Genomic DNA, 278,435 nt, shown 5'->3' on the forward strand with positions numbered 1-278,435 from the left:
TCTAAAGGAGGATCTTTTGGAGACCACACCTTTTCAAAAAAGGTCAAACTTCAAGTGACCTAAGTCCAACCTGCAGCTCAAGTAACACTTTTGCTGTATTCACATTTTGGGTTGGTTGGGTTTTATTGCCGTTGTAATGTGTTATTGTGCAGAATAGTTGTGGTTATCTTGTCCTTCCTTTTATTTTCTCTATTAACTGAGCTCTAAGTATAATTGCTTGAATTCTATCTGATTAAATTCAGGTGTTTTCTTCTGGAAACTTTGATCCTGCCATGCTGAAGCAGATTCATGTTTGCAGGTGGGTGAAGCCTCTTGTCCACAGTTATGTCAGATTACCAGTCATGCACTGAATCGGAATTGAGAAGGGGATGTCTTTTGGTCTAGGGTGGTGTCATTTCAGAGGAAACAGGAGTTTTGAGTCGTACATGGCAGTACAGCTGTGACAACAGTGACAGGAAAATAGACCAGCTTTCCAGGTTCACTAAGTCATTTTCTAGTTATTTTTATCTTTATTACTGACAGATGAAACAAATATTTTATTTTATTTTTATTATTTATTTAAGGGGGGCGTGAACAGGTTCTGTGACATCACAGGAACTGTGGATGCAGTTTGCTGCTGTAAATCCACACTCATCCTCTAGAAGCGCAGCCTCGATGATCACCCTGACCTGAACTCATTTAATCCACAGTCATTTTTTCTTTGCCTGACAGGGCCTGGACTCGTCTTCCGTTCCCTCCCCCAGTGCGCCGGAGCGCCACAGCAGCAGCCGGGGCGCGCTGCTCAAACCGGACTAGTTTATATTAAGCTTACGTTGAGCTGACTCTGCGGAGCGACTTCTCAGAGGCACAAACCAGGAAGGAAACCTGCAGGGGCAAGGTGCAAATTTTCTCCCCCAATGACGGAATCCCCCTGTCTGACTCTCGTCGGCACCGGGCACAGACAAGTACCAATGCGCCCTCGTCTCTAGAGCGCGCAGGAGGAGCGCGTTTGACACCATGGCGGCTTCTGTGGCAGATGGGCACAGGACGGATTTTACCAGTAAAGATGGCATAGGGGTGTGGAACAGCTCAGGTAAGAACCATGACAAAGAGGAAAACGATCATTTTAGAACTTCAATTATTATTATGATGATTAATATTATTTTTTTTTTGGGGGGGGGGGGCAGAAGAGGCAGCTTCATGACAACTGATTAGTAGTTGCACACGGGAAAAAACAGTTCGACTGAGGAATAGAGGAAAAAATGGGCATATTTGATTTTTTTTTTCACAGAATAAACAAGAGAGAATTAGGAAACCTGACTTTTTAGGAAATCTTACCGATAAATGCTTTTCAGTTGTGTCAAATATGATGCTTCTTTTAAATGAATAAACTTTGTCAATATTTTAAATGCATTTTTAAAAAGTTTATTTATCTTTTGCCAAAGAAAGCAGAACTTCTTTAATGTAGTTTGGCGCCTCTTGTGGTGATAACGCACAATGCACATTCTATTTTTTTAAACGCAATAAAGTTAGTCCTCAGTCAAGAGTCTTTTGTCATAATTGGTGCTTTAAGGAAGAAAGTAGAAGATGGGGTCGTTTCTTGTGGTTTAATAATGGTGTTTCCTTTGGATTTCATAAAAACCCACATCATTTATTAAGCTGGCAGCTCATTACATGAAGTCACACTTTGACATTGTAGGCTAATCCCGCCAGACGGCTGGCATGCTGAGCTGACACACTGAGTCCATGCTCGAGTAATGTACCAAGCACTGTGCCATTATGTGTGTTAGCGTGACGTTTCCACTAACCTCACTGGCATTTTGCTTAACTGCTTTTTCCCTGGGGTTTCGATGCCCAGTCTAAAATTTCGCACATTTGATCAGAAAGCAAACACATTTGATGATTGAATTAATATTTAGATTTTCAAAGACTGATACCAAACCATCTGCTTCAGGTCACCCACAGGCGCAGTGCAAACCCATGCACTTAACAGCTCTGGGCACCCAAAGGATCATTCAGGGCAATGGGACCAATGTGGGTACTGTCATTTCCCTTCAGTGTCCAGCCAAACACAAACTGATGGGCAAAGAGCTAACTTGTGTCATGGACAGAAATGGAACCCACTGGGTTGGATTGGAGCCCTTCTGTAAACGTAGGTAGAAAGATGTACCGTTTGTCCACAAAAATACTTTAAAATCCCACTTTGATCATCTTTTGATTTATTGTGTTCCCAGTGGTAGTTATGGTTATTCAGTTTTTAGGCAAAGGCAACAAAAAAAGTTGTTTTTTAGGACATAGTTTCTGCAGAATGGCAGTAGTACATTAGAAATTTGCCTCTTAGATGTGGGCAGGCACAGATTAACCCCGCCCCCTTGCCTGCCAGCTCAGACGAGGAGAATGAAGACGTGTATGGATGTAGTCATCCACTAGTGGATGCATCAGAATGGAGCGGATTAGGGAGATAGTGGCCTGCCCACAGTATATTTTCTATGTAACAATCTTTTTAAACACCCTTTATTCATCTGCTCCTGATTCCGAACATTTTGCATAAAGAAATACTCACAAATGCCGTTTTTAGCTCAATTTTCTTTACAAATGTCCTCCATCGTGAGAAAAATGCCACAAGAAGGTTTTAAAAACACCATTTTCATCAGAGCGGGTTTTAAAGTTTATTGTCCTTTCTTCAAACACTTTCCTTTATCATTGTTTTAATCCATGTCTGTTTTATTCTAGATGATAACAATAGAAGGCATGATGCATTTGTATAAAATTGTTCACAGTTAATCCCAAAATAGGTCATGATTATTAGTAAAAAGATGATATTTTGACAAAAACTAATGAGAAAATGTTGGTCCTCTGGCTCATTGTAGCTCTGACTCCCTTTGAGGAACATGGCTTCCGTATTGCAGTCCTGGTGTCCATTGTAAGCTCAGGCATCATCTTGCTCATGTCCTTGGCCTTCCTCACCTGCTGCTTGCTTGACTGCATGAAAGAGGATAAGAAGAAACAGCAGAAAAGGTGAGTACCACTTAAAAAAAAAAAAGATTAGCACAACCAGACTAAAACATTTTTCTAACCCACTGAGGTAAATTTGCCCAATGATAGACTCTTTAAATGGTAACTCTATTTAAGAGCAGAAGAATGACAAAGGGCCCTGGTTACCCAGTACTGTCCTTGAAGACTAGATTATTTTTTTTCTTTAACTTAAAAGTAATATTATACTATCAGTATAAAATGATATATAAAGTTTGTGGTGGCTTTGCACATTGTTTTTTCTTACTGGGATAATCTAAAGTCAGGGTTTTTTTGCGACTTTTTGCCTGACTGTTTTCTCATCGGTCGCTGGATTTTTGGTTTTAAAATATAGCAGCACAAAAAAGTCAAATGGAGCACAAGAGCAGAACAAAATCTACAGTATTTACTAGGGCTGCACGATATGAGGAAAACTTGTCAGCATACCTTAAATTATACTCCAAATGGCCACCATCTACATAAGAGGCAAGCATCTAACATAAAAGGGCTTCATCTGATTGGTCAGCAACGAGAGGGGGTTCCTTCTGATTTGTCAATGATGTAACGGAATCTCTCCGATTAATCAAATGCATAAAGGGATTTTTTAATTTGTTAAATACTTCAAGCTTCCATAAGATTGTTTTAGTAAATTTAAGGTAACCATTTATTGAAATTTTCGCCAACTTTTGCGATATGCATATTGCACAGCTTGATATCGTGATAACCATAAATTTGCGATTTATTGTGCAGGCCTAATATTTACAATAAACTGAATCATAACAACGACAGGATTGGAAAAACTTCAGATGTAAACTATGTTTTGCTAATAAACTTGCTTTTGGGCTGTGAAGTTCTAAAGTCCAGATGCATTCATTTTTAACCCTGCCTCAATACAGTGAGCTAACCAGCTATGTTACCTGTAAAAAGGAACAGTATGAAACAAAGTAGAACCAATAATACGTCTGCGGTGCAAATTAAGATTGTCACATAATAGATGTTGAAGTGTTGGTCTTCAGATTTTTGTTTTTATTCCAGGGAATTGGATGCGTGGCCACAAGAGGAGGAACTCCAACATCAGGAGAACAACAGAATCCAGGACTGTCACAAAGGCCGAAACAACAACAGCAACAACAATGCACAAGAGAAGATGCTTTCAGTGCGGGATGCCATTAACCCATCTTTAGGCATCAACATGCAACCCTGCAGGTATGAACTAATTACCCAAATCTAAAATTGTAAAATTTATTAACAAACACATAATGACGATCTGCCCTCTTATCTGTCCCTCCATAGATATCACAATCAGTACGTTTATGGTCCTGAGGCTTGCACCTGTGGACCCTCACCTCCATTTGCTCAGCTTCCTGGACATGTCTATACCCAGCTTCTGTCATCTGAAAACCAAGAATTGTGCCCACCTTCATACTCAGGACCTTCTTTGGCATGTGGCATGCCCACAAGCTCAAGCTTGTCCCAGGTCCCAGCATATGGGTCTGCAATGGAATGGCAGTATGGAGAACACCACCGCAGTTTTTCTGAACTGATTCCACCGAGCACAAGCGGCTCTGACTTGAGGAACACAAACTCAAATGTGAAACCAAACCAGCTTTCCATCAGGATTATATCAGTTTAACTGAAAACCATCAATGTTCCCCTAAAAGACAAATATCCAAAAGCTATGGAACCTATATCCAAGGCTTATGTGGATTTCAACTACATCAGGTGATTCGTCAAAATGTTCATGTCAGTAGTGCAGTTCAATACAACAGCTGTACAGGCACTGACGTGAATGACAGGCCTGCTGAATGTGCCTTCTGTGATCTGTTACAACGCGCGGCTGCCCTCTGGCGGCAAAGAGGAGGCATGGCTTTTATGGAGCACCAATCGAAGTTATAAATGGCTGTTGAAATATTATATTAAAGGTGTCTGCTTTAATTGAAATTGCATTGACATTAAATGTTTACTGCTAGTGTCCACCCCTTATTTTATAAGTAGATAATAGTTCATAGGACCTTGTAGCTCAGCTTGCTGAAAATCTCAACAATCTGTAAAATATGTGGTATGATAAATTAAGATACTTTAAAATAAACACTTTAAAGTGTTGCTGAGAGATGCGCTGCTTGTGGGGGATCTGTGGTTCCTGCTCTGCCTCTGCCTTCATAATGTGGGAAGGAGGTAAGTGACGTCGTGCGGCGACGGTGCGCGCGCGCACGCGCTCATGAAACGGAGCCGTGGCTGCAAGGAGTTTTCGGACAGTCTCCTTTCTATTTGTTATGGTGCATATGAGAATCATGGGTAAGACGCTGTTCTTGTTTTTTGTCTGTTTTTCTTATTTGCTTGCGTCATTTTATTCTCTCGTTTCCGGTTTTACTGTGTCGCTGCAACCATAAACCTCGCTCAGAGGAAACCTCAGTGGTTGCTATGACGATGTGTCTCGGAGACTTTGACACATTTTGCAAACTTTATTAAAAAGAGGTGCTTTTGATGAAACAGTGTGCGGTTATGTTCCTTGTTTTCATGTTACTCCTCTTTGAAGCTGTTTCCTTTTTAAATATTTCTGAGGGTTGACTTAAAAAAGGTTTAAACAAAAGTCCTTTTACAGAAAAGTAATTCATTATCATTATTCATTATTTGTTCATTAACAAACGTTTTGACTCCTTATTTCTTATAACTTAAATATTTATAGTTCTGCTTTTAATCTTTTTTTTTATATCGAGACAGAAAATGTTACTAAAAATGTGGGGGGGCAAAATATTGATCTTGAATGCTACGAGAAACTAAAACTGTCCAGTATTTACCAAAAATGATGTTTCTGTATATCAACATCTGGATCTAACAAGGGGTTATACCCATTATTTATTTATTTTACGGATTTTGACATTTAAACAATATATTTTTTAGGGATATTGCCTAATTACTAATAATCTGGAAGTACCTAATTTAGGCAGCTTTTATTGTTGAAAGAAATTGTAGTCAGCCAAATCCTCTACAACTGTATTTACCTCCCTGAACAGCAGAATAAACCTCTTAGTAATGTATTTTCAGAACAGCTCTAATGCCAGGGTCAGCTTACAGAGAAACTGCTTAAGGCATAAATGCTGCATGACTTAATCAGAGCTTTTGTTGCACGCTACCACCTGACATGCGTCCTGTCTGATTTTCAGACCAGTTAGTGTTTATGTTGAATTTTCCTTTTGTCAAACTACATGTTCTGATTGTTCTTGATCAGATACTGAAAGCTGTGATGAGCAGCTCCAGAATGATGCACCGTTTCTCTGCTCTGATCAGAGGATGGACGCCGCGCTGGTCGACAGGCTGGTGCTGCAGCTCAACAGAGTCTACCCTCAAATACTCAGTGACAAGGAAGCCGGCAAGGTCACTTCAGTACTGACAATGTGGGAAAAGACAAAAAAAATATTTAAGCTTTACTGCAAGTTTACAGAAAAGTTTTAAACCCAAGTTATTTTTAATTGATTTCAGCATGAAATGAATCCTCAAAGGTAACTGCGTAAATATTTTTTGTATCTGACCTAACAAATTTGCTACATTTCTGGCTGGAAAATGTCCACAAATCCGCATAATTGTCTTCTGAAGGTTTTCAGATGAAAATGTTTAACCTTCCTCTTGTGTTAGGGTCAGTAATGACCCATTTTCAGCTTTGAAAGCTTAGAAGTACTCTTTTTTTGACTTTGTCAATAACCTTAATCCCCCAAAAAATGGATCTTATTTTTTTTTTACCAAATTATAAAATGCTTCTACAGAAATTGTGGAGTTTTTGTTGTAAGGGTTGGATCTCGACCCCGTCACATCAATAATATTATGCTGTGTTTACCTTCCCCAAAAGAATCTAAACAAACAATTGTGAATGTCTATGTTTTAAACTATTTATGCCATTGTCATTAAAAAGTGTTATTCTTTCTATGAGGAACATTTTACAATTTTTCTAAAATCAAAATTGAGGGGTGTGCTAATAAAATAGTCCAAAAAGGTTAAGACCAAAAGCATTGAAACTAATAATTTCATGGATAAGGAAGGCCACAAGATTACCAAGAGATGGACAAAAATTTTAGATGATAATAGTTTAGATATGTTTTATAGCTAATTTAAGATGAGTGTTGAAATTGACCCATTAACATAAGGCATGGTAACAGAAAGCTAAAGAGGAAGGTTAAATTTAATAAAGGAGATGAGAAGAACGACACTGTGTGTAAAAACAAAGCCAAATTTAGGATGAAGCATTTTTTTTCAAGCAAGTTTTTATATGATAAAACCTGTTTGTTTTATCAACAGATTAAAAAGTATGTTTTCATAGTGAAGTCAATTAAGTTTCTCTTTTTAGGAAATTAGGGATGGTCCTGCATCCTGCATTAAAACAGACTAAACATACACAAATCGTTCTGTAAAAGATATATAATAATTTAATTCAGACAAATAAATTTAAAAAAAAAACATATATACTGGTGTTGGATGACTCTAGCATTTGTGTATGTTTAGTCTGTTTTAATGTCATAAAGTTCTTTTTACAATCTTTATGCTTTATGGTTGTTTGTGCTAAAAAACGTCCACACTTTAGATGAGGTGCTGCAAAACAATTAATAAACTATTAACAAAGTTAATTAATACATTTGTAAAGCTTATAAGCAGTTTAGTAATATGGATTTAGAAGACAATGGTCTGACTTTAGATGTTAATAAATCTTATTAACACTTTCAGGTATTTGCAAGACATCTATAATGCTAATAAATATCTTACCTGCATCTGACACATTAATAAAGCCTAGTAATTTGTTAAGTTAGTTAATAAAACTTATTAAGCTTTATGAACACTTCGGCTTGTGTCAGGCGTCTATAATGCTAATAAATATCTTACTAGAACCCCAAACAATAATAATACTTCTTAATGTATTAACGAAGGTTGTTAATAAATCTTATTAAGCTTATTAACACTGACACATTTGTTAGGCACCTATAATATCAGTAAATGCATCATTAGCATCTTGAAAACATCCTAATAATAATGCTTGTAAATGTGTTAACCAAGTAATTTAATAAACCTTATTAGACTTATTGTACTAATAAATGTCTTACTAACACCCTATAAATTCATTTATAATGCTTGTTAATGTGTTAACAGAGCTTGTTAAGGAATCTTAATATAAAGTGTTACCAAGAGATTAGCTGTACCACTGTATATATTAATATTCAATGAATAATTCCTAATTTCTCTTTTGCATGTTAGTTAACATTTTTAAAATAACCATTGTAACTGTTGCAAAACTCAATATTGTTTTCCCTTTTATTTTTCCATGTCAAAACGGGCATACAAATACATTGCAAACAGCTTGAAGAAAAGGCATCACGTTTACGATTAGTTACCGGTTAATGTTTAGGAAAAAAGGAAGCAAAATTACATGAAGTCTGATGAATTTTAAAAGAACTGTGTTCTGTTATTTTGTGAAGGGGAAATTAATATCCACATACAAATGTTTGACATTGAAAACGGAAGCTTCAAGCAGGCAAAATAGAGATGAAATGATTATGAGAAACTGCATTAGTGGTGGATTAAACAACTGTGCAGGACTAACAGTGACCAGAAAATATGTTGTTGGCTGTTTGCCAGTACAGCCTTTGCCAGCTTATGTCCTCAGCAGTGAAGAGCTTCAGAGATGTGGAGACATTGCATAATCTGAGCACCAGACTAAATACAACATGCCTGACACAATCTTCAGGCGTGGAGGGATACTGTTAAAAACTCTTAGTGCTTCAAAGTTTGGAGGTACAGTAAATCCATGTCTAGGTCTTGGAGTAAAGAAGCAGGAAAATAAGCTTATTATACGAGTTTCTGTTTGCATTTGGAAAAGAGTGGGTGGAATTTCCTGAAAGATTTGTGAAATAACTCATGCACAAGAATCCACCTAGAAAAATTAACAATGAAGACAAACTAACTGATGTCTGCTCTATGATTTGCTATAATAATCCCAGACTGAAGCAGACAAGTCTCCCGCTTGCCAGCATACATGACAAATGCAGAGATAAATACATATAATACAGATAAAAATGTATTCATATACCATCTTTTTTAGTGATTAAAAAAAGCTTTAAAAAATACAAAGACAACTTTAAAATTTCATATAAAATGTGTTTTTGTACCTATTATAAGATTAAATAGGAATGCATAAATGCACTAAAACATTAGATCCTCAATAAAGTTACATAAATAATAATCAACTGAGTTTTTCAATAACTTTTTAATGCAGTCATTAAAATAACAGAACATTAAACTGGTGACGTTTGACTGTTTAAGCTTTATAATAAAGTGTTAGTAAACTATGTAAAAAGCCTATATCTTCCCACAACTGATGAGGAATATAAATCATCCCAATGTTCTCTCTTTAGGTCAAACCTTGAGCAGAAAATTTCAAATGTTACGGGTTGTTAAGGTGTGACATTAACATAAACAAAATAAATAAATTAAAAAAAAAAGATTATAATTGAGACAAAGTAGCTTTCTTTCATGAAACTACACTGTTTAACTGAAACTTCTGCTTTAAACTGAAACTTTTACTGAAACTTTTTTTTTTCATGAGACAAGCATGAGAAAATGATAATTGGCGTCACAAACTTTTATTTTACCTGCATGTGCAGTGATTCAACACTCCCTTTGTCTCCCTGCAGTTTAGGAGTCTGAGCGTGCCCACTAAAGTGCAATTACATCAGCTGCTGAAGCACCTGTGTGAAAAAGGTGAAGAGTCTTGTCTTGAGTTCTACGGAGCGCTTCACATCCATGCTGAGGACATCTACCGTGACCTGCCAACCAGAATCCGACAAAGAGGTAAAACATTAAGCACGACCTTTTGTTTGTTGACTGCAAAAAATGTTTGAGTGGGCTTTGTTCTACACACTTATGTGTAATGGGTAAATGTTGGAAAAGCTTGTTTTTTCACAAAAACACTTTTGCAGACACATGCAAGAATTGAGCCACATTGGAACAGATTCTTCATTTCATCAACTGGGTTTAACTGCAAACGTTAAACTGTGAAAACCCCATTTTGTCTTTAAACGACCCTGTAAAACACAGTTTTTCTTAAAAAAAAATCATATTATGATGTGTCCATCCACAGTTCAGCTACTAGTGTCTCTGGGTTTTCTAAAGTTGCAGCTGTTGCTTTCTTTGTAAATTTGCTGTACAGGATGCAGAAGAGATGCAGTCTATTGCAGTTTGAGGTTGAGCTGTATGTGAATGTGTTCTCATTCATCTGCTCTCTTGGTTGTAGAGATGGCAGACTCAAACTGGACCAACAGTCTGGCAGCTCCCCAAAAGAGTTATGTGCTGAATGACAAAGGTAAATCTTATCAATGTCCAAAGGCTGTTAGAGAAGCAAAAATGATATGAGTGATAACAGTGAATCAGAAGTGAAAAGTACTTATGCAAATTTTTACTCTATTAAATAGTTACTGGTTTAAAAAAATCTACAACAGTTTGGTCTGATTTGTAATTAAAAATGACTGAAATCAGGCAAACATCAAGAAAAACGATGTGAAAAATCTGGAACTTCCTGAAAGTTTTAACCAAATGAATCAGAAGTAGTGTCCATTTATTTAGTCTTCTTGGCAACAGGACTTTCATCGATGTGTCAAATGAATTAGGGATGAATAATATTGGATTCTTGCTCATACTCGATAAAATAATAGTTTTATTTGGTGTTTTTGCTGAAAACAATGACCAATCATTGCTGTTTAACAAACATTAAAAAAAGCAAATTATTGTTTGCTTTTGAGATTTTAAAGTATTCTTGCTGATGTATTCATTATGGTTATAGAGTGAAAACTGGGGTTATGGCTAAACTTATATGCAGAAAAGTTCAAACTGAATGCTTCATTTCTTGTACAACTGTCTGCTGAGATCCATCAATATTATCTTGTATCCCTATAATCGGTGCAACAGACCACAGTAACAAAGTCAGATTTCAGTTTTTATCATTAATCTACTAAAGAAAAAGTTAAGAATATTGTGTGTAAAAACTCCCGGAGAAACTTTTTCACAAATTTTGTTCAAGTATAAAAAAAAGTAACAGTATTAAAGCAACTAAGTATGTATTACTTTGGTGAATAAACCTGAGTAAATTTAGCATGACACTGCCCATCCTTATCAACATCTTTGTGATTTCCACAGAGCGAATGACTACAAAAAAAAAAAAAAGTGTAATTGTATCATAATACTTTGTAATTGCAGATATTTTTTATTGTTTTTCAAAGTGAAGTGTTATAATTCTCCGAAAAACTGTAGTACAGTTTACTGACTTTCATATAACGTTCAAGCTTGTAAGATTGGATGCTTTAAATTGGTGTTAAAAAGCTTTTGCAACCAGGAATCACAATGCTGCCTCTTAAGTTCTTTCTGGGAAGACAAAAGAACATTAGACGTTATAAATATGTTATTATTTATTCATCTTATTTTGCTTGTCATAAAGATGCAGTGAAATACACGTTTTAATTAATTAAATGTTGAAAACTTTAGTCTGTTGAAAATCACTACACCTCTGAAAATGGTACTTTTAGTAACATTATAGCCTCACCATGCATCAGAGTGCTTCTGTATTACTTTATTGATCCACAGATTAGCCTTTTAACCCCATGGCATCAATGCTCTTCAGTGGAAAACAGGGAAAGTACCATTTAAGCAGCAGTTGTTTTTCCTGAACCTTTTAACCGCTCTGGCACTAGAGTGTGTCCCCCTCCCCTGCTTTGTTGTCGCTCATCCACTCTTGACCTTATTACATCCAGACACCCAGGGTTTGTGAATGAGTGAAGTTTAAAGAGACTTCCTCTGCTCTGCATTTCTTTTGAAGGGTCAAGGGTGAGTTCTCCAGGTCAAAGTCATTACAGCAATGGGGAAGGGTCATCAAAAGCATGTAGAATCATGCTGAGTCTAGAGGCAACAGGGCTAGAGGAAGACCAAAGAAGAGATTCATGGATGCAGAAGACAGCGTTAGATGGAGGAAACAGATTTTTTCGGTGGCGACCCCTGAAGGGAAAAACCGAAAGGAAAGGAAGAAGATCAAAAGCATGAGGAAACATCATCATTCACCATAATCTGAATTAGAGGTAGATTATAAGGAAGACAACAAAGCTTTTTTGTGGAATTGTGAAATCCTTGTAGCTGAATGTGAAACATGACTTTATTATTATTTTTTTCTTTTGCAGGACCAGGTTTCTTCTTGAGCTGTTTTAGTTTTGTGGCTGGCCTTGCTATTCTTTATTATTATGGAGGTAAGTCATAGAGCTGTTGGTGCAAATACTTTTTTTTAAAACTGTTTTGGTTTCTCTTAATGTGTGTCTTTCTTCTACACACAGAGGTCAAGACATTGAGATTTTCTGGAGCATTTCTCCAATGTTCTGCAGTCGGAATTAGTAAAAACGCAAAGGATGTTTTCATTTTTTATGCAGACGATAGACACCAGAAATGATGAAGCTCCTTGGATGTTTAAGTGCTTTGTAAAACAAATTATGAAATTTACTTCTTTGCTTTGCCAAACCAATTTAAAGCTACCCCAGTGTTGAGTTAATTAGTAAAATTGTCTAATAAATAGATACTTTTTGTAGTTTTTTAAAGAAATACACACCTTCATCAATTAATGGCATGCCATGCTCTTCATTAAAAAATATGACATATTTAATGTAAGCAAACTGAGCCAAAATTCAAAGATATTCTCTTCTTGTACGTCTAACAAATTGATTTTTTTCCTTACAAGGAATTATGAAAGTTTAAAATAAACGTAGCATCTCACTTATTACCTTTCCCTGATAAGTGAAATAAAAGTAATTTATTCTTTTAGGACATTTTTACTTTAATATGTTAATAATTTAAATGACATTGTTTGCAATTTCCTTTGTGTGATTTCCATTTGCTTAAAAAAAAAAGGATTGTGTAGACATCTGCTTATATCTGTGCAATTCTTTGTCAATATGCAAGATTTTATGCTTTTTTTATCCATAGGGATATTTTAGTGACAGTAACAGAGTGGACCATAATTGTGCTTTTTTAAAGTAACTTTAATCTTACAGCACTGTCCATATAATACAATCATAAGACAAACAGTAAATCCACACCAGCTTCGTTACTTATTTTCCAGTGCCTTCCTGTACCTTCTTGCAAATATTGTTGATTACCTGTATTGCAAGATTGAAATGTATTCCTTAAAAAGACCAAAATAACATCAGCTGAAGTTGTATTTCCTCCATTTTCGTTTCTAAACCTGAGAGATGTTCATAAAAATCATTATGCATTTAGTTATGATTAAATAGAACAATTTATACTGAATGTGAAGTTAATAAAAAAGATCATTGTATCATATACCAGTACAGTTTTAGTCTGTGCCTGCCATTATTTAGTCTACTACCAAAGCAATTACTTTGTCTGCATCCTTAAAATGACACTCTGATAATGTTAAAGCATTTATGCAATTGATTGAGCAAAATACACTAGAGGGCACTGCTTTCTCAGTCTGTATAGCACTGCATGATGCATCGATAATGGAAAATACTCCTGTGTGTTGTATCAATGAATAGCAGACAACTATCGTTACATAATAATGAAAGATTGATTGAATGAGTAAAGTCGGAAAATAGAGTGCTGCATTAAAGGGTGCTCACTTGGCATTTAAGAGAGACCTGAACAGGAAACACACATTTACAAACTAGAGTTGATCCTATGTATTTATTTATTTTTGTTTAAATTGAAACTTTTGAAGGAAAAATTTGGAAAAAACCTCTTGAAAATTGTTGCACTATTTATTCCTAATGCTTTTAGTGTAAATAGAGAACAGGAAGGGAGTGGAGGAACCATGAAATGACACAAAGTGTAAAGGGCTTTTTAATGACCTTTGCCACTCAGAAGTGTTCCTAAATGTGAATGTGTAGTTGTGAGGTCCTGCAACAGGTTGGCAACCTGTCCAGGGTCCCTTCGCCCAATAGTAGCTGGGATAGGCTCCAACAACCCAGTGACCCCAACAGGGATTGGATGGGTTTTGAAAGCTGATGTGTAAACTTTGCCTTTTACTTTATCTGAAAAGTTTTATCTTGTTCTGACTGACAACATCAAATTTCACATTGTTTTTTCTGAGTGTTCTGGTATGTGAGTGAATGACTGGAATTGAAAAAATGAGGTTTATTCTTATTTGTGAATGAATACAAGTCTATTTCTCGTTGAAGCGTCTTGCTTCATCAATCCACTTCAGCAGTTTCAACAGTTCCAGTCCAGATAAAATGTTGATATTTGGTCATGTGAAAATCCCTTTTTACAATGTAATTTAGGTATTGGGCAAATGTTTACATAAAAAATGGGTCAAACTGTGTTTAAACTTTTATGTTTAAGCCTCTTATCTGTGTAAAATTCATTAGTGCTTGCCTAAGCCCTAATTGGGGTTTCAGTAAACAGCTCAAACATTGTTTTCTTTGGAACAAGCATCTCTGCTGGGCTCTGTCCTGTGTTCACTGTGACAAATCAGCTGCTGTTGCTACACAACAATACACTCAGGCCAGCTTCACAAAAAGAACAGCGAATCGTGGCAAAGTAAGCCACTATTGTAAATACTGTTTGAATGTGGTGTCTGTGGGACAGATGTGTCTGTAAAGCGTGGAGCTTTGTATCAAACGAGCCACACCTTTATCTGCATTTATAAACACAGCAGACCTGACACTTCTCCTGGTCTGGGCTCTCTGAATAATAACATATCGTGCTGCATTTCAACAAAAAGAGGGTTCTGTTTTGTGTGCAGCAGTGGAGTTGTCTCTGGTCTTTGCAGGGTCACCCTAGGACAGATGAAGAGACAGACAGAATGAGGTCACAGGTACTATAGTGCAGTCTCTTTCACTCTCCTGCTTCCCCTCCACTAGCAGCAAATGTGTTGTTGGTGAGCTGTTTCTCTCTGTTTCACTGTTTCTTTGGCTTTGCCAGTACAAGAGCAGAACAATGATTTTCTAGTAAATAGTGGCTGAGGTTTGTTTAGGCTTTTTTTCTGATGGAAACGCCTGTAAGAGTCCAGAGAAGCCACTGTACTCCCAGATCAACTGTGAAGGTGGTGTCTGTAACAGAGAGTAGAAGACATGCTGAAAATATAGATGCCTTTAGGATCAAACCTCAGCAAAACTGTTGTTTTTTTAAAAGAAGGAAGTTGCAAGTCTATTTTTTCTGCAGTTCCTCCACAACCATCATTTATGACTGAAGTATTTGACCCCTTTGGGTCCTCAAAAAGATTATTTTCTTTGCCAGGGATAGTCCTTTTTTTTTGGTAGTTGTTCATGACCAGGTTCTCCGTTTTGTCATCCTTCTGTCATTCCTTGTGTCAGGTTTTTTTACTGTTTGTTTTGCCATGTTGAACTTGGATCATTTTTGTCTTTGAGTTTCTGCCACAAGTCTTTCTCCTGTACTTGGGTCCTCCACAGCCACCATTTCTGACAAAAACCACAACATAACATAAAGAACAACCTATAACTTCAGATAAGGAATAATACAACATTTCTTTTTTTTGGTCAAAGGTGAAAAATAATGAAAGCAAAACAAGTTAAAGTTCATCTGAACTTTATCCCTTTTTTCACTTCCCAATTTTCCAGTACATGGGCCTCAACCGTAAATAATGTCATGTGTTATGATTAATTTATGACCAGTGTGTATCCCTGTAACCACAATTCAACCAAAGTGTAAGGGCTGTGTTAATAACACCCAAAAAAGCTGCAGTTTTCCGGAAAGTTCAACCGCCAGGGTTTTTGCTCATCATTTAGATTCCATCGCGCTGCAGACAAAGCCAGGAAACACAATGTCCCTGCACGTAAACACACCCTCACAAAAAGCCTAATCAGACGGTAGCAATCTGCAATTTATGGACTGAAGCCAACTCATTATGGGCTGCCGATGCACTGTCAACCACAAATGTATTTATACTTCAGTCTGGATTCTGGGAGGTTAAATGTTAGTAAGTGAAAAGAAAAAAAAAGGGAAATTAATCAAATAAAGTGAATGATTCAGCTGAAGAGTGAAATGTAAGTAGATTATGTTTAATCTATTGGCCAAAAATCAAATATGCTGTATTGTATATAGTTTCAGTTGTTAATTTATAACTTTAACCATTTAATATCTTCATTAAATGTTGCTGTCATTATTTTGCACATTGATCATTTTGTTTATTTTAGGTTCATATGTCTTTCAAAGTGGCGCACAAGTAGAGAGAAAAAAACAAAGCCAGAGCATGCAAAATAAAGTTCTTAATGCATGATATAAACTAAATTTATCTGTGTTTTAATAAGACCCTGCCTGGAACAAATGACACAAAAATGACTTCTCCTCATTGTTACTATGACCTAACAATGTCTTATCCTCAGAATCACAGTGACGGCCTGAAAACAGTGGATAAACTAAATAGCGTTTATTGGAATGAGAACTTGTTAGGATAAAGGTTTAGTTTGTTCACGTATCTGTGTTTTAGACAGTTACTGAAGGTCAAACAGTAAGGACCTGACAGTGTGTGTCTGTGTGTTAAATCTCCGATTGGGGGCAAGGGAGAGGTTTGGAGTTAGGTATGTAGGTCATTCTCATCATGCACCACCAACTATATTAGACATGATATTCAGTGTGTGTGTTGGTTGTGGTGGGGGTAGTTGTCAAGACAGGAGGGCAGCTGAATCTAGAAGAAAGCAACAAGAAGGAAAGGAAAATGTGATGAGAATGAGAGGGCTCTGGAAGTGGAAGCATGGGGGTCAAAGGGCCAATGAAAATGCAATGACTCTCACGTGGAGGTTTACCATCTAACGCCGGATCTCATAGAAATACAATTGGTAGATATTTGAATTTTACACTCAAATTTTTATTTATGGTTTATGTGTTGATCCTTCTTTTCCAGAGACAGGGGGGAAAATCCCTTTTTCTACTCAATCTGGCAGAAATTAGGTGATTTAGTTTGACCATGCTAAAGTTCATAAGCATGCATTTTGGCCTGTCAAAGATCAGAGTTGAATTTGCATCACAACATCTGATCTCATCTCCGTATCACTCCCTTACGTTCTCACCTGAATGACTTTGAATGTGACTCTTTCATTTATTTCCATAATTTCTCAAATGTTATGGACATATTTTCTTTTTTTAAACACACACTTCACTCCTTTTATTCTTGTCTGTGCTGACTAACTAAAACCCGGTGAACTCTGACCTGGTTGCCGTGGTTGCAGCAGGAGTCCAGCTGGTAACAGGCTGTTTGTGACCGTCAATGGACGTAATGTTAGTCAGAGGGACATATTTTGCTGAAGGGAAGGATGAAGGGCACGAAAACTGAAGATGATTCTTAGAGCTAGATCTGTTTTCATTTTTCACGAGGAGGATCCCAGCTGTGACCTACAGACATGAGATGGTGATTAGTGTGCAGCTGACGGTTGTTAAATAAAAGGTTTGGCTTCTGGTTCACTAGTTTTAGGTTGCATGCATGGGCCAGCAGCAAAGCCACATCCAGCGCCTGCTTAGCTGCACTCTTCACTGGCTCAGACGTTCATGTTCAGAGTGGCTGAGCTTCTGGGTTAAGCATCTGGATGGATTTCCTGCGGATGAAAGAATGTAACTGGCACAGAAAAAGAAAATGTTTACAGTTTGGGAGATAATGTCTGAGAAGAGAATTACAAAAATCAAATAGAAATGTGTACTCTGTGCTTTCTCCCAAAAGGACAAGGCAGCCTGTTGATGAGGCCAGAACTCATTTTGTGCTTCCTGTTCACTGATGTTCAGGATCTTGTTGCCAGCACAATACGCAGTCATTATTAAGGAGTGACTCTTGAAAAGATAAACGTTGGTGCAGCAAAGACAATCATTTGCTTGTAAAAAAAATGGATGCAGTAAGGAATAAAAACAAATAGCTGCAAATAAAAATGATTTTGTTCGTTTTTAATCTATCCTTTGATGATTGTGTGGGTCACTTCTTCAAGGCTGCTCTGGATTCTCTGTTACACAATTTGTTGACGTTACAAATCAACGCAGTGGTGACAGGCTGTTTTTGCCAGTAATCATGCTGCGTCTGCACACTAGACAACTGACATTTCAGTCAAGTCTCAGTAACGTCAAACTTTATGATTGCAACCTTGCAAGAATAGAAAAAGGAAATTCTGAAAGAAATATATTGCAATCAGTTTTGTTCTACGTATGAAGTAGATGGTAAAAAGTTCTGATTACTCATTTTGTATATTATTGCATAAGAAAGGTCATCAAAGATGGAACTCTTCTTTTTTGACCAAATTGATTCTTGTGAGGGTGAGGATTATGTAAGAAATGCTTAGCCTGTGTTTGTGTGTTCATGCCAGGGCAGTGGACTCTGGTCCATTACAAATAAATCCCAGGCAGGCTCAGAGGATGCTTTGACTGACAAAAACAATTTGCCCTTTTGAAAACATAAAAACAACAAAGTTTCAATGTAAGCATTGTTGCTAAATGAACACACACTGTGGCTCTCTAGGAAACTGCTTGATAGCAGCAGAGCAGTCAAGGCCAGAGCACCAGCAAATTCTGAGGATTCAATAATCAGCAGCTTCCTTAGAAGCTGACACCCCGCCCCCTTTCTTTTCTCAACCCTGCAGCTGCAGAGAACATAGCTTGTCAGAGGCTAACCAGACCCTTGAGTTACTAAGAACTGTCCTTCCTCTTCTGCAGAGACAAAAGAAAAGAAAAAACAGATGCACCATATAATTTGCCACAAAACAAACTACATTTGAGTTTAAATGTCTTTATGATGTTAACAATCCACTAGTGGTAAAATTGATGCTTAAGGGGAAGTAAGAACCAAGCAAAATGAGGGTTTATTGCAGCCAGACAAAAACTGTGATGAAGCCATCAGTTTTTAAATGTACCAGCGCCAGCCACAAGACACTGCATCTTAATGAATGGCTTGTGTAATACCAAGACCTGCATCTGTCAGAAAGACAGTCCTACAAGAGGCATACAACAAAACCTCACTAAGTTTCTCTAAATATTCTGTTGCCCTGAAAAGCACTGGAGAGTCCTTGTGACTGTGATTTGGACCAAATGCCACAAATGGCACACTGTCATGACATGTCTGGGTCAGCTATTCTGTTCCCTCACACAGGCCTTTCAAAGAGAGCCCTTTATCCCCAAGTCAACAGACCACAGTCAGATAATGTGCATAGTCAGATGACAGGTTGAAAACATGGAGTCACTGTGTCTAGAACCCTGGCAGCTGACTTTACTCCCCCAAAAATTATCAACAAATATTGTTTAACAAGTAACTTACTGTCATGTACTTTGAAAACACATGGACGCCCACAGCACACATGGAAACCAGACCTGTCATACTCTGTAAACACGTATTAGGTTGCGATGACCAAATATACTGAAAGAATGTTTTAATTTAAAGCAATATAACGTAATCAACCAAAGCCCCACATTTTAATAAATAACTAGTCAAAATTTAGCTGACAGATTTTTTTTTAATGTAAATGAACATCCAACAGGTGTGCATGTATTCAGACTTTTACAGAGAATATATATGACCTTTGCTGGTATTTGAAATTCATGCATAAACACAAATGACATGCTTTTGCTAAGTGTGTCTGATGTGTTTCTGAGTTTTCTGAGCTTCATTTTGTGATGAATTGAGGTTTTTATCAGTCGGACTCATGAGAAAACTAACATGGAAGAGAGATCAGGAGTTAGATGAGAAGAGGCGGGCAGGCTAGGTCAAGATAAAACTGTTGTTTGAACAAGTATGAACTCTCTGCTGTGCCTGACAGTGGAATAACACAGATGGATTCATTCAATAATATTCAACAGGAGCAGCTTTCTGTAGTATCTTATCATATATCAGCAATCTTCCTGGGGCCATGTGAAGGAGGAAAGGTTTGGGGTGTTTAATATATGACTTTAAAAACAATAGATGATAACTAAGAAGTACAAACAATTTTAAATTTTTTAACTTAAATATCCTTTTCCCACGTTGTCATGCTGATTGCTGCACCACAAGATAGCATGCAGGTCAATACGAGGCAGCAGTGGTTGTGTTCCTATGAATTCAGCCTCTGGCAGGGAGAACCGGCTCTTCAAAGCAACCATGCAAGACAGTGTAGTCATTTATTATCGAGTTAATTGAACTAGCTGTTGAAAAAATCTAATTATAGATAACTGCATGCATTTCCTTGCTTTTTTCCCAGTAACACATAAGCACTTCTTTGCTTTCCATCCATCATGTTGCATCAGCAGCCCCCTTTTCTCACTCACCTCAAACTCTCTGGCCCTCATCCAGATCGGAATTGACTCAACTGTAAATCTAATTTCCATGATTCTCCGTAGAGCTTTTACTTTTACAGCATCATGTAGAGCAAAGCAAACAGTGCTTCAGAGTGTGGTCCCTCCCCTTCTGCTGTTCAAACAATGAAACATTTTTTTAGTACAAAATACAGTAAAACAGATCTGATCATTTTACAAAAGCTCAAAAGTAGAAAACCATTCCAGTTCTGTAAGGAAATCTGATTCAAAATCAGATTGCTTTTAAATTCCAGCATAAAAAACATTCTAAAATTAAAAGCTTGCGAAAAGTCTGAACATGAGATCTTGACAAGGCAACAATTGATTACTTTCTTATAGATTCATGCTGGTGGAAGGCACATTATAAATGAGATCAATTGCCGGTTTTATTGAGCGTAAGGGTATTACATTTAGCATTTGCTGGCAGGGCTTTGACAATCAGAGGAAAATGCCTCTAGCAACCAGGGCCTCCCTTCCTCCCTCCATGTTCTGCAATCAAAAACACACACATGCATGTTCAAACAAATGGTGCTATTAGGACTGCAACTGTGAAGATGACACGGGAAGTCCATTTTGTTGCTGTGTAAAAGAGATGCTGCACACACTCTGTCACATTTTTTATTTACTGTTTATTGTTAAATGAAAACTTTATCCGCCACATAAACCATGGCCCTGGATGTTATATTGATTCTAGCAGTAAGGGCAGTGCGGAATCAGCATTTAAAAAAGATCACCAAGTTGCCAAAAGATCATTTGGTTCTCAGATGAATCAGTATGACCTGTATCTCTGCAAAAAAAAAAAAACACTTAGACAGCTGCTAAAAACCTTTCCATGGATTGACAAGTCTTCAAATAGTCACAAACTCATTAAATATGACTTCTGCCATGTTGTTCCTCTTTATGATACCAAACCCCGAAGAAGTGGCTATTTGAGAATCGAAAACAGTAAGCAAAAACTTTGACATTTCCAATTCAACAACACTGGCTGCATGTCTGTTTGTTTTTAACTTTAATTTTCATCTTTAGCTAACCACTTCCTATTTGACAGATGGCAAACATTATCCAAAACATTGTGACTTGACAAATTTACCAAAACTGTGTGGATATGATGAAAAAAAGGGGGGAAAACTAAGCTAAAGGGAAAGTAGACATATTTATAGACACCAGATTGGTTTGTTTTCTAGGTATCTTATCTTTCTTAGCGCCTATCCAATTGCTGCTGTACATTGTTTTCCAGAGAGTAAGCTGCACCCGCAGGCCAATGCACTTCTGAGTAACTGAGCTGCACATTGTCCTGTCAAATGGGGAGTAAGGACAAACACAATGAATTTAGTTGCAAGTCTTATTCTTGTGCAGTAATTTAAGGTGTATCTATTGATTTATTCATTCAAAATGTCTGTGTTTTGTAAAAACAATTCCTTATACCATGAGTCTGCAACCTGAGACTATGGAGCCACATGTGGCTCTTTTACCCTTGGCTCTCGGGTAAAGAAAAATAAAAAGTGCTTTTCATTTTAAAAAGTAACATGTTTTGGGGTTTCATGTCAAACTTTATTCAACTCATTCACAAACAATTGAAGCACAGGACTCATCACTGCACAGGCTCCCGACTACAGTACACATAATGCTCCAATAATCCATCAAGCAGTTTCCAAAGTCATACTAAAACACTGAGTTTTGAGCCACGTGTATCACAGAAATTCAATGGTTCAGAAAACATAACCAGAATTCCTACTTCAGGTTCACCAGGTTATGAGGGGGATTTTCTCATTTTGAATAGGTTTCCCATATTGTCCAAAAAATATGGTAAGGGTCATTTAGGTCTGATTTAATTTTTGTTTTTGAGATTTATGCATATGTGGCTGAGATGTACCATAAATGGTAATTTAAACTGCGTATAGTTTATAGCTGTTGTTTGTTTGTTTTTTATCATTGCTGTTATCACACTTCTACATTTTCTGCATTGAGATGATCCTATGCATCATCCAACATGTCTTATTTTGAAAGGAAGTCATGCAAACCTTTCTCAAAAGTTATTTTATATTTTTTAAAGCTCCCATTTCCTCTTTGAATGTTTTGTTTATGACAAAAAAAACAACAGTTTATTTATATTTATGAATACACTTCGGCGTCTTATTTCTCCAAAGGGTGAAAGCATTGCATTGTGGGTCAGGGATTTTTGTTTTTAAGAGATGCATGGATATTTTGGTAATAAATGCTCATCTACTGCCGTGTCACTAACTCTGTAGTCCTGTGGTCTTGTCCTTTGGTGATGGAAATGTGTCAATCTCGATGTCGGGGCGGCTAAACAATGTGATGAGTCGGCTCTCTCTGATGTCCCAGCGTGCCTTCTGATTGGAGGATTCAATCCCCCCCCCTAGCCGTTACCAGGGGCGTGGAGCCAAGCGAAGTGAATGAGAACACATTTGAGTGGCTCACCGGCGAAAGGAGCTAATGGGAGACGGACTATAACTACCGAAAGCAGCTGTTGGCGTGACTTAATTGGAAATGCAAAGGAAGACAGCATTCCGAATTCAGCCTTTGCGGTATGTAAAAACACGCTGCACGTCGTACTAGAGCTGGCGCGAGGACGAACGAAGGAACCGTGAACAGAAGAGATGCGAAGATTTGGTTTGAGATAATAATAATTTTAAAAAAAGAAACATTTTTCTAATCATCATGCTCGTCGTGAATGTGAGGTGTGTGTTCAGTAAGCAAACCTGAAGCTGTTTTTTTTCCCAAGGTTGCATAGACTCAGTCAGTGTTGTAGCGCAGAACGGGGATAAAATGCAGATAGGGCGTTTTTTAAAGTCCACCTTTTTTTGTCGTGGACAGCCGGCTAACGTTAGCGAAGGTTTTTCTGTTACTGGACCTGACAGGTTCGCCTCTGTCGTGTACAGCTACACTAGATGATTCGGTTGGCTTTTTAAACCAGGTAGGTCATGTTCGGTTCATGTTTGTAACTTTATTCTATTAAAAAACGGTTTCCAGTTTGTCTCTAAGCTAGCTTGTACTAGCTAAGTTGTGTCGCTACAACCGCACTACTATTTATCGTTTAACACAGCGATGGCCTCTGCAAAGGAGAATGTATATTTTTGTTTAACTTGTGACACAATATTTTTTGACCCCATCTCACACCCTCTGCTCTTGCTTTGTTTCGGAGAATAGCGTGCAGCTAGAACCGTTTCATGTTGTGGCAGACGTGAAATAACGTGTGTTTTTGCGGGGCTAACGAGCAATAATTTGTTTTGCAGCACTTGTCTGATGAAACCTCCCCTGTATCATCCAGCCTAGCGCTTTGGGGGCCTCCACTGACAAACTGCGTCACCGGGCGGGCGCTGCAGGTATTCATCTGTCCATTCGTCTGCGGAACATGAAGCCATGGCACGAATGACCTGGAAACCAAAGTGATTTTTTTTTTTGTTAAATCACCATGGAGTCAGAGGCGACCCGAGAGTCCAAGCATGCGTCTGGACCCCATTTTCAGTGCGATCCTGCCGTAAATAGGTGTGACACCATGGGGGAAGGAAACGTCAAACTTGTGGAGTCTGTGGTGAGAGGAGGGAGTGATCCCAGCGCATACCCTTCCTGCAGCTACCACAGGAGTGTGCACCACAGATTTATAAGGAGAAGTCTATGGTTTTCAGAGACAGATGAGCAGGTCTTCGACGCCCCGGACAACAGTGGGAGTAAAATCTTTAACATCAACCTGAGGACAATAGTGGACAGAACACTAGTGACCAGTTGCAGCACACAAGAGAGTTCCAGCACTGAAAGTCATGGCGGCCAAAAAGACAGTGCAACAGAGAGCGCCAGTGCTGATGAAGACAAGGAGAGAGGTGGAAGTGCTTTAAAACTTACTAGCAGCGATGGTTGCAAAGCAGCCAGTGAGGAGACTGAGGAGGAGGCAGAGATGAAGGCCGTTTCCACATCTCCTGGAGGACGGTTCTTGAAATTTGATATTGAACTCGGACGAGGATCGTTCAAAACGGTCTACAAAGGCTTGGATACTGAGACGTGGGTGGAGGTGGCTTGGTGCGAACTGCAGGTAAATTCAAATAATATAATGGCATAACAAAGTGTAATTGCATATTCAGAAAAGTAAACACAATGTTGTAATCTACACTTTAAATACCAAGAAAATGCAGTGAAATTAATTGAAATAATGTAAAGCAAATTTAAAACAGAACTGCTCTACCCTAATCCTATTGCGCATTGTCTATTTCAGCAGGGTCTTGTGTACATCTTATGTTTAAGTGTGGTGAAGGTTCTGATCCCCTTGCTTCGTGTGATGTATAGTAAACCATGTGTTAAACATTTAGTAAACAAAAGCTTTTTTTTTTAAGCTTTCCAATTGTTTAATTTTTTTAAACCAAACTTGTCACGCTTCATTTTTCTATTTTTAAAGTGAATTTCCTTGCAAGCAACTTCTTTGTGGTGGTTTCTAGTTTTCACCATCAGTGTGGAGATTGTTTTCTTGCCTAGTAGAGACAGGAAAACCACAAGCTTAGAACTTTGTGAAGGCATTAACTAATTATTTCCATCCAGTGGAGACTGCAGCAGGGATTATTACGCTCTCACCCTCTGTCTCCCAGGAGGCTTAATGGGAACTAAGCGTGACTGACCCCACAAAGAAAATGTACTGCAATTTTTTTTTTGTGCTATTCAGCTAAACTCAATTTCCAGTAGTGTCCTTCACTTTTGTGTTTTGTTGAAATAATGTGGCTTGCTGAAAGTGTGATGACTGTGGTTATCAGGGGATCGGAGCTTGCATTCTCCTTTTTATCAGTGCATCTGCAAATTTGTGAGTGGGCCTGCTCCCTCCCTCTGTGCAACAGGAGGTAGAGAATCAGGAAGCAGCTGATGTTCGCTGCTGCCTGCTGGGAACTATGTGGAAGTCAGTGGCCTTAAAATATTTTCCTGAGTAAGTTAATACATGCCTTGTCAGTGACCTGTGAGAGGAAGCACAATCTGCTTGACGTATTCCAAGGTGCTGTATGCAAGTACCACATTGCAAAACAGCTGTGACTATCACAAAGGCTTCTTTGTGTTTCTGTGTGTAGTTTTGTCACTGTTTTAAGGCCTTAAAGTTTAACTTAAAAATCTTTTACTATTAGTTTGGTTTAGTGCATCATAGAATGTGGAGCAAGAAACTGTTTTCTGTGTAATCTTTTTTAAACCAGGCCAATTTCCAGTTGTAGACACTTTGTTCTACATATCAAACCGGTTTGTTGTACTAGCTTTTCTTTTGGCATTTTATCCAATAACGGCTATGCACAATAAACAGATCAATATCACTCATTTCTTTTCGCTAGACCATTCAATTGAGCCCAGAAAACTGTCATGTAGCAACACTTCTACAATGTTTTCCACATGCTTTGATTTTTACTCCAGCAAGTGTTTGTAGGAAATTGATCCTTTTCAGCTTTTAAAGAAACAAATTCTCAGTGCAACTCTGAATTTTAATCTGCTTAATAATCTGCTTCTGAAAATATGTTTTTACTAACATGCCATTTTGTGATATGGGTGTCTTGTTTTTTAAAGTCTACCTGGACTTTAAAAACTGCAAACTGAATTCCCAAAATCTCTAAAGACTTTCAGGCAACAAATAAAATAAATGACTACAGAATAATAATAATTGATGCTTTATGTATCCCACAATGGGGAAATTCTTCTCTGCATTTTGACCCATCCCCTGGGGGGAGCGGTGAGCTGCAGACTAGCGGCACTGGGGGGGGGGCGACAGCTGGCTGGGGAGAGCGGGGATCGATCCGCCAACCCTTCGGTAGTTGGACAACCTGCTCTACCGCCCCAGCTAAACTGCCGCAAACTGTCTGCATTTAACTACAATTGAGCACAGGCAGATGTTGCTTGTTAGATGTAAAATTGTTTTCATTTAAATCTTTACCTTTTGTTGGCTAAATATTCATTTATGCTCCCCAGTTACCGGAAACATGAAGGTTAGTCTGTCACCGGAAGTATCTGTTTCTATGTTTACCTTTTGTACTGTTATTTTGATATTTAACATTGACATTTAAATGTTATCTTTTCTTTTCTGGCTGAGGATGAAGTCTCACCTGCCATAGCTGACATATATGACCATATGTACCTTATCCTTTTTGGTTTCAGTGGAAATGTAATAGAATTGTGGCAGAAATCCTGTTTGACACTGTTATTGAGTTGCGTGCCATCAATCATTTTTAAGTAACGCTTAGACTGCCTCAAGTCAATTGGAATCTTGATAGTATTCAACATTTTGCAGCACACGTATCAACAAGCGTTAAGATTGCAATCGAAACAGGATGCAGTTTTTAAACTGTAATTACATTTGTGCATGGATGCCAGCATGTTTTTATGACTTATGAGGAATCAGCTTTTCAAAAAAATGGAGTGAAGTGATTTATACCTGGTTTCTTTTTGGCCATCTTTTTATACCCGTCGCTTCTTTAGAATTTTTAAGGTAGACTTGTTTTCTATTTTTTGTTTGCTTTCTTCCTCTTTTCTTTCAAACCCCACCCCTTCTTCTCTAAATCCATCTTCCTCACAATTCTGTCTCAATGCCAAGCTTCTGGCATAACACAGATGGCCCTGGCTCAGGCAGAGATTGTAATCTAAGACAAGGATGCCAGTATTTTTTCTTTTCTTTTTTTATATCAAGAATTCTCTAATTATGTTGCACAACTATATGTCTTTTACAATGTATTTCCAAAATGAAAAACCTCCTGTCTGTCTGGCAGGTAACTACAGTTCTCCCCCCCCCCCACCTAAATGTTTATCTGAGCACTGACTCCTTGCAGTTTTCTGTGGTATTTGGCAGCCAGTTTGTTTTGTAGATTATATTTAGTCCATGCCTCGTGAATGCATAACTAAGAACAAAAATACCATTGCAGTGTTTTCATACTGCTTGTCTTGTCGTGTCTGCCTGGAGTTTTTTGTTTTTTTAAACTGTCCAAATCGTGAAGTTGACCTCAAGATTAACTCGATCAATTACTTCTGTTTCTCCAGATTAAGCCATGTCATTGTTTAGGATTCAAATATGATTTTAAAGCATAGTTTTCTTAAACGTTGGATACATTCACTTATTTATATTTGCGAAATTATTTATTTATGAAAATTCTTCTTCGGTAATTACTTGTCAGAACAGGCTTTTGTGACACGATATCTGTGTTAGGTGATTAAAATCTTGTGCCGTGGTTGAGTTTTGCCCCTTCTTATGGTAATGGTCAGACTTATTTAAACTAACTTTCACCCCAACAGCCACAGTGTAATACACTTGCTGTGCTAAAACGCATGATTGTAGTCTTTGTTGATCATACCCGGGTACAGAAAACGATGAGCATTTTATCTTCGGCGTGAATGGCTTTTAACCTTCCGGTTTTGTCTCTGCAACAGAAAAGGTCACACAGCCCATTAGGAAGTAATCCCTCTAGGAATTTAGTTTTCCTTGGTACGAACAAACTTGAATCACCTCTGTATCCTGTTCTGGCCTCTTGCTTGGAGTTTGTAAGGTAAAAACCAAGATATAGCCATAACAGACAGGATTTATGCGCCATTAAGCTGTCCATGTCAAGGTGACTGGAAAATAAAAGACTTGGATATTTTTGTTCTGTTAGATATTTAGGTTCTGGTGTCAGAACATAAAGTTTTGTTATTGTTAGAAGTTTTACCTTGAACTATTTGATGCACTGATGGAGTGAAGGAGGCCAAATTAGGACAAATTCACCGAAACATATAGAAGCACACAGCAGCTGTTCACTGTTTACAACTTGACATGACAAACACCTTTGAGTTTAGAAAGCTCAGAAAAAATGTTGTCCCTCAAAGACTAAAACTAGGTCTTTATTGACAAGAACTTCTAAATTAGCCTGGTTGGTTAAAGATTTGCTTGCTAGTTTTCTTAGTCATCATAGTCTTTAGGATTGCTTGTTCAATTTACTAATTATTTGGTAAAAAGTATTTTCAATACTTAAGCGCACACAAGCACTCAAGAGAGAATGAGCTTGAGAAATCGGTCGATTAATAAAAACGGCGAGCAATATTTGAGCAATCCAGCCGTACTTTTTGAGCCAGATGCCGGCTCAGACGAGGAAAATGAAGACGCTAATGTATTTTTCTGCAAGTGGGTGCATCCAAATGGAGCGGAGCAATGAGACTTTCACTTGCAGCGTCCCAAAAGACAGCTCAAAACTGCCTTTTTTCATCTGCTCCATATCAAATCCTATAACAAAATTAAAAACACAATTTTCATTGGAGTGGGCCTTTAGAAGATTCACAGAAACTGCTCCCTTTAGTATCGTAGCAGCACAGGTATTTGCAGCCAATTGCATTAGTTCCCCAATTATTTTTAGAATAGGTCTGAATGATTGTTGCCATTATGAATGGATGTTTGACTGTGAAAGTGAGTATTTTACCACCACAGGTTGTACCCCATTTTCTACTGGGGGAGCACTGGGCTATATGCTCTTTAAGAAAACAATAGAATTTAAAGAAAAAAGAAAAAAACAGCAACAAATATTTTTTTCTTTTAAAAGTGTGCATATCTTTATTTTAATGCAGAGTATATAATCATACACATTGTAACTCAATAGTTTCAGTTTCTAAAAACTGAACATAAAGATATATTCAACAGATTATTTAGATTTATTAAACATTTATTTGATTGCCTTTTAACAGAAAATTGGGTAATGGGACATATGATGATCACAATCATTTGCCCCCTTGCATGTTCCTCATTGTATATATGACTTCTTTTTGTTTTTAGATTTTCAGACAGCTCAACTTCTCTTTTTAAAAAGTTTACTTCTTGTTTCATTTGGCATGATCTGAGTTTAGCTGCTATATTGCAGAGAATCGGGTCTGAAGGCGGCTCTCCGCAGTCATGACTGATGGGTCGCAATTCACTTGCAGACAGTCTGCTGGCTCATGTCTGCGCTGCATCAGCTTTTGTTAAAGCGGCACAAGCACCGCAATAGTCAATCTTTGAGGAAGCTGGCACTTCCTCTACATTTATGTCCTTTTGTGGGTGTAAACCACTCTTTTCCCCTTTAGTTTCCAAGTACTGTGTGCAATTTTCTTTATCTTAAATTTTCTTCACTACTGAGAAAACACAAGACATTATGTGCTTTAAATACATTTTATATGAAAAAATACATACTGAAAACACCAACATTCAATACATTTTTACATGCGGTCCAGCTTCACCTGGAAAGACGATTTTTTTTTTTAAAGAAAAGACAGTTTTTTGTTTGAATAGCAATGACGTACTAACAATTGTTATAACCAACTGTCTCTGTTACAAGTATACGGCAAACACACATTTCAACAACTACAGCATTAGAAAACAAACTTGTTTTGTCTAAATGAGACATTATGTACAAATTACAGAAATTGAGTTGCTTTGCTTGTTCTTACAGATATGAATTAGTCCATGCCATTTCCAAGGGTGTTGGGCGATCAGTATCTCAGTGCTTTAGCTAATTGATGCTGTTGTTACTTTCCCCGTGTTTAGAAAGGATTTAATAGAGTTGAGCAAAAGGAAGAGGTGAATTACTGCAATGTGAGGCATAGTCTTTAGGTTTTCTTACTGCTAATGTCAAAATCAATTTTTCTGTCCCCCGCAACCCACTGTGGTGTATTTTATTTCTTCAGCTTACCTGTTACGAGAAATTCACATTTATAAGAGAACAACCAGAAGTGCAAACTCATGCATGTTTTTTTTTTAAATCCATGCTTGTAGAGAATTCTTGGACATGATAGAAATATCTTTGCAGCTTTGGGGGTAAATTACATTTTATAGGGGTTTCTGCAATGCCTCGTTGTGACCTTGAAAATGTGACGTTTCTAGAAATGTACATGCACTGTTTTGTTTTTTGTCCTATAGAAAAGACTGTTTTCTTCATGTGACTCTTCATGCCTTTAGAAGCACATTTGAGTCTGAGCCTACTGTACTCATCGCCTCTTAATAATGCAAAAGCCCCATTTTTAGCAAAGAGGGAAAAGATGGGGTAGAGGGGGTGTCAATGTGACTAGGACTTGAGTAATGTGCCAAACTGAAGGCCTGTCATAAGTATTGTTCTCTTTAATTTTGGAGCACCAATGACGTTTAGTGACCCAGACAGCAAATGTTGTATTGTCTAAAGGTCTGGAAGCTGCAACGCCATTGTATTTAAAAGCCCTGAAATATTCTGGTTAGTTCTATGCTGTTGCTTTTACAATATGCGCCTCAGGTGAGATGAACCCTGTGCCGTCTCTGTGAGGAAGTGTGTTGGGTCAGCTCATCCCAACTTAGGACCCAGCCTTCCGTTTCTCTGATCTGCTCTGTAAAAAGAGTTCTCTGCAGAAATGAATAATTCATGTTACTTCAGAGTGCAGTGAAAAACCCCCACCCACCCCTGCACACTTGCAGACAAAACCCGATATGCCACATTCTCTCTCACACAGCAGGCTTTATCATGGTGTCACTTCAGTCCTCGAGACTCTGTGTACCGCAACACATTTTGATTCCTGTTTTTAGACCATTTATCCTGATGTCTGATCAAGCCATTCACCTGCATAAGGTTGAACTGTAGATTTTTTTCTTCTTCAAATTAATCTCATGCAGTGTTGTGTTCCGTATATTTTTAGTTTTTGTCATTAGTTTGTGTGATAGGTGGGGTCTTGGTAAAGCTCAATGTTGTTTGGCCCTTATGCAAGTTACTTGGAGTTGTGTTTTTTTTTTTTTTTAAAAACCCTGGATAAAAAACGTCAGTTTAGAACTAAATGAAATATGCTGTTTTTATTCCAGCGCTCCGCCAAGGTCCCTCTGATATTATTCCAAAGATGCGGTTGATGTGAGCGGTGCAGGAAAAGGGGATGGGTTGCAGATGAAGGGGGAGGGGTGAAAATAGGAAAAGAAGGGGCTGAGATGGTACGCACATAAATGAGATTGAGCAACATGAAAGAGATGAATGACATAAAGCTGCATCATGATGTGGGTGCCACCATGCTGGTGCTTTGGTTTTCCTAGGAGCTGCTGTAATCATGGAGTCTGAAATGTGTCAAATACATTTAAGCATTAAATGAATAATCCTGTGTCATGCACTGCAATTGACCACCCTTGTAGCTTGTTTAAGGAGCACCTCTCCCTAAAAGCACATATTATAAATGTGCAGAAAGTGTTAGGCTTTTATGTTGTAGTGTTTGTGTAGCTAAACAGGTTTATAAAAAATTCACAGGTATTGTTTTTTTTTTTTCCCCTTTTTTCCCCCTTTTCTTTTATGTTCTAGGACCGAAAGCTGTCTAAAGTGGAACGACAGCGCTTTAAAGAAGAGGCAGAGATGTTGAAAGGCCTTCAACACCCCAATATTGTTCGTTTCTATGACTTCTGGGAATCCCCACTTAAAGGAAAGAAATGCATTGTTTTGGTAACAGAGCTCATGACATCTGGAACGCTCAAAACGTACGTTTGTAGATATTTCTCACATCAAATCTTGTCAAAGATCTTCAAGTTAATGTCAAAGTTTTTCTTTTTTGTGAGCCTCATTGTCAAGATCCCTTTTTCTTCATACAGGTACCTTAAGCGTTTCAAGGTAATGAAGCCGAAGGTTCTGAGGAGCTGGTGCAGGCAAATCCTCAAAGGCCTTCACTTCTTGCACACCAGGACCCCTCCCATTATTCACAGAGACCTCAAATGCGACAACATTTTTATCACTGGACCTACAGGATCAGTTAAGATTGGCGATCTAGGACTAGCAACTCTTAAAGCAGCTTCCTTTGCAAAGAGCGTCATCGGTATGAGGCATTGCCACGTGACTAATCCTGTTTAACACAGGAGAGCAGTGAATCATGGATGTCACATTTTTTCCTCTCCTCCTCCAGGTACCCCAGAGTTCATGGCCCCAGAAATGTATGAAGAGCACTATGACGAGGCAGTGGATGTGTACGCTTTTGGGATGTGTATGCTAGAGATGGCTACTTCAGAATACCCGTACTCTGAGTGTCAAAACGCAGCTCAGATTTACCGCAAAGTTACCAGCGTGAGTCACCTGCTGCTTGTTTTGATGATGCCTCTAAAGTGATGACCTAAAAAATAATAATATAATCAGTGTTTGGTTTCCTGAAATGTCAACAAGTATTTTAAACAGCCACTTCCTTGATGTTTAAAAAGCAAATATTTAACACATTTATATGTAGTTTTATTGACTGGGACTGCATTTTACTCAATCTCCATAAACACCTAATGCACTTTGACAGTACTTTTTATATTCTTAAGTGGCACTTTTTTTTTTTTAGCAACCATAAGTCATCATTTTTAAACAACCTTTTATCTCCTTCTCTAGACTGTCTTCTTTACCCAGCTGGAGTCTACATGGGTCTTTTTGAAGCTACCTTTACATTTAATGTTCATCTTGTAGCTCATAGAATGGTTTGCTGTAAATTTCCAACACACAAGTAGTCACATCTAATACCTTCAATCTTATGCTAGTAGCAAACTGCTGATTCCTTTCAAAGTAAAAGCAGAACTTCAAACATATATTCATTTATTTTCTAAATCCGTTTTTGTCCCAGTCTGTCGCAGGGCCACACACCTAGGGATAATTTAGAGTAACCAATAACCTATGAAGCATGTTTTTTGGACAGTGAGAGGAAAATGGAGTCCCCGGTGAAAACCCACGCATGCACGGAGAGAACATGCAAGCTCCACACAGAAAGATCCTCGTTGGTGATTGTTTCAGGTCCCCCAGCCGGGACTTGAACCAGGCTTTTTGCTGTGAGGCAAGACCACTGCACCACAGTGCAGCCTGTTTGCTACAAGCGTAACTTCAAACAAACAATAAAAAAAAAAATGTTTCTCATGTCATATAAACATTACTAAACACAAGTAATGTGACAAAATGACTTGCCGCTATTTAATTTTTTGGAGTTGGCTTTTTTATGATTTGCTTAAAACCAGAAGCTCTAGATTCAGTTTGTTTATTTTACTGTAGAAATCTATTTCATATATTTGTAAAAAATAAAAAATCTGGCATATTTTTAATATATACTGTATGTTTGGACAACATTTTAGCTGTATAATTGTCAAAAGTTTTTTTAGAAGATATTTATCAAGTTTACACATTTAGGAGAGATCCTTACAGAAATTGTGGAGCACAAGAAACGGAAAAAGGCAGTGGTGTTTAAAAGAAAAAGTCTGCAAGCTTACTTAACCTAAGTAAGCTATTCATAAAGGTGGACATGGATAAATGGATAAATGCTCATGACAAAGCTGTGGTTATGTTTGAGAGGTTTCTAAAGAAATTATAAACTCTTTGACATCTGAGATGGACTTTGACCGCAAATTTGACATGACCTAATGTTTAAAATGGGGACTTGAAAGGAATCTATACAAACTGGTTTACAAATGAATCAAATATAAAATAACACCCACATGCATTTTCTTTGTCCCAATAGTTGTCTTTAACACAGTATGAAGGCATTTGTGATCATTCTTTTTAAAAATGCATTTCCCTTTTGCAGGGAGTGAAGCCAGCTAGCTACAACAAGATAATGGATCCTGAAATCAAGGAGATCATTGGAGAGTGCATTTGCCAAAAGAAGGAAGAACGGTGAGGCTTGTTCCCTTTATTGTCCAGCTGAAGCAGGCCACAAGGTGTCCTTTAGTCTTTCATGCCTGGTCTCTCATCCCCTGCTTCATCGCTGAGCCATGGAGAGTTGAATTCTCAGTAGCACTTCAGTTGGCCTGTCTGCAGGGCTTTCTTTCCATTCTGTTATGTAATGACTTACACAAGGGTAAAATAAAACCTTGATTTGCTGCAATGTCTTTTTTTTAAAGAAGGGTTTTATATTTTAATGAAAGCTTGCTTTTTGAATAGATTTGTAGCACAAACAATGCATCACGTTGATGTTTTCAATGTGATACTAAAATATCCTTTCAGGATCAGAACCAAACAGTACCTAGCTGCTTTTACAATGACTGAGCTGTGCTTTTTTTCCCACCTAGATACACCATCAAGGACCTGTTAAACCATGCATTCTTTGCTGAAGACACAGGTGTGAGGGTGGAGCTAGCAGAGGAGGACGATGGGAAAAAGATCTCTATAGCTCTGAAACTGTGGGTTGAGGACCATAAGAAATTAAAAGGGAAGTACAAGGAAAGTGGAGCCATCGAGTTCACATTTGACTTGGAAAAGGAGGTCCCTGAAGTTGTGGCACAAGAAATGGTGAGTGAGTGAGTGATGTATATTTAAAACTGACTTGTGCATTGCCCCCAGCACCTGTAAGTGGCCACATATGAGCTGATGCAAAAAGCTTTTGGTTTTCTACTGAGATTTCTAAAGTCAATGGTTATGACTTGCTCTACCTCCAGCTTTTATCTCTCAACCATCATTCTAAAATGCAACAAAAACATTCTAATAGTCTTGTGGTACTGACGATAACTATGTTTGTCAAAAACCCAAACATTTTTACATGATGGGGCTTTTTTCTACCCATCACTAAAACTATTTTGTGGAAAAATATCAATGATGACAACCTAGCCAACCTTGTACTTTGTTCTTTTAACCAGTGTAGTTTTCCATTTTTCTGTGTTTTTTTTTCTCCAGTTGTTTAAATCTGTGCCCTTTTTTTCCTTATTACATGCAAACAGAACATTTAGTATGGTGCAACTGTTTGGCCTAAATACAAAAACGTAACATAATGTATGCAGGCAAATAAAACATCCCATACTTCCTGTCATGCCAATGTATTTTAAGCCTCTTTCATGCTGTTTAAGCACAATATAGGAAAGAAAAGAATTGAGCTGTTGGAGGACGAGGTTATGGTGCAGATTTTTACTCTTCTAAAATGCTTTAATTAAACCTTAAGATAAAATTACAGTACACGAGTAAGCAACCAAATCTAAATCTACAGCATATCAACAAAAAGTAGATTGAAATGCTTCAGACACACCATTGGGGATGCCATGATTTTCAGTTCAAATCTAAACTGTATGTGATGCCATTAAACCGAATCATGGGAAATCAAATGCATCCCTACTGCATGCATTTGCATATATTTATGCAGAAAGTGCCAAACGTGCTTAAATTCAATGTTTTTAATATTGCTTTATTGTACTTACTGACAGTCAACTGAAAGGTTTTTCTTCACTGTTACTTGCTCATTAGCAAATCCAAAAGATAATCTTTCTGAATGTTAGGTTTTTTTTTTATTTGTAATACACAAGTCTTATATATAAACTGAAACAAAGCGGTCAACAAAAAAAAAAATCGAGATTTCAACCGAATTGATGGGAAAGTGTATTTTTCCATCAGTGCCCATCATAGAACTTGATAGACTGATAAAGGAGTAGAATAACAGGGGTTGTTGGTATTTCCTATGTGCTTGTCTTTTTCTGTGACATGATTATGAGTAGATTAATGTGTGGTTTAATTTATTTTTTTATCCATTTGTGTGGAAAGAAAAAAAAGCCAGTTGTGCAATTTTCAATGATCTGGGCTGCCGATAGTCATTCCTCACAGCTCAAGCACATTTTAAACTATTTTTCCTCCCTCAACCTTTCTTCTGAATCTCACATTTAGTTTCAAAGCACCCTCTCAACTCTCCTGGGTTCAGAGCAAAGAATATTATAAAAGTTTTCATCTTTACTTTTAACCTTTCAGGTGGAGTCTGGCTTTTTTCAAGAGAGTGATGTTAAGACCGTGGGAAAGTCGATCCGGGACCGTGTGGCACTGATAAAATGGAGAAGAGGGAGAACAGTGTCTGCTACAGTGACAGTGGAGCAGGGTGAAGAAGGACCCAAAATCATAAAGGCACCTTCTGAGAACATCTCTTCTGGGCAGCCCCATATTGGACAACCTCTATTGCTGGAACCAGAGGAGCCAGAGGCAGACCAGCATAGTAGGTTGCATAACCTAACGGGCAGTACCGCCTCAGTGACATGTAAGACAGTCTGATCATACCCACCCAAAATAAGGACCATGATCTTTTCTTTTTTGGAGTGCATAATATAGTGTTTCTCTGCAGCAGGTGGCACACTTGACAGCGGCATGGGTTCTGTGGTGTTCTCAGACTCCTACAGCGGTGTCCCCTACCCATCACTTCTGGAGCCTATTGCCATGGCAACACAGCAGGTCTGTTTCTGGAGCTCACCCATCCTGCTGTTCCATGTTACCTACAGTTATTAAGTTGCGCATCCAAATTTAAAACCAGATGTTAAAACACTTCACCCCTGTAACTGATGAAAACATAGTTTTCCCCACACTTGAAACCAGTTGAACACACTTTAGAATATGCTGATCGGCTTCAGCAGCACACTTTTTGCAAATACAAACAGTGAGACAAGTTTGTTTATGCTCATCTCTTCATATTTTTGTTTTGTTCATATCAAGTAATGCTTTTTTTTGGGTTGTTCCATGATCAGTGCCAGAGTGGCAACCCTTTTCCAACAGACCGACCTCGCTCATGTGACAATGGCAGATTCCTAGGAGCAACACTGAGTCCAAATCTCAGGACTCGATTGGGAAGTGGAGAACGCAGAGGAAGTGCTCCTGTTATTGACACACAGAACCACACGGATCACTTTCACGCTCTCTTAGCACCCCGGAATGCAATCAGTCCCACTCCCATGGTAATGGAGAACAAGTTTGAGCCGGAGTCAGAGACTGAAGTTGGATTTCTATCCCCAACTTCTCCCCCACGGATCTTGGTTTCCCCAGTATATTCCCCCTCTGAGTTCCGCCGCTTCAGTGATGTCTGTGTTGGAGCACAATCAGAGGCCTGTGAGGAATTGACTCCTCCTGTCTCACATGGACGTAGACATTCTGACATTGGTAGTCTCCTGAGTCTGACTTCCAATAGCAAACACCACTGTGTAATTCATAAAACCCCCATGTGCCAGGCCTGCATGTCTTTGCTTCAGTTACGTTCTCAAGAGGGAAACCCTTGGCCCTTTCCTGCTGTCCTGTCGGCACATCACTGTCCATGTGACCTCAGGCGCCACCCTTCTTCCGGTGGAAAATTTAGTACAAGTAATGGACAGCCAAAATGTTTGAATGAATATTCAGATTTCTCCATGCTGCAGCAGTCTCTCTTCAACATCATCGGCTATAAAGCAGCTCCTTGTAACACTACACCCCTCCAAGCTTCACCCCTGGGCTCCTCAATAGCCCCAAAGCAACTTGGTGACAGAGACGGTAGCCTAAAGAGTCCAACCCAGTGTGGAAGTCTGTTTAAGAATCAAGAAACTTTCCAGGACTCTGAGGACAAATGCTATTCCAGAAAGCAGCAAGCTACCACTGCTGTGGGTGTGGTAGGTCATCGATACAAACAAGCTGCTTTGGGCTCTTCTAATGAAGCCAGTATCTCTTTTTAGACTTCTCCTGACCTGTAGCAAATGCAGCTTTATTCTGCATGAAGCTTGGAAAATCTCCTGCCCTATGTCTTAGTCTCAGTGCCTTCATAGGCTTCCAGCACTGCCCATCTTTCAAATCTTAAACCTAATACTTCAAGAGGTGAATGATTAAAAATACTAAGTCTTTCTCCTTTGACTAACCCCAACCAAACCTTTCGACAACTGACCCTGACTTTAACCTTTGCCTTTGCTTGTTAGGCTAATGCAACAGCTGTAGCTTCCTTACTTTGCAACCAATAGGCCTGTAGCTAAAAAGGGAAAGGGCAACAATCCAATTTCCATCCTTTTTTTTTCTCCCCCTGAGCTCTTATTTTGAAGCCAATGTTTCATTTCCTCATTTCTTCTAAACTTTGCTCTCATTACTTGCTTTTATGTGGCATGTCATGTCATATTGGATGCAAATTGTCACATGCAGTTTTTCTTTTTTCTCCGCTCTGTGAAATGTTTAATTTTAAAACACATTTTCTTTGCCCCCTTTTTCAGACCAATACAGTGTGTCACCAGAATCAGCCATCATCTGTCCAGGGCCCTCCCACTTCCAACACACTTATGGACACACAGCAGCAGAATCTTCAGCCAGGTCATTGCTACCCAGCTGCTTTACATCCTCACCAAGCCAATGCTCTGGCAGCTCCAGCCAGTCTGTGCTCCATGAACAACAAGCAACAAATGCAGCCTGCAGCAGCTATTGCAACATCTATTGTTTCTCAGAATGCAGCACAGAACTACCAAGGACACCAACTGCAGGATGCAGTGGCTGTGGGCTCCTTGACTTTCCCTTTGCAAATTCAGCAAACTTTTCAGAACTCTGTGGTTTCGAGCCAGCAGCAGTCTCAGTCTCCATCAGGATATTCTACATCAGTGCAGCCTCAGATCGTAGCAAGCACCCTGTCAGCACAGCAGCCAGCACAAAGCTCCTCTCTCGCAACACCTGCTCAATCTTTAGCAAACCAAGTCCCTTGTCAACCTGTACACCCTCCTTGCTCATCACAGCAGGCCCAAACCTCATTTCAGCTGCTCGGTCAGCAGTCTGGTCAGAGCTGTACTACAACAGGACTTTATGCTCAGCAAATGCCCATCCAGCAGGAGCACCAACAACCTATACCAAACACAAAATTAGGGATTCACCAAGCACTAAATGCTATACAGCCCTATCCTTCACAGAACCTAGAAACTCTGCATTCCATGCAGCATCAAATGGAACAACCAGCCATTCACTCGTCTCAAAATACTCAGTGTCATATACAGCAACAACTGCACGCATCTATACCTCAGCAACACTATCAACAGGTCCCACAACCTGCAACCCCACTACAGCTGCCATCTCACTCTCAGCCTAAATCTATGGCAACTCAAGTGGTCCAAATTGCTGCAGAACACCCAGGTTACCTTATGAAAAGTCTACCTGACTCTGAATCTCAGATCGACACACATGCTGTTGTTCAGCAGACTGGCCAATGTCAGAATAAGTTCATTTCTGCACAAGATGATTTTCCACAGAGTTATGATGGAGCAAGCCAGATGACAACTCTTAACCACTTTCCAGCTTCTTCCCAGCAAACCCCTCAGAATGTGAGTGTTCTGTATGTTCTTTACAAGGCACATTCCTGTGAAATAAATGCTTTGCACCCCAGTCTTCCTAAGTCAGATAAAACAAAAGCCCTTTTATACAAATTTGGGAAGATTTTGATATTGCATATTATTTACCTTGTAGTTTAATTTACTTTTGATACAGACCAGGATTTGTAGTGCTGTATGTTCTCATGCATGCAGATGGCGTATACTGGGAACAGGCCCACTAATATCAATTTTGACTGTTTCAATTTTTTTACATTTACATTACATTTTTTACATTTACATTACATTACATTTTTACATTTTCTTTTTTATTACAGTTTGCTCAAGACCAACAAAGCTTTGGACAAAATCTCAGCACGTCTGTTTCAAGTGCAACAATCCAGGTGCTTCCTCCACAGACTGCTGTTCACCAACAAGTTCAACCTCTGCAGCTCCCATCACATCAGGTAATATCTGTTGGTCATTCCCCTTTTAGCGTCAGTTGTATTTTATACCTTCCCCTCCTCTCCTGCCTTTCACTATTTTTTAAGGGTGTACTCAGACTGGACACATTTGGCTTGCTTAAAGTGAACCAGAGTTTGTTTCCCCGGATAATCTGGGACAAATTTTCAGTGTGATGACCCTAGTCCGTGACCAGGAACCGCTCTCTGACCCGTCTTTCGAAGTGGTTTTGGTTCATTTCTAATTGGACTGAGCTTCGGTTCACTCTGAGTTTCCTTAGTCTGAATTGGCTCCGTGCTCTGAACTCAACCAAAACGGCCACCATAGCAAGGTCATGAAGCCAAATTTTAACATGATACATGTTCTTTTCACACTGTTTTCCTAACTATTTATGTGTCAGCGGAACTTCCTAGACGCTGTCTCCTCAGTAACCGCCGTACCAAAGCAGCAAGTAGAAAGTGTTGTATCTGACATTGATGCAGACGTTCAAAATTTGTCAGCAAGATGTATAAAGTTTATCCTGACAAGGATTGCAAAGCCTAGGACTTCACTTATTCTTTCTCTTGTTGCTTTACCCTGCCTTAGTAATTCCTGTCCAATGACTTAGGAGATCTGTAGTCACATGTTTTTGTTTATAAGCTTTGGTTCAAATCAGAAATGTCCAGTAGACGGCAGTCTGAAAACAGACCGAACACAAGGTTCAGCACTGGGTCCAGACCAACAAACTTTTGCAGTCTCAATACACCCTAAAAAATCTTTAATGCTTTGCTTCATACTATTTTAGGTCTTCTTTCTAGATTGTGATTTTCCTCTTTCTTCCTCTTTGATTTCCTTCTCAGTATCCCACAGTCCAGGTGATGACGGCTGTGGCAGACTGTGAATCCTCCTATCTTCACACCTTCAATGCTCCTCACCCTTCAGTTTCTCCTTCTTATAATCCTGTTTTCCTTTCTCCTGGACTTACACATTCTGTAACCCCCTCTGTCTCCCCCATTTCCCCTGTGCACCACGAAAATATATTTGTTTCACCCAACCCTGCATCTCTCCTACCATCCCCCACACCTGTGCTGGGTGGAATGGAACCCACATCCTCACCACACAAACTCACCGCCTCTATGCAGCAGACTAGATTGGAGGCTTTCCATGCTCAATCCACATTCCTATCAGCACCAACCACCCACCCCTCAGACACACGCATACCTCCCTGCAAGAACATGCACCCTCCCACAAGTGGCAGCAGCCACCCTCAGACACAGGTAAACAGGACGGCAGCAATCAAACACATTCAGTCATGTGCAAAAACACTTTACATCTAATCCTCTGAACTTTTGTGTGAAAACACATTAAATTAGTCGGTTTTCATCAACTATTCGAACTACAATATGACTATTATAGTTTGAAACAAAAAAACCAACAACAAATTGATAATGCAATTTACTAAAGCTGCTCAAAAGAGAAAAACTATTCCATCTTTAATGGATAAGTTGAAAGCCGTGTCGTGTGCTTCAATTATAGTGTAAATATAAACAGAAATACATTGGGATTTGTAATGCTTCATTGCTGTCACTTTGTTTTTAAAGTGGTCTGCTGCGCAAATGTTACAAAAGCTCTAAGGTTTTGTGTTGCCACAGCAAGTGCTGATACCGCATCACTGGTTACAATATCAATATATTGTTTGGCTTTCTTAAGCTTCCCCTACTCTGCTTCCTCCGGTTTTAAGAGGCTTGGTTGCTTCTTTTTTCTAGGCTGTAATGCTCTGCACCAAGTGAGGTGATGCAGCATTTAGCAGAAAAACCTTAGGCAGTCTTTTAATAGCTGTGGTGGAATGATGCTGCTTCAGGCTTGTTTTGCAGCAACAAAGCAGTGCCTGGTCACCTTGCAGCAACTGAGTTGACTATGAACTGCAGTGTTCAAAAGGCACATATAGGTTTAACTGTCTAACAGCCACAGCTTGGTCCAAACTGGGTCATGCAAGAGGATATCAGCAAATTTGTATTAACTTTATTTTGCTCAGTAACTGCTGAATTGTATTCAGAATCAATTTAAAATTAGAGATGGACCAGGGTCAGCTTGGCTGTAGTCAGATTGAAAATTTGTTCCAGATTATCGAGGGGGAAAAACTGTTTCACTTAAGCAAAGCAAGTCTAGGATAAGAATTTAAACAAAAAATATGTCATAGAGGGAATTTGTGGAATAACTAAGATATTCAAATAAAAAAATTTAGCTCAGTTTTTCATCTTATGTTTTAATTATGGATTAGGTTTTATTTAACTAAAGGACTTGGCTGTACGGCTCTTCAAAAAAAAATCTGACTTTAGTTTGATGGGTATCAGACTCATACTTGAGTTGCATATTTGGGTATTCCAAATAAAAATTAATGTTCTTTTGGGTTTTATTCAAGCTATGAAGTGGTTTTAATGTTTTTGAAGCATCATTATTTGAAATCCAATAAATATAGGAAAATTTATTTTATTTAAGGAATTGGATGCTACCCTCCAAAAAGAAAGCAGGTTCCTTGAAAGGCCCAGATATCCTGTGCTTACCTCCAACGCTTTACTTCCACAGGCTGCAGTCTTGACCTTAGTTACGCAGAACAGCATGGACCTGCACAAAGACACTGTGGCTGCTCAGCTGGACAACATGAACTCATGCCAGCTTCCCTCACAGAGCCAGATTCCTCTGCTGCAGTGCTCTGACTCTCAGAGAGCATCACCCATGTCTGCCAGCTCCACTGCTCCTCAACAGAAGATGCTCAGCAGTGTCGCAGGAGCGGCTAGTCAAGGACCAACAGAAAACATCAAAGAGGTAAAAAAAAAACTTCTTTCACACCGATACAAAAACTGCAATCAACTGGTATCATTTTCAAGCGAACTTAATTCTGGCACTGATACTCTTCTTTGAGTGTGTCTGAATATAATCTAAAATGAAAAAGACAAGTTTGCACAATCTAGCCCTTTGAGTACATGTTTTTTCTGTGTGATACCTTCAGGATCAAGCTGCAGAAAAACACACTGGAGGACAGAGCTATGACAGGTACATGCTTACCGGTACCTTCCATCAGCTAAATCCTTAAAGATGAAAATGAAGCCAGATTTAAACATTGAGGATAGTTGAAAGGATATGATCTTTTACAGTTTTGAGTTCTTCTGCAGGGGTTTTGAGTGTGTATTAGTCTGTTCTTAAACATGCTCCAATTCTCTTCTTCAAAAATTCATTTTTAAAACAACCTCATTATTTCACAGTCTCCTTTTACATATTTTTAGGATACGGTTCTTATGTTATAATTGTGATAGTGTACTCTCCCACTAGTCCAATCTAGTAAATGCATAAATAAATAAATAAATAAATAAATAAATAACTTTTTTAATAATGGTTAGACAAAAACACTTAGCCATTTTCTTTGTCAGAACAGATCTTTGTCCTCACAAAACATTTGACAGTAGGCACTCTGTGTTTTAAAGTTCAGTTCATTTTCCTTTATTTCTGTAATTTCTTACCTGGAATATCTCACTCTGGCAATTTCCCGCATCAAGAGAACTTGGGGCATGTTCCAAATGTGGCTGGGCTCATTTGTGGCTTGTTGTTAAGCAATAGTTGATCTGTGAGTCTCTGGTTAGTTTGTAGTCTTTAAACCATAATTGGCAAACGAAATGTTTCTCAGTAACTGAATGGCATCAACTGATTGTTGCTCCTGCTCCTCTTTCTCAAAATCAGTGTAAACTCTGACGCCACATCAGGCAAAGAGATGAGTGATGGCTATGAAGGGACGCATGGAGGCAAAGTCGACGGAAAAGTCCGAAAACATCACCGCCGGTCCATGCGAACGCGGTTGCGACAGGAAAAAATTCCCAGACCAAAGCTCAGCATGCTCAACGTGAGTGATGAAAACATGCGTAAAAGAAAAACGCAATGTAGATTCTCTTTTTCTTTTTAGTCGAAAACTCAAATGTATTGAATGCATTTGTTTGTGCACTTGCTGCAGGTGTGCAACACTGGAGATAAGATGGTGGAGTGTCAGCTGGAGACTCACAACCACAAAATGGTCACCTTCAAATTTGATCTGGATGGAGATGCACCTGAAGAGATTGCAACCTACATGGTATGAGGGAATGGAATGTTGCTACCCCTTCATCAGCTGCACATGTTTGAAGTTTTCTGTCTGAGATTCTGTCTGACTGCTTATAACTCCCTGCAGGTTTCAGCTGCATTGCAGCAACAGAAGTAGTTCTCTTTCTCTCTGGTAATTCAATAGGCATGACCTTCGAGAAATAAAGTTGTAAGCAATATGATAAATTTAAATATTGTCTGCATTTTGCATGACCACAAATGGGCAATTTTGTTTTCTTTGCAGAAGCAACCACCCAAAAACCTGCAATAGATAGAGACCTACATTTTCTTATGCTATTGTTTCAAGCTGAAAATTAAAACTCTGCTAAATGGTTAAAACACTTTAACTTTGACCTTTTGTCTACTGTCCTCAGGTGGAGAATGATTTCATTTTGCCCCTTGAAAAAGAGGTCTTCATTGAACAGCTCAAGGAAATAGTGGAGAAGGCTGAGGACATGCTCAGTGAGGACACAGAGGGGGAGAGGAACTCTGACTATGGATGCAGCCCTAAACAGAGTGAAGGAGCTGGAGTTCTGTCAGCAGAGGTGAGGAGGAACCGGTCGACAGTTGATGGCTGCAGTGGTGCAATCGGTCTGCCTCGACACACATCACCCTGCCACTCGTGAGATGACTTTGTTTTGCAACGCTGCCAAAAGTGCCGGACTTGCTGATGTGACATTTTACTCTAAATGAATTTATACCTTTTAACTTCTTGGCTGGTTGAGGAAACCTTTTTTTAAAAGTCCATAGAATGGATGCACACGCATGCACTCAATGTAATAATCTACACTTTTCTTTAAAGCTTTCAGAACCCAGCACTCCACAGTTGGTGTACCAGCAAAATGGTAAGTTATTTCCACAGCTGCAGAAAGAATATGGTAAAAAATGTGAAAGAGTCTGTGTTTACTTTTGTTACTCATCTTTTTATTTTTAGTCCATCAATATTAGCTTTTCTGTCTCTGTCCTTAACAGTCCTCCACACTGGCAAACGCTGGTTTATCATCTGCCCTGTGGCTGAAACGCCCATACAAAACAAAGAAGGAACATCATCGCACACCTCTACTGCCCAGGGTATGCTCCACACGGATTCTGCCCCAGTAACTGAGTCTGTTGGCTAGAGTTAGTTTTGCATAAGATTCAAAGTATATCTTATGTAAGATTAGCTAAATTGTTTGCTCATTAAAAGCCTATGTTGCTTTTAAATGATGCTCAAGAGATCATCTGAAAGATTCATGTGAAGATATCAGTTACACAAGGGCAGTTTTGCTTTGCTTAAAAGCCGAAATAAGATGTTGGATTTTTACTCTAAATAACTAATGTAGGGTTTTTTTGTCTAAACGTAGCAGTTGTTTTAAAGTTCTCTGATTTTGCTGTTTTTCCAGAATATGAACATTCATCATCAACCAGGTCAACTGACTATACAACTGCAGTAGCTGAGTCTGTCAACACTTCCCAAACTTCACCTCCCTCCTCTGTTTCCACCTCACTTCAACCATCCAACCAAAGTATTAGCCAATCCCAGGTCCAGCAAACCCAGCCATGTCTAACGCATCGTGCCTCTGCTTCTGGGAGCGTCGCCTTCGACAATTCCCTTCCCGCTGAAGAACCAATCACGTCTATTTTGCCAGAGATGCCGTGCTGTACTATTGTGCCACCCCTCTCGCTGGATGTTCAGGCTGTCGACAAAGCGGTGGCCGCTCAAACAAATCCACCAAATCACAAGACTAGCCCCTCTGCAGAAATGCCTCCCCAGCTCCAGCAGTCGGTGGTCCTGCAACAGCCTTATCCCACTTCCATGCAGGCTGGCACAGTGACGTCCCAGCCTCAGAGCCCTGCACATCAGAGCTCACAGTCTTCCAGCCAACAGCAGAGTGGGGGCCAAGGCGAGTCGGACAGCGAGGGGCCACGCAGAGTGGAATTTGTGGACCGTACCATCAAGACTCTGGATGAAAAGCTCAGAAACCTGTTATATCAGGAGCACACTCCCTCTCAGTCCTCCAACAATCCCTCTGAGCCCCAGGCCTCCAGCACAGAAGCCCTGAGCTCACCTCAAGTTTCAGATGGCCAGAACACAGAGGGACCTTTTGAAAAGAAAAAGATGGAGTCACTGGTGAGATGAGATTTTGTATTTATCAAATAAACAAATGTCTGCACATTTCTGGTGATGTCTGCAAATAACTTTCATGTAAGGAAGTTTGTCAAAATGACTTCTGTTACCACCCTCAGTAAATCTCTATCTTGTCTGCTTTTTTGGTGTGTTTAAATAATACTAAATCATCTTGAGTTATGGCTGATACACTCGAGGATAACTAGGTGTAAAACACTAAATTATAGTGTTTGCAATGTGTAAAAATAGTATTTTTATATGACCACACTCTGCTCTTTTTCTGTTAGCCACAGATTCCTGAGCGCACAGATGGTGTGGGTGCATCAAATGACTCTGCTTTGGCAGGTAGGAAGCTTTATTTATGTGCTGTCCATATTACCAACTAATCCAATTGAACAGTTTGAGCACATTTCAGTTTGTTTCTTCACTGCTTCCTAAGCTCCCAAAAGTGATTTCAACAGAAGAGATGTGTCTGACAGTTCCAGTTTATTCAGCTCCAAGAGCCGTTTTCAAGTAAGAATTTATTCTGTCTGTTCAGAAATAAATTTGTCCAAAAGAAAAGACCTCTGACCAAAAAAAAGTTTAAGAAATTTCAGTATGTGATGTATCATCTGCCTTTCAGATCATCCCCACTCCACAAGATGTCATATTCCCTTCAGAAAAAAGTACCAGCTGCAACTCCCCTGCACCCTCTAGTCGTTCTGCTGGCTCCCATACCCAGACCAGGGCCAAAACTGACCATGATGATGTAGGAACATCCAAACCCCACTGCAGAAACCGTTACTCTGCTCCACCAAACTTCTACCAAGCTGCTTCCAGTTCCGACGCCACCGCACGCCTCCCACCCAGAGCCCAGTCCGTTGACAGCTATCAGCAACACCAGTTGTCTCACGTGGACTCTGACTCTGCCGATGAGGAGAGCAGCAGCCTGGCGCTTCCTCCTTTTCACTCCACCCATGCAGCTCATGCTCTTTCTGAGCACAGTGGAAGCGACCTAATGAAGAGGGCAGTTGCCTTCTTAAGACGCTCCGGCCGTCACAAACCAGATCAGAGCTCAGAGTCCACGAGCAGAAAGTCTGTGGCAATAAACGGCCATGCATCTTCACCTCAGGCAGGACACACCCACTCATCTTACATGAGCAGTGACAATGACTCTGAGTTTGAAGATGCAGATATGAAGAAAGAACTACAGAAACTTCGAGAAAAGTAAAGTACCCTTCTCTCTGTTACCTTTGTCCATTGTTTTTGTGAAATCCTGTAGTAATATGGAAGCAAAGCCTAAAGAATTACTAAATTGTTTTATTTAAAACATTTGCTTCCTTTTGGTTTTGTATAATTAATCAGTATAATAACAGGTAGAGAATACACAATTTCAGAGGTATTTAATGCTTTTACACATTACTTAGATTAAGTGGTTATCTTTCAGTCTTGCCGAAACGAGTTTACGAATATATACACTGAATTGAGTCTTAGTAGCCTTTAGTACACATAACTGACTCGTCAGAGCTTGTACATTTATTTTCCTCTCGCATTTTCTCATTAGACACATGAAGGAGATCTCTGAGCTTCAGGCGTTTCAAAGGAGTGAGATTGAGCGTCTGTACAAGGAGCTTGGAAAAACTCTGCCTCCTAATCTCAGCCTGCTACATGCTGTTCCACCATCTGGTCGACGACGGAGAACAAGCAAGCACAGGCTGAAAGCTGGAAAACTGCTGAATCCCATGGTGCAGCACCTGAGAAATAATCTCAACGCTGCCAGTGCTGAAAAGAAAGGTGTGTGTGTGTGTGTGTGTGTGTGTGGGTTGAAGATGCGGAGATATTTTGGTAAAAAGTTCTAATAGAAAAGGGTTTTTGTCCCAGAAATTCTTGTTTAGCCCCAAACGACACTGAGGTTATAAATCAGTGATTCACACACTTTTATTTTTTTCATCAAGGTGAGAGTGCTGCTGGTTCATCCAGCTCCCCAGCTAGAAGTTCACTTCTATCAGATCGTTCTGCTCATTCCAGTGGCAGCAGCAGCTCCAGCAATCAGCCTAATGCTGTTCAGGAACAGGTCCACACCCAGCAGCCCTGTTCCCTGAAGGGCTCATTTTCCTCTGACAACATCTATGCTGGGCATCATGGAGATAGAACGGCTAACCCTGGTCAAGGTACTCTTCACATTAAAGGTTCATGCATGAAATGATGGATCACGAGGGCTACAAAAATTCCCCTTAAAGACACGATTAATATTTACCTGGACCACATTTCACAAATAAAAGGTTAAAAAATAATACTGTTAACTTCAAATTTAAAACTTTGTGTCCTGTGAACGCATTTTAGAATATTAATATCATGACTGATGGACACAATTTACATTTGTACGAAACAAAATTAAGTATATAACAGCAGTAATAAAGACATATCAGGAGATTTTGTTAAACAAATACAAGTTACAAAAGTTTTTTTCAACCTTTTTTAAGAATCTTTGGAAAAATGTAAATCTAAAAATTCAAGTCAATTTGAGTTTTATTTTTATTTCCACAAAGTTGTGATCTGGGAATTAAGTTCCACACAAATGATTTCTCCAAAGCAGAGTTTGATGCACTTTAATTACAGTTAATTAAAAGAAACAGCATTTTTGACCAGTGATAAATATATATGCATGTGTGGGATTTTAGTTTGTCATTTCATTGTTCATAAAAAAACACTTCCAGCACCAGAAGGTTTGTAGGTTTTGTGAGCTTATCGCCCTCCAAACTGTTTTAAGGTCTGGATGTTTACTTTTTTATTTGTCTGGATTTGTGACTCATTTGAGTCAGATCTCATATTTTCGTTTTTTTTTAAATGACTCATTTTGTGTTCATTGCTCGAACATTATTGTGAAGCCATCTTACCCCCTGAAAGAAGAATCCTAAACTAAGATCAAAACATGTTTTTTTATATAGTCATGTTAGAATTCTGTCTGTACTAACGTAAGCTTTATTTTCTTGTCATGCATCAATAAAACATCCTTTTAAATAATTAAGATGTCTGCATAAGCTTCAGCAAACAGCCAAGCACATTTTATTTTACAGTTGTTAGTTTTGCTAAGCAGAGAGTGGGTTCTAACTGAAAAGGTGTTGGTTTGTGCCGTTTCCTTCCTTCATCTCCTTTTTCCTCTCTAATTGCCAACAAAAGTGGTGGGGGGTGGCAAACTTCCAACTTCTTTTGGTAACAGTTTGAAGACCTGAGCCAAATACTATTTATGAGAAGCAATTGTTCTTTGTCTTAATGTTGTGCAACAAACCAAATTCTGTTGAGGAAGCAGCCAGTGAGCACAAACGTCCTTCATCAGCTATGTGCTGTCTTGATGCAGCCAAGCTGTGCATTTTTAATTACCGTACTCCTTTTGTGTTGATCTGTTCGGCGATCATCCCAAACAACAGTAGATGATAAATGTATACAAGTAACCAGCAGCAGCACTCTGGAGTGAGGCATAGTTGTTTTCAACAGAAGCTCTCTGGTCATTTGTAATTGTTGGGTAAAATTCTAAACAGACGTACAGTGAACCTTTTTATGTTGCATTGAATGGTGGGGTTTCTCATTTCAGTCTCTGTGCTTTTTTACAATTGGTCTTTCTTGTTTTTTTTCTCTTCTTCCCTCTTATATTCATTTTCACAGGCTGGACGGTTTTCCACCAAACATCAGAGAGAGTCACCTATAAATCTAGTAGCAAACCTCGCACTAGATTCCTCAGTGGACCTGTGTCTCTGTCCATCTGTTTGTATTTGTTCTTTTCTATTTCCTCTCACCCATAATCATACTCTCTTTAATCCTCAGTTTTTGTGATGTATTTTACAATCCTGAGAGGCCTCACCTGACTTCTTCACCCACTATTTTTAATTTTGTATCTGCCACCCTCACTTTTCCTCACACTCAAAATTTAATGTTTATATGTAAGGTTTATATAAACATGTTGTTTTCTAACAGCCTAATGGTATCATTTACATTCATATATGACATGCATATACCAGGAAAAAAAGATATACAATTGCAACAATTTAAATAGATGAACACGGTTTATTTATTTTTTTGCTTAATACATATGTACATTTTTCAAATTCTACATCTGCTAAGCTTGTTAACAACCGTCTAACTGTAGTGGGTCTCAACGTGAACAAATACAACCTCATATAGGTTATTTATTTATTGAAAGACCATTACCAGTACTTAACAAAAATGAAGCCCAAAAAGAAAATGTTATGGAAAAGAAATCAATTAAGTTTCTTTTGCCTTTCTATAAAGACCTGTTACACTTGGATGTTTTATCTGTTTAAAACATAAAGAGGTCTCTGCAACTTCTGCCCAATAATCCGCACCCCTCAAATCCAAACGCTTTTTGCTTAGAAAAAGAAACTGCCACCAGTTTGGCTTCTAAACACGAGATTTAGGTTGGATCCAACACATCTGGTGGTTATTTCACGAGTTTGTGTATTTACAAACAGACAAAAACAAAACCAGTTTTTGGTTCCTTAAAAATATTGTAAGTTAATATTAAAAATCTCTCAAAATAGCACTGGTGGTCAGTTCTTTCCTCTCCATCTCATCTTTTGATTGAGACGATCCACTTTTGCAGCCAGAAAGTAAAACTCTTTGAGAAGTTCACCGCCAGATGAACTTTAACATCAGTATTTTTTTTACTTGAAGAAGGGGATGCTTTTACCATTTTTTTTTTTAAATCCAGTCTTCCTTTTAATAGAAAAGTCTCTCTTTCACAGTCTCAATAAATTGAGAAATATTTGCTTATTAATATTTAACAAATGCTTTGGTGTCCTTTTGGTTTTTGGAGGCAGTTTTCTTCTTTGTCTCATTAAGGATAGAAAATACCTTCAGACATCTTTCAGACTTGTTGTTAGACTGGATATCATTGCATTAACACAACAAAAGGAGTAGTTGGACATTTGTTTCTAACACTGGTTACACACTTTTTAGTTGCTTTTGCTAATGATGGCCCAATTTAAAATGAACACCTAGATTCTTTCTTCCACTCTCACTCACAGACTTTTCAGTCCCTTCTTCTCCTTTCTCCCCTCAATTGTTTTGAAATCTGAATGTGCTTTGAAGCAACTTGTCCACATACTTGTGGTCTCTATTGTGTCCTGGCCTAACTGTTTGTGTCTTGTGCTGTTTTACCTTCTCGTAGGGTCCACTCTGAAACGCCTTTGTCTAGGCAAAGAACGCAGTAGTAGTAACTATCTTATTTACTCTTTCTCTGTATTTCTGACTATGTCCTTACTAAGTTAGTCCTTGTTTTTGTACACTTATGTACTTTATTACTCATTATTTAAAAATATTTGTTGAAGGTGTGGATATTGAGATTCTAGTGCTGCCTTTTTTTTAATTTTGCATGGCAATGTGCCTTTTTTTTTTCATTGTTGTTTCACTGCTTGCTAATTAAAATGTTTGTTTGTTTTTTTTTGGTTTCACATGGAAATCATTGTTGTTTTTTAATCCTTTGGCTGCTTGATTGGCAAAAATTTATTTAGTTGATGCGTTCCCAGTTCTCTTAGACTTGCTAAAAGGAGACTTTTCTTACAGTGCCGTTTTTGTTTATTTTGGTTTTTTCCCCCTATGAATTAAGTTCTGCCATATAGCAGCCAATTGATGTCACAGTAGTTTGTTGTTTTTGAGTTTTTCCAAACATTGCGGCCTGTAATCTGCGATTGTTTCCTCAGGGTCTTCTCTCAACACCAACACAGCACAGACCGCTTCTAGTCACCCACAGGCCGCCGTCACATCCGCCTCGCCATCGCCTCAGCAATTCACACGACTCGCTCAGGTCCAGTCCAACAACAGCAACAACAACCGAGGCACATTTACGGATGATCTTCACAAACTGGTGGATGACTGGACAAAGGAAACTGTAGCAGCAGCCAGTCAACCTCGACCCTCTCTGAACCAGATGAAACAAAGGCTCCAGCAAGGTCCCGAGAGCAAGCTGGCAGCCATGGGAGGGATCCCACCTGAGGTATCGGAAGCGTTCAGATTTATTTTAATTCTATTTTAAATGTTTGTGTTTTATTGTTGTTGTGGAGCTTCAATGGAAAGTAGTGACTGGGGTAGAGGTTGGCAGTTTCCTCCAGATGACTGACATGTGTGGACAATGAGATAAGGGAGACAGGAGGGAACTTGTATCATCCAGGGGGGGGAATAGAATGTAAATAAGGAAACTTGGTGATGAAACAAAGCAGTTCAGGATTGTATCCAGATAGAAAAACTTGAAAGGGGAAAACAAGGGGCACTGTGTTGCATTGTAAGGACATGTGTTCATGTTTTTTTTGCAGGGCTGAGAGATGGCAATGATATGCAGCAGGTTAGATGGTCTATGTCTATAGACCATAGCAGTCTTGCTATGGTTATCCTTTCAGCAGGGCTGGAAAAAGAGGTAGAATGTCAGGAAGGCCGTTTTTGTTTTTTATCTCAGGATTTTCCACATGAATGAGAGACTTGGTGTTATTTAGCCTCACTTTCTGCAGGTAATTTGGGGCTCCTAACAAACTTCTTTAGTCTGGGTAAATTATTTATGTACAAGAGGCCATTATCACTAGTATTAGTACTCACTAGTGATTCAAGTGCATTAGGTATAAAAATTGGACTGAAAACGCCACCTACACTAAAAAGGCGGAGAACCACATATACAGTCAGGACCATAAATATTTGGACAGAGACGCATTATTTTTCATTTTGTTTCTGTACATTATCACAGTGAATTTTAAATATAAGAACTCAGATGCCATTGAAGTGCAGACTTTTAGCTTTTATTCCAAACTAAAGCATTTTTTAAACACAATCCCTTCATTTTATGGGCTCGTAAGTAATTAGACAATGGACTCCCATGCTATTGCATGGGAATAACAATTCCCTTGTTATGTCATTATGAGTGAAGCTGATAAAAGGCCTGGAGTTGATTAGAGGACTCGTGCTTGCATTTTGAAGATTTTTCTGTGAACAGACAACATGCAGTCGAAGGAGCTCTCCATGCAGGTGAAAGGAGCCACCATTAACCCTTGTGCTATCTTAGCACCCCACCCTTATTTTGAAATGTTCTCCTTACCATGATAAAGGTGGAGAGGATTTCATGTAATCCATGGACACAAGTGAGGTTCACAAATCATTGAAGAAATATGGTTTAGCGCACTATCTAGTGGGTCTAGATGACCCAACTCCCAATGTTAGAGTGCCTAGGATAGCACAAGGGTTACGCTGAGAAAACAGAAAAAAAACATGCCAGAAATTGCTACAGTATTAGGAGTGGCAAAATCAACAGTGGGGTCCATCCTGAGGAAGAAAGAAAGCACTGGTGAACTCAGCAACGCAAAAAGACCTGGACGTCCACAGAAGACAACAGTGGTGGATGATCACAGAATCATTTCCATGATGAAGAGGAACCCGTTCACAACAGCCAACAAAGTGAACAACACTCTCCAGGAGGTAGGCGTATCAATATCCAAGTCCACCATAAGAAGATTGCATGAAAGTAGATATAGAGGGTACACTGCAAGATGCAAGCCACTCATAAGCCTCAAGAATAGGAAGGTAGATTGGACTTTGCTAAAAAGCATCTAAAAAAGCCAGCACAGTTCTGGAAAAACATTCCTTGGACAGATGAAACCAAAATCAACCTCTGGCCAAGTCAGTCACCTGATCTTAACCAAATTGAGCATGCATTTCACTTGTTGAAGACTAAACTTCAGACAGAAAGGCCCACAAACAAACAGCAACTGAAAGCTGCTACAGTAAAGGCCTGGCAGAGCATTCAGAAGGAGAAAACCCAGCATCTGGTGATGTCCATGAGTTCAAGACTTCAGGCTGTCATTGCCAACAAAGGGTTTTCAACCAAATATTAGTAATGACCATTTTGTTTTCAGTTATTCCATTTGTCCAATTACTTACGAGCCCATGAAATGAAGGGATTGTGTTTAAAAAATGCTTTAGTTTTTCACATTTTTATGCAATCTTTTTGTTCAACCCATGGAATAAAAGCTGAAAGTCTGCACTTCAATGGCATCTGAGCTGTTTTATTTAAAATTCACTGTGGTAAAGTACAGAAACTAAATTAGAAAAAAATGTGTCTGTGTCCAAATATTTATGGTCCTGACTGTACACTATTTGTGTTGAGAATGCAACTGGAGAAGAACAGATGTCAGAAGGAGCTTCATTGGGTTTCTGTAGATCTAGAGAGTATCACAGGATACAGAGAGATTTGTATAAAAAAATTCTGGAGTGGCCTAGAACTGTGTTTGAGTTGTGCAGGACATGAATTTGAGACAGTGGTGAGATGTGCTGTAGATTTAAGAGTCTAGATCAAGGTGAAAATGGGACTATACCAAGGATCAGCCTTGAGCCCCTTCTTGGTTGCTATGGTGATGGACAGACTGACAGGTTCGAAAATAAATCTCTGTGGACCGTGATGTTTGCAGATGAAATTGTGATTTGGAGTGAGAGCAGGAACAAATGGAGGAACATATAGAGAGATAGTTTGTTCTGGAAAGGAGAGGAATGTTTAGTCCCTCAAAGGTCAGTATCTGTGTGTAAATGAAGTCCCTTAAGTGAAACTGTTTGATTAAATGAAGCAAAGATTAAAGCAAACGCTGAAGAGGAATCAAGTCTGGAAAAGAAGTGAATAGAAGGTCAGAAAGGATACAGGACCATGTGAGGAAATGACCTGTGAGAAGTGTCCACAAGAATGAAAAGAAAGATGGAATAAGACCAGATGTTGTTGGTTTAGAGACGGTGGCTCTGAGGAAAACGAAACTATCAAAGCTGGAGATTCTCTTTGCAAGTGACTTGGACGGATAGGATGACTACATCAGAGGGACTGCTCATGTTAGATGTTTTTTTTCTGTGAAACCAGATGTAGATTCTGTGTCCATGTAGAAAACAGGCAAAGTGACCATGTTCCTTAGCATCCCAATGTTGGAACTGCCAGACAGGAACACTAGAGGGTTAAACTATGAAAAAAAATCCACAATCAAGAAATAACATTTGATCTTTGTATCATTTATATATAAATACAGTTCTTTATCATTTACAACTCTTTTCTATTTCAGACAAAATCCCAAGTTGTTGCCAGTAAGTTCCAACTTCCTCTCTCATGCCCAATGACTGCTGCTTTAGGCTCAGGCCTGCCCACAGGCACAGCACATTTCCATGCAATGACTCCTCCCAACTACAACGGCTCCTTTGGTGGGATGTTTCCTGGTCCTCTCTATCCACAGCAGTGGCCCGGGATGCCCAGTCCTGGAGGCTCTGTGGTTCCTGTGGGCTTGCTAGGTGCTTCAAGAGTGATGTCCTACACCACAATGGCAAACCCAGGGATCCAAACCTTCTCTTCGGTTGCACACAAACCTGAAAATAGCACTTCTTCAAAAACCACAAGGACTACCTGATCTCCTAGCTACAAATGTGTTGTCTACAGGACAGTCCAACTCCTCTCTGCTCCATCCACCAGAGACACAGGTCCACAGAGATATGTTGGCTTTCTGAAAACAACACGTTAATCTGTAGTTGACTGTGCGAGTCTGTATGTGTGTGTATCATATGTACCTATGCTTTTTGGCTTTGGTCTTAATGAAACTGAGCCATACTAAAAAAAAAACGTTTCTGCTGTGGTGATGAACCTATTTTTATGTTCTTTGTTACTCCGGTTTCCACATTGCTCAAACGTTTAGTTTTATGCGCCCTCTAAAGACTACACTGCAATCCAAATACCAGAGGCATGGGGTTCAGTAACAGGATAGTATTTCAGATTCAAGTATTTGCAGGAATGTAGTGCCTTGAACGTCTTTAAAATAATACATTTCTGCTGATTTTATTTGAAGGTTGCTTGAGTGAAACCTTTTTCCTTTCTCCTGCTTAAATAATAATAAAGTGTTTTAAATCGTTTACATTTCACCCTTGTTGGATGGAGTGCCATAGTAGTGAGATCAAACTTTATGAATGATTGGTAAAAACACAACAAATCCAGCAGTCAAATTTAACTCTTTCAGGTTAAATGGTTCAACTGGACACTACTTTTGATTGGACAGCCCGATAGCTGGCAGCTGTGCAGAGTAAAGGTGGTGTCCAGAGCCATTCACACTGTACAAAACTTATTTCTAAAGCATACGCCTGCGGTGGTGTTCTGATGAGAATGTAGCAATTAATGTGTCATGGCTTGAGGCTCAGAAGTGCAATTTAATCCCTCCACAGAAACTTTGACCGTGGCCTTGCCACAAGCCTTATCTTTGGTGTGTGCGACATAAGCAAGCTGAAATATTAAGCAAATTTGCAGCTCCTCGTCAATATACGGTCAGATCTAACCAGACAACATAAACGCACAAAAAACTACACATCAAACACTGGATTTTATCAATGCTAAATTTTTCAACTTTGCTGATAATCTGCATACACTGTGTAAAATGTTATGTGCAATCCACCACTCAACTGAGGTGTTTTTTGAAGTTTCTTTAAAGCATTTATATTTCTTTTTTTGGGATGCTGCTAAAAAAAGTGATTCCACTGTTCACTATTCTTTTCTACATTATATAAATAAGCATACGACTGCTTAAAGTAACAGAACATTCTGAAAAATCAGTGTTATTGCCTTCCTTGTTAAAAGATTTATTTCACAGGTCACTTTTGGTGTTGGCCTCTTTTGTTTTTTCCATATATTTTTAACAGTATATTGCCAAAAAAAAATAAATGACACGTGGGAGAATTGCACAACATATACTCTCCCTTTGTTCCATGTTAGAAACCCCCCACAGTGTAGATGGTGGGGATCAGCCAAACATGTTTCTTTTCCCACCAACAAGCATGGCTAACGTTACATATTCCACCATGCCAAAAGCGAGCAGATCTATGGTCACAAACTCACATTTCATGCAGACGTTTTCAGCACCCTAATCCTGCCAAAGCTGTGAACTGTATAGTTTTCTTGTAGCTTGTACTTGTACAATATTATTTAGGCTGTAAAGACTAACCGAGAGGAGGGGTTGATTTGATGTATATTATTCCATCAATTCGGTTTGAATTGGACTTTTATAGGATTTTATGCAGAGTCTTCTGCTTTGGTGAAATATTTCCAACAGTAAGAGATTTCTGTTCTCTTTCACTTGTATTCTGATGTGTTTATTCCCACCTCCTTTGTCTGAATGGAGAGCGGAGGAAGGAGTAAGCAGCGCTGGCTTATTCATTTTAAAAGCAGTGATCAGGCAGAGAGGGTTTTGCCTGCTGTGTGTCCCACTGCATAGTCCCACCCTGTTCTGCTGCACTCTAATCACAAACTATATGTTAAGAGAGAAATAAATATTTTGTGCTTGAAAAGGATTGTGTTTTGGTTTTTCTTATAAACTTGGACTGTTTTATACTTCCTTTAAGTTTGTAGAATCTGGAATAAATGGAGCCATTTGGCCTTTAAGTGTGGCGTTTGTTCACGTTGCAACACATTTTCTAAAAAGTTAGGACAATAAAGAACCTAAAATCTTCAGAAATCTTGACCCAGGGGTGACTGGACTTTTTGCGAAGAGGACCAGTTTTAAGTGAGGTGAAAATGTGAGGGCCAACCATTTGGAGATCCTTCTTAAAACCCTTCTAGTAAACCGTTAACCTCTTAAGACTTTGCTCTGGTTTAAAATGCATCATTTTATTTCATAGTCACAGGGCCCCAGTAAGCAGAATAAACTACTGTGGTAACACAACCCAAAATGTGATTTAAGAGGTCAATTGGAAACTAACTATTCAATGATTTATTTATAATGGAATACTTTTCATTTCTTCACACAGAACAAAAATACATTTAAATACATTTTTTTTAACTTACTGTGAATTTCATATTTGAAGACCAGAACTATAACAAAGAAAATGTCTCTCTGAAAAGAAAAAAAAAACCTTTTGTGAATATTAAATCTGGGTTCATTTGAAACTTTACATTTTATTTACAATTTAATGCTCACTGTAAACTTCTAAATTTAAATCACGAGACCAAAACAGTAACACAAAATTATCATATTCAGAAGTACAAAACACTTTTTTTCTTTTTATCTTTTTTATTTTTATTCATTTTATTTTATTTTTCATTAAAAAAAAAGTCTTCCCTTCTCATTTGGCCTTGGAGGCTCAGAAGGTCAAGTGTTTGTTACCAAAGGTTTACAACGACAAGTAGTCCTTAGAAAGGCGCCGGGGGTCCCATATTATTGATTGGATGACAGGATCCTGCGGACTGGTAGAAATGTGCATGCGGGCCACATGTGGCCAGACTTTGGACATGCATGCCTAACTGTATTTATTTGATGATGAAGAGTTTACAATTGACAGTCAAATTAAAAATTGTAATGCTTTACTTTGTAAATTATTTAACCATCTATTTTAAAAAAAATATGTAGCTTTGCATATTTCTACAGCAGATTTACATGGGATTTTGTTTTGCCTACACTAGGACAACTGTAAAATTCACAACATTTAGAAATAGAGAAATAATATTCATCTTCATTTTTACTAGACATTGCACTGTACAATAATATCTAACGCAAGCCACAGATTGGCAAATTTAACTAGGTCTGATAGCAAAATACAGAATAACTAGTAGGCATTGAGCATGAAAGGATGGAGTTCGTAATAACTTTTTTTTAATTGAACTTCAAACAAACATATACCCATAGCTGCAACAGAAAGACATACAAAGAATAAAATACAAACAAAAAAAATGAAAAATAACATTAACATTGTAGATCACAATACCAGGGATTGTCATACAACATGCGATCTTCAATGAAAATAGACAATTTTATAGCATTTTTGTTTTTTTTTATTAATTTCAGAGATTTAAAATATAAACTGATCTCTTTATTAAATGTATTGAATAATGGTTTGGTTTTTGAAAATCTGCTCTTATGAATGAAAAATTTCCCAGATATTTATAAAGTATTGAATGCCAAATCAAATAGATTATCACCAGAAACTACTCCAAATAATATGATGTGCTGTTCGTAATAACTAACAGGCTCACAGTTGAAATTCAAACACAGGCACTACACAAGACGCAAAGTCGTAAAATGGCTTGCTCTCGATTGGATCTTCTCTGAGATGAGCCCGCCCAATCTAACTGTAACAACCAATCAGCTACTCATACTCAACACAACCACCAATCAGAATGGAGCTCCCGCCCCCAGTATCCCTTTGTCTGATCCAATCAAAGAAAACGGTCGAATTAGATCCTGCTTTCCGTGTCGAATGTGTCGAACTGCCTCCGCTGCGCAGCGTTACTGCAATGGTTGCCCCTTTTGTTCATCCGTATTCCTGAATTGTTTAATACACAATGAAAGTACCTGGATATTTTATTGTTTCATAAAAACATCCCACTGCAATTACGATCTCTGTGATCTCATCTGGGATTTTTTTTAAATCAATTAAACTCGAACTGCTATCCTGAGCTGCTGTGAGGTTTCCGAAGCACGCAGTCTTTCTTGAGGAACGTGGAGTTGTAAGTGTTAATAACGCCAGTCATGAACTACAATGTTAACGTAATACTGTTATGTGGGGAATCTGTTCACATTTAAAGTTCTGAGTGGGAGCCAGTAGGCGACAACTTAGCAATTATCGCAATCCATCTCAGTCTATCATGTCCTGAAAACAAACTGACGTTCGTCAGACCCTTCGTCAAAAAGAAGTACGCACGGGCTTCCTTGGTTACTAGTAAAACACTCAAAAGACACAGTATCACAGAAAATAACATTTTTACTAGCATTAGTTTGGTCAAGCGTTTGAATTCCCCACTATTGTTTGTTAGTCTCACAAAACCCGATGTTAAACTGTCAAATCGCTGCCCAGTCTCCGGAATCACCAGGGTGAGGTCGTTATGGAGGGAAACACCGGGGTTGAATGACTCCAGCCAGCCTGCAGTGTACGTAACTCCAAATACTTTCCAGAATTGTGTATTTGTAGTTCTACCGAGATGCTCTGTGGTGTTTACGTTGACATGTCTTTCTTTGTTTCGCTAACGTTTACCACGGGAACTCAGCTACAGTTTTAGCAAAGCGAATTAAACGTCACCGTGAAGTATGCAACTGAAAAGCAACACAACAGTAAGGACTAAAGTAAAGATGGCTCTGCTCAATGTTTAATTGCGTTTGTGTTTATGGAGGCTACGTTACAGTTATTGGCGCTATTCGCTTCGTGACCTAATGTTGTTTGCTAGCTGTTGTTAGCATGATGGCTAATAGCGCTTTCTGTTGTCATTGTTTGTGGAGGCGACTGAAAACGCTAGTTAACAAGATTAAAGCTACGTGTTTGAGTTTCTCTTAGAAATATAAACTCTGTTATTTTAATTGTTTTTTTTATTTTGTTACTGGATTTTAATTTATTTTCCTTGTGTTTCCTTTAGCCTGTGAACAGTGGTGTATTGCTGTAGTTTTATTGTAATGGTCACCTCAGCTTCACTGAAGATGTAAGGGTCGTAGTAATGGCACTGAAATGCACCTGTTACTGGGAGACATTTGCAACTATTTATTTGTCACTACAACTACGGGAAGCCTCTTGGTTACATGACTTCACCGTACCCAGCTCACGAGGATGTATTAAAGCAATCAACAAAAATCATTTCCTGCTAAAAATCCCACCAATTTAAGTTAATTTGCAAGTTTTCACATAAACTTTTGATTTATTGTTACAATAACTCTAAGACGTAGTTTAACTAGGGGTGTAACGATTCCTTTTTAACAATGATTCGATCCATTTAAAGATTTGTGGTTGAAGATACGATTTATAGTCAATATAGGTTCATTTTGAACAATCCCGTTCACTGACCTAAAGTTGATCCAGGACAACTTTAGCCAGAAATTCAAGCAGTGTGACTCAGACATAAATACCTGGGTACTGAACAGGTGAAGTTTTCCAGATTTCTTGCAAGATAATTAAGTGTAAATGAAACAAACACGTTAACAAGAATCAATGGCAAATCCGTTCACATTTTAGTTTCATAAAGTTCAGCCCACTGTTGTTTTTTTCACGTAAAATATTACAAACAGAACATTATTAGACCATTCGACCACACTGCATGGTCACATCTTTGCAAAGTCATAGTATTTCTACACTATAATGATGCCATAATCCATTTTTGCTGACATAACGCAAGTTGACATTCTCTGATGCACTTGGTTGTTTTTACGTTATAGGAAAATAAACCCACCGTGCCTCAGTCCAAATAGTATTTTCCAATATCGATATAATCAATTTATTTCATTTTGAAATTGTTTTATAATGGTAAAGGTCAATTCGGTTGGATTGTAGGAATACAAAATCCATTCATCGATTAATCATTGCACCCCTTGGTTTAACCAACAAATCCTTTGATCAAAGTTTGAGTTAAACGTTAAAAGTTACCACTTCACATAGCTGATTTCGCAGACAACTGACAAATCTAATAATTTGTATTAATCATCAAAGGAAATACACAAATATTTACACCATATCAATATAGGTTTCTCAAATTTAAAAGAAAAAAGTTAGTTACTCTTCTGATATGTTGTACTATCACCTAAAGACATCTGGTCAGTGTTACATCTTGGCTCCCATTTGTGTTTTCCTGTTACAGATGTAAACTTGAGCATCATATGTCCCAGCAGTGTCTGTTGGCACAATGGGGCTGGATTTTGATGTAAAGACATTCTGTCACAATCTTAGGGCCACCAAGCCCCCTTATGAGTGTCCTGTGGAGACTTGTCGTAAGGTCTACAAGAGCTACAGTGGCATTGAGTATCACCTGTACCATTATGACCATGACAATCCAACTCCTGCACAGACTATGCCACAGAAGAAGAGGAAAGGACGGCCCCCTCGAGCCTCTCTGACTGGTTCAGCGGATACGGATGATGGCGGAGGCAATGGAGGACAGGGTCATGAAGGAAACACGCCGGGGAGCCCCAGCCGATCAGAGCACTCCCACTCTCCGGGGAGGGAGACCATGACCTATGCCCAGGCACAGAGCATGGTCGAACTGGAGATCCAAGGCCGTGTTCATCGCATTAGCATCTTCGAAAACATTGATGTGGTGTCAGAGGAGGACAGCGATGCTGATGATGCGCTGCCATCTGGAACTGGCAATAGCACGGGAGGTGTGTGTAACGGCGGCGACGGTGGAGGTGGAGGCAGTGAAGTGGGAGGGAGCTGCAAAGACCGTTCTGATATCACATCCTCCAACGGGGCCAAAGCAACACCAAAGACTGGGAAGCATAAGAGCAAAGCAAAGAAGAAGGATGGCTCATCTCATCACCACAACTCTCAGTCTGGTCCTGCCGTCAAACTCCCAGAAGCTGTGTTTAGAGAACTGGACCAAGATAGACCCGATGCCCCCCCTCGACCATCATCTTACTACAGGTAAGTGTTCAGGACCCCAATGGGATTCATAACTATTTGCAAAGCATACCTGTTTGATGCTGTTAGACATTTATTTTCCATTCTCCATGTGCTAGAACTGTTATCCGGTTCATTTTGGCTCATCTTAACCACATTAACCCTCCCTACCGATTCTATTCCTCAGGTATATTGATAAGTCAGCAGAGGAGCTGGATGAGGAGGTCGAGTATGATATTGATGAGGAGGATTATATCTGGCTTGGTATCATGAACGATAAGCGGCGGCGTGATGGCGTGCCCCCCATCCCTCAGGAGGTCTTTGAGTACCTCATGGACCGATTGGAGAAGGAGTCCTACTTTGAAAGCCACAACAAGGTAGTTTAAGTTCATACAAGAACACGGTTTCAGCACTGAAACTTCCATGGATTGCTTTAAAGTTTTGGCGTCTCTTGTTGGATTTCTCAGACCGATCCCAGTACCTTAATTGACGAGGATGCCGTCTGCTGCATCTGTAACGATGGAGAGTGTCAGAACAGCAACGTCATCTTGTTTTGCGACATGTGCAACTTGGCCGTTCACCAGGAGTGCTATGGTGTGCCCTATATCCCCGAGGGTCAGTGGTTGTGCCGTCGCTGCTTGCAGTCACCGAGCAGAGCTGTGGACTGTGCTCTTTGTCCCAACAAGGGAGGCGCTTTCAAACAGACGGATGACTCGCGCTGGGCTCATGTAGTGTGTGCTCTCTGGATCCCAGAGGTAAAATCTGCACCACCTTACTACATAAATGCTGGTTTAGTGATGAACTCCATCTATTGTCTTAGTAAAGCTAATTTTTTAAATTCCTGTTGTGCTTTTTTTTTTTTTTTAGGTGTGCTTTGCTAACACAGTCTTCCTCGAGCCAATTGATAGCATCGAGCACATCCCTCCTGCGCGCTGGAAGCTCACCTGCTACATCTGCAAGCAGCGAGGCTCAGGTGCCTGCATCCAGTGTCACAAAGCCAACTGTTACACAGCCTTCCACGTCACCTGTGCACAGCAGGCTGGCCTCTATATGAAAATGGAGCCTGTCAGAGAGACTGGGGCCAACGGCACCTCTTTTAGCGTTCGCAAGACGGCATACTGTGACATCCACACGCCCCCGGGCTCAGCCCGACCTTTAGGAGGGGTGGGAGGGGCCAGCATGGGGTCATCCCACAGTGAAGGAGAGCTTGAGGATGACGATGAGCCCAGTCTGTGCAACGACGATGACTCCAAGGGCTGGAGCTCGGAAAGAGCAAAGAGGGCGAAAGCCAAATCCAGGCTGAAGATGAAAAAGGCAAGGAAGATCTTGGCAGAGAGAAGAGCTGCTGCACCAGTAGTGTCTGTGCCCTGCATACCTCCACACAGGTAGGCGTGTGCATTACAGGGCTTTTGCCTATTAAGTGTAGGGCTCCTGGAACATAATCGCTGTCTGCTTCTCTGTAGGCTCAGTAAAATCACAAGCAACTTGACGGTACCCAGGAAGAGTCAGTTCATGCAGCGACTTCACAGCTACTGGACCCTCAAGAGGCAAAGTCGCAATGGTGTGCCTCTTCTGCGACGGCTTCAGACGCACCTGCCCTCCCACCGGCATGTTGAACCACATCCACCACAGCCTTCAGCACAAGTTGCATCTGTAAGTATTAACTACTAAGAAAATTCAGCGTCGTCTGCTCAAACGTGTTAACGGCTTTTTGTTTCATTTGGTGTTTCAGAGAGACAGTGAAGAAAAACAGACTGCCTTGAAGGAGCAGCTGAAAGCTTGGCAGAGGCTGAGGCATGACCTGGAAAGAGCCAGGCTGCTGGTGGAGCTCATCCGGAAGAGGGAGAAACTCAAGAGGGAGACGGTGAGATACGGCGTCGAGACTTTCACAGGGTTTTAGTGTTTCACTGTAACAGACTTGTTTTTCTGTGTGTTTTTGTACGTTGACATGTGAACACTTCTAAAAATGTGCTTGCTTTCAGATTAAAGTGCAGCAGATGGTGCTGGAAATGCAGCTGACTCCTTTCCTAGTTCTTCTGAGAAGTACATTGGAACAGCTACAGGAAAGAGACACTAACAACTTTTTTACTGAGCCTGTGCCACTTGAAGAGGTGAATTACCAGACGAAAGCTTTTTTGTTCTCAAAATATCTTTACATTTGTAAAGTCTGATTACTCTTGTTCATTTGTTAAATTTGCAAATATTTAGGTTTACTTTCTGCACTGCACTTCCAAAAATTCAGCATTGATTTGTTTGCGTAATACCAGTAAAAGCTTTTTTCTATGCAATCGAATTTTAACTTTAAAGTCCCCCTCATCTTTTGGTCTGTTTTAAATGCGTTCCCAGTGGTCTTTTAATCATGATTATGTTGTCTTAAGGTAAAATAAAAAAAAAACTTGTGTTGTTTTCTAGGACATAGTTTCTGCAGAGCTGCAGTAATTCATCAGAAACTCTGAGTTGTGGGCAGAACTGTTGGGCTGGAGTAGGTCTGCCCACCCCCACTTCCCATCATCCTTTTGTTTAAACTCTTTCCTGCTAGCATACAGCCCCTCACAACCCCAACCTAAAGTTAACAGTGCAACAAAAATGGCGAGCGATGTTGGAGCTTTCCAGCTGTACAGTTTTGAGCCAGATGTTAGCTGACGAGGAAAACGAAGACGTACATGGATCTAGTCATCTACAAATGGATTTATCAGAATAGGGCGGAATTTTGTACTGTGCAAATATACCGGTACACTTTTTCAAAGTGCTTTTTTGTTTGTTTTTTTGCATCAGCCCCTGATTTGCAACAATTTGAAATAAAGAAATACTCTGAAATGCAGTTTTTATGGTTAATTTCCTAAAAGTATGTCCTTCATCATGAGACAAATGCTACAAAACCCCAAAAACACAATTTTCATTGGATTGCATCTTCTTACTGATCATTTCCATTTACTTTGCAGGTTCCAGATTACCTGGAGCATATTGACACTCCGATGGACTTTCAGACCATGTGGAACCTGCTGGAGTCCCATCGCTACCTCACTTTTGAGGCCTTCGAGGGGGACTTTGGCCTCATCGTTAACAACTGTCTCAAATACAATGCTAAGGACACGGTGTTTTACCGCGCTGCCCTGCGGCTCAGAGAGATGGGCGGGGCAGTCATAAGGGCCGCGAAGCGGCAAGCTGATCGGATAGGTTTCGACTATGAGAGCGGGATGCACCTTCACCGGGAGACTAGCCCAGACACCCGTCGGGAACAGGAGAGAGACCGAGAGCGGGAACGAGAACGAGAGAGGGACAGAGAAAGAGAGCGGACGCTGTCTTCCAATGAAGATGGTAGGTGCTTCTTTTTCACTTTTCCTAAAGATTTTTTGGTCAAAACATTTGAAGAAGAGGAAAAAAATAAATGTCCTAATTTGTAGAAAACATCTGGGTCATTCATTTTTGAGGAATTTGGATAAGATAATTTACACAAGTGGTCCCCAACCCCTGTCCCGAGGACCAGTGGCTGTCCGTGGGACAGATGGTACCAGGCAGCCGTGGGGGAAAAAAATGACCTACATTTTCTCAGTTTTTTAAATAATCTTATTTTGAAGGAAGTTTTCTTTTAGAAAGCTACTGGATTCTCCCCACCACATCTAAATCAGTCATCAGACATGTCAAGCTGCTTGATCACGTGTTAAAAAATCTATTCACTATTTTCTGAAAGCAGCTGCAACGACCACTAAATAAAAAGATAGCAAAAAATAAACATATTTGGAGAATTTCGAAACACAGAAAAGTGCCAATGAGGAAACAGAAAATCCGCCTTTGACTTTAAAGAAATCAGAAAAAAAACAGGAGTCTTTACTCTAAATATGGATTTATTGCAACAGTTGTTCTCACACACCATAAAAATGCATCATATTCGGCAACCATATGTCTAATGTTACAGGGATGCTGACTGTAAAGTTGATCAAGTGGTGGATTTATTTTTATTTTTAGAAAATACCAGTTTTAGCGACTTTTTTTTACTTGTTTTATTTATCCATCACACCGTAAGAGTCTGATAAGACTGAAGTGAGCTGATTTTTAGCTTCCACGTTGTAATTTCTGGGTTAAGGAAAAATCTATATCACATTGTAATGGCTTCTACATAATATGTAGCTTACAAGTAAAGTTTAAAGCAGATGCGGATATTTTATAGGAGATGAAGATAAACTTTACTCTCACAAGTTAAGGGAAAGTGGGGGCTTAAGAAAATAAAAAGGACTCCCACTTCAGCCACTTGCAGGCCAGACCGTGAAAATGTAGTCTGACATTAAACCCCTCTGAGGCCTGAAAAAGGTTGGGGACCACTGATTTACATAATCCATTCATCTATTTATACCTGCTTCATCCTAAAGCGGGGTTATGGTTGTTGCTTAAGCCTAACCCAGCTATGATGGGATGAAGGCAGGTCTGACCCTGACATGAGAGAATATCACACATGTACTATTGAGGGGCAACTTGGAGTCCCCAAATATTCAATGAAATATGGTTCTGGACTGTGGGACCAACCTATCTGAAAAGAATCCACACAGAAAGGATTCAGTTGGGATTTGAACCAGGGACATTCTGGCTTTGAGGCAACAGTGCTGACAAGCTCATTTTTTCTCCCTTTTAGTCTCTCAAGAAAACCTTGGTTGTGATCTGGCACTTTATAAATGAACTGAATTAAATTAAATTACAAAACACTGTATCCCAATTTGCAACATATTGTTTGTTAAAATGTTGATATAACAACAGTTTTGTGCAGACTTTGATGCAAAGAAAGTGTTCAAATCTTGGTTGCAGTGAATGCATATGGCCAATAGATGGCGTATGTCATTCATGCACTTGAATTGGGCCTAAAATGCAGCCACAGTTTTTTTAACTGCATTCACTTTACTGTATATTCCTAAAAAACACAAAATATAATTTTTACAATTTGTTTTTTCTTTCTTTTTGAGAAACCTAAATAGTTGTTTACACTAAAACAGCCATTTTCTCTCTGTTTTCCACACATTCAACAGTTTTGATGTGAAGCCAGATTTTCAAAAGCTATGACAATCCCTGCCTCCCACAGAACTGCTTCTGCCAGAGAACAGGCGGCGGCTGCCTCTGGAAGAGCAGCTGCATTACCTGCAGGCGCGCCTCGACGAGGTCAACTCAGGAAAGCACAGCATCGGTCAGTCTCGCAGAGCCAAAGCTCTAAGAAAGGAGATCAGCGTGATCAAGAGGAAGCTTGCGCATCAGCGGGAGGGAGGCTCCGGTATGGGGGTCAGAGAGTCTGTGGGTGACCGGGGCTTGTCTCTCCCTCATCACTCATCTTCTGCAGGACACCATGATGAGGGTGGAGAGAGCAGCAGTCAAGAAATTGGAGGAAAAGGTCAGTCTCTGAGCATGTTTTGAAAATGCTCAGACACTATCACAATATTTTGACTATCAGAAAAATGAACATTCGTTTGTGTCTGTGCAATAGGACCTAACTGTATCTTCTTCTTCTCTAGCACCAGAGGTTGGACGTAGGACGTCCGTCCTTTTCTCTAAGAAGAACCAGAAAATGGCTGGACCCCCCAAAAGGCCAGGGCGTCCCCCAAAGAACCGGGATGCTGGCTATCCTGGTGCTGGGGTGAGCCAAAGCCCCATCGGCCCCCCACAGCTGGCTTTACTGCCAACGGGCAAGCCGAGGAAGAGGCCCCGAAGCCCCCACACCAGCTCCAGCTCTGACAGCGACAGTGACAATGACGACTTGCTCCCAGGTAGAATCTAGGCCGTTTTCCAAAAAAAGAAAATTCATGCTTGTAGTGTTTCATTTGTAAGTCCCACACTGACTTTCTTGTCTGTGTCTCTTACTCTCAGGTTTACCAAGTAACGGCTTTGATACAGGAAACCAGCCTGTGACGGAAAGTTTCCGTGTGTACAGAAGTGAGTCTCGTCTCCCTCGTTCAAGCTCAGATTCTGAGTCCACAACCAGCAGCAGCAGCAGTGCAGCATCTGACAGGACCAGGTACTTTGCTTTAAACCCTTTGTTGCAGTCAAAGAGACCCCCAATTAGACGTAGTTTCAGAGCAAACAAGTAGGCTTTTTATTTGTTCGTTTGTGTTGAACTGGTAATGATATTCTTGTGTGTTTTTGTCTCAGCACAACCCCGTCTAAGCAGGGCAGAGGAAAGGCATCATTTCCACGCTCCGCCTTCCATGAGGACAGCAGTGAGGAAACTTCCGGCACTGAAAATGATTCATACTCTGTTGGAGGATCGCGGAGCGTCTCACATTGTAAGCTTAGTTCCCCACAGACAAAGCCGCACAGTGCGAGTGTGGGCGTTTATTTTGAGTCCTGATCTTATCTCATTTAACCATTCTTTCTAGTACTGCCTTTGTATGTGACTTCATGTCTGACACCACTTGTCTCTAACTTCAGAATTCGATGCTTGTATAGAAAAATAAACATCAAAATCTGCCTCTCCTCAAGGTTAAGTGAGAATCCAAATCTTTTTACATTTAATAAAATTCCCACTGGCGAGTGGAGATGCCAAACGTTGGTTCTCCAGAGTGGCAACTATTCTTCTAGCTGTCTTTGCCTTTACTGTTGTTGGGTCAGGAGCATTCAGTCCATCTAAACCTGGACTGATTTAGCACCAAGTGATGCAGGGAGAACTGGAAAACAGGCAGGGAGGAAGTTCTTGAGGACCAGATGGTCCTTTCCTCACCTGAGTAGATTATGAAGCCACTCAAACACCTGATGACCTGCTTACCACCTGGCGTTTTGATTGGGTTTTAGCAGACCGTCCAGCTTCTGTTTCTCATTAAACTTAGATTTGGCAGAAATGCTTTAACATGAAAACGTAGTCATGGTTTATTTCCTGTTTTAGCCATGATGTATGTGTTCAATTCATTTATGGGTTTTCCTGCATTCTGCTTTTAAATAGAGATTTTTGTGATTGTAACGGATAAATGTCTGAGACATCATTTAATCTTTTTAATGTGCTAAAACAAAACACGTATTTATTTTAGAATCATTCAGTGTTAATGAAAATAGTTCCATGCAACGCTTTTTATTGCAAAATTTAAAGCTACACATCAAAGTAATGACTCGCATGTGCAACCAAACAGCAGGTTGTGCAGCAGAGTAGCCAAATGAGCTAGCAGTATGTTAGTCAGAAGATCAACAACAGAGCATTCCCACTACCACTAAATGAAGGCTTTAACACTGGAGATGTTGCAGGTTACTCCTAAATAGCACACACTCTTTGACATACCGTAACTCCTTGACAAATCACGCGATCAACATGAATCAGTTTATTTTGAATAGCAGCTTTTCATATCGTCTTTGCACCCATATTCAACACATTGCTAATGTAAAATGTTGCATTACGGCGCAAAGCCACTTTCCTCTGTGACAGAATCAGCTGGTTTACGTTGATTGCACGTCACTGCTGTTAAGTGTGAAGCATCAGGCTTCTTTCTCCTCTTCAGAATCTGCTAGAATTACATTAAGTATGTTAAAAGTAGAAGAGTTACCGTAAAGACTGCTCGAATGCTTTAAATGCTCCCATGTTTAAGATTTACCACCAAAAAGATAACAAAAAAAAAGACAGCTGGATAAAAGAACAACCATCTTTGCCCTCAGTGGTTCGTGGCCGGGACAGGTCAGGATGTTGGATGACCTCTGATGATTATTCGTCTCTGGAGGCTCTGGACCTGGTGTGGGCCAAGTGCAGAGGCTATCCCTCTTACCCTGCCCTGGTGAGACTCACAGGATTTGTAGTGTAATCTGGATCTGAGTTGTTGGTTTGTGTGTCTTATCCTCTTTGTGCCACTGTTCCCCTGCAGATAATTGACCCCAAAATGCCCAGGGAGGGGGTATTTCACCGGGGTGTCCCAATCCCTGTGCCTCCTGTGGATGTGCTGAAACTTGGGGAGCAGATGACCCAGGAGGCGAGGGAGCACCTCTTCCTTGTTCTTTTCTTTGACAACAAAAGGACTTGGTAAATGTATTTTGGTTTATTTCATTGTTTTAATCCTACCCAACTGACAGTGGAGTTGTCGGTAGTTTTACCTCTCAAATGTAAACTTTTACTTTGTTTTAATTAGCTTCTTTTATCAACCTCACGTTTAGTGTAGAAACTTTTCTGGTAAAAGGAGGAGGCAGTGTGCTAAAAAGTCAAACTATCTTGCAAAAACCAAGCTTTTGATGTTATTGGGTGCTGAGAAGGCAAATGAGTTTGCGGCAACACTTCAAAGCAACTGCAGCTGTTGTACAAGGTGAGAGACATCAGCTCATTTAGCAGAAATAGGACAAACTTTGTTTCTGAGTATGAGAGGGAAAGACCACGCAGCGTTTTAGGTCACTGTGTGCAAAGCCTCTGCTCTAGCATTTGCTCCGTTTGCAGAAAAAGAACAATCAAAGGTGGAGAAAACTGATGAAGGCTGTAAAGCTGTTCGTGCCTCAAGCAGAAGCTTATCTTGTCGTCACGCAAGTCACACCCTGTAAAGAATCAGGAACTCCACAGGAAACAATGGACCCCAGAGAGTTTTGTACTTTTGTAATCATGGGGATTCTCTCAGCTTACTCATTTAAATAGTTTTTTCATTTTCTTTTGAAGCAAACATTTAAGTAAATCAAATGTAGTCTACAGGAATAACTAAGAGAACCTGTGTTTTTGTCCATGCAGGCAGTGGCTGCCTCGCTCTAAGCTGGTGCCACTTGGAGTGGACCAGGAGCTCGACAAGGAGAAGATGCTAGAGGGCCGGAAATCCAACATTCGGAAATCGGTGCAAGTGGCCTATCACCGCGCCATGCAGCACCGCAGCAAAGTACAGGGGGACCCCAGCAGTGAGACCAGTGATAGTGACTGAAGCCAAACAGACGCTACATGCCGCTTCTTCCAAGTGTTGGTGACTAAATCCATCCGGTCCGTGAGCCTGAACAGTGCCAGTAGCAAAGAGTGGAAAAGAAAAGAAAAAGCCCACTTCTTTGGCCCCTCCCCCAGCTACACAAACAGTCATGCACACTACACAGAATTTTACCAACATGTAAAATATTGTAACTAAGAGAACTGAAACGGTGATATTGAAAAAAATTATTTTGAAAATATACGATGAGAATCATAAATCAAAGTATTCCAGATATGTTGTGGTCGATATGTTTAAAAGCAAACGCGATCATGGTTTACAGACTGAAAAATACGGAGCTTTTTATCACACTATGCCTCCCCACATCACACAATCCCACCTGTAATGTTATATATGAACGGCGAAATGCATGTTTCAACGCACAGATCCTGAGGTACAGGTTGGAAACGCTGCCCCTCTCAACACATCTCCACATCCTTTCTCCACCTTTTTTTTATAAAGAGAAACAAGCCTGGTGCTAATGTTGTCGTTTGTCAGAGGAGCACAGAGACATTGCTGCCAACCCTCGTTGTCGAATCAATGTTACTGTAATTTATTGTTTTTAATAAGGTCCATTTTTTTCCCCAATCATGGACTAATAGCAATGATCACTCCGACTGCACAGCCGTCTTTGTCGCTCATGTTGTCTCTTTTTTTTAACATGTGTACCTGTCACTTGCTTTGGACTCGGTTAACAAACAAAGACTAAAAAGAAAAACACAAATGCCTCACTGTCTGTCTGAGTCTCAGGCTGTTGGCTTTAGATCTTTTATATATACACATTGCATAAAAATATGAGTTTAATAATAATAAAAAAAAAGGATTCTTGTTTTTTTTTAACTTGTGCTGTGATTATTTTGTTTACCCTAACTGTGCTTTTCAGATGATTCTCTGGGGAATTTGGCTCATATTCAGCCGAAGGTGATGATCCTGCCAGTGATCCATCTCAATGGAAAAGTTCAGTCATAATTATGTGCTGCCAACACACCATAACATGACCAGTCAAGTTATTGCCTGTTGACAACGGCGTTGGTCCAGGAAGCTTTGCAGGGATTTATGTATGATCGTACACGCTACAGATATGTAATAATATTGGTCATTTTAATTTTGACCTGTAGGTGGAGAGCAGTGACTCATGTACATTAACCCTTGAGCTATCGTAGGCACGTTAACATTGGGAGTTGGGTCATCTAGACCCACTAGACAGTGCTCTGAACCTTTTTTCTTCAATGATTTGTGATCTTCACTGGTGTCCATGGATTACATGAAATCTTTCCACCTTTCTCCACCTTTGTCATGGTAGGGAGAACACGTCAATGTAAGGGTGGGGTCATCTGAGATAGCACAAGGGTTAAGCAGTGACTTCCCTCTCTTACTCTCCAAGTGTCCTATCCTGCAGATATAGGCTTTAAGTCCTGTTCGACTGGTCAAACTGCCTTTAAAAACACAAAGCGAGCACATACCATGTCACTGTGCATACAATAGCTTTCATTGTGCAGTCTACAAATTTCACTGCCAGACTTACAGTACTGTGACTGCATCTTCCCTGCTTAACGGTGGAGCAAAATTACACCTTAAAGGGTCAACTCCACACAAGAATAAAAGCATTAGGATCACGTTTTCCTTAAAATTATATGTTATCTGTCGCCACGTTAGATGGGGTCAAAGGGAAAATAGTAAATATACTCTCAATAAAACGAGCTCAAGTTGCTGTCCACGCCAAATACAGGGCTCCCAAACAACAACGCCCACACACACTAACTCTACATTTTCAGTAATGACAGCTTATTTCCTGCAGCAACAAACAAAGCTTTGGTAGAAACGGCTGATAACTGTCAGTTTGAGGTTTCAACAGTGTGCTCATGCGAGGAAGGAGAGTGTATGGTATTGAGACTTCCTTTGAACCTCCTCTGGTAGAAATCAGCTTTAACCCAACACACTGTTTCCTTTTTAAACAAAGAACTGCAAAACCTGCCAAATCTGCTTAGTGTGGACTATCAGCGGTAGGCAGTAGCCTCAAACTACGATTTTATTATGATTTGCAGAGCTCGTCTTTACGTGCACTCAAGCTGATTTGTTACATATAGGCTGTAAAACCTGAAAAGTAAAGAAGAGCAGACCATATACATGACTTTTATTTTATGTTTTGGTCTTATCTGCAGAGAAGCATTCCTGAAGTTAACCTTGTATAACAGGTAACCAAAAGGTATGGACAACAGTTTATACAGTAACAGGACTACAGGAATCTCTTTGCTGCCTTATTTTTTTTGTTAAATGCGTGTGGAAATTGCCTCGTTGGTCCGCAATCGAACAAATGAAAACGCATGCGGTTCTGCATTTATGTCAGATTAAGGCCTCACGGTTCATGGATTTTCATTTTGGGAGATGGATTAACAAAGTTTTATCAGAAATGTTTCATTTCAGGTGGCAAATGGCTGCATCACAAATGTTCAACTTTTTGCAATTTAACTAGAAACCATAAATTTCTTTTTTAAATAAACTTAAAGGTTCTTGATAATCACATTTACCATAAATGGCCATATTAACTCAATCAGGATGCTGAGTTTTGCTTTTTTATTTTTATTTTTTTCCTTGCAGAATGTGCTTGTATATTTTCCATCATTAGTTTTTTTTTTTCTAAATTCTACTGTCTTGCCCTTTTGTGGGGAAACAAAAAAGAATTTCTTTACTACATCTTCACAAACATTCAAAAGAAGATGGACCCTGCCTTCCCATTATAAGGCTTTATTATTAGGCTATTACCTTAAAAAAACAAAGAAAGAAAGAAACAGCCTATAGGACAAACTTCCTATACTGCCAAATGTCCTAGCCTCTCTTTAAAGCCTGTTAGATGTGATGTTTTGATGTCTGTATGAAGAAGGTCGTTGCCACCTCCACCTTTGGAGATTTATATATTAATACCCGTTCTCTATTATTTGCTTGACTTGAAATACACAAACTGTTCCAAACAGTCGTATAGTGCAACCCTTCAGATTATAAGGGAATGTTGGGAGGCCTTTTCTGACTCAGTATAACATTGTCCCTTATGCATAAATTGATGTCTAATTTCATTGTGGAGATGCAAACCTCATTATTAAATGGGGAGGGGGCAATCCTGTAGCCCACAGACTTTTCGATGCACTGTGTATGCCTTTGTGTTGTGTTTTGACTTTCATTTATTGTGATTTTTCTAAAATATTTGTTCAAAAATGTTAATGTGGAGAGTTGTGGAACCTACAGAAGAATAAAGCTGATGACTTGGGAAAGAGTAGTTCAGTAGGATTTGTGAACAACAGTATGGGTTCCTGCCAAGGAAGAGCAGCACAGATTCAAACATTTGCTTTGAGGATCATTCTAGAGAGTAAAACAGAAAAGGTTAGATGGCGCTGCAATGTATCTGTGTAGATCTAAAGAAAGTCTGACAGGATTCAGAGAGAAGAGCTGTAGTTTGCATGAGGAAGTCTGGAGTGGCAGAGAATTGTGTTGGAGTTGTGCAGGACATGCTTTAGAGACAATGGTGAGATGTGCTGTAGGTGTGACTGGAGTTCAATTCAATTCAATTTCATTTATATAGCCCAATATTTACAACAATAGTCATCTCAATGGGCTTCCTGTCGATGATTGTGTAATAAACATGAATAATAAAGAACATAAAGTCATAGAATTCAACAGCTGAATGCTAAACTAAACTGAACAGACTAAACTAAACTGGGCATCCCTGCCCTTAGATCCTCCTTCGCAGTAAGGATAAACTCCTAAAAAACAAAAAACGGATTCCAGAGAAAAAAAAGAAACCTCAGGGATGTCCACATGAAGGGGGGGTTCCTCCACAGGACACACAGCCGATGTACCAGTACTATTGGAGAAGAATTAGCTTATCTAACTCCACAACTACATGTTTAAATAGTCCAGCAGATGGGTTTCATCCAGATGAGTGAGGGGACGGCTGGGGACGCGAGACGAGCCAGAGGTAGGGTCCACAGCCAAGTACAGGAGCATGGACTCTGGAATCACTCCCATGGAATACATGAATACATAGGAGGGAGAAGAATACATGAATCGCACTGCACCAAACAGAGGCATGGAAAAATAAATCAAGAATAGAGGAGAGGAGAAGTAGATCAGAGTTGAGGAAAGAACCCCAGTGCACCATCAGGTCAGGGCTAAGTTTAATAAAAAAATATATAAAAAAGGTGGTCTGTGGGTACGGTCGTGGATAGATTGTAGTGCAGGCGGGATCTGGGGGTCCCTTGAAAAATATTTGTGTGGTTGCAGTGGGATCAGATCATCCCTTGAAGAGTGTGTGGTGCAAGAGTCGGGTCGGGTCAAATCGTAGATGGGTAAAGATGCAGGCAGGATCTGGAGCATCCTGCATCTTGAGTTAACAATTAGTTTAGTTAACAATAACTAATTGTTATTGTTAAGTTTAATTCAAACATGTTAACAGTAAGTTAAATATTCTCTAATTACCAGCAAGTCTGACAATAAGCCTGTCCAAAGAGGAATGTTTTAAGCCAAACTTTTAGTGTAGAAACTGTGTCGGTCTCTCTTACATGAGCCGGGAGCTTATTTCATAAGACAGGGGCTTGGTGGCTAAAGGCTCTACCTCCAACTGTACTTTTAGAAATTCTAGGAAACACAAGCAGTCCCTCATTTTGTGAGCGAAGTGTTCTGTTTGGGCGGTAAGGCACTATGAGGTCTTTGATATAGGATGGGGTTCACCAAGGATCAGCTTTGAGCTCCTTCTTGTTTGCTGTGCTGATGGATGGATGGATGGATGGATGGATGGATGGATGGATGGATGGATGGATGGATGGATGGATGGATGGATGGATGGACTGACAGATGAGGTTAAAAAAAACCCTCTGTGGACCGTGATGTTTGCAGATGAGATTGTGATCTAGAGTGAGAGCAGCAAGGAAGAGCATCTCCAAACAAGTTGGAAAATATGGACATATTTCAATAACTGGCTTTTTTTCCATTCAAAGAATGTAGAATATGTAGAATAGAAAATGTTAATTTAGGTTCAGTATTGAATGCTTCAAATTTGTTCTTAAAAGGCAAATGTGACTTTATCAAAAGGGATTAAGTAAAAAATGTCCATTTTACAAGAGCAAATCTGTTTTCTGAAAGGTCATTGACCATTGACAACCCACAGACCAAAGAATTAATTGAAATATTCGCTTCAAAACTATAAATATTTATTTCCAGACCATTCTTTGAATACTAAACTACTTTTTTCCCTTACATGTAATTTTATTTTCTATGTTTCAAGAAACATTTTCAGCAAGCCCACATTATCAGTGTACCTCCACTGTGCTTTACCACAGAGCCAGATTTTTTTAGATGAGCCTCAGAGTTTAAGGATCATCCAAAACCCCAGCTAGCCTCATTTGCCCCTTTAATCTTCAATTTACCGTAGCCTTAAAAACACAACTTGAAACTTGAAGTTTATCCGTGGTGTTGCCCACAGATTCAACTTTCACTTTCACATCATGGACTGGTTGCACAGATTTTCAGCCCAGTTATTGAGCTCAACCTGCAGCCTGCATGTTTTCTTTTAACCTTAATTAAAAGTTTTTTCTTTTCTTTTCTTTGGAGCAATTTATGACTTTAAACTCCCTTTTGACTGAGTTGGTTAATTAGTTACTGAGACAAAACAGTTTAGCACTTTTCATTCAGAAACAAAACAGAACAGCTTCAATACTTTTTCATGCATAGCATTATATTCCGACAAGGAAGTGCAAACGTGGGGTGTATTATTTCCAGTCTCTAACCCTTCCCTGTCTGACTGACAGGCGGAGCTGCGATGACTTATTCCGAACAAAGCTCCATTTTTTTTCTTTTCTTGCAAACGCCTTCAGGTGCCTGAGTCACCGCGCGGCATGCGGGCCTGGGAAAACGAGCCAAACTCGGGGGCGGCAGATCACCCCAAAGACAGCTGAGTGCGGCTCTTACGAGAACCAACATGCATAGTCAGTGACGAGCGGAAAGAATGAGAGGACTCGTGATGGAACTGCGTTTAAGTGACACTTTGTTACTGCTTCGGATTTAAGATGAATAAAGGGCGTTTTTTCAGCGTCTGGATACTTTTCATCGTTTTTTATCCACAGTTTATAAAGTCAAAGTGTGATGTTTCATGTCGGGTGAGGATAAAAAAAAACAATGAACACAAGATTACATAATATTAAATCAAATTAAAACAGTAAAAGTGACGTATTTTTACATTTTTTTTCACTGTATTCGTTGATTTTTTTTCTTTAGGCAGTTCGTCAAAACGGTAAGTGTATCTTTTATTTTATTTTTTGTCATTTGTGCAACCTAAAAGTGGCTTGATATGTGGTTACCAACTACACGTGAAGACCGCATGCGTGTTGCGTTCAAGCTCCGCTCCGTGTGGACAGATATCGAGCGGGGAGAGTGTCCAGTCAGGCTGACCTCGGAGGGGTTTAACAACTCTGACGGATACTTTGAAAATATTACCTTTCGAGTTTGGATGACAGTTAAAGGTACGAATGTTCGCCTCAAATTCTTTACCGGTTTTATCCCCAAGAACGTCTAAATGTTTTGAAATATATCTTTTTTTTCTAGAGTTATGTGAATGCCCCAAGATTGAAATTCATGGAAGATGTGCTCGCCTCATCAGACCTATCCTGAAAAAAGAAAGAGGGGATTCAGAGGTTTGGATTGCAGAAACTCAAAGCAGCATCTAATGTTTCATTGCAATTCAATCTTTATTTATGGTTTATTTTTTAGTGGCCCAGTGGGAGACTTCGATGTGAAAATTATGGCAGGACAGACAGAAAATGCAGGTGTAACAAAAAGTTATTACAAAAAGGAAATTTTTCTCTGGTAATGATGTTTTGTCAATTGACATTTTTTTGTGTGAAAATTAATGAAATGGTGAAAATCCTCACATTGATGCTCTGTGTGTGTGTTTTCAGTGGGAGCTGGAGTATAATTGTTCCAAAGCTGAAGCTGGGTCTAATGTTTCCCTCTCTTATATAACAAACTCATCAAACTGCAGTGTTACTTACCAAGTATCAGGTGGAGTATCTAAACATATTTTCGCCATTCTTTTTTTATTTTATTTTTTTCAAATAAGCCCCAAATTTTACAGATCATAGTTTGGTTTTAAGTCAGATAGGACACTTAATGGATAAAAAAAATTGAGGATGAAGTAGCATGTCTATATTCTGTTTGGATAATATAGCTCCACTATGACTCTCAAGAAGAACCTTGAAAGCCACTTGAATAGATTCGACACAATTCTGATATCTAATTAATTGAAAAATCTGCACAAAAGCACATTTCTACCTTTTTTTTTTGGTTTTGAAAGCAACTTTATTGGAGTCAGTGCAGTAAAACTGAAATAATCTACATGCTTAGCACCAGAAAACATTTCTTCTGGATCACAATATTAGAAACAAACTTATATTTTTTATATTTAGATTGTTTTTGAATGTATATCTGGAAACATTTACTTGTTGACATGGGGACTAATCACTCGTGTTTTTGTGTGACCCAGACCCCAGACCAAACTTCAGTGTGAATGTCAATGAATCGTCTAGAACGATTGCTGTGGCTGTGGATTCTGCAGAAAAAGTCAACAGCAGGTTGTGCTACAAGCTAAATTCTCTGTACTGCGTCCACGGATCCGGGCTGCCTCTCAACCCACAAATAGTTGTAAGAACAAGAAGAGCCTTTTAAATATCCAGTTTCTGTGAAAGCTCAGGTTTTTTTTTTTCTTGTTTAAACAATAGTTTGCTCTTCTTTTTTTCAGTCTAAATCAGTTGTTTTCAACATCTCTTTCCTGCTGCCCTGTCTGTGTGTGGAGGTGAGCTCCAGATGAATTTTCAAAATCATTTTTTGCTGCATTCTATGTGTCTTACATGTTTACATTTGTCTTCACTCGCAGGCTTATTACACCTATGGAGACGCAAGGAGACGAAAAATCTGCCCTTTTGAAAATGAAAGTCTGCTGGGTGAGTATAATGACAACAAGTCTTCATGTCAGCAGGTATTGATGTTTGCAACAAATACCTTATTTTGTCATGAAATACAAGCGTAGATGTGTTTTTTAATTTTTGTTATTAGAAAACAAATTTAAACGTGATCCAAATCTATCAGTACAGTCCACATATGGTCTCTTATGTTTTTATTTTTAAATGACTGCACAGATCAAGGTGGATTACTTACAGACTGTGGTGTAGAGCAGTGTTTTTTAACCTTTCTTGAGCCAAGGCACACTTTATCCTTGACAAAAATCCTGGTAGTTGTTCTACCCTTTAGTTTATTAACATGCACTTTTATGTAACCTCACAAAATATATATATATATATATATATATATATATATATATATATATATATATTCTTTCTAAATTGTGATTTATTTTTTAAATGTTTTTTTTCAATGTTGGTGCCAAGGCAACTGTAATTTTTGAACAATTACATGATCACAATATGTTTTATACATTTTACACAAAAAGACTAACATTATATTTATGTTTTCTGTAGCTACACAAAAAGTTAACATGTTGATGTTTTATTAGTTTTTCTCTTGTCTTAATCAAAGATGAAGTCTTTGAAAACTTTAGCAAAAATGTTTTTTTCTTTTTAGATGATTAAATTGTTTGAATTTAGCTTAATTATGTCTGTTGGCCACTACACCTTAATCCTGTTTCTTAAATGTTGTTATTACTTCTTCTTAAGTTTAACATACAAAATAATCCAGACGTTAATAGAAAAGTGTTTCAGTTAGAAAGATGACTTGGACCAACCTCTGGGATGTTTGGCTTTTAATGAACACAAACCTGGAAGGAGAACTAAACTGTTGACCTCTGATTTCATCAAGAAGATTTAAAAACTGTTTGATGTGTGTTCATCGTGGTTTCAACTGGGAAGACTCGTATGCTGAGACGCCATCATTTTAACCCAATGCATCATGGGAGATGTAGTGCGAAACTGCAGCAGATCGCAGACACTCTCTGAGCTTCAATGTTTTGTTTACCTGTTCCACGGTCTGACACCGGATCCTGTGGAAAGCTACACCGCTAAAGACGAGCTTTAGCTGGTATTTTTGTTGGAACTGAGAGACTTTATGAGCAGAATCGGAACAATTAAGTGAAGACTTTAACCACTTCTGATTGGTCAGACTGATGACGTATGATTAAGCTTCCAAGAATGATTGATGGAGACAGTTGAAGGGGCGGGACTTTTCTGAAAACAGAGCTGAAGCTGCAGCTAAATCGCGGTACCTATATTCTTATCAAATTGTCTTTAATAGAATCAAATAATCACAAAGAAAAAAGTATTGTATGATCTTTCATATTCCTAACTACTCTGCTTATCAGGGCCTGTTTGGACAACAGAGCTGATATCCTGGAGATGGTAAATGCTTTTAGATCAGTGAATGGGTAATTTCCCACAGCACAGCTGACCATCTCCCACCGGTTAAATTAAACACTAGTGTAGTGGTTAGCACCCTCATCTCACAGCAAGAAGGCCCTGGTTCAAATCCTGGCTGGGACATTTCTGTGTTACATGTGCGGGTTTTCTCCTGGCACATGCTCCATAGGTTAATAGGTGTCTCTTAGGTGTGAATGTGTGTGGTTGTCTGTGTGACCCTGCGATGGACTGGCGACCTGTCCAGTGTGTACCTCGTCTTCACCTAACAGTAGCTGCGTGGTCTCCAGCAACCCAGTGACCCTGAACAAGGACTTAGAAAACAAATGAGCCTGATTATTAGTTTAAATGGCACACATAAGTAGCACACATAACTGCAAAGGTATGTAAAGAAATGTGTCCCCAACAGACAGCATCCCTCTGGGAACAGAAGGGTAGTGTTTATGTTTGAGAAGATAGATAGTAGCAGTGTAGATACACAAACTCTTATGATTTGAGCTGCCTCCTTCCACTTTTGGCTGATCCAAATTGTGTAACTTTAAGCTGGTGCTCAATCAAGGCTACAGGATTTTGTTCTTTCACCATGTTTTTGGTCATCCAGCATCTTTGACACTAATGAGAAAAGGTTGTAGTGGCTGTAGAATCGCATTGAGATTAATGTCAAAATCAATGACAAAATGTCTTGTTTTTTGAGTGCTGCTGTGCACTAAACTGCTGCTCCAAAAATATGAAAATGTATTGGTCAGTACAGCTTTTTCAGCGTCTTCCCTACGAGATGCTGATTACCTGGATCAGGTGTAGCCAGTCTGAAGCTTCTGGAACAGCGTTTGTTAGAGCAGGAGGCTGACCCAGACAACTGTCTCTGATCTCCTGCTCGTCTCTCAAATATAATTTGTATTTCCTGAGTTATTATGTGAAGCGTTTCCTCACAGAGAGCAGTGTCAGCTGTCACTGATAAGACATTTATCTTGTGTCTAAAATGACCCAAGGTACAGATGTAAAGCCATTTTTAATGCTTTTCGTGTAAGTCCTTATTCAATGGGACATTGGAAAAAATAGGAGACATAAAATGCATCTTGAGTGGCCCTCTTTTAATGTGTTTGTTAGTGTCACTAAGGAAGCACGAATATCAAACACAGTAAGATAACAAACTGTGTGTTGATAAATATGTATGTCTATATGCCATCACTCAATAGATGCTGGAGATATTCTGCGCACATCAGAAGTTATTTTGTACACCTCTGAAATTAAATGGAGCTTTGAGTGTCCCGCCAATGGTCTCAACCTCTCTGCCTCCCTCTGCTGGAAGCTTCAGGAACACTTCTGCATACCTGTGCCCAACTCTGTTCTGAAGAAGACAGATGAAGTACACCTGGTAACATCTTTGGAAATGGAAACTATCTTTCCTAAAGAATCATTAATGCTATGATTAAACACGCTTCAATCTCTTTGGCAGATGTTTAGCACCTCTGGTGTTGACATTCATCCTCAGATGTGTGTGAAGGTGAGCATCTTCCAATTTTTTTGCTTGAGAGATATATTGTTTCATCCATTTTTTTTTGTAGGAATTACTCATTATTTTTCTTTTTTAGTTTTCTCTACAAGACAAACATAACATTTCCTGCCTTTACCAGAATGGTAAGTCAGAACTAAAAGGATATTTCTCAGCACTTGTCCTTAGCTTACCTTCATGTTTTTTTCCTCCATCGCAGAGATACCTGGTTGGGAGGCAGATGTTGGTCCAGGAAGGCAGAGCATGGTGGTGCATCTCACCTCCTCTGCTCCAGGGAACTTTTCAGCTCAGCTCTGTGTTCTTACTGAAGTGGGATGCACACCGGTGGGGTCTGTCCACTCAGTAGCAATGGTGAGTATCAATATTCATGGAAATAAAACAATTCAATTTAGTTTTACTAAGTTAGATATGTATTAGTACACACCAAACCCTATTATCTTGATATATTTAGGGTTAAGAAAAACAAACTGGAAATACACATTTATGTTTTTCACTAAAATATGTGATGAATGTCATGTCACTTTTTGCCACATTTATGTTTTAACAATCCATTCTGGTGAACAGCAACATACACGGAATGTAAAAATAATACATAGCTATAAAGGGATAAATCTATGCACAATGAGAAAAGTATAGGACAGCATCAACCTGACCTCAAAGTTTTTGATTAGTAGACTGGAGGAGTGAGGTAAAAGCCAACTGTAGAGAGGGGAAAGGAGTTGAAAGTTTAAAAAAAAAGGAAAAACTAAAGTACTTACATAAACTATTATTTTTATTAATAGTGGAGCCCTTTTGTAGGGTGCGCAGAAGTTTTTCCGTGCTCTGTAGAAGCTCACTCCTAAGCTTTATATACTGAGGAAGAAAGAAATAGATCATAGGGGAAAAAAATAGAAAATATAGAAGGCTTTGTTTTTTCACCAGGACAACAACTTGATAGACTCAGCACATAAAAATACATCCTGTTGATAGGGTGTGATTTGAATAAAAATAAAGAGAACATCTGAAATCTGTCATAAAATAATTCTTTGGAATTATATAATGAGGTATACATTCCAGATAGCAAATAGGATCAATCATAGACTGTTGAGCAACTGTTACTTTAAATAATATTTAGTAAATCATTTAACAGGTTTGCTGTGGTGACGGTGAATTCATTTTCTCAACATTTTGTTCTTGATTTTAAGAAAACAATCTAACTTGTGATTTGGGATTGTTATAATCTGTGACTGGATTATAAGTGTCTTTTTTTTCATTTAAAGAAAAATGTTTCCAAGAAAAGCATAGAGGTCCCGGTTTACCTTATTGATGAGAAGCCCTGTGTTCAGGTAAAAAACAATCTCCACATTTGTATGCTGAGAGTTTATTTTTACTCTCTGGATATTAAAGTTTGACCTGTTTTTTTTTTCAATCAAGGTGTGGAAATCAGATCTTATTGGAAGAAGAATTCTGTGCTTGGACTGTAAGTGTGCTTTAACTATTGTGTACTAATTTACCATAAAGGTTACTTGAAGTCTGCAATGCACAAGTGCTTGAAGTAAACTGACCCGCTGTTGTTTGTTTCTCCTGCAGACACGCGCAACAGAAGTGGGACGTTTGCGGCGACAGCTTTCATGTCTGCTGTTGTTCTTCTGCTTCTTGGATTGGTTATCCGGCGTGTCATCAAAAGTGTAACTGAAGGTTAGTTGTCGTGTCTCGGTTTAGAGCACCACAATTTGGCCAAACTGTGCCTTTGGGAGCTTGCCTGACTCCACCATCTGATCCTATCTTGTTGTTTTCTATGCAGACTGGCTGGTTATCCAGAGGCCGCTGCTGCTTGTGTGTTCATCAGATCAGTCCATGCATGTCTCTGCTGTCTGCGCCTTGGCCTCGATCCTTCATGGAAAGCTGGGCGCCACAGTGCACACGGCACTTTGGGCCCAAAGCTCCCAAAAGCCGTCTGAGAGCAGAGCTGGCGTGGCAGACCTGGGTCCAGTTCCCTGGCTGTATGGACAGTGGGAAGCTGTCTGCAAGGCACAAGGAAAAGTGCTGATCATTTGGAGCCCTGATGCCAAGAAGACCTATGAGAGGTGGAGGCTGGAGATGAGTATGAACGGAAGAACTGCAGGGTCCAGAAAAGCAAATACGAGACATGAAAAAATCAAAGCAGAGGAGGAAGAGCTTTTTAACAATGACATTAGAAAGGTGGGAAAATGGAAAAAAGCAACAACAGCAGCAAGAAAAAAGGATGTTGTTCAACTGTGCGATGAAGAAGGCCGCTTCTCAGAGAAGAAGCCGTCTGCAGTGATGGAACCTGTGTTTGTGGCGGCTCTGGCCTCTCTGGAAGGAACACTGCTGGGCTGCAAAAATCAACAAGTTGCCATTGTCTATTTCCAGGGACTTTGCCACAGCAAGGACATCCCAAAAGACCTTAGAGGCGTCTCTCGGTACTGTTTACCTCAAGATTTCAGTGGTTTAGTGCAGGAGCTGGGGATGGAGAGGGGTGAGCTCCAGTGGCCCAGACTCCTGTCTAAGCTGTTGTCGACGTGGCTGGCACGGCGGCTGGCTCGACGGCTGCAAACGCTGCTACTCCAGATGAAAGGACAGAGCCTCTCGTCATCGGCAAAAACGACATCAGGCCAGAAACGGAGCAGGTTCAGGTTGCAGTTGGGAAGCGTACACGAGCAGGAGCTCCTTCGGGAGTCGCCATGGAGAAGAGAGGAGCTTTGATCTCAAGTTTCACGTGCCAGACTTTTTTTGTTACACTGGAAACATGATCCTCAAAGAAATTGGAGCCCGTTCTACAGTTGAGCATATCAGAGGTAATCATTATCACTTGTTTGCATAACGAGGAGCGATAAACACTGACCCATCTCTTGAGTTTTGACTTTTGCGACTAAAGCCCCAGCTCATTCTTATCTCTGTAAATGTCAGCCACCATGGAGATGATCTTCCAAATGATATTTTCTTTTTACGTTGAAATGTTTTAAATAACGTTGACAGCAAAGGTGACAAAAGTCACACATGTAACTGTTTTTTTCCATAGAAACCTGCCGATTTGCATAGGGCTTTCCAAACAGACCAAGCTGTCTCTAAAATTATTTTGTGGAATGCCAGAGGCCAAAGAAGTGGCAAAATGATTATTTACTAAGTAAATTGTAAGTACTTCAGGGTTTTATAGTAAAAACTTGCTACTTTACTACCACTCCGTTAATGTTGCTGTTCGTCAGCAGCTGAGCTACTTTTGCACACGCTACTTTAAATTAAACTTGAAGAATTCATGCTGCACCTCAGTCAGCACATAAAAATACTGTAATAAAACATCTGGGAAGGGATCCAAGGCAAGTGTCAAAAAAATATATCCAGGTCAGCTGTTGTATACAGAAATCTCAGAGCATTAGAAGACGAAGGCCTCAACAGCGGTACTTTCCATCACCTTTCCCTTTTACCTTCATAATACAATTAAAGCCAACAGAAAATGTTATGCAAAGCAGCTTTAACCATGAAACTGATGAGCCTGTCTGGATCTGTACACACAACTGCCTCTTTGGGAACATATTTGTTCAGTTCTCTGTTTGCACAGAGATGTCTTTATGTTGGTGTTGCAGGTGTTTCAATGCAGAGCAATGCAAAGAAGTTTGAATAAAATGTTCTTAAATAAATGACTACTGTGTTTGCTTTTTATGTTTGTTAAATGGTGGTGGACCGTGCATTACACATCCAGGACGTCAGTAGTGCTGCGTCTGAATCACTCAACCCCTCATTTACAATGCAAATAACCACAAAATGTGGAATATTATTAATTATATTTATCATTTCACTCATCAAAAAGTGGGATTATTTGAAGACACAATCCATCCTCCTCTCTTTCCTCAAAAACAGTCATGTAGATTTTCACACTTCAGTTCCGTCTGTCCCGAGTCTGTCCAGTTGTGTTTCAGCGTAGGTTTAAATTTGCTTTAAAGCCCAAAATGTCCACACGACAGACGCAGTGGACACGGGGATGGTCAGCGCCAAACACACAATTTCGGACAAATCTGTACAGCTGTTTCACAATCTCACTCTGATGAGAAGAAGATTTTTCTGATGAAAGAAGTCAAGGAGATCAGTGGGAGATTTTCCAGCAAAATCCTCCATGGAGTAAATTACAGTCAGCTCTGTTTTTAACTGAGACGGATCAAAAAGTGCCCTGTGGCTCTGTGTCAAACTGGACAAGGCTGCATGTGGGAAAGTTTTCCTGTCTTTCTGAAACTGGAAGGATTTAATAGATAGACAAAAACATAATTAACTCAAGATTCAGAAATCTTTTAGACCTTCAGAGAAGGCCTTGAAGTCCCTGACGGCCCACCACTGTTGTTGAATCAGTCCACGTCTTTTACACATAGACTTTTTGATTTATGATTTTGTTCTTCATTTTCACTTTGCCTATCCAGCCAGACTCCAAGATGACAGGGCCAAAACGTTCAAGAGGTCATGAAATGACCCAGAAAAAATTGTACGCCACTTCAGGCCTCACCTGCCTCAATTAAAGTCCTCCATCATCCCAGTGGTCTTTTGGTTATGTTGGTTTTAGTCAGAATAAAAAAAACGGTGTTCTGAGTTGTGGACGGGACAGTTGGCACGGAGCAACCCAACCTCTCTTTCCCTCCCTGTTGTTGAGCTCTCTAATTTACACAATCTCACAGCCCCCTTACACATTGCGGGTGAAACAAAAATGGCGAGCAGTATTGGAGCTATCCAGCTGTACAGCTTTAACCCTTGTGCTATCCTAGGCACTTTAACATTGGGAGTTGGGTCATCTAGACCCACTAGACAGTGCACTGAACCTTTCTTCTTCAATGATTTGTGATCTTCACTGGTGTCCATGGATTACATGAAATCCTCTTCACCTTTATCCACCTTTGTCATGGTAGGGAGAACACCTAAATGTAAGGGTGGGGTCATATGATAGCACAAGGGTTAAGCCAGATACCAGCTCAGACGAGGAAAACGAAGATGTAAATGGATCTATTTTTCTGGAAGTGGATGCAGTGGAGCTTACGGCCCGGCCCGCTCAGCATATTTTCTAAAAAACTACATTTAAACAACATTTATTTGTTTGATCCTAATTCACAACAATTTGCATAAAGAAATACTCATAAGTGTTGTTTTAAGCTTAATTTAAAAAAAACATTTGCCCTCCATTTTCATTTGAGTGGGTCCTTAAGGTCAATTTTACAATTCAACGGACAAATATAGATCAAAATGGGACTAAAGTGCTGGCTTGTCCAACAACATATTTTGGGAGAATTATTTTGGATTTTTTCTCTTATTTTGGATTGATAGGACAAAATTTGAACTTTTTTTATGTGAGTCCCTTTATCTGCCTTAAAGATGTCTTAACAGTATCAAACATATTACACTAACTGCAACTAGCACAGTGGTGAGAATGAGATGATGTTTTATTTTATACTGCAAAAACAGGCCCCTTAGAAATAAGAGTTTCTTTCAAATAAGAAAATAAAATCTGCCAATGGGGTAAGAAACTTGGTCTTACCAAGAATTCGGATTTCAGCGTGTATTCACACTGGACACATTTGGTTCGCTTTAAGTGAACAGAGTTTGTTTCCCCCGATAATCCAGAACAAATTTTCAGATGGAATATACACCCAAGTGGGCCCTGGTTCGGTACCAGGAACCGCTCTCTGACCCGTCTTTCGAAGTGCACCCAATTCATTTCCAATAAGACTGAGCTTCGGTACGTTCTGAGATTCCTTAGTCTGAATACAATCCGTTCTCGGAGTGGAGCAACTGAACCAAAACGGCCACAGGGTTCTGGCTGGTGCTGCTGCTAAAGCGGGGGTCTTGGTGTGGGGATGGCTTGGTACTCTCCCTCCTTCTTATTCCAGCATCAACTTTAGAAGAACATAAAGATCCACTCGAGCACAGGTGCTTTCTCACCTTTGCACAAATTTTGAGTGATTAAATGAAATATTTCACGTGTTGGTCCGAATGCATAAGTATGCGTGTGTGAACATCAGTTGTATTGTGTACATGTTGACATGTTTTGTATGTGGGCATTTTTGGAGCCCACAGGTATGTTTGTGGCATTTGGGTGTGTGTGTGTGGACAGGCCCCGCCCCCTTTTGATTTATATTACTTATATAACAGGTTTTTCCAGTCTCAATACACCCTTTATTTTTTTTTATTTTTTTCAATATTTTATTTTCGTTTTCAAGTGTACAAAATCAGACAAGCAAAACAAACAGTTCAGGTGCTCTGTAGACCATTACAAAACAGAATTAAAAAATACAAGTAAATAAATAATTACCAGTTGCACTCTATTCAATATTTATTTACAGGCCGTCCAAATAGGACATAAAGAGACGAAAGAAAAATGCAGTCAATACAACCTTTATTTTTGGTACTGAAAAACCAAATTGGTAAGATTATTTTTCTTGCAATACAGAAAATAAGACAACTTTTTCTTTAACTCTTTAGATTAGATTTAGTTTTTGCTTGGTAGCTGTACATCATGACAACTCATAGAATCAAATTCTGGACCAAAGGAGCTTGTCCGTCAGTCTGTGACCTCGAGAAAACATGGTTTCTGCATCAGCAAAATTCTTTGAAAGAAAATTAAAAGTTTAATTCTGGATGGCATTCTTTTTCTTCTAAATCCAGACAAAAAAGATGATTGAGTGATGTAGGTCTGAATGTTTTTGTAGGCTGAGTTATATCATTTGTAAAGAAGGATTAAGGTTATTCTGCAGATACATAAAAAACTAATTGTGAGGTAAACTTTGAATCTGAGGTAACTGCTTTTTGGGTGCTCTCGTGCACTAAACTGTGGACTCTAAGTACATAAAGTCCTTCTCCACCTCTGCTCATTGTTCCACTTAGATCCCTCCTCCATGCATTCTCACTCTCCATGATCTTGTTAAAATGTCCAGTCAGAAACTCTACTACCACCTCTTCTAAATACTTCCGTACCTCCACGTGTGTGTTGTCAGGATCAGCTGCCTTTGCCCTCTTCATCCTATTCAGTTCCTTCCATACTTCACTTTTATTGATCTTTGCTAAATCCTGTCTACCCACCTCTTTTACTCTGTTCTCATTTTTCTCCTTCATTGGCTCAAAGTTCTCTTTCCGTCTTTCCATCACACTTGTGGAACCTGTCAACCCATTTCTTTCGCTGTCTTTCATCTTCTTGACTTGCTGCACATCTTTCCCATCTTCGTCTCTCTTCCTCAGTTGTACAGATCTAAGTCTTCCTCTATTGTATCCAACTTGTCATAGAAAATCTCATACGCGCTTTTTTTACCTTTGCCACCTCCACCTTCACCTTGTTCTTGCATCTTTCTTCACTACTGTCTTCTCTCTTTTAGTGTCCTATTTCTTCTAAGCTAACAGTTCCTTATCACAAACTCCTAAACGTCTTCATTCCACATCCAAGCCTCCGTATTTACTTTCCTCATTCCAGATAACACACCAAGTGCCTTCCTCCCCGTCTCCCTGATCACTTTGGGTGTAACTGTTCAGTCATTAGGGAGAACCTCCTCATCTGCAACTTTAAATTCTCCTTAAAAGCCACACAGCACGCTTCCTTTTGCTCTGCCCTGCCCTCGTTCTCTTCATCTTCCTCACCACCATAGTCATCCTCACACCACCATCATGTGCTGTCAGCTACACCCTCTCCACCCACGACTGTGCAGAATTAAGTAATAATGTAAATATGTACTTAAGAATGAGGTTCATTGTCAAATAAGGTTGTGTAATGACATTTTACACACTTTTAAGAGCATTCTATTGCTGGTTATGATGCTCCAGACCTCTCTTTCTCAGTCTTTAAACAACAACAACAACTCAGTAATCAAACACAAGCTTTGACTGGAAATTTTTTACCTTTCTTTGCCATTGGGATTTAACATTGACATGGCTCATATCATAATAATTCTCAAACTAATAATAATGGTTTACTGCTATAGGGTTTATGTTAAAATAAGTTAATAAGTGACATGAGTGAAAGTGTGTGATTGTCTCTGGGATTAATTGGGACCTCTCCAGAATTCCCCTCACCTCCTGCTTGGTGTCAGATGGTTTTTGGTTCTTGTAAACCCCCTGACTCTAAAAACATAAAGGTGTTACATAGAAAAGAAGTGTTTGTAAATTAAAAAACTTTCCAGTAATGTGGTTGAAATCGAACGTTTCATGTTCAGGAAGTTGAAATGTGTTTGAAATAGTCAAAGGAGAACTCAACCATTACATTTATGTCAAAGGTTAACCCAGTTAGAAGGGAAGTTAAGGGTTTTTGTAAAAAAAAAAAAAAAAAAAAGAAGAAGAAGAAACAGGCGAATTTTTTTTATTGTTGTTATTATATATTATTATACATTTATAAAATATCAACATTTTTAAACATTTCATTGCCAAAGCAAACCAACAGGCTAGCATGTGCGTTTTGTAATGACACAAAAGACATTCAGTTGTGCAACTGTGAAAGTGCAGTATTGGAGGGAAGTAAACATCCTCCTCTCACCTGTTTCCCTTTTAAATGTTTGACAGTCATTTTTTTCACGTTTCATTCCCAGTAACTGCACATATCATTTCTTTTATCCACGTAAAAAAACTATGAGAGACAATCAAACAATATATATTTTTTTACATTATTGCACTTTTTGTAACCAACATGCAGATTCATGTTACATGCAGTAAAAAACTTTTAAATTCCCACTTCAGTCATTTTGTATCCAATTTAAAATAGTTCCCAGTCTACTTTTAATTATTATTATGCCCTTTTTAGCACACACAAAAAAGAAAAAAAAAAGAAAACATGTTGTTTTCTATGACAGTTTTTGCATGGCGGCAGGAGTCCATTAGAAGTTGTGGGTGGGGAGCAAGCTTGTCTTCATTTCCCATCATCCCTTTGTTTACATTCTATTTCCACTATCTCACCCCTCTCATGGTGATGAACCTAGTTGTCTTCAAGTGGATAAACAGAAATGGAGCGGAGCAGGGAGCTTGTGGCCTGCACACAGTAGCACCTACTCATGTAGGCTTCCTAAACAACATTTTTCTGTCTGCTCCTGATTCACAACGATTTGAATAAAGAAACACTCAGAAAGTAAATTTTAAGCTTAAGTTTCTTTATTTTTGTCTTCCATCATCAGAAAAATCCCACAAGAGCATGTTAAAACACAGGTTTTCGCTGGAGTGGGTCTTTAAAGGATTAAGAAATAATATACAAGATAAATATCGTCTTTGTGTGTCTCTTTGCTCAGGTTTAAATCATGTTTACTTGATGATTTTTATTTAGATGAAAGTCCTTCCTGACGGGCATAACCTGTTGCCAGGGATTATTCCTTTTTACCTGAGCTGTTGACTCACGCACTTCCCAGGCTGTCAATCATCCGGAGGGGGCGTGGAGCCGAACAGTGATTGGACGTTTCAGGGTTTTTTTTCTACTTGGAAGCGCTCTTGGAAATAAGGTGCAGCAGAGGAACCGAACACGGTCATATACGCGGAGGATAGATCACCAACAGAGGCTCGCTCGCAGACATGTCCGTGTTCCCGGGTCCGCGCGGCGCTTCCGCGCTGTGGTCGCTGCTGCCTTTCTGCCTGTTTGTGGTGGCGGACGCACTAGACGTCATCGACCAGGACCCCCCTGGGCTCACCTGCAGCCAGGTAACTTCATCAACGCTGATGACGTCACACCATCCAATTTCTACCAGCAAATATAGAATACCGGTAGTTTTTTTTTTATACTTATAAAAATATTTTAATAAGGCACAATTTTATCATTATAATGATATTCTGTTCAAAAAAGTATTTTTGAACTTTTTTCCACTGTGCCTTGTTCTTTCCATTGCCCGTGCCTAAATATAGTTTTGCATGAGCCAACATGCTGCCAGAGACTGCCATGTGGGAATCAGGAATGTCACTGTTTGTCATAAGAGAGGGTTAAGAAACTACTGCTTCCAGTAAATTCCATGCCTAAATACTTTGGAACTGTAGTTTATTTTCAATTGAAGGTTCATATCTAATGCCATCTCAAAGGGGGAAAAACGACATATGACATCAAGGATATACAGCCACTTAGTGAGTAACTGCCGCTAAAACAACTCTTGCCTTGACTTTTTTAAGAAAAGAACATAAAACTTTAGAAAGAAAAAAATACTTTTTATTATTATTATTATATTATTATTACTATTATTTTAGAATCAGAGCAATAAACTTTAGTCAAAGATTTTTGACACATAGTTGCTGGTCTTCCTTGGAAAAAAAGCTTTACACTGACTGTTAAAGCTCATTGTGAAACATGGTGGTGGAAGTGTCATGCTGTGTGGTTGTTTTGCTCCATGATTCGGGAGGACTGCCTTGTTGTTTTTGAAGAAGGTTTTCAATAATTTGTCTCTTTCTACTTAACTAGCTTAAAAATACTGTTATCAGACTTATTAGTAGTTTCTTGGAGTTTGTTTTCAATTAAAAACTTTTTAAATTAAGACATTAAACTTGTAGTGGTATAGGGGTTGTGGGTTTCAATCCAGCAAAGTGGTAAAGGTCTACAAAATAATACCAGACCCATCTCAAACTAAAAAATAGATTTACAATAAATAGAAAATGTGCAGCAGCCACTGGATTTAAAAACCATAACAAAAAACCCAAATAGGCTAGTATCTTAAAAAAACAAAACAAAAAAAACAAATGGGGCATCCCTTTATCATAGTTAAAAGTATTTATAACATCACCTCTGCAGTACATTTCAGTGCTTTTTTACATTTTTCAACCTGTACTTGAAATAGTTTAACCAAGACTTTTAACAAAAATGTTCAAAATATTTCATTAGGTGTGGTGCCTAAAGCTGATTCATTTTTTGTTAAACCATTTGATGGTTCAGTTTAAGGCAGTTCATCCCTTGTTTTTACAGTTTAGGTATTTGGAGAGATGTCTCATTGTTGTTGAATGATGTTGAAACTCAAATGTCCCCAAACAGGCTCCCAATTGCTGTTTGATCATTTTTGCCCATTGGTAGAAGTGCAAAACTGAGTGAGGTGTTTGAAAGCATCACCTGAGGTGTTCATTGTTCCACTGGGCAACACAATGCTCACCTGGAAGGTTGGGATTTATCTTTGAAAAATTTTAATTCAGAAAATAGTTGTATTTCTGAGCTTGTCATATTTCATCAAGTCGAAGCCTGTTGGGGTTTTGTGCGGATTTGGCAGCAGAACGCGCTTAGTTCAGTTTTCAAGTGTCAGGTTTATTATCTGATCCTTTGTCTTGTCAAATCGAACACCTTTTTTTTTGTTTTGTTTTTTTAGAGACATGACCTGCCAGCTGATCCCCCGCTAGTTAAATTAGCTGACAGGAGAAGAGGCTGAGCAGGCACTACGCACTCCAGTATTAAGTGGTGATTGGAAAACATTAGGGTTCTGACAGAAGTTTCTATCTAGAAGAATTGCGTGCTCCAGGCGTGCTTCAGAGGGGTCAACATAAAGTCTAACTGGCTTTTGTCCAGAGCAATGCAAATTTGTTGTTACAAAGCCAAAAGACGTGCTGACCCGACTGTGCTTTAGAAAAATATGGCATTAAATTACTATTTGGAATGTTGTATTAGAGCCGGATCTTGTTTCAATTACAAGTTCTGTGCTCGATAAACAAAAAAAGAGGCTACTAATGTACTAAAACTAATTATTGGCTTTTTTCTCCTTAAGTGAAGTGGGTAGAAGTGACTGCTTTAGTTCGTTTGTATTAAAACTGAACTGAAACCGTTGATCAGTTGGTCCTGTTACGACAGGATGTTTGAGGTCTTCCTAAGTTTATTTTCTATGTTCTACTGGTGCATTCCTCAGCTTTCTTCTGCATTTTTTAAAAGTGGCCACATTAAGTAAAGAAATGCTTGCAAATTGCCTGCTGCAGCAAGTATGAAGCTTGAGAAACAACGAGGAACGTAACCTACAAAATATCCAATTTGGTTGTAATTAAGTTATGAAATTCAGACAGAAAGTATGTGATTATTGGCACGTGGTTTGAATGATACAGAGAAGTTATTTTTGTATTTTTCTGTCAACAACAAAAATGAATATTTACACGAAGACTGAATGAGTGTATTTTTTTACTACATAACAAAGCATTGACTTTGTAGCATTGATAAAGTGAGACCACTTTCTACATGATTTTGGTGCAATAAATATGTTAATATGAGTATTTTCAGTCAGGTGTTGGGTTTTTAACACAACTTCAGCGACATGAATTTCTACACATTCACACACACGCTGATACGAGTTTAATGCCCATTATTTATTAACTGTTGTGTCCAGGAAAGACACCTTATCTCATTGCTCCATTTCCAAGGTAGTTTGCTTCAGATAACTAAATGGAGCAGCAAAACCTGCGTATTTTCAAACTGTCGTGTAATATTTACATGAAATATTTTTTTTTAATTCAGTTTACTGTTACAAGTCAAAATAAAAAACATTAAAAAATGGATATATTTTTACCTGCAGTCATTAGACCTGCCAATATCTGTAGCTTTGGAACTCACAGCTGCATTTCAAGCTCCTCAAATCAGTAGTTAACCATGGTAATATAATTTGGTCATCAAAATAAAACGATTACTTGGATAAAAATTCACTTAGATGTCAGCAAATCATGAATGCAAAGTTTCAGAATTTGGGAAACAAAAGCTTTTGGTTTTAACAAAGCACAAAAAATCTTTTACTGTTCCTCTGAGATTTTTCATTCTGTGACCCACAGGCATTAGCAGTTATTGCAACAGAGTCACTCAATGTTTTGCTGTTAATCCCCAAACATTTTTATGAGCAACCTCAGCTTTATGGGTTGTAGAAAAGGCACTCTTAACGTTCTCTATATTTTCCTCAATATTTCACTCAGTAGTTGACATGTTCATCTACTGAGTGAACATGTTGTGCCATATGCAGTATGCAAATTCTAAGAATGCAAACATGCCTGTACTCAAAGGGAGTGGATGGACTAGGGCTGAGCATCAAATTCCGAAATAAATCTAAAGGGTCATAAAAGTTAAAAAAAAATTAGGGACAGGTTTCTCATGCGCACGAGACAGAAAATCATGTGCAAGCGCGCCAGTTGATCAAAGCTGGTGTATCATCTTGCTGAAACAAACCACATGACTTTAGAACTCGCTTTTGGTGACGTTCAGGGATGACATAACCGTGAGTCTGAGCGAGCAAAGCTGCAAGGTTTTTGTAGGCAGGTCAGAAAGTAAAATAAAAAGCGCCTCACGTAATGTCATTTTCAGGTAACTGACTGAAAAGGTTTCCTGTGCAAATGACCACTTAGTTTCTTATGTGCACCATTGACTGTTTTTGAAAACTGGACTGAGTAACTCCTCCCCCCTGGCATTCCAGATACGAAGTACCTGCTGGCTCCAAGAAGAAGAAAAATAAACAGCTATTATTCAGCCACTATGTTTGTCTGAACAACCGTTCTTGCTCTGCTACCTTTTTTTTAACACATTCTTGTTAATCCTAATTTATTTCATCTTTTTTTTTTATTGCAAGTTATTCAAGTTATAAACTGGCCCATCAGATGCCTCGTTAAAAGCGTTTGATGCTAACCTCGAAACCTTAGTTTGACAAATTTTCCCAGGCCCACTTTCGGCGGTAGAGGTGTAGACTTCCAACAAACTCACTCCTGATTGGCCATTGAAACGTTGATTCAGACCAACTGCTTACTAACGTATCGTGGAAAAATGACGACTGAATTGGCTTTATTTCGGTGAGCCGGAAGTGAACAGTTTACTATGGATGACATTACACTTACTTGGTTCAAGTCTTAAACAGTCAATGGTGCACCAGATTGTTTCTCGAGCGCACGAGAAACCGGTACTGAATTCTATGTCACTTTAGGGGGTCTGTACCTAACAGTGCAGGAGCATTAATGTATGACAGAGGGTTAAAACATTAAATAAAAATAAGCCTTTGAAATAAAAAAAGAAATCCACATGTGATTTCAAAAACAGAGTAAAAATGAGAAAAGTCTTTAGAACCAGAAGCAGCTTTTCTCTTAAGACACATGTAAGTTAAGAAATTCAAAACAAGAAGCAAACTTTGAGGATGTGAGTGCATCTAATGGGATATAGTGAACATTTGTTTATGTCTCTTTGTCTGCACTTGTACACATAAGACTAATTAAAGTGTCAAAAGATGCTCTAAATGGGTTTGCAGTGATGTAAAGATCTGAATCTCCGTGTTCGAGATTTTCACTTTAAGATCCTGACCCCTTTGACCCATGAAACAATTTTATTTTTGTACATTTCAGCTCTCTTCTGAAAAAAAAACAACCAACTTTTTTAGAGGGATTTGGCATAGTATAGGATCGTCACAAGCCCTTATGTTTCTTTGCACGAATGTGTTCATGAGTTGCTTCCTCTTTTGCATGAAACATTTGCTTACAGGGGGTCATTTTAGGACTTTGGCTCTGTTAAAAAAAAAAAACTAGGCTTTTACTGTTTTTATTTAAAACTGCAGCTGCCAGGACCCAGAAACGGAATTTTACAAATAAAAGTTCCTCAGTGGGAAGGGGACTTAAGGGTCTGTCACCGTGGATTTGGGGCTGGCAGCTGACACGAAGGTTTCAATGAAAGGGAACCATTGTGAAAGCTCTCCTGTTTGTATTTCTCTGGCTGTTTTTCAAAATACCCAAAAATGCGACACGCCCCATGGCCGCGAAACATAAAAGTGTACATGGTGTGTTGACAACACAGTTTGCAATTTGCATTTAATGAAAATTAAAACAGACTTTCTGTTCTGTTTGTAGGTTCTTATGCTTGAGCTGAAAAAAACATTTTTAATGTAATGTTTAAAAAAGAATGGATTAAGTTTATGGTACTTGAATGAGAAGACTGGAATATGAACAAAAATGATGAGTCAATGAAATCCTTTCAACATTTCTTTTCTGCAGGGCCTCATTCACTGCAGTTTAGAATCAGGTAACTTATGATTAGTGCTGCATATCCACAAAATATTGATTATGTTTTCACAATGACATGTTTGTCTAATGCAGAAGTCTTTCATTCTGCAGAAAACCAGTTTTCTGTTGCATTGCCTGATCCAAACTCTGCGCTGGATGTGGCTGAAATGGAGCTGAAAGCTGCTCTTTGCCGTTCAGCAACGCAAAACTATAAACCCTGCCTGCTAATTGACCTCACCCTCCAAGGTATCCATCATCTTTGACATTGTGGCTTAAAATTACAGAGTGGAAACTTTTAGTTTCACTTTAAATCTCTGCTAATAGCCTCATTTATACTCCTAAATAACAGAGTTTTTTTATTTTTTATTTCTGCTTTGCCTTTAATTACATTATAAGAACTTGGGTTTTGTGGTTGCTAAATTCCTTTCTTTGCTTGTCACTGTTTCAAAACAACTTTTTTTAAAGTAATCTTTAAAACATTTCTACATGTCTTTGCAGAGGAAGATGTTTTAAAGGACATTTCTGAGGGGTCAGGTGATGACAATGAAGAAAGAGGTATGAAAAATGAAAGTTTTAGAAAGAAGTGGCTAGTTTGAACATTCTTACTGAACAGAAATTGGACTCGATCTGAAAAAAACAAAACAACCCACCTTGTCGCACGTCTTTTCTTTTGCTCCCCTCATTACAGTTTTGGTGAAGGTGTGCCTCAACTCAGTTGCCACAACTGTCTGCAGGGCAATTCGGTTCAAACCAGCGCAAGCGATACCAAACCAATCATCCATCCAGAACCCTCTTAAGGTAAAATATTATTTTCTCTTTTCTTTCATTCAGCTGAATGATGTGCCTTTAGCACCTTAACCTGGAAGATTTAATAATTACTCAAAAACCTCTATCAGAAAAAGAAACTAACAAGTAACTGACATAAATGAAAGATTGATGTGACCTGACATAGTTGAATACATTTGAAACTACACTCACTGGCCACTTTATCTATTACCAGGTTGGACCCCATTTCTGCCTTCAGAACTCCCCTAGTTCTTGGTGGCATAGATTCAGCAAGGTACTGGAAACATTCCTCAGAGAGTTAGGTCCATATTGGCATGACAGCATCACACGGTTGCTGCAGATTTGTCGGCTTCACATCCATGTTGCCAAACTGTTTGTCTGTCCGTTTTTGGACCATTCTCTGTAAACCCTAGAGATGGTTGTGGGTTAAAATCCCAGCAGACCAGCAGTTTCTGAAATCCTGAGACCAGCTTATCTGATACCAACAACCACGTCACATTCATAGTCACTGAAGTCACCTTTCTTCCCCATTGTGATGCTCGGTTTGAACTGCAGCATATGGTCTTGACCATGTCTACATGCCTAAATGCATCAAGTTGCTGCCATGTGATTGGCTGATTAGAAATTTGTTTTAATGAGCAGCTGGACAAATGTGCCTAATAATGGCCAGTGAGTGTACATGTGAATCATTTAAAAAAAAACAAGATTGGGTTTTGCTGTGTGCTATTTTTAAACAAAGTAATTTTCTTCCACAAGCACTTGTAATGTTTGTTTGACTTTTGTAAACCACTGTGGAAATAATGTAAAGAGTTCATGGAATGATTACATTTCCTACATATGCAGCTGCTACTGACAGAGCAAGTGGATTTTGGCATTAATGTTGTGGTGGTTGCACAATCCAAGAACATGTACTTTGTCCAGAATATCACAATTCCACCGTTAGAAGAAGGTAAGTGTGGAAACTTGATAAAAATAAAACAAAATCGATATTTACATTGAACATTTCCTGCTTTTTTTCTTTTCAGTTTGTTCCATGAACCTCAGTGAGAATATCACTTTATGTGAAGGTAGGAGTGCAGATTCATTTGCAGTAATGAAATATAATTTTTTTCCAGGTGGCTGTGATGTACAACTTGTGTTAAAATAACCCTAAACAGCAGCATTCTAAAAAATGGACACCTATTTTTGAACAAATTCATCATCTTTTGTATAACATGATTGGGACCTGTGGGTGTTCTTAGAGAATAGGGGTTTGGAAAAGTTGATTTCTATCTATATCTCTCTGAAAAATCCTCATCAAGTCTTTTAATTGAAAAAATGGAACCTCAATTGAACAGACATTCCATGTGTGTCTTAATCAACATAGATCATGAGCACTAATGCAAAGTTTTCGTTTTTTATATTTATTTTGCCATGACAATGTTGCTACTGCAGATTCCTTGCAGTAAATCTTGATCCCTTATTTAGATTAAAATTCAATTAGGCTAAAATGTATGTTGATTTTTTTGTCTGGCCCCAACCCAAATGGAATAATAAAAATCCCAACCAATGTGGAACAAACTGACTTTTAAACATTGTAGAAAAAATAAAATATTGGTCTTTTTTTCTGTTTTTCCTTAATTTTTGTAGCACTTTGAGTTGAATTGGGTTATGAATTGGCATTCATAGATAAACAGAATTGAATGCAAATTGAAAAATGACTGTGTAATATGTCTGTCTCAGCTCCCCGCATTGTAGTGGTGTGTGAGCATGACCGAAATCAAATCCGACTGCAACTGAAAAACACTAATTCCGAAAAGGAAGAACCCTCCGTGCAGATGCTTTGGAATAAATTGGGTCTCATTTGGGTAAGTTGGAGCTAAACTGTTCAGACATTATGCTGCATCTGCAGGGCTGTCTTAACACTTTTGTGCCATCTTTCTCAGCCCGAAGGCGAGAGTGAGATGACGATAACATCCGATGACATTGCACCATGCTTGTGCTTTGAGGTAGCTGACACGTTAACTGACAAGACGTGAAGCAATATATCACTTTTTTTTTAAACCGAAAAAAACAAGAGTATCTGTTTGCAGCTGTGGTGGAAGGGAAAAGACGTGAGACGAAAGTATTGCCCTTTTGAGAGGGATCCAGGTACATGAGTTGCACATTCTCATGTCAAGTTCAGTTTGGCTTATTTACAGCTGTTCAGCTAAGCACTGTTTCTTTTGCTAGATGCCCTTAAAAGAATGCTGCCACATGTGTCTCTGGCTGTGGTGGAGTCTCAGGTAAGAGACAGAGGCACAGCCCTGACTTGGAATGTCACATCTCCCTGTGTCCTGGAGGCAGACCTGTGGCTCTGCACTAAAGACTTTGAAGGAGGTCACTGTAAGGAACTGATTGGCTCCAGACAGAAGCTTGGGGGCGGTTGGACGGCTGGACGTGGTGCACACTGGGTAAGAGGGAGGATTCGCATGGTGTTTAAAAAATAAAGAAAAGCATTCAGTATGGTAACCATACAGCCATATTTTATTTTCAAAAGAACTAAGAGTTGCAGATTTCTGAATGTGTACACTGAACGCATTATGTTTTGCTCAAAGCAGAGTTACTTTACTGACACTAAATTCAAAGACAGTTAACCTATAACCAAGAAGTTATTGCACAATACACCAACAACCAAACAAACTTGTTTTTAATGATCATGTATGACTAAAAAAACAAGACATAGGAATGACATCTTTTTTTGCAGCAGTTAAAAATAACAAATTAAACTAGGATGAAAATTTGTTGTAAACAAAATTTAGTTTTTAACTTCAGAATAAACTGTGAGCTAGTTTTCTGACCAGCAACTGTGTATTTAGAGTATTTATTTTCATAGATTTCTTTTTTTTGTTCCTTTCCTTTTTTTCTAGCAAGTAGGGGACTTCAATGTGTCTCGCCAACCTCTGATCTGTGTTCAGGTAACATTAAAGGATCATTTATTATGTGTTACAAAATTCAACTTCCGCTCAAAGTAAACATACTAGCTTTTGCCTTCTTTTTATATGTGATTTTCTTTAGATGAAGATACATGGAGTGGAGTCAAACTTTGAACCCCAGTGTCCATTTTCAAGTAAGACTATTAATTATTGTTCACACCATTTGCTAACAATTTTTGAAAAATGATTCAGGAGTTATATTCTAAACCTATATTATCTTTAAAAACACAACGCCCAAGGATTGTTTTCAGAAAATCGTTTGTTTGCTGTAAAGTTAAATTTTTTCCCCCAGAATCTCGGGTGAGATGGATCCTTCCTCTGCTCATTGGATTTCCACTCATGTGTTTAGCCATACTTGGAGCTTACATTGCACAAGGCATCCTGAAAGGTAAGTCGTTTACTCAGAGTAATTAAAAAGAGTCCTTTTCAAATGACAAAAAGGGGAACTTTGTTGTTTGTTTTAGGGTACGTTTGGAAATGGTTGAAAGAAGATGATGTGAAAGGTAGGAGAAACTTCTATCTGGTCTTGGTTCCACACTGAGTAGACACATTACATTTAGGAAGCCATATGAAAGGAACTCTACACATTAAAAGATCAAAACTTCACTGCCAATGCATTTGTGCTGAAACGTTTTACTCTGCATTGCACATTAGGAAAATGCATCTAAAACAGACATGTGGACAGCATTCATCCTGTCTCTTGTCTCTCTAAAGGCTTACATTTTACTAACTCGCTCATCATCATAGGAACTGTCAATGTTTGTCTTTTACATCAAGAGATAAGCAGATTACCTTGCTAGCCCGAGGACACATCAAACTTGGGAATCAAACTATGCAATACATTGGTAGATTTACAGAAAAATGACTAACTTTATTAGAGTAGGTGCAGAGGTTAAGCTCCACCCTTTGGTCGTGTTCACCCTATGCCCCCTTACTAAAGCGCTTCTGGTCTAAACTGACCATTGTGTTTTCACTGCTCTCATTTTTTTTTTTGTAGTGATACATAATTAGAACAGATAAGGCATTTCATTATGAAAACAGAAATCAGTGACAATCGCGTTTCACACACTGCTTCAAACCGTGTTATGGGGGAACGCATGACATTTCTAAGGCGCGGCTGGTTTAACCACGGTGGAGCAAACAGTGGTTCCTTGTCCGCGGACAGGGCTTGAGAAGCACGTTCGCGTGGACAATGCTGCCCAAGTGGACTCCGATCCCTCGAGCGGGAACCAAGTACCCGGTAGCAGGTGCCGTGGTAGGACAGCTGGGTCAGATGGGCGACTTGGACTCACTTCCAATTGAGGACGCATGTGGGCCGGCCCTGGGTCTCAATAAACGCTCATGCGGGCCAAAGTGGAACTCTGCCAGGGCCAGCAAAAGCCCCGCTGCGTGCCAGGAGAAGAAAGAAAGAAAGAAAAAAGTGCACTCATGTTATTTAACATAGGGACTAATGTTTCAGAAGATGTTCAATTGGCCGTTCTTCATGTCAATCAAGTGACGCATTACACCGTGAGGGTTAGCTGACGATTTGTTTTCTCAAAATATATATTTATTTTTTTGTTATGTCATCTTTGATGGCCTGCGATCTACCGTCACATCCTTCGACATAATGAGCACCCCTGATCTGGAAGATGTGGTTCACGCAGTCCGTTCTGTAGGAAGACATTAAACACTATTTTATCTGGAAGTTGGTTTACGTGAGGGACAGGAACAAAATAAATGAAAGAAGTGATCATTACTCAAGTGTGGCAATCAGGTGTAAAACACAATATTTATAAGGGTTTTAGGTTGTAAATCAATCAAATCTGACCCATATACGGCCGGAGGGTTATTCAGAAAAAAATGAAAATGTGTATAACTTGTAGGGTTGGGAGGTCGAACAGCCATTGAACTGCAATGACAGATAACATTTTCTTTATTAAAATATTCAGTTCAGTTTTATGATACTTTATAAAAACAAGTTTAGAATATAAAAAGGTATTTTACATTCAGCAATTTGCAATTTGCTCTTTTAAAAAAAGGTGAAGGAGCCTCTCACTTCACATTTGTTTATTCTGTGTTCATGATTATTTCTGTCAACCTTACAAAGTGTAACATATTTAGATGTACAGTAAATGTCTGCTCCTAATAGTGTTATTTAGACATTTTGCTTTGTATTTTACTACATCCTTCCCTGTTTCTGAATCAGTTAACTTACGTGTTTAAAAGTTGCTTTTTTAACATCATTTTTGTGATGCTTTTTATGTTCAATCACAGGTTTTATTTGTAGTTAAATTTTTGCGATAAATCTAATCAGTTTTTTTCTGTGCCAGGTGCTGTGGGTGGTGGCCACGTGGTTCTGCTGTACCCCCCCGATGAAAATGAGCAGGATCTGCCGGGTCTGCTGTGTCAGCTGGGCTCATCTCTGCAGGCTCTGGGCTTCACCGTTTCTCTGGACCTGTGGAGCCAGGCGGAACTCAGCATCCTTGGCCCTGTGCCGTGGCTTCACTCCCGCTTGGACCGCCTGCAAAGGCAAGGGGGCAAAGTAGTACTAGTCCTGACGCAGGTGACTTGGACCAGAGCTGAAGAATGGGGAGCCCTAAGCTGCAGCAGAAGCACTCCAACGGAGATTAACAGAAGTAAGGAGGAGAACCCAGCAGGAAGCTCCCCCACTTCATGTCACCATGCAGATGTTTTTGGAGCTTCACTGAGCTGTATACTAGCTGACTGCTTACAAGGCCGAGCTGGTGAAAGGTTCATGCTGGTGCAGTTTGAATCCCTTCCACCTGAGCCTCCGGGTAGCTTCAGGCCACTGCCACAGCTTTTCCGCGGCCTGCACGTGTACAGCCTTCCATCGCAGAGTCTGGGTTTTCTAACAGAACTGGCTGGAGCTCAACGAACTGCCTCTGGTTCAACCAGAAGAAAAAGAGCTGGAGGGCTCAGGATGGCGTCACGGGCTCTGGCACAAAAGCTGTCAGGGTTCACAGCAGGAACAAATATTCTACAGCTTCCTTTGATGCCTCAGGGTTGTGTGGGAGGACAGGATTTGGGTGAAACTGTGCCTCTAAATTCATGCCTCATTACTGACGAGTGCGGCCCTGACACCAACCCTGTTGTCAGAGAAACTGAATGGGCCTGACAGCTGGGGAGCGGGAGATGAGGAGCTAGTAATGAGGAAGGAGGACTTCATGTGATGTACTGAAAGACCCTTGGAAGGATTGGAATCAGCTTGTTCTTTCGATCGTTGCTTGTTTCATGTGGATGATCAATTGAAGTTATGTTCAGGTTTCTGTCTGCAAAATCAGTGTTTTTTTTTGTTGTAATTAACATTAGTAAAAGTCATTAAAACTTAAGCTACTAATATGGAGAAACAGCATCACAATAATTAGAAAACATTGAAAAGATGGCAGATCTTATTAAAAAAATGTACAATTTTGAGATGAGCATATTCAGAGGCTCCAGGGATTTACAAGCTACCAAAAAACTTAAAAAAAAACAAACAAAAAAAAACTCCTCCATGAAGTATAGACATCTGCAAGTGTTCTGCCTTTGTGTGTTTTTTACTTGAGCCAGTGCGTGTTTTTACACTTTTACATAACATTCTGTATATACAGTCAGGACCATAAATATTTGGACAGAAACACATTTTTTTCTAATTTAGTTTCTGTACATTACCACACTGAATTTTAAATAAAACAACTCAGATGTCATTGAAGTGCAGACTTTCAGCTTTTTATTCCATAGGTTGAACAAAGAGATTACCTAAAAATGTGAAAAACTAAAGCATTTTTTAACACAATCCCTTCATTTCATGGGCTCGTAAGTAATTGGACGTAAGTGAAATCACTGAAAACAAAATGGTCATTACTAATATTTGGTTGAAAACCCTTTGTTTGCAATGACAGCCTGAAGTCTTGAACTCATGGACATCACCAGATGCTGGGTTTTCTCCTGAATGCTCTGCCAGGCCTTTACTGCAGCGGCTTTCAGTTGCCGTTTGTTTGTGGGCCTTTCTGTCTGAAGTTTAGTCTTCAACAAGTGAAATGCATGCTCAATTGGGTTCAGATCAGGTGACTGACTTGGCCATTCAAGAATATTTCACTTCTTTGCTTTAATAAACTCCTGAGTTGCTTTGGCTGTATGCTTTGGGTCGTTGTCCATCTGTATTATGAAATGCCGCCTAATCAGTTTGGCTGTATTCACCTGGATCTGCGCAGACAGTTTGTCTCTGAACACCTCAGAATTCATTGGGCTGCTTCTGTCCTGTGTCACGTCATCAATAAACACTAGTGTCCCAGTGCCACTAGCAGCCATGCACGCCCAGACCATCACACTGCCTCCACAGTGTTTTACTGATGATGAAGTGTGCTTTGGATCATGAGTTTCTCCACGCCTTCTCCATACTTTTCTCTTGCCATCATTCTGGTAGAGGTTGATTTTGGTTTCATCTGTCCAAAGAATGTTTTTCCAGAACTGTGCTGGCTTTTTTAGATGCTTTTTAGCAAAGTCCAATCTAGCCTTCCTATTCTTGAGGCTTATGAGCGTCTTGCGTCTTGCAGTGTACCCTTTATATCTACTTTCATGCGGTCTTCTTTTGATGGTAGACTTGGATATTGATACGCCTAACTCCTGGAGAGTGTTGTTCACTTGGTTGGCTGTTGTGAACGGGTTCCTCTTCATCATGGAAATGATTCTGTGATCATCCACCACTGTTGTCTTCCGTGGACGTCCAGGTCTTTTTTAGCGTTGCTGAGTTCACCAGTGCTTTCTTTCTTTCTCAGGATGTACAACACTGTTGATTTTGCCACTCCTAATACTGTAGCAATTTCTGGCATGTTTTTTTTTTTACTGTTTTCTCAGCTTAATGATTGCTCCTTTCACCTGCATGGAGAGCTGCTTTGACCACATGTTGTCTGTTCACAGCAAAATCTTCAAAATGTAAGCACGAGTCCTCTAATCAACTCCAGGCCTTTCATCTGCTTCACTCAAAATGACATAACAAGGGAATTGCCCACACCTGCCCATGCAATAGCATGGGAGTCCATTGTCCAATTACTTATGAGCCCATGAAACGAAGGGATTGTGTTTAAAAAATGCTTTAGTTTTTCACATTTTTATGCAATCTTTTTGTTCAACCCATGGAATAAAAGCTGAAAGTCTGCATTTCAATGGCATCTGAGTTGTTTTATTTAAAATTCACTGTGGTAATGTACAGAAACTAAATTAGAAAAAATGTGTCTCTGTCCAAATATTTATGGTCCTGACTAGATGTGTGTTTTTACAATAAAAAGTTTGAATATTAAAAGCAGGTTTTTAACAAGAATCTCCAGTGAATTTTTGTTGATTCCAACTTTTCAGTGAGACATGCTGAGCTAGGTTTATACTTGAACCTTGACTCATTTTGAGTTTATGAAGAAAAGACTAAAAGAGAGCTTAAAATAGACAGCGAAGTTTCAAGGTTTTCTAAGGTAAATGCTCCTTTGCTCTCCAGGATTATGGTGTGAGGTGATTAGTTTTGCCATTGTTATTAGTAACTCGGAACATCCATTTATTCATTTTCAAAGCAGCTGAATCCCTTTGGGGTCACTGGGTTGCCAGAGCCTTTCCCAGCCACTGTTGGGTAAAGGCAGGGTATGGATGAATGATACTTTTATTAACCCCATGATCGGGAAATTAGGTTCAAATTAGTTTTTTTTAGGTACATCTTGTACACCTTAGGTACACCTTGGACAAGTCCCCAATCTGACACAGGGGCAACTTTCAACATTTAGTTGTAAATTTTGCGTTTTCCATCCATCTTCCTAAGCTACTGAATCAATTTTTGAGTCATGGAGTAACCGGTTACTATTGGGTACATCCTGGACAGGTCTGTTGCATGACCAACCTGCAACACCTGATGGTAAAATTTATTACATCCATCCATCCATCCATCCATCCATTTTCCCAACCCCGTCTCCAGTTTGACGCAGGACCAACTTGCAACATTTGGTAGTTAAAATTAGCCATTTCCTGAAACATTCCTAACAAGATATTTAGGATTAAGTTTTGTTTCTTTGTTTCATTTCTTCAGTCAGACAAGAGGAAGATAAGATTTTTTTAAAGCATCAAATGAAGCTTTTAATTGATGTTCACAATTTGGTATTTCAGCCTACATTTGTCTTTAAAATCACTCTTGCATAAAAACTGTCATGGATTTTTTTTTCTTTTTTTTTTGTTGCTTAGCATTAGAAGATGCGCAACAGAAAAAAAAGTTTTGGGTAAGGAAAGCAAAAAAATGCAGCAACAGTTTGAATCGATTAAATGGAGGTGGATTCGTGGGGAGTGGCGTCTTCCTGCTGGATCCGTTACTGTAGGCATAACATGCAGTGCAGAAAAGACTGGAAGCTGTTCACTCATCCCATCCCCACGGTGTGCGTGTGTGATCTCTCCATCCCACTGCAGCCTGGATGACAACTTCCGGTTTCCAAGTGCTCTTTTATCTCCTGAGCCTTTGGTATTCTCTGAGATGATTCCGGCTTTTAGTTTTGGGTGAAACTAATACAGAGGTGAAAAGAGGGACCATCCGACCGTGGATGTGTGAGCCTGAGCGGGCTGTGGATCGGACAGTCATCGAGGGTGCAGCGGAAGTGGCGGTGCTCCGGAGAGGTAGATGACAAATGATGAATGGAAGTTACAAAGCTGGGGCATTTAGAGACACATCTGAAACAGACTTGTCGCTGACATTAAATGTTTCCAGCAAAAAATGTATAGAAAGCCGAGCAGACTCTAGAGATGAACGTTAGCGTAAGCTAGCGGCGAACTGCTGACCTTCTTTAGCCGGATGCTATTCGGCTAATTATTGTGGTGCTGATGCTGCGCTAAGGCTAAGCTAACAATAACGCTACCCTGCGTCTTTATTTTCTTTTCTTTTTTTTATTTAATTATTATTTTGTTATTTTAAAACAGGGTCAGATAAATAAAATAAAATGCCACGAGTTTAATTTAATTTTAGAATTTGTTGCAGACAATTTAACTCTTATTAAGTTAGTTTGACAGGACAGCAGCTGCTAGCTTAACCAGCACTATCTTATTCAGCATAAACTCTTTTTTTTGGGTTTATATTTGATTTTATTATTAAAATAGATGAACTAATATTATTATCCGATTGCAGCGTTAATTGTCAAAGAATTATAATAACACAAGGTATTCAAATATAAAGTGTGTGTGGGAATGGATAAGAACAATGAAATACATTACATTTCAAAATTAAACATCAAGACCTTTTTTAAAAAATGAAAAGACAAAAACTCGTTAAAAGAGAATTAGAGACCTTTGTGTTTGTAGACAGTTCTAGAGTCAAAGATAGTTGTCATATTAGATTTTAAGGACCCACTCCGATGGGTTTTTGGTGTTTTTAACATGCCCTTTGGGCATTTTTCTGATGATGGAGGACATATATATTGAAAAATTTAAGACTAAAATTGCATATCTGAGTATTTTCTTATAAAAGATTTTAAGAATCAGGAGCAGAGGGAAAAATGCTGTTTGAAAAAGATTGTATTTGTGATTGTATTTGCTCGGCTGGCCGCAAACTCACTGCTCCACTCCATTCTGATACATCCACTTGAAGACGACTAGATCCATGAACGTTTTCCTCGTCTGAGCTGGCATGTGGTTCAAAACTGTACGGCTGGATAGCTCCAGTATTGCTCCCCATTATTGTTTCAACCATTTTTTTTAGTTTAGGGTTTTAAACTAATCATTTGGTCTCAGTTATGGGGAGCGGGGTTGTTTTTTATTTTACAAAAAGTACCACCTACAACTCAAAAGTCAATTTTTCTAATGAACTTCTGCTGCTCTCCAGAAACTTTGTCCTAAAATATATATATATATATATTTTTTTAAATTTTGGGCTAAAAATGGCATAATCATAAGTAAAAGACCACTAAGAACACTTTGAAAATGGATCAAATGATTTTTTTTGGATAGGTATTTTTAAAAGTTTGCTTTCATCAAACAGTCATCTGTATATTTATCCATCCGTTTGTCCATCCATCTTTACAGTAGAAGTAACTGCATTGCCCTATGCTTTTCTGTGTAAAGTGTGTCTGCTGACTGTATTTAGGATCATGTGGGGGTCCTGGCCCTTCCTTCCTGCTCTGATGCTTTTCTCCGAGCTTTCTGTGATCAAAGTCCAGACGGCACCATGTCAGACCTGCAAGAAACTCACCGAGAGTCTTATCACGGTACAGCAGTCAACTTACTGAACCATTACTTGCAAGTAGGATTTGAATTCCAACACCGATGGTTTTTGTTGGAAGGGTTTGGAGAGGACAGCCAACAAAAACTTTGGAGGAGGTAACACTGCATGGGAGGAGGAAAAGCTGGCCAAGTATGCACGCAGGTAGGAGGATGCTTGTTTCTTAAAACTGCACCTATATTTTACATACATAAACTAATGATTCTGTATTAGATTTACCCTAAAGAAAATTTACATTTGGGTTTTACGGGTGCTTTTTTTTTGCTCAGTCATGCAATGACTTGTGCAAATGATTAAACAAATGAAAAGTGTTAGAAGCCGGCTGAAAGGCTGCAGCATTTTTAATGGTGTAGTTATGGATGAGCTTGTGTTATTTTGCTTCTGTTGCACCTTTCTAACTGTTAACTGCTTCTTCTTTTAGCGAGACGAGGCTGCTGGAGATAGTAGAATCTGCCTGTGAGAAAGCAGATTTTGAATGTAACCGGTTGCTGGAGCAGATAGAAGACCAAGTGGAGACGTGGTGGTTCCACAGGTAAACCTGATAAATCAAAATGAACTTGAATCTAATCTCCATAGGAATTTGGTTGGTTTAAAATTAACACTAAAAAATGAACATTCATTTTAAATTTTTTAGTTAAGCTACTCATGTGATAGTTTTATCTTGATGTCCCTGCTATAACTCTTTGTTCTCTTCTAGGCAACAGGAGGCCCCGGACCTGTTTGAGTGGCTGTGCATCGAGGAGCTGAGCCTTTGCTGTCCACCGGGTCGCTTTGGACCTGAATGCAAAGGTAGGAAGAATCGTGTTGTCTCATTAGTGCAAATATATATGATCTTACTTTAGTTTCAATGTTAAAGGTTCTTGTTTTAATACACAAATCAAAGTACATAAATATGCTTAGTTTTAAGGCTTTGGTTTAAAGAATTCCTGCTTATCTAACAGAGTGTCCATCGGGGCCGGGTGGTGTGTGTGGAGGCCTGGGCCGATGCGAGGGGGAGGGCACCCGCCTGGGAGATGGAGAATGCATCTGCGATCCAGGATACTCTGGTCAGCTGTGCCAGAACTGTGCTGATGGCTACTACAGAGAGAAGAGCTCTAACGACAGTGCAGGAGCCTGTGCAGGTACTTCACATCCTGACACCAGTGTTTGCATTAAACCAGTTTATAGATATATACAACCCACTATCAATATGTATGTGTATTTATTACATGAAGGCTTTTGATCCTTGCAGCCTGTTATCGCTCATGTAGGAAATGCTCGGGCCCAGAGGACTACAAGTGCCTCGCCTGCAAACCCGGCTGGATCCTTCATGACAACAAGTGTGTGGGTGAGTGTGACTATAGGGGTCATTTCATTTCGGCTATGCCAAATACTGTGGGAATACATATTGTTTGACTGGGTTTGCATTTCTCGTAGACATTGATGAATGTGGCACAGAGCTGGCTCGTTGTCCTTCCAACACCTACTGTCACAACACAGAAGGATCTTATGAATGCAGAGGTATGTTGAAGTTTCTCATAAATGGGCCAGGACCAATCAGGAAGCTGGAACCATTGTTTTCCTAATACGCTTCATTAGTTAGAATATACACTGCTTCATTTTTTTAATCCTTGTTGCACAAAATGAGCGTGAAGTGTTGACGGTTTAACGTTTGCTTTCAGGCTGCGATCAGGCATGTGTGGGGTGCATGGGCAGCGGTCCCGCCCGGTGTAAGAAATGTGCACGCGGCTACAGGCTGAAGGGAGCCAAATGTCTCGGTGGGTTATAATTCCACATCTTTCTTTTAGTCATGTGACAACTTTTTGTTTCTATCATGGATAAATAAGCTAGCTCAGGGGTTGACAACCTTTTCCACTTCAAAAACCCTTTTGGATTAGTTTCCCACAGAAATTAAAACACAGGGAGCCGCAACACCCTTTGGAAAACCTGGTGTTTCCAGTGAGTGGCAAAATTTCCCTTTTTTTTAAAGTTCGTGAAGAGATGTTCCTTTTTTTTATTCCCCTTTCATTTAATGGGTTCCTATTTCCCCAGAGGCCACAAAACTAGCAAATCTGTAGTAATTAATTAGCAGTTAATCTGCTTCTCCAATAAGATTTTTGTCAACAAACAACTTTTAATTCTCATCTCGATCAGGAAGTTTTTGGGCAAAAGCTTCGTGTTTATTCTGGAATGTCTTGCCACATTTGAGACTTCGTTATTTGCTTATTCCTCATTACATATTATTCATACCTTTAAAGTCGCTGAAAGCGAACAAATCTTCCCAGGTGCCATTAAACGTAGTGCTTTCTTCAGGAACTTCAATTTTCTCCAAATTCTCCATCGTTGTCCTACCTGGGTTGGAACTTTGTTGGGATTACACACGGGGAGTTGTGGTGATGACGCAGGATGATAGTCACATAGAACTTTACTTAGAAAATGTCTACATTTCGATTTTTCTTTAAACCTAATAATTAGCCCGTTAGTTTTTTGTTTTGTTTTTTAGAATTATTTTTATGAACCTTTTCTGTTTACTGCTTGCCGACCGTAGTCGTCAGCATGGGCGGGGGAGCCGCTCCAGGGACGAACAGCTCGCCTGGTTCCGACCAGCTCCTGGTGAGCTAGCTGGTGCTACCCGGCAAACTGGTGTTGATGGAAAAACTCACTTTGTGTGGATGAGCTAATCTGACTTTATATCAGTGCTAAGAATTGTTTTTTCACACACTACCAATCAGGGTGCAACTACATTACAGCAAAACACAAAAATCCTCTTTCCAGTGAAGGTTAATTAAATTAACCATTTCTGCAAGTCTTTCAACTTTACTTGATTATTCACAACATCTGTCTGCAGAAAAGCTGAACTGAAACAAACTGTGGTTCCACGCTCTCGTGAGCTTCAGTTATAATTTTGCACTGCTGTAAGTAGCGTGTTGCATCAAAACTGACAGGAAAAAGGCAACTAATGATGGAAATCTACCTAAATTAAAGTGATTCTTACAGAGAAAAAATAAAGAAAGTCAAGGTGGCGGAGAATACAGTTTCTTTTTCCATGAAGAGGCGTTTAGAAACTCAAGGAAACTGACAGGAAAAGATCTGTCAGACCCAAGATGAAAAATGACAAAACAGCTGCATGGTAGGTGACTCACAGGTGAACAGGTTCAAGGTTCACACTGGTTGAAGTAAGCCAGTGTCAACTTCACCTCTTGAGCAGAAGGTTAACAGGTTGAGTTGCGGCAAAAAAAAAGCATCCGAATTAAAGAAAAAGGTTTGCTTGGGCATGGAAAAACGCCACCACTAAAATTAGTAAAACTGGTAGAAAGACCAATAAATCAAATTTGAAATCCTTGGTTTATCACACAGACTCTTAGAAAGATGTCAAACAGGTGAAAGGTGTGTAATCTCAACTGTAAAACGTGGAAAATGTTTAGCTGGAATGAGGGTCGTGACGTCCAAGCTCCGCTGGACTATAGAAGATCAAGTCGGTCAAATTGTAAACATGGAGTGTGCAATTCAATGTCCAGACTGGAACCCCATCGAGGTGGTTTAAGGTGAAATTAACAGAAGAGTAAAAGCACAGCAAACTAAAAGTGCAAAGTGGAAAGTTCTGCAAAGAATCTGAAATGAATTTTCAGAACAATAATTCATTTCTGATGTAGAAAAAAATGCCACAACTGTACTTCACTGTTATATCTTTATAAAGTGCCTACTTTTAATGAAATATGTGTATAAAGTACATTTTGGTCTATAAATTGATTCCATGACAATTGCCTATTTATGCTGTCTTTCCATTGCAACATGACTGAATACTTTTTCAATCAGAAACTAGAAACATTGGAGTGTATTAAAAACACCTGACCTTTTATTTTAAAGTCATTGTTTACTTAGACGTGCGCTTTTAAGCTGCAAGCACATTCGAAACCTGTTGAGTGTTTTTTTCATTTATATTTGATTATAACTATATTTTTATATAGTGCTGTGTTTGCATTAGATTGACTTCTAATGAACAATCTTAAATGAGGGGGAAAGGTTGTTTTTAGTTGTTTTCTTTCATCACTGTGTGCTGAAAACAGTCATCATCAAACAACATCCTTATAGTGTTATTAACAGTCCTATTTCGTACTTTCTTTGATTTACTGTTGCACAAATTGTGTAATGACTCAATTCAAAACTGTCAACGAAACTGGGAACCACACAAAGCAAAAATGTCTGAAGCAAATGATGAATGAATGATTGACTAACTTTAAAATAACTTTTCCACCTCTCCAATGAGGGACTTCGGTGTATCCAGTTTGACTCGATAACTGCCTCCTATCAAACAGCCTGTAACTGTTTTCTTTGCTTGCTCACACAGACATAGATGAGTGCAATGAACGTGCGATAGCATGCCCAGGCCTCAACGAGGCCTGCATCAATGAGGAGGGTTCTTTCCACTGCGACTGTGCCGATGGATTTATAAGAAGGGATAGCATTTGTGTGGAGAACAAGCCTCCTGGTAGGTTGTGGTTGGGCAACATCGATCTATTTTTTGTTTCTCTTTAGGAGAATTCACCCTAGCATTCATGTAATGCTCATTATGATGACAACCTTAAAGATCCACTCGGATAAAAATGGTGTTTTGGATGTTTTTAACATGATCTTGTGGCATTTTTCTGACGACGGAGGACATGTCCATTAAGAAAATTAAGCCTAAAGTTTCAATTCTGAGTATTTCTTAATTCAAGTTGTGAATTGGGCAAAAAAAATGCAGTTTGGAAAAAAGGAGCATATTTTTGGGGTAGAAAACATGCGGGGCGGCTACAAGGTCCTTGCTCCGCTCTATGCCAATGCAACAACTTGTAGTCGACTAGATCCATGTGCGTCTTCGTTTTCCTCATCTGAGGTGCCATCTGGCTCAAAGCTGTATAGTTGGATAGCTTCAATCTTGCTCGCTTAACCCCTGTGCTATCTTAGATGACTCCACCCTTGCATTGACGTGTTCTCCCTACCATGACAAAGGTGGATGAAGGTGGAAATATTTCATATAATCCATGGACACCAGTGAAGATCACAAATCTTTGAAGAAAAAAGGTTCAGAGCACTGTCTAGTGGGTCTAGATGACCCAACTCTCAATGTTAAAGTGCCTAGGATAGCACAAGGGTTACAAAGATGGCTCAGTTATGTGTGAGGTGAAAGGGGGCGGGGTTGCTCTGCATTGGTGGTCCCGCCCTCTCATGCACTCCTGGGGCTTTGCAAAGACTTTGTTCTAGAAAACAACAAAGGATTTTTGATTTTTGGCGCAAAACGGCATAATCAAAACATAAAGATCTACGGGAACGCAGAAAATGATCAGAGTGGGACTTAAATGCTGCTGGAAAAACACAGCATGCTTGACACATCTCATCTTCATTTCCAATGAAAGCTGACCTCATTCTTATGTTTAAGACTAGACTAAGAGTACAGGTTTTACTAGCAATCACTGATTCAAAAACATCACTGTAAACTGCTTTATTCTTGTGTTTGTAAATTGAAATAATAGCTTCACATCACATTTAATCTGTGCTGACAGATAAAGAAAGATAAAGAATTCTTTAAAGACGAGCTGACAGGAGTTTATTGTTTAATCTTTATAGCTACTGATAGACAAAACTGTTATGTCAGAACATACAAATCAAATACCTTTCTAAGTTTCATCACATCAACTGTAAAGACCTGTTCTGATAAGGAAATTGGATTTGTCTGCGACGTTATCATGACTGTGCAGTAAGATCTTTTTCTTTGTTGTTTTACATCCAGCTGGTCCTGAGAAGGGTCTCTTTGATGACATGACTGATGACGAGGTCCTCGTGCTGCAGCAGATGTTCTTTGGCGTTGTAATCTGCGCTTTAGCGACCCTCGCTGCTAAAGGAGACATGGTCTTCACAGCCATCTTCATTGGAGGAGTAGCCGCTATGGCTGGATACTGGCTGACGGAGAAGGGAGACTACATGCTGGATGGATTTCTGAAGGGACGATAAATCCCTCATAAGCATAAAATGAGCTCGTGAAGGCAGAAAAAGAAAAAACACTCGATGCAGGGAAGTGCTCGTTGCTTGTCTTTCAGGGATTAACATGCGACTGGAGACTTACCTAAAAGGGCTCAGGCAGGTTCTTGTACTTGTCTTCATGAATTGGATTTTGCAGGATAAAGTGACAACTCGAAGAATATGGCGCCGAAGATTTTAAAGAGGAATACTGAAGCACCGATGCACTAAAAGGAAGAAACTAAACTTCAGGTCTCTTCCTCAACCCTGTGGGAACGAGGCCAGCTCCAATTCTCCTCCTGATTGTTCGTCGTCTCAGCCGTTCCCTGTGCTGCTCCAGAAAACTCCAAAAGTCCTACATGTGTTTTCTTTTTTCCATTCTTAGAGATAGCGGTCATCAATGACTTTTTACCTCCTTCCTGAATGCTGCTTTTTAGTGAGAATGCATGATAAGAGAATATATAATTAAAGACACTGTTTTAATTTATTGTTTACATCATCATAGACTATTTTCTTTCTGTATAGCTGTGGTAAATGTGAGGAAACGTGCAATGGGAAGCTCCATGCTGGATGATGAAAGCCATTTTCTGTTGCCTTTGTTGATAAACTCAATATTTATGCTTGTGGATTTTAAATCAGTTTTTGTTGATTTATCATATCTCTGCGCATAACCAACTCACTTCCCCAGGGGGACAATTCATTGCAGAAGTTTGCTTTACAATAAATACATTTGCCTGAAAAAAAAAACCTTCCTAAAAAATTTGAAGTTTCTACTTTTCTTTGCAAAAATCAGTGGGAAAAGGTCTTGATTGTTCTTATTTTACTAAGTAAACACTTGGATCTATCATCTTTCTTGTCAGATGCCTTTCCTGACCCCCCTCCCCCACCCCCCTGTGTTGATCCAGACTTGGGACGGGCGCATGAAAGCAGTGGGTTGTGCCATTTTTCTGTTTATATTATTTACTGAATGGCATCTTTAAAGGTTATCTGGAAGATCCAAACTAACTTTATTACAGAGAAAATCTGTAATAACAAGTTAAACACTTTGGATTAATGAAGGGATCTAAATAAACATTTTACTTTTTCTAATAGTTTAAAGTAATGGTTATAATACTGAAATTTGTGAAGTTTATTTGCAACAAGAAGAAAGTTGTTAGTTAAAGAGAAACGCCGAAGTTTGACATGGTCTAAGCCAGGGGTCGGGAACCTATGGCTCGCGAGCCATATATGGCTCTTTTGATGGTCACATGTGGCTCGCAGACAAATCTTTAATTCAAATTTTTTTTCTTCATTAGACCAGTCCTTCTCGTGCGCGATGCGATGGCAGAGGCGCGCAGTAGTAGCGGTGCCTCTGCGCAAATCTGCGCCAGCACTAGTATAAGTTTAAAATTGTCTATTAATTCACAGAGTTTGTACCACCCGGAAACCTGTGAATTGCCGTGCCTAAAACTGCGCGCTCCCGTCTCTGAGAAAGAGCGCGCAGTTGCGGGGACGGGATGTGTGAGGGAGAAAGCAGAGGGTGGGGCTGAGGTGTTGTGGGGACAGGCAGCAGGTGAATCGCGCAGGGATTGCAAATAGGTAAAACCCACTGCCTGTCACTCACTGCAGCGTGTGAGTGTGTGTTTGGCTCCGTATCTGCATGTGAGCAGTCTGTCTCACATCTACAAAACATTCATACCAACCTAAGATCACGTTTAAAGTCTCAACGCCTGCATGAAGCAGAAACTCACCACGTAAACCAGACTAGACCATCAGCAAAACTACCACGAGAAATACTCATCATTTATTAGAAACAGCATAACAATGTTATTAAAAAGAATCCACAGACTTATTGTACTTTAAAAAGGTTGAAATTACATCAAATGCACACATTCACTTGTATTTTAGTTTTAAACATATTGTCGCGGACTGAGTTGGATGGCTGTTGGGCCGCGTTAAAAGTTCTGGAGTTCATGGAACGCATCGATCATGCAGAGATCTGATTGGCCCTCAGTTCTGTCGCTCAGCCTGTTGTTAGGTAGTTTGGACCAATGGGGTTCAGCTATGGGCCGAATAAGGGAAAGGGGAGGGCTGCAGCGGGAGCAGGGGAATATAAAGTTGGGAGACGCGCTCTCGTCTCGGCGGGAGAGATTCAGGAGTTGCTGAATTAATTGTTCGGCGTTTGTCGCGGTCTGCAGTAATCGGAATAAAGAACTTTAAAAGAGGTTAAGTCTCCGTGTCTCAGTGTGGGGAAGGGACACTACATTATTGTATGGCTCTTTCGAAATTACATTTCAAAATATGTGGCGTTTATGGCTCTCTTGGCCAAAAAGGTTCCCGACCCCTGGTCTAAGCTTAACCACGAGCGACATGGCATTTGAGTTTGATGCTCATGAATCCCCATCTACCACTGTGAAGCTTCCATCTTACATTTAGATTTTTTTTCCAGAGATTAAAGCTTCTCCATCACTCCGCTCCAGCTAATGGGGTTGAGGCCCGGCAGCTCTTGCTCCTTCAGGGCCTCCCGGGAACATGTTAGTGCTCCGTCCCTCCAGCTCTGCTCCATCAGCTGAACACATCAAACGCTAACAGAACAACTGAGCCAGGAGGATGGAAAGTCCTCTGATTTGTGAACGAAAGAAGTAGCAGTAGATGCACAATCCAAGTCAGGCCTGTAACCCTTTTGTTTTCCTCTCTGTAGATGGCCTTTCATTTGCTGCGTCAAATCTTTAGCTGCTCTTCGACTGACAGAGCAAGCTGGCATATGAGACACGTCTTTTAACAGCTGCAGCTTCCTTGCCACACAGTTCTCCTCCATCTGCCTCTTCAGGTGTTCCTGCAACTCCTTCCTGCAGAGCTCCAAATCTAAAAGGAGTCACACTCAGGGGATCAGCTGATGAAGAGTCTTTTTATCTATAATCTCCTCTTTCACTGATGGTTCCACACCTGGTGATGCCCGAAAGATTGACCTCAAATCAGGGGGCATGTGAAACATGAATAATTTCCAGCAGCTCTTTAGAGATCCTCTTATTCACCAGTGATGCTCTCTTATCTGCAGATGGTTGCCTTCAGGCTGATGGTTGAGGGATTAAAGGTGGGTGCAGAGGGTACAGCTGGGAAATACTTTTAAAGAAGCAGATGACAAATGTCATGTTCTCCTTTTTTTCTTTTTGCACTTTCTCCCTGCAGCTCACATGCAGGAAATCCACTCACCTGAATGCTTGCCCAGAAATTTGCAGAGTGACAGTGAGAGATGACAGGAAATATCACAGCTGTGACTGTGTCAAGAGTGATCCAAACGGGGGCGGGGGGGGGGGATGCTGTAGAGGTGTCATAAAGGAAAAAAAAAACTCGAAATAACTTGAAAGATTTTTGATAAAACCTTAAAAGAGAAAACAGTTTAACTTTGCAGTTAGAACCTTGCCCTTATGGTTAACCTGTTTTAAATTCATTTTACTTTTACAGCTGCAGTTTTGTTGTTGTTGTTGTAAATCTTTGGAATATTTATGAGGAATGAGACAGAAAAATTAGGCATGAAGATGACTTGACTTAAAATACTTTATTCAACATGAATTAAAACCTCTCAAACAAGTTTGAAATGAGTGAATATGAAATAATCCAGATTTGAAGGTGTAAATTCATGATTATGGTACAATGGTGCAACCGTTTCTTTGGCAAGTGTATTTCAAAGTCCAAATGCTTGATGGTTCTCCCACAGCCAGGCATGGTATTTATTTAGCATGTGATCCTCTGGTGTCACCTTTAACATTTGAAAAAAACTATAAAATATCAGATGTAACTTAAATGGATATAAAACAATAAACTGAGTGCCTGAAAAGTGAAATAGTCACCTCTTTCCATTCCCCTACACAGAAGATCCTGTAGGAGTCATTCCCATACTTTCCAATACCATGCAGCTCGATGGGGTAGCGCCACTGTTTGGTTAGATATTCATCTGAACAGAAGAAAAAGTTTGATGTTTTCTGTCTTGAATTGAACACAGAGACTGTCATAAATAGTATTATTATAAAAGAATCCACCTGAGAAGCGGATGAGGGTTTTGGCGCGAAGCTCATAAAGCCCTAGGGGCTTCATGAGTTCAGACATGGGCTTCCAGTCGGCGTCCCGGGTCACATCTGCAGATGGGTAACGCTCAAAGAACTGCCAAAGCACAGGAATGGCCATCTTTCCTGTTATGAACAAAAAAACAGCTCCATTGGAAAAGTAGAAATGGTTTAAATGTTTTCAGGACATCACCCGCTTTAACAAACTTTTTTTCATTGCAAACAATAAAAATATTATATTTGAGGTTTTATTTAAATTTGATGTGGACAACATTAAGTCATCTAAAAGTTTTAAATTAGGTCTAATGATCATACCACTTGTCTTGTTAAGAAAAATAGTAGCCACAAGGAGCTTCCATGGATCATGGAAAAGAGTCTCCTGGATGAGGTTGAAGGGAGACCGTGGGGGGGTCCATTTCTTGAAGGCTTTTCTTCTAGGCGGGCCAAGTCCTAAAAAAAATAATGATCTAACTGTAAACAGGATTTTGACTTTGACATTATGTCATGAAACAGTTCAAACGTTACCATCTCTGAGGGACTTTCCACTGAAGTAAGGACTTGTCTTCCGTTTGGATCCCTCAGCCTTGGACTCTGAACAAACAGGAAGTATTTACTCTTTTTTTGCATTGCAAACAATCAAAATTGTGTATTTTAGGATTTATTCAAATTTGATGTGGACAACATTATGTCATCTTAAATATTTTAATGAGGTCAAATGATTTTGCCTGCTTTAAAGGACGAAACAATGAAATCTGCACAGTTTCAAAAGCACATTTTTGTTTTTCTGGAATCCAGAAATGTTCTGTATTCTATAAAAAAATAGTCTTGTTTATCTTTTTAGCAGCCTTCAATGCCCTCTTCCAATCCATTTATATTCTTTGTTACTTTGTCCCTTTGACATGGAGTGTTATGCAAGTTACCTACTCTAGTTCTAAAGTAATCCCATTCCTTTTAATATTACTGTCTCAGAATTATGCATTACATTACTCGTGCATTACTTCAAAGTTACTTTCTTTGTTATACCTGTAGTATATATAACTCAATTACATGTAAATAAGGGGTAACATGGTAACAAATTTTACTAGAAAATTCATTAGTAACGCTTACAATATTATAGCAAAAAGTAATATTTAATTTAATGAGTTACTCCCAACACTATGACCTGTCATGTAAACTGCATGGTTGCCATGACAAAAAAACAAAAAACTGTCAAACTGTATATCATGTATGTATGTCATACGCACTGCTCTTGGAATCTCTAAGTGGCGTGTGGCTCCCAGCAGTGATGACAGGTAACACCTCCTCTTCCTCCTGCCGATACGCGCCAGACTCCTCTTCAGCTTCCCCTTTCTTCTTATTTGCATTCCTGCCGTCAGTATCTGTTTCATCTGTTGGATCTAAACAATGTGAGTCTGCATGTTCACTGCTGTAAATAAAGGCAGTGTCCTCCTGGTTAATGGATGGAGCCAGTCGGAGTAGCTTCTCTCTCAGAGACCCCACCCTCAGCGGGCTCTTGGGCAACTCCACATCCTGCAGTGATGCATGTCCTGAGCGATCCTTCAAAGCCTCATCCGTTATATCTGCACTGACCTTTTGCCCAGGTGTAAAATTCTCCAGCACAGTGTCTCTGCTCACAGAAATGGTATCTTCCAAAGGTTTTCTGTCATTAGTGCCACTTTCCAGAGTAAGACAGGAACTTGCAGACATGCATGGCTTTTCGCCTGCTTTCTCCTGATGTGCATCTGTTTGTTTTTTCCGTCGTCTCCTCTGCTTTTGACTCAGTGGGAGTGCTTCTGAGGTGGTGGACTTGTCTTTGGCTGAGGTGAATTCAAAGAGGCTTAAATTCAGGTTCTCCTCTTCACTGTTTACCAGGAAGGCTTGCAAGGATGCTTTGGATCGAAATGTCAGTCCACTGGGGCTGAAATCACATAAACAGTATTTATTCAACAGAATGGGCCACTTAATCTAAAACTAAAAATAGACTCATAAACATAAAGGATTTGAGTGATATAGTAAATAGAAAAAAAAACCTTGTTATGTAGACATCCAGTTTCCCTGCAGTCTTGCCTGTTTTCCTCTGTTTGACCACTTTATTCCAGCCTGGAGGCATCAAGGAGGAGCAGCAGGGTTTATCTTTGTGATTTTTCATTTCTCCATTGATCCAAAGCGCTTGAGTCAGTTCTTTAAAGCAGGCGATGTCCACATAACATTACATACACGCTATTTCGCTTTTGCAATGCTAGCTAAGTTGTTTTTTTACTATTCCAATAGCATCTAATGCTATATTAGCGCAGAAGCACTGAAATCCAACACATCCGAGTAAAACTGTGCAATGCGAATAATGTTAGAAAGACTTAAACTCTGTCTGATGAGACCCTCTGCCGTTTTTTCATGTAAACATGGTGACGGTCCGCCGAGCATGCTTGTTTTGGTAACAGGAAGGAAGAAGCGCCACAAAACCGAAGTCAGCTTTAGATTTGTAATTTAAAGGAGCCCACAAGTTCCAGGACTGTTTTCTGATAGCGTAAATCCTTTCTGACCAAAATGTGTCCTTTTTGTGTAACCTTTTTTTTTTTTTTTTTTACAAGAACAGTAATCTCTTTTAAAATTAATACTCAGAATATGTCTTGGTCTTCACTCTGGAGAGGCAGTTCTTGGTTTACTGTGTAGAAAATGTGTCACATCAGTATCTTGGTCTTGATCTTTGACCTTTAATATGGAGCCCTGGACATGACAGTCCAATAATAATAATAAAAATAACTTATGAGTATTTTTTAAATGTCATATCAGGGCTTTATACTTAAACAAAACCCGAAATGAGGGGGAAAAAAGCATTTCTCTCCAAGTACACCACACAAACATGCCAGTCCGAAGAGGTAAAACAAAAGAATTGTTTATTATTTCACACCTATCTTTTAACCCCAACGACAATTTCGTTTTGACTGTTTTATTGCTAGGAAAATGAAGAAAAATAAAAAAGCTGAGTCTAACTCAGATACTGACTTCATCCGCACAAGCGAGAAAGCACATCCGAGTCTGCGCAGTGCGACCAGATAATAACAACAAAACTAGCAGCAATAAGTTGTTAAGGTAAAAAAAAAAAACACCTACAAAGCTGTACATGCTTTGTGCATTAAACCGCCAAAATGAGAGCCGCACAAGTGTGGCAGGATAAAATTTGCGAACGGTAAGGGTCTAATTTATTTTGACTCGGATGACAAGCGAGACCCGGAGATGGAATGTAACGCTAGGTAGCTAGCAACGGCGGTTGCTATGTAAACGGACGCTAGCCAGTATTAGCCTAGCTGCTAACACCATCAAACAATGTGCAATTTAGTATTGGTTTGAAGAGAGGGAGTTTGAAAATTCGGGTTATTAAAAAGTTCTTGGCTTAAGCTAATATTAACATGAAATTGGCTTGGTAAGAGATCATGCTGTGGTATATTTTTGTTGAAATAGCCAATTATGCTAACGTTGTCCAATATGATTTAATTCATTTGGCATGATAATAATCTGTCGATGTTAAATCTGACGATTTGGTGTAACAGAAGAATAAAAGTCGCCTCCCCAACTTAGTCTGTGGTTTGTTTTTGAAGTTACAATAAAAAACAACAAAAACGGCTTCATGGAACAAAATTGTGATTATTTGAATGAATTGCATTGTCTTCAAAAAAAAAAAGCATGTTTCTAGTACTAGCTCAGGGGTCTGCAAGCTGAGGCTCTGGACCCACATGTGGCACTTTTGTCCCAGTTTTCACACTAATGCTTTGAGGTTTGTGAGACATAATCTTATTTTAGTAACATCAACTGTTCTTTCTTTCTTTATTTATTTGTTTTTTTAACCTCTGCAGACATTACATTAAATCATGTGCTGTACCGTTCCTCCAAAAATGCACACGTTAAATCACTAAGCAAAAATAATGGTAAAAATGTTTTATCTATTGTCAGAACTGTTTTTTATTAGAGTAATTTTGAAGAACACATTCTTATCTTTTGCTGTACAACAGTTTGTAGTTGCAGGCAAAGTACTTAAAGGTTCTAATTGCATTATAATTATAGTAAAGTAAATCTGCTGTAGCAGGAGAATCTTCTCTGACAAGGGTTGTATTTTACTTTGAAAGGAACGATGTATTGCTGTTAAAAGTAAAGTAAGTTAAAATTAATTCATATAGAAAGATATAATACTAGTATAGTTTAATTACTGCATTTTATAAATAAAGTACCTTAATGGTCAGAGAAACATAAAAAGTATTTTTCCTAACAGTGATGTGAGACTTGGCTGTTCTCACTGGGTATTTTTCTGTGAGAAACTGGTTCAAATGGCTCTTTTAGTGTTAAAGGTTGCAGACCCCTGTCCTAGCTTAAAGATATTGCAGTTACCTTTTTTTAACTCTCCTTTTGTCTTGTGCCTGTTTTTGCTGATATGCTGAGAATTTCTCCTCTCCTTCAAGGTTCAATCAAGAGTGTAAAGACACACACGCACTATATAACGTTTTCACCTTCACACTGACACACATTTAGGTCACAGTTCTGTGGAACTGGGAAAGTATAAAACTATTCCGTGCATCCTATTTTTGAGTGAACAAGGCTGCCTTCAACATCTATTACTGTTTGATCGTTCACAGTGTTTATGATGTTGCTTTCAAACCAGATGGAAGCCAGCTCATAGTAGCAGCAGGGCTCCGTGTGTTGGTGAGACCTTTTTTGATCTGAGAAGTTTAAAAAAAGAAAGTCCACTGTCCTTGCAAACTATACTTTTATTTCCTAGGTTTATGACGCTGCAGACGGTGCTAATATCCAGCCGTTAAAGGGACACAAAGACATTGTGTACTGTGTGGCCTATGCAAAGGATGGTATGGAGCTGGTTTGTTGTTATTGTGAAAAGTTCCCATTCTTTGTTGGTTCATCATTTCATTATTTTTACTTTAAACTGCATTCTCCTCCAGGTAAACGGTTTGCTTCAGGGTCAGCTGACAAAAGCATAATAATATGGACCTCCAAGCTAGAGGGTATTTTGAAATACACGTAAGTATATTTTGCATATAGTACTTTCAGTGTATGAAGTAAAACATGGAACCCTCTATTTTCTGTCTTTGTTTTGTTCATCTTTAGACACAATGATTCTATCCAGTGTGTTTCATATAATCCAGTCACTCACCAACTTGCCTCTTGCTCTTCTGGTGACTTCGGTGAGTTTAAGTTTACCCCAGATGTAAAAAATCTTCAGCATATCAAGTATGTAACTAATAATAGTCAGGCAGACTTAAAGTCCGCCTGCTTTATAAACATATTTGCATTTGTTTGAAGGTCTTTGGTCTCCTGAGCAGAAATCTGTAAATAAACACAAAGTGAGCAGCAAAATAACATGTTGTGGGTAAGTAGATACTTAGGCTGTCACAGAGACATTTTTGTGTTGTACGTCAGGGTCTCAGCCAGCTTTTGATATGTTTTCCAGCTGGACAAATGATGGACAATACCTTGCCCTTGGGATGATGAATGGTGTGGTGAGCATACGGAACAAAAACGGGGAGGAGAAGGTCAAGATAGAACGTCCAGGAGGCTCCTCTTCGCCTATTTGGTCTATTGCTTGGAATCCCTCCAAGTTGGTCCTTTTGTCTGTTACAACATTCATTTAAAGAACACAAGCACATTTAGAGGTGTTTACACACAATCAGTGTTTCTAGTTATTTGCATGTGGCCAGCAGATGGCAGTGCTTGATACGCGAGCACTGAAGGAGGGATGATTCTCCAGATCCAGTTTTTCATAACTCAGTGGTGCCTCTCACAGCCAAACTCAGAAGACCTCCTTTAGAAACTATAGTATTATTAACAGGCATTCGGATTAAACATGAGGCGTGGAGGTGGCAAACATGATAGTGAAGAAATGCAATTGAAATAAAGGCACTGAGTTTATTTGTTTTTTTATCAGTCATCGTGTAAAGGTCAGAGCATGAAGCTAGTTAGAGAAAAAATATTCTTTGACTGGTAAATAGCAGTTAGACATAGTAATTTGGCACATAAATGTTTTGTATAATGTATTTCATGAAATGAAAACTGATCAGGCTAAAAAAATATTGAATCTGCTACAGCTTAAGTCAGATATGCTGTAATTCTGCTGGATGGGAGGAAGGCAGTGTGCTGCCTAAATTAGTTTTGGTGTCGGCGCTTTTCTCTGCTGTTGTTTTGCTGGCCGTCCTGAGCGTCCGACGGCACTGGAGGTTGTCAGGAGCACTAATGGCTAAAGTCTTCTTGTTTCACAGGGATGAACACAATGACATTTTGGCTGTAGCAGACTGGGGTCAAAAGCTCTCCTTCTACCAGCTCAGTGGAAAGCAGGTGAACAACAAAAACAAAAAAATTGTTTGTAATTAGAAACCATTACTTTAAAACTCTCTCCTTACCTTTTAGCACGGGAACTGAAATGACTGTGGCATTTTCCATGCTGTATTTGCAATCCTGTCATTACAATCTGCCAATAACAGCCCATTTCCATGCACTCTGAAAGATTTTGAAAAGCATTCTGCAGATCCAGTGCATGAATAAATGACAGGCCCATCATTTACAAAGTGTGATACTACCTGCAAAACAATTAAACATCGTGTCTTCTGGACTATAAACTGCTACTTCTTTCCTAGGTTTTGAACCATGCGGCTTATACGAAGGTGCCGCATGGTTCTTTCACCGCTAGAGGTGCTCTAACTGGAATTAGAATCAAAATTAAGATTGGCAAAAAAGAATAGACTACACTACTTTTTCTTTAGCAGAAAGAACACGCACGACAAATCACTAACTGGTAACTAGAGTCACTTGTTGTTTTAAACACAGGAGAAATTAAGGTAAATAAATACTGGTTGTTTTCTCTTGGTTCTGTTCAGTTTTAATCAGCAAAGTTGCTGCAGTGTTAAAAGGCCCTGTTCGGAAAGAAACTGTTCAGGTACATACATGTACATTTCAGTACAATATCATCCTGCACATGCAGCAAATATCTAATTCTTCAACATAGATATCTGCAGTATATCTTTTTTTTTTGATTTATTTAATAGAGCGGATGTGGCTTATAAGAGAGTTTTTTGAAATGTATATTTTTGGAAACTTAATTGAGCTAGGGACTGTGTTTATGGTCATAATTGGCCTACAATTACTCTACACACTACTGTTTACACTACAACAGTAAGTGATACTGCTTTGCCTTTAATGCACCGCCTCCCCTTACTCATTATTTCATTTTTATGTCTCAGACTCATGTTTTGTAGTCAGTATTATTGATTTAAATGAAATTTCTGAAAGAAACAACAGCAGACATTGTTTAGAGTGACAGAAAACATGCAGGAATTATTGTGGAAGCTTCTTTTTTTTCCTAGTGAAGAAAACCAGACAACTGAGTGACTTAATTTGATGCTGATCAAAAGGACTTTGAACTCTCATACAATAGAGACTATTTAAACTAAAAAAGTCTTTTTTTTTCTATCCGGCTCAAAGGGATGCGGGAATGTAATGAACACTTTGAAGTTTGTGTACTCGGAAATTATTAGGTGTTGTCTGAAGTCTCTGAGCAATAAAGTTTTTTTTTTTGAGTCTGATGTTCTCTTTGTCGTCCTTAGATCGGAGCAGACAGGACTTTGAATTATGACCCGTGTTGTGTCAGCTACTTCTCCAAGGGGGAGTACATCGTGATGGGCGGCTCGGATAAGCAGGTGTCGCTCTACACCAAAGACGGAATGCGATTGGGAACCATTGGAGAACAGAATTCCTGGGTGTGGACATGCCGAGTTAAGCCCGAGTCCAACTGTGTGGTAGGTTCACAGCTTGTGAAACCATATGCTTGTAAAAGCCCTTTCACCCCCTCATATTATAGTGAGAAAAGAGACATCAGTGAAATGCTACACAGAAAAATGCAGCCTTTTTTCTGATGTGACAACACAGCATCCCTTTCGTGCTCAAGTACTTTTCTTTCCATATTAACACTTCAGCTGCTTTTCTTCTCACTGACAATGATGAGACATGCAAGCTAGAATTGGATTCTAGCAGATTTATTTTTCTTTTTTACCTCTGCTGTGTACATCCTCTGACAACAGGAACATTTTCTCACTCCCTCAGTCTTTTCTTAGAGGTGTTAATAAGATGTACCGCTACATTGTTGTCTTTTTATCTAGGTGCTGGGCTGCCAGGATGGGACCATTGCTTGCTATCAACTTACTTTCAGTACAGTTCACGGCCTCTACAAGGATCGCTACGCTTATAGGGACAGTATGACTGACGTCATCGTCCAGCACCTGATCACAGAGCAAAAGGGTGTGTTTTTTTGAGATTAGGAGTCTTTGCCATATACCTGTGTTAGTATAATTTCACAGTGACATGATCTCATCAAAAAAACTGAAAAACATCTAAATTACAGTTTTGGAAAAAAAAACTTGCATCAAAATCTTATGAAGCATCCAATCATAAAAAAAAAAACATGATTTGAACTTCCCCCAAAATAAGGAAGTTTTTTATTTGGGTGAACAATACTAGTTTATACAGTCAAACCTCCTGCTTTCCCGTTGATGTATAACGTGCATTTTATTTTTTGATTAGTGAGAATTCGATGTCGTGAGTTGGTGAAGAAGATCGCCATCTACAGAAGTCGCCTTGCCATCCAGCTACCTGAGAGGATCCTCATCTATGAGCTCCGCTCCGATGACTCCTCTGACATGCACTACCACAGCAAGGAGAAAATTTGTCAGAAGTTTGAGTGCAACTTGCTGGTTGTGTGCTCCCAGCACATCATTCTGTGTCAGGTCAGAAGTGGCCTGTATTATTTTTATTTTGTATTCAGTCAAAAAGTAAAGTAAGAACCTGTTTTTGTCGTTATTAGAGCTTGTGTTTTTATTTTTCAGTATATTTTATTTTGAAATGGTAAGGCTTCTCAATTATAGTTCTTGAATCATGTTACTTGGTGAGACAGGTAAATTAATCTGATTGACATTTTATTGTGCAGAAGTCTGATACTGCTGCACCATCAGATGAATGCAGAGCAAATCAGTTTTAGTCATTAAATACCCAGCGACACTGCGATTCGATCGCTGTGTGCCCAGATGGTCCACTTTCTCGTGTCTCTTCTTACCACAGAGAGTAAGACCGTTTCAATAAGAGGGAGGAGCCAAAAATGGATACTTTTTAGGGTTCTTCTTGGTGTTAAGTGGCTGACAGAGGCTGTCAGCAAGGAGCGGCAGCTTTTGTCGGTGACAGAGGTGCTTCAGGTCTCTGCTGGAGCCGCTCATGTTTCATCTCTCAGACAGTTTGTAGACATTATATAGTGGCTGTGCTCACACAGGCTGTTAATGCTTTCAGTAGATCAGATTATTGTTTATGGCTCTGCTCTCTGAGATTGTTCCACCATATGCAGCCTGTAAAAGAACAATACGTCTGAATGTTTTTTTAACCTTTTGTGTATAATAAAAACTTTAAACAGATAATTTAATGAAAAAACAACATAGAATATGAGCATGTTTGACCAGCCAGTGTTGTATTTGCAGGAGAAGAGACTCCAGTGTCTTTCCTTCACCAGCGTCAAGGAAAAAGAATGGGTGATGGAGTCTCTAATTCGCTACATTAAAGTGATTGGGGGTCCACCAGGCAGGGAGGGCTTGCTTGTGGGATTAAAGAACGGGGCTGTAAGTATTGCCAAATGGGAGTTATTTTGGTAAATGCTAATTCACACACTGATGGCGGCGCCGCTGCCAAACACTGGCGCCAACCTCCCACCAGAGGCAAGGTGGGGTTCAGTGTCTTGCCCAGGCGGGAATTGAACCTGCAATGTTACGATCATGAGTCGACCGCCATACCGCTGCACCACGGCCGCACATCACACACAAGTTTTGCATGAAACCATGCTATAGTGTGTTTTTTTTTCTTCTAGATCCTGAAGATATTTGTTGACAATCCATTTCCCATCACACTGCTGAAGCTGTCAACTTCCGTGCGCTGTTTGGATATGAGTGCCTACCGCAAGAAACTGGCCGTGGTTGACGAGCACAACACTCTTCTAGTGTATGACATCAACAGTAAAGAGCTCCTCTTTCAGGTTTGGAAGCTGTAGATATAATGATGGGGGAGGAGAACAACTTGAGCATGCAAAGAAATGTGTAGATGAACTGAGTGAAACCAAAAAATTCACATATTTTGCATCATTTTTTTACAATTCTCAAATGTTAGAATGGATTTCATGTTAGTTTTTTGTTTTGCAAACACCTTCCTATTGTTTATTTGTGTGCTTTCCTACAGGAGCCTAATGCTAACAGTGTAGCCTGGAACACCCAGTGTGAGAACATGCTGTGCTTCTCTGGGAATGGCTACCTCAACATTAAGGCGAGCAACTTCCCCGTTCACCAGCAGAAGATGCAGGGCTTTGTCGTGGGCTACAACGGCTCCAAGATATTCTGCCTCCATGTGTATTCTATGTCCGCTGTGGAAGTGCCCCAGGTGGGTCAAATCTTGTCAGCACAACCTGCTCTCTTGATGGAATCTAACACACATTTAATGGTTTTTTAAGTCTGGCAATTTTTCTAAACATGCATGCAAGCAAATTCTTACAAAAAATATTTTTCTTGGGCTCCTCAGAGATTGATAACTGACCAGGATTAGAACACATTCTTACGTTTTTGGGAAATTTAAGAGATTTAAGATATTTTATCTAATTATGCCTTAAGTGACTAAATCTCTCTATTAATTTGTTGAACAAAAAAAGGGAAATATTTGTCTTGGTTTACTTTTTTATTAATGTCTTCCCAGTCTGCTCCTATGTATCAATACCTTGAGAAGAAACACTATAAAGAGGCCTACCAGATTGCCTGTCTGGGTGTGACAGACAGCGACTGGAGAGATTTGGCAACAGAAGCTTTGGAAGGACTTGATTTTGAAACTGCAAAAAAGGTCAGTAAGACACTCAAAGTGTTCAACTCCAAATCAATGTCTTCATTCTTTATACTGTAGGACTTAGAAGTAACATAAATATGCAACAGCAGTCGGAAGCACTCCTCAACATTCCTCTTTGGAATCATGTAATCTCCAGGCATCTTCTAGCATGGGAGTCCCACCACTCAACACTTTTTTTATAAAAATGCAACCATTGCCTTTTCCAAATGTCTCCAAACACAGCGCTCTCCCTAAGGAGGCCCCAGAATTACCTCGACTGAAATAGCTGGCGTACTTTCTGTTTATTTCACAGTGCAGCAGCAAAGAACACTCCAAACAGCCTTTAACAAGACAAACTCACAACTCTTCTTGATGTTGTGGGTTTTATAACTTTCAGTTTTGGGTTGCAATAAATACAAGCCAATAAAAACAAAAGAAAACAATTTGAATGAATCATTGAAGATTTTTTTTAAAAGTATATAGCAATGTAAATGTTTGATTTAGTGAAGCCTTTCTTTTAAGTTGTTTTTTGTGTTTCGTTCAGGCTTTTATTAGAATCCGAGACCTACGCTACCTGGATTTGATCAGCAGCATTGAGGTAACACTGACTCTTTAGGGGAAAAAAAAAGATCTTTGTCTTTAACCAGACGTCTGCTTAGATCAAAAAGCCAAGTACATTTATTGTGGACTTCAAATTTTTAATTACCGGTACTGGATTTTCTGTTTTTCTGGCCCGTGTCACCTTACCCTCATAAATAGCTGCTATACGTGTTTACATGTATGTGACTGTTTATTTTGCCATACTCACAAGTGTTTGTATTGACTGATTTGTAGGAGAGGAAGAAGCGGGGTGAGAACGACAATGAGCTGTTCCTGGCAGACGTCTATGCCTTCCAGGGGAAATTCCATGAGGCAGCCAAGCTGTACAAACGCACAGGCCATGAATCCAGAGCCCTCAGCATGTACACAGATCTACGCATGTTTGAGTACGCCAAGGTGATTCAATCATCAATTAATAAAAGAAAAGGAAAAATGAGGAAACAAGCATGCAGACGCAAAATCATTTCAATCAATACCAAAAGACAGGCCTGTGAAACATTGCATGTTTTATGGGGCTGGAACATGTGTTTTTCTTCATTATGTGCATTTATGCCAAGTTGGGGCCCTGTACTGTGTTCGGACAGCCCGGGTTTACCATCTGTCTTTCATCTGCCCATACGTCACTGGAATCTTTACATACATAATCTGATCAGTATACAGACGCCACACTTTTTACACTCAAACTCCTATTCATCAGCAGAGTGACTTACACACATAATTAGAGCTGGAAGTGGAGAACAAACGGAGAAAAAATAAAGCAAACATCTGCTTTTAGGAGAGGACTTTGAAGAGGAGGTCGGAGGGAGCTTAAGCAAATTCATTATTCAGTTTTGATCATAAGTACAACAGTCCGTGTTCTAGAACAAGCATATTTTTTCATGTGTACTTCTCCATGCAGTGTATCCGCCTGTATCCACGTTTGATGTGGCGGCTGTATATTTATGTGGCTGTGTGGCCATCTGGTCTCGCAGGCTGTTTGTTTTAGGTAAGATGGACACCGGAGGGAAAGGCCTTCGGCTGCCTGAAGTTTGTGTGACTCTCCTCTTCCTGTCTAAAACTTGACCCTCCTGTTTTTGCAAGAAACACATAAACATAAATTTCGTTTTCATTCACACAGCACATTTTGTTATAAGTGAATGAGCTTTATGTTAATAAAGGCCAAATCTAAAACAGAAAGATGTGAAATAATCAGTAAAGACGAGATAAAAATTGGTGAGAGCGCAGGTCAGTGCTGCCTCTGTAAGCCCTTAATACCACACACCCAAAAAAACTAAAACCTCTAAACATAAAGTTACAGCAAACTCCAAAAACACACTGTAGACAGATTAAAAATGCATAATGTGATAATATAAGCTGACATTGTTCAGCTGACTACTACATTAACAACTAGCTATTCAACTTTTTGAATAATTTAACTTGGACTACTGAAGCATTTTTCAACATCTGAGTTTGCTGTTATGAAGACTTGAAAAGTTTATAACCTACAAACAATTAAAGTTACACAAACCTACAGTGGTGGCAAAAATTTTGAAACCAAATTGCTGAAAGTATGTGCCAAAAAATGCATAGAAATGGATTAAAAGGTTGATCATATGATTTATTACTAAGACAAATAGTATGTGATCAAACTTACTCAGTGATTTCTTAAATGCATTCAAACAGCAATACGTTTAGCGCCAACTTATTCATCCCTGACCTCAAATCAATGTTCCTCTGGGTTCGTTTTGTCCAGGAATCTCTTTTTTTTTCTTCAATTGCCCTATTTCTTTCTTCACAGGAGTTTGTGGGAACAACAGATGTAAAGAGCTCCCGGATGCTGATGGCTAAACAGGCAGATTGGGCTAAAAGCAGCAACGAACCCCGAGCTGCTGCTGAGATGTATCTGTCAGCAGGAGAACACATGAAAGCTATAGACATTATTGGAGAGCACGGTTGGGTGGACATGTAAGTTTCTGCTGCTGTATTGAGCATTTTAGTTTTCTATGTCGCTGGTTGTGTTTACATTCTTTTGTGAACTTGTCCTGACCTGATGTATAGAAGCTGCAGCTTCTATGCCTTGAAGGGTGCCTCAGGTCATGAAGGGTGAAGCTGCCTGGTGATTTGTGTTTATAGTTTATAAAGAGGTTCTGTCGGGCCAAACTGTTGGAGGCAATTTATGAGGTTAATTGGTGACTGGTTGACTCCCTTTTTAAGAACTATATAAATTCAGGAAAGCAGAGCAGTTCAACGGAGCAAACAAATTACAGGCATGTGGAGAAGTGAAGTCAACCTTCTTTATATTCATGGGGTTTTTCAAATATGCAGTAATACACATCAATATGTACTTAAATGCCTTCACATTGAATTTGTAAATACATTTTCTGATAAATTATCCACCACATAAAAACTGTTTTAGTTTTTTTAGAATATAAACAAATTTAAAAGTCTTCTAAAAAGGCCCGCGATCAATAACCTGAAGCATTTCTGGTCTATAAAGTTATCAACCATCTACATTTTGGGGAGTTTTGGTGCACTTTTTCTTTATTTTGTTTCAGCAAAATTGTTGGAACTCCTCTGTTATCTTTGTCCAGAACTTTTTTATTAGTATGTTTTTAAATCTAAATATTCTGCTAAAAACACATTATTATTACATTTGTTAGTTTTAACCAATAACATTTTAAAACTGATAGTTTTCTACAAATGTGACGCAAAACAGGAAAAACCTAGAAATTTGCAGTTCCCCAAAAGACCACTGGTGGCTGATCCTATTGATTTCTATGTTAAAAAGTCAGATTTTACACTAAAAGTTAATGTTTACACAACCTCTGTCAAAAATGTCTTTGCTGTCCATTGTTTTTTTTTTTTCTCTTTGGGTGGTTGGATTTATCAACAGTTGAGATTATGGTATGTTTCATACTGTGCATATTTAGAGTTGTGGTTTTCTGATTGGCAGATGGGTGAACCTACTGAGCTTCAAACTTTTATTTTTTCCACCTAGTTGCCGTTTTTGAGTTGAGTCGGTCCTATGGGTTCTGTCAGAGATGGTTTTCGACCAATTTCCGCTTACATTTTTGGTTCTTATTTCATTAGCACAGAGGTACCAATAACATGTTCCTCGTGTAGAGCTGGACAACACAACTAAAGAACGAAATCATTTGATTTGGATTTACGAGCCAATAATTAGATTAGATTAACGATTAACATGATTTAATCAAGTATACATTTGAATGTTTTCTCAAACTCAATCTTCTTTCAAAAACAATTTTGTTTGTTAGAGAAATACAACGTTTACATCATAAGGTGAAACATGAATGAATGAGATCATGAATTATTTATTTAAATTCAAAAACTAAAATATCGTACATTAACGAAAGAGTTCTTTCTCTAAAAAAAAGAAAGGAAAATCTAATAATAAAGTAGTATTGACTTTTCTAAGTAAAGATTAATGCAATTAAGAATAATCAACCAATATGGGTGCAGCATTTGTGCAATGAATGCTTTCTATAGGATTTTAGATTCAGAACTCTTTAATCTTTTCAACCAATCTGTTGTGGATTTGTTTTGTGGCCTTGGATCCATGTTCTTCCTACAATTATTTTATGGGAAATTTTAGCTATCAGTCATATTTGAGTCTAAAAATGTATGTAAACCAAGGGGTTTATGGTTGCCTAAGTAACAGAGGAGAGGGGTAAGATCCTTTAGCTGCAGAACACAGCTGTGCATGACAGCTCATTTAATGTAGCTGCACCAAATGCTGCAAAGGGAATTATGTACTAACAGTTGGTTTGGCTTTGTCTGCCCAAATGGATTTTTCTCACAAGTTTTTAGTTTGTTTAGATTCAACTTTGCGAATCTGAGCGGTGGTGCCATGTTATTTTTAGGCAGGAGAGGCTGTCGCCTTGAAACCGTTCAAAACAAGCCCCTCTTTTGCAGTCTTTTTCTATTTGGCCTGTTGGGAACAGAGAATAATATGATTACCCGAGTCTATAGAGTCCAAGAGTTTTATTATTCCCTTCAAGTGTTTATTTGTCTGCCTGCAGACTTACTTGGACTTTAGGTGTGTATGTTGAGTTTTTTTTTTTTTCCCATTCTGAATGATGCCTCTAACTTTAAAACGATAGACTTTAACTTGATTTAAAAGGTCTTGGTTGCAGGGATTTCAAGTCTAACACATATAGCGATAAACTGAGTTTCATCCCTCATCTGTTTCTCACAATGTGTGACAAATTGCCAACAAGACAGCCAAACATTACAATGCTAAAATTCCACCATTTCCTTTAAGATCCCACCAATGACACCACTTTCTTAGTATGTTTTTCTTCTGCTCCTTAAGCAGTGGGTGTTGTGTCATGCAGAAGATTGGATTTTATGTGAGACATTTGAGACATTGTGTCACCTTTCTCTGGGATTATTATATGTGTTTTTTCTGCCTGCACAGACTGGCTGGAAATTATTTGCATTTTCATTTTGTCAGACAATAGACTACAGAAATGAGTATTTATAGACCACAGGGACATTGCTTTGAAATTCACTGATGGGTGATACATAGGGTTGCTATTTTTGGTCTCAGTTTTACACTTCTTTTTACATGCAAAATAAATAAAAATGGGAATAAGAATGGCTCTTCTGGGACTTCAACTGTATTATTATAGAGTGTATCTTGTTACAGTGAGTAGGTAAAAATGTGTCGACACAGAGCGGAACACACATTCCATGTAAATGACCTTGTCAAGAGCAGCATGCAGGATGGTTTTTTTTTCTACACTCGCCTTAACCTAAATTAGCTAAATTTCTGCTTTTACACAGATATAAATACTTGATGATGCTAACTTTTTTTTAAAAATCAATGAGCAGGATCCTTTTACTGTAATTAGCAAAATTCTTTTCATAACACCACTTTTTTCCAAACTATTCTTATTTATAACATTCCAATCAGTTAGGAGAAACCAGTGGCACAGGCCCCCGAACACCACAATTTATAGACACTATTTCTAGAGAGATAAGTGCATAATTTAAATGTGGTTGAAGGATCTCAATATCTCTGAGCACGGACTTGTAATTTGTCACTGATGTCTGCCATTATCCTATTTCCACTGTCAGCTCTATGGATCCTTAAATTATTGTCAAGTTCTCTCAAAGTTGTCTTTAATTTGAGCTGCAAATTTCTATCTGAACCATCTTATCGAGTTGTACAAATGTAGATATTGTATGCTACAAAATTGATATTCATTTTGCATAAAGAAGGTGTATGCAATATGAGCAGGTCGTAAACCAATTGAAGGACTGCTTTAGTAAAACTAACCATCTGAGGCTCCTCTTCAGACTCCAGTGTTTAACTAACAAGGCACCAACAATAAACATCAAGATTAAGTTTCTGACACACAGCATCTGGCAGTTTCTGTAGAAAAGCAATAAGTTCTAAGGCGCTATGGAACAATTACTTTGCCATGCCTCACTCATATGTGCACTTTGGGAATATGTCTGCTTTCTGGAAAATGAGGAAAACTGTTATCGGTCGGTCATATCAGGACTTGTATTTCTCTCTGTCTGTGCATGTTGTAAGGTGGATCATTATGGTTAACGGTGCTGCTGAATGTTGTCAGCACTCTTGATCGTGAATTCCATTCATCTTGTGACCCTCATTGATTCTCTCTCTGGGTTCATAAGCACAGTTTGATACGCCTTGAGGTTATTTAAGGGTTCATTTTCTTCCAATCTGTTAAATTCCCTCTGTGTTCGTGTGCAGGCTCATCGACATTGCTCGTAAGCTGGATAAGGCTGAGCGTGAACCACTGACGAAATGTGCACTTCACCTCAAGAGGCTGAAACATCATGGCTATGCCTCAGAAATCTATTCCAAGATGGGAGACTTGAAGGCTCTGCTCCAGCTGCATGTGGACAGCAAAAACTGGGAAGAGGTTTGTTTGACACAAGGACAAAATGATGCATTTAACTTGTTTGGCTTTGAGTATTGAAATACATAAAATAAATTGAACTATTTTATGGTTTGTGCTGATGTGCAAGGACCTCCAGTAAAGTGTTCACATATGAAAGCAAAAAAAGAAAAAAAGAATCGACTTTATTTGCTTATTAAAGCCGCACGAATCCTGTTTTTCCTTTTTCCATTTTTCATTTTTCCATACTTGCACAAATATTAGCGAATGAGAAACTGCAAAGTAAACTGTGCTGCACTGAGTCAGTACTGTTTTAGAAAAGCTTTTAAGTAGCTCAAATAAATTCCATTATCAGGACTGATCGTTCATCTCAGACAGGAAAAAAAAAAGACACATCTTTTAATCAGCCTGCAGTGGATCACAGAGTTACACAATCACTGAGGGGGTTACACAAATGTACATGAGTGATTTGCATGTCAAAACAGTAGAACCCGAAATGGAACAATGAAATCGTGCCCTTTTTTCTAGAAGACTTATTTCATTCTGTGAGGAGGAAGAAGACCACCTCCAATGGGGATGCACAGGAAAACCTGACGTATTCGGAGGAAGTGGACTTCTGGATGCAGCAGACTGCTGCTTCCACCATATGGAGACTATTTACTGCTCCCGCTCGGCTCTATAACAAAATGTAGTTTAAATGACTTCAGGCGCTCATGTCTGGTGCACACACTTTTACTCACTTCTGCTGTGTGGTTTGATTGGAGGGTGTTTTTGGCCCAGATTTTGCCACAGGACGTGGAGTTTAATTAGTTACAATGTCAGGCACATGTGCATCCGCAGGGCAACATCAGCTCTTTAAATCCTGTCATTCAAACATCAGTTTACTTGCATGCAACTCCTGCGTGTTTCCAACCCATTAATGATTATGTTGGAAGAGCTTTACTGAAGGTCTTGTATTTTTGTTAAGAGTTGGAACACTGTTAATTAACGCTGACTGACACCTAATTTCCCCCAAATCTTTCCATCGCAGTTTTTTCTCTCCACAGCACAACCTATGCATTCATGACGAGCTGTTTTCTGTTTTCTCACCTGTGACACTCTCAGGCATTGTCTTTGGTGGAGAAGCATCCCCAGTTCAAATGTGACGTGTTTGTGCCGTACGCCCAGTGGCTGGCTGAAAACGACCGCTTTGAGGAAGCACAGAAAGGTCAGCAACTTCACCTTCGATCAATCAACCTTACAAGCAACCTAAGCAGCTGACATCTTTTTTACAGCATGTTCCTCAAGTAGGAAATCCTTCATCTAGTTTACCTAATCAGCTAGTGTTTACATAATGGAACCTCAGAGTCAGATAGTTTCTTTACATGTTTCCTATATGTAGAAGATAATCCTCTTTGTCAGAGCAGGACAGAGGCAGGCTGCCTGTTTTTTTGAATGACATGCATGCTTGCCTCTAATCACCACAGCTACAAGAGGCTCTGATGATGATTACCAACTGTAACCATAGTTATAATCAGCTCATAGATTTATAATTATGATCTCAGCAAGCATATTTCCTCTTTTACATAATCATTTTTCTTCTCTCAACATGGAATTCATGACTGAAAAGGCTTGATTTTAGTGGAAATGCTTTTGGCCATGCCTGTCATTGGTGGTATGCGTAAAAGACAGGTGACAAGGCCCTTTGATTTTACAAGTTAGTACAACTTAGGTTTGTTCCTTTTGTCTGTTGCATTGGTTCATATAAGTACATATTGTAGCAATATGGAATACAAATGTATTTCGTATTAAAAAGCCTTTTAAATACAGTTCAGACCATAAAGTCTTGCAGAACCCTATTTGTTGGTTTACTGCAAAAGTGAAGGGGTGCCCGCACATCCCTCACGGGGACCAACAGAGGCTTAATGTGGTTTCAATCCAGTTAGGTCTACTAATAAATGTTTGCCACAAAAAACATTCTGAACCCCACTGTGGCTGTGGGGGCAGGTCATGGCTGTCACTCTCAAAAGCTGCTTCTAATTACCCACAGTTACTAGCATGTAGAACGCTGCTCAAGTCTAATTAGGGTTGAAAAGTGTTTTGGTTTTGACATTCAGGAACGGTCTATTTGTTTGCACATGGCTTCTGCTGATTATTACATGTGCAAGAATCAGGCTCGTGAACATTTTATACAAGTCACTCCTGGGTCTCATTTGCAGTGTTTCTGTGAGAAAATGTAGAATATATGTTTTGTCACGGAGGAAATGTATTTTACTCTAGGAACAATAATCTAATAATTCCAGCAGAGAAGTAAGTGTTTGCTTTGTGGTTTGCGTTTCTCTGTATTAAAATATTGCCATCAACTGATATGTAAAGCAGTCTGCATTATTTTCTGCGCAAACCATGGTAGGGTCCAGAGCGGGGCTGCTGTAAAGGCATTTCCCTCTCAAAGTGAAACATCAATAGAGTTAATCAATAGAGTCCCCTTTCTCCAAATTTAACAGAAATTCAGATTAACCGTTTTTTAGGAACTGTTTGTGTTTCCTTGAAATTTTTCAGCATTTCACAAGGCTGGGCGTCAGGATTCGGCCGTGAAAGTCCTGGAGCAGCTTACCCACAATGCAGTGGTGGAGAACAGGTTTAGTGATGCAGGCTATTATTACTGGATGCTGTCCATGCAGTGTTTGGACATTGCCAGAGGTGAGATGTATGATCTATACACCTTTATGATCTGCCTTTATTTTTAAAGACCCACTCCGATTATCTTTTGATTTATTTTGCAAGTGTTCCCAGTATTTTGTTGTCTGGGACACAGAAAACATAGAAAGTCGCAGCAGCCATACACGTTGCACCTGAGTATAAGTGGCATTCCTGGTCCAAACTGTGTTAAAAAAAGAAAAAAATGCAACTTATACCCCAAAAAATACAGTGCTTTTTGCGGAGAAGTAGCTGTCCAGTAGAAATACACCTCTGAGTTGTAGGTTGAGAGTTCTGTTCACACGCTATCCTATAGCACCCTCACACCCCCAACTTAACATTACTGGTGCGACAAAAATGTATATATAATATATATATAGCTATTCAGCTATATAGTTATGAGTCAGATGCCAGCTCAGACGAGGAAAACAAAGATGTACACTTGTAGTTGTCTACAAGTGGATGCACCAGGATGGAGCGGAGCAGAGAGCTTGTGGCTCGCCTAGCTTTTTTGTGCGTAACAAATGTGCTCTTTTTCAAATGTCATTTTTTCGTTTGCTCCTGATTTACAATGATTTGAATCAAGAAATACTGACCTTGAGTTTATGAATATGTCCTCCAATATCGGAAAAATGCCACAAGAGCATGCCAAAAACACACAAAAAAAAGATTTCTATCAGAGTGGGTCTTTAAACGCAGTTCTTTTCATTTCTGTCATGTCCATTTTTATGAAACAGATTATGAAGAGCAGAGGGATGAGATGCTGACAAAGTTTAAGCGTTTTCAGCATCTGGCTGAGCTTTACCACGTCTACCACTCCATTCAGCGTTACACGGTGAGAGCGTGAAACCCTTCACATCAAACCTGATCATACAAAATGATTCTGTCTTTAAGGAATATTTACTATTTTTACTTTAGTGTTAACTAAAAAGAGAAAAAGCAAGCATGCATTTCAGGTTGCAGTACACTGGAGGATGATAACAGCTTGAAAATATCCCCATTTCTAGACTCTTGTTCGCTCCCTGACCCCTGTTACCATGGTAACCACTTGTTTGGTAGAACAAGATGACGGGCTCATTCGGAGACTCCTCGTACCTTTAACCCTAACCTGCTTACAAATAACACATTCCTGCCCATTAGTTCCCTATAGGTGACCTGGTCTCTGTCAGAGTTCTCAGTTTGTTTTTTTAACTCATTGTGCTGCTGCTGTTTAAATGCAGAGGCATGGCAGAACACCAGACCAGAGCTCATCCTCATCCTCACACACAGCTATCTCAGCTATAGAAAGAAACGTTTTTAGTGACTGGCTTAGGAAATTTCATTTCAGGTCCCTGCGACAAGGGATAAGGCATTGGGAAGAGTTAGGCTGCTTTAAGAAGGGGTTAAAAGATTATATAAATTAGAATGGACTGCAGAATGTATGGAGCTTTACAAATTTGGATCAGATATTCAAATGAATTTATTATTCATTCCATCGCAATCTCTCTCTTTTTTTTATCTTTAGGATGAGCCTTTCATTTCAGACATTCCAGAGACCCTCTTCAACATCTGCAGGTTCCTCCTGAACAACCTCACCAAAGAAATACTTCAGGGGATTTCTAAAGTGTATCCTTACCTCTTAGAAAATAGACCCAATCAACACTGACCACACAGAAAGAAACCACACAGTTTCTGCCCTCGACTCACTTCATTAAGCTAAATTTAGACTGTCAAATGTGATTACAGTGAAGCAGAGAAGGAAAGAGAAAAGACAAATGCATGTTGTGCACCTACAGTCACCCACACTCGTTTAGCTGCTCACATTGGATGCTGGTATGAGGAGGGAAAGCCAGCCCTGGAAAAGGAAATGGGTCTGAGCAGCTGGGATGCTGTGTGGCCAAGCAGGACTCGTCCAACAACTTTGAAGGAAAGATTTATGGACTTAACAGAACATTGTTGGAAATGTCTTTGAATAGTTAAATACAGTGTCGCTTATAACCTCTCAGCTAAAGAAGTTACACAAATAGAGGTACATGGGTTTATCGAGGGTTCCAGAGCCGGGGGTGTGTGGGAGGAGCTGGAGAGCAATTGAATGGAGAGGAACAGTGTTGAGGTTTAAGTGATTTAAAAGTGTTGGTAAAGGGCTGTCGCAGCTGCAGCTCATTGACCTGGGCTGACAGCTCTCAGAACTGCTCTTTTAACCAGCTGGCTCAATAAAAAGGAAATCTGTAAAAGTTGGGTCTTTTTTAGCAAACAGAAACAAAAAGAAATGGATTGGTACGTGTAAATTTTACACTTCCCCGTTTATTTGATTGGATGCTCGATATATTTCTGTTAACTCACCCAACTTCAGGCCTACATCAGATGGCAAATAAAATTATAAAGGGTTTTACTTGGTGCAGGTGGGACGGCCATTTTAACGGGGCTTTTATTTTGAAATGGAGACATTCCCTAATAATTTCGTACAATACAAAAAAAAGCTATGCCCATAAAAGGTTGAGTATTTGAGTCTACCACTAGGGTTTGTCAACAAAGCAGTAAAAAGCAAAGTTGTACTTGTGGTTTCAAAATGTTGCCTTAAGAAACAGTCAGACATGACTTCAGTATGTAAAAAAGCGAATGACGCAGATCGATTAGGAACGTACTTTCTTCAATATTTTTCAGGAATACAATCTGTAACCGTAGTCGGCACACAGATATTTATGGGGAGGAACATAAATACATGTTGGAAGGGGTGGGAAATTTCCCGAAACTGTATTACCTCTTTATATTTACTCTGCTATGCTTTTTTTGCAGTGGTGTTGGAACATTTGGAAAAACATGTCTATTCCTATTCCGATACATCAAGTATAGTAGAAGAACAAAGTAAAAACGTTTTACCACATTATTCTTCTCATGGCCAAAAGTGAAATATGTTTGTGCAAATATGAATTATTTTTAACCTTCATGAATTTTCCTTGACGTAAAGCGTTAGTAAAATCTTGTACACGTTGGCGCAGCAGAGTCAGAAACTGGGTGCGTATAGACTCGCCAGGTCGTGCTATGAGAAACTCCTGGAGCTCCATATCCCTTCACGCTTCCAGGCGGCAATAGAACGAGGCAGCATGGTCATTCGTGCCAAGCCCTGCCATGACAGCGAGGTGCATTACAAAGCTATGAAATGAGCTTGCGTTTGCTCGTACTCCAAAGGTTAAACATCCTCTGTTTCCTGTAAGGACCTCACTGAGGCTATGATGTGCTACCGTTGCTCCAACAACAATCCACTCCTGAGTAACCAGGGGAGCATGTGCATCAACTGCAAGCAGCCTTTTATTTACTCCGCCTCATCTTATGGTCAGTGGCACTTTGTGTATTTTTTTTTTGTTTATGTATGCGCATGTTATTGATTTATAAAGTGCTTTTTGTTTGCAGAGGTGCTGCCTTTGGTGCAGTTTTATCTAGAAGAAGGTATCAGCGATGATGAGGCTCTGTCTCTTATTGACCTGGAAGTTCCTCACACAGATCAAGGAAAAGCACAGGAGCAGGATATGAACAACAGCGGTATCCTTTGATCATCTTTAGCGTCCACACACACACAAACATGCGCGTGCGCACACACACAAAGTAACAGATTGTGCACATGATTTATATGAATTATTAAGTCCTTGCTGTGCTGAAGCCCCAACACACTGCACATTTCTTCTAATTAAACCATGTGGCTCCTCTGCCTTGTGACAGATCTAAGAGGCTGTTTAGTCTGCTTTGGCCTTGATTCTGTGCTTGTGGGTAAGCTGTCAGAACTAAGTCATCTTAGCTCTTGAGCTAATAGGGTTAGGGAGGCTCTCCCGTCCCATCTTAATGACACTAACCCTCCAAGAGCCGTAGACACAGCCTTGTGGAGGGATTAACCTGCATTAGGCAGCATATACTCAAGGGCACAAAGGTCTGCGGTGCTCTTCCAGGGCTTCGATGTGACTGACAGGTACAGCTGGTTCTGAGCATAATGCTATTGGCAGGGTCAGGGCTTTGAAAAATAGCTTAAAAAGTGATTTTGATTTGATGTTGACGTATGTAAAAATAAAAACTGTGCATTTTGTTGATTATTTGTCCTTAATTGGTGACGATCAGAGCTCCAGACTTTAAAGATTAATGACGATTTAGACGATGAAGGAGATCATCCATTCACAGCCAAAATAAGCTTTGAGGTAAGAAGCGAAAGGACAGGACTGATGAGGTGATTCATATTCTGCCAGCAGGTCAAACCAGCTGGAGCAGCAGAAAGAACAGAGTCCATAAGGGCATGTTGTGTACATCTGTGTGTCCCGACAGCAAGGGGGCTCTACCTTTGTCCCGGTCAAGGTGAGCCGTTCGGTGCTGCGCTCCATGAGCAGAAGGGATGTCCTGATAAAGCGCTGGCCCGCGCCTCTCAGATGGGAATACTTCCGCTCCCTGCTGCCTGATGTTAGCATCACCATGTGTCCTACCTGCTTTAAGGTAGAGCATTCGCAGAAAAGTCACTAGAGCAGCTTTAAAGACCCACTCCAATGAAAATGGTGTTTTTAACATTTTCATGTGGCGTTTTTCTCGTGACAGATGATATATATATATATATATATATATATATATATATATATATATATATATATATATATATATATATATATATATATATATATATATATATAAATATATATATATAAATATATATATATAAATGAAGAAAATAAGCTTAAAATTGATCGCCATTTTTGTTGCAGCTATAATGTTAGGCTGTGGTTGTGAGGGGTTGTAAGCTAGTGGGAAAGTGCATAAACAGATGGATGATGGGAAATGGAGAAGGGCTCACTCCACGCCAACAATCCCGCCACAACTCAGAGGTGAATTTAATAATGAACTACTGCCACTCTGCAGAAACTGTCCTAGAAAACGACACAGGTTTTTGGATTTTGGTTAAAAATGACATAATCATAATGAAAAGACCAGTGGAAACACTTTTACATGAGATCAAAAGATAACTGGAGTGGGACTTTAATCAGCTGTAAAATTAATTTTCTTTTGGCGATTAGTTCTTTTTCAGTCTTTTTCAGTGTCTTTTGGTTTTGTTGTGTTTCCCATAGATGTTTCAGAGTGAGGATTATGAACTTCTCGTGCTTCAACACAACTGCTGCCCCTACTGTCGCAGACCCATCGACGAACCGCACTGATCTCCTTTACAGCAACTTTGATCATTCGCTAAATTTTATGTTATATTTTAGTGTCTGTATTTATCTTTTCAGCATACACATGAGGCTGGACTGTGCTGTGAGGATATTCGAGCTGCATTTTAAGACCAACACTCTTTTATTTAAGGACGAAAAGACGGAATTAGCAGACGTTTTGTGTCAGTCCTTAGAGTGTAAGACAAGTGCACCAACAACCACTGAGTTCAAGTGGATTAATGGGATCAGATTGCTTCAAGTTATCCATATGCTCAATAGAAAAAATGAAATCAAAATGCAAACTGTTTATGAAAGAATTATTTTCATGCATTTAATCTTTTTTGTCTCTGACAAAAAGCTTTTTGAAGAAATGTGTTGCAATTCTTTTGTAAAATTAAAGAATTATTTTGTAAAAAAATAAACCCGTAGTAACTTCAAACAAGCAACAGATTATTTCAAGATAAAGGAGCCTCATCTTTGCACATTGTAAAGGTCATGTGATGACAACAATGACCTTCTGCAGCAGCTCTCCTAAGGTTTATACTCCATGTTCCATCCCTTATACATGAGAATACATACATGTTTTTTTTATACTGCAGTTTTTCACAATAAAAACACAATTTGAACAATGCATGTCACTCTTGAGTTTAAACCTGGGGATTTGTGTTTGTGGAAGAGCCGAAGGCGGAGTGCCAGTTATATGAGTGGCACATCTCACTGAGTCTAATTACACTTGATGGTGTGAGTGGAGCTCTGCTTTGTGCAGTGGTTAGGGATTAATCTTTTACAGATGCAAATACGTTAGATTGTTTTGAAATTTCATTTGCAAGCTGTCCATACTGAAGGGTTGAAATGACAAAGATTTCTTTGCCTCCTCTGCTTCTCCTATCTCCTGCTCCACATGACAGTAATGATGGGGTATATATTTAGCCGTCGTTACATTCTTCCACTTTGAACCCTCTTCTCCATGCCGGATATTTTTCTCCAGGAGTTTTCTCCGGTGTGGTGCTTAGTGTGCACTTGTGTTTGTTGATGTGTGGGAGGTGTCTCGGTCCGTCTTAATTCCATCTCTGCTAACACTTTGCTTCATCCATGCCCCTAATCCGACTGGCCTATTAAAAGGTGCTGCACCTCCTCATGGGGCTTCGGAGAACCTCTCATTTCCAAAGGACTCATCCCTCCACCCTTTCTCTCTCATTTCCACCTTAGCTGCACAACTCGGCTCCCCACACAGAACTAGATTCTAAGAGGCACAGAGTCTTTCAAACAGCTTTTTGAAGAAGAAAAGGCATCAGCAGACATGAATGGCACCGAGGGACCTGACTTTTATGTCCCCATGTCTAATAGGACAGGGTTGGTGCGAAGCCCATTTGAGTATCCTCAGTACTATCTGGCGGAGCCCTGGAAATACTCGCTTCTAGCTGCATATATGCTGTTCCTCATCATCACCGCCTTTCCTATTAACTTCCTCACCCTCCATGTCACTGTCAAGCACAAAAAGCTGAGAAACCCACTGAACTACGTTCTGCTCAACCTGGCGGTGGCTGACCTTTTTATGATAGTGGGAGGATTCACCGTCACTCTCTACACAGCCCTGCATGGATACTTCATCTTGGGCGTCACCGGCTGCAACGTTGAAGGCTTCTTTGCCACTCTGGGAGGTAAGAGACACGTGTGCACACTGTGCTTTTTAGATCAAAGATGCTACTTTTATTAGAATATGTTTGATGCCAAAGGAAAGATAATGAAAACGAGCTGCATTAATCTAACTCCTGCTCTGTTGTGTCTCAGGAGAGATCGCACTCTGGTCTCTGGTGGTCTTGGCAATTGAGCGTTACGTTGTGGTTTGTAAGCCAATGACCAACTTCCGCTTTGAGGAAAAACATGCCATTGCTGGCCTGGCGTTCTCCTGGGTTATGGCCCTGACCTGTGCAGCCCCCCCTCTGTTCGGATGGTCCCGGTATAGTATGATGCAGATGGTTTTGCTCAGTACAGCTCCTACACAAAAACTTATTGATTTTATTTAGTTTTTATAGGGGTGTAACGATTAATCGACTTAACCAATCAATCGAATAGTATTCCTACAATCCAACCAGACTGATCTGTCTGAGGCAAGTTATTAATATAATCAACCCATTATGAAATCTTTTTAAAATGTAATAAATTGATTATATTGATCTTGGAAAATACTATCTGGATTGCGGTACAGCAGACAACACACATGCGATGGCAGCAAAATGATCAGTCCATCATTACAGTCCAACAAAGTTTTCTCACTTTTTCTCATTTAAGCAGCATGGGTTGGCGTGTTATGAAAAAACAGAATTGAAATATTTGTTCCTGGTTTTGAAACCACAGTGACCCTCCGTTGATTGTTTCTTTTTCATTTTATTTTCTTCTTACTTTTATTTTAGCACCGCTCATGTAAAATAAAAAAGATAGCATCAACCATCGTGTTCAATCTTGCTGATGAAAATTTTCAACCAACTGTTGTGTGTGGACGCAGGTACATCCCAGAGGGAATGCAGTGTTCCTGTGGGATTGACTACTATACTCCCAAGCCTGAGATCAACAACACCTCATTTGTCATCTATATGTTCGTCCTCCACTTCAGTATCCCACTCTTCATCATCTTCTTCTGCTACAGCCGCCTGCTCTGCACCGTGCGAGCGGTAGGAACACCTCTGTCAATGCAGTATTAACAATAAGGTTTTGATATATTGTTTACCCTTGCAGAAAAAAAAAATCTGGTTTTACTCTCTCCTCCTTTTAAGGAGCATCACGGAGTCGCATCAGATGTGAGGGATTTAGTGGTTCAAGGACACTTCAGGAGAGCAGCTCATTGCCAACAGCTTAGACACAGGTCTTCTGGCCAAAAGGGCAATCTGCCTGCTTACTGTGTCATCCTCATGTCCTTGTTAATTATATGGGAAAATACAAAAACAGTGTATGAGCTGTTCTTGTTATTGAAAACATGGCTGAAGTCAGGATTTTGGAGCTCAAACTATAAAAAGATGAGCAAAATACTTTGACTTTGTAACACCTTTCAAAGCTTTTATAACAATTCTAATGAATTTGTCCTGTTTTGCTCCCCTGCCTTACTTTAGGCTTTTTCTTGCCTGTGCTGCCGTATATTTTTAGACCATGAAAAAAAGAGGGTTTAATGTACTCCACCTCCTTTGAACCAAACTGTCTGAGTACACAGTGAGAGGTGCACAACACAAATAGAAATGGACTCACATATCGCTCCCTAGTTTGGTCAGAAACTGCTTTTATCGTCAGTTTAGTTACAGTTAAATGAGCAACAATAAATCAGAACTTCAATCTATCTTAAGACATGGAAACTAATACCACAAATATAAATATAAGCTGCAAAGCAGATTTTTTTTGCTGTAACAATATTTATTGGCAATAATAATGTTTATAACAACCCTTTTAAGGGTTGCTACATTTGCAAGGGACATGCATTTCTGGAATCATACACACATTTTTCAGTTTGTGCAAAAATTGGCTAAATCCCGGATCCCACCAAACATCATATTCTGGCATTAACTCTCATTTGTAGGACTGGATGGGCTTGAAGAAACATACATATCTGCAATATGATTAAGAGCTAATGAACATGCAGGAACATAACGGTCCTCCACATGTTCAGACTCCAGTGCATGTGTTGCTGATACCAGCACAAACAACACTGAGGATGAAGGGCAGGCCTCCTGCAGTCCTCTGTGAACAGCGATTGGTGTGTGCAGTCTGCTCTAGATTGTCTGGGCAAAAGAGCTGTCGGTCGTATCATTCTGCAAACTTTCACTGCAAATCTGTTAAAGACTACTAACAGTCCAGCTTTTTTGAGGCGTTAGCCTGGAACCCCACACTTTACAGACTTACCCATTACAGGAAAATAGTTTGATGCTAGAAGCTCTAAAGGAGTCAAAAGCAACAGGAATATAATCTGCCAAGCTCTCTGGCACTGGCAGAAAAAATATTGGCAAATTCCTCATGGGTGAAACCCTCATTCTTAGTAAGCAGATGCTGCTTATCCCACAAATGCCTGTTTAATACAATTGTTTCACCATATAAAGGGGTTATAAGCAGACTTTCCATCAGAATAATCCACAAAAAAGATTGACTGTACCAAGCACTAGTGCTAAATTTGCATTATCTAAAGCTTTGATGGTGGAAAATGCAAAAATGTTCATCAAGTTTTGTTGAAGTCAGTATCATGGTATGTTTTTTTTAGTGACATTAGAAAAGAAAGATAAAGTTTAGAAAATCATTTTCAAATAAGGGTCACATAAGGGTGTTCTTATCTGTTCTTATCTATCATTAAATAGTATGTACCGGTAATATATAATATGAACCCAAATTTAATGTTGATGAACCCCCCCAACTTTTTCTTCACTTCATTTCTGGTCTTCAATTACAAAATTTACAGTAATTTGACCAAAAAATTTATTAATATGTATTTTTGATTTTGCGATGACATGAAAAATATCAGATTGCAAAAAACTTTTGTAAAATACTTTATTTGCATTTAACGTCATTAAAAGGCTGATTGGTTGGCCCTCACACATTTGCACCTCACCAAATCTAGACTTCTTTGCAAAAATATTGAACCCCCCTGATCTAAATACATAAGGATGCGTGAATAATTTAAAAGCTGATATCACAACAAAACGTCGTGTTTAGAATCAATTACATTAATAAAAGCTGAAAAAATATTTTTTAATTGCAATAGAAAGGTTTGTATTCTTAACTATTTTGTTAACAACATGCTTCCTAAAGGTAATAACTGTGTTCAGGCCGCAGCGCTGCAGCAGGAGTCTGAAACCACCCAGAGGGCAGAGAGGGAGGTGACCCGCATGGTCATAGTCATGGTGATCTCCTTCCTGGTGTGCTGGGTGCCCTATGCGACTGTGGCGTGGTACATCTTTGCCAATCAGGGTACAGAGTTTGGACCTGTGTTCATGACAGTTCCTGCCTTTTTTGCAAAAAGCGCAGCTTTGTACAACCCGGTCATCTACATTCTTCTCAACAGACAGGTATGTGCTTAAAATATCCTGGTTTGCTCACCTCACCATGTAAGTCAGAGCTTCAAGCTGAGCTGAAGTCCACCTACTTTAGTTGGATTTGTTGGGATAAAACTGGTATTTTTAACATAAATATTCCAGCTCTGTTATTGCCATACTCAAAGTCACATTAAAAATGATTTATAAGTTTATTACAAAAAGAACTACATGCTCACATATCAGACTACTTTGAGGGAATGGGCCTGTGTCACATGTCAAATATTTGAGGTTTGTCTGCCCGCTCCAGCACATTTCCTCCTCATGTGATCTTTTTATTGCTTTGGAGAGTACAAACATGTCTAACAGTGTCAAAGCAGATTTATTGGAGGGTTGTATTAGCATCACTCATGTGAGATGAATAAAAATGGTAATCACATGACAAACCGTAAAAATGTCCTTACTCTGACTTTTTCTCCCCCCTCCTCCCCTGCTAACCTCCAGTTCAGAAACTGCATGATCACCACAGTGTGCTGTGGAAAAAATCCGTTTGGAGAGGATGATGCCGGCGCTGTCTCCAAAACCCAGACTTCATCTGTCTCTTCCAGCCAGGTGGCTCCTGCTTGACCCCTCGCTTCTCCTCCATCAGCTCCATCTGTCCCGCTCCCGCCCAGGGACCCACCGCCGCCAGGCAGCCAATGCCTTCAACGGGCCAATCCTCTTGACTTACCTCTCAAATTGTCCTCGCTGCAGTTGGCACAACTGCAACCACGGCGGGACCAACTCAGTGAGGAGCCAGCATTTGCATTTCCAGTCCATTTAATCATGGAAAGTGTTCAGCTAGTCTCATCGAGTTTATTTTAAGGGTTACGGTCCTGATGATCGTCCAACTGAACACCTTCCAAGCTCCCCACTTTCCATGAAGTCACATAATAGGTGAAAATCTATTTCCTCAAAGCCCATTATCTAGTTTTGCCCCCATCAGCCACTGTTTAAGCAGCTGTTGCAGCTACACAACCTACACACAAGCGCTTTTCATAGTTTTATGAGCATCTAGGTTTCACTAAACTTTTATTTGTTTAGATTTTGAAGGTGTGTTTTATTGCAACGGGTAATTCTTTCCTTGGGGGGCCTTGTAGTCACACAGCAGAGATATTCCGTCCTCTTTTTGTCGGAAAAGTTACGAAAGCAAACCCTGTTGGAAGAAGCTCTTGGATGAGTCTGTATGTGATAGAAATGAAGTAGATGCAAAAGCGTTAATATTTGTTTAAAAAAAAAGATGTGAGAAGGGTACTTTGTAGAATAAAGACAGTTTTGTATCTTGCATTAAAAAATAGTGCAAATCTGTGTGACCTTTCCCTTTTTATAGAGAAAGATGTCCTAAAAATGTTGGTTTGTGGGCTTGTGGAATGGGAGAGGAGGTCATGATAACGTTTTTTTTAAAAGCCGTCACCACTTAGACACTTTAAAACCCTAAATACTGTCATTTTATTTCACAAACAAATGTTTTTGGCATCACAATTATAGTTTCTCCTCAGGTTATATTGAGCTCACTTTTTTCTTGACTGTAAAATTTCCCTCTTTAAATCGATTCCAACATTTAAATTCATTTGTTCACAAGCACACTGATTAACACTTCTACACTGATGCAGCTCTTCCCACTGAACTACATCAAAAAACATCTCATTTCAGAATTTCAAGTCCTTTTTTTTTATTCTCCCTGCTCCTCCTCAACTCTTCATCAACCTGCAAAGCACATTGGGACGTAATGTTCAAAGCACCAGAGGGAGTCAGTCGCTCATCTTCATCGACCACACCTGAGAACAATGCAGGTTTTAGGAGATGAAAGGTGTCTGCCAGGTCCTACTCATCCTGAACAACAGGCCACTTGAGAGCATTATAACACATCTATAAATATTGCTATTGACATTATATTACAGTACAGTGCATCATTGGCTCATTCCCTCAAGCAAAGGGCTCAGTGCGTTAAGATTGCCACCAGGGCTTACTGTATAGGTCCCGTTTACTGTGAAGACATCCAAGAAAAGCTCTGAGCTCCTCCACAGTCCTTCTATAGAATAGCTCAGCCAGAGTTGAATTCTATCTGTGTCACACGACACAAGAGAGGCAGGTTGTAGTCCGTCACTCCTCCACTGGTCACCTTATTAACAGTCTGTGGGAAAGGCGGTCGTGAACAATATCTCCTTTCATTCCCAAGAAACTACGCATTTGGGAGGAAGGCAGCTGGCAGAAAGAGGAAAAAGGAAGAAGACTTTGACAGGGGTCAAGCTTCGCTGCAGCACTCATAGATGTTGTCCTCCATGAGAGCGATGACCTGCTCGAACTTGTGATGCAGCTGAGTGCGACGTGCAGTGGGGTTGGCCTCCAGAGCATTCGCCACCTGACCGGGGGAGATAGAAGAGAAAAACATGACAGAGATGACTTTGAACAGCTGTCAAGCGTTCATGCATCCGTCTATCTGTCTAAAGAGAAAGAGAGAGTAAATCAGCCACCTGCCTGGACATAGACAGTTTAAAAAGAGAAAGGGAGAGCCACAGAAGAAGCACGTGAAATACTTCAGCCTCTTTCCTCGTCTTCACGCTTGCCTCCACGCCACAAAAGCTTTAGCTCTTCACATATTTACAAAGCCCACATCTGCTCTGTTTTTCATGCCCGAGAGTTGTCACCGTGTCAGTGGGATTTATGGGCTCTTAGCAGCAGTGTGCTACCAGGCAGAGCAAACTGAGCAGGGGTGAGAGAATAGGCAATCAGAGGCTATTCACATAGCTCTGTGAATCAGAGTCTAAGTCCCTGGCCCACGTCGGTACAGTAGCATGACAGGGGAAAGCAGCTAAACTGTAATATCATGAGGGAGCTCCATTAAGGAACAGTCATCAATGACTAAGCCTCTCCAGAGAATACTCATAGCAGTGAAGAAGCATGGGGGAGGACAGCGGGAGCTCCAAGAGAGCTAGTCCAAAGCAAAACAAGGGAGATACAACACAGCAACTGAATAATATCATAAATCAGATATGAGTGTTGAATGAGGAGACGGTAAACAGCATGCTGTTTGCCTAAAGTGAAAGGTAACTGTGGGCCGGACAGAGATGACTGAACACGCTCAATGGTGGCTGCTTTCTGGATAGTAGTCACCATCAGATTGTTTTCCTTCACAGAGCTTTTAACCAAAGAAAAGCAGGTTTTTCATGCATATATATTTAATCAGGTCATGAAGTGACAGGTTGCCAGGCTGTCTACAGTATATTACATTTCTCGGTGCAGCTTTGATCTGCTACACTGATGCGTCACGCTCTCGTGACCATCTGTGAAACGCAATACAGCAGGTAGGCTCAACGAAGGTGTTGTGGCTGCCAAGAAGGACCCGCCTGAACATTCAAACTTATCTGATTCACATCTAAGATAACAACAACGTAGCGGTCATGTAAAAATCTCACCTGGTTTCTGTATCTCTTGGCATAATTGTAGATTTCTGTCAAAGCCAGGTTGGTGTTAAACTCATTTCTGTACTTCTGTAAGAAGACGTTAAAGTGTTAGCTGGGATTTCAATTGAAGAGTGGCTTCTAACTACAATGTTTATGGGTCCAGATAACTCACTCTTGATTCTTCTGCCAGGTGAGCGTTCATCTCCTGCTCGCTTAGAGGAGGCATTTCCTGGATCTGTCGATAGTAGCACTGAACTCTCTTCTTGTACTCAGGGATTTCCTTGGCATACAGGAGCTTGTTGGTAGGAGAGTCCTGGAAAAAGATGAGTCAAAGAACTTAATGTCGGTTGAATTTAACAGAGCTGCTGTCACACAGTTCACCCATGAAACACTACCAAATGAAATGACATGGGAACACTGTAAGAAGAGACTAATATTTTTCTAAGAATGTGTTGGAGAGCTTTAATCTCAGATGTCTTCCAATATTCCAAACATGCGGGGGGGGGGGGGGGGGGGGGGGCATATTGATTGGAATTTACTCTGCTCTACTAAACAAGGTAACAAAAATGGGTGGGATACAGTAAATTAGAGTTTTGTCGAGTCCACCCACCTGAAAATCAAAAAGCACGCCCCAGATAATCCAGAAATTTCTGCTCTAATAAAATCCAACCATCAGTTAAATAAGAACCCTTCCCCTACTGTTGTCATGAATAGGAATCAGAAAAATAATCATCAGAAGTTTTTGTTATTATACTTTGTGAAAAGATTTGTTTTTCAGGAGTCAATCAAGAAAAGGGGGCAGCTGTGGTGAGGAGGTACTGTGGTGTCTGCCCATGTCTCCAAGTGTCTTTGGGCAAAACACTAAACCCCACATTGCTCATATATATATATATATATATATATATATATATATATATATATATATATATATATATATATATATATATATATATATGCCTGGGTTGTCCTTTACAATATGCAACAATAATGCAACAATAATTTAAGTAATAATTTAAGTAATTAAAAACTGAGTTTATCTCTGATCTAGTGGCCTTTTCCTGACGTTCATTTAGACATGATGTTGCTTGCTTGTGATTTAAATGGGCATAAAGTAAAACAATGGTGGGAGGGAACCGTTTCCTTCCTACATAACATCAGCAGGAATCAGCCAGAGAACATTCCAGTCTAAACATCTCTCCCCTCAGTCAGTTCAGCTTCTCACACTGGTGCTCATTCAAGCAGGAAGAAAAGCAGTGGGGCTAAAAGGCTGTGGGCATATTCGGGCTTCAGTGGTGGCTAGTGAGCTTTGCGTGTATGTGTATGTCAAAGGGGGGGGTGTGATGGCTGTGAGAGTAAAAAGGGAAAAGGAAGAAAGTAGGGCAGGGATACAAAGGGCGTAAAAGTGGCTGGCAACTACAGCTTTCAGTGTAGTTGAAGGTGCTTACTACGCACCTTCACATTTCTATGTGTCACCAGTTATTTGTGTCACCCATTGTGCGTGTTAATTTTGCTGAGGACCTGAAAGTCCGAAGCCACGGTTCCTCCTTCTAGTGAGGAATCTTCTCTCTTCCTGTCCACAAGGTCAGTTCCTGCAGTTTGCCCATCTGCCTGCAACCCCCCCTGCCCCCCCCCCAGCCCTCAATGCTCTCCATCTTGCCAGAAAAGATGGTTTCTGTAAAAATCACCAGCAATGCTTAACTTCCAACCCCGTTGACCCCTGCTGAGCTGCTGCTAATCCCAAACTTGTACCCTTCAGTGCTGTAACCTGTAGCTATTGCAAATACACACACACACACACAGGCCACTCTCCTTGAACTACAGGAAGAAGTGCTGCCAAATCCTTGAACCTGGTGACACATGGGACATGCACAGCCAGATGTGACTTGACAATTAAGGAGTTGCAGGCTCACCTCTCTTGTCGCTGAAAATTTCATGCATTTTTTTGCATCCATGGGCATGAAAGTGTTCTTGCATGTAAATGTGCAAATAGCTGCTATGTGAGCTGAGTGGCGTTCTACCGCAGAAATGAGGTATATAAATCAGAGCATCTCCCATAGAAGAGGAACATTATTTGATGAGTCCGCAGCTCCCTTCAGGGAGGAAACCAGTTACAGCGAGACAGGAAACAGAGCGTGCTCAGGGTCACTGTGTCTGAAGGATGAGACAGATTTGTGAGGAGTGAGAACACTGACTGCAAGCGAGCACACAAAAACAGGCAGGGAGGTGGACAAATATACACCCACCACACATCCACACACAAAAGAAGCACAGAGGGACAACTGTGACACTTATGACCTTGGATAGGCTGACAATGCTGAAATAACACAAGGAGAGGTAGATGGAGGTGATGAGGATTCACAAAAGGATTTGAGAGGTGTGTACGCACAGAGGGATAGATTTAACATTTAGGGAATAGAATGAGTCTGTCTGCTTTGATGTGACTATGATGTTTCCATGCTTTAGATTAGCACATTAACATGCACACACAAGTAGTCTCCTTTGCATTCAACATTAACTCACACACGCACACACACCTACACACACACACAAAAACACGCACACACAGTGTTTAACAGTGTTTTGTACCTTTCCTAGTCTTTAGATTTAAAAAGAACAAATGTTTGTTTGCAAAAAGTGTAACTAATGGGGGAAAAAATCAGATCTAATGATTTCATATCTGTTGAGTTAATGCTTGATTTCTTGAATTAGAAGACCAAAAACCCAATTCAGACCCTGTATGATCTAAAGAATAAACAAAAGGTTAACACAAATGCTCTTTAGGAAAGATAAACATAAGACTGCAAGGGGAAAAATCTGAACAACAACCTGAGAACTTGGCTTTCTGTCAAAATATTTGATGAGGGCGTGAAACAGGACTTTGTTTCAAGCTATTGGCCATTACTCCTTCTTATCGTTGATGCACCAATCGCAGCATGAGATGCAGTCATGGTTTGGCATGCTACAAGAAACTGTGCCATTTCATCTAATCTCCTTTTCATTGAATAATCCTGCTCTCATGAGGGTTTGACCTTACGGATATGTTCCCATGAAAACCAGCCAGAAGTCCAGGATTCCACTAAATCATCAACAAATTATTCTAGCTGAAACGGTAAACTATTCATAAAGAACCTCATGTTTGCTGCTTAGCTCCAGATTAAAAAAGGTAAGCATGTTATTAAGTAAAACAAAATGAAGTTCAACGGCAGCAGATCTTTGACTGCGAAGAGGTCACTAAATGTGTCTGTACAGGATGCTTTTTTAAGTTGCTGAGGTGTAAAATGAGAACAACTGCAGGACAAAGCGAAAGCCTCACCTTGCCTAGTTGCAGGTCAGAAATGGAGCAAGCGTCGATGAAAGCCTGAGCGATGACAGATAGGCAGGCATCCATGTGATCTGTCTTATCAATGTCAAACACAAACTGGGGGTTCTTCAGGATGTTCACCCAGAAACGCAGAGGTAAGCTGCATCAACAGGAACAGATAAGCTTTTCAAATACTTGCACCATCACAGTGAGGCAGAACAAAGAGGGGCGTCAATCATTGCATTTAGCTGACTATACCTATTGGTTTTCCAGATGTGCAGGGTGTCTGGGTCTGTGATGCCCCGTTTGTCGGCTTGCTCCTCAAGGAAGTCAAAAAAGTATTTGACAGCCAGAGGGGGGCAGTCCGGAGGAATGCTGAGGATGGCCTTGAAGAGGTCATCTAAGAACTTCTGCAGAGTTCCCTGTGGAGGAAAAAGAGTAGATCGGGTATAAAGAAACACCGTTCCACATGGCTTGGAAGCTTTATATGTAGCTCTTAAGGTCTTCAGATGCTATGAAGACATAAGCAGAAAGGTATCTTCAAGTTTGAGGTTAAAGCTACTTTGATCATCTTTTGATCTATTCTAAAAGCATCCCCAGAGGTCTTTTAATTATGATTATGCCATTTAAGCAAAAAAAAACAAACCTGTTGTTTTCTAGGACATACTTTCTGCAGAACGGCAGGAGTACATTAGATATTTGCCTCTGGGTTGCACTGTTGGCACAGAGTGAGCCTGCCTTAATTTCCCATCATGCCTTAGTTTTCACTCTTTCCCGCTAGCTTACAGCCCCTCATTTCCCCAACCTAACATCACCAGTGCAGCAAAAATGGCGAGTAATATTGGAGCTATCCAGCCGCACAGTTTTGAGCCAGATGCCACCGCGAACAAGAAAAACTAACACGTTTGTCTGCAAGTGGACCCATCAGAATGGAGGGAGCTTGTGGCACATTGATTGTCGCTTCTAAGTAACAACTACTACTAATAGTACTTTTACTACTTTTGAACTACTTTTCCATCTGCTTCTGATTCACAACGATTTCAATAAAAGAAACACTCAGAAATACAATTTTAAGCTTACTTTTCTTAAAATATGTCCTCCATCAAGAGAAAATCGCTACAAGAATATGTTAAAAACACCAAAAATATGATTTTCACTGAAATGGGTCTTTAATGTCTTGGTGCAGGTGTGAACAGCGCCCCCTAACTGGTTACCTTTGTGGACAGCAGGCGTGTCAGGTAGATCTCTGGCAGTACTTTTTTGCGATGGCTGTGCCTGTGCCCCTTACTGCTTTCAAAGAGCTCATCATGAGGTAGGACCTGTAAAATAAGAGGTCAAAGTTAATCACACGCCGCAGAAGCATTGAACTTGAGCTAACCAAAATGTCAGAATTTTTTGGATTAACTTTGGGGGTATTTTAAGGCACATAATAACAAACAGAATTAGGGGATGTGAGTGGGGAACTTTTTTGGCTTTCAAGAAAAGGATCACGTCTCTGACTAATAAAGATGATGAAAAGAAGGAAGCAAATTCCATCGACTCTGCTCCAGAACTGTCCTGTAAAACTAACTATTCACCCGGCAAATTGTATTCTGAGGAACTCATTATTCCAAAGTCAAAGGGCCCATATCTTAGCTGACGTTTACGAAAGAGCTTAAGCAGCATTAGTGCCTTCATGTCCTCTCAGCAGCTTTCTTTTTCACCTCAGCTCACCCTCCCCATTCCCTGTCGCCAACCCTGCTCTGGGCTGGCGACAGGGAATGGCTGGCAAACAAGAAAAGCTGTGCTGGTAAACTTTAAGGGTGACAACAGTTTGAATTAGCTTTAAAGAGATACTCACCAAATGCACATACTTTTCTGTATCCAGATCTTTGACTAAAAATAGAAAAAAGAGAAACATAAAGATGAAACTATGTCCAATCAAGAAGCATGAGAGAATGAGAGGAGACAGGAGGAAGGAGCACAGAGGAGTGAGACATACACCAGTGAGAAAAAAAAGATTGACAGGAGAGAAGGGGAGATAGAGTGCAAGAGGAGAACGTGATTAGGGCGGACTGTGGGCCTGAAGGGAGGGGAGCTGTCTGAGTGAATGAAAGAGCCAGATTACGAGTGAAAGGAGGGAGAAAAGCGAGAGATTAGGAGAGACAGACACGGACTCTGTAACTGCATGTGGAGCTGCTGTAATGAGATGGTAATACCTGGCTAAAGCTGGAAAACAAACCCTTCAAAGCTAGCCAGTTTATATATAGATCTAAACTCACTCATACAAATGCATGAACAGATATGAGTACAAGGACAAATGCAGATTCAAACAAGAGCACATGCACTGGCTCGAAGACAAGTATCTAAAATATAGCTAAAAACAAAGGCAGGAATACGTGCAGGAAAGCACTCAAACGCCCTCCGAATGGAGTGTGTTCTCATTACTGCATGCTCCGCTTGAGATGCTCCTGCCCAACGGGCCGCAGTCCAGACCCTCCACACTGATCACAGGCAGGCAGGACGCTGTTTCATATTAGCCAGGGAGCGCTACATGCTCAGGACACCCCCTTGATGCTTTGAAGCAGGAGCCAAGTTTGGCACACACAAGCCTTTTGCTGGCCTGGTATGAATGGAAGAGGAAGCTTTGATGGACAGAGCCGGAGAAGAGCTAAGTTCTGGTTCTGGCTGATTGTGTGAGGTTGACCCTTGTCAACAAATGCACCATCCCATTAGAGGATGCATGCAAACGCAACTGTCAACAGGCAAGAATGGCTTTTAATTTGGGGCTGATGCGAAACAAAAGCTTGACGCTTAAAAGCAGCAGACATGCAAGGCAAACATCACTTTGAAAGACCCATTAGCATAAGGGTTGTGATTTATTAGTTGTGATTTTGTTTACATTTTCAATGTGACATTTGCAGACAGGAAGGTGCATGGTCTCATGTGTGTTTACACTAACGGATCATGTTCTCGTGATCGGCTAAGCGTGTGTCAGCTCTTGCAACTGAGTGGGTCCAGTGAGCACACAAGTGTGGGTGAGTGTTTGTGACGAAGCATGAGGGTGTGTGGCATATTTGAAGGTGGCATACCCCTCTCCAGGGTGTAGTCTTTCTTGTCTTTCATGCTCATGGCCAGCGATGCTCCCTCTGGGACCTGTGAAGGAAAAGAAGGAGGATGAAGGAGGGAGGATAGAAAGATGTAGGGAAGCCAGAGGGCATGGGGTCAAGGGTTAGCTGGGGTGCAACAGAGCAGCATCATTAAGCATGTCCTCGGGGGAATTTGGTGCTCAGAGGTGCAAGTGTTTGCGTCTGTGCGTGTGTGTTAGTTTGGAGTGTACCTCGAGCTGCGGTAGGCTTGAAGAGGCCTGGCTGGACTCATTAAAGTCAAGACTCAGTGAAATGGATTGAACAGCCTCACCAGTGAACCAAGACTGTTAGTACATGCTCCAGCTCATTGCCTTTACAGCTAGATCCCTTTGGCTCAGCTAAAACTTAACAGACCACTTAACGAGTAAAGGTAACAGAGGTCAAAAGTCACTGCATGTTTGTTTACTGATTCATAAATCAGTACTGACATAAGCAAACACACAAAGACATTCTTAACATAAGACTGATCTATCTTATAAGCCACCAGTTGCTGAAACTTTTAACTCATTAGATAAAATATTACTGAAAGGTGGATCATACCACAAACCAAGTGGATCACAGAACCCATTTCTGATTTTTTCCTGTTACACTGGTGTCACCATGGGTTCTAATAGATTAAGACAAATCAAAAACATTTCTGTAAAAATTTAGTGTTTCAAGCAAAGTTGCTTTTTAAAAACATATCCTAAAATATTATAAACGAATTATACACTCGTTTATTTAATCAATTAGTAAACTCATTCAAAATTAAAACATTTCATTTGGGTCAAGTCAAAGTAATAAATGATGCTGTTAATGAGCAATTTTAAAAGAAAAGGTTTTTATTGGGGCAAAAAATTAGATTATTCTATTTATACTAAAATTTATTTACCTACAGTTTCATACCTTTTTTTAAAATATTTAAATTAACTCCAATTGTTTGCATATGCAAATTGTAAATCGTGATTGTCAACAATTTGCTAGAATATTCAGCTATAGTTTTGGAGTATTTGTGTTTATTTTCATACCCATCAAACGTGTGCATTGAATTCTCTTGTAAATAAATCACCTTTACCTGACAATAATATTTCTTTTGTGGTTTTATAATTGAAATTTTGACTTTCATTTTAGAGAGTGGTTTGTGAATGATAAAATATTGCTGAGCTTGAATTCACCTTTATCTGCTGAATGGCAAATTATCTCTTGGGACTGGATGCAACAGGCTGAATGGTTTTTGTTACACATAACAGACCAATGGAAGCCAATCCCAGATTAGGAGGAAACTTAGTGAACGCATGACCTCTGATCCACACATACGCACATACTCTAAAAGGACTTTAACTTTTGTGAAAGAGAATTGAAATGATCCCCTAAATTGTTAATTTTGGCAAACAATAAGGAAACATCACGTTTTGTGGGTGAACTAAATAATTCTAATTTAACTAACTACTCAAATTTGAACTTTCCTTGCAACTAAAATGTCTTTTTAGCAGCACCCAATTATTTAGTATTATTCAAAAAGCAAACAACAAACCATAAAAGTTGCCATAAGTCCCAAATATACACTGAAAGTTGCAGCTACAAATGACTTATGCAAGAGCAGCGATCCACAGACAACCAGTGACACCATTTACACAGTTGTCATCTTGAAAACCCCTGCTGTTGCTCATGTAATACCAGCCACCCAGGTGGTCACACATAAACACACACCTGATAATGGAAGACTGTGTTGAGTTTCTTTCGACCATCCTCCATCACGGAGGTGTTGTCCAGGTCCTGCAGTATCTTACTGTTGCTGCCAGAGTCAAACCACTCTGGGAATAGAAAAACAGATAAAAAATGAAAGAGGTGTTGGACAATTTTGTGCCTAAAAAAAGAATGAGTGAGACAGACGGCTCCGTGCTCTAACGCTGTGTCATGACCTGTGGAAATATTCTCAGAGTCATTAATCAAATCAGCTCTGCAGGCTCCACAGCCTCTGAAAGCAATAACTCTTTGTGATTATGACTGTACACTCTCTTCAATGCATTCTGTCATTTGTTATATTGCAGCCTCAGGTTAGTTGGGCTTCATGAGAAAAATTGACCTTTTGCAAAGGAGATTACTATATCTTGGAGGGTTGGGGAGGGGAGAGGATGAAAATAATCAGGGAAAATGTGCTCTCACCCAGGTCCACATCCTCCGCTCGAGGCCACTGGGAGAAAGGCAGATTTTTATAAAAGGCTTCAATGATTTTTTCCTTAACCTGACAGATTGTGTCAGTATGCATGACCCTGACTGACAGGGAGTCCATGCCGCAGCCCTGGAATGACACGTTGATGTTCTGCAGAGGCAAATAGAGAGCAAAGTGTGAGAAACTGTGAGCGTTTTTTTGAATTTGGCAAACTTTCCATCAGCCGCTTCATCCGAACGAGCACTTTTCACATCGAAATGGTGAGAAGAAAGTGTGAAGCATCCAACCTGTGGTTTAGCCTCAATGTTCTCACGGAGTAGCCACTCCTCATTCAGAGTGTAGCGGGCCTTTCCAGTGATGGCGTCTATGGAGCCTTTGTTGATCTGCTGCTTGATCGCACAAAGCAGCAGGAAAAAAGGCTCTCCCACTGTTTCCTGGGCAAATACAGAAGTCGAGTCAGGACTTGATTTGTTTATTATCTGTCCTTAGTCTTCCTGTCCTCCCTCACCTTGAGGTAGCTGTACATACAAATGGACATCCAGTTTGTAAGCATTTTTTCCACCACAGACTCAGTGCGGCGTAGCATCAGTTTCGGGTTCTTGGAAGCTGAAGCATCAATCAGATCCACCAGCAAGTCTTTCATGATGCTGGTGTAGTACTCAAGTTTACCATGGAGGGCGATGGTGAGCAAGGATGCAAGGCTGCATCTGAGAGGGGGTTGAAAGCAGATCAGCAGAGGAGGCAGTTGAGCAAAAACATTCTTTTAAAAACACTCTCGTCAGTGTGTGGTCAGCAGAGATTCAAACATAATAAATTACAGAAACCCAAACACGATATAGGCCTCCCCACAGCACCTGCAACTGCAAGCTAAATAAAGCCCTGATCTAATGCAGGGAGTGTCTGAGTCCAGAGGTTCAGGGGATTTCCCTAACAAAGGCCTTTTAATCCAGCAGGAAGAGGCTACATCAGTCAGTAAGTGCTGACACTGTGCAGGGACAGAGATGTGGTCTGGCCTCTGGAATTTCTCTGTTATTCACAATGACTGGCTTCTTTAAGGGCACCAAGACAGTTACACTGATGTAATATGACAAAGTGTCTACAAGGCTGAACCATTTTTCACAACAGACAAGTAAAGAGGCTTTTCGAGATAAGGACTTGAAAAATTGGTAGATTAAAAAAAAACAACAGAAATTTGATTCATATTTTGAAAGTAAGACATTTTGTTTCATCCAATAAATTTTAGACTTTAAGCTTAAAAATGTAACATTTTCAATTAAAAATAATTTGCATTTTAATACTGACCATATTTAAATGGACTTTCAGGAAGACTGCTATATTGTTATCACATACAACAATTAATAGTAAAGTAATTCATTGTAGTTCATCATTAGTGCTTCACTTTAGGTGTGATAAAGAGTGTGAACACCTACATTTAACACATTTTAGTGACTTATTATTAGAAAAAATATAGAGGTTTATTGGAAATTAAGCTTCTAGATATTTCATTAATGTAAATCTTTTTATTTATTGATCATATCCCCTATTTCACCCTATTTTACTTCTTTTTCAGACACATATCTTCCTCTCCTTTGATCATCTGCTTCTTGGTAACTTGGTGTATTTTATCTCTGTCAGAGAAACCGTTTTTAAGAATCAGACTGAGAGTCAACGCAGGCCGTAACACGGGTCAGAAAAACATAAAACACTCTGAGAGGTCATAAAATGCTTTCCGGAAATATGAGAAACTGCAGGGGTTATAATCATTTGCTTGATCTATTCAATTTATGTTGTGACCCTTCAACTTCAGCAATTAAATATGGAAATAGATATATCTAGTTTCTGTCAAATGTGAATCTGATTTAAAAGCACCTCAGAACCATCTACCACTAACAGCTACAATGTTTAGTCTTGCCTTTCTCTGGGAAAATGACATATTAAAAGTCATTCCCTTTTGTTCAATTACATTTCAATAAAATGCTCTCTAGTCATAAATCCTCAACTGTGGCTCCAAAATGATGTAGATTTACTTGCATAATGACATGAGGTGAAATCCTGACATCAGAAGTCATGATTACTTAATGCTGCAACATTTAACAAGCTTCATTCCCCTCATGTTTTAATAAACACGAAACAGTTTTAAGCAATGTTGTACAATTTTCTGATTTTTTTCTTTCCCACACGCAACTTTTAGTACAATTGTTGATCTGAAAAAAACACTGATGGATGACCTCAGCAAGTGGCCACTTTGCAAAGTTCAGTTGAAAGCAAAGCAAACAAAAGAAAATACTTTTGGCACACAGTAAAACAAAACGTTTTTAGGATTTTAAAATCCTACTCCAATCAGCTTTTGATCTATTGTAAAAGATTCCCAGTGTTTTTTTTTTTTTATTATGATTAGTTTCTGCAGAGCAACAGGAGTTTATCAGAAATTCACCTCTGAGTTGTGGATGGTACTGTTGGCGCTGAGTAAACCTTCCCGGGCTTCCCATCATCCTTCTGATAAAACTCTCTCCTACTAGCTTACAGCCCCTCACAACCCCAGCACAAGATTACCGGTGCAACAAAAATAGCGAGCACAATTGGAGCTATCCAGCTGTACAGTTTTGAGCCAGATGCCAACTCAGACTAGGAAAATGAAGAAGAACATGAATCTTGCAAGTGGATGCCTCTGAGCAGAGAGGACCAGGGAGCTTGTAGCACCTACGTCACTGGTAGAAGCTTTTTCAAAGGATTTTTTTCGTCTGCTTCTTATTCACAATGATTTTATTTAAAAAAAAAAAAAAAGATACCCAGAATTTCAATTTTATGCGTACTTTTCTTTATATCCTCCATCATGAGAAAAATGTCAATAAAACATGTTTAAAACACAAAAAACACCAGAAGGTAATAATTTGTCACATTTTACCCAGTCACCTTTTTGGTTAGTCATCTTTCATACTGAGCCACTGCTCTTGAGAGGATCTAAAATTTTAAATTTGAGCATCCATTATTACCAGTGACTACGGCCTATAAAGGCTTGGAAATATTCCATTACCATGTATCTGTTAATGGTTCTTTCCTGGGGATGTTCTCACAGTGAGGGTCAGGTACATTTGATTTTCATTATATCTGAACATTTTTGTCATTGTGTTGCATGCATGCATTTGTACAGGAACAGGCGAGGTGCTCAACGTTCTGAGGGGTCATGACTCAAACGCATTTAGAGCCGCTTCCTTATGTACGCTGTAATTATGGTAATTAGCAGTAAACATCATGGTTACCTGTCTCTCACAGCAAAGTCCTTCTGCTGCTCCAAGGCATGGACAAACGTGATGAGGAAGTGCTTGTTATTGAGTAGAGTAGAGAACAGAGTGATGCCCTCTTCCACATTAGGTCTTGTAGTGTTGGTGGCCTGATGATCGAGAAGGACAGACAAAAGGATGTAACACTTACTTCTTGGCATGATTTCGCTCTAACTGGATTGCACACCTGCTAAGACCTCCCTAATCTGTTTCACCACCACTCGTCTAGAGTGACCCATCGCATGAACATCTCATCTTTTTGTCAAACCCCCTCCCTCTAATGCTTCTGGGGCCTTGCTCGCAGATCTGCTCCATAGTCCCAGCCTGTCCCACTCCAGCTCCTACTTGTGCGTGAATTTTACTAATGCTTGGAGTTGGCTTAATGAGTGCGGCCTATCTACGGGTGCGACTAAGCAGCAGTGTGATGAAGTCTTCCCTCTGGACTGCAGCCACACACTGTAGTTTGCAGCTTGACAGAAGGAGAACAGGGGTGTCCATTAAGATAAATGCCCGCCTGTGAGATTTATTCACTGTGACCTGGAAAACACTTCCTGCGAAGACAATGTGGTTCAAGGCACTTCATCACTGTTAGACAGGCTCCCCTGGCTGCCAACCCAAAACTACGACTGCAGTTTTTACTCGTTATAGATTGCACACGCATGCACACATGGATCTGCCTTTCCTTTCAGCACACATGTGCTAACACATGCATAAACACAAAAGCTGATGGATTTGGACGAGATACGGTTCAATACTCAGGGGGCAATAGCAGAAGGGGACGAGAGACACTCGTTAGGATTCACATTTGTGATCTGAGCTCTTAAAAGCATCTACTGTACATGCTGGACTTATTATGAGGGTAAATAAACTTGCTGTCATAACCAAACGATATGCTTCAGCATGTCCAAGATGTGGTTGAAATGGACAAAAACCTCCATCAAAACACACATAAAAAAACCTAATGCTTCACCTGCCAATCCTGAAGCAGTGGGTGGGTCTCTGGCAGTGCTCGGGGACCCAGGGAATCATTCTCGAAGGTGCGCTGGACAAGACTCTTTTCGTAATCTGAACACATCTGAAACACATATAAACACACAGAGAAAAGAGTAAAACAAAGTCAGATGTTTTCACAAACTCAGGAAGGGGGACGGACTGGGAAAACAAAGTCCAGTTCTTAGTGTTCAGTCCAGAACTGAAGGATGTTCCTTAAGAAGGTCTGAGTGATCCGGAGAAAAAGAAACATGACACTTGATGTTGCGATAATGGCTTTGAGACAAAGTGAACCGGAGCTAAAAGGCAGCCTTTCAGCATAGTCTGCTATTTCAGGACAGTTACATTTGGCCTGATTTCTGAGTGTGTCTAACACTGTTAGGTGTGTAATCTCAGACATTCTGAAACTCTAGTGGAAAAACCAAGAGTATGAAGCATCACAAGGAGAGCGTTTGATGTCTTAGTGAGCAGTGTAATGGTAGGACTTATGTTTCTTTCCTTTTCAAGGATTAATTAAAAAAAGAAAAAAATAAGACCCTGCCTGCACTGTCCACTGTGATCAGCATGGGGTTGTCATTGCGCAACACGGTCTATACTTGCAAAACAGCGTGGGTGTATAAGTGCAGCAAGCAGGGAGTTTTCAAGATCTTGTTCCTGTGCCCGTCATTGTTCGGCCTCCTTAAGTGTTCATGCCTGTGATTGCAAGACAAAGCCCCCTGAGTTGTGTCTGTCTGCAGGAGTGTAGAAACACCCAGTGGCAGACATGCCCACAATCTGCCCTCTGGGTGGATCAAGCACCAACAAAATGCTTATCCACAGAGAAACACGAACTCTTCCGCAGGGTAACAAAGGAAGCTGCGCTTCACGAGGCAATTACTCTGTGTTTACTAGTTCCAAGGTGAAATTTTTGTCCTGCAAAAAAAGTGTTAGGAGGAGTGCAAAAGGTACCCAGCGTAATAGAAATATTAAAATCCCCAGAGAGAAAAATGGTGTTGTCAGATCGCCATGCAAAATCAGATAACAGGGCAAAGTAAAGTTTCTCACCTTGGGGAAGAACGTCCGTGTGACAAACTGTTTGTACTCCAGAAAGGGGATGCCCTGGCTGCGATTCAGCTCCTTCGTAAGATCTGTCATGTCAGTCTGCAGCTCTGCAAAGCCTGAAAGCATAATGAAAAAAAAGTACACAAAATTAATCCATTGTTTAGGAACATTTTATTACACATATCTTGTATTTTACACAAAAAAGAATAATGACTATCCTACTCTGATCTTTTCCTCTGGTTGTCTGCCCGGCAGTGCAGCCTATCACAGTATGCAGGCAAATATTTACCAAATGCCAATCAGAACAGCCAAATCCGGTTTGAGGCTTTTATCCAAAACATGTGTGCAGGCAGAGGGTTACATGCAGCAGACACACTATCAGCATGTCCAAACAGCAACTACATGATGCCACTTTTTGTCGCAACAGAGGATAATGTTCTCTGCTAATGAGAGGTTGGAGAGCTCTTTATGGACAAAAGCTTCCTGTCACAGCAGGAGAGATGAATTTCAGGCGCAGTAGCACTTCCTTGTGCAGACAGATGAGAATACCAGGCCCAAGGGATTTACTTTAGCTACTGCTAAAGGTTACTCGTCCGTCTGCTCACTATAGTGTCCTTTGAACCAGTTGGCACCATCAGCTCCAGATTAGATGCACCAAAGCCGAACTTCCGTCCTGCTTTAGTCATCACAGGCATGTCTTTTGTTCGTCTAATCTGGAAAACGCCAATTTTCCATCGTCTTTGGCTTCTCCTCCTTCTTCGTTTAGCCCTTCCTTCAACTCAGCTGAAGAATCCCATGTAATTTTGTGCACACTAACCTCAAACTTGGCCACAAATCTATCCGTGTCCTCTGACTAAATAACCTCGCCTCTTCTTCTCTGTCTCCCACGCTTCTGCTTCTCCTCAGGCTCATGGCCCCCATTCCCACTGTTTTTATTTTTTTTGGTTGCTTCCTCCATTTCTCTTTTTCTATCCCTTCTCTCATCTCCAAACCATAAATCTAGGTACTCAGATGCACAGTGGCCTTCACTTGGCTCCACCTCAGTGCCTTGGACACACAAACACACACACTTCCTCAATATGCAAGACAGACTAGGTGGTCACTCACTATGTCTCAGTGTGACTGATCATTTGTCAGACACTGTGTTTTATGAGTCACACTTACCACTCTACAAATCTGTCAACTGTTGTATCTCACTTCCATTTCAGACAAGACAACCTCCGAAACAAATGCAGATTTTGCACGCAAGCACAAAAACACAGATATACACAAAACAGACAATTGTAAAATCTATTTCTTCTGCATTTCCACAACAAAACAAGAATTTGTGAGCATTCATCTTCTAAACACACCTTTGCGGATCTCCTCTCTGATCTGTGACTCCATCTCTTCCATTTGGAGGAGCGTTTTTTGCCAGTAACGCTCTGCCCTCCGGCTCTTTGTGCAGTACACCACAAGAGCTGCAAAGAACAGAGAAGAGACAGAGACAAAGTTCCCATCAAACCAGCCACTCTTGTCACACTCTGACAGCTTCAAGACTGTAGAAGGGGCCAACATGTGTCTGACAGAGTCTGAATTGAACAGAGGATTTTCAGGAAAGCTTTCATGTCAGCCCTTCTTTCATGTTGCACGTTCCAGAATCTTTGCAAATGTGAAGACAGGAAAATGACAAATCATTCACATTTGTGAATGTGTAAATACAGATCATGCATAAATTCCTTCATCAGGAAAGTCACACCTAAAAAGTCTGGCAAGAAAAATCAGGAAATTTGTGAGCATCTGAGAACAGATCCAAAACGGGAAATGGTGTGAAAAGACACACTAGCACCAATTTTCACCCGTACACCTGCCTCAAGAACACACTTCCACAAAGATTACAGAGTGCAGCACAGACACACACACACAAACATAAAGCAGAAAGGGAGAAGAACACTGGGGTCTTTGTTCACTGGATACTGAAGAGGAATGAAGCAAGTGCAGGAAACGATGAACCCCAAATTCCTTTTATCTGTTCCACATCTGGAGCTTGCATTGCTATAGCAGACACACATCCATCATTTGCTACAGAGAGAGTATGTGAACACAACCTACCCACAGTGCACAGCAGCAGCAGCACGCAGCACACCACAATTGATACCACAATGGCCAGCTCGCTGCCGCCGAGCTGCACTTTAGCAATAATGTGATCAAAGTTCCCCACTTTTACCTGGAAAAAAAAGAGAGAAGAACAAAAACTGGGTGATGATCCTTCAAAATCATGTTTTGTTCTTGTCTTTTACTCTCAAGTGGACCTTTTTCATTTTTGCTTTTTTAACATTTAGTTTAACTTCTTTTTCCAAAAGAAAAAAACTCTTAAACTGTAGAAAAGGACATACAAAGTGATTAAAATGGAACCATAACCTAATCCGTAAAATGTAGTCTATTCCGTAAATGTGCATGCATTCCCTGGTTAAAATCACACTGTCTGTTTTTAGAAAAACAAAAACAAAGTAACTCAAATTTACCGTATACTGCCTGGTCTGTGTGCTCTTGTTTAAAAAAATGAACAGGCTGAATAAAATTCTGTCACCCAAAAACATTTCTTCTATCCTGAAAAAACATTTACATCCTGTGGATGACTTTTCATCTTCAGTTTTTTTTTAAAATATATGCAGAAATAAGTTGTCAAATTGAGTTTAAATTAAATAGATTTCTTTAAAAAAAAAAAAAAATTACACCACACTTCACGATGAAACACATTCATTTAAAGCCTGTAAATTTACATAATAAAGGTGACCCTGAAAATTTGGTGTAAATCAAATAACAAACACGCTTATCTCTTTAATCCAGAGCTCTCTGACGATTAGAATCATCAGAAGCCGACTTTAAGCTACACAGAGATGACAAAAGATGAGCAGCAAATTTTTGGATTAGCTCCAAATGATTAACTAATTTGATTAATAAAAGTCCCAATTGACTAAATAAAGTAAAAATTGAAGGTTTCTTAGTCCCAAATTTGAATGAGTTTTATTTTAGTATCTATTTCCTTCAGATTGTTTTTCAATGATGACCTTCTGTTGTCTCTCTGCATCATAAATTACAGTGGATGCAGAGAATTTGAGAGAGAAGAAAGGACAAAAACAGAAGGTTCAAGAAGTCAGAGCAGTAATGAGCAAAAGCAACATTTAAGGGGACCTATTATTTCTATTTTCAGCTCCGTTTTTATTCCAGTCATGTATTATAGCAGCTCATGATTTTAGCACAGCTGCCCAATTGATCTCAAGGATACAATAATGAAACGTTTCCTAAGGTTTTCTTTCTTTTCTTAATCTAAAGATCTATATGAAACCATTCTAGCTTTTATCTCCTTAAAACACTCCACTCGTGGCTCAAGTAGAAAACCCTCGTTTTACTCCTGCTAGCAAGAAATTACTGCTAGAAAACTGAATTACTGAAATATATTTCCTTTCTGTTGAGGGAAGAAAACCCTCCTGAGTTTATCTGCACAAAATCGAGGTAAATTTCACCAAGAATATAAACATTATTCATCATAAAACGATGATAAATGCTGTAAAGTCAAACAAAGGTCTATTGTTTATTTCATTACACCAGGTTAATTAAATCTAAAAAGAATAGGACGAATTTGTGCTCAGCAGGAACACAGCACACAACACATTTAGAAAATAAATAGTTAAGAAGCTTATGTTGGAGCTTTTGGCTCATTGGGATTACTGTAACATATGTTTACCCTTTAAATAACATTTCGCTCTGTTTAAGTCACAATGCAACCTTCTGAATATGCTTAATCTTGACAGAAAAAAAGGAAAAGTTTAATGCATCCCTTTTGAATATTGTCCTGCATAGCATACTTTTAAATTTCATGCAGTTCAGCATTTCTAAATAGGGGCACAGGTGCATGCACACACAGACACAGAAGCCCATCCATTTTTCCAAGGACACAGATTCACACATGCAGGGGAAAAAAACAGAGTATATTTTGAAGCTCACAGGAATGAGCGGTTGGGGTCTCCTGGTTCAAGCTAACCCAGATGTGACAAAAAAGGAGCCCTCACTTTTGCCTTCTGATTAGTCAGCAGGGTCTCTGTGGTCTCTGCTCACATCATTCCCTCTCCTTACCCACACCCAACATACTGCTTAAAGAGACTCTCTGATAAAAATCCCCCAATCCTCAAACCTAATCCCTCTTCCACTCGTGTTACTGTGAAGGGAAAACTAACTCATTTGCCTCCCTGATATTTACATTCCAGCTTTTCCTCCTCAGTCCATGCAATCATTTCTACGGACCAGCGACAGAAGGCCTTGTTCCAGACACTGCTGCAGCCTGCATTGGTTTAATTGAGGGGGAAAATGCCATTGTTCCAGTTTCCTGATTCGCTTGGTGTATAAAAACACAACTTCCTCACATCCACTTCTGTAGCACTTCAGAGCCAAGCACAACATAGCCATGTAAAAATAGATCCGCCACACAACGCATGTGAAGACGCAGATATGGCCACAAGCTTTGCCTCAGTCCAGTATGTATGCAAATATAAAACTCACAGAAGAAATACACACCTTGCGTGTGCACTCAATGAAATCACGCCATTTGTACAGAGGCAGCCCACACATTTTTGTAACGACATCTCATCTGACCCTTGCCCTGCTCTTGTGCCTTTTATAATTGCGTTTGAAAAATCATGAAAGACACCTGGGATTAAAGGAATGAAAACATAAAAAAAAAAATGGAAAATGTGAAAAAAACAAGACGGGTCTGTATGTGCAAGTGGGAACTACTTTTACATTAAACCTCCACTGATAACAAACCCTATGTTTTCCCACTATTTCAAAAAGTGCTCTCTGCTTGGGCCATACTGAAATATAGATGAGTTTTCTTTTTTTATCCTGAATAAAATGCTATCAAAACAGACTAAAAGGGGCAACAACAACGGAAAATAAAGTCAAGCGGAGAATGAAGAGTATTTGGATTTATCAGAAGTATGGAGTTTAGTCTGCACTAAGTCTGGGTTAAAGAAAAACTATTTGGGAGGGAAGTCATTGCAGCATATCAGTGGTAATAAATATTGTTTTCAGTAAAACAGTGAAAAGACACAAAGAGCAACTGATAAATACAGCTTTGTTACAGTTTCGTGGTTCACAACCCAGACAAAGTCCTGATTCATGGTTTTGTGCTTGAAATGAGAAGCTCTCATAATGCATTGAAAGTGGCACAGACATCTCACTTACAGTGCACAAGCTGGAGTGCATCAAATCTGTTTCTGCAAACAACACAGATGGTCCTGATTCTGACTAAATATTTGGCTTGAATGATGACAGATGGAGGATAAGCTTAAATTATCAGGGTCTATCAAGCAATATTTTCAAGAGGAGCCTGGATGTGTCTTTTAGTAATATTGTGGTGTTTTACATGTTTTCTTACTTACAGTGACAGGCAGCTCCCTTTCGCTGGAGCTCGGTAGTCCGTTGATGGTGCAGTGGAACAGCTGGTCATTATGGAAGCTGATGTTACAGGGATACGAGCCAATCATCACAGAGTATTCCTCTGGCTGCAACTCCAGATTGCTGGGTACTTTCTGCAGCAGAAGTGAATGAAAACAGACACGAGCTGGTTAGCAGGAAGACACCAATTTGGACATTTTTATATGAGCACAGAAAACAATCACAAAGAGCGTCAACCCATGGACATGTGCTTATGCACACACATCCAAAGTGGCCGGCCTGTGATACAGCTGGAATTTAGTTGGAAGCAGCAAACTTCCCTGGTCTCACACAGGGAGAAAACGGCTTTGACAAACGGCCGTCTCTGCATGATCTCAAAATAACATTCCCAGGGTCCTTACAGTAGTCTGCTGCAATAACTCCAACTCTGTCCTACTTCCATTCAAGCCCCGCCTCTCACTGCTGAGAGCTCTATTAATTAAGAGGACATTCCTTCGATTTTACATTTCATGTGTGACTTTGAGTCATGTGAAGTTGCTGTGTTCGGGCTGTTGAAATAGTTGCACTGGCTCTTCTGAGGCTCCACAAGGAGCTTTTTATAGTCTGAAAAATATCCCCAAAGCTGGTGAAGTCATTCCACTTATCTGCACTAGAAAACCTGCTTTTGAGCCTGCGGGGTTAAAGAAGGAACAATGTCCTTTTAATTTCATGGCATAGTTTCAGGGAAGAAGACCTGAGATTAAACTGCTGGGAAATCCTCTTGACCTTTTAATAAAAGAAAAAAAAGCGTTTAGTCTTCTGTATGTTCTAGATACAGATGATATAATATTGCATTTCCTAAATTCTTAAAGGGGTTTTTTCAGGGCAGAAACTCTAAACAAACCACATCTGTACATTAAGGATCAACTGACGGACGGGTGAGAATTAGGGTTCAGAAAATGATGTCACTCTTTAGTCAATCTGGATGAGAGAACTTCAAAATAAAAGTCACAGAATGCTGTCTGACCCCATATTTGTTATCTTTTTTTACAATACACATCATTTAAAAAAATTGAATTTGGTTCGGTGATTTCTCATGCTGTTTAATTGAGATTTTCCTGATTTTGTCTGATCATTTTTGTTTTGGGCGTGCAAACCCAAACCCTTATCTTTGTTTTTTATTCCCATCGAATGCGCTGCTTTGTTCTATTTTGTTTCACTTCCTGTTTATATTTTAATTAATTGCTTCATGCACTCCTATTTTTAATTACTATCTCATCTTCTAGACTTGACATATTTCTTGTCAGACTATTTTGTTTTGTTGGCTGTTTGTATATTTTGTGCCTCATATTCTTTTTAGGGATCCTTTTTTTTAATCACCCCACATTCTTTATTCCCATACTTATACACATTAGACCTTCTTTGGTTTCTGCAGTAAATCTGTCATTATTTCTAATTGGAATGATGGAAAGACAAACACATGCACAGCTTTTTCTATGAAACAGTGACTTCCCTCCAGTATAAAAAGGTCAAATAAGGAGTGTGTGTCTTTATTCCCAGTGTGTGTCCTTGCTCTGATTGCACCCTTAGGGCCTCTGCTGCAGAATGCAGCCTCCTGGGTTTTTTGTCAACAAGTGCTTCCTTAACACACGCAGAACATAACAAACTGTTCAACAAACATTTGAGTGAAAAATCTACACATTTATCCAAATCAAAATGTACATTTTTTCCACACACAAATCTGACCCAGATTTGAAAAACAGATTAAATAAGGATAACAGGAAAATAACCCATTCCAGTCCAGGTCCTTAATAAAGGTTGCGACTAGCTGTCAAGACCCCTGTTAGACAAACAAATGTGCTCTCTGTCCTCTTTCCTCTTTCCAGCTTCACCACAAGGAAATAACAGTTGCCTGTGTGGAGGCTGAGGCAGCAGTTCTCGCAGGGGCTGCCTCCCAGCTCACAAAAACCCAAAGAGGAAGTGGCATCATGTTCAGACTTGTGTGTCCCTGTGTGCTGTTTGTATATGTGCGTTGCTCTGTGTCACAGCTGGCAACCCTTTGGGGTGATGGATTCAAGCAGACAGGTGCTCAGATCGGCCAGCAAAGTGAGACCTCCCACCGAGCCATGACTGCATCCATTTCCTAACACCCCAGAAGGAATCAGTTAGATCACGAGGACAAGGCTTTTGATTTGTTTTATGCGTTGCTGGTTTGTGTGAACTTGTCTAAAGACAGTCTGCTTTGTCTGCCGTTCACCGTCTGGGTTGTCAGGCTAAAGGAAAGAACAGCTCCAAATAGAATCAGCTGTTCAAAGCCTGGAGTGATTCAGATAGTTGTAGGCTGAAAATATCAACAGTTGAGTGTCGCTTTATAGCATTTATAATTAGAGTCTGATCACTGGGTATAATTGTATGGATAACTGTACCAACATTACAATCTCTTTGAACTATAGTACCATATATTTTGTATCTAAAGTTGCTCTTTAGCTTAGTGTGACCTATACTCAGCAGCAGCTTATATGGGACTATATGGGAAAAATACATATTGGCTCGCATATTCATTATTTTCCCACTAACATCTGCTTGTTAGTGGGAAACAATCACTAGAGGGCACTGTAGATATGTGTGTCACTATTTGCTACTGACAGCAACACAGAAGAAGAAGCGTCTGGTTTATGAACACGTTTTTGGACTAACATTGAGCATCAAATATGATGTGCGACAAAAGAGGCAGTGGATGAGAATTTGACGTTTGAATCCTGTTTGGTGTGAATGCAGCAGTATTCCGAGCTTGGCAGATTTGTTCAGAAGCGTTGCATTCTCTCCCAAACTTATACTCTGGAGCGACTTATCAAAAGTATTTTCTTCCTTAATATGCTTTTTTTCCCGCTGCTTTCCGTTGCTCCTGCAACTGATACCCTGGTGCAACATATAGTTCGGTGCAACTTATACTTCAGTGTGACTTATACTCCAGAAATTACAGTAAGATTGTCTCTTTGTGCAGGATTTAAAGCTTACACAGGTTTTTTTTTTTTTTTGCAGTACGTGAGGTTAATATTCTTTACTTTGTAGGAGAACACAACTACAACAGAAAAGTGGTCACAATAAAACAGTATATTGCTCATTTGCAAAAAATTGATTTTTTTTTCTGATTTCTGATACACCTCAAACTGTCCCTTCATCAAATCAAATAGTCTGTCACAAATTATGGTTCACAACCACAAACCAGGAAGATTTAATATATGTTAAAAAGGGGGAAAAATTAATCCAATTATTACTAAATACTATTAGATTTACACACTAAAATAATATCCCCACACATATCTACAAAAACACAACAGTTTTGTTTCATTTGCCTCACAAAGAGCCTCAATCATCAAAGTGTTGCATATTTGAGTCTGGATTTTCTTTGACTGTGTTTTGTCACACTGCAAAAACTGAATCTTAAGAGAGTAAAAAGACCTTTTTTTCAATAAAAATTGTCTTGCAAGAAATCTAATCAAGAAAGTTTTTCAATAGCAAAATAATCTTGTTTCAAGACTTGAATTTTTTTTATTAAAATAAGAATTTTTGGTAAGAGGATTTTTCTTACCCCATTGGTAGATTTTTTTGAGCTTATTTAGGGTTAGGGCTTGATTTATTTCTAAGGGCCCTGTTTTGGCAATGCAGTGCTTAAAATGTTGTTCCTGGCTCCTGTTCAAAAATTAATGAGACCAATGGCGAATTTCAGTTTTTGCAGTATTTGATCTCAGCTTTACAAACCATCTCTGAACATTAGTGTTCAACGAAATGAAAGTTCTGTGTAAAGAAGTTTTCCAGGCAGAAAAGGTGTAAAATTGAAACAAAATAACGTTAAAAAATGTCTGTTACTAAAAGGTTCAAGGCGGAGCAAATTAGCCAGCAGTGATGACTGTGACTTACATTGATGATGAGCGTCAGGGGCTCTCCTGAATGGTGTTTTATCAGCTTTTCTCTGTTTGCGGTAAAGAACTGAGGGTCTTCCACATATTCCAACATGAAGTGGCTGGTGAGGGGGTCTCCTTCCTCTTCCTCTAGTTTATCTTCAGAGGAAGAAGGGTTGTTCCTAACATAGAGTATTCCATTCAGGAAGAATTGCACTGATGTCTCCTGGGGCTGGCTGGATGGAGGGGACTTGCAGAGGATTGTGAAGCTGGACAGCACTGAGCATTCCTAAGAGGGGAACCAAAAGAGATCAAAAAAGTTAACTTAAATCACTTGTTAATTTTTCCACATGATTAAAAGACAGATCCCTCACCACCCTTCCAATTTCCAGCACTTGCATGAAGACAGTCTGTACCAGATCAAAGCCTTGGCCTGCAACAGTGATGGTCCTGCCACCACTGCAACACAAAAAAGAATATTAGCTCTTGGCTCAGACATAAAGAGTTAGATTAAAAACACTGGTTGGTCACATTGGCTGCTATTTCAAGACAGGAACGACAAAAATTCGGTACTCAAGGTGCTTAACTTCTTAGGTGACTTTACTGCTAGTGGTGCAGCCTACCCACCTAAGGAAGCTTCTTTCTGGGTGGATGGAGGTTATGTAGGGGTTCTTCTCATAGCTGTAAGTCTGACTGAGGTATTCCTCCTGACAGGGTTGCTCTTCAAACTCCACGCACACTTCCAGCAACTCAGCATGTGCGTGCTCAGCTTTGGGCATAATGCACTCGATCGTTTGATCAGTTTTCCTGAAAACAGAGTGTGATAAACAAATAAATGGAGGGGTAAACTGTTTAACTCACCAAGTCATGATGTCTAAGAATGTTTAATCCCAAAAGTGTTTCTAATTACAGATTAACTCGTGTTTACTGCAGTTGGCAGATTCACTCATAAATCATAGAGCTATTTTGGTGCTCTGAGTGTGTGATGCAGACTTATTTGGTTTCTTAAAATTCAAAAACAAAAAATCAGTATATTTTAAATACAAAACAGAGAAAATCTTTAAAAAACTGATAAATTGATGAGAAAAATTTGCACTGACTCTGTGATGGAGCACTCCAGTGTGTTGTTGACAGTGACTCTAACTTGAGAGCCAATATCCAGATGTTCTCCTCTGATGGTCACCCGGGTTCCCCCGGAACGGGAGCCTCTCTGAGGATCGAGGGACACCACCTTTGGGATCTGGATTGGGGGGAATGTTATGAATCAGAAATGTCTCTGACAGTTCCTGTCATCAGAAAACACAGGCTTACTCCACCTGCATTATAATAGTGTGCTTGACTCAAAATAAAATCTTCCTCTCTTTCAGTGAGGTTCATCCGCCCGGTCAGTACAGATTGCCTCAGACAGCTGCTGACTATAACAGTAAATGAGTGAAGGAAATTGAAGACAGCCCACTCTGCATGATGTTAAAGTACTGCAGGCCTTGGGGCTTAAACTCGCAAGAGAAGAGCTTTTACTGCAGGTAAAAAAAAACAATGGTGTTCATGCTTACGACATGAAAACTTGCACAGTGAAACATGCAAAACAAAGAAAGCTCCTAGGGCAGAGATGAATATCCCCGTCCAGCTCTGCAGCTACCAGCGTCAGCACTCCTGATCTTTTCAAACTTTCTATCCCCACCATGAACCCCCCCTCCAGGAAAGCCTCTTATCCAGGCTGACAGGATTCACTTCCTCTGTGCACGGGGATGTGGCAGACCTTTGTGAGTCAGTGTGTTGCAGCCGGCGTAAGGAGGCAGATGTTTCCGTCAGAAAGTTTGAGGAAGGAGATGTGGTAGAGACACATGTCCTGTCTCTAAAACAAATTTTCTTTTCTCCCGCAGGTCCTCCTCTGCCCCCTTTCACACTGAGACTCTTACACAAGGAAGCTCGGGCGGAGTTCCCACAAAAGTCCATTTTATTGTTTGTTGTTTTAGACTTTCTTCATCTTCAAACATCAAAATAGACTCTGTAGATTGGGTTTTTGTTCCCTGTGGGATGCCTCACAGACAGAAGCTGTTGAAATGATGGACTGTTCCAGCACTGAATTGTGAAACACCCTTTGTCTATGAACAAAGAGAAACAAAGGGACTTAAAGGGTATTTCCATGAGCTGAGTGCCCTTTTTCCACATGGGTCGAGATAAATTAACACTCTGCTGGCTAGTTCTCTCTGACCAGTGATAAATTCACTGCAAAAGGCCTTTCTAATAATCATCATATTTGTTTAGGTTGGAACAGAAAACGAAATGACAATAGGGCTTGGCTGGGAGTCAGACGGATGTTTGAAGATTCCTACACATCAGCATTCCTTTGACTCATAAAAACGCATCTGTTAACACTCAACCGACACTCCCGGGAAGGCTTTCCCAATGGAAAATGGGAGAAAAGAGCATAGAAGAAGAGTGTGGAGGAAGAGACAGAGAGCAAATAATCTGCAGGAAGGTTGAAGGCTGGATTTTACTCACTAAATATGAGAAGCTCTCCTTTGACACGCCATTCCCACTCTGATCAACTTCCACTTGGACAACATCCGTCCTGTCATGCACAGACTTCCCAGTGCGACACACAAGCCTGGGGACATCACACCACAATGAGAGACCTTTTAATAAACCACACAATATGGATAAACACACATAAAAAGAAATATGGTGCACAGTCTTCTTTCTCTTTTGGCTTTTCCCAACAGGGGTTGCCACAGCGAAACAACCTCTCATTCGAGGATGAGTCGCATGGTTAACTTGGCAATGTTTTATGCCGGATGTCCTTCCTGACGCAACCCTCTCACTTTATCCGGGCTTGGGACTGGCACAGAAGCAGAGAAGTGAATAGGCAGCAGCCCGGATTTGAACCCTGGATTCACGGATGGAAGGCGCCGCAAACCAGCACGAGCTAAACTGGCTCCAATAAATATGGTGCACAATACTGATTTAATATTTAAAAAAAAATTTTCCCTTCTCAAATTGCAAGTGAAGGAAACCTGATCACGGCTGCTAAACAAAGGCACATAATTAATCTCAGAGAAGGCTAGTTATGAACAAAATTCATCATTTACATATGGAATCAAATAAAGCCCAGAGATATCAGATATTAACAGATGTAAAGTTCAAAGCTCCATTGACCAGATGTGTCTAACCACAGAGGGAGAAGCTGAGGCTTGTTCCCTCGCCTCCTGGCTGTGATTAAACTGTGTGCCACCGGCGTGTGCTCTACGGAGACGTCTCATATTAATGACACGGTGGGGTAGCGAGGCCCCGGGACCTAATGCACTGCGATCTCAGTGGGATATACATTCTGAAGGTGGGATGCAACCTTTATCCCCTCACATGATCCCCCTCCAGCTCGACAGCTTGTCAGTTTATTTAGTTAGGTGCCTGCTGCTACAGTGGTTAGAAATTCTCCGCCAGTGATTGGATGATTGACAGCAGACTCGTGAGGAATTTTCACAAGGGGAGCAACTCATGCAGTGTGGTAATAAAAGACCGGACAAATCCGTGTTTGGTTGGGGTGGGGGATCGGGTGGGGTTGGGGGTCACGGTGTCAGGGCTGTGTTTAAGTGAGTTTTAAATATTAGGCATTATCCATCTGAAACCGAATTGTGCTGTTAACTGTATCTAAGCCTGCCCGATGCAACCTTTAATGAGCTCAATTAATCCATGAACTTTGTTCACACACCTAAGCAGCTGTGGAAAATGCTTACGATCTGTTGATAGCGAGCTCCATTGTATTGCTTCTTAATAACAAGAACATCAGGTTAAAAGAAAAAGTCATTACCCTCATATTAAACTCTTTCCTATTACCTGGCATAAGGGCACTCTTCAGGAGGAAAACGCATAATTTAACATGCTTTAATTAAGAGAAAAAATGATAAAAGGGGGCAATTTAAATGAAACATGACTATTCACAGGTTCAAGCCTGAGGGAAATAAGAGGCAGTGAAGCATGAATGAAGTCTGAACACGTGAGACTTCCTCAACCTCAAATTCTTATCAAAACACATCACATTATATGATGTCTGCTGCTGAATCATAATGTCTTGGAATATTCAGAGCATATATGACAAATATGAAGTCATTATTTTTGGAAGAATAGAAACAGAGAAAAGGCTATCAGCAGACAGGAGCTGTGCTGGAGTCCACCAGCAGCGTTTGAACAGGGATTTAAAGTTGTCTGATGCAAAATTCAGCCTTTATGAGAACATTTTTACAAATATAATCTGATGGATGAATGAGTTTCATGATCACACCTGAAGAACTGTTGGCACACGATGACAAATAATTATAGGTTGGTTGAAATATTTTGAAAACCATTGTGGTCCTTAAGGTTTTCTGACAATTAGAAGATACAAAAAAATGATTACAGAATGCAAATCAGAAGCATTTTCACAGGGAAAACATCTGGAAAAGGATTACTTTCTTTAAAGTAATTATCAAAACAGATGCCGAGTCATTTCTGTTGAACCTGAGGTTCACTTGAATACGTCTATGGCATTTCCCATGATGCAAAGCACCCACATTTAGGCATGCATGACTACATCCAACACTGTGCAATTACCCAAAATAGTGTAATTCTGGCAGTTGTCTCAGAGCTGTTGATATAGCATGATCCCAAGGAAAGGATACGATGATTGACAGCACGAGCAAACAGAGACTACAATGACCCTTGCTCCATATTCTGACGCTATTGTGCTGCAGGTATTATGAGTATCAAAAGATAATATTTGGGCATGTTCTGAAGTGCCCTCATGTCTGTTGGCTGACGAGGATCCTCACCAATCAGGTTTGCACCCAACTGGTTACAAATACTATGAATGTTGTTCAAAGGACAAAAATGATAGCGAGGGCAGTGGAGAAGATTGTAGCCAAATATCCAGGAGCAGCACTCCAATAAATGAGGTTTGCCCAGACTGACAAAGCCATTAATTAACATGTCAACGTCGGCTGAGAGAAGCACAACTTCTGAAGAGCGGCGTAATTTACTTTTGGCACACAGATGTGAACTTTCACCTTTTAAAAGAAGAGCAGGAACCTGTCTCAACAGCTGTGCTAAATGGGGTCAAACACACCTGCTCCCGAGTTTGTGCCCTAAATTTCAGCAAGTAATCTAGCTGTGGATCAAAAAACATTGAAAGTAAGATAATATCAGAAATTTAAGAAGTCTTTAAAAGTTTCCAGACGAGGTTAAAAATGAGTCCAGTTTAAATAAAAAAACTCAACTTGTACCAGAATGTCACAAGACAGAAGCATGTAGGCGCACTCGTGCATGTGTGAGCAAGTCAAATGTGCTGACAGGGTCAGATGCAGTGAGGTGTTATGACTGGTCACAGCCTTGGTACTTCCAGCAAAGAGGAAGTGTTCTGCTGTCATAGCAGCCAATGAGTGATGACGACATGAGCTTCAATCAAGCCCAGACTAAAATGCAATTCGCAGTTTTTTGACACGCTGCACTTGGGGGAACATGTCAGGGTGCTGGAGTGACAGGTCAGACCCATGGGTCATCCTGGAACTTGTTCTAAAACAATGATTGGCTTCAGTGGAGCAAAACCAGATAAACAGCTTCATTCGAGGACCGCTGCAGATACCAACTGGAAGTATGAATGTAATTGTAGAGTTACTGATTTCCACTGAGTTCTATAATGTCATTGTCAAAGAGCGGGGCCCGCTGTCTCCGTGGTAACAGTGTGATGGTCGCTGAGCTATGGGGTGATAGCGACAGAATCATCCAAAATTAGACATCTGCTGCATAATAATAGTTGAGAAAATTAGCCACATGAATATGTCAAAAGTCAACACACTTGGGATCGCTGTCATTGTAAGACTTGAACAAGGCTGACATATGTGAAAGGAAGATTAATAACTGAATCATTTATCTCAAACAAAATCTCACAGAGTCCCATGGACTGTAGCTTTTGTTTTCCACTAGAAAAAGTTTTTTCACTGCGAGTGCTCCGGTGAAGGATCAGGAAACTGAAAGGCACAATGCTTAAAAGAGCGAGCCTATCCAAGGAGGATAAAAGCAACTTCTGTGACATGAAATCACTGAATTTTATCTTCAAGAAATAAAGTTAGAAACAACATAATCTCTGAGTTATGAAAAACTTAAAATCCTACCTAACCCTTGCTCCCACTGTCTTCTTCAAATAGATTTTACTTTCTACTCATTGCTTCAGTCAATTAATTCCTTTGCTCTCTAGGGATCGCGCAGATAAAAAACCTCCCAAAGCTGAGTTTTGAAATATTTTTAGTGCCACATTTGAAACGTCTACACTGCTTTTCTCAAACTACAAGGGCTACTCTGTCAAGTTAATGCAGAAATCCAATACATTTGATGCCTGATTGGCTGGTCTTGCATCGCACAAAAAAAGATTAAAAAATACATTTCAGTTTGAGTTTGGGTCCTATTTTTTAATAAAGGTTACAACTTTGACTTTAATGTCTGATTTATAAGAAACAGGTTATACAAATTTCTGTTTGCTTTGTGGTAACTTCTACTCTCAAATAAGATGTGAATGTAAAGCTGGGAGGAGATTAGGATCAGAAGTCTTGGTTCATTTATGGGTTTTTGGTCTGATGTGATATAGATGTAAAAAGAAATCAATGCAGCAATATCTTGGTGTCTCTTTATGTGTTATCAGAGCATTGATTTGCTGTAATTGTATTCATATTTTAAAAAGGTGTTGTAGCTGCACAACAGTGGATGTCGGAAAATAGCTGGAATGTTTAAATCAAGCTTAAGTCTAAAATCTGTCTCATAATAACAGTTGTTGAATTTCTGTATCAGCATTAAACTTATTTTTTTATTCCAATAAACATATGATTTGTACTTGTGACTAACAATACTCTGGAAACTTGATCTTCTTACATAATACACCATTTTAGAATAAGATGTTCCCAAACAACACAACATTTTTCAGAATTTTGTGGTTTCATTAACCCAGTATAACTGCTTGTATCATTATTTTATACACACATTTCGGATACCCCTATCTCATTAGCATGATCAAAACCTTCCTTAAAAATCCATTGTTTATAGCTTGGTCCATGTTTTCTGCCCTGTGGTTCATCATCATTCCACTAATGTGTTTCAGACAATAAAGTCTCAAAGTGGTAAGATTCAAATGTCTGAAGTATTTTTCCAGTAAGTGTGTTCTTGTGTATAAGTTTGTGCATGTATTTCTCCTCACCTTCCACCTGAACACTCACCTGCTTGAGAGTATGTCTGGTTGCCATGACCACGAGTAATTGTCACCTATCATCACAAGTCCAAGCTCCGACATGACTGCATATTTTAACGGAGCTTTAAATAAAAATCGTGCTGAAGTACAAAGTAAAAGCTTATTTCTTCAATTGTTTACATCATTTTATTTTTTTTAAAAAAGAGCAGTGTTTTGGAATGCGTTCCAAAACACTGCTGTGGCGGAGTAAAAAATGGGGGAACGGCAAACGTTGCAAAATTCAGTGTAAATACTCCAATGTTGTTTTACTTACTCAACAGAGACGGTGTAGCGCTCAGGCAGCAGATAACAAGGCACATCCCCTATAGAGACCTTCACTCCTTCTGCCTTACGACCAAGGTTTCTGCCCTGTACCGTCAGCAGTGTGCCTCCATCAACAGGACCCCTCAGGGGCGAGATCTGACAAAGACAGAGTGAAATAATGAACAAAGAGAAAGAAGAGTAATGCTGTTCCATGCACATTAAAAGATTTCTTATAACTACATTATTACAAATATTATATGTTAATTAATATAACATGAGATTTAGGATATGCCACCTCTGGCTTTGACACGAAGTGTGTCGCACAAAGACGCAAGGATCTAATTAATAGACACCCGGTTTGGGTTTAGACACACATAAAGAAGACTTTTAACTGTGCCAGTCTGAGACTCTTCAGCCCTTAATCCTCCATAGCAGATGCAAATAAAGAGCAGGCTAAGAGCCCCCTTCACGTCCCACAAGAGACAGACAGAGTGAGAAAGGGAGGCCTGGAGAGGCGAGGTGGAGAGCACAACAGAAAGGTGGATGAGAGGGGAGGCAATTTAGAGAACCGAGTGTCGAGAGGAGAGTGAATGCTGATGATGGTGGGGAGAGAGCAAAGCCTCAACAGGGGAATTAATGCACAGCGCTTTTCCCTTTCATCTGTTTTCCTGCGTCTGCTCCGTCAAATTCCTCAGTCCTATTTCTGCCGTTGTTCAGAGGCATACTCTCACGTGCCATTTCAGCCCTCCCTTTTGGTCTTTTAATTTCACATTCGCAGGGGGGGAAGACCATCACCCCTTTCGGTTACTATGAAAACAACTTTAAAGATAGCATCTCTGAAGTCAAGACAGAGGAGATCTGCCATCTTCTTGCCACTGTACCCCAACAGCACCAGCAGCACGTGTGCTTCTCAAATAACCTCCAGGCTGTGTCGAGGTCACAGTGACCCCTCTGCGTTTTTAATCTGGCTCCAACTCTATCAGAAACCAAGCTGAAAATGAAAACATTACTTCTGTTTGGTCTAGTGGAGGGGACAAGGTTTGGCTAGGAATTCAAATGGTATGAAACCCACGAGAATGGCAGCCCAGATAAATAAGCCCAACATTTCCCTTTTAAAAGAGAAGGTGGTTAAAAAAAGAAATAATATATAATGGCTCCATAATGTTTAAAAGCATTGAGTCAAATACAGAAACCACTCTGTTTCTGCACTGCTTACAATAAAGTTTTTGTCCTCTAGGTGCACATACAAAAAGACCTCATTCAGTGGACTTACTGTATACTTTACAGCAACACATAACAACAAGAACAAGCATGTTTTCACATTCATGAAAGAATATCAGAAAAATGCGGTTATTTATTATACCAATGTGTTTTATGGCACCTGGTGTGTCTCTGTAGTGCCATTGGGCACTGACATTAACAGCAGCTTGCATGCTGTTCATTTACACCTCTTACAAGTCTGCCAGTCTTGATTTACAGCACAAACTCTGCCAACCCTCCAGGGAGATTGCAAGGTGTGAGTGTCTCTGCAAAAAAAACTCCAGACAAAATGTTGAAGTGATTAATCACACAGGAAGTGCACATCAAAGATGTGGCAAATGCAGAGTGCACCGAGGTACTTTTTTTCAATCTGCCCAATTAAACGGCTGAAATAAATATGCTTTGTCCTAATTTATTGCCACAATTTAGATGTTCTTCTGATCCTTTCATCTCTTTGTCAGTCCAGCTCTTCCGCATCCTAACTCCTAATCAAGGAGGATGAGTGGACAAAAACAGGAAAACACTCCTCACTGTGCTGCACCCTTCTCCACCCATTCTCTGTCAAACAAACCCCCCATTCTCACTTCCGAATTGTTCAGGTCTGAGCCGAGTCGCTCTGCTGTTTTTGTCTTTATTTCCAGGATGAACCATCTTTAGGAGTTCCTGTTTTGGATGTGGATGTGAGTTAGCTTGTGCAGCGGCGGACTAACCTCCACATCGCATGAGAACAAAGAACTTGCTCAGATAATAAATGTCTCCTTTGTCTTTGTCAATGCAGTCAACAGAGAACATTTTTCACAATTAGGTCACATGTGGAACATTTCAGTGAATAATCAAATCTTCCATTTTACTATTGATATTTTGGCGCTGTTAACATGTGGAATATATTGTATGTGACACGACAGTCTGAAGATAAACATGTCTCATTATTTTAGCAGCACTCCTTAACCGGGGCTGTGCAACAAAGAGCTGCTACAGTGGAAGTGTGTGTGAATTTTTAGGGAGAGAAGATCTCTTTTTTTTCCAGTAAGCTGGAGTGCTCTGGCTCTAACCCCTGTGGATTCACTGGGAAAACATGCTGCCAAAGTATTGCATCATGCACCCCACTGAACCACAGCCCCAGTCTTCTCTGACGCCAACCAGCTCTCCTGCAAGCGGCAGAGGGGTGTGTGTGAGAGCAATGCAACAATACATTCGCACACAGCATCTCTGCCCACCTAACTTAAGTCACGTCAGAAGTCCGCCACAGTTAGACTCTCACAGAGCATCCCGTTAGTCACAGTCTGCTGACAGCTACAAAGAATGAAGGATAGTCGAGAATGCTTCAATATGGCCAGTTTGTGTGACAGATTGTGGGCTTACGTGTGTGTGTGTGTGTGTGAGCGACACAGATTGTGTGAGTGTCTACTTGCTTTGTTCTGCTTGCTTAGTCTCCCAAGCCGAGCAGGTTTTATCTACAGGAAGTTCAGGCCCACTGGGTCTCATGTGAGCCGTGCTTCCCATGACCGCCTACTTTGACTGTGCTATAAGCTGCAAAAAAAGGTCTGGAGGTTGTGTCTAAAAACAGTCTTATTAGAGTGACAAGAAAAAGCAAATATGATCATTCAAATGAGATCCACAAACTATTGAACGGAAGCTTTCAACTGGGATGAAGATGACATGACCACAAACAGATCCCATGTCAGATAAACACTCATTAATTCCTTTTACCAGAGTGGCTTTGTTCTTGTTGTGGTTCAAAATTGAAAATCTCTCATGGCTTCTTTTTAGAGATTTGTGGTTTTCTTCATGAAAGAGTCTACAAATATAGCTCTCAAACCCCAATCCGCACAGTTCGCACAGATATTGTTTTTGCACAGAGCGAGAGGCCAAGAAAAGGCAGATCCTCTGAGCCGTGTCCCCCGAGGACTGCGGTGAAGCCAGTGTTAATGTTACTGCTGACTCTTCAAACCATCTCAGATGGCGTTGGACAGACAGGCCTTGAGGGAGTCTCACCATGAGACTGCACCCATGACTCAACATTTAAAAATTAGTGCGGAAAGGGGGTGGGGATGTGGGAGGAGAGGTGTAAGTGTTTGTGGCCCAAAGTCCTCTTACCCTGTGAATCTCAGGAGCAGGACACTGGTCCTCGTTTGGTTGGCAGTCATCCCTCGGCCTGCAGCTGTTTTCACACCAGCCGCAGAGGTGCCCCTGCGCCTCGCGGCCCCAACACTGGGAGCAGTCCGAGCTTCCCACTCCACAGTTGTACACCTCCACTAGAGGGAGATGGGAGACAGAAGAGAAGTGGGCAGGTGTTGAAAAAACTAAAGATTGAGATTAACTAAATACTTTTAGTCTAGTATGGAACTGATAGAAAACAAATGATGCATGTCATACACATATTTTAAAATAAAGCGTGTTTCTATAAAAAAGACTGCATATCAAATAAATGTATTAGCATGAAAACTATTGTGAATGTAATGAGTGGTGCAAGGATAAAAACCCCAAAATGTCCCCAGAGAAAAGGAATTCCTTCCTTAGAAGACGTTTGTCTTGGCTGCTCCCCTTAACAGGGTTTGTCAAAGTGAAGTCTATTTCATTGTGAAGTTTAAAGCCCTTCCTGATGCAACCAGACTGATCTTAAACCGACACCTCACTAATAAAAATATCAATTGCAGTTCCCAACTGCATCAGAGTTGAGGAGGAAAATAGAACACTTTGTTTTCAAATGAAATATTATATTTTTAGTTAAAATGAAAGCAGAGTCATCCTGGTTGGGAAAACCCACTTGAGTCTCATGCAGTCCAAAAACATGTTTTTTTGTTTTTGTTTCATTGGTGGCTCCATATTGTACTCTCTGAATGAGTGAAAGTGTTTTTGGTTGTCTGTCTCTGTAAGGATGTGTATGGAGCACTGACCCGTCTATGGTTTGTTCTGACCACACCCCCTGACTGCTGGGAAATGGGTCAGTGATGAACATGCTTACTGATGGTGATGACTTAATCAATGTTTGGATTAATTATCAAAAACTAAATCCACACAAGAACAAGTATAAAACAGAAAAATATGAAAATAATGCTTCTATTTATCACAGGAAAAAAAATTGAAGAGAGATCGATGCATCCCAAAAAAATACCTCCAAACGAAAACTTCCTTCTTAACATAAACAGAGAAGGAAATAAATAGAGAAAAATCACGTCCAGTATGCATCATGCATGCATCAATTTGCTTCTTTTTAGATCATTTACAGTTTTATGCTCTTGTTGCTAAAGTTTACTGGATTTTAAAGTTTCCCAAAGAGCGACATATGACCTGATAATGTCGTTTTTAAGGAAAAATCTACTTATCTACTTTTACTTTTGAACAAACTCTGCTTCTTACGCTCATTTAGTTTATTCTCGCACATCACCTATGCGTGTGATGTATTTTACATATAATTTGTCCGCATGCACTTTTACTTTCCGCAATGACAAAACACCACTCAAGCATGCTTCTTCTGTCCTTCAGTCATTCTCCTTTTCATGCATGAACCATGTGGTCTACTTGGTTTGAATAGCCAGCATAACCATTTGAAGGATGACAAATTCATGGCTACTAAAATAAAGTAGGGAAAAAAACAAAAGAGGTGACAGGAAGATGAGAACAAAGCCAGAGAAAACAGATGATTGTGCTCATGTTCCAAAATACCTCCCAGTGAGATGTCCCATTTGTGTTGTTGCACATGCATCTGTGTAAGCAATTGTGTCCACATTGCAGCATGCGTGGGTCTGCATGTCTATAATAAAGTGCGTGTCACTTTAAAATTTGATGACGCCGCACGTTGCGAAACGCCAGTTGTGCTGTTAAACAGAGTGTGGCAAGTGGCCCAGGGCTGTTGTACACCTGCAAGACACATGGACTGGGAACAGCACATCTGGGACCGGGACAAGCAAAGGCTTGGCTTGTAGCCGCGCCACGAAACCACACGCCAAGTTCAACTGCACACGCCACATCTCATCATCCCTGTTGTCATGGAGCTCAGACTGTCCTCGCAGTAGATTTGGGCATCGTCTCTAAGAGGCAGCGATACCACCTTACACCGAAGCGCCTATTTCTGTAATTATTGTGTGTAATTAGGCGTCAGCAGACCATAACATTATGCTAAATTACTGGTTGGTGGCAAATTATGTATTGTATTACACAAACTGCTCTCATCACATGTGAAAGTGGCTATACCACTGTCTATCCCTTCAAGTGATGCTTTATTTTCCACATCCACCCATCTCATCAAAAAACATCTGTTCTCAGGTGAAACGCATCCTCAGGGCAAACGGTGTCAGATTATTTTTCTTGTTGTGGTGGTGGGCTAATTACAATGCAAATCGAGGGGAGCTGAGAAAGAGATTGCAGCATGCCTGAGAGCTATATTTTTCTTTTCCTGTTTGGTGCACCGCCTTAATGATGGGTTTTATGTCTTACCTTTGATTAGATGAGGGCTGTCAATGAATTTGTTCCCTGTCTGAGCACTGAAGTCACCTTTTCTCCTCAGATTAAGGAAGAAAACTTGACTCCTCTGATTAGTGAACAGCTAGGTATAGAAAAAAAAGTACAAGGGATGAGTAAAACAGCCTGTGCTAATTCATCAATACTTTAATAATAATAATAATAATAATAACAAAAATAATAATAATGATAATAATCCTATGTTAAAGACCCACTCTGATAAAAATCGTGTTTTTGTGTCTTTAACATGTTCTTGTGGCATTTTTCTGATGATGGCGGAAAAATTTAAGCTCAAAAAGTCTTTTCAGTCAGACAACTCATGCAGTAAAGAAAGATTTAGTTCCATATTTCTTTTAGTTTGGCATAACGCTCTGTTCAGACATTAAACAAAGATCTCCATGGAAAACTTTGGGTATTAAACTACCCCTAATGGGGCTCACAGGTGGAAGCCGGGGAGGAGGGCGGGGCGACGAACGCAGAGCTGGCGGAAATGGATGAAGAGTGATTGGACCGCACCTGGAACCTAAGTAGGACGCTGAACAGGTCAGTTAATTAGGCTGAACCGCCCGCAGGAAGGAGTAACCAGGTGAACGCACTGCTCGAGTTGCCTGCCTGAAATACTCCCAAGGTTGTTCATTTATGAGTATTCCTTTTTCAAATCGTCATTAATCAGGAGGAGACAAAAAAAATGCAGTTTGAGAAAGCTTGTAGTTGTGACATAGAAGCTACAATCGACTGAGCATAAGCTCCCGGCTCCTTCTGATGCATCCACTTGTAGAAAAATAGATCCGTGTTGCACCAGTAATGTTAGAATGGGGAGGTGTGGGCCTGTAAGATAGCAGGAGAGCACGTAAACAGATGGGTGACGGGAAGTGGGGGCGGGCATACTACGTGCCAACAGTCCCGGCCACAACTCAGAGGCACATTTCTAATGAACTACTGCCAAAAACGACACAGGTTTTTTTTTATTTTGGCTAAAAACGGGATGAAAAAAAAACACAGAACACTTTTACGAAAGATCAAAAGATGATCGGAGTGGGTCTTTAAATCATAAATAGCGTGAAAATACAATTTCAGACGGCTTACAAATAAGGATCAACACACAATATTGCATGCTGTAAATATTAACAGTAAGGACTGAATCCCAGACTAAATTGACACTCTTGTTACTTCTGCTTAGTCATTGTCTACACTTACTGTCACCCCGCTGCACTTGACGGTTGAGTTGTCCAGCCATGTGGCTTCGTATCGCCGCTCTGTTCCAAAGTCACACTCCAACTTCTCCTTCTGTTATGCAAAACACTTATTTTTAAGCAATTTATGCCTTTTACACTATGACAGCCAGGAAAATGTGATACTACGCTGTTCTCTGAATTAGAAAAATAACTGCAACAGTACTGAGAACTTGAGCTCACGGAATTAACATGCGCAAAGAGATGCTCGTTCAAAACAGGTCTGGTAACAATTGTCAACTCTGAAATGGCACCATGAAAGGGATATAACCCATAATAATTCTGCCTGCCAGGAAAAGACGTTCAAAATTTATATTCATAAACATCTGGACTCCCACACCTCAGGAATTCAACTGGGAGTCAAAATAATGAGTGTGAATTTATTCCTCCCAAAATGAGTGCTTTTCTCTGCCAACATGTGCGAGGTGAAAACTATAGGAACAAAAGTAAGAGCAGTAAAGGATATAAATGTAAAGTGGATGAAATCAGTCCACCTTAAACAGGACCACGCTTTTCCAAGAGGCTTTTCATTTGAAGCACTTTGGGTGTGCATTAATTTGGCAAAAGTATTTGTTTATTTTTGAAGGCTTTTGTTATACTTTTTCACCAATTTTCTTTCATATTTTCTTGAACTTTCATAAAGATCAGAAGAATCTCGATGACAGTGATGTGTTTCGAAGGTGCCAAACATGACTGACATCCCAGTTCCTGCCTAACTGACAGGTGGACATGAAGAAGACATCACTTAAACGATGTCAGCTTGAATAAACTTTCACATTAAGGGCTAGGTTGAATGGACGATCACATCCAGGCTAACCGGAGGAAGCGTGCGTGTGTGTGACTCATTGTCTGTCACCATAGTAACACACCAGAAAAGGGCTTGAGAAGCCGGCCAGGGTTAGGCGTGTGACTGACCACGCCTGGCAACTACTCAGCACTGGAATTTTCAGGAGACCACTGTTGCCTCCTTATCAGTGGCACAGGATGAGGCTCTGGCTCACACTGTGGATTAAGTTTGAGAATGGGAGTTGCAATAACTGATGTGAGACTTGCTGAATTAGGAATGAAAATGAGCACACAAAAAAAGGGAGGGATGCCATGTCTGCTGCTTCAGACCGACTGTGATTTATACACTGTGCTGACAAAGATACAACCAGGCGGTCACAGGAAAAACATGCACAGTTAGATGAGCAGAGAGCAAAATAGGCATTAAGGTATTTTCTACTTTTTTTTAAATCTCATGTCAGAGCACACCATGAGTCAAGTTTTACTTCTTCACTGACCCAAATCACAGCACACGCTAAATCCATCTGTTTTGAGCTCAGCTAGAAGCAAACACACCATATGCTTCTGTTTTATTCAAATCATTTTCACAACATGCGTTTTGGAAACAGTCCAGCCTCAGCCGTGTAGCCGCAGGCTATCTGTCGTACCTCCTGGATGTTGATGAGGGACAGGGTGAAGTCTTGGGCCATTCCTGACGGTGATGGAGGAACCTTTGAAGGATCCAGTCTGGGACAGGAAGCTGCACTCTGCGATGAGAAGAGGCGTTTAGGGGCAGGAAATGACATGCAGGAGTTTAAGAAAACAATGGCTCCCCTCCACACATCCGCAACCCAGAATACCTGTCCTGTTTATCTGAAGAAAGAGGATATGAGAGGGTGAAGTCCCGCTTTGAGGGGGGAAAACAATGGCTTCAAATAGAATGACGTTAAGAGATTAGAAAAACAGAGCAGCTGAGCACTGTGATGGGCTCAGCAGAGCAGGAAGTACTTACTTCATGATGTCCTTGTGTTGTAAAAATCCTCTTTAAAAAAAAAAGAGCTAATCGAACTACCTAGAACAATTTAAAAACTTTTCATGCCCTCACTTGTTTGCTTTTCTTGGTCTTAAACATTAAAATGACAAGAGTTGCTGTAATTTACTGCTTTTGCTGTAAAGATGCAGTTACAGTTTTATAGCAGCAGCTGTTAAATCAATTCTAATGGGATCTAAAGTCAATCAACAAACAGGCATGGCAATGAAAAGCTGAAAAAACAGTACAAGAACAGGACTGTGAACAAGCATCTAATGGGAATCAGACCCTGAGGGTGAAGCGTCTGTAGGGCCACAGGGGCCATGAGATCTAGCTCTGCAGTAAAAGTCCAAAAGGAACACAAATGATTCAGTGGCTGACCGTGATTTCGTCATGAAAGTGTCAAAAGTATGGTTTTTATTGATGCAGCGGGACTCCTAAATGCAGTGTCATTTTTCACATGCTTTGCGTGTAAAACCCTTGATTTGATTGTTTTATAGAGAACTTTTAATCTTGCTGGGTTTTAATTGCGGAAAATATATCCACATAATCTATTATTCCAGGCACATACTCCATTAAAAAACGTAAATCCAGTCTTAACTTATGTGTAAATAGGGCACAAACTGATTCTGTTTATTTTTTTACTTTGTTACCCTTTTACCAGTTGGAGTACGACTTTAGAGAAGGTCAGAGGAGCTTTAAAATGGCACACTGCCCCATTATGAGTCTGTTAAGTAGAACCTCCTGAGATTTTATAGCTGTTTCAACATTTTTATGTACTGTTGTTGAGACACTCGCAGCGGAACCTCACAGCAGATTGCCCCACGATTACAATTGCCCAAAAGTCTGAGCTCAGATCATTACAGACCGTTTTTGGACAGCAGTCTGGATTATCTCTCAGGCTTTGTCTAAAACAACATCAATATAATGAGGTCCTCCTGGAATCTGTCTGGTTGATAGATTGGAAAGCAAATTACTCACCTCCAAGAGGTTGTGTTTTGACTCATCCTTACTGGAGACGCAGAGGTGATTCTCCAGGTCCCAGTAACACTTCCACTGGGTGGTGAGGCAGCTCCCACATCTAAAAGAGATGGACACACTCATGGACTACTTGCTACCAGAACCAATAATCAAATATTGCCCCATCTTAGTTGACTTCCCCAAAGTCCCATGGTCTCGCGCAAACATTTCTTGTGTGGCCCGCCAACTCATTTTCAGTGGCACACAAACAGAGAGAAAGAACTGATCGCAGACATCACTGACAGGCTTTAATAAAGGAAAGTAATGATTAGTCACAGCAGCAGACACATTAATTCCACAGTAACAGCACAGCCAGCAGAGGTCAAACGGGGCCAAATCTGCTGAGATCAAACTCTGACTGCTAAATGATGATGCATGAGTATGCATGCTGCCTCTTCTGTCTCAGCTAGATCAACCTTCAGTTCTACACCCATACACCCATATTTATGCAGAAAACTATCTGGTGGTGTTGAACTGCTGTTTGTTGAGTGTCCTTGTTTCCGATTCAAGCAATGGGAGAAGATGGGAGACGATACAGGCCAGCATTTAGAGATATTTATACCAAAATGCGTCTGTCTTCTAGATAACGTACCAAAATAGAAAGCGCTGTGAGCGTGTGAGCAGAGTGGGCATCACAGAATTGCCTCCGGGAGGAGACTGATGTCCCACACTGGAAATGATAGTGCCTCCCATGATTGCAGCACTCCGAGGGGGTCTCTGGATTAGAAGGAGTGAGGTGGGTGTGAGAGGATGCAGGCTTGTAATTAAAACGTGTGTTCTGATTAAAAGCAGACCCCTTAAGCCTCTTATCAGCTGCAACTTTACTGTTTTTTCTGACTCCTTTTCTGTCAAAGTAAAACACCTAAGCCCCCTCCACACACACACACACTGTTAGCATACGCTCTCTGCTTGACCAAACACTGACAGCAAATACCCTGTGAAAGTGCCTACCCCGAGTCAAATGACCACTAACATTAAATACACAGGCAGATTTGCACTCTCAGGGCCTCTCAGTGGACAGAGCGGTTAAATACACATCCTCAATCACATCTCTGTCAGGGAGAAATGCGTTCAGGAGGAGGGATCATTTTCAGAAAGAGTTGGAAGGAGGGGGGGAGTAGAGCAAAAAGACGGCGAGAGATGAGAAAAGGGAGAGTGAAAAAAGATGAAACACTTGAGCTAAAACCAGAAAAGCCCCAACAATAGGAGAGCATATTGGAGACAGTGGGAGAACCAATAATTAGAGGGCGGCTCTGTTGACGGCTGAGGCTGCAGTACAATTCTCTAGCTGTCATTAACACTTAGTTCAGTGACCAACCCATGATGCATCAACACGGGGATTTTCTTATTTAAAAAAAGCCAATGGGTCCCGACAAGTACAAAAAAAATGTCCTAGCAAGGTAGCGAGTACAATAACATGCATCAACTTCTAACAAACTGATTTCACTCCAAAAAACACGTCATTAAAATATATACCATGGAGAGCAGGGAGCCATGTTTTCTTTCATATTAAAGTTATTTTTACAAGTCCATGCTGTATCCCTTTCAGGGTCATAGGGCTGCCAGAACCTAACATGGCCACTGTTGGGCCAAGGAGGGGTACATCCCAGACAGGTCACCAGTCTGTTGCAGGGCCATACAATCACACACACTCAAAGTCACACCTACAGCCAATTTAGACTAATTAATCTACCTTTGAAGCATGTCTTTGGACTGCGGGAGGAAGACAGAGTGCCCGGAGAAAACACACACATGCACGGAGAGAACAGGCAATCTCCACAGAGAAAGGGATTTGAATCAGAGCCTTCTCACTGTAAGATGAAAGCACTAACTACCGCGCCACCATACAGCCCGAAATTAGCTTTCACAACACAAAGATTAAAAGTTTACCATGGAAATAATAATATGTAATCTAATCTGGACATCCCATTGATGACTTAATTGATATTTTAAACCAGTCATTTGGGCAGCGGGTTCAACATAACATTCACGTCCTGTACTCACCATTTGTGGTGAAATGTGGGACATGTTTAACTTTGTTTTGGCTAACTTCCTAAATCCTGTGGTTTTTTTTTCCAGCTTAGTGTTTCCTAGAAAATTATTGGTCATAAAAACAAATTACTTCGGAAAAAAAATAAACATTTTCCTCAGTCTCCCACCAGTTCCACTCAGCATAACTAATAAAAATGTTTACATGTTTTATAATCAGTTGCAGCAAACGATGAAAATTCTTACATTTTGAGCCCAAATTGAGTTTATGTTCCAATAGCCAAAGTTAATGAAAAGAATTGTTACTGTAAACTGAATTAAGGATCTTTCTACGTGAAATATAAAAATCTAATCTGTAACCTAAATTTCACAGAAAATCTGCAGAGGAAATTCATCTTGTCAGTCTTTTCATCTGGTGCAGAGTGGATGTTGTCAGCATCAGTTGATTTACAACTGTTTATGCATTGAGAGCAGTGTAAAGAGCGACGGTAAAGAACCGTGCACTCCTCATACATGGGCTAAAGTATGATTTACAAGCTTTGCTGCCTCTGCTTCCTGGGTCTGATTGGATGAGTTTTCTGGGCAGAAAGGGAAACAAGGTTTGTGTTATGACTATGGCTGTGTTGTGGTGTGAATACAGGAGCAACCTCCACTTGAAGGTGGTTTACTGCTAATATGTAGAGCATCTCCTCCAAGTGGGCACGATTGACAGTGCTGCACCAAAGCAGGGGAGACGTGGCTTCCTGTGTGAGTAAATTTTGTGTGTATGATTAGTGTAATCCTCCCGGCTTACTTACTTTCCTTTAAGATAATTAACTGTAGCTAAACAAAGAAAAAAAATGTGGCAGCTGCTTTAACTGGACATTTTATTTGGAGTGTGCCTGATTGTGGAAGCCATTTCTGCTGGGAGCAGTCAGATAGCTGTTTTTGACTTTTTTCTACTGTCCTTGCTCATCTACATGATAAATAAATGAATAATTTTACAAGAATACAGTCTGAAAATTATAACAAGAAAGTCGTAATTCTACAAAGGAAAAAAAAACACACTTTTCCGAAATAGTTGGTTATGTGAGCCTCAATCTACATTACATGACGACTAAATCCATCAATGCACCCATTTATGGTGATGCCATAAGGCTTTAATTCATAGGAATCTATGTGCCATAATGCATTTAGACCTTTGCAACCATACAGCCAACATAAACAGCTTGCTCAGCGGAAATCCACTCCTTGTAGGTTAAGAATCTTCATCTGAAGTGATGTGATGTGTCCTTCAAAATGTTTTTAATAATGTCCTTATACTTATAATAAAATATGTTGACTCACTAAAAGACTTAGTATTGCCTTAGTTGGAGATTATTGGCACCTACTTACACGTGACCAAGTTTAAAAACTGTTGGAAATTCATGTTGGCCACACGTAATCTGTGCGGCCAAAAGACACATTCCTGCGGTGCCTGCATGTATTTGGACCCTAGCCCTAACCCTGTCCTATATGTGCAAATATCACCTACATTTGTGAAACCAATGGTGAGGTAGTCACTTACAATGATCTCTAAATCTCTCATACTGAAACACAAGACTGGTTCTTTTTTTTGTTGTTTATATTTTCCTTAAGCAGACATTTGCCTTATAAATATATTGCTTTAATCTAATTAATTCTCAATTTATAACTTATTAAATTATTGCTTTATTTTAATAAATAGTTGAATATTTTACTCATAACTTTACAAGTTTGTTCTTGTAAAATTATGACTTTTTTTCGTATAATTTTATGACTTTATTCTCGTAAAGTTATGACTTTTTCTCATGGATCTATTGATTTATTCTTGTAAATTTATTTATTTTTATTTTTATGGTGGCCCTAATATTCTGTTGCACATCTGTGTCTGCATTGAACATTTGTTAGGAAATACTTGTTAATAAAGGAAAAAAAATCAGATAACTTTGATAAATCCCACAGGTGTTCAGACATCCTTTTTCTGAGAGCGGCATATAGCTGAGTGATGGCTTTTTTACTCCAAGAACAAAACAAACACTCCACTCACAGTTGTCATTGAGGAAAAGTGGATCATAGGACCGTGTTAAAAAAAACCCAGCATGGAGTAATTAAGATCAGATAGAGTATAGCTGTTCTGCACTTCACAGCCCGGTGCTCTTCTTGGAGGATGGCACTTTGCTCATTATCACCTTCGACAAACCTCCATCTAATTTCACACGCTTGGACCTCGCCCAGCAGGAAGAGCCATGCGCACGTGTACCTGCAACTGCTATGTTCACACCTCGAAAATGCTTTCAAAAGTGAACAAAAGGGAGAAACCTCTTTCATCTCATTGAATCAGTTAAACCGAGGGATCAACCCACAGGATGAAATAGATTCTGTGATGCAGTTCGGCATGCAGCTGGATTGCCTCCAGACTGGAGAAAAACCACCATTTTGACCAGGAAATACAAGTCAGTGACAAACATAGGCATGATCAGTCACATATGCTCTACATTTCTAATTTCCTTTGGCTTAACGTTTACAGCATATTAATACCACATTTGATCCTGCGCTGAGAAGCCTTGAGCAAGCCAAACACACAATAAGCTCTCCAATAGGACACGCTGGCTGTGTTTACCCAACCAAGCCTAAATAGAAAGCATTTGTTTAGGAGACTAAGCAGAGAGGACACTCGTGGAGCTGGGTGTTTGAAATTCTGTAATGTGTGCTGGGTGATATTTTGGCTAGGTCTCATTGTTTTAGGAATACAGCAAGTGCAGTCTGTTTGTATTTAGTCTCATTTACGAATGTTTGTTTTGAGAACGTTTTTTAGGAATAGCCAGAGGTCTGTAGCTAAGATACCAAAGACCACAGACTCTAAAAAAAAACAACAAAAGCACCTTATGTGTGTAGAAGTACGGTGGCCCTGAAGTTGAAATAACACCAATAATAACATATTAAAGATCACAATGACAACTAAAAAAGCAAAACAAATAATAAAAAAACAACATTACATTTTAGAAATCAAAACAAAATTCCAAAAACTATTTAAACAAACGAAATGAAATAAATGAAACATTTCGAAAAGAGTTGTAATTTCCACAGATTAAAATAAAATGTTAAAAATTAAACACAATAAAAAAACGGAAATGGTAGGTACTAATGGGATTTTGCTGATTGGATAATGACGTTTGATTTTTGATGTTGAGTTTTTTCAAATGTCCACATACTTATAAAAGTTTGTGATTAGTACAGAGCATATCCAGTATCGCTTTATGCCAAATTACTTTTGGTTGAAATGATGGACAAATGTCATCATTGAGTCAGTGATGTCCCATTGTATCTACCATTTACGGTGTCTGTAAAAGAGAAAAACGAAAAGAAATTTTGGAAGACATTTTATTTTGTTTCATTTTTTTTGTAACTGTTTTGTTTTCAAGCATTTTGTTTTGATTTCTAAACTGCAATGTTGTTTTTCATCATTTCTTTTGCTTTTTTAAATTGTCATTGTGAACTTTAAAATGTTTTTGCACTGATTTGTTGATGTGATTTGCACTTCAGGGCCACCAAACAGAAGTGCAAACAATGCAGCAGTGTAAAAATTCTGATATACAGTATCAACATTTTGACTTCACCTCCCCTTATTTGAACAAGACATGACTTTGAAAATCCATGCTGATTTAATATTCTATCAGAGAAGAGATTGACAGAATATCAACAAATTTACCAAAATCTTGGTTTTGCGTCAAAGAAGAAGGACAACCATCTGAAGTAATTTGGAAAGCCACCTCAAATCATACAATGTCTTTATGTGGAAAGACATTTTAACTAGTATAAATGTATTCTGCATTTGGAGAATGAAGGCAAATTTGTATTTCAAAGCAGTATGAGGTACGTGACAAATAATGGTTGTGTGGCTTGGTCAAAAGGCATCACACGTCCAGTTATATCAAACGTTACACTTACGATTTTGTGGAGTGTATTGCTCCAGTTCTCTCACAGTCGTAGACGATGAAGCTCCCAGACACCACGGATGTGCCATTCACTTTTATCACTACAGAAATGCTCCGGTGATCTGTGTAAACAAAGATTTAAACAGGACTTCCTCTACATGCCAATCATATGAGAATTTGGAGATAAAGTAGGATGAACTGGACTGGGATAAATCTCAATAAAATGACTTTAAAGGCTTACAAACTGAAGCCTGCCCGAATGTCTCACCTGTGCCAGGGAGGATTGGGTGGTAGTTTTCACGAGGAGGCAGGGGGCAGGTCTGGATCTGAGCGGGACCGTGGTCCAGGTGGAGCGTAGCTACAGTGGAAACCCCTGGCCAATACTCACACTCCACGCGGGAGCCGATCAGATCGGGAACCGTGCCGTTAATCAATATGCCAACATCCTGTGAGAAAAAAAACAAACAAACACAATATGAACCTAAAGCTTTGATTAAACTAATGGTGAGTAGTTAGATTGTGATCAAGGGTGAAGTTTGTTGGCTTTGTTTCAGATATTCGGTCGCAGAAACAGAGAATCTAGTGTGTAATGAAGAAACAGATGGTGCAGTGCTACATTCACATCTAAATCTGGTTTGAGCAGAAGTTTGACAGATGTATAATGTGAAACATAACACCTCTCTGACATGTCTGAGTTTCAGCTAAATGATTTCAATGTGAGAAGGAAAGGAGGTGGTGAGGCTGGGATGGAGGGTGGAGCAGAGAGACAGCATATTCTGTCTCTCAGCAGGTAGGAGCTGAAATGGCCAGCAGCATGTGCTGACATGTCTTCAACATCGTCCCGATTGTTTTGACGGATTGATCATTTCCTGGCTACAGAACCACACTTCCTGCCCGCTGCTTCCTGTTTGGGGGAGACTACCCTGAGACGAGCTTCCTGTTTGCAGATCAGTCAGTAATCAGAGTCCTCTGTGGAATGACCTTCACAATCAGCAAATATCCACAATTAATGAACCAATTAATGGCCTGTCGTCTCTGGCTTCCATCAAATTATCATCTGTAATTAAAGGTCAAACATATTCCAAGCGTCAGAGATCAGGGATCTAATTATGGCTTTGTTTTCACTCTGTTACATGATTCACTGACTGCAGAGAGGTGTCTGAAACAGCAGTTTGCATGTTAGGACAAGGATTTACAAAGCTGGCACTTTTTCAACACAAGTCAGCCATAAAATTATAGCAACAAGGCGAGTATCGATTTGATCCACTTCATAGTGACAAAACAGCTCTGACCAGTCCAGGTGAGAGTAAATAACATCTGAAGGTGCTGATTGCATTGATTGCCACAGAGAGCATCCCACACAGGGAAAGATCACTATCGTCAAGTCTTTCTTAGGTAGTTTATGTGGGGTTGAGTGAGTCCTGCTGATGGAGGTTACTACAGTGAAGGAATACTGTTATTACAAAGGAAGCAGGGTCTGCAAAAGTGGTTAAAAAGTGTCAAAGTAACACCAACATGAATGCCACAAGGCAGCTTTCCCAGCAAAACGTTAAGGTGTAACAGAAAAGCCACTCTGTGCATTAAAATGCATTTTTCATGTTTGGAATAAAAACTGAGGGGAAACTGATGGAATTTCCTGGGTTTCAGCTACATGTCATGCTTTGAATGAAATGTTTGCAAAGTATACAACAATAAATAAACCACACACAACAATCAGACTGCTGAGGCCTTTTGTTTTTCTAGTCAACCGGAAAACACTGAAATTCAAAGATTTAGTTCATCAAAGTATTTTAAAATGAATGTTTAAAGCACAGCAGAATTGGCTGCTACACAATACGCAAAGGAAGTTTAAAAAAAGTCTTAGTGCTTATAGTTTAAAAGGATGTAAGATTTCCTTTTTGCCGAAATTTAGAACAAAAACAAAAGAAAAATGTGTTTGAATTCAAGGAGTTAAGACATGGAACAATTGGCACACTGCCGATCTAAAACAATCAGTTAAAGCAACGACCAATTAAAGCAACAAAATCACAAATCAATTTCCAAACAATGTAAAAAGGGGAGATAAACAGGTTTTTTTTTCTTTCTGTCTTGTTCATTTCCTCCTATATTAGAGCTCGTGCAAGATTTTTTGTTTTTCTTGCTTTGTGGAAGTGAAATAAGTAAAAAAAGAAGCGGTTATGGACAATTGATGAATTCATCATTTTCTTTTAGTGGTGCAATGACCCATTTCAATAGTCAAACAGTTAAACTATATCTGACATCATAGCTTTGCTTCAGGAAACAATGCTTTTGAAAAATGTCGCCATATTTTTAAAAAGGGTTTCTATACCTGTAAGTTTGGAAAACGTTCCTGTCAACTTTGGAATTTAAAATGTATCATGATGGATCAGCTGCCGCAACAAATAACATAAAATCAACAATCTTTAATTAAAAGTAAAATGAGCACAGTCATCACAGCTGATCTTAGAAACTAAGAAAAACTGAGGGAATTAATTGAAAATGAAGCTAAAAAAATGCTTGATAAAAAGAAAACTAACAAAATATCTCCAAGTTTCCCAGAAGAAGCTGACCACTAACATGTTTCCTGCAGCTCACACTATTTCAGAGAACCGGAGGCAGGTCAACTTTAATTACAGAAACTATTGAAATAACCATGTGGGCGGAATAGCCCTTTATGACATACAGTGATCAAATTTCAAAGGTTGAAAAGCCGTCGGACATCTGGCTGCTCATTGTTTCTACTGCAGCAATGTTTTGCACAAAGGAGCACACATGTGGCTCCTAGCTGAAAGTTGGCGTTTAAACTGCGGGGCTATGAGAATGGCGACAATGAGGCAACAAAACAAGCAGCTGAATGTCAGCTGAATGTCAGCTTCATGAGAAGCAGAGCCATTCGGCACAGAAGAGGCAGTGTTGGCCACAGCATCAAACGGCATGGTCATGAATTTATCAGCAGAGCAAAAATAACAGGTGTGGGAGATACAGAGAGATGCAGTTATAAATCTGGGGGACTCATCAGCTGTAAATACACCAGCCTCATTGCAGCTGTGCCTTTATGAATATCAACCTTTATGATGTGGGAGCGATACCAGCACGAGGAGGGTTACAATACCTTTATGTCTGCCGAGATGCTGATTTCTGGAGGAGTCAGAGTAATGGATGGACACTGCTGGGGGCCTTCACCCATGCTGATCCAGGAACGTGCCAACAGCCCCTGAGCGCACTCCTTCTGGATGCTACATCTGCACAGATAGTGACAAAGATAAAGCACATGGGGCCACATTTTAATCAGATTACGTTTGTCCTGTTTTCCTTTCAGATCAAATTACGCCACAAAGAGGTTTGGATTTGTACGCTTTTTTTGTCTGTACAGAACCCATATTTAGTCCCATAGAACATTCAGATCATAATAGTTTTGTTTGGGATACAGTTGATAATTAGGACTGGTGGTCCAAAAAGCAGAGCTGAAAGGTCAACATTCTTTGTGGAGAAAACACAAACTTTTTTTCTGTCTGTTTCACTCCAAGACTTGACAAATTCTCACTGTTGGGTTTTACGGTCTGCTTGCTGCAGATTTATGAGGTGCTCTGGTCTCTTAATGTCACATTTCAGACTTTAGCTGACAGGTTGCCTAGCTGGACACAACATACTACTTGACTCCAGGTCACACACATTGCTATGGCAACCCATCCCGCAAGAGTCAAGAACAGGGGCTGGGTCCAAAAAATCAGAATAACAAAACTACAGGTCTGATTTTTAATTCACATGGACCAACAGAGCATCCATGAATGTGTGTTTGTTTGCTCGGACACTCACAGAGTATAAAGCATGCATTCGTGGCAATCTGTGAGTATAATGAATGTCTAGGACAGAGGGATTATAAAAGGGCATTCAACAAGCGTGGTGGCCTCACACTCCGACTTCCGATTCGTTTATGAACTTCACTGTTGGCTCGGAGGACAGTTTATCTGCAACCAGACTCCAAGGACAAAGTGACCCCAGAGTAAAGAGAACCAAATAGGGCCCCATTTAGCCAAGCTCTCACACACCACATAATGAATTTGGCACATCCCACTCTCCTCTCACACTTTAGCTGCTGTTTTAAAATAAAGTGTGCGCACGTGTGCCTGCATGCCTGCGAGTGTGAGTGCTGGTGTTTGGGGAAAGTCAAATTCTGCATTCTCAGTCCCACGGGCTCTCAGGGATGCAAAAGGGCCAGGAGGTCACTTTATGAGCTAAAAATAGGAATAATGGCTCCACAAGCAATGGAAACCAAGCCCAGACACAAACAAACTCATAAAGTCTGGACACACGCTTAACTGTCACGCCAAAATGGAATCAGAGATAGACAGCCTGATAGAAAGTGCCTGCTTAGCTTTTGTTTTCTTTTTCATAATGAAAGTCGGACTGGAAGCATCACTGGGGATTTACTATAACTTGATTTTCAGAGAGTGGTTACAAAAACATAATTTTAAAAAAAACTTTAAAATTAACAACTCTGACTATAGTATCTTCATAAATATTAGATATACTTAGGAATCAATAAACTAATAAGAATGTCTTTACTACAACAGATTCAAACTTTCACTTTTTTAACGTTGTTTATGATGATCAACATATAGAAAAAGACAATGCATTAAACACATAATAGTACTTTTGTAATCACTTACTTAAAAAAACACTAGTTTGTTGCAGAACCTCTTAAAAAGTCCCAACTAAAATGTCACTTTTTTTTTAATAAATGCCCTTTGTAGTGTGAAACTCTGCAAGGACAGTGTGTTACCATAAGTGAAAGACTAAAGGAAAAGTTACAGAGAAAACATGCACAGGCAAAGATCGTCTGAAATAAATAACAGAGGATTTTAAAAGTAGACTAACAGGTTCATTCACCTTATTAAGTACATATGATTTACGAGACAGTTAGGCTTATGAAGTGTTGTTTTGGCAGTTAAGAGTGGAACGGAAAACCTAAGCAAGTCAAACAAGAACAAACACTTTTTCAATAGAAAAAACAGTTTTAGAGAAAATCTAAACCTAGAACCTTCTCCAAAAAAACATCCTTCTGACATATTATCTTTTAGTCAGTTTGGAAGAATTTTTTTTTTTTTTGATTCAGCAAACTCAAGATTTGAACGTTTGATGCTTTTCTGAGCAGATTACTCACAGTTGGTGAGAACTGTAAAGTAAGCAAACAGGAAGCTTCGTCTTACATCTCACAAGCGGAAGATGTGAAGAACTCACTTCAACATCAACAAGCAGCTTTAATGATAAGTCACACGGATCATTTCATCTTTCCTTTTTCTGAGTGTCTCGAATTCTTTCCTAAGATGTGTTTACATTCTGCCTGCTAATTCAAAAATTTGGCCAAATCCTTCTCCAAGAGGAAAATTCTCCAAAATAATTGATGTATGTCACACAAGACCGTTAATCAAAACTTTAAAAAAAACCTGTGCACACATCCACATGATTACTCTTGCCATTCCTTTCTGCACAGTGCCAACCGCAAAAGCTTTTTAAATTGCTCCTAAAAATAAACAGTCAAAATTTGCAGCTGAAGTATGACCTGTGAAAACTCATCACCTCCTAAGTGTCTGATAAGGTGGGAAATCAGTGAGACTGTTATCCGGCAGCAGAACATATGAGCTCCTGAAGTGCACAAACACACAAACACACACACACACTGAGATAAGCACGATAATTTGTGAATAGCAAAGACGGCGCGTCATGCATAATTTGATTCAAATAAAGATATTTAAGTGCTTTCTTGTGACATGTGGCAGATTAAACCAGCATCAGCATGAAAAGAGTGATCAAGGACTGAGAATTATCTGTGCCAAAAAACTAGCTATCTTTCTGACAACAATGAAGCCTCCAACAAGCAAAGAGACATGTTTTCATGCTCACTCTGTACACGCAAACAGTCTGAGAGACGTCAGAATCATGCATTTAATCAAAGCAGGCACCCAGAGACTGGGCTTAACAGATTAAAATCTAACTGTCCTTTTCTTCTCTGTCCACAGTGACTGTAGTGGTGTAAGACAGTGAGGTGATGGAGGAGACCATCCACCCCCACACTTCAACCTCCTGATCCCCCAGGCTCTGTGGCCACAGCGCCTGCCCAACCAGCAGGACTGAACAAACACCAAACACACTCATGACAGCAGCTCTGAGATGTCTGGGAGCCCTGAGAGCGACGCACACTCGTGCTGACACTTGCACGCAGCCTTCCACACTTTGACATTTCCTTGTAAAAAGAACCAGTGTGCTCTCCCCCACCGCCATCACCACAATCAACACTCCTTTGTAGAGGAAGAGAAGAGGACAAGGGCAATGGAGGAAGAGGAGATGAGGACTAGGGAGACAAAGAGCCCGGGCCGAGAGACGGACGACTGGATTCTCAGAGCTGCAGGAGAATGCAAGGGCAAGGGAAGCTGGAGACAAGGCGAATCACAAGGGTAAAACAATGCACTGAAGCGGGAAAGGGGCCTGGGATAAAGAGACGACAGTTCGATAAAAAAGGAAAGAGAAACAGGCAGATGAGAGTGAGGCGGTTTGACCGCATGCACACATTCACTCGTCAGTTACACTCCTCCAGCTTCCAATGGCCTCAGGCAGCGACAGAGCCTCCAGAGCTGCAGAGCAGCTCATCACAAAACTCACTATCTCATCTAATCTGCTTTAATCACCAAGCAACCAACCGGCTCACACACGCTGACGAACAAACACAGCTCGATAGCGTGCATATTCTCCCTAAAAGCCAGCCATGACAGGGCCAGACAACCCGTCCTGACAGAGCCACATTAATCACAGCGTTCCCTCATTTGCTCATAGCTCAACTTTAGCCAAGTCACTTCTTGCAGAGGCGCTCCCAACAGAAAACTGCCAGGGAATCGGGGGACAGCTCCAAACAATGATGTTACTCCCATGTCGATGTTTGAAGAAAAGACAAATTAATTGTGGTTCAACAAAAGTCTGAGTAAGCAAACACACTCTGGGGCTTCCAAGATTTAATGATAAGTTTGGAAAATGATGGTGAAATCTGGAAAACAGTCAGTGGTTTTACTGAGGCAATGTTTAAACAGTCAGCTTGAGTTAGTTTATGATATCAGTCATGTTTTGTTTCACAATAACTTCACATTAAGTCAATGGCTTTGGTGCAGCTGGACACGGCAGCAGAGATCTGCCGTTTCCGTGCTTTTTGATGATATTTAAAAAGCATGTGGCGGGAGTGGGCCCAGACCTCAAGAATATTTGATTGAGTTATGATGGAAGTTACATTTAAACACCCACTTTGATTCAAATTGTGTTTACGGTGTTTATAACATTTTCTTGTGGCATTTTTCTGGCTATGGAAGACACATATAGAGAAAATTAAACTCATCACCTCTTCTGAGTATTTTTTATTCAAATCATAGTGAATTAGGAGTAGATGGAAAAATGCTATTAGAAAAAGCTTGCAGGTATGACGTAGAAGCTACTTCTGCAAGCCACAAGCTCCCTGCCCGGCTCCATTCTGACGCATCCACTTGTTAACGACTAGATCCGTGTATGTCTTCCTTTTTTCTCCTCCAAGCTGGCATCTTGCTAAAAACTGTATGGCTGGATAGCTCCAAGATTGCAAATTTGCAACTGTAATGTTAAATTGGGATTGTGAGACGCTATTAGCTAGCAGGAGAAAGTGTAAACAGATGGATGTCGGTAAGCAGGGTCAGGCTTACGCCGCATTAATAGTCCCACCCACAACTCAGAGGAAAATTTTAAATGAACTACTGCCACTCTGCAGAAACCATGTCCTAGAAAATGGCACAAATATAATTAAAAGATCACTGGGAAAGGTTTTACAATAGAATAAAAGATGACTAGAGAGTGGGACTTTAAAGGGAAGGCGAGGGTAGGAGTGCAGATAGTAAGTCAAAGAAAAAAAGAGACTTCATTCAAAGGGGGTGTTTCTTACCTGTTTTCTAAAGTGCACCAGCCACAGTAGGCGTCACCTGCCCCCAAACAGCTCCTGCAGCTCTTCCACTGGTCACATTCTGCCACCCTGATTCTCAGCATCTTTCAGAAAACAGAAAACACACTGCATTTTCTTTGAAAGATGAAAGCAAGCAATTTTGCCAAGACACAGGAGGGTTGGGCTAACAGAACCAGTGTTACTACAAAGCACAAAGGTTTGCTCGAGAGACAAAATGGATTTTTAAGCAAAATGGGTTTTGGCAAGACACTTAAAAAATCTGCATTTGCACCTTCTCAGATGTTAAATTATGCTGCTTTCCTCAGATTTACGTAATTGGGTCATCTATGGGATTTGCACTGATGTGTAAACAAAACATGGAACTTATTGACGTCACTTCTGCTCACTGTTATTTTGACATGACAAAGAGCTGGAAGACATAAGATTTGAAATTACTGTAGAATTATTTTGTTTACTTTTACTTCTTATGTACCATCGTAATCACTGATGTCCACTATGCATACTACTGATATCACTCAGGCGACCTACATATTTCAATGTGCAGGATGCAGCGAAGGCTGTAAGTCTATTATCTGTGCAAAAGTCCTGACAACAACTGACTGTAATAATTGCAAAATGCATGCTTTCTTTTACCGTTACAGCACAAAACAGCCCATCCATTTAAACAGGCTGAAAAGTTGTTGCTCAACGTTAAGTAGTTTTAACAAAAAACAGTCACTTGTTTTTTCAGCAGAAATTTAAAGATTGATAGTAAAGGTTTTGTTGTATCATACTTTATGTTGCTCATCAAAATGCTACACAACGGATCTAATGCAATATCTAAAAGCAACTGAAGCTTATCAGCGTGCATATCAAACCTTGCCTCTGCAGCAGGAAGCACAATGATTTAATCTCAGTAGAGTCGACTGACAATAAGGTGCATTTGTGCAGTGTAACATAATAGCTGGAGGTGCAGCCACATGTTATCTTCAGCACCACCGTTATGAAACCAATTGGTTTTGAAATGCTGCCCTGAAAGCTATTCAGAAGGTTTGAGATTTACCACAAATGTAGCAGCCTTTGCTAAAAGGAAGTTGGACAAATTTGATGAATGAAAGCAAATCTGCACTTTTTTTTGCAGTTCTCTGATAACATGAACAAATGAGAGTTGCTCCTTTGTGGTGCTCTTACATGGTGAGAGGTCATGACATAGAGAAAGTTCCTGTCATTGGGGTCAAAGGTCATGATGGGATGGACTGCCTCGCTGGATGGCAGCCTCAGCGTGGACTGGCTGGCCATGGTCATGTTCGACAAGAGGGTCAACTGTGAAGAGGATTTAAAAAAAAAACAGTTTTATTCAAAGAATTTTGCAAACTTGTGTATATTTTCCCATCAGCAGTGTGCTTTGAAACTCTAGACCAACAAAACAGGATGCAGCTACAAAGACACATTACTGTTTGTTGATTTCTAAAGAGGACTTGAAAAATAAAGTTTGATATTCCCTGCTGACATATATGCCAAAGCTCATTACTCAGCGATGTTTTTAGGAAAACAATATAAAAAGGAGAACTCTATCTTTTTTTTTAGCTTTCCAACTCATTTATGGGCTGATCATACAGTAAGTCTTGTGTGTGTTTAAAAGAAAAAAAACAATAGCTGAAAGGTTTAGGAAATTCAGTTTGCTCTCCTTTTTTCCTATTGCTTAATATTTTTATCTGCAGCTTCGGTTTGGGACGCTCTTTGTTCAGCCACTGTGCCTAATCTTACTCTGCCAAGGAGTGATTTATTGACACAGTGGCTTTCCTGCACCCAAAGATAATAAAATGGTGACAGATCAAAAACATATATGTGCACACAAGTGCATGCACATAAGCACGCACATTTCCTGTCATGCATACAGTAAACGCTCTTGTTACTGCAATTTTGGTTGAGACGTCGTGAAGACGTCCCAGCATCCTAAGGAACTGGCCAGCATCTGGAGACAAGTGCTGGCTCTGTCGCTTCTCCATCCGCTGGGCACACAAACATGCAGTCACACATGCACAGAAGGCAAAAACGTCACCACCCACCGAGACATACTGATTAATGTTAAACCGGAGCAGACAGAGGCTTAGTAAACCTGTGATGAAAAGCATTGTCTTAATCTCCAAACATCAGTGCCTGTTTTAACACCACCCACCAATCTGCACACACATCGGTGCTGGTAAGCAGCTGGGCTTTTGCCTTCACCCTGCACCCCTGCGACTAAAAATGCACACGCATAAAAAAAAATGACACTACGAGATGCAAGTAAACAGCAGCCCACACACCTGGAGAGGGAAAAGAATGGAAGCAGAGAGGAGGAGTACTGAGGTGAGCTGTGGCACCAAACGCCACCCGGTCAGTCAACAAAACACCTGCTGTACTGCAGGTCGCTCTGTCTCCATTCTGCGCCTGTTTTCATGCAGATGAAAGGCCCCCATTCAACCAGGGAGTGCTCAGCTGTGCTTCAATCTTGTGTGTGTTTTGTGTTTGTTTGGGTCTAAAATAAAAAGGGAAAGATTGAACTAAGGGGGAAAGTTTGGCGGCAAGAAAGAGATGGACTCTGTTTTCACAACGAATCAAAGCTCTTTAATAGTAGAGATGATGAAAAGAGGAGCTGACGGATGAACAGAGTCGTAATGGAAAAAAAGTGAGTGAGATAAGGACGCAGAAAACTGAAGTTAGACATAATGGAGGGAGGTGGAGAGTTCATTAAAAAATGCATGTAATTATAAATTACTTCAGTCAGGTCTCTCTCAAAGACAGTAAAAGAGATCTAACTTAATCTCGGCCACTGCGTGTTCATGTTTAGTCTCAGCCAAACTCACAGTTGGAATCACATTACACACACTCACAGCACCATTAACCCCTGTAACGGCTCTATCCTCAGGGCACACACAACTACTACCACACACCAGATCCACAGACAAACACAGAGACAACCATGCTACTAAAAAACACCCAAAAAACTGTTTAGGGTCACATGTATACCACATTTTGTGTATGACTGGGCTGACAAGTACACACGCAGCACCTAATTGCAGGGTACGTGTCCATCTGAGTAAACACATGGAATCACTAAACCACTCATGAAGGCCTGCAAACAAAGTCCAACACCTAAAGACACAGTCAGACCTGCAATTAGCTAAGAGACACATGCAAACACACTCGTGCACACCACTGCTTACAGCATCCCAACCAGTGTGGTGCATCCGGTAAACAGTAAGTGATCCAAAAGGACAGTTACAGCACCCATGCTCAAAGCCAAAAAAAACAAGGGCCTTAAAAACTCTGCTGCAGCAGGATTTTAATGTCGTCAAAAGTTAATTCAAAACAATGGAGTCAAGAAAGCAGTCAGAGTGGGCTCGTTTTATTTCCTGGAGTGTCTGAGGGGCAGCCTGTTTCGCCAGCAGGGAGCTCAGTGAGGGGCAACAAGGAATGTGGCTGACACAAGAATTAAGGTATGCTGGTAATTGCACAGGAACGGTTTTCACAAGCTGCGCCGTCTGCAGATGTTTTAAAGCCGAGGTTGGGGCTCAACACATGGCAGGGCTGAGTCACATGTTGTTACGGCTTTCTGTTGATCTCCCAGACAATAACCATCTCTGAGGGTCATTAAGTAGATGATTAGGAGTACTTAAGGTTCAAAATGGGCATGGGGGGGGGCATGTTGGTTGAGTGCTGACAGAACTGAGAAGCTACAAGATAAAAGCAAAAATTCCAGCTTGTCCTAAAGTGGCTCTAAATGCTTCATCACACACCTACAGTATGTTTGCTTTCTTGACAGTCGGCAGCCACATCAGAGCAGCTGCATGCAATTCTGACTGTTCCTGGTGTTCTGTGCTCGGGGGCTTGATCACATTAAGCACATTAACTCAGTTTCAGCGTGCTCACTTTGCACTGCAACTTTGTGACGTCGTGGGATTACGCAAGTTTGGAAGGTTTCAGCCTCAGAGGTGCTGTCGACTTGTCGGCCACTGTCAGACTCACCTTGCGAAGTCGTCCTTTACTTGTTCCCAAAAAAACCACAGTGTGGTTATGCACATTGTCCACTGAGACTGAACTGAGGCCTGAGTATTCAAACAGAGGAAGGGCCCTCAGGGGTCTCCGTAGAGCCAGAGGGTGCTGCAGGTGGGCTGCGCCACAGTCCAGCTGATTGGGTGTCAACTGAAATACAAAAAAAACCAAAAAAGGCACAATGCAATAAGAGAAATGCTGTGAAACTAGCGATCACCATAAAGCTGCTCATTGTTCCAAATGACTTTTCAGACCTGTCTAAGTATTGGACGTGGGCTCACATGGCCATTCAACAGTCATAAGGCTTTGCTTTTGTCAGGTCTTCAGCGAGCAATGATAAAACATCCGTACCGCGATTGGTTGTTCTCCAGTCTGCTGGGAATACTTTGAATTTTTCTGAGTTTGCACGGGCCAAACAAAGAACGAGAAGGCAAAACACTGAAAGAATTAGGCAGACTGGATGTTTGTAGAGTTTTTTCCCACGGGCTTTTCTGCTAGCACCTCGTCTGTCTTATCATAAATTGTGTGTGACTTTCCGTCAGTGCTGGCCTTCAGACTGTCAACAACAAAAAACATCAGGCAGCCACTGCAGATAAGTGCAAAACCAAAGAGGCAACTTCTTTTTTTCTTTCTTTTTTCTTTTTACGAGTGATACAGTAAGTGGGTTGTAGGACATCAAGAGAAAAAATATCAGCATAGAATCTCTTTGAAAAGAGAAGACATCTGTAATCTTCTTAAGGGCCTGTAGGGCCATTTGGGATGGTGTTCACAAAACTTTTCATGAGAAGAGTGGCCCTGGGGCCACAGACAACAAGGATGTAATAGTAAAGAGGGCAAGTGCCTGACCTAATGGCACAGTGCTGTCGAAACAGCATCATATGACTTTCAGCCTGTCACTCAGAATGTAAAAGGGAGAACTTTCACCAACTCAGACATTCAGAAGACAAAAATAATATGCAATAGTAAAGTTTTCCCGCGGGTGAATACCCAGGCTGGTATGTGAGTAGAAAATACTTGATAGTATCGGACCACGTGTTCAGAAACAAAGCAACTGCTTGCCCCCTAACATTGCTCCAGATTTGTTGAATTATTAAAGTCGATGAAATGAGCTAGGAGGTAATTAATGAAACACTTTTTATTGAACTCCTTTTCATCATTATCGGATGTGAAGAGGAGTCTCCCCATTCCCACAGCCTTTAGAGTCGAGTATCTCTGATGACCTTTCCCTCCTTACATGAGAGATCTTGTCTCTGAGTCATGAGCCTCGGGGTTAAAGAGGGAAGACTCTTGGAAACAAGTGAAAAACAGCAGCCATTATTGTTGTCGGCCCTTTTGTTTCAAAAACAAGAAGACCATCCAAACATGTTTAAAGGAATTTCACTTATCACAGCATTTTAAAAGCAGAAATGTTTACAAAAACTGTTACAAAGAATCACTGATCTGTTTTGTTTGGAATTTTAAGCAAATAAGGAAAAGTTTGATTAACTTTTTTGGAACTTTTTATCCTAAAATAAAGTCATTTTGAAAGACTGATCCATGTATTTTTTTATTCACTTTCCTTACCTGCAAGTTTTTCTTCTGAATGCAGGCTGACCCTGAACCCTGGTTGACACTGTCCAGCACATGAACATCACTGCTGGGGGAGCTGGAGCAGTTCATGCGGCTCTGTCTGATCTCCTCCTCGACGTCTCCAAACCTGAAGGCGCACAGGGCAGACTTTCTGTCCGCTTTGGAAAACACTCCGAACAGGTAGGGCTGCGGGCCGCTCGCATCCTCTGCGTTGATCTCCGCGGAGTACACAGACAGCAGGCGGTTGTAGATGTTTCTGTTAGATCCACACTGAAGCGGCATCTGGATGTAGGACTCTGTGAGTTTCCTGCTCTCCAGCCCCGCAAGTTGTCGGGGGTTGTCGGTATCGAGACATATCCTGGCGAGGACGCTGTTGGGCTGGCTCTCCTTGTGCCCAATTTTCGCGTCATTGTTGAAGGCAATGTATGAATAAGTCTTTTGGATGAAGGCGTGGACAAAGTTGAGTTTGTTTTTGGTCTTAACTTCTTGTTTGATCTTGAACACGTTTTCATCTGAGGGGCTGATATCATAGGTGAAAAGTCTGGATAAGTCCTTGATGTTTAAGGAGCGGATGGCGATCTCCGGGGTGTTTTCAAAACGCAGGTCCTCCTTGCTATGGTTCTTGGGGAAAAACTGGGTTCCAGCCCCCGTATATGTCGCCCCAACTAGTAACCTTGAATTACCCCCGTGGCTCCTGAAGATGAGCCCCACAGTCGATGCGTTCGGGTGATTGGCAGCGATGTTGAGCATGCTGGGGAAGACAGTCTTCTCCCCCTGGGGTGGAAACTCCACCGCTATCTCTGAGATATTTTCCATTTTTCTCAGCTCACAGAAGCCCTGATACACAGATCCACACACCACCACGACCCCTTGCTCCCGGTCCAGCTTTAGGAGCTTGTTGTAGTTGTCTGTGAGGGATTTGGGGTGCTCACACGGAGCCTGGGGCAGCTGTGGCGCATGGCACAACAGGTTGTCCTCCACCGGTCCCGTTCTCTTCTGTGCCTCCAATATCAAGGTCCTGTTCAGTTGGTAAACTGTGTTAACGGCGGCCAGGTAGACCTTTCTGGAAATCGGGTCTACCACGAAATTATTGGTCAGATTTGGAGACGCGAACGCCTGTTGGATGTGCAGAGCGCTGGCGCTCCTGCGCGTCTCCAAAGCCAGGACGCCCAGAAGCAGAACGGCTATCTCCATCGAAGGAGGCATTCTTCCTTCTGACCGGGTTCCGCGTGTTCTGTGCCGAGAGGTGCATTGAGCAAAGACAAAAATCGCCTGTTTGTTCCTACAGCGACAATGGGAGAGGAAAGGCTGTTTCCTGCTTCACGCCTGAACCCAGAATGACGCGATAACTAAGCGAGTCGTGCTTCCTCTTCAGACTGCATGCCTCCTCTGCCTCTGTCCCCCTGCCTGCCGCGCAGCTCAGCAGCCTGTCTCATGAGACATGCTGAGCCACAATAATGGCTTGAGATTTTTCCTCCCACTCAAAATAAAGTAATTCTTAAAATAGAGACACGGAGCGTGTTTTCCTTCGTGCGTAAAATCTGCGCACCAGAAGGGAACAGGCAGGCTGGAAACTTGTTCGCACTCATGGTTCAGTCAGAAATCGATTATTTGAACAGCCCTACTAATAAATGACAAATGTAAGAAAAACTGGACTTTAATGGTAGTAGGGGTGTCATCTCATTAGCGCTGACGAATGGAGCTGCCTCTCTGTTGTGACATATTGCATGTCCCACGAGGGCGCTCAGTCTGCTGTGATAAATGATCACATCCTTATTCTTTTTTTCTTTAAACATTTTAGTCAAACATTTCGGCTCAGGTTATAACAAAATGCAAGAATGACTTAATATGTTCGACTATGACTTTCTTTCTTCCTTTTTTGCCCCTAAGCCTTTGGCGAGTCTCTATCCAGGCGCTGTGGTTACGCCTATCTAAAGGTTAATGGTGGGTCACGGTGCCACTCTTTGAGCTGTCCTGTCTTTTGGCCCTTTGATTAGTTCTGCAGATCTTGGAGGTTCCTCTTTCTAAGCACATGCGGCTTGGTAGGAAGCGTGAAAGTGCTACCAGATGGACGCAGAAGCGCACCTTTCCGGGCCTTGACATTCGCATCCAACACAGCTTTCTCGCAGGTCATAAATATTCACACTCAACACATGCGCCCCCACTCATGAATGCACGAACGCCGCTGACATTTTTTTTTGGACTCTGGATGGATGGAGTGCATATGCTCCCACATCCCTGAATAGAAAGTAATGATTAGTGAGGGATGACGTGCAGTTTGTCAGACACTGCATAAAATCGGCTCACAGGCGAGCCAGAGAAGTGTTATCTTGGATGCAAATAATTAAAGTTGATGCTAAAGCGCATGGAAGCGCCTATGTATGCCGTGGACTCCTCTGGGGACAGCTTTGCAGCCTGCGCTCTCGCAGCCTCCCTGCGGCCACCACTTGCAGCTTTCAGACGGGCAGCTAATTGCGTTAGGCGTTATTTTGATAGGGCGCACAGCCATGCGCATCAAATCAGGCGCTCTGATAAAGTGCAACACAATCACCCGCCTTCCCCATTAGGTCTTCATGAGGCTCCGAGAGGGTCAGGTCCGTCAGCCTCATGTAATAGAAGGAAGGAAGGAGGCAGCGAGAACAGTGGAGAAAATGCTGCTCCTGCTGCTCCTTTCTATAACTTTTAGCATTGAGGAGCTTTGCGGCCAACCTGCATCCGTGCTGATAAGGAGTGCCACTTAACGTGCGCTGGGATCTGGGCAGCCCTCCTACAAACATGAGGAGCAGCCGCGCCTTCCTCCTGTTAACAGGCTAAACAGCCCCATCTAGCGGTCACACAACAAATCTGCTTTTTTCTTCCTTTTCTTTCAGGGTCAAAAGTGCAGAGCCCTGGAAACGAGATAACCAGATAACCAACCAACCAAATAAATAAATCCCTAAAAAATAATGTGTAACAACTATTCAGTATTTTGTGCGCACAGCTTAGAATGTTGTGGCGACAATTTAGCCTTTTCTTGATTTATTTTCTGAATATAAAATGATCCTTATAGGCACAGATGAGCATTTTTGTGAAAAAACATCACAAAAACATCGCGTGGCCACAAATTAGTATTTAATACACACAAAATGTTAACGTGTGACAACAGATTAGTACTGACTTCACACAATTTAGCATTTTTATTCTGTGCAAAAAATTAGCATTTTCTGGACACAAATGAGTATTTTGTTGGCATAATTTAGAATTTTGTTCGCAAAAATGTGTATTTTGTGCAAACAAAATGATAATTTGTGATGGCAAAACAGTATTTTATATGCAAAAAAAAAATCATCATTTTGTGTGCATATGTTAGTATTTTGTGGAACAACTTAGCATTTTCTGCACTTAAATCAGTAGATAATTTTTTTTGTGGCCACAAATTGTTTTTTGTGGACACAAAGTAGTAGGAATTGAACATACTAAGATACTAATTTCACGAGGTAAAAATGCTAATTTGTGCTCACAAACATTTCATAAGTTGTCCAGGACTCTGTTCAAATTAAAATAAAAGGCTGCTTTACAGAAAAACTGCTGACACAGCGAGGTCATTAATGCAAGTTATTTATTCCACACGTAGAAAAGAACATCAGAAGGCACTGAAGTGGTTTAGCACACAACCGACCATCACAGGCTTCACTGAGGTGACATGCAAGGTCAGACGTCGGCTTACCCTCAGCTCCGCCTGTCTTTTCCTTCAGAGATATCAATAAATCAATAATTCCAAGAGCACTTTAACTACAGGTCAATCCCGAGGGAAGTCAAGTTTACTCTCAGTTTAACAAGAAAACATGCTAAAATCCCTTTGTGTTGCCTTTACCTTCAAACTCCTTCTGTTCCGAGGAGGGCTTCTGCCTCAAGAGTGACAACTTCTGAAGTCTGTATAGAAGCGGTTTTCAGCTGAACCTATAGACCATCAGGTGCTGTGCTAAAGTGCGGCTCCACGGTTCAGCCTTTCAGCATTAAATTAACGCAGGGCGATTCAGTGTACCAAGTTTTCTAATACTCTCCTTGACTTGAGTGGGACTAGTTGTGCGCATAAGAAAAGGCAACCAAAAAAACTTGACTCAGTGAGTTGGGGTGCAGAAACGCAACCGAAGAACTAAAGTCAAGGACGGGTTAAGATTTACAAGGAAAGAAAGCGACTGGAAAAGCTTCATTTACTACTAAGACACATCTGTCCCTGTAACACACATTCATTTTGAATGTGGAAAGAAACTAGATCCTCTGGGGGGCATCTTCATTTTGCCCTCCTGGTTTTGATTAGACATCAGTGTTTGAAACTAAAATTTGGCACTGGGTGATTAAAACATTTTCAGTGCTTTCAGGACTGTTATGCAGGGGAACATATGTTAGTACAGTATCATGTAGAGGCAGTGAGAACTTGAATGGCAGTGGAGATGACGGCATCCTTCCTGACCCAACAGGAAGAGCCGGATAAACACCAGTGCTTTCTCATCTACAACCTGATCGCATCAAACATTATGACTGGGAGGAAATGGATGAGATTTTGAAACAATAAAACAAAGATTGTATGCCATTTTCTTAATGATGACACAAAGCTCTGTACACATGTTCAAGTATGGCAGATGCTAGACAATAAGCAGATGTTTTCTGTGCAAGTTTATGACTTTTTTTCTTTTTTTTAAAAGCAGAATGTCATAGCTTTGCCCCGTTTAGTCTTCATGTAACATTCATAATTGTCCCAATCAACTTTTCTTTATGTTTTATAAAAACAAAATAATTAAAACGGGAGATCTTTGCTAATAGAAATGCTAAGGAAGCCCAGTGTCTCTACAATCATTTCGACACACTAAAGTCATGGTCAGTCCTTCAACAGGTTCTGTAAATTCATCACAGCAAGAAAGGAGCAACCTTTGAAAGGTTTTCAACACTGGCTCATATCCACCAATCAGAGAAATTCTCTTCCTAAAGGCAATCAACCCAAGCCTCAGCAATCAAGCTGGAGCTTCAGGATGATCCATCAGCCGTTTACCTGACTGAAAGTCCCCTTCATAGAATGAGAAGAGCATAATGCTACATGGTACTGAATAAAATTACTTTAAAAATAACATTATTAGAAATAAACTTATAATTGATAAAACTCTAAAAGATAAAAACAGTACAGTGCTGCATCCTGTGAGAGAAAAACAACACATCAGTTCATTTCAAAATGTAAACAGTTTCTTTTTCTTTTCTAAATGTGACAGTTGACTCCATTTCTTCGGCTTTTTTTTTCTCTTGATCCTCGGCTTTTGTCAAAATGTGCTCAGCGTGCACAGCGTCATCTCAGAGCAGTCACATTCTTCAAGCCTCCTGTGGGACAACAGTCAACAACACGCTGGTTTCAATCTGGTCACCCTGGGGGCTGCAGAGCACGGTGCGTGTACCCAGATAGAGCGTCCCAGTTTCTCCACAGGAAAGCCAGCAGGAGAACGAGAAGAAGGGTGGACAGGGAGCGTGAGCGCGTCTTCATGAGGGGGACCACACAGTTGGCCACCGTTGAGACAAACACCAGAAGGACAGCCATTAGGGCCAGCAGCACATTGATAAGTTTTCCCAGGAGAGTTCGTGCTGTGGCATTTTCCAGCCCCTCCAACTGGACGACCTGCTGCTGCTGCTGTTGAAGCTCCATCTTAGAAATCCTGGTCTGACATGCTTCCAATGCTTCCTGCACAGAAGGACACACGGAAAGGAAAAATGATAAAGTCACCATTTCTCACACCCTTAAAAGCAAATTTCTCCATAGTTTGTAGCACCTTCACAGCTAGAAGCCACACTAGGATGCAGAGGACGGACTAAGCAAACATTTTTTAAATATAACTTTTTTTCATTTTTAGGAATGTAAATTACTGTAACTGTTGGACAAAGCAGCCTCCTGTGTATTTGTACAATTTAAAGACCTCTATCTCCCCCTGCTGTCACAGGAAGGAAATGCAGTCAAAACAGAAAATGCCAATCCCTCACAGACGACAGGAAGAGCCAGGAATCAGATGAGACGTTCACAAGGAAATGCTTTTGTTTTGGACAAACAGAAGCTGATGGACAGCCTGGATTTCTTAGACTAATCTTCCTGTTTACACAAAACAACATGCGCAATGAGATAATGCCTGACTCTGGGAGTTAACTTGAGGCTGCCACAATCGCATCTACCATTACAGGCGGCGTTAACTTACTTACAGAGGCTTTCTAAGTTTCTATTACTGTAACATTGGGCTGCTGAAGTTCTGCAGGCCTCGTATGGAGGTCAAGAAAGGCTTAAATAAAGCAGATGACGCCATTTGAAAAGTTGTTTATTCTAAATTGTGACCAAATATTGGTTTTACTACAGTAACAAAAACCTAACAGATAATTGAAATTGAAATTGAAAGCCAGCAGGCTAAGAGATTGAGTCACTAAGTGAAAAGGACAATAGGGAACGATGAAAATTATTTTTCTGGGACTTTGTGTAACATGTGTTTTCCCCACTCTAAGGCACACTTAAAAGCCTTCTTTTTTTTGTTACAATCCAGAGTACCTTGTATGTGGATTCATTCTGGTTGTGTTTACTGACCTGGGTGGGTTGGCGTTATCGTAAATATGCTAACACGGATAATGTATAGCAGCGCTGGACTGTCTGTGTGTGTTTTCTTTTCTTTTTTTTTTACATGTTACTAACAAGGTTGGGAGTTAGGGTAGTCACTGGACAATTATGTTATAGTTCATTGATGGTGCGCCTTATAATCTGGTGCACCACATGGTGCATAAAATACTGAAATCTTCTGAGAATTGAAACCTGGTTGACTAGTTTTTTGTGTCTTTGCCATTTTCAATAACACTTCATGTCTTCAGTTTAAACATAGTGGTTGACTGGTATATATCTGTATCACATAACTGATAAAGGAAACAGTTAAAAGCAATACATTCCTTAAGAACGGGCCAAGTAGAAGGTCAAGGATTATTTACTTCCATGTAAAGAAAGCTGCTTGGAGGCAAATATAACAAATGTGTAAACAACAACTTTGTGTTAACATGAGAGAATGTTGTTGTACCAACACTTCTTTTTCATTTTTTGAATATGTTGTGCATGGTTTGCTTGTGGATGCAGGACCGATAGACGAACCTGGATGTCTCTGGCTCTCTCATAGGACTGGTAGGCAATCTTCTCCTCCATGCTGGCCAGCTCCTGTTTGAGGTTGAGGATCTCGTTCTGGTGAAGTTCTGTCAGGTCGTTGAGCTGCTCCTCCAAACGTTCACACCTGAGTATCAACGTAAAAACACGTGAAAGCCTCTGCCATAATTGTCCTGAGTAAAGGAGCATGTGTTTTAATTAGAAGAAACAGTCCCTGGAGGAATAATCACATGGGCACCTGAGCAGACTGGTGATTGGCCCAGACAAGATTAGGATGTGCTTCTTCATCTGCTGACTGAACTAGCCAATCAGAGAATTGACAGCATGTCTGACCAGTGGGGCGAGCCCTGTAGGGCCCTGGGGAAGGATCTAAACTGGTTTATTTTGGCAGGCACACATAACTGGATGGACGGCTTAATGGCAAGGCGCCTGACTTGTTACCGTTTGATGCGAGTTAGGTGATTACTCTGAAAGAAATTCCATCAACAACATTCCTTTCGCATTAAAAAACAATTCCGGTGGAGATATAAAACCCAAACACTTCCAGTCGCTAAAGTCAAAACACAACAAATGAATTTCATATTTAAAGAGTTCCAACAGAACTTACTTTATTATTTAAATAACATTCTCATGCAACTCCCTCACTTCAATTACTGCATCTGGTTTTCTTTAAAACAATCTGTGGACATTTGACCAACAGGGACAAATTTGGTTAAGCAGCCACACAAGGAGATATGCGAGGTTTATGGACAATCATTCTTCCATGAAAAGATGGAAAAAAGCTTGTTGGTAATTCCTCCCTCATGGAGATCATTTTGGTTTTTAAAGACAAAAATAGACTGCACTGGATGTGGACATTTAAGGGAGAAAAATGTTCTATTCCAAGTTTGGCTCTTTATTTTACGCTCCTGTTCTAAATGTTTTTGACGGGCTGACCTTGAACCTCAGGCTGGGACGCTGATACCTCCACCTTCATGGATGTGCCAGTTAAAACATTAACCTTACTTTCACAGAACAACACTGTGATTCTTTTTGATGTAGCTGTTGGGAACAAACCCTGCTAAATCAAATGAACTACATTTATCTGAAAATGGTATAAGGGTGTAAGAATAAATACATTTTTAACTTTGTATGCTGCATTTATGAATGTACAGACCACAAATGCAGAGAAAATGACATTCCATGGATATGTTACTTGTAAATCTAGATCCGTCATTTTTCTGAAAGTATACTTCATTCAAATCTGTGCTTCCTGATGACAAAGGGTTAAAAGATCAAAAAGACATCTCTCTTGTCATAAGAAAAATATTCATGTAAGGCGCTCTAAGAGTATGTGAATGCATAATATGTGTTGTGTTACATATTTTCTTTTTACCTGAAGCGCTCTTCCTGCAATGCTTGCATAGCAACTGTGTAATCTCTCTGATAGTGGGTCTTCAAACCGTCCAAGCTTTCCTCTAGCCTCGCCTGGCCCTCCCTTAACTCCTGCAGCTCTTGCAGCAGCATGTCCAAACTGGAGCTCTGGCTCCTTTCCAAAGTGTTGCCCTTGGAACTTGGTGGACCTCCGGGGGCCCCTGTGGTGCTGTTGGCCCCGGCTGAACCAGATGTAGCACTGGAGCAGTCGTCTTCGCTCCCATACTTTGGGCTGGACAGGAGGTGGTGGGCAGTGCTGCCCAGAGATCGTCCTCCAGCCCCTGTCACACCTTCCTCTATTGATGGGTCATCCAACGAGTCCTTGAGGGAAGGGATGTTGTCGGCGCTGCCAAATTTGTTGCGAATACGAGAAGCGATCACCCAAGGCTTAGAGACGACAGCTCCGGCAGCTGTGTGGGTAGCCTGTGAGAAGCTGGAGAGGCCTCCTTTGACGCTGTCCACCACCCCTTCACTGAAGCCAGTAACCTTTGCCCCGACGTCTTTCAGGCCCTGCTGCATGTCCCGCAGAACATCCTTGGAATGTCGCGGGATGCCGTTGTGCTCCACTTCACGCAGCTTCCGATGGTAGTGCTCCAGTTTCCTTTGCAGTTGCTGGATGGTCTGTGCCGACTTCTGGTTCTTTTTCTCAAATACCTGCAAACCCAGCAAAAAATAAACATTGCATTTGAATTTCTTGATTGAAAAGATTTAGCTATGATGACTATGTTGATTAAAACCACAACGCAGGGCAAGCACTGCACCTGTTTAATCCGTGTGCTTTGCAGCTTATCAGCATTGTTGGCCAGTTTGAGATACTCAGCAACGTTGTCATCCCGAGCTGTCTGCTCGATTTTGATCTGCTCCGTGAGCTTGAGGATCTTCTGCTGCAGCTGGGCAATGACCTGCTTGGTGCGCTGAGGGTCTGGGGTGCCATCCTCAGCTGTGGAAAACGAGCCGTCTGTCCCACAAGAGACATTCAGAGGTGTTTGGCCAAGTCCAGTCACCTCCAGCCGGTCGATCTGAGGCACAGACATGGGTAAACAGAGGGAGGTCGTCATTTCACAATAAAAGGAATTAAGCAAACCAAAAAAATAGGACAGTGAGGTAAGAAACCATGAGTTGCACATGGTCCCTTTTCTGTCATTTTGCTGACATCTGTGTTAAATTTCAAACTTCTGCTTTCCTTTTGCCAGTTGTCTGGCGGGAGGGTAAAGGGAGTCAGCTTTGAAAGGCCATTACTGGTCAGTTTCACTAAAGTCTTAACTTCCCTTTCAGCCTTAACAAAGAAAAGAAAGTTAAGACTCTTTTTCAGCACATGTAGGCACTTCTTAAAACTTAATATAAAAATAGAGCTGACTTAAACAGAAAAACATAAGAATTTATTTTGTTGTTATTACTATAGTAATAATTTTTTCAACATTTTAATCTTATTATTTGTATTAGATTTTGAGTTTTACATGTTTATTTGTTTTTACTGTTGTGAACACCAGCTTGACTGTTAATTTGCCCTTAAAATTTTCCTAGAAACTTCAATTAATACAAATTCTAGGAACCACGACTGGCGCACTTACACAATTATTTCAAAAGAAAAGTGGAGGGGGGTCATTCATTACCTCACCTGAGGGCAGAGAACAGAGCTGAGCCTGCCCGGACACCGTAGGGGCTCAGCAGTCAGGGAAGAGGTGAATAATATGCAATATGCACCTTATTTGTTCAAGAACAACACCTGCGGCGTGACTAAGAGATGACGAATCCCCCCGTTAATAGAAATTGAATTCACTCAAAGCCAACTACAAACACCGAATACATCCATGTTTGTCTATATGTTTTGCTTTTAAACGCTAACAGAATCAGTCCAATAAAAGTTTCACCTTCAATCAGGATGAAAGCCAGCGCTCACCTTAACCTTCCCATTGGTAAATCGCAGAAACTGTTCCCAGTGCATTTTCCCCGCGGTGGCGGCGGGTCCTGTACTCTCATCTGTCTTCTCACTTCGGCTCAAGTGTTGGTTCGTAAATATCAATAATAACCTGGCAGTGTCGACTGTCTTTAAATCCCTACGCGCTCCCACTGACCCGGCGTGTTGTGAAAAGTTGAAAACCACCTAAACTTCGATGCACAAAGCTCCGCCCACTGCTATCACCGCCCCGCCCTTCAGAGAAGAGGCATGACATCATCGCGTCAGCTGCAAGCCCGCGTGGCGCGGCAGCGCCTCATCCTCAAACAAAGATCAAGCAGTCACTCTATTTCTCGAAAGGAGGATTACCTGTCCAAAAATAAACGTCTAAAATATCCATACGGTACAGACAGTGTTCATAATAAAACTGTTTCCATTTTGATCACATTTTCTTAAGTTTATTCTATTTTTACCTGTGTTTCCCATTAATTTATACACAATTAATTAACACAGTTCTATTATCTGTACTAAAGCCGCACAAAAATGCTGAGTTATTTTAAAAAAATCACTGTCAGATATCAGCATATTAAGTAGTTACAGCAAAAAAGAGAAAAAAATCAACAAGTCTGTCAAGGGCCTCACTTCCTGCTTTCTCACAAAGCTGTCTAACTTCAGGGCTCAAGGCGAGTCTGAGCTGCCATTCCAGCGTATCAACTCTCAGCCCGTTTCCACTTTACTGCCACAAAAAGGACAGGGCAGGAAAAACCTGTTGGACATCTTATTTTGCGGCATAAAAACACAAATGGGAATGTTTCCAAAGAAAAGTTCCTCTAAGAAGTAGAAGAGTACTCTGTCTGAATGCAATTGCTTGACAGTATTTTCTTTGGTTAAAATCAATTTTGTGTGTGAAAACACCAAACAAATCCATATAATTGGCAACTGAAAAATTATTTTATTTATTCAAGATTATTGTCAACAGAGTGATCATATCAATAAATAAATAAATTAGAGCACAGCAAAAGGGTGATAGAAGCACCGGTAAACATTACAAAGAGCAATAGACATTCCTGTTGCATTAAATGAACAGAACTATCAACATGTCTTCATTAACAACTACATTTCTCCTTACTAAAAGATAAAGAGGACAAAGGACAAGCCAGATAGTCTCTCTGAACTGGAGTTCACAGTAACAGTGCATGGTTAAGATACTGTGATAAGAAGGTCTGTACACCTTCACACACTAGCGTTGAAACAACGCCCTTCGTTGGCCACGAAACTTCCTTGTCATCAGAGGTGCAAGTTATAAAGCAAAAGTATAAGAAGCAGTTGGTCATTTGGTTTCCAACTCTAACTTTTGTTGCTCCAGTGCAGAGATCTCTAAAGACAGACTCCAATGAAAAAAGTGTTCTGAGTGTTTTTAATATGTTCTTGTGGCATTTGTTCTCATGATGGAAGACCTATATAAAAGGAAATTAAGCTCAAAATTGTATTTTATGCCTTTTTCTTTATTCAAATTGTTGTGTATAAAGAGAAGACAAAAAAAATTCAGTTTGAAAAGCTTGTAGCTGTGATGTAGAAGTTATAGTCGGCATAGTGGAGCCGGTAAATAAGTACAAGTACCAAATTTGGCATTGATGTACTGTATTTTAGAACCCCCATTTTTCAAAAAAGCATATTAGCCATGAGAAAAATCAAAAATGTTAAAATATATAGTATATAAATATATATTCCACATTTATTTAGAATTCTGTAGGTACCCCTTAGGCCTGCACAATATACTGCAAATTTATCGTTATCGCGAAATCAAGCTGTGCAATATGCATACCGCAAAAGACGGCAAAAATCGCAATAAATGATTACCTTAAATGTGCTAAAACAAACTCATGGCAGCTTGAAATATTGAACAAATGAAATAAATCCCTTTATGCATTTAACCAATCATTTGGAGTATAATTTTTAAACTGTTGCAGTGAAATGGAAATGATGTTTTTGTTTTTTTTGCTATTTGTTTATATACCGCAATTTATATTGTTATCGCAATATTAATTACCAATATCGCATATCGCGAGTTTTCCTCATATCGTGCAGCCCTAGTACCCCTCAAATTTAAAGACTGCAATATGTGCATGAACAGCCCACATTTTTTAGACTGGAGCATATAAACATAGAAAATTTTCATAATAATTGACTGTATGGCCACCATCTTTACAAAGGGTCACTATTTTAGATTTTTCTCTTGGCTTACGTGCCTTTTTTTGTATTCTAAGGTACATTCTTGCCAAATTTAGCGCTTGTTCCACAGTCTGTAAGATTTGCCTGAAATACCAACCTAACCAGCTCCGCTAGCTGGCCTCAAGCTCTCTGCTCCAGTCTATTCTGATGCATTCACTTGAAGACGACTGGCCCATCGCCTCCCTACAGCACTGGTTAAATCATGCCTCCCATCTCTGCTACCCTCATCTGTGGCATTATACATTCTTCTCTTTCTATTGAAAATGTTCCTTCGACCTTTAAAATTGCAACTATCCCCATAATAATACAAAAAGATGGTTCTGATCACAAAAAAATGTTATCTATGCCTCAAGTTTCATTGCTATCCAACCCAGAACTATTTTGGTCTGGTTTATGTCTTATTACTGTTCTTATCAAAACCCCCGATTATCTTGCATAGTGAGTCACTCCTCATCCTTATCCACCTTAGTTTGTGTGCAGTCTTTGACACAATCTCTCACTAAATCCTTAGTGAAAAGATTATCTGCAATCAGCATCACCCACATTCTCTCAAACTGGACCCCATTACACCACATCATATCCTACATGTCTTACAGCAGCTCCACTGACTCCTTGTCAAACTCAGAACTGACCACAAGCTCCTGCTGTACACCTTCACAGCCATCCACAATCCCTCCTCTCCAAATCTGTCCAGGTTCCTCTATGCTGCTGCACCGCCTGCATCTTCCCTTCACCTGACTTTTCCCTGTACCTGCCACAGTTTCACTATCACTTTTGTTTAATTATTTATTTTTTTCATGTACTTTAATCTTTCTTTTAACTGCACAGTCTCCTTAGTGGACTTAAAAAGTGCTTAAAAATACACTATTTTATTATAAAAACATTACTGTCACTGTTAGCAGTCATAGCTAAGACGTACAAAGAGTTACACGAATTGAAAGCATCTCTTTGATCAGTGTAGATGGCAAATATTGAGTTTTAATGTGGTAAATGAAAGATGTTTTTCATTGTAGCTAAAGAATTAATGAAACCAAACATGTTAATGTCCAGCTTAGCCAAAACAAAGAGTACTGAACCTCTGGGCTCTGTGTAGCTTCATGCTTGTGTATGTTTGCAATTGAATAGGGCACTTGATCCCACCCTAATTAGAATTTATCAGTAGAAAACAAAAGGTCTGCTTGGACCTGCCCTGTTTCTCTGCGGTCCTCTCCCTCTTACACACAAACACTCACACACTTGTGCTCAGACTCTGTCTATGCGTCTAAACTGGGTCAGCCTGCTGCTAGACTCAGGTTGTGTAAATGCCTTTGATCCAAGCAAAGCTGGTTAGACCCATGGAAAGGCAATCTGTTTTACTTGGATCTAACACAATTATAAATTATTCAACAAGTGATCAGGCATTTAAAAAACAATGTTTAGGGTCAAATTAACAAAAAAAGCAGACAATACTATTTTTTGGCTTCGTCATTATCATTCACCTGAATAGGACAACAAATATGAACATCAAATCAACTTTGGAGAGAGCCATGATTTCTAAGTTAGGAAGCATTTTAGTTTTAACAGTGATTGTCAAAAATGTGAGCTAAAGTACAAAATACTATCTTCTGATTTCAACCAAATTCCATCTTCAAGCTCCCTCATATAACATGTTTTAACAAATGTCTCAGTATTACAGCTCTTCAAAATGTTCTGAAGGTTGGAGCACAAACAGAGCCAATCTAAAGTCATTTTCACAAAGTAGCCTCTTGGTAGAGTGTCTCACAGACAAAAAAGTTTATTCAGGAAAACCTAGCGTATCGTTTTCAAATAATTAATGACACAACTGGCTTCAATACAACTGGCTTCAATACAAAACTTTGTTTAAGCAACAACAATACCTCCGTTATCTTAGGCCTCTTTTTGTGTCATTTCATTCAGGGTCAAGGTTATTTGTCAGGGAGGACAGAAAAGCTCCAGCTTGTTAGTTGTTCCACCTCCCATCACTACTGAGTAGTTTTTAAAAACCCTCTGCTGTCAGTTTGTGTTTCAGTTAAAAACTACTTTCATGTGTAAAGATGAAAACGATACCAAATCAGGTTCTTTCTCAGAACTCTACAATGATCCACAGCTCTCCTGTTACATCTGAGGATGTAGTAGGAGAGCTGTCTGGGCATGTCCACTAGTGGTTTTAGGCTGGACAAGCTGCTCTCAACTTTGCTTATCAGCAGAGTTAAACATAAATAAGGATTAATATGGATATACGATAGGCATTTGTGTATACTAGAGCAGCATCATTCCATTTTTTTGTCACTTAGATAACAGAGTAGTATTTATCTACTAATACGACAGAAATAAAGACAAAAAAATGTAGTTAGGAGAGCTTACCCATGTTTATATGTGATAATATTTGAAGTGACAGTGTGTTTAGCAGCACACTGCAGTTTACCTTGCTTGGCTACACTTTATCAATTAGTTGGTTTGTTTTTTACAATACCATATTTGACCTTAATCTACTTTTTAATATATAAATTATGATGCTTTCAGCAATAAATTAACAAAACCAAATATCCAGTTTCCATTTCCTTCTACTGACTGAGGTAACAATAATAATAGAAATCAACATCGAATTAATCTGTATCATGCTGGCTAAAGCCCAGTTGACTCTTCACAATGACACATGCATTTTACCTGAAGTAGTGTGTGAATGTCTGGAAAAAAAAGAGGACTCTCTGAGATGAACCAAGAGATCCAGTTGGCAACAAGAAGTTAACCTTACTAAGACAAAATCACTTTCCTTAATCTAAAGAAGAAAAAAATCAAAGTTTTGAAATAAAATGATCAATGATCATCATCATCATCACAAAGAAATAAGAAATAAGGCATCCAAAACAGAGCACATCCAAGTTAAATCCCACATGGTGGAAGAAGCTAATGGACAAGACATTACCAGGCTATGGATGACCTCCATAGGAAAGAAGCACAGCTTGGACAGGATGTCAATTTTATCTTTTTTTCTGCAAAAGTGTTTCTAAGTAGAAACCTGTGGAAGCAAAAAAAAGTGAAGTCCTTGAAGGGATGTTATCTGTCATGGCAATCTTTAGAAAAGGTCCACTTAGAAGTCCACTTGACCGACATCTGTCCTGACAACTAAAAGTCAAAACTGTATGACTTGACTGAACATCCAGAATCCACAAAGTGCTGAAGATAGCCTTCAATAAATCAGTCCCATGGATAGTTGCAGACAGAATCATGCTGCCAGTTAACAGAGCAGCCGTTGTTCAAAGGCCATTGATGTGCTTCAGAGCAAACACGTGCTCAACAGAGTAACAGGACTGTGGAGATAAAATATGGGTTTTGACAGGCAGTACTGTCAATGCCAGCATGCATTAGAGAAAGAGGAGGGACTCAGCTGGAACAAAGCACCCCGATGTGGGTTTGGGATGTCAGAACAGAAGCAGTTAATCACTTGGAGTCTCACCAGGTCATATGTAGGCAGAAGCAAAGGAATAAAGAGTTTACTGTGAACTTGAGGCTTCAAAAAGTCCATCGAACTTTAAATCCCCAGAGGAAGAAGTGAAGCAAAGAACGGATGTGAGCGGAGGAAGAGATCAGACGGGGGAAAAAAGGGCCCACCAGGAGCTGTCATTGAATAAGAAAAGCCAAGAGAAGAAGCAAGGAGTAAGGGGTTGTGAGAAAGGCTCTTGAAGGAGGGGGAGCTTTGGTTCTAAACCAACTCAACCCTAAAGATTTTGGTTCGCTCAGCCTGGCTCAATGATTGAGCCAGTTAGTTTAAAAGATTGGACGTTTCAGAAATTATTTTAAGCTTTTGCTAACCTCAAATATACACTGCACAGGGTAGTCGGGTTTCTTTAAAAGAAAAAAATATTTTTTTGTTATTTGGGAACAGATGAAACACTACAGCATAGTTTCAACAAAGTACTGTTTTGTTAATTTATTTCATAAAAGAAGTCAGAATATCATCATATATTGTCATGAATACCTACTATGACTTCAAAATAAAATTAAAACTCACTTTGTAGTAAAAGCTTTGTACAGAGTGATGCTCTGTAGATGTGCATTGTAATGTTCTACCCCAGACACATCACAAACAGGAGCACTGTACTTTTATGGTGCTCCTGAAAACATTAGAATGAAGTTTCTGTAGTAAACAGTAACATATTTGGACACATTGTTACTCGGTATAGATCTTAGTAAAAAGATTAACAAAAGAAGTAATTTGGACAGATAATTTTCATCAGCTGCACTAATGTGAAATCATCTAAGTCGCTGGTCCCCAAGCTCCAGGCCGTGGACCGCCGGCTGCAGTGAGCTTTTTTAATCAGAAAGCATGTTAGCTGCAGTTTGATGACACAAAATGTTCACGAGGGACCCCATTAGACTTTATCAGCCGTTTCTTTTACGTAAATAAACATCACACAAATTATACAGGTCATGGTATACAGGCACATTTGGAATCTGTGGAATGTTGTCTTTTTGTTGTGCCCACAGCTGTAACACTTTTAAATGGGATCATGCTTGGCATGATAGCTTGAAGTTATGATGTTTAAGAAGGACTGGAACCTGTGTGTACTGCCACTCCAGCATGGCAACATCCTGGAATTATTGCTAGGGATTTCTATATTTTGTGTGTCATTGCTTGATACAGTAGGGTTTTTTTTTCACCATCTTGGTATGCTTTATAAAATGAATGAATCTGCCAAAATTATTTAAAGATGTCATAAATTAAATAAGTCAACTAGTCTGAGTTAGATTTTGACTGAACATATTTGTTTTGAATTTTGTGACACTTAAGTGGAAATCTGAAATAAACAAAACAGAAAAAAAAAACATTTTAGGGGAATTTTTTTTTTAATTCCACATACTCTATATCCTCCAGCAACACCTCCTGAAAACTAAAATATGTAAGCCTTCAGGATGACTCAACACAACACCTTACTTGGCAGCATCATTTGCATTCCTAAATAGCACAAAATGGAGTGACATAATAGTGGAGGGAGGGGAACTCAAGTTCACAAATTACTGACAGAAGACAAAGATAAACAAAATAGAAGTTGAGTTTAAGGTAAAAAAAGAATTGGGAAAGATCGGTTTGAGGTCCAACTAAAGACAGTTAAGGGGTAATGACATAAATGCTATAAACCTAACTGTTTACTCTGCCAAGCACTACTGTGGTAAACTTTTTGGAAAATTCCCAAATGAAACAGCAGGTTAAAGCAAGTTCAAAAGAAGCAAAGATAAAGGAAGTTCAAAGACCTTTTGATTTAAGTTTAGCAAAAATGGTAAGATTAGAGTGTTTGAATAGAACTAGCTCCAAAAGTAATAGAGTAAACTCAGTTAGAGAATAAGACCTTGACTGTCAGACAACTGTTTCTAGTCGGATTTTACTTTCATTGGAAGGAAATGGAGCCAAATTGTCCCCGGGCTTTGGTAAAGAATAGAGAAGGTGCTATGAAAGGATGACAATTTTCATTCAGTAATGGACCAAAAGACCCCCCCACACACACACACACAAAGGCATTTAACGTTTCCATTAAATAATCATGTACAACGGGATCCAGAGAAGGAAAGAGTGGTAATTATTACCTCTTCAGTAAATCACAGGGTACATTTTTTAAGGTAATAAATCCCACGGTTCAAGACAAATTCATACTTTCGGCAAAACAATGATTAAATATAAGACGTGTCAAACCAAAACAAACTTTTTTTGTTCTTAATCTGCATTTTTTTAGTGTTGTAGTCATAATAGAGCTTTTGCTGAGGACCAGTATAAGGCTTTCAGCCACACTGATAGGAAAAAACGTAAAACACAATTGTGATTACATTTAAAAAGGTCATTAATAAAACCAGTAAGATGTTAAAATCGTGTTTAAGCCCTGATGATACAAAAACATGTGAGCTCAGCTTCGTCTTTAAAAGAGAACATCTTTACCAAAGATTACATCAATATTGCACCTTGGGTAAATATTCCACCTGTTGCGCTCACTGTCTCAGTTTTCCACTCTATTGCAACTAGCCGTAAGGAGCATTCCAGAAAAGGAATCTTGTCATTCAGCGGAAAGACCTACTCTTGTTTTCATCCCAGCTTTGTGTTAGACAGCCAAACAGGTCTGGAAAAATCCATTAGAGGCAAACAAGAGGCTGGTTATGATGTAACAATTGTAGAGTCGAGACAAAGGGTGAAATTAAGTGTAACCATGAGAGATTCACTAAAAAGAATAAGAGGCCTGGGATTTTGGGAACTTTATAATTGGGCTACATTTTTGGACCACAAACTTATACAAAATTATATATTATGATGCAACAACATTACTACCTCCCACCATGATTATAAATGGTGACTGATTTTACTGTGCTGCGGTCCACGAGTGTGAGAAGCTATATAAAGGTGGGAGACTGAGTACTGTCTGCATGGACTGATGGGAAAATCGTCTTTGAGGTGTTTGCACATCAACTTTTTGATAAAAAGAACTGCTCTTCCCAACTTGTATACATCCACCAATCTTCTTTCGCTCATCTGGGCCTGGTCACGGGGGCAGCAGTCTAAGCTGAGATACCATAAACCACTAGGCATGTTATACACAGGCTGATTTGGCTATATAGGTGTATAAAACACCAATTAAAACCTTTCATGTCTTTTGTTAAAACAGTTCTTTGTCATAAAATCTATAGTAAATTTAATTAGTTTAAAATGATTTTCATCCAAATCCACTGACCACAAATATAGACATGCAGTTAACTGCATAAGGTGTAACTATTTGTTAAAGTGACAGTGCAAAGTCAGAGCTGACACTCTTTAAAAGATCTTAGAAAGCAAAGTTAAAAAAATGGAAGCCTCCAAGAGTTTGAAAGTTATAAATTGTTTTTATAAATGTTTTTGTCTTCTGATCATTTCAAGATATTAAAAAAGTTCATGTGCAATCATTGCTAGAAATTAGCAGAAAAAGAAATATGCACTTTCAGGGAAGTAAAATCTGCATAGAAATAAAATTTGGAGTATGCTTTTGGCTGGCGTTTGATTTGAACGGTTTCTGTCTGAATTTACCCTGACCTGATTATGCAACATTAAAACAGAGAGGGCAATGGCTAAAATTCAGAGCTGACCCTGCTTTATCCTGGACAACATTCATGCGCCACTATGCGAGGCAAAAAACCATGCCACCCTATTCATAAACAAGAGAATGAAACATCTAGAACAAACAGTCCCAGCTCTTTGGCCTTGGGAGATTATTTGGTCTAGCCACACATCGTGACCCAGTGCTGACTTTAGTGCCCACTTTGAAAAGATATTTAATAGCTGGTTTGGCATCTGAGAACTACCACAATGTATGAGTGAAGGAAATGGGAAGCAGTAGATTTCATAATAGGAATGCGTGTAATTAGGAGTGGTGTTTAGTTTAAAGGAAGTTCTTATCATTATGTTTCTGCTTTAATCCAAACAACATTTTTGGGATGTTCTCCTAATTAGCAGATTGAGAAAATCTACAGGTTCAGTCACGAGCACAAAGAAAGCAAATCCAAATTCTAAGCAAATTTTTTTGAAATTCAATTTAGCCTCTTGCAAGGATTTTTGTCTTTTTGTTTGCTTTTTAAAATATATAACTTAATATGGAGGATAATAGGAACAATTGTATCCTAATGTTTATATAATCCTTGTACACTTGTTCTACTTATATTGAGACCAAGAACACCTATGGTTTTACCTTTTACTATAATTACCATGACCTTCCAAACAATGGTGGATAAATGAAAAATATCCAAATTGCACTATTTTTTTTTATTTTTATGTTAAGTTTTAGTCTCTTGTTTATTATTCCACTTGTCAGAATGAAAAAACAAGGTTATCATAAGAAAATTCACAAGTAAAATGACTATGCAGTAGAAATAAGTTTCAACATAATCTGATATCCCAACAGGAGGAAAACCATCTGCAACAAAAGTCCACCAGGGGGAGCCAAAGATTAAGCCTCAACACAATTTTAGTCACTTGCCGTCTTTGCAAACGGTAATTAAAGTTCTGTCTGGTCTCCCATTTCCAGCAGGATTCCTTTCAGTATTTCTTTTTCACTGCATTGTATAATTACATGTTTTTCCTTTTACAGGAATTGGCCTTAATGCCTCATGTCACAGAGTGACATCATGGGGATCAAGGGCTAATACCATGAATGTGCTGAAAAGAAGAACATGTATGCTAACAAGACAATAGGAGATAAGAGTAAGGGAAGCATAGATCTAACATACCTGGACTATACATCATCCTCATAGAGGTGACATCCACAATAAAAATGTAGGATTGTTAAGAACAAAAGACAATAATAAGACAGGTTGACAAGATTAATCTGTAATTCATTCTGTATGATTTTTATCGAGGCAGAAATGGTAAAGTGTGACTAACCCCCCCCAAAAAAGGTAAGAATCTACAGAAGGAATAGAAATGGTTATTAAAGGGGAAATGTGACATTTCCAAACAGGGCGTGATCAGATTTAAAGTGCATGTCCATGGGTGTTATAAATGGGTCAGTGCAGAGGAGCAGAGCTGAGCTCAGCGATCTATGGCCTCATCCATATTTGATCAGTATAACACAAATGATAGACTGAGCCGAGACAGGCGGGGATGCTGCAGAGGCTGGCTGTCCTTTTGCTTCCCCACTCAGGAATTTCATTGAAAAACAAAGTAAAACCAAATTAGAAGCACAATCACAGAGATGCATGAGATGAGTGTCTGGAAAAAACAGACAAGTAGGTCAAATTGAACAAAAAGGTTCTTAGTGCTTGCAAAATAAAATGAACCAAAACTGTGCATAAGATGGAAATATATTTATTCAAACCCTTTAGGGGGGATATTGTTATGACTGAAATGCATGAAGTATCTTCTTCTGCTCCTCATAGTGGATTTTTATAGAATGGATAAAATTGTCAGCCTTTTTAAAGCCGGATGCTCTTTCTAGTGTCATCGAACTGTGATAAACCCAGGCCCAAACCTGCTGATAACAAATCCAGTAAGTGCTCACTGCCTTTTCAGCCCATAACAAAATCCTGATGTTCTTTATGTTTATATAACCTGCAATGACATTAATGCTGTGCATTAATCACTGTAATTTATTGATCTAATTTTTTTGCAATCTCCTTATTGTTTTAGACGAGAACAACTATTTTAGAAATGGGGACGGCTTTCGAAAAGATCGAGAAAACAACAGAGAGAAATATGCTTGCATATACTAAGGCCACAAATACACACACAAGCCTGAAAAGGAAGGACCAGCTGCAGGCCAAAAATAAACACACAAAGAATGATCCACACTGACTCATTACCGACATGTTCACATTTCTGAACAAAACTGCATGCACAGGCAAAAAAACAGGGAGAAAAGGAAGTAGAGTTAAGTTGATTGTCAAAGTAGAGAAATATTAAGAGATCCAAAACACTGTTGTCTGTTAATACATGAATAACTAATGTGGATTGAAAACATCTATATATAAATAAAAAAAAAAACACAGAATTTATATTCTTTGAATAGACTTAATATGAATACTTCTGTACTCCCCTGAGAACTTAAGCAGCCTTTTATCAGATCTATTAATAACAGTATCGAAAAAAGAACTGCCTTTCTTATTTAGAACCACAACAGTTAACCACTAAGCTGCCGATAAGTATTGTAAACCTCAATAGAACCTTTTTTCACATTACTCCATCGGATTCTCTGACCAACACGTAGAGTCATGCACATATTATGCATGTGTAAAATATATCACCTCTACTCCTGTTCATGCACACTAACAGCACACGTTCACTGAAATCTCACACAAATGTGTTTCTTTGTCGTCCATTAAAAACATAAAACCTGAGTGTTTTGTGTTTTTATGAATGCTAAGCAGCAGATAAGGGTTTGAGCATTTATGAATGAATATTTAACACCCTAATTAAACAGGGTGAAGGGAAGACATAAAAATAAACACAGTATGGTGAATACTTCCAGCAAACACACACCCATGACATGTAAGGGTGAGTTTTTTAACCAAGCTTATTTAAAGATTTTACAAAACAGATCAGATGACTGTCCATTCAAAATGTCTGACTTTATCTAAACAAAAACAGAATCTTCTTAACGTCCCTGACAATTGTCAAGATTTTTATTCTTTCTAGTATTTTAAATGCACATTTCCCAGCATGACGTTGACACAAGAGAAACAAAAGGGATTTGGAAAAGCATATTATGAAGAAAGAAGGAAGCATAGAAAGTGGCAGTTTCTCTGTCTGGAGTGACTACCTTCTTTCTCTTTCCATGGTGATGGGACAGCACCAAGATAGGTTTCTTTTCTTTAAAACATTTGTGAACTTTGTGACACTATCTGATCTGAAAAGCAATGGATGCTTCTATGTAAACTGAGAATCAAAGTCTAATAAAAAAGAACCTCACACGTTTTAAATACTTGACAAACGGCAAATCCTTATATAAACATTTAGAACAAAACCTACTTGAAACACATCAAGCATTGGCAAATTGCTTAAGAGTCTCATTTTAGGCAAGACTCCTTTCTCCGCTCAAACTGTTCATTAATGCAACAAACAGGCTGAGGAGTTGGCCATGAGATGAGTTGGGCAACCTGCAAGCATTCAGCTGGGTAAAGCCACTTTGGCCCCCTTTGAACATTACTCGTTTCCATGGAGATGAGCTCCACTGTCTGAGGCCTGGATACAGATGAGAGGGAGTGTGGTGACGAGGAGGTGAAAGCTAAAAAAAGACTGTCCTCAAGACGTTAAATAAAAGGTAAAGACTGTGAATGCTGAAAGAAAGCTGCTGCAGAGAAAGGGCTAACTAGTAGACAATGTTCTTGATGTGGAAGAAAAAAACAAACCATTTATACATATATTATAAACAAGCTGTACGAAGAGCACAACAGAGCAAATGTGAACACTAAGATCCACAACAAAAACGCTCAAACACTGAAAAAGGACTAATGCTGTTAGGGTTTCTTCATGTGTCTAAATAGGTTATTTTAATAAAGATCCCTGTGTATCTTGCATTATTTATCTCGCATAAATGCATTAAAAAAAACACACACACACACACACACACACACACACACACAAAAATGCAGTTTTGAGTAATTCCGGAGACCAAAAAGAAAACACAGGACCAGAACATGCATTGTATACAAGTGGCAATCAATACCAGAGTTTGCTCTGGTTTTGAATGATTTTCTAAATTCCAAACAGATGCTGGCATTACAGATGTAAAAAACAAAAAAAAACATTATTTTTGCTTTTTCTACATTTACTTTGAGGTATGAAATGTATTTAAAAAAAACTTACCTGGAAACAATTATTTTGAAAAAAAGTACACATTAAAATTCAAAATAACATTGAAGAGACTTTAAACCTCTTGTTTTTAAAACAAACTATAGATACATATAGGAAAAAAAGGAACTGCATGGTTTCTTTATGAATCATTCAACACAATTTCCTGAATTCATTTTTTTATAGTCTGTTTTCTCAGCTGAAGTGTACCTACGGTAAGTGTAAAGATATATAAATACACACACACACGTGTGTGTAAATGTGCGTCAATCTGGTCATATAAAAATTAAAAAGGTTTGGCAGCAACAAAACAATAATATTTGTGCACAGTACTGTGCAAAAGTCAGGTACCTCTTATAGTTCCTGCAGTACTCTGACTCATCTCCACCCCTACAGGCCACAACTCTGACCTTGACTGCTAAGAAAAAAAGAATACATATAGGCATTTTAGAGATGCTTCTTTAAGTTAAATTAGCTTTCAAAGCTTTAATTTAATTTTAGGCCAGTCTTGTTGACCACAAATAAAGTACATGCATATGAAAGAGACATTGATATGAAAGGTTCCCATTTAAAAAAAAAAGGAAGAAGTAAAAACAGCTAATCCGGTAAACCTTACCATATTTTTCAAACCATATAGCACACTTAAAATCCTTGCATATGTTGAAAAAATACAAAATCTGGTTTATAATCTGGTATGCCTTAACTCTATTTGTTTTTTCTGACCTCCAACAGATTTTTTGCAGAAACACGTCACACAAAAATGTGTTAAAATGTTTTAAGCTTTAGGCACTTTTGGCTTTTGTATGTACTGTCCAACAGTTTGTGAATGAATTGAATAAAGTTTGAGTAAAATAACTTTGTCTTTTTTACTTTACCACTTAGGCTACTTATTACTTTACAGTTACGTTTTAAAATTAAAAACTTTTCATTTTTCTTTAACCAGAGAGCCTCTATGGAGAGGTAACTGCAGGTTGGAGACCCCTAATCTAAAAGATATATTGGGATGTAAGGGTGGCACAAGACTTAAATAGATAATGTGCAATTAGACTTTATAAAAAAGGTTTTCTGTCTTTTAATGTCTGGGAAAAAAAAAACTTATCCTGTTGAACTCTGAACAGCACTGAGAACAGAACAAACGCCTGAAACACAGCTAACTTTGCAAGAACTGCACTTTGCAAAACCCTGACATCATCTCCGGTGTTAACCACAGGACATTTCTCTGTTCTAAGCCCATATAAACACAGATGTAAACAAAAATTAACAGCAAGCGTCTGTATCTGCCCTTCCTAGATCTAAAGAAAAATCTGCTGTAGCTTCAGTTTCATAAGAATTCAAAGTTAGCAGGTATAAATCTGTCTGCCTCACGACATATAAGAGCGACAAAACAGCACCTGGTCTTCCTCTTTTGGAGCTTTTCAGGAAACATTAAATCGCCAAACTGAATTCAGGACAAACCAGGCTATTTTTTTTCCAAAGGTCATAAACTCTCTCCTCCTCAAACTCAATGATGATGAGAGCAGGATGAGGATGTCAAACTGACAAGGACAGAACAAGCCTCAGGGATCAGGTGCTGCTCAGATCCTCCATGCCACTGATACCTTTCCCTACTGCTCTGTCACATGATCTAATGAATCGATTTCCCTTCAATATCCGTCTCTATAGATTCTCAGCTACGTAGATATTCTCTGAGGATTTTGTTATATTTTTCAGAGTAACTGGACTTTAAAAGGGGATAATCTAGATTACATTTCACTTTACTCAGTGACACAAGTACAAAAAATGAAATTAAAAATCAAACTAATCTTTAAGGGAATGTGAACTTTGTAGTAAACTTTTTTCTAAAGCTACGAACACTCCGGCCATTTGGGAACGCGTTAAACTCGGATTCTAGAATGCGCATTTAGCCCATGGTGTTCGCACAAGACAAGCAGGGAAGCCCAAAACGCACGTTTCCATGGACATTTCATTGAAAGTGGTTGTTTAAACCACAAGTGTCAAGCTCAAGGCCCGGGGGCCAAATGTGGCCCTCCATGGCATTTTATGTGGCCCGCGAGAGCATAAAAGTTTTTAATTTCTTAAAATAAAAATGAAAATTGGTTTGTATTTATTCATATCTAGGGGAAACAGACTTGAAATATCGGATTGGGCAACTATACATTAGGACTTAAACACTGTCCATATAACCTAACCTGAGAGAATCAAATTTAAAAGGATTTATGCTAGAGTAACAAGCAAACATATGTTTTCTATGCAACTGTAATTGTCACTTTAAAAAGTTTTAATAAATAAATTATGAGTTATTTAATATTAAGGAGTAGTTACGTTTATTTTTCATTACATTTAGTTACATCTATAAGTTATTTCTGGCCCTTTGAGGACAACCACTATGCTGATGTGGCCCTCAGTGAAAACGAGGTTGACACCCCTGGTTTAAACCTACAGCGAGTGAATGTAGCTTCAAGGTATCCGACTCACACTTTAGGATTTTGCACACAGTGTTTGGTTCAGCACAGATAACATTTTGGTCACAATAAAACAAATAAAACATACATGGTTACAATTTAAAATCTGAGCTTTTGCAAAAAAAAAAAGCTAATTTCGATTGGCCTTTTTTCCATTTTTATTTCATTCAATACACATACATTTCTTTTGTCGTCCTATTTTTAAAAAATACCGGATTTTATTCTTATGGTCTTGTAAGATTCATCTGAAGACTTAAAATAGTATCAATAATCTGGAACAAAAGCTGACCAAAAATCAATGACAAGAGAGGTGAACCTATGGAGAGGTCATCAACCCAACCCCCTTCTTTTCCAATAAATCCCATCAGCCACTGGGGATGGATAGAAGTTGTAGCCAGACCCTAAAGGAGACTATTACTGAAGATACACTACAGTCTCCTTCAGGAACTGCAATCTCAAGACATGAGAAGATCAGCCAGAAGGCTTGGCTAACATTTTACTTGAGCAGCCTGCTCCCAAGAACATCACTATATCTAGTTTTTACACCAAAACAATAAAGTATTTGACTTTGGCGCATACCAAACAGCGTTTGCTTTTAATCCCACTGCATCTCTGCATCCAGATTTGGACTTTTGCCTTACTTTAAGAAGTGGGAGTGTATATCTGCATCTGCCAGAGCAAATACCCAAAATATAAAAGGTGAAGGTGGAGTTGGTCTATCAATTAATCAGTAGCTAATCGTGATTAATGCCACAGGCTGAGCACCAGCTGCACAACAGCAGGCTCTGAGTGGTTTTAACACAGCCCTTCACCCACATTACCACCAAGGGACAGTTTAAACAAAAGAACCAAAACACAGATTAAGCTATCAACATCAATGTTGCCAAGCATTATATTAAACTGGTGACTTATAAAGATAGAAACAAAAATAAACTTGAAAAGACATACCAGCTCAATGCCTTGCCCAGATAATAGAAAATTTGAAGTGGTTTTGCTTGCAGCTAAAATTTTCAGAAAGCTCAAATTTTTGCTACAACTGGTTTAAAAACGCAAGCATGTTAAAACACAGATTATCTCAATAGGCAAAGATGCACGTGTGCTAAAGCTTACCTTGGAGTATTGTCTACGAAGGCTAAAGCGCTGCACCATCCTCACTGACTGATCCACAGCTGGAGTCCCTGATTTACTCCTCTCTCCCGATACCCCTCCAAAACACACACTGCCTCATGCCTCATATAGTGCACTCTACATTCACACACACACACACACGCTGGCTAAAGGCACGCTAACCTCTCCATATGCACACACATTTCAGGTCCACACCGCTTTCTACTATGCAAACACAAGGGAGGGTGGAGAAGAGAGCGGGGGGTGGGGAGATAAAGACAGCTTAGATGGGCTGCCCCCCCACTCATATTCAAAATGAGAGAGGGGGGGGTCTAATATTTATACAGGTATAATCAAAAGTCACAATGGTTGTTAAGAATTTTCTATGAAAGCCAGACTAAACCCAAGAGTGTTAAGACTGCAGATAAGAATAAAAGCTTCCATTCACACATGTACACACCTCACCACATCCTCCTCTGAAGGCAGAACTCTCAACACATTGACACATAGATAGAGCCCAGAACAGATACAGCTCAGCTCTCACCCATCTAGGGCAAGGCAAGACTGCCTCCTGCTTCCTGTCAGTGGGTGGGGTGAGGAGAATGAGGTGCTGTTAGAGACTGAGCAAGAGGAGAGACCAGCTGACTGCCCATATTAACTCCCTCCAGGGACAGAGGACGAGAGACGGGGAGGGAAATAAGGGAGGAAAAACCACAGAACTATGGGAGAGCAGGGGAGGACAGGAAAGAAGGAGGAGAATTCACTAAACATTACAAAAAGCATCCTGGATCATTTCAGCTTCAAACAAGCTTTACATCCCCTCAACAACAGGATGTCGTGCCTCCAAGGTCAGCCATGCTGTTACTATGGCAACAAAAGCCGGGCATTTATCTACATAGCTTGACGTAAGTTTCAGGGTATCCACGGCGACCATTTGGATCACCTTAATGACTTTGTTCAGTTATAATATAAAACAGGGTGGGGAAGTTAGTAAGTGATGAGTGAACTGGATTCTATCAGCCAACCAACAAAAGGTTGATGCTCATCTTAGACAGAAGCCAGACTAATGGAGCACAAATGTCTGCCTGTGTTTTCATAACAGGTAAACAATGTGTAAGCATGCAGAAGGACTAAGTATGGGTATGCATTTCCACATTTGAGCAAATATAGTTCTTACAATTACATTGCTGATCCATGCAGCTGCTTAACACTAGACTGTCAGACCTTTATCTTTTTCTGAAACACTGAAACTCCTTGATACTGATTATTTAATAAGTCACCCACGAATAAAACCTAATAAAATGTAAACATCACATCCCCTTGATCTAGTTTTGAATGGAAGCTGAGATGACAGCGACCTCTAGTGGCATAGTAAAATCCACAAATGTGTGGAGAAAAATGTGTATGAAAAACTCTGCAGTACCAACTGGTGCTATTTTTGTTCCGAGGTAGTAACAACAAACTATTTTCTTAGGTGAAGAAGTCCTTTTATGAACAAAAGAGGTCATAGTTGAGCCTACCATTGATAGGAATTTAAATTAAACTAATTTTCAGAGATAACCAAATAAAAGGGAGAAATTCTCCATACCAAGTGGTAGAGACTAAACAGAAAAAGTTTGGTACTAAACATTCACTTGTCCTTGGATGATATTTGTTAATATATTAAAACTTATAATAGTAAAGCTTGGTTTTCCTTTCCATGTATGTATCCAGAGATTAATGGCAGGATTTTGTAACTGAGAATTTACATTTTGGTCAGCTTATAATCAAATAACTAAATGCAACTAAACCAATTCAAAAACCCGTTTGGGTTTTTGTTGGACAGCACAATATCAAACTTTAAAGTCATGTAATATTACAGTTGTTGCAATCTCTGCAGTAAGCAATAAAAAAATATTGTATCCTCTTTAAATTGGGATTAGTTTTGTTTTGGCAGATTTTTATCAATCTGTTTGGGAAAACCAGGGAGCAGTAGTGTCAATCATTTCATAGCTAAATTAGTTTTCAATGTTAGTGCATATGACCAGCCCGTTCATCTACCCCTTTTGACTGACTTCTCAGTGACCGTGTAGCGCACGTGTGTCAAACTCGAAGCCGGGGGCCAAATGTGGCCCGCCATGTATATTTATGTGGCCCACGAGAGCTTAAAAGTTTTTCATTTCTTTATTTTTTTATTTTTTTTTAAATCGATTACATATTATTGATGTGTAGCTGCTGTTCTAATTATTCAATGTTTGGAGGTCTTTTGTGTGTATGCAGACAAATTCTTGTCATCAAACCATCAGTGGAATGCAAGGCTGTGTGCAGCCTTTTTTTGTAAAATGTTTCACCTGTAATACATGTTCTTTCTAACTCAGTTTTATGTTATTTTTCTTGGACGGTTTGAACTTTCATTAATGGAGTTATGTGGGTTTTAATAGGTGGACAAAATTCAAAAGGATTTATGCAAGAGTAACAAGCAAATCTATGTTTTCTATGCAACTGTAATTGTCACTTTAAAAAGTTATAATAAATAAATAATGAGTTTTTTAACATCAAGGAGTAGTTACATTTAGTTTTCATTACATTTAGTTACATGTATAAGTTATATCTGGCCCTTTGAGGACAGCCATTATACTGATGTGGCCCTCGGTGAAAATAAGTTTGACACCTCTGGTGTAGGGATAATGATTAATGACTTCTGGCACTTACCCTGTCTGTCTCCTCTGTAGACTGGTACCCTGATGACAGCCCCACATCTCCAGAGCTGTATCCAGGGACAGGGCTGCAGGGAGTGGTCTCTGTGGTGGAGGAGGACCGTCGGCGGCTGGTATGCTGCTGCGGATCGTGAGTGTAGCGGCGCTGTGGCGCTTGGGGGCTGCCTCTCAGAAGAGGATCCCGGTCCCCACTCGCAGACCCGGATCCTTTACTGCGCCGGCTTTGCAGGCTTGTCCCACGCCTTATCATGCCTGCAGCGGCTGAGCCCCGGCCAGCTGTGGAATGAACCACAGGAGCAGAGAGGTGGTCAGAATCACAGCAGCTAGACTCAAAGTTGACCCTTGGGGCAGAGGGGGAAGTGCCACCTGTGGACACCACAGAGGATGACGATGAGGAAGATGATGAGTGGATGGTGGAACGAGAGAAGGAGAGGCGTTTACGCTGTAGCTGGAACAGCTGTTTCAAGCCCTGGCCAAGAAACCCCATACTTTCTTTGGTGTTTTGGCTCGACTTAATGAAAGAATCATGTTCTGAGTGAGTTGAAGCACTCTCTAACCCCATTTGTTGTGAACCCCCCGCCATTACTTTAGCTTCAGAATCTGAACCAGGGCCAAATCCCTTTGGCACCCTTTGACAATTGTCCTTCTGATGCATATGGCCTTGCTGACACCACAGAAACAGCAGGGATGAGTTGTCCAATTAAACAGTCTGCTTAAGCCTCCCTCTGTATATGTCAGGAATGTAAATGGTCAGGGAAAAAAGATGATGACAACAAAGAAGAACAGAGAATAACAGGGTACAGAAGACAACAGTGGAAGTGGAGATGAGACTTTCTGATGGAGGTTGGAATCGGGTCATTTGCAGTCAGGGGGGGGAGGATCCAAACTGGGAGCATGCATCTTTTTCACTCAGGAACAAGTAGCCTTGCTGATCTGACACAAAAAAAGAAAATCTATTATATGACAGAGATCTGTCTAGATTCACTAATCCTGATTAATTTTGCTACAAATTGTGACCAGGTTTCATATAAAATGACTAAAACAGAGCAATGGAGATGCTAGTCTAATAGTGTATGGAAAAAAACATGATGTGCATTATTTCTAAAGTAGGCAGCTTTGTGTAGGGAAAGCTGAAGAGGAATGAAATCACAAAGAAAGACAAAATAAACGACAAAAAACTACAATTTATGGTAACAATCCCCATCAGGGAGCAAGAATCTCACTCACCATTGGCCCATTAGTAATCCTAATGCATCTTATTCTTGTAGAATACCTAAAGAAAGAAAAAAGTAAGAAACTTGGATCATTTTTCAATTAAAATCATGGATGACAATTGCATTATGTAACCTTGTGATGGTCAATTTTTGTTCATCAGAATGAACAGTGAACGGAATTTCTTTTATAAAATTTAAATTTTTTGTCTAGTGCTGAAAAAGAAAGTAATTGCCACTTTAATTCAACAATGTCCCTTAAAAATGTAAGTGAACACAATGAAAGTGATGCAAAATATTAATGTTAATATCTTAACCATCCATTAAGAGTCCAAAGGCTTCAAATGAATTTGTATTCTTATTTAAGTTTTCTGGTCAACTAAACACCAGGATGAGTCCCCGAAAATACTGATGTCTGTTTTAGATCACATTGTCAGCATCTTCAGCAGTTCCAGGTTCTGTTTTTACATCCATCAACTATACATTTAAATGAACAATTCCTGACAAATTCAGCACAGGACATTTATGCTGGTGTCCTCTACAAGACATTTCCCCAAAACTACTTCAACATGTGTCTGGTACAAACACATCTGTTAGACACTTGCACAAAAGCACACCTTGTAAACACCGATAGCTGAGTTAAATAGAATCGCTTTTCTTGTTATTAGACAATGATCGGCTGCACGGTGGAGCAGTAGTTAGCGCTCTGGCCTCACAGCAAGAAGGCCCCCGGTTCAAGTCCTGGCTGGGGGACCTGGACCAGAACATCAATAGGGGACCTTTCTGCGTGGAGTTTGTAAGTTCTCCCCGTGCATGTGTGGGTTTTCTCCGGGGACTCCAGCTTCCTCCCACCATCCAAAAACATGCTTCATAGGTCAATTGGTCAACCTAAAATTCTCCCTAGGTTTGAGTGTGAGAGTGCATGGGTGTGTGATTGCAGACATTCTACCCTGCGACAGACTGGTGACCTGTCCAGTCCCCTGCCTTCGCCCACAAGTGGCCGGGATAAGCTCCGGCAGCACCGTGACCCGGAAAGGGAAAAACGGATTAGAAGATGAATGAATGACTGAATAGATAATTATCAATCAATTGACTTGTTTTAGATACACTAGTTTATAGATTTCACTAGAATGGATATCATGGCTGTGTGTAGGACTGTGCATGGAAAACCATGTTTCATTTATCAGGGGGTGCGATGAGCTTTATCCAGTGGGTTCTTAGGCAAGACCCCTTCTCGCTACTGCCCAACTGTGTAGCCCCAAGGGGGCCCAAGTCTGGGTCCCCCAGCGCCGGTCCCAAGCTCGGATAAGTACAGAGTTGTGGGAGGGCATCCGGTGTAAAACTCTTGCTTATGGATAAGCTGAAAGGTAAACAACAACTTCAATGTTTCATCACACGAGAAACATTCAAGGTGTAAACATTTAAAGTCAAACTCCTATCATCTTTTGATCTATAGTAAAAGTGTTCTCAGTGGTCTTTTATGATTGGGCTGTTTGTAGTCAATTATTTTAAAAACTGTGTGGGTTTCCTAGGACATAGTTTCTGCAGAGCAGCAGGAGTTCATTGAAAAATTCACCTCTGTGTTGTGGATGGGACTTTTGGCACAGAGAAATCCTCCCCACACTTCCCATCATCCATATACTTACACCTTATGGCAAGGCAAGGCAAGGCAAGTTTATTTGTATAGCACAATTCATACACAAAGTAATTCAAGGTGCTTCACAAAACAGAAAAATGCATTAAAATCACAATACATCATAGAAATAATCAACGTAATATTTACTTTAAAAGAAAAGAAAAAAAAAATAATAATTGAAAATTGATTTAAAAATAAAGGAAGGAAACAGCCCCTCACACCTTGACATAACATTACAGGTCCAACAAAAGTGGCGAGTTATAGGAGGTTTTGAGCCAGATGTCAGCTCAGACGAGAAAAATGAAGACTTACATTTATTTATATCTATCTTTCTGCAAGTGGATGCATCAGACTGGAGTGGGGCAGGGAGCATGTGGCCCTCTGATGGTAGTTTCAACATCACAAATAACCTCTTAGTTGAAACAACATTTTAGCGTCTGCTCATGATTTACGATTAAAATAAAGATATACTAAGAAATACAATTTTAGGCTTAATTTCCTTTATAAATGTATTCTATCATAAGAAAATGCTACAAGAACATGTTAAAATTACCAAAAACACAATATATTTCGGAGTGGGTCTTTAAAGGCAGGAAAAATGAAATAAGTCCAAGTCTTCATTCAGCATACTTGTTTGCATGCCTTAAAAGACACCACTAAGTCAATCCTTGACCAAACACTTGTGTGTCAGAATGGTTACAGTAAAAGAGAGGATATGAATTTCAGTCACACTCCCTTCCAAAGGAGCCATTTTACTACCCCCAAATATTTCCTTTGTGAAGGAATTTAAAGAGTCTCTTTTTTGCAAAAGAAATCCAACATGGTAGTGTCACTAACAAAAAGTTCATACCGGTAATCACCTCCTGCAGTCTGGCAAACTGCATGGCTGATGATGAGTTTGTGACCAGAGCCAGCACAGTTACTTTAGACAGACAGTCGGGCATGCAGCCAAAGCTGTCCAGTGGCACCAGTAGCTTCAACAATTCATGATAGCAATGAGAGAAACTGCACCATTCAGAGCCTTGAGAAGCATCAGTTCAACCCGGTCTCTCTTTAAGGTTTACAACTGTCACAACAGGCAGAGCAACAAAAACCTCATAATCCATTCCAGGAAAAAGCTGCATTTGTGCACATAAAACAGTAGTATTTATTATTTGCGGAAGGTAATCCTTACTAACCTTTTCCACTTAACTCAAATCCTCTGGCTGGGAGATAGTGGCTTGTTTAATTCAGCCTGTGTGTTTACAAAGCAGTAAATGTGACTGCTGCCAAATAAAGACTACGGTAAGTTTTAACAGCTTCTCTTCCATCAGCTCGCTCCTGTTTTAGGAAACTGTTGCGCCATCTGCACATTTTAAAATAAAAGCGACACAGATCTCTCATGCTCCTGAGTATTCGTGCCCTTTGAAATTTTAACAAGGCTAGTGTGCAAATGTAGAATGTTTATCATAATTTCCAAATATGATGTATGGAGGAAACCCGTCTGTTGGTAGAGCAGTGCAAAAGCCTTGACGTGCTTCACTCTAGGGATGGGCAGATATAATTTTTTTCCTGTTCGATATGATAACCCATATCTCCCCTGCAACTGTGGCCGATAGCCGATATTTGCAGATACTTAAGTGTCTACAGAAGAGCAAAGTTTAGATTTCATTTTTTTTTCTTAAGTAGAAATGCATAACTTCTCTTTTACTGGACAATCACATTGTGATCACCTTTTTAACATCCAGCAAAGGATCTCATAGGAACAAGTTCCACTTTAAAAATTTCATATAAATATATCTGAAAGCATTTAGATATATTTATTGAATATTGGACATAACTGTAAACCATAAGCTCCCCATTGCCAGGGATCTATTATGAACAAAATGTATTCCAATAAAAAATTAAAATTTACCTTAAAACACTCAATTACCAACTATGACTGTCAAAATTAGCTTCTCTATTATGAACAAGTATATATTTAAAAAATAGGGGGCCAGTTTAGCTCGTGCTGGTTTGCGGCGCCTTCCGTCCGTGAAACCAGGATTCGAATCCGAGCTGCTCCCTGTTCCCTTCTCTGCTGCTGTGCCGGTCCCAAGCCTGGTTGGATTGAGAGGGTTGCGTCAGGAAGGGCATCCTGCGTAAAACATTGCCAAGTTAACCCAGCGACTCATCCTCAAGGGAAGGTTGTTTCACTATGGCAACCCCTGATGGGAGAAGCCGAAAGTGAAAGAAGATATATTTCAAAAAATAAGTGTTTCTGAAAACAGTCAGAAGAATATCGGTAGCTTTTTTAACATCGGACCAATACAGATAAACTTAAATTCTGCAAATATCGGCCGATACCGATACTGGCACAGATGTATCGCCCATCCTTACTTCATACCAAATACAAAAGTTTTGAATCTGCAACAAATCGTTCCTGGATATATTTGTCAGTTTGTTGTTTCACCAAGTGTACCACCAGCATACACAGTTACATACATCCACTTAACCATAAGATCTATAGCATTCACCGGGGCAGGAGCAAAATGCTTATTTATAACCATAAATACATGGAGAGATTTTTAGACTTTAGACTTTTTCAGCACTGCAGTTAGTAAAATGTGATTGTGATAATGTTATACAAGTCCTCTGGGCAAGCAAATAACTTAATTGAATTTTAATGTAAATGACCCTTTGATCAGGCATCCATCACACAACACCTGACTAAGCTACAAGGTCTGGTATGATTAACCACTATATGCTGCTACCTAGGAGCTGGTTGGTGAAGGAGATACAACTTAAGTTAATCTTGTTAAGAAGCTGGCTCTGAACCTTAGGTCTTGTCCTGGCTCATGTGCCCAATCCTCCGTGTCCATAAATCCCCTCCCTCATCCCTGAGCTGATCCTAACCCTGCATTGGATGCTTTCTTGATTGCCTGTGGTTTTATAGTGAGACCAAATCCTCTTTTTGAAGCCTTTAGAGGACAATGCTTCATTGTCGCACTTAGTGTGCATGCCTGTATCTGTGCTTAGTTTAGACAAGTCTTGATGATCCACCTAGATGAAGTGATGATGCAACCAGGGCAGATGGATCATATAATGACAAATGTCCTGCTCTTTAATTTTCATGACATGTTGTTAGACTTCCAGGAATCTACGAACGTGAAACACGGCACAGCTGGCAAGGGGACATGTTTCTGTTTGAAACCCAATTTTAAAGTCATGTTAGAAAAGGCAGTTTTCTTAATAAACAAAACAAGACAAAAAAATCACAGAGAAAAAGACGGACTGTTGTTAAATGTTAAAGACAAACAGGATTCAAAAATTCTGTAAGTCGGCATGTTTATCAGAAATTTCGCAATACTGTCAAAGGTACAGGACAAACGGCCAGCTGGACAATGACCTTACTGGAGCGGTGGCACCACTGCTTTAATGCTGCAAATTAAAAAATAGAATAGCATCCTGTGATAGCAATATGATAAAAGTATTATTGTTATTTTTGGTGTCATTGTCATTACTATTATAATGCATCTATTTGCCAAGATTTTTCTCCATCTACTATAATTTAGTGAGCTGGTAAAAATATAATCTATTTTTATTTGAACAATAAAATTAACATAAATTCATAAGATCCAATCCTCAAATTTCCCTTAACACAATTCTTTTTCTTTTACACCAAAACTGCCCTCAGTTAGTTTTAAAATGTACGAATAACATATCAATGACAGCTCCACTTTTTTCCAGTTTATATGGTCAGTTATTTGAAGTTTTCATAACCAATTCAAATTGGTTTGCGATTAAAAAATTGTAAAAGTTAAAAATCCAACTGTAGCCTTAAAAAAAAAGGAATCAATTCGGAATTTTAGAAAAAATATCCATCCTAAGATATAATACTGTGCAATGACTAAAAACAGCAAAAATGAATAAATATACATAGAGTTTTGGCACTAGAACTACAATAAATGACAGTAAATTACACACAAAAAATAATCAAAATTATTGCAAAAATATTCATACAATGCTTAAAAACAAACAAATTTAGGTGATTTTTACTAAAAAGAGGATGAATCAAGTGCTAAAGTGCCAGGCAAAGGAGATTTTTCTTTACAAATATGTAATGTGAAACACTATATTTGTCATTATTTTGTTGCCTTAAATATTTAGCATTTAAGCATTTTTTCAGCAGACAAGGTTTCCTGCTCTCTAGCTTAATTTTATCTTCATGTTAGCTCAATCTAAATGTACATTTAACGTGGGATGTAGATAAAACATGGCCCTGAACCCACCATCTTTAGTTTTTTTTCTTTTTGAACAAACAGTTGGGTAGTTCAAAACACAGTCACAGCTTCAACAAGCCAATGCTGTGTTTCCAGAAGAGTCTGCAAGCTGGCATGGAATAGATCGCTCTTTGTTTCCTGTGAGCCACATGCAGACCCATCACTGTTCTTTGTGCTCTGCCTCTTTCACTGACAGGCACACATCAATAAGAGCGGAATTAGGCCAGAGAGTTCAGTCGTTAGGTCTGTATTTGAGTGCATGAACAAAATATGTGTCTCTTTCTATAAGACTGACTAAAAACACAAGAATAAAAGTGGGTCATACAAAAAATGATATGGTGTGGCAACACTTACTTATGTATGTTTGTGCTGCCATTAACCCATGGAAACAGGACTATATCTCATTCAGCAGCTGCATCATGACGGCAAAGCCAGGAAACAGGAACAATCGTTATTGTAGTTCTGTGCGTGAATTTGTGTGTGCGTGGCTGGAGGCAGATAATAGCAGAGTTGTTCAAATTGGCACAATAATGACTTCAGTGGACCACACAAAGTGTTATAAGAAGCAATTTTTCCCATCTGATACAAAAATGAGAAAAAAAAGGATAAGAATGTTCTACAAGACGAAAAAGAAAACACTCTGAAAAACAAAACAAAAAAACAATCCTAGTGTCCACTGCCTGTTTTAGCCTGTTCAGGTTTAGCTCATAGTGTGTCTGCATGAGGAGGTCTACAGCAAGTAGCTACCTATAAAAGGCAGGGACAGTGCGCTGTTGTGCTAAATGAAGCCCAGAGGGAGGCCCTGATGGCAAAGTTCTGCTGAACTTTCTAGGAAAGACACATACGATCATTTAGTCTCCACGTGCACACATAAGAAAACAATAAACAAAAAGGGGCTGAACCTCAGTGCATTTTAACATTCAGATTAGATGCAAATTACCTACTAAAGCATCAAACTATTTGTAATTTATGTGCTTCTTGTTGGAACAGAAAATGTTAGGCCTTTGCAATGATCTAGTTCTCTAATTATCTAGTTTGTTAAAAAAAAACAAAAAAACATCAATTCACCACTAAGCATGTTAGTCGGAAAGTGCTTTACTGATGCCAAAGGTCAATGGAAAGTGACCGTACTAATGTGAGTAGACATAAAAAAAAACCTTAGATTAAAATACTTGGTGGTGGATTGATATTTTTTAAACTTAACACTCTTAGTCTGGATATGATAATAAGGTAACCCAATAAATTAGCATTTAAATGATTATTCAGATCCTTTAGTTTGAAAGAGATTGAAGGACAATAAAATGAGAATTAAAAAACAGAACTTTCTTAATAATAGTTTTACCAATTTCCGGTGTTGATACTAACCTGCATTTACACCAACAGAAAATCTTGGTAACATAAAAAAAGTGTTCAACAAAGATGAATTGATCTTTTGTCATTATGTTTCCTATAACCAGCATTCCTGCTTTGCTGATCATAGAACATACCCAAACTTCTAACGTACTAGTTGTCTTTATTTTTTTAATCAGCGGCAAACGCAGACATGCCGCCGAGGTCAGCTCTAGGCTGACCTCATGAAATGGGTGGCACCCACACAAAGCGAAAGGCTCAACCTCAGAGATCGTGTTGTATTACTTCCAGGTAGGAAAATGAATTGTGAAAATAACTCATATACATTTCATTTAAAAAATCATTCTTTGTGTGCCAAAGGCAATATATTATCAAATACATGGATATTGTTCACTGTAAAAAGCATCAGAATTGCATATTATAGGCTCTATAATTAAATACAGCTAAAAGCCTGACAGTGACATGAAACAGAAGATCTGGCAGTGATACTCATCTCATGCATGTGGGATAGGCCTGCACAATATACCGCAAATTTATCGTTATCGCAATATCCAGCTCTGCAATATGCATATCGCAAAAGACGGAGATTATCGCAATAAATCGCAAACCCAAAATGTGTTAAAACAATCTTATGGCAGCTTGAAGCATTTAACGAATCAAATAAATCCCTTTATGCTTTGACCAATCAGATGGACGCCTTCCCATTGTTGACCAATCAGATGGAGGCCTATTATGTTAGATGTTTGTCCCCCATGTCAATGAGGGTCATTTGGAGTATAATTTTTAAACTGTTGCAATGAAATGATGTTTTTGTTTATTTTTCTATTTGTTTATTTACCGCAAATTTATCGTTATCGCAATATTGATCACTAATATCGCATATCGCAAGTTTTCCTCATATCGTGCAGCCCTAATGTGGGACATTCTGGAAGGCTTTTTGTTTACTGCACGGGCTTTGTTTGTGCTCAGTTTGTTTGTGCTCAGTGCAACAATGATTTGTTTTAGAACATGAACAACTGAGATAGTGGTCCCAATTCACCCCAACAACACAGCATTCAGAAGTGTTTCTAATCAGTAAAAGTACTAAAGGTTTTATTCTCCTGTCGCTTTTTGTATGACTCTTTCATTAGAGGCTAGTTATAGACAGTAAATTAATTTATCAGAGTATGTGATCTAATTCAAACTCTTCAAAGAGCTCCTACTTAGAAAGTTGATGAGTGTTTAACAGTGTTCATACCGTTCATATTTCAACAGCTATGGAGAAGCATCATCAAATGTCATCAGGCGGGAAACCACCTACATACCAAGCGAAACCCCATACCAGAGATTGTATTAGGGTCACACAGCCAAGACAAAAAGAGCAAGGCATCGCATTTGGGGTTCGGGCTGACTTTGCACAACACATGGCAAAAATCCACTCGATTCTAAGAACAAGAGATATTCAGTGCTTTAGGCTACACCTAGTGGGATTGTTTAGTAAGCAGCAACACCTATATAAATAAGTTTTCAACTAAATTTCCAGGCTCAGGTAACCCAACACTCCTCTATTTCCCCTCAGAGGTTAATGCATGGAGACCTGGAGGACCAAGCTTTACTCTTGACACCAACTCCACCTGTGACACTTGGCTCAAAACACAAGCTGGATCAACATTAGGTCCACAATCTGAGACACTATTTTTTATTTGTCTGATAATATTTTCCTTGATCTAAAGATGTGAGGTTAAAACCTTCAACAAAACAGCTCCATTTAAACTTGTTTGTAAGAGACACCGTCAGTTCCTATCAGTTAGAAGTTTTGGTTTTAGTTTTTTTAAGAGAGTTACAGACAGACTACAGTTTCAAGTTTGACTGATCTTTTTCCATCTCAGTTCCATGCAACAATATCAACCACATCAGCACTGCACATTTGCCGAACAATCCTTATGTAGAACATTATGGCTTTCAACAGTAAAGCTGGAGAAAACAACCACCTAAAATGTCTTCAAACCTCATTCCACTGTTCAGAAACACAACTACATGTTACAGTCTAAAATGTTTAACTGGACTATAAATGACTTTGGAAAAAGTTATGTGACATTGTGCTCATTAACTATGAGAGACCAGCCAATACAGGCTGACAGCAATGTTGAGAAAATGCAGAGATGTCCAACCAGAAGACACACAACACAACCAATGGGGAAAGAAGCAATTGAATGAATAAAAGTAATGAGATTAGTATATTACATAATGTTAGCCTTTGTAAAATGTACAAATCCAGCTTTCTCTTATTGACCACCAACATCTTAAAACTGTTGGCAAAGTTTCTCCGTACTCTTTTGAACGGCTTCATCTGTTCCGCCCCCTGACTATTATCTAGATTAATAGATGGAGAAGAAGAAGCATAAGTGAGGGAGATCCACCAACAGGGACAACATTCATATTTGCTGTTGCTCTTAACCAGTTTTCTTCCTTTATGTTCAATGTATGGCTGTCATAGTCACTGACCAATGCAGGCCAAAAGTGGATAAAATGTGTTTGAGAATAAATGTTATTTTCTATTAGTTTGCTCTGTGCCTGCAGTAGAATATATGATATAGCGTATTTTAAAAACCATTGAATGTGAATGCTGTGCTTGCACAAGAATGGAAAGTTGTTATTCAGGAAGCAAGAGCAGAGATGTATTCATTTTTGGAAAGGGAAAAGCTAAACTGTCATCACAAAACATTTTATCGAAGCCTATAAGGAAATTCCACCAAAACTTTAAAAAAAATGACCAATTTGCTGAAAATAATTATATGAAAATTCCCATACTAGTCTCTGAGAACTTTCACAGCAAAACAGACATGTTTGAAAGTGTAAACTTGTGCAGCTTGAAGCTCTTTTCTGCAGGAAGGGATCAGAGAGAAGCAGGCAGCTTGTTGCCATGAGATACCGAAGCCTTTATAAAGGAATCTCACCTTCACTCTGGTAGTGTGGGAGTTAGAACTGGCAAAAAAATACAAAACTAAAGCCACCGAGTTCAAAGTTGTTGCATTTGTAGAAATGTCTGGTACCACTGAATACCTGTACATTAAAACATTTTTTGTTTACTCAAATATTTGTGTTTCATGTAGTTTAAGATCAGTGTTGAAGTGCAATAACATTATAGAAAAGTGTTTACTGTAAAAGTACTGTATGTTCATTTTAATCTTTTCTAGACTTGTAGCTCAGAGAATGCAGGCATATTAGAGATCTTTAACAAAAGTTATTTCAAAATATGCATTTCTAATTATTGAAGCCAACAGTTTTTCATTAAAAGTATTATAAGTCTGCATTAAATAGATTTCTTTTGACTTTTTCTCAAATTCATGCAAAATATAGAGCAAAAACAGAAAAGAGGAAGCTAAAAGAGTTTTGCAACTACCGTTTGTTAAAAGTAAAAAATGTACAGCATAATAAACAAAAAAACAGAAATCACTTGAACTGAAGTGAGCAAGTAGTCAAGGTTCTCTGACTGAAACAAACTATGATTCATTTCAGCTAACAATAAGTCATCCAATTACCTGAACCTACTGACTGACCGGGGGTACAATTCCATCTCCCCTGATGACATAAGCACATTTCAGAATGACAATGCTGAGGTTCATCAGGGTGGGAAAATATTGGGCTGGGTCACAACACATGAGAGCATTTCACACCGTACCAACAACAATTATTATGTAGGATCACAAACAATTAAAAGTGTCAAATAGTTTCAGAATAAATGCTTCTTGTTTATCTTGTTATTCCAGTTTTTTTATTGCCAAATAAAAAGTTTGAATATTTGTGCAGGACATTAAGTTCTTTCTATTAGTATACACTATTTCTTATTTTGTAAGAACCAATTTGAATCTTAGAAATATTGCTCTGCTCAGATGTGACTTTTAACATGCAATAGTTTTTCTAAACCCTGTCATTAGAAACAGTTTAAAACTGTCAAATGAAATAATAAAACTTAAGAGTACATGTTGGTGGTTTTTGATTGAATTTCTTTAATCTTACTCAAATAAATTATCTTATTGTCTGATCTGTAAAGCCATGTCAACCGACCACCTCAACTCAGGCTCTATTGAAATCACCCCATTGCAATTTTGAATTTATGACTTTGATTTGAATTAAAGTTTAGATTTGGATAGATTTTGTTTCATGTTTTTGGATTGACAGCTGGGTGGAGCCTTAGATAAAACTAACTTACTTTGCTTTGTTCAGTCCAAATATATTTTTTTAAAACATTGTTGGTGTGGGCAGTGAAAACTCTGGTCAGGTTTCATTTTCACCATGCAGAAAGGTCATATCACAAGTTATTCATCGAGTAATTAAATCTATGGTTCATACAGATTGTAATTTGGTGTCAAACTGGTGGAAAAGACAAATGCTTCCCTAAAATTACTCATCTATGTTGCAGGAAGTATATATCAGTCAGCTAAAACATTCTGACCATGGTCCGATAAAAAAAAAAAAAAAACAGAGTATAGACTATAAACATCTGACCGGTCTTGTACGATAAAGTCCTCCGTGTTCTGCCGATTGTAGGATGGAGGTTTTGTGAGATTCTTTTTCACCATATTTTATCAGATGGAGCTGGAGGTCAGGTGGTCACCTCATTCTCTTTGTCATCGCCTTTAAACATTCATAAGGAGATTTAGAAACTGTAGCCAGATACAGAAGGAAAATGTAAAAATAGCATTCAGGAAGACCATGATGTTGCAACAATGGTTTTTTTTTTATGTACCTTTCAGAGGCTTAAATGTTGCAACTCATCCTTCTTTATGGCGTGGGCTCCTATAATGCGTATTGTAACACATGCTATCTGTGAGTAAGAGATGTTTCCATTTTCTGAAATTTCTGCATTCATTTTGTTTCCATTTCTTTTTCCCATGAATTCTTAAAATGAATTCAATATAAGTTATAGTTGATCAAATACGAACGATCAAACAATTGCAGCCAGTCAGTCAAGTGGAGATGTGATATTGTTCACAGTCGACAAAATGGATGCTCTGCCTCTTTATGAAAATTTCTATAACACGACAACTTTTTTTTATAGATGTCTAATCATCCCTCCAAAAAAAAAACAGCTGCCATAAACAAAACAAGGTAATAAAACTTAGCATCATTCTTCATGTCATCTGATTGAGAATCTGAGTATAATAAAGGGTGATTTAAACCTTTTTGACAGTGTATCAAGATATCTGCTATCTATAAGCACATCGTCACCCCTTCCAGTACAGAGGAGTTACATAAGTGCAGAAGTAAATTTCAGCAGATGGGCATTGTCGTCATTCAAAACCACACGTGTGACCATGTCTGCATCATGCATGCAACTACAAACACACACAAACAAATACTACATCTTTACAAAGATGATCAAATCTAAGCCCACCTTTAATATCAAAAAAGGAAGGAAAAATGCAAGTGCAGCATGAGAAGAAGGAGGAGGAGGAGGAGGGCAGCAGCGTCATCATGGTGGTCTGACCATCAGAGTGAGATGTGAATGGCTGTGTGCGCAGCACCCTGAAGGGGCAGCCAAGCTCTCAGCCACTTAGCAGGGTAAGCTGAACAGATACTGGGATACATTGTGACATACCAGACCGTTCCAACCCTGCACATCCCTGCACAGATGGCAGCAGTTATCAGAGGCGGATGCAAGTGGATGATAGCAAACCTGTCAGTTTAGTCACAGCGATTCACAGCAAAGGAAAGTAACAACATGCCACAAACCAACAAAATAATAAATGAAAAAAAGACACTGTAAATAATTCTGTAAACATCCCAGAACAGAAGTAGCATGACTGGCTTACCCCAAAAACACTGGTAATAAGGGGGGTGGGGGGTGGGGGTGTCTACTTTATAAAATAATTTGGCTTAAAATATGGCAAAACAGCAAAAAATACAGCCTCATTCCTCCCCGACGGGTAACTTGACAGAAGGACAAAAGACTTTGTAACCAAACTGTGAAACTTTAAGACTCACGACTAAACATAGCTCCTGCTGACACATGGGTCTGGAAAGCGCCGGCTGCCAATGACATTAATTGGATTGTTATTGAAACTAAAGCTGCAGCTAATGTCCAGCATTTCAATAATGCTAGCACAAAATTATCCAGCATCAAGCATCAAATGCCAATAGATACAAACTGCGCTTGACACTCAGTGCAGGGGAGAAGTATAAGGACCGTTACGAAAGATGAGCCTGACAATTGCCTGCTGGGTAACACAAAACGTACTTTACGCTGCACAGAAAAATGAGTAAAAGGACTTTCGCATATGTCTAAAGACTTCCTAGAAATGTTAAAAACAAATAATTAAAAATGTTTATTGCCAGACTTTTGTTTTTCATTGGCAGCAATGTGTAAGCGGACTCAAGTTGACAGACAGTCAATGTGTTAGTAGTGTGTCATTTAAAATATGCCGCTAACGGTTAACATTTTACAGTCAACCCATGAAAAAGAAACTCAGCACGCATGTTTAAAAACCACAAAATAACTCCCTATATATGGCGCTCACAAACACATTAACACTTACACGGGTGATAGCAAACTGTTGGAGCCGACACAGCCGTCCAGCGAGCGACAAACCTCCTCTGAGCCTCCGGGTGCAGTCAACACCACGGGCCGCCCTCTCTGTTCACGCTTCACAGCACCCTTCTGACGTCATTGCGTAAAAATGAAAGGGGAGTCAAAGATTGTGTTCGTATAAGATGACTCACTCTTACACTTTCTGTAAGCTATAGGTTAACACATTTCCAGTCGTTTCTAATGATGTATGAGTGAGTAGTAAGGATAAACTTTGATAATAAAGTATGACATTTTTTTTGTAAAGTCCAAATGTCAGTCAAGAAAACTCAAAATGAAATAGTTTAGATTATAAATTTTTAAAAAATGTTGCATAAATAAACAAACAGGTATTTTAGATTATGATGTATAATAAAATAATTCTAAAGGATTGTTCTGTTTCTACATTATGAACATCAACATGATATTTTTTCATATATGAAATCAAAATCCGTCCTTTCAACTGTTTGTCATCTTTTATTCACAAAGATTTTCTATTATTATTATTATTATTATTATTATTATTATTATTATTATTATTATTATTATTATTATTATTATTATTTATATCACAACAATAACAATAATAATAAAAAGAAATACACAACCTTTGATTCCAATGTTGTTTCCCTTTCGGCTTTTCCCATCAGGGAAGGAGTCGCATGGTAAACTTTTCAATGTTTTACGCCGGATGCCCTTCCTGACGCAACCCTCTCAAAGCAACCCAATGATACTTTAAAAAGAAGAGTCACTATTTTGTGCTGCAAAGCTGAACCAGCAGGTGGCACTGTTGCATTGGAAAGACTAGGAGCAATAACATTTTTAGTCACAGGGCACTTAAATAGTTATGCCTCTTTTATGCCCTTCTTATTTAGTTTAAAAACAACGAACTTATCAAACATTTATAGGCATCTATTGATATTAAAATGTGGGTTTCCTAAATAAGAGAGGAAGAAAATCCATGTTTGTACCTGGAGACAGACACATCAGGACTTTAAATTTTAGGCACTATTGCTGTATTTGACAAGTTTTAGACAGGAACCCCCAAAAAGTGACCGAAGGATATGTTTTAACAATAACCATTTAATCTATTTAATTAAATAGTGTTGTTTAGCTCTTTTAGATAATTTTCTACATGTTCTTGTATGTAATACATTTTTCTGACACGCAAGCCATGATCAGGGTTTTGTTGAACAATATTTCATTTTTATGTTAAAGTTGAAAAAATACAGACTGAATTCAGTTGTTTAAGGGGAATTTGTTTAGATTTTCTTAAAATGTAATTTACAATTGCTATTAAACTTTGTTTCCAAAATACATTATTTTCTCCAGTACATAAAAAACAGCAGACAAAAACACACTTTGTCTTTAATAATCACTAGGAAAATGTGTTTTTTTAAGTATATATATATATAACCTTCTTCTGTCGTAGGTATTACATTTTTCCTTTACGACTTTGCCCACATACTTGTACAAATGCCCGTCTTTCCAATTTTGAAACTCTGAGTTACTGTGAACTCTATGAAGATTTTGTTGAATTTTTGATTTTCACTCTCAAATTGCTGTGAATGAAAACTGTCACAAATCCCATTACGTAGAAAACCATCAGTAAGACTCAACTTACTGCCTTCATGAAAGTGCTTGTTTTACATTACAAACTTGGCTCCACATCAAAGACACTGGCAACGGCACGATTTTCATTTATACACATCCAAAAATTCTCCTTTAAAGAAAAATGTTTTGTAATTATGAAGTATTATCCTTCAGTGGTACTAACTGTTTGGTTTAATATGTTTCTTAAAGAAAATGGACGTTTTTGTGGTTCACAAGTGTTTTGAGAGACATGTTTGGCTTATGACATACCTCTGACACAAAAATTTTAGAATTTAAGTTAAATGTAAAGGTTAAACAAACACACTAAAACAAACAAACATTTTGTTACATACGTTTTTTTATTTTCTCATTATTTCTTCTTAGGTTTTTATGATCCTCTCAAACCTCCAACTCCCCTCAGAACATTTGTTGTCTCGGCGACGGGATGGGATTTATTTCATAGGAAGTTGAAGACTTTAACTGGCCCTGCAAATGAACACTGTCATGCTGCAAATTGATTTTAACTTATAGATTAAAAGTTCAATCATAGTGATTAGAAAGTGAAATTGGACATATGAGTGGTGTGAATCATCACAGTGACTGAATGAGACGAAGGCTGCACTCTCACATGAGAGTTCGGTGGTGAGACGGATGTGACAGATGGGCTGAATATTTACCCGAGCAAACTTCTGTGATTATGTCAGAGGTTTTCTTCTATTTTTTTTTCCTTCTTTTGCAGAACAGAAAGTTTGGTGGAGCCGGTTTATGTAAGGTGAATAAGTGTCTCTGGAAGCTGTTTTTGCCCACATTTCTTGTTCCTACTCAAGCAGAGCTTACAGTCACTCACAAACAGAGGCATGCATAAATGTTTCATACGCACCAGCAAGGCAGGCTGTTTTTTTTTTCCTGATCCCACAGTAGAGCAAAGGATAATGGGAAAGATTAGTGTGAGCGGCTGCTACCTGGCGACCCTTTCACGGAGAGAGTGGCAGACGAGGATGCTGGCTCTCAGTGGCCCTCGTCAATTAGAGCAGGCAATCTCACAGGCTGGGCCTAATGAAGAGGCCGGAATAAAAGGAGTGGAGATGGGCAGGCAAAGATTGATCCCCAGTCTAGTCAGGGCACAGTGGGAGGGGGCATACATGGCAAAGCCTGGGGACTGAAAAGCTCTGTCTTCCTCATCTGGGACACATATCATCAACTGGAAAATGTGATCCCTCCTTCATCTGACCTCCTTCAGCATCATAACACACACCTTTCCTCAGCTTATGAATTCTTCTTCTTCTTCACCAACAAACGTCTGTTAATGACGTGCGTCACCGCTGCAAAAGCTGATGTGGATGCTGATGTTCCTCACAATTCAAAGCTTGTGACACTCAGAAAGAACTATGAACAGACAAGGTATTGATATAAAAAAGGCCATTAACAGCTACTAAAACTCTGCAAGAAACCATTTAATAGAGGGTCGATCGTCTTCACCTTTTGGTAAAACAGAGAAAGGAACTTCTGAATACAGAGTTCAGCTTTTGCTAATATAAATTAATAAATAAAGGTTTACTCGGCATTCTGACCATGCCCACAGCTGCTCGGTCTTTGATAAGGTCAGGACCCCTCTGCATCCTTCCTTAGTGTTTCTGCATCTTCACACAGAATGCAAATACAGCTAATTGCCATTTGTTGCTGGAGATTAGTATTCAGGTGTCTGGTTATTTTGTTTCAGTATTCTTGCGTTTTTGTGATTCTGTTAAAGTTTCCCTTTTGTTTTTGTTTTTTTGCTTTTCTGTGGGAAGTTGGGTAGGAAGATTTAGTTTCTGCTTTTCCATGGCTTTTACTGATTTGTTTTGGGAAATAAAAATCCCCCATGTTTGGTGTCATTTTCCTTTTTTTAATTGCTAATTTTTATGTTTCATTCATGGTTTTTGCATCTTGCAGACACACGGCTGTGCCAAAGGAGAAGCTTATCAATTCAAAAGGCAAAAACAGAAATAAACTAATTGTAGTTTACAGATATGTGAGAATTTTGTTCAGTCAGTATAAAAGCTTGATAAATTCAGTTTTTGCGTTTATTTCCAATACTTGTTAACATTTCTGTATAAGTTTAAAATATTCTAAGTGATGCTACTTCACTTCATGCTATCGAATCCTCTCTGATCCGTTAGAGTTTGCTAAGCAACTATTTACTGAATGTCTGCTACTCTGTTTGAGAATACAACAGTGACTCTGACACACTCATTTTCATGGAAAATTACACGGCTCATTGTGTTATACTCCTTTCAAAAAAAGGCATAGAAGAAATAAAAGAAATTTATTCATAAACCAAAATATGGTTTAAGTATTCATCTCAACAAGATACACCTGAGATGGAACATCTTATCCCATGTGTAGTAGTCATGATACAAAAGAAAAAACATTCTAATATTTTTTAGAAAGTTTTCTTAACCCCTCTTGCAGGGGTTCTTGTGACTTGATTTTCTTTTACTCTTCTCTCCACTTCATCATAAACCAGTTCAATGAAGTTTCAGTATGGAGACTTTAGCATTATTTCAAGTTAACCTACAAGCTCTGTTTTCCTAACGTCATTATCTTGCAAAAGAACAAACCCCTAAAATAGCTATGTGTGCACATGGACCAGAGTGTATGCATCTGCAGAATGCAGTGATTGCAACATAGATGCATCTCATCCCCTAAACCCTAGTTTTGGAGAACCTTTTGTTTTTTTTAACTATTGGAGTGTGATTGTTGAGTAATTTTTGTGGAGTCATAAATTAAACCTATTTAACTCCTGTCATGGAGGCAAACAGTTTCACACTAAAGTTCACGGTAGATAGGCTAAGGCCAAATCCAAATTACTACCCCTTTGCTCCTCCCTACTGCTCCAGATGTGGGGGCATTTGAAGCTTTAGTGGATCCGCATCACACTTGTGGCGCAGAGGAAAAAATATTTCTTGACGTGGTTCTGAAGCACAGACATTACACTTAAATGTGAGTACTGAGCTTTTGTTTTTGCACGACTTTTTAAAGTTATAAAACCGACATTGTTATGTATTTTCCGACTATTGATGACATCATCGTAGTAACATCCGAATTTGAAGACACTAATTTTTCCATATCTCTCCACCTGGAGGTATAAATGTAGGAATAGGGAGAAGCCGTAGAGGTAGGGAAGCAATTTGGATTTGGCCAAAGAATAGCAATGTTTGAAGGGAGATTTAACTTGCGATAGACATAATTTTGAGAATAAAGTTTCACAGTATAGCTTAAAACTGCAACCAGATAATGGTTGGTATTTACTTCTATATTTAAAAATATATCTAAATTGAAATTTTCACAGCATGCCGAAGGAGGGAAAATATTAAAACAACAAGAGGATTCATTGAGCAAGAAACAATGGAAATTGAGTTTTCAGGCGTTTGTAATGTAATGCTTGGAGTGAATTCCAAATATTCAGTAGAAGTTGGAAACATCAAGTGTCTAATCTTAAGAGGCAAAATAAACAAGATTTAAAAAAAAAAAAAACAGAAGAAAAAATTCTAAATACATTTACAACACAAACAGCAGAATAAAAACATCTCCATTGTGTTACAGAAGACAAATTCAGAGGGGAAAAAACACAGAAGCTTAAAAATTATGTTCTTTGAGGAGTTAGAGATCCACTTCAGACAGCCAAAGTAAACCTTAATGCCTCATTTTAATTCAGGATTTGAGACAAAACTGTTGACAATTGAGAAAGTAAACTACAACAAGTGTACCGGTACATTCCGGTAGACAAAGGTTAAGTGATGTCCTGTTAATAATTACTGTAAAAATGTTCGAATAACCCTTCAGTGGACCCGGGGTGTCCATATCTGATCCCCTGGGATAGACTTCAGTGACCTCCATGACCCTACACAGGACTAAGCAGGAATAGATGCATGGTGGTGGGAACTGTTATTTTTCTTTAAATGCTTTAGGTCATCTCAGTCAAAGTTCACACTGCCATCAGCGGCACTTTCAAGCAGCCACTTCTATTGAAAAGTCCATGTAAACGCACATAAACACATGCTTCAAGCTTAAACGTACAAAATGCTTCACCATTGAACGAGCATGGAAGTGCCAAAGATTTGAAAATCGATCATGAGGAGAGATTAATAATTGCAGTTTGTGCCTGGACGGATTTATTTGACACTAAAAGTCTTTCATTCATTCAAAATTTGCACCCCTTCAACATTTTGCAGCGAGCCTCTTCCAACTGTATGTCCATGCGCTAGTATTTCTGCTTGTCCAGTGTGAACACCATGGGCTAAATTAGCGTTCAAGAACCCGCTTTTAGGCGTGTCACTTGCTTGGTGTGTCCGTAGCCTCATAAAAACCTTTCTAAACCACAATAATCACCTTTGTATAACACAAAGAGCAACTGTGTGTCTAATTGATCTGAGATAATGAATTAAAACTGAGGGAGAGATGGGACAAGAGGGCAGTTTAAAGGAGAGTGAAGTTTACATTTTTGCAGATATATTTTCATTAAACCTTTTTAGTTAACGCAACAAGACATTATACATCACACAACAGGGTTTTTTGTTTTCTCAGCTGCACTGCACACAGTTCAAGATTCAGGCATTTGAAGACAAAAACAGATGGAACTCAAATAACATTTCTATGGGTTATACATAAAGGTTCTTTTTTGGGACAGTTGGTAGCTCCTCATTATAACATGACGAATCCAGATTTGATTGGGATTATGTGCTTAACTGTGTTTTGGGGCAACGCTCACTGAACTGTGGATGTTTTCTAGCAGATTTTGCAGGGATTAAGCTCCTTTTCAGCATTATCAAGGATCAAAATTGGCATTTTGAAGAAAAGGAACACTTGTTTCTTTGCAATTTATGACTTTTTTATTGTCTTTTTTAGCATCTTGATTTTAATCAGAGTGGGATATTGTGAAAAGCTCACCTTTGGGCTTATTCTTATTTTTTTGTTAAAGCCCTGTGTTTTCACATTCAGCAGAGTAAATTAATAGTTTGTCTGTTTCCTTGCCAAGATGCAAACAAAAAGATCAAGATGACATAGTAAACATTAGTTACTAATAAAAGCTTTTCTTCAAGAAAAACAGATTGTCTACTGTGATATTTTTATACATACTTTTTTCAAAACCTATCTTGTATTAAAAAAAAAAAAAAAAACAGGTGAGCATTTTCTTGCTGAAAGAAAAAGTAACAAAAGACTCCTCTTGTTGATTTAGGAAAAATCCAGTGTATTTCAACTTAGCTTAAGCAACTCTTACAGAAAATCTATATTTTTTCCTCCGACATTTAAAAAAATGTTTGTACTATATTTAGCTGTTTTACATGCAATGATTCTACTTTTGTTAAATGATTCAATTTCTGTAACTTAATGGCTCCGCTAACTCAACAAATAACAACATGATAGAAATGTTTTTGCAGTTCTGCAGAGTTGGACTCTGGTTCAGATCTAACATGATGGCAATCTGGACAAATGTCCAGGGGCCCTCAATGTCAAAGGGTCGACAACACGCTTGCTTGAAAAAAGAAAAAGAAAGGGGTAAATGCTCCAGAACAGTGAAAAATTCTAATTTTTCAAAAGATGTTTGCGCTGATGAGAAAATGTGTTAAACATCTTAGCCTTAATATATGTGACGTTTGCATGAGCTTCATCTGTTTTGTTTCTTGGTTTTATTTTTGGGATTTTTTTATTTACAACATTGTCAAAGATATATTACTGTCAATAATTTCTAGTATAACAGTTAATGTCAAAGATTAAATTAAAAGATTATAGATAGATAAGATTAGACTTTATTTATCCCACGATGGGGAACTTCTTTTAATTTCTTTATACCAAATTACCTGCACAACTTAACAGTTGGCATCTCAGAGCAGAAGAGATAAAACACAGAAGAATATGGCAGCAGGGAAATATTTGGTTAAACTTAAAATGTTTACAAGCTAAAACCAAGAAAAATATCACCATGCATTCATTTTAGAAACCTTACTGTATGAGTGAAAGAACACCTGCAGTGCGACATCTGCATGAATCCATCTATCACCGAGCAGAGGCGGCACATTTGCTCCCAGAGCAGCACCTCTAAATTGGCTTTCGCCTGAAAAAAGATGTTCGCTGAATTAAAATCTTGTTTACTCTACTCATGACTTCCTTGAGTCAACACATTTTCAAATCCTGCTGTATTCACATTACAGTAAACATTCTATGCATAAAAGCACAAACTGAAATATGAAGTCAATACCAAAAGACTGACCAAAGCTGCAGTGCAAGGTTAGGCCTGCTCAAACAACAGGAAGCCATTTGTAGAGAAACTACATGTTTTTCTTGTGCTTGCATTCTTCCTGTCATCACAAAGTGTGTACACAAATGTATTTCTAAATAAAAAAAATTAAACAGTCGCATTATCTGAGGAAAAAAATTAACCAGTGTTTTCTGAACGTTTAACTGACATTTCTAAAAATTTATAAGGAAAACAACAAATTTACTTGGACTTTACAAAAAGACGAGGCAACCAAAAAATTTAAGTTTAAGTGTTATTTAAGTGTTATGCACAAAGACATTCAGATAAGCTGATTAAAGTTCTGGTATGAGATTTTGAGTTTGACTCAGAACTGTAAAATCTATAAGAAGGGGTTCAGATAATTGGAGTCTCACCTTGACACATAGACACACACACATAGGATGTTATGCAACAAAATGAGCAATCTTATTATAATATGCCTGTTCTGTTCATTTATTCATGAATTCCCCCCTTAAGGGGGCCAGGGAGTCACCGCTGATGTAGAGAGGATCTTTTTTAAAACAGAAAACTCAACAGAGACTAATAGATGGTGGAGAGCAAAGGAAGATGAAAAAGATGAGCTTTCTTATAATTAAAGAGAACCATCGGAAGACCGTTTTTAGAATGATACAGCTCTTGGTTAAACGACAGGAGTACTATCAAGATGGAAGCCTAGATTAATATGGTTGATTTTAATATAAAGCAAGTGATAGAGAGGGAGACAGGTGGCAAAGAAACAAAGATGGTTTGTATGGAGGTAGAAGAAGGTGTGACTCCCCTCTCACTCGGCTGATTACAGCTGGAGAGGGCTCTGTGGAGTTCTGCTGCAAGTTCCTGCTGCCTCAGTGTTGAGTGTGCCTAATGCTCTTTCCTCTCCATTACAGCACACAGCGCCATCGTTGTCACATATGACCACACACAACCGCACACGCACGTTGACTCAATAACAACCTTTTGCTATCTTGCCATCTCTTGCAGATATAATTTTTCGTCTCCAAATGCTATGAGCTCCTGCTCAGTGTTTCTTTTTACAATAGGTAATATCTAGGTGGCAGTTGCTGTCAAGAAACCCTTTTAATAATTGGTTACCAAACCCTCAATTACTGCTCACTGTTTTGTCGAGGGAAGCCGCCTTAAAGCACTATTGAAGAGATTAAGCCCAAGATCACTAGATTAATCTCACTGAACAGCAGCATCACATCCAAAAGGATGACATAAATAATCATGCTCAGATATATTTGATTCCTTTTTATAATAACATTGACACTGTGTTCAAAAATTGAGTGATCTGATTGCAAACCGGCTTACTATTTATTTTTTTACAAGAATAAAACAATTTCCTAACCCTAACCCTAAAATTATTAAACAAAGAGTTACTTTTTTATTGAATTATTTCTAAACAAACAGAAAGCACATTTTTACAGCTTTTTTTTTATATAAAAAAGATCAGTCAAGTCAGGTGCTAATGACAGATTGTGTGATATCGTTGGAATGTTATTATCTAGTGCGCCGTAATACTGCAGATAATAATGTAAACAATTACAATATAATTACAAGATTAAAATAACACAAAGTGAACTTAACATGCTATAAACAAGGCCAATATAAGAATTTCAAAGTGCCAAAGAAAATACCAAGGATTGCAAGAAGAGACAGAGCTGTAGGAATCAGTGCATGTGGGCTCAGAGACACTTGAGATTTACGGACACTCTGTGCTGAAGGCTAAGAGGAGCCACAATGCTTGTTCACAAAGAATTCATTAAAAACCAGCACAAGTGATACTATGAGGGTGCATTAGCACACACAATGTGGGTGACTTGCACTTTCAGGAAGTCATTATGACTGCAGAAAGAAAACATATTCCTATATCTAAAAATTTCTTGAAATCAGCTTTTTCACATACTTCCATTCTCAATGCCACTATAGGTACTGTAGTTTCCGAGGTTAAGGGTTGCTGCAGAGGACTCCTTTGGGGGTGGTGAGTCATCCAGACTGTCACCCTCTTTGCTTCTTGGCTTCCTCGTTGAGGCAGGAGGCAGGCGTCTGTTGGCAGGATGGCAAAGCAGCAGGACAGTTATGGGGTGTCTGATGGAGAGCAGAGACAGGAGGTCGGGGATGCAGAGGATGGTGCAAGAGACTGGTCAAACACCACCACAGAATCTAGACCTTTCCACTGGGTTAGAACAACAAACACTATCATTCTACTATGCTCACAAATGTTACCGGGTAAGTATCCACCACACTTTTCTCAAAATATCCTTACAATAAAGTCAGACAATGCAAAGTAAGTCAAAATAGCTGCTTTTGGTCACGAATAAAATATATACAATTTCATTTCCAGTGTTTTTTTTTTTGACTTTGAACCCAGTTACACAAAAAACAACCGGGCAGTTTTTTTTTAAGAACAATTCTGTTCTCTCTGCAGTCCAAACGCTCTTAATCAGAGCCCTTTAAAGTTTTGATATTAGAACAAAAAAAAATTTCAGTATGAGTGTGGCTGAAGACTGGACAACTTTGTATTTAAGCAGTCGACCTGATCACAAAGCTTTTTTCTTTAAAAACATAAAGCCACATAGTCATTTAAGCCAACTGAGATTACATGTGTGTACACACCCAAAAGCTTCATCACCAGACTGCAGCAGAACTAAGAAAAAAAAAAGTTTTTTTCACAAACACAAAATAGGAAAGAGAGAATGATGACAAAGAAGGCGTCTGAGTCAAAGGATCAGGATCCATTTTTTTAAATCCATTTTCCTCTTTGGGAATAACTGCATCACATGCAGACAGAGGAATAAGTCAGCAGCAGGTAAATAAGACACTAAAGACACACATCCTTCAAACTACAATCTCACAAACCTGTGTGTCTGTGAGTGCGTGTGTGTGTATGTGTGTGTGTGTGTGTGTGCATGTTAGTAAGTGACATACAGATACAGTACAGATAGCAAAAACACACACTGGACAATAAGGAGGCACCACAATCACTGTTCCATTGTGTTTTCCTCCCTTTCATTGCCTTTTTCAGTGAAATCAGTTTACTTTCTGTCCAGCTCAATGGAAAGTCAGGAGAAACAAAAAAGCCTAACTAAAGTGATCTCATAATTAATTTAACTCACATAAATGAAACACCATCTGTCCCATCTTTGTCAGGGTTTTTTTCTTTTTTGGTTTCCTGTCCCAAACAAAAAACATCCTCATCTAATTTAAAAAAAAGTTTTCATTGAGAATGTTTATATTATAAGCAGTCATCTGTGAGTCTATTGAAAATCATGAATGCTGTGAAGATTGACTCATTCATCTGCTGTAAAACTTCAAAGAGCACAAAAGACAGTAATATATTTCTTAGGGACATGGTTACGTATTTTCTTTAAAAAAAGAAAAAAAAAGAATCTCCCATCACTTGCCCTGCCCTTTCCACCAACATAAAAAAGTCTGAAATTATGGGAATGTATGTCTGGTATTTGGAAATAATTACATTCATATTTGTTTAAAAAAAGGCCCCTCTCACCCTTTGCGGGTGTTTGATCCCCCAAGCTCCTCTACCTTCACCTTCCATGCTTTATCCAGTTCATCTCTGAGTCCCTGGTATTTCTCCAGTTTCCCATGTTCCTTCTTCCTGATGTTTCCATCACTTGGTACTGACAATAACTGGAGGAATCGCGTGTGACATCACTCATAGAAAATGCTTTACTTGGAGTTCCACCCAAATGAAGTCAATTTAGTCGCCATTTTTCTACACTATGTCCTTCGCCATGTTGGAACCAGACATCCTCAGTAAGCATGATTGGCCCATCTACATTACCATGACAACCACTCCATCCAATCAGAGCATGCTAGAAGGCCACACCCCTACCACTGAAAGCAGGCTCAGGAGAATATGTCAATCAAACACTTTGAACATTCAATGTGAGGCCACCTACATTTTTGGGGGCATCTGAATGGTCAGTTTATAACTTGAATAACTTGCGCCATAGCAAAAATACCATGAAAGAAAATTAGGATTATCAAGAACATGTTAATATAAGGTAGAAGTGCAAGAATGGTTAATCTGAGAAACATGAAGACTGAGTAATAGCTGTTTATTTCTCTGCAGAAGCTTTTTGAGACCAACGGGTACTTATAAGGAACACAAGGGGGGGCGGGTTGTTCCCTCTAGTTCTTGCTTTACTATCAATGGTGTGTGCTGTTTTCTCTGTGCACTGATGAACTGTCCCGGGTGAACCCCACCTTTGTCCAATTCTTCTTGGTTAAATTCAACACTGAAAAACACAACATAAAGTTTCAACATAAAAACACGAGTTAAAGGGCTCCCTTAAAATTTTAAGTCAAGATCACAAACTTAATTTGTTGTGTTAACATAACCTTTTGTTGTATTAAATTAAAATGTATTGTTTAAACCAAAGCACTGGTTTTTTATTCTGATGCAGAATTGAAAGTCATGTAAACTTCTTAAATATTTTTTTAAACTCATTAAAAAACTTAAGCAAGGTGTTTCAATCAAATTAAGTTGCTACTCACAAATTTTTAACTAGACCTAAAGAAGACCATAAAAGAATAAAAAATTATTACTACAATACTTGAACACCAAGATTCCTCCACCCATTTATCCATTTTCTTAACTTGCTGCATCCCTGTCAAGGCTGCCTGAGCCTAACTTGGCCATGGGTGAAGGCAGGGTGCAACCCCGGACAGGTTGCAAGTTTGTTGCAGGGCCACAGAATCACACACACAAATCTAGAGGCAATTTATATTAATCAATCAGCTTATGAAGCATGTTTTTAGAGTGTGGGAGGAAACACAGGTGGAATGAGTATTCAGACCTTACGCAGAAAGGTCCCAAGAAGGATTTGAACCAGAGCCTTTTCACTGTAAGTAGAAGTTAAGTTCATGGAGTCTGAACTTAATGAAGGCTTCGTGCGGCTTCTTCTTCTGAGCAAAAGGTGAACATTTTCCCGCTAGGCACCATCTAATGGTTGCAGACTGGAAAGGCCAAAAGAAGATTTTATTTATAGAAGATTAGTGCCTATAATGTTAAATCAATCAATCAAAGACGTAACTCAAATAATTGAGGGTTATTTGATTAAAAAGGTGAGGACAAAACAGGGTTGCATGTACACGCTCTCACTCTTTCCTCAGACTGCTGACTGCAAAAGTGATTAATCATTATAAACAAATGTGTCTGCAGTTTTTGCTCTCAGTCATGATAGCTGTGAAAAGAGCAACATTTTTCTAATATATTTTTCTTTTGATCTATTTTAAAAGTGTTCCTAGGGGTCTTTTAATTATGATAATGGCACTTTTAGCCACACAAAAAAACCCTAGCCTGTGCGCTTTCCGGACATAGTTTCTGCAGAGTGACAGGAGTTCAGTGGAAACTTGCCTCCGAATTGTGAGCAGAGATGGAGTGAAAAAGCTGATGAACTGATGACTATAGGTTTGCGCTTCAACGGAAACTAATTAGTGTTATCCCCTTGTCAGAATAAAATGCTAGTTTTAATTAAATTGCTTTTGACAGATTTTTAAGACATTTTGTAGCCTATTCTTTAAAATTCAAACTTCTAAAAACAGCGAGCAAACCATTTTTAAGCCAGAGTGTTTAGTTTCACTATGATTTAACATTTTTCATAGATAGAACCAGACATTTTTGGTGTAGCTCAGAGCAATCCGAATAAAAACGCTCTTATCTGTTTAAATTAAAAACAAAAACAAAGCTAATTGCCAACTTGCGAAAAACAGAAAAACTCCAATCCGTTGTTCAGTAGCTTCAATGTAAAGATTTTTCTTTAAATTTGGAGCATGCCGCTCTATTTTGGTGGTAAAAAGATAAAAATAATAAAAGAAATTCAAGTTTTTGAAAAATAGTTGTGTACATCTGAGTCTTACCTCTAAAGGCTAAACGTTTCCATCAGCATCTTCATAGGACTCTGACAGGAGTTCAATCATGGCAAAACAATATCTGCTTCTAAATCAACTTTTGCAGTCTGACCTTTACAAACTCTTCAAACCACATAAGTAGACAGTGCATCTTCATCCGCTCTATACTTGCAGAGGATCAAGCTGGTGGGGCAGACAAGGCTGTCAGACCTGCTCTTTACAGTAAACAATGGCTGTGTTGCTATCTCTGGAGACGGGACACAATTCGGCCCAAATTCAGATAAAATGACAAAGCTGTTCTAAGCGGCACTTAGTCTAACTTAACCTCTTTAGAAAAGATGAAGCTAGAGAACAAAAGTTGCAACCTTAGGTTAACTCTAATTTTATTTTTTTCTACTCTGAGCTAATGAAAGAATGTTATTAGTGCTGAATCAGGTGCATCTCTCTTAACATTGACAGGAAAAGGAAGATTTGAAAGTTATGTTTTCAGGCTACAACACAACAGAGAGAGAAGAGAGGACAACACCTTTTCCTGTCTCCTGGGAACAGATCAATAGAGACAACAATCACCTGCTGCTGCTTTCCCCCACATTTAGGACTAACTGGGTGGCCCTTTAAAACAAGCGGATACCACTAATTCGTTTCTGTTGAAGCTCAAACCTATAGTCATCAATGACGCAAAGTCAGAATAGTGAACTTTGGGAATAAACAAAACCTTGGATTGATTCTCTGGCAGTTCTGAGGATCAAAATCTTTATAAAGATTCTCAGTCATCCAGGTCGTGTTATCACAGGATTCTGTTCTTCAGGGCAGCTGGACTTTAAAAGGCAAACCTGAGACATTCGACTAATTAAAGAACAGAAGAATTCAGATGAGTGGTGAACATTGTAATAGCTCAACCTTTAAGGTCCAGTAGCACTGAAGGACAGAACCATTCTCTTTCTGTCATCCTTCAGCTCACCCAGGATAAGTCCTTATCTGGGCCTTGGATAAGTCCTCAATTCAGATGAATTTGTTAAATCTGTCAAACTTTTTTGATACTTATTTATGCAGAGGGATGAAAAAAATGACCGCGGGTCAGACACCAGGTTGAGGATTCTATTACTCTGTCATTATGCGGCGCACAGACTCTTTCAGAGTCTCTGCGGCACACACAGACCCCTGAAGACCAGCGTATGAGAAGGAGCCAAAAAAAGCCACAAAAACAGATGAAAGTAGTGTGAATGTGTGCAATAAGGAGAAAGGTAGCAAGAAAAGAATAAATCGATGTCTTGCTAAAAAAGAATCCTACTAAACACCTTATTTGTCATCCTTTTCTGGGTTAGTCATCATTGCAGCCTATGTTTACAAGGAAAAACTAAATATAAAAACAAGGAAAAATACTTTTGTTCCACACTATCTGTAGGTCTCTTTCCATTTCAAATAGTACAAATTCAGTAAACCTTTTTTCTTAATCAGATTTCCCAGGTTATCTTTTTTAGCCATGTTTTAGTCTCCACTGATAAAAAATGTTATAAAGCTCCAAATGGCTTTTTTGTTTGTTTTAACCCCCCTAAGCAGAAATAAGAGCAACTGTTAGTTTTATCAGTTTTTCTTTATTCCTAAAAATGACATATTAGGGTTTGGTTTAAATGTATTAGTCAATAAAAATGATTTCTGAAAATGCTATATCGATTTAATAACCTTTAACTCAAATATTTCTTTAAGTAATGTTTTGTTTCTTCCTGGCAAAAAAAAAACTTAAGTTAGTTCTTAAAGCAAGAATTAAGCATTTTATCATTGGAAGATCGATATATACTCAGTTTCTGTCATCAGTTGTGTTAAAATTATTTTTCAGAACCAAATAATTTAATTGGAAGTTTGACCATATTTGACCGTGTTTAAGTTGTAAATCGAATTAAACTGTGAAAAATGAATCAATGAATCTATGTTGGCAGTGATAGCCTGCCCTAATTTTACCATTTTATTGCCAAAGTTATGTACCGGTAGATAACGTTTTTTTCTTCTTATGTTGATATTGTTTTTTTTCTACTTATTTTTCAGAGCACAAAAAACGTGTTTAGATTTCCCCCAAAAAAGGGGTTTTCTTTTGTAATTTCAGGAAGTGGTCTGCAGTACTTTTTCAGCTGGTTCTTGTGAAGCCTGTCAATGAGCTTCAGCATGCCCAGAACTGTTCTGCCCGTGAACCATCGCACTTTTCTCTGATCCATTATATCACATATTACACACATTCCTCTGTAGCCAAAGCCAAGACCGACTATCTTTGAGGAAATGATAATAAAAAAAAGAAATTGACTCTTGTTTGTTTAAAATCCACTGCAGGGAAAAAAATTCTGTACACAAAAATGTTTTTTTTCTTTTTTTATAATACAAAAAGTGTATACAAAAAGTTAACATTTCCCCAAACCATCAAATATCAGTTTTGGGGTCTATTCATAGAAGAATATGACAGTTCTTTCCTTTTTTTTAATATGACCAGCAATATTTATTGTTGTGTCATCCAACTATGATACGTTTGTCTTTAAAAAAGCTGAAGTACAAATGAGCTACAGGGACAGAAGTTGCTATAATAAAGGAAACCTAAGAGGTTGAAAAAACACAAATTGGATTTTTTTTTCTTTTCTTGCCACAGCCCCATTTCTACACAATAAAATTAAGTATGAAAAAAACTGCAAAAAAAGGAAAATTTGGATCACAACTGTTTTTTTCCTACCTCTTCTGTGCTTAAAAATTTCACTCAGCACATGGTAACATGGTTTCTAAGCATTTTCCTCAGAGCAACAGATTTGACATAACTGCATAATTTGCATTTTGTGGCATCCCTTGTTTATGCTGTTCATACTTTTAATATGCTTTGCTTCTTCCTGCCATTTTCTCTAAATAGATGAACTACAATGAAGGATGTTGGAACCGATATTCTAAAAGACGGACTCAGTCAATTTCCCACAATCCTCTTCAGAAGATTGATGGTTTGTGCGTGACAGTGCAACAGCATGCAACTGCAGGGCACTTGAAGTGCTAACAAAGCTGCACTAAGTGAACAATACAATTGTGTCACACATCGATGAGGTTCAGATAGTTGATTCTCCCATGTTTTTAATTTACATCTCTTTAGCATTTTGTAAATTTTCTATAAATAACATAATTAATCTAATTCAGTGTTTAAAAATCTTTTAAATAATCTTTGGATATTTCTAAATAGGTAGATTTTCCTGTCTAAGTTAAGAGGGTGATGAAAATCCCCAAATATTTTCCTTGCCATCAGTCTTGAAGGTGGTAGTACTTAAAAATTGTCATCCACCATTTGAGATAGATGTGAGAAGATGAGATCTGTGTCTTCCGGATGATTAAGGCTGGTCCCAGACACCACCTGACTGTGATGTGGTGGTGTAAAGATGAGAAGGAACAGACTCACAGAGAGACACTGAGAGCACAGCAGTAAATGAGTTGAAGCATATTGTGCTCTACTCATATTCTCCTGCAGAAAAAAATAAACAGGTGCCGTGCAGCTCATTGAGAGATAATGGGTTTCTATGGACAATAGACACTCAGCAGCTGACAGAAGTGAAATTTGAAAGTAAACATTGCAAATCCACACATTTTCTTCCACCAATGTCAGAGGTTGTTCATGAGTGTGCATTTTCTCACTCATAATGCAAACTTACAATTATTAAAAAAAAGTTGTTTTTTTAATGCAGACTGCACTGGTTTCTAAGTTTTAGTGAAAGGTTCAGTATGTTCGGTTGCAAATTACATGTAAAAAAAAGTTATATTTGTTTATTTATTCATTTTCTGAATCCTTTTTTCTGAACCAGGACCTTCCTGCTATAACGTGAGAGTTCTAACTACTACTTCATAGTACAGTCCTCTATTTATATGTCCTTGTGCAAAGGAAGACCATACCCTCCATGGGCCACCAGTCTGTCATAGTAAGCAAATGTACTTATATTGAAACGTCTATGTTAGACGTGTCAGCTTAAAAAGCATTTTATTAAGTAAACAGCCAAAAATCCTTCATTTTTTCAACCCAGTAAATGCAGTAAGCCAAGTAAAACCCCTTTCCTTAGCTTTATACTCCCCTCATTCTGCCCCACACTATGTCCTTTTTATAAGAACTCACTACAACCAGCAGGAGTCTTGGCCTTTAGTGGATTACTCCTGAAAGGTTTTATTTTATAAAAAGTGATACAATGCTTCTTAAATGAATAAAACTCAAGTAGTAGATAAGTTACTTATTTGCTTTTCAAACTATCCTTTCTTTTCTTTAGTGAAGGACAGGTCAAATCAGGTCATTATTTCATCATAAAGCTAACAAAACAAGAAAAGATGATGCACCATAAAATTTCAAAGTATGATAATGCAAATCTCTCATTAGTATGTAAATAATGTCTTGAGTCATAAAAAGATATAGATTCTAACTAGACAGAATTTGAATCTGGAAAAAACGGAATCTGCATTGCTGCTGTGTGACACGCTCCTCTCGGACCACATTCACTTTTAGTCGGCCATCTCCACCAGCACCCCCTGTAAGCTGTCACTCATTCCCTGCTGCAGTGACCTCTGTCAGGCTGGTGTCACATTTGGAGGACAGGGTTTCTGTAGCATCCACACACACAGGCTATTTCATTTGTTTATTTATTTTTGGTGTCACTTTGTTTTCCAGTGTCAGCCTTCGTCTTGTCGTCTTCCTCTGCACGGCGCTCCTAACGCACCCCTGCTGTCGCATTCAGATGTCTTGTCTGTTAACTTGCCACTTCTAGCTTCTTTTTTTTTTCATGAACATATAGATGGGAGGTTTCACCTGTCTTTAAATTCCTTTTCGACTTTGAGTCACTTTCCCTGAACTTTATTTAGTCTTCCATCCCTTTTTTTTTTTTAGATATTAGTGCTTGTCCAAAGTAAATACATTTGGAACAACAAAAGTATGTCAGTCTAATTTATATCTAACAACACCGGAGGTAAAAAAAAAAAAAAAAAAAAAGAAATTGAAAAATAAAAAATCTGGTCCTTCTGATTTTCTTTTTCTATGAAAAGCTCTGACCCCCTTTCATAATGTGCTCTTTGTAATGCGCACTCATCTGCACATTAGTGGTTGAGTGACACTTAAACTGTAAACTGGAGAGTCAAAGAAACTTTCCAGAACATTCAAGTAGGTAAACGAAGGGTCCTCAGGTACCTTTTCAGGGTTCATAGTGTAACTGTAGGTACTCAGATACTGTTTGAAATTCACAATTATTGCTGCTAATACACCGTTTGGTTCTTCTGTGGTCAAATGTTCAACCAAAATATGTAATCTCTTTATTAAAAAAAATCCCTATTTGAGTTACCTGAGAACATTTTTGGCATTTCGGCACTTTTTAAATGAACTTTTATTTTCTAGAACTCTGATAGAAACACATAAAATGTTCTCAGATTACACCATGATGACTCCATCATTCTTTTTTCAAACCCTCTGAATCCCTTTTGGGGCTACAGAGTTGTTGGAGCCACTGTTAGGTAAAGGTGGGGTACACCCTGGATGGTCAGTCTGTCAGTCTATTACAGAGCCACACAGAGACATGACACTGCACACACATAAATACCAACTTCAGTACAATTTAGAATCATCAATTAGCCCACGATACATATTTTTGGACTGTGGGAAAAAGCCAGACTGCCGGGAGAAAACCCATGCAATTCAAGGGAAAACAAGCAAATGCCACAAAGAAGAGACCCAGCAGGGATTTGAGCCAGGGTATTCTTGCTTTGAGGGTGAGAGTGCTAACCACTGCACTACTGTTACCAGAGGGTCATCAGCCTAATAACTTTCTTCATAGTTCATCAAAAAAAGAAGTTTGCACTTGCATTAAAGCCTGACATGTCAGTGGGTCTTGCCAGTTTGCTGGTGGATTTGACGGAAAATACCTCATAAAGGCAACGATTTTGAAATCACATATTTCAAAACGATAGGGGACACTTTCAGAGTTTCATATTGTTTCTTTAGTGAGTCTCACTCATTTTGAACTCTTTCTTATTCAATGAAACAGAACTAAGACTGGCATAAAAAAGCTGTGTCAAGAGTGACATATTTTTAGTAAATTTTCAAAACATGGTTTTCATGCAAAGTTCTTTTAGTTTATTTAACCCCTTGATGCCTATTGATGAAAATATGCATTCAACCACTTCTGCTCCAAACTTACCTTAACTTAGCATTGACTAAAAAACAATACGTGCTTTTTTTCATAGCAGGAATTAAATCCAGGCGTCAAAGGGTTTAAAGAGGAGCATCATAAGAAAGGCAAAGAACGTATGAAAGAAAACTGACAATCCACCTAAATATTTTTAAAATACCTTTAAGACTGTCATGAATGCTGTTTGAAATTTGTTAGTTGGTATTTTTCTCAGTAGAAATGTGTTGCTTTTTGGAACCCTGCTTATAGGAAATATAAGAAAAAAAAGCAATGTTTCAATTAGGTTAAACTTTATTCACACTTTAATATCATCTTACTGCTGGTTTTGACTTCAGTTCTGAGTGCAAACAGCATTCAGAAGGACTACTAATAGAGTCACAATATGGGCCAATACCAAACTAAAGCTGACAACTGCATAATCCAGCACTGATTTGTAAACAAAATTGAACATTTTAAAGTAAAAAATGAAAAGCAGTAATGCAGTTTCACAGAAGATTTAGTTTTTTCTCACAGAAAAAAAAAACCCTCAAGAGCGGGAGCCAAACTGCAGCCTGAGATTCCTATTTGCAAGCCAAAGTGAAGCTCTAAAAAAATCTCTTCAAGCAAAGCACAGAATTTTTGAATAATTTTTGTCCTGAATTTTTAACCTGAACTAAAGTCAACTAAAATTACACCTCACAAGACAGCAATCATGAAAGTTGCAATTTGTAGAAATGGGGAAAAAAATTGGCCAACTTGTAGTTCAA

The 278,435-nt window shown here is 39.4% G+C and overlaps 12 protein-coding genes across 86 annotated transcripts; 9 read left to right on the forward strand and 3 right to left on the reverse strand.

The window, feature by feature from the left end:
* The first annotated feature begins 160 nt into the window (after window positions 1-160).
* On the forward strand, window positions 161-5,094 carry susd3 (sushi domain containing 3). 4 transcript variants are annotated; one of them, XM_011477287.3, is made up of 6 exons: window positions 161-298; window positions 712-1,072; window positions 1,934-2,131; window positions 2,850-2,997; window positions 4,027-4,197; window positions 4,285-5,094. In XM_011477287.3, exons 2-6 carry the CDS (start codon window positions 997-999, stop codon window positions 4,622-4,624), a joined length of 933 nt encoding a protein of 310 aa, XP_011475589.1. In that variant the 5' UTR covers window positions 161-298; window positions 712-996; the 3' UTR covers window positions 4,625-5,094. The 4 variants fall into 4 exon arrangements, with proteins under 4 accessions (XP_011475589.1, XP_011475588.1, XP_078806607.1 ...); XM_011477286.4 differs by lacking the exon at window positions 161-298 and adding an exon at window positions 319-476; XM_078950481.1 differs by lacking the exon at window positions 161-298 and adding an exon at window positions 590-618.
* An 89-nt stretch (window positions 5,095-5,183) lies between these two features.
* On the forward strand, window positions 5,184-14,200 carry LOC101170925 (caspase recruitment domain-containing protein 19). Of its 5 annotated transcripts, none has more exons than XR_013657493.1 (7): window positions 5,184-5,286; window positions 6,221-6,386; window positions 9,671-9,822; window positions 10,265-10,333; window positions 11,840-12,095; window positions 12,195-12,260; window positions 12,345-12,413. XR_013657493.1 is itself a non-coding variant. In XM_078950482.1 (6 exons), the coding sequence occupies exons 1-6, from the start codon at window positions 5,265-5,267 to the stop codon at window positions 12,455-12,457; spliced, it is 588 nt and encodes a 195-aa protein (XP_078806608.1). In that variant the 5' UTR covers window positions 5,184-5,264; the 3' UTR covers window positions 12,458-14,200. The 5 variants fall into 5 exon arrangements, 2 of the variants coding, with proteins under 2 accessions (XP_078806608.1, XP_020560427.1); XR_002290557.2 differs by having other exon boundaries at window positions 6,221-6,366; window positions 9,666-9,822; XR_013657494.1 differs by having other exon boundaries at window positions 5,190-5,286; window positions 6,280-6,366; window positions 9,666-9,822.
* An 8,461-nt stretch (window positions 14,201-22,661) lies between these two features.
* Window positions 22,662-57,227, forward strand: LOC101170677 (serine/threonine-protein kinase WNK2). 38 transcript variants are annotated; one of them, XM_020704758.3, is made up of 31 exons: window positions 22,663-22,826; window positions 23,535-23,624; window positions 23,720-24,328; window positions 31,545-31,717; window positions 31,829-32,049; window positions 32,137-32,294; window positions 33,775-33,863; window positions 34,259-34,478; window positions 35,916-36,195; window positions 36,280-36,386; window positions 36,677-37,564; window positions 38,150-39,238; window positions 39,562-39,690; window positions 40,525-40,941; window positions 42,251-42,490; window positions 42,675-42,718; window positions 43,400-43,559; window positions 43,668-43,784; window positions 44,167-44,337; window positions 44,595-44,637; window positions 44,765-44,863; window positions 45,175-45,902; window positions 46,187-46,244; window positions 46,339-46,412; window positions 46,522-47,105; window positions 47,443-47,672; window positions 47,834-48,049; window positions 49,542-49,640; window positions 51,064-51,108; window positions 51,596-51,888; window positions 54,971-57,227. In XM_020704758.3, the coding sequence occupies exons 1-31, from the start codon at window positions 22,695-22,697 to the stop codon at window positions 55,307-55,309; spliced, it is 8,142 nt and encodes a 2,713-aa protein (XP_020560417.1). In that variant the 5' UTR covers window positions 22,663-22,694; the 3' UTR covers window positions 55,310-57,227. The 38 variants fall into 38 exon arrangements, 34 of the variants coding, with proteins under 34 accessions (XP_020560417.1, XP_020560418.1, XP_023812462.1 ...); XM_020704759.3 differs by having other exon boundaries at window positions 36,283-36,386; XM_078950455.1 differs by having other exon boundaries at window positions 22,730-22,826; window positions 23,724-24,328.
* Window positions 57,228-59,102: 1,875 nt separating this feature from the next.
* Window positions 59,103-71,968, forward strand: brpf1 (bromodomain and PHD finger containing, 1). Of its 17 annotated transcripts, none has more exons than XM_011476739.4 (17): window positions 59,103-59,382; window positions 59,730-59,802; window positions 61,492-62,273; window positions 62,437-62,626; window positions 62,717-63,004; window positions 63,117-63,634; window positions 63,713-63,902; window positions 63,982-64,113; window positions 64,232-64,360; window positions 65,192-65,567; window positions 67,318-67,620; window positions 67,742-67,993; window positions 68,094-68,241; window positions 68,376-68,509; window positions 69,864-69,979; window positions 70,067-70,221; window positions 70,909-71,968. In XM_011476739.4, the coding sequence occupies exons 3-17, from the start codon at window positions 61,537-61,539 to the stop codon at window positions 71,090-71,092; spliced, it is 3,852 nt and encodes a 1,283-aa protein (XP_011475041.1). In that variant the 5' UTR covers window positions 59,103-59,382; window positions 59,730-59,802; window positions 61,492-61,536; the 3' UTR covers window positions 71,093-71,968.
* Window positions 71,969-76,962: 4,994 nt separating this feature from the next.
* LOC101170430 (uncharacterized) lies at window positions 76,963-85,686 on the forward strand. Its single transcript, XM_011477276.4, has 17 exons — window positions 76,963-77,274; window positions 77,393-77,408; window positions 77,533-77,637; window positions 77,720-77,808; window positions 77,885-77,980; window positions 78,073-78,175; window positions 78,657-78,814; window positions 78,912-78,965; window positions 79,047-79,113; window positions 81,732-81,910; window positions 81,992-82,039; window positions 82,128-82,173; window positions 82,248-82,399; window positions 83,308-83,373; window positions 83,462-83,507; window positions 83,618-83,725; window positions 83,832-85,686. The coding sequence occupies exons 1-17, from the start codon at window positions 77,185-77,187 to the stop codon at window positions 84,752-84,754; spliced, it is 2,346 nt and encodes a 781-aa protein (XP_011475578.2). The 5' UTR covers window positions 76,963-77,184; the 3' UTR covers window positions 84,755-85,686.
* A 5,488-nt stretch (window positions 85,687-91,174) lies between these two features.
* wu:fl23c11 (uncharacterized) lies at window positions 91,175-104,809 on the forward strand. The gene is made up of 16 exons (XM_023956693.2): window positions 91,175-91,684; window positions 96,941-96,968; window positions 97,061-97,195; window positions 97,448-97,504; window positions 97,638-97,747; window positions 98,579-98,684; window positions 98,761-98,802; window positions 99,458-99,582; window positions 99,661-99,723; window positions 99,808-99,865; window positions 99,947-100,167; window positions 100,624-100,671; window positions 100,772-100,823; window positions 100,982-101,077; window positions 101,154-101,192; window positions 103,002-104,809. Exons 1-16 carry the CDS (start codon window positions 91,559-91,561, stop codon window positions 103,805-103,807), a joined length of 2,112 nt encoding a protein of 703 aa, XP_023812461.1. The 5' UTR covers window positions 91,175-91,558; the 3' UTR covers window positions 103,808-104,809.
* Window positions 104,810-107,032: 2,223 nt separating this feature from the next.
* Window positions 107,033-115,630, forward strand: creld1b (CRELD disulfide isomerase 1b). 2 transcript variants are annotated; one of them, XM_004070781.5, is made up of 11 exons: window positions 107,033-107,313; window positions 108,751-108,893; window positions 108,969-109,051; window positions 109,329-109,439; window positions 109,605-109,696; window positions 109,849-110,028; window positions 110,139-110,234; window positions 110,324-110,407; window positions 110,569-110,664; window positions 113,235-113,375; window positions 114,657-115,630. In XM_004070781.5, the coding sequence occupies exons 1-11, from the start codon at window positions 107,241-107,243 to the stop codon at window positions 114,875-114,877; spliced, it is 1,320 nt and encodes a 439-aa protein (XP_004070829.1). In that variant the 5' UTR covers window positions 107,033-107,240; the 3' UTR covers window positions 114,878-115,630. The 2 variants fall into 2 exon arrangements, with proteins under 2 accessions (XP_004070829.1, XP_011475577.1); XM_011477275.4 differs by having other exon boundaries at window positions 107,036-107,313; window positions 108,773-108,893.
* Window positions 115,631-118,402: 2,772 nt separating this feature from the next.
* mbd4 (methyl-CpG binding domain protein 4) lies at window positions 118,403-121,675 on the reverse strand. Of its 2 annotated transcripts, none has more exons than XM_004070780.5 (7): window positions 120,957-121,675; window positions 120,171-120,844; window positions 119,452-119,517; window positions 119,242-119,376; window positions 118,903-119,052; window positions 118,714-118,817; window positions 118,403-118,622 (listed from the first exon to the last, which is right to left on the reverse strand). In XM_004070780.5, the coding sequence occupies exons 1-7, from the start codon at window positions 121,073-121,075 to the stop codon at window positions 118,548-118,550; spliced, it is 1,323 nt and encodes a 440-aa protein (XP_004070828.1). In that variant the 5' UTR covers window positions 121,076-121,675; the 3' UTR covers window positions 118,403-118,547. The 2 variants fall into 2 exon arrangements, with proteins under 2 accessions (XP_004070828.1, XP_020560414.1); XM_020704755.2 differs by having other exon boundaries at window positions 118,403-118,641; window positions 120,957-121,673.
* Window positions 120,139-144,755, forward strand: ift122 (intraflagellar transport 122 homolog (Chlamydomonas)). Of its 5 annotated transcripts, none has more exons than XM_078950484.1 (29): window positions 120,139-120,218; window positions 123,552-123,618; window positions 123,695-123,779; window positions 123,873-123,951; window positions 124,039-124,115; window positions 124,234-124,300; window positions 124,382-124,528; window positions 125,187-125,262; window positions 126,528-126,719; window positions 127,080-127,218; window positions 127,501-127,703; window positions 128,442-128,579; window positions 128,825-128,989; window positions 129,190-129,387; window positions 129,697-129,837; window positions 130,364-130,417; window positions 130,654-130,815; window positions 132,197-132,363; window positions 136,145-136,316; window positions 137,397-137,499; window positions 138,831-138,971; window positions 139,706-139,803; window positions 140,473-140,573; window positions 141,922-142,087; window positions 142,163-142,280; window positions 142,359-142,487; window positions 143,055-143,131; window positions 143,256-143,420; window positions 144,044-144,755. In XM_078950484.1, the coding sequence occupies exons 1-29, from the start codon at window positions 120,154-120,156 to the stop codon at window positions 144,128-144,130; spliced, it is 3,579 nt and encodes a 1,192-aa protein (XP_078806610.1). In that variant the 5' UTR covers window positions 120,139-120,153; the 3' UTR covers window positions 144,131-144,755. The 5 variants fall into 5 exon arrangements, with proteins under 5 accessions (XP_078806610.1, XP_078806612.1, XP_078806611.1 ...); XM_078950486.1 differs by lacking the exon at window positions 120,139-120,218 and adding an exon at window positions 121,933-122,016; XM_078950485.1 differs by lacking the exon at window positions 120,139-120,218 and adding an exon at window positions 121,955-122,113.
* A 505-nt stretch (window positions 144,756-145,260) lies between these two features.
* exorh (extra-ocular rhodopsin) lies at window positions 145,261-150,474 on the forward strand. Of its 2 annotated transcripts, XM_078950490.1 has the most exons (5): window positions 145,261-145,785; window positions 145,916-146,084; window positions 146,631-146,796; window positions 148,927-149,166; window positions 149,635-150,474. In XM_078950490.1, the coding sequence occupies exons 1-5, from the start codon at window positions 145,425-145,427 to the stop codon at window positions 149,755-149,757; spliced, it is 1,059 nt and encodes a 352-aa protein (XP_078806616.1). In that variant the 5' UTR covers window positions 145,261-145,424; the 3' UTR covers window positions 149,758-150,474. The 2 variants fall into 2 exon arrangements, with proteins under 2 accessions (XP_078806616.1, XP_023812013.2); XM_023956245.2 differs by lacking the exons at window positions 148,927-149,166; window positions 149,635-150,474 and adding an exon at window positions 146,899-147,294 and having other exon boundaries at window positions 145,279-145,785.
* Window positions 150,475-150,594: 120 nt separating this feature from the next.
* plxnd1 (plexin D1) lies at window positions 150,595-214,228 on the reverse strand. 2 transcript variants are annotated; one of them, XM_023956690.2, is made up of 36 exons: window positions 212,541-214,228; window positions 210,951-211,127; window positions 208,131-208,262; window positions 206,943-207,043; window positions 202,101-202,230; window positions 199,257-199,434; window positions 199,002-199,110; window positions 193,026-193,125; window positions 191,683-191,781; window positions 190,215-190,304; window positions 188,994-189,102; window positions 186,654-186,811; window positions 183,307-183,452; window positions 178,289-178,394; window positions 176,884-177,023; window positions 176,411-176,590; window positions 176,158-176,242; window positions 175,803-176,072; window positions 171,887-172,036; window positions 168,558-168,672; window positions 167,819-167,926; window positions 166,470-166,582; window positions 165,406-165,510; window positions 164,415-164,545; window positions 161,663-161,861; window positions 161,442-161,588; window positions 161,148-161,304; window positions 160,692-160,795; window positions 158,946-159,009; window positions 157,715-157,749; window positions 157,089-157,193; window positions 156,133-156,296; window positions 155,887-156,034; window positions 152,746-152,886; window positions 152,586-152,660; window positions 150,595-151,531 (listed from the first exon to the last, which is right to left on the reverse strand). In XM_023956690.2, exons 1-36 carry the CDS (start codon window positions 213,750-213,752, stop codon window positions 151,415-151,417), a joined length of 5,700 nt encoding a protein of 1,899 aa, XP_023812458.1. In that variant the 5' UTR covers window positions 213,753-214,228; the 3' UTR covers window positions 150,595-151,414. The 2 variants fall into 2 exon arrangements, with proteins under 2 accessions (XP_023812458.1, XP_023812459.1); XM_023956691.2 differs by having other exon boundaries at window positions 176,161-176,242; window positions 212,541-213,974.
* A 1,898-nt stretch (window positions 214,229-216,126) lies between these two features.
* On the reverse strand, window positions 216,127-257,891 carry tmcc1a (transmembrane and coiled-coil domain family 1a). Of its 7 annotated transcripts, none has more exons than XM_078950488.1 (8): window positions 257,750-257,891; window positions 244,021-244,066; window positions 243,625-243,721; window positions 242,789-243,069; window positions 221,865-222,122; window positions 221,066-221,757; window positions 219,682-219,817; window positions 216,127-218,250 (listed from the first exon to the last, which is right to left on the reverse strand). In XM_078950488.1, the coding sequence occupies exons 3-8, from the start codon at window positions 243,650-243,652 to the stop codon at window positions 217,936-217,938; spliced, it is 1,710 nt and encodes a 569-aa protein (XP_078806614.1). In that variant the 5' UTR covers window positions 243,653-243,721; window positions 244,021-244,066; window positions 257,750-257,891; the 3' UTR covers window positions 216,127-217,935. The 7 variants fall into 7 exon arrangements, with proteins under 7 accessions (XP_078806614.1, XP_078806613.1, XP_004070587.1 ...); XM_078950487.1 differs by having other exon boundaries at window positions 243,625-243,726; window positions 257,750-257,880; XM_004070539.5 differs by lacking the exon at window positions 243,625-243,721 and having other exon boundaries at window positions 257,750-257,880.
* Between the last annotated feature and the right edge of the window lie 20,544 nt (window positions 257,892-278,435).

Source organism: Oryzias latipes, chromosome 7 (genome assembly GCF_053564925.1).
Source record: "Oryzias latipes strain Hd-rR chromosome 7, Olatipes_Hd-rR_3.1".
Taxonomy (NCBI): Eukaryota; Metazoa; Chordata; class Actinopteri; order Beloniformes; family Adrianichthyidae; genus Oryzias; species Oryzias latipes.

Coding starts and splice junctions, on each gene's coding strand:
- susd3 (XM_011477287.3), top strand. CDS start 997: ATGGCGGCTTCTGTGGCAGATGGGCACAGGACGGATTTTACCAGTAAA. Junction 1,073..1,933: donor AGGGGTGTGGAACAGCTCAG/GTAAGAACCATG, acceptor CATCTGCTTCAG/GTCACCCACAGGCGCAGTGC. Junction 2,998..4,026: donor AAGAAGAAACAGCAGAAAAG/GTGAGTACCACT, acceptor TTTTTATTCCAG/GGAATTGGATGCGTGGCCAC.
- LOC101170925 (XM_078950482.1), top strand. CDS start 5,265: ATGGTGCATATGAGAATCATGG. Junction 6,387..9,670: donor GTCACTTCAGTACTGACAAT/GTGGGAAAAGAC, acceptor CCTGCAGTTTAG/GAGTCTGAGCGTGCCCACTA. Junction 9,823..10,264: donor AACCAGAATCCGACAAAGAG/GTAAAACATTAA, acceptor TCTTGGTTGTAG/AGATGGCAGACTCAAACTGG.
- LOC101170677 (XM_020704758.3), top strand. CDS start 22,695: ATGAGAACACATTTGAGTGGCTCACCGGCGAAAGGAGCTAATGGGAGA. Junction 32,050..32,136: donor CTTTGCAAAGAGCGTCATCG/GTATGAGGCATT, acceptor CTCCTCCTCCAG/GTACCCCAGAGTTCATGGCC. Junction 46,413..46,521: donor GCTCCAAGAGCCGTTTTCAA/GTAAGAATTTAT, acceptor TCTGCCTTTCAG/ATCATCCCCACTCCACAAGA.
- brpf1 (XM_011476739.4), top strand. CDS start 61,537: ATGGGGCTGGATTTTGATGTAAAGACATTCTGTCACAATCTTAGGGCC. Junction 64,361..65,191: donor AGCCTGTGCCACTTGAAGAG/GTGAATTACCAG, acceptor TTTACTTTGCAG/GTTCCAGATTACCTGGAGCA. Junction 69,980..70,066: donor ATCCCTCTTACCCTGCCCTG/GTGAGACTCACA, acceptor GTTCCCCTGCAG/ATAATTGACCCCAAAATGCC.
- LOC101170430 (XM_011477276.4), top strand. CDS start 77,185: ATGAATAAAGGGCGTTTTTTCAGCGTCTGGATACTTTTCATCGTTTTT. Junction 77,638..77,719: donor AGTTTGGATGACAGTTAAAG/GTACGAATGTTC, acceptor TTTTTTTTCTAG/AGTTATGTGAATGCCCCAAG. Junction 83,374..83,461: donor ATGAGAAGCCCTGTGTTCAG/GTAAAAAACAAT, acceptor TTTTCAATCAAG/GTGTGGAAATCAGATCTTAT.
- wu:fl23c11 (XM_023956693.2), top strand. CDS start 91,559: ATGTCCGTGTTCCCGGGTCCGCGCGGCGCTTCCGCGCTGTGGTCGCTG. Junction 97,196..97,447: donor AATTGACCTCACCCTCCAAG/GTATCCATCATC, acceptor ATGTCTTTGCAG/AGGAAGATGTTTTAAAGGAC. Junction 99,724..99,807: donor CACCATGCTTGTGCTTTGAG/GTAGCTGACACG, acceptor ATCTGTTTGCAG/CTGTGGTGGAAGGGAAAAGA.
- creld1b (XM_004070781.5), top strand. CDS start 107,241: ATGTGTGAGCCTGAGCGGGCTGTGGATCGGACAGTCATCGAGGGTGCA. Junction 108,894..108,968: donor TCACCGAGAGTCTTATCACG/GTACAGCAGTCA, acceptor TTTTGTTGGAAG/GGTTTGGAGAGGACAGCCAA. Junction 109,697..109,848: donor CTTTGGACCTGAATGCAAAG/GTAGGAAGAATC, acceptor CTTATCTAACAG/AGTGTCCATCGGGGCCGGGT.
- ift122 (XM_078950484.1), top strand. CDS start 120,154: ATGTATGTCATACGCACTGCTCTTGGAATCTCTAAGTGGCGTGTGGCT. Junction 129,838..130,363: donor ATTTTGAAACTGCAAAAAAG/GTCAGTAAGACA, acceptor TGTTTCGTTCAG/GCTTTTATTAGAATCCGAGA. Junction 137,500..138,830: donor CTTTGAGGAAGCACAGAAAG/GTCAGCAACTTC, acceptor GAAATTTTTCAG/CATTTCACAAGGCTGGGCGT.
- mbd4 (XM_004070780.5), bottom strand. CDS start 121,075: ATGAAAAATCACAAAGATAAACCCTGCTGCTCCTCCTTGATGCCTCCA. Junction 120,845..120,956: donor CTGGATGTCTACATAACAAG/GTTTTTTTTTCT, acceptor ATGTGATTTCAG/CCCCAGTGGACTGACATTTC. Junction 119,053..119,241: donor TTTTCTTAACAAGACAAGTG/GTATGATCATTA, acceptor TGTTCATAACAG/GAAAGATGGCCATTCCTGTG.
- exorh (XM_078950490.1), top strand. CDS start 145,425: ATGAATGGCACCGAGGGACCTGACTTTTATGTCCCCATGTCTAATAGG. Junction 145,786..145,915: donor CTTCTTTGCCACTCTGGGAG/GTAAGAGACACG, acceptor GTTGTGTCTCAG/GAGAGATCGCACTCTGGTCT. Junction 149,167..149,634: donor ACATTCTTCTCAACAGACAG/GTATGTGCTTAA, acceptor GCTAACCTCCAG/TTCAGAAACTGCATGATCAC.
- plxnd1 (XM_023956690.2), bottom strand. CDS start 213,752: ATGCCTCCTTCGATGGAGATAGCCGTTCTGCTTCTGGGCGTCCTGGCT. Junction 186,812..188,993: donor CAGCCCTCATCTAATCAAAG/GTAAGACATAAA, acceptor ATCTCCCTCTAG/TGGAGGTGTACAACTGTGGA. Junction 176,591..176,883: donor CTGGAGTGCTCCATCACAGA/GTCAGTGCAAAT, acceptor CTCTGTTTTCAG/GAAAACTGATCAAACGATCG.
- tmcc1a (XM_011477266.4), bottom strand. CDS start 243,448: ATGCATCAGAAGGACAATTGTCAAAGGGTGCCAAAGGGATTTGGCCCT. Junction 222,123..242,788: donor CTACAGAGGAGACAGACAGG/GTAAGTGCCAGA, acceptor TCTGTGCCTCAG/ATCGACCGGCTGGAGGTGAC. Junction 219,818..221,065: donor TTGCAGGAAGAGCGCTTCAG/GTAAAAAGAAAA, acceptor GTTGATACTCAG/GTGTGAACGTTTGGAGGAGC.